General features: G+C 54.3%; 12 protein-coding genes and 1 long non-coding RNA gene across 19 annotated transcripts; 4 read left to right on the top strand and 9 right to left on the bottom strand.

The window, feature by feature from the left end:
• Positions 1–11,322: 11,322 nt before the first annotated feature.
• Positions 11,323–19,168, top strand: DCAF15 (DDB1 and CUL4 associated factor 15). The gene is made up of 13 exons (XM_080803245.1): positions 11,323–11,477; positions 13,242–13,339; positions 13,433–13,568; positions 14,277–14,383; positions 14,467–14,606; positions 14,690–14,860; positions 16,726–17,160; positions 17,246–17,337; positions 17,431–17,559; positions 17,658–17,743; positions 17,954–18,058; positions 18,145–18,260; positions 18,635–19,168. Exons 1-13 carry the CDS (start codon positions 11,346–11,348, stop codon positions 18,688–18,690), a joined length of 1,803 nt encoding a protein of 600 aa, XP_080659371.1. The 5' UTR covers positions 11,323–11,345; the 3' UTR covers positions 18,691–19,168.
• Positions 19,169–19,246: 78 nt separating this feature from the next.
• RFX1 (regulatory factor X1) lies at positions 19,247–49,827 on the bottom strand. The gene is made up of 21 exons (XM_080816195.1): positions 49,745–49,827; positions 42,371–42,721; positions 35,419–35,528; positions 35,127–35,210; positions 34,289–34,396; positions 33,188–33,304; positions 31,917–32,012; positions 30,313–30,407; positions 27,131–27,512; positions 25,464–25,645; positions 24,336–24,455; positions 24,135–24,250; positions 23,786–23,904; positions 23,585–23,694; positions 23,105–23,256; positions 22,926–23,023; positions 21,764–21,913; positions 21,445–21,653; positions 20,937–21,090; positions 20,812–20,857; positions 19,247–20,670 (listed from the first exon to the last, which is right to left on the bottom strand). The coding sequence occupies exons 2-21, from the start codon at positions 42,672–42,674 to the stop codon at positions 20,501–20,503; spliced, it is 2,922 nt and encodes a 973-aa protein (XP_080672321.1). The 5' UTR covers positions 42,675–42,721; positions 49,745–49,827; the 3' UTR covers positions 19,247–20,500.
• Positions 49,828–64,212: 14,385 nt separating this feature from the next.
• On the top strand, positions 64,213–66,137 carry RLN3 (relaxin 3; the record flags this gene model as incomplete). Its single annotated transcript, XM_080810628.1, has 2 exons — positions 64,213–64,423; positions 65,923–66,137. 2 exons carry the CDS (start codon positions 64,213–64,215, stop codon positions 66,135–66,137), a joined length of 426 nt encoding a protein of 141 aa, XP_080666754.1.
• Positions 66,138–66,941: 804 nt separating this feature from the next.
• IL27RA (interleukin 27 receptor subunit alpha) lies at positions 66,942–83,055 on the top strand. The gene is made up of 14 exons (XM_080804967.1): positions 66,942–67,141; positions 67,606–67,723; positions 70,958–71,115; positions 71,205–71,362; positions 72,790–72,949; positions 73,051–73,124; positions 75,665–75,848; positions 75,943–76,131; positions 78,207–78,308; positions 78,384–78,542; positions 81,157–81,282; positions 81,662–81,755; positions 81,938–82,031; positions 82,158–83,055. The coding sequence occupies exons 1-14, from the start codon at positions 67,048–67,050 to the stop codon at positions 82,410–82,412; spliced, it is 1,965 nt and encodes a 654-aa protein (XP_080661093.1). The 5' UTR covers positions 66,942–67,047; the 3' UTR covers positions 82,413–83,055.
• Positions 82,411–91,499, bottom strand: PALM3 (paralemmin 3). 3 transcript variants are annotated; one of them, XM_080804942.1, is made up of 7 exons: positions 91,290–91,499; positions 88,799–88,847; positions 87,668–87,748; positions 86,966–87,108; positions 86,757–86,841; positions 85,087–85,132; positions 82,411–84,967 (listed from the first exon to the last, which is right to left on the bottom strand). In XM_080804942.1, the coding sequence occupies exons 1-7, from the start codon at positions 91,328–91,330 to the stop codon at positions 83,244–83,246; spliced, it is 2,169 nt and encodes a 722-aa protein (XP_080661068.1). In that variant the 5' UTR covers positions 91,331–91,499; the 3' UTR covers positions 82,411–83,243. The 3 variants fall into 3 exon arrangements, with proteins under 3 accessions (XP_080661068.1, XP_080661070.1, XP_080661069.1); XM_080804944.1 differs by lacking the exon at positions 91,290–91,499 and adding an exon at positions 87,258–87,327 and having other exon boundaries at positions 88,799–88,850; XM_080804943.1 differs by lacking the exon at positions 91,290–91,499 and having other exon boundaries at positions 86,966–87,327; positions 88,799–88,850.
• Positions 91,500–97,720: 6,221 nt separating this feature from the next.
• On the top strand, positions 97,721–101,415 carry MISP3 (MISP family member 3). The gene is made up of 4 exons (XM_080822026.1): positions 97,721–97,893; positions 98,557–99,223; positions 99,664–99,737; positions 100,008–101,415. Exons 1-4 carry the CDS (start codon positions 97,732–97,734, stop codon positions 100,023–100,025), a joined length of 921 nt encoding a protein of 306 aa, XP_080678152.1. The 5' UTR covers positions 97,721–97,731; the 3' UTR covers positions 100,026–101,415.
• Positions 101,416–104,873: 3,458 nt separating this feature from the next.
• On the bottom strand, positions 104,874–107,655 carry LOC308347650 (UPF0575 protein C19orf67 homolog; the record flags this gene model as incomplete). The annotated part of the gene is made up of 6 exons (XM_080811252.1): positions 104,874–105,048; positions 105,505–105,639; positions 105,991–106,176; positions 106,264–106,364; positions 106,487–106,631; positions 107,321–107,655. The coding sequence occupies 6 exons, from the start codon at positions 107,653–107,655 to the stop codon at positions 104,874–104,876; spliced, it is 1,077 nt and encodes a 358-aa protein (XP_080667378.1).
• Positions 107,656–108,873: 1,218 nt separating this feature from the next.
• SAMD1 (sterile alpha motif domain containing 1) lies at positions 108,874–111,914 on the bottom strand. Its single transcript, XM_080818142.1, has 5 exons — positions 110,812–111,914; positions 110,094–110,388; positions 109,906–110,002; positions 109,696–109,807; positions 108,874–109,595 (listed from the first exon to the last, which is right to left on the bottom strand). The coding sequence occupies exons 1-5, from the start codon at positions 111,763–111,765 to the stop codon at positions 109,437–109,439; spliced, it is 1,617 nt and encodes a 538-aa protein (XP_080674268.1). The 5' UTR covers positions 111,766–111,914; the 3' UTR covers positions 108,874–109,436.
• Positions 111,915–113,049: 1,135 nt separating this feature from the next.
• PRKACA (protein kinase cAMP-activated catalytic subunit alpha) lies at positions 113,050–130,885 on the bottom strand. Its single transcript, XM_080820231.1, has 10 exons — positions 130,646–130,885; positions 123,148–123,209; positions 122,588–122,716; positions 119,668–119,766; positions 118,583–118,665; positions 117,690–117,816; positions 117,492–117,587; positions 117,275–117,397; positions 114,982–115,146; positions 113,050–114,578 (listed from the first exon to the last, which is right to left on the bottom strand). Exons 1-10 carry the CDS (start codon positions 130,689–130,691, stop codon positions 114,453–114,455), a joined length of 1,056 nt encoding a protein of 351 aa, XP_080676357.1. The 5' UTR covers positions 130,692–130,885; the 3' UTR covers positions 113,050–114,452.
• On the bottom strand, positions 125,501–125,653 carry SMIM46 (small integral membrane protein 46; the record flags this gene model as incomplete). Its single annotated transcript, XM_080820242.1, has 1 exon — positions 125,501–125,653. One exon carries the CDS (start codon positions 125,651–125,653, stop codon positions 125,501–125,503), a length of 153 nt encoding a protein of 50 aa, XP_080676368.1.
• A 2,158-nt stretch (positions 130,886–133,043) lies between the features above and the next one.
• Positions 133,044–141,410, bottom strand: ASF1B (anti-silencing function 1B histone chaperone). The gene is made up of 4 exons (XM_080816461.1): positions 141,183–141,410; positions 136,418–136,533; positions 134,647–134,823; positions 133,044–134,264 (listed from the first exon to the last, which is right to left on the bottom strand). Exons 1-4 carry the CDS (start codon positions 141,289–141,291, stop codon positions 134,058–134,060), a joined length of 609 nt encoding a protein of 202 aa, XP_080672587.1. The 5' UTR covers positions 141,292–141,410; the 3' UTR covers positions 133,044–134,057.
• Positions 141,411–153,883: 12,473 nt separating this feature from the next.
• ADGRL1 (adhesion G protein-coupled receptor L1) lies at positions 153,884–198,626 on the bottom strand. 5 transcript variants are annotated; one of them, XM_080799377.1, is made up of 24 exons: positions 197,756–198,624; positions 182,444–182,608; positions 178,945–179,158; positions 175,553–175,662; positions 171,878–171,895; positions 167,478–168,278; positions 166,340–166,654; positions 165,518–165,621; positions 165,027–165,212; positions 164,701–164,739; positions 164,340–164,523; positions 163,899–164,021; positions 163,157–163,371; positions 162,695–162,865; positions 162,036–162,245; positions 161,720–161,940; positions 161,451–161,517; positions 160,926–161,017; positions 160,199–160,367; positions 158,927–159,055; positions 158,641–158,737; positions 158,420–158,548; positions 158,226–158,243; positions 153,884–157,748 (listed from the first exon to the last, which is right to left on the bottom strand). In XM_080799377.1, exons 2-24 carry the CDS (start codon positions 182,511–182,513, stop codon positions 157,006–157,008), a joined length of 4,425 nt encoding a protein of 1,474 aa, XP_080655503.1. In that variant the 5' UTR covers positions 182,514–182,608; positions 197,756–198,624; the 3' UTR covers positions 153,884–157,005. The 5 variants fall into 5 exon arrangements, with proteins under 5 accessions (XP_080655503.1, XP_080655501.1, XP_080655504.1 ...); XM_080799375.1 differs by having other exon boundaries at positions 158,641–159,055; positions 197,756–198,626; XM_080799378.1 differs by lacking the exon at positions 171,878–171,895 and having other exon boundaries at positions 197,756–198,623.
• Positions 198,627–225,424: 26,798 nt separating this feature from the next.
• Positions 225,425–236,210, bottom strand: LOC308354531. The gene is made up of 6 exons (XR_013967871.1): positions 236,074–236,210; positions 234,751–234,839; positions 234,373–234,448; positions 227,702–227,786; positions 226,750–227,032; positions 225,425–225,653 (listed from the first exon to the last, which is right to left on the bottom strand). It is a non-coding gene; the product is annotated as an uncharacterized lncRNA (long non-coding RNA).
• Positions 236,211–238,107: the final 1,897 nt, after the last annotated feature.

Genomic DNA, 238,107 nt, shown 5'->3' with positions numbered 1-238,107 from the left:
ATAAACACTTTTGTCTCTACCTTGCACTTGCCCAGCCCAGCCCAGCCCTGCCCTGCCCTGCCCTACCCTACCCTGCTCTGCCCTTCCTAGCCCTGCCTGGCTAAGTCCAGCCTTCCCCTACCCAGCAAAGAGTACTGCAGGAACTGCAGTGGTGGAGTGTAGTGCCCTATACCAGGCATAGAGCCTAGTATAATTACCACTTATGACACCTTCAGGGAGTGCATGTAGGATTGTGTCTGTATGTATGGGAAGGTTTGCACGAGGAGCGACTGTTGGTGTCTCTTGGCTCTGACCTCAGAGTAGAGAGGACTACAGGGTCATGGGAACAAGGGACAGTTGCAGTAACCCTGGGCAGCTAGTGCAGCAATCTGGTCTCATTTTGGTCGCTGGGGGGTACTAGGAGTAGGTGGGGGTTGATGTGAAAGAGAGCAACATAATGATGGGAAATGCAGTCTCCCAATTAGAGAAGGAGAGGAAGGGTCTTAAGTCAGTACCAATTAATGATCCCAAGGTACACCTTGGGCCCACCCCTCCTCATCCTCTAATGGCATTCAACCTCAAGACACAGGCGAAGGCCAAACTCAATCAGCCTTCATCTGGCTAATTAGCCTTCCAGGATCTGGGCCAAATCCGTAAAATTACTGATGGTTAACATATGGCTGCCTAAGATGAAGAACCACATTTCCCAGCCTCTCTTGCAGCTAGGTACAGCCCTACGACTGTGTAAGCAGACATGGTATGCACAACTTTGAGGGAATGGGAGTGCCTTTCTCCTCTTTATTATTGGAAGGTCAGTGTGATGGCTGGGACTCCATCAGTCATCTTGGGCCATGACATTAGCCTGAGAATAGTGGCCTTGAGTGGTGGAGCAACAAGATAGAAGCAACCAGGGGGCACCTGGGTGGCTCAGTGGGTTAAAGCCTCTGCCTTCAGCTTGGGTCATGATCCCAGGGTCCTGGAATCGAGCCCGACATCGGGCTCTCTGCTCAGCGAGGAGTCTGCTTCCTCCTCTCTCTCTGCCTGCCTCTCTGCCTACTTGTGATTTCTGTCAGGTAAATAAATAAAATCTTTAAAAAAAAAAAGATAGAAGCAACCTGCATCACATGTCTGGTGGAAGGTCATCCCTACCATGACTAGGATTTTGATCACCTCCTATCTACCCTGCTGGTGAAGGAGAGATCTCCTGCTCTAAATGACATAAAGTAGTCAAGTGTCTGACACCAAAGCTTGTATAGAAAAAATCAGCATTGGCTTATTAGTCGTATACACTCACGGCCCAGAGGAGGGAAAGGACATTGCACAGTATGCAGAGCCACATGTTGGGCATGTTAGGATAACATAACAGGCTGGCAGAGAGATGAGCCCATTAGGCTGAGGACCAGATGGGGTGCATCTGGTCAGGCTGATAGCGCGGTTAGCTAGGCGGGGAGCCTCTCCCTCCAGGCGGGGGGCGTGTCTCACAAAAGTGGGGAAACTCATGGTTAAGCCCCTTTGGGGCCCTATGAGGCTCAAAAAATTTTTTAAAGATTTTATTTATTTATTTGAGAGGCAGAGCACAAGCAAGGGGAGGGGGAGAGGGAGAGGGAGAAGCAGACTCTCTGCTGAGCAGGGAGCCCAATTCTGGGTTCGATCCCAGGACCCTCAGATCATGACCTGAGCTGAAGGCACTTAACCCACTGAGCCACCCAGGCATCCCACTAAGATTTTTTTTTTTAAGATTTATTTATTTATTATTTGAGAGAGAGAGGTGGCAGAGGGGCATAGAAAGAGGGAGAGAGAGAATCCCAAGCAGACTCTGTGCTGAGCACGGAGCCTGACACGGGGCTCGATCTCACTACCCCAAGATCACGACCTGAGCCAAAACCAAGGGATCCTTAACTGACTGCACCACCCAGGTGCCCCAGATGTCTTTCTTGTGTAAGCCACCATTTCTATTTCTTTCTCCTTTGAAAAAAAACAACATAATCTAGTCTTAACAACTGCAGAAGCTATCCACAGAGTGAGAGCTGAAGCCACAACATAGATGGCATTAGCCAAGGAGAAAGTATAAAATGAGGAAGGCTCATGCCTGAGGGGTGGGCAGAAGAGACCCTGTAGGGGTCATGAAGAAGGAGGGTTGGAAAGAGAGGAGGAACCTGAAAGGAACCAGATGGTAAAACTGAAATTGTGCCTGCCCTGTTCTTGTGATGGTAAATTGTATAGGTCAAGTGGAAGGTTATGTTATAAAATGATATTGGGCCATTGGGTGCCCAGATTAGACATGATTTCTGGGTGCATCTGTGAAGGTGTTTCCAGAAGATATTAGCATTTAGTTGTCCTCCCCAGGGCATCTGGGGCATCATTGACCAAGATGGGCATCATTTAATCTATGAAGGGCCTGAATAGAACAAAAAGCAGAAAAGGTGTGGACAGGGCTCAGGGGGCCAAGAGCAGGACCAAGACCCTGGCTCCAGGGGCCCCAAACAGACCAGGTTCAGCCACTTGCCACTGACAAAATCCAAAAGCAAGGAAAGGAATCTATTTCAGGGAGGCCAACGTCAGGAAAGACCTCAGACCAGTGTCTCAAAGATGGTCTCCCAAGTGCAGAAAATACTTCTGGGTTTATAGAAGGAAAATGCGGGGCAAAGGTGGGTGGGTGGCAAAGGTGGCGCAGGTGGGCCGTGAAGGTCAAATCGATCATTGTCTTGGAGGCAGGCATGGATGGGGTCTGGCTGGCTCAGGGCTGTCCTTATGTTTTGAGTGGGTAGTTTCAGTTTCCATCACAGGAATGTTTGCCCTCAGGGTCTTCGACCTGAGCCAAGAGACAAGCTGGGAAAAAGAACCCAACTTGGAAAGTCTGAGGTCCAAATGGAGGCAGCCAAAGTCCTCTTTCAAACAGAGGAATTGGCCCTTTTCTTTCCGGTCTGACTTTGGAGTGGGACACTGATCTTCTCCTGTCCTTGGACTGGGATTTGGGATTTACACCGTCAGCAACCCCCGGTCCTCAGCCTTGGGTGATCAGACTGGAATTATACCGTGAGGCTCCTGGGTCTCCAGCTTGCTGATGGCAGATTATGAGGCTTCTCAGCCTCCATAATCACATAAGCTAATTCCTCATTATAAATCTCTCTCTCTCTTTTAAAATGATTTTATTTATTTATTTGACAGAGAGTGCAACCAAGGCGAGTGGCAGAGGAAGAGGGAGAAGCAGGCTCCCCGCTGAGCAGGACTCTGGGATCATGACCAGGTGGCCCTAAATCTTTCTTTTTTTTTTTTTTTTTAAGATTTTATTTATTTAAAAAAAAAAAAAAGATTTTATTTATTTATTTGACAGACAGAGATCACAAGTAGGCAGAGAGGCAGGCAGAGAGAGAGGAGGGGAAGCAGGCTGCCTGCTGAGCAGAGAGCCTGATGTGGGGCTCGACCTGGGATCATGACCTGACCCGAAGGCAGAGGCTTTAACCCACTGAGCCACCCAGGCGCCCCCTAAATCTTTCTATAGATAGATAATAGATGAGATATCGATATACGCATGGATAGATTAATCAATAGACATATATATATATATATCAAAGATACTATATATATAATGATATATACATATGTATATATAAGGAGATATATGTTAAAAATAAACATGATAAGAGGTATATACAGATACAGATATATCTTATTGGTTCTGTTTCACATATGCGTGTATAAAAGATATACATATATATATAAAGGATAAAGGATATATATATATATATATGAGATATATCATATATACATGCAGATACATACCATATTGGTTCTGTTTCACATGTGTATTAGACGGACAGGTGAGATTACTCTGTGTACCAAACAGCCCCAAAGGTCAGTGACTAATACCAGAGTTGATCATCTGCACAATATGATCCCAACAGATCAGCAGGGGCTCTGAGCCCCACAGCCATTCAGGGAGCCAGCCCAACAGAAGCTGCCCCATCTTGAACCACAGCCCCCCACCCCCGACCTGCCGCCATTGCTGGGTGCCGTGGAAAACAGAGACAGGACTCCCAAGTCAGCTTTTCAGGGTTTTCCATCCAGAAGTACCACCGAACCCTTCTGCTCCTGCTTCATGGGCCAGGATCAGTCACGTAGTCCTGCCTGACTGCGAGGGACAGAGAAAGTGAGGGCAAGGGTGGGGGGATGGGGAGGAGTTAGTGGAATATTGGATATTGGAATATTGGAGTATTACTCTCTGTGCAGCACTCAAGGACCAGAAGTTTATTCTGAAAAATCACTTTTTAAAAAGATTTTGGCGCCTGGGTGGCTCAGTGGGTTAAGCCTCTGCGTTCAGCTTAGGTCATGATCTCAGGGTCCTGGGATCCAGCCCCACATCGGGCTCTCTGCTCAGCAGGGAGCCTACTTCCCTCTGTCTTTCTGCCTGCCTCTCTGTCTACTTGTGATTTCTCTCTGTGTCAAATAAATAAGTAAAATTAAAAAAAAAATAAAAAGATTTTATTTATTTATTTGAGGGAGAAAGTATGAGCCAGCAGGGGGAGGGGCAGAGGGAAAGAGAAGCGGGCTCCCTGCTGAGCAGGGGCTCAATCCCAGGACCCCAAGATCATGACACGAGCCAAAAGCAGATGCTTAGCCAACTGAGCCACCCAGGCGCCCCTATTCTGGAAAAATTCTTACACAGCGGGTAACGGATAAGTGCAAGGACATTCCCTGTGGGGCTCTTTTATTACAGTGAAAATTCTCTCTTGCCCTGGATCCCACATGGCTTGCGATTTTAATTCTCGTCACTTCCTCAGAGAGCCCCTTACCAGAACCCCCCGATCGGAAGCAACATTTTTGTCTCTCTCTCCTCTTCCCTGCTTTATTTTTCTTTCTGGTAAATTCTCACATTCTAATTTATATATTTGCCCACTGTCCATGGTCCTCCCCCACGGTGGAGGTGGGCCCTTGGCCGTAGTCACCTCTGTTCTCCAGCACCTGGAACGGTGTCTAGTACATACCAGGAGGTCAGGGAACATCCGTTGTGTGAGCAAATTTTTTTAAAAAGCCCATAAGAGGAAAATAAACAAATAAAAAATGTGTCCTATTACAATAAGAAAGACCCAGATCTAGACTTGCAAGGGACTACTCGATCTCTACATCATGCATTAGTTTCCTGGAGCTATTGTACCAATGGCCACAGACAAGGCAGCTTAAAAACAACAGACATTTATTCGTTTCAGAAGTTCAAATTATTTATGTGGACTTGCAGAAACTGGAAGTCCAAAGTCAAGGTGTTGGCAGACTTGTTCCTTCTGGAGGCTCCTTCCTTGTATCTCTTCCAGCTTCTTGTGGTTGCTGGCGATCTTTGATGTTCTTGGGTCTGTGGCTGCGTCCCTGCACTCTCTGTCTCAGTTTCCACGTGGCCTTTTCCTGTGTGTGTGTGTGTGTATGTGTGTGTCTGTTCCTCCTCTCTCTTATAAGGACTCTGGTCATGGGATTTAGGGCCCAGCTGGTTAATCCAGGATAATCTCAAGATCTTTAACTTAATTACAAATTTTTTTCCAAATAAGGTCATATTCACATGTTTAGTGGGTCAGGACATCAGAATATCCTTTTGTGGGTCGCCATTGCAAACTGTTGTATGGATTAGTGTGAGTCGGGCTAATCTTGGAGGGAAAAAAAGTGCAGAACAAGGATGGCAATTTTGATCATTTTCATAAATTAAAAAAGGTAGGGAGCCTGGGTGGCTCAGTCATTTAAGCGGCCGCCTCCGGCTCAGGTCATGATCCCAGGGTCCTGGAATCGAGTCCCGCATCGGGCTCCCTGCCCAGCAGAAGTCCTGCTTCTCCCTCTCCCTCTGCCTCCTGCTCTGCCTACTTGTGCTCTCTCTCTATCTCTCTGTCAAATAAATAAATAATCTTTAAAAAAATTTAAAAGGGTATCTGCTGCCTTGGTGGGTGGGTGGGTAGCTGGGGCTAAGGGGAGAGGAGGTGTTGCCACCATATGTCCTTGTACGTCTGTCGAATTAAAAAAAACAAACAAACTTGACTGCGGTATTCATGACATGCAATAGTATAGTATGAAAATGCTTAAAGATTTTATTATTTATTTATTTATTTATTTGGGAGGGAAAGGGAGGGGGACTCTCAGGCAGACTCCCTGCTGAGCACAGAGCCAGACGCGGGGCTCCCATCTCACGACCCTGAGATCATGACCTGAGCCGAAATCAAGAGTCGGACACTCAACCAACTGAGCCGCCCAGATGCCCCCAGAATGAAAACATTTTAAAGTGTACATGAGTCAAAACTCATCATTCCAAACCTCAGCAATTGTGCACCGAGAAAACCGTAACCATAGTTACGGAACATTACCATCACCTCCAAAAGCGTCCTTCTGCCACTAGATCAGCCCTCCCTCTGCTTCCCCTTCACGCCCAACCCCAGGCAACCACAGGTCTACTATCGGTTACTGTGGATCAGGTTGCAGTTTCTAGAAATTAATATGAATGGCATCATGGAGTGTGTAGTTTGTGGTGTCTGGCTTCTTCTATGTGGGACAGTGAGTTTTGTTTTCTTAATTTTTATTTTTTTAAGATTTTATTTATTTATTTGACAGAAAGAGAGAGACAATGAGAGAGGGAACACAAGCAGGTTGCTCCCTCCCACAAGCAGGAAGTGGGAGAGGGAGAAGCAGGCTTCCTGCTGAGCAGGGACCCCGATGTGGGGCCCGATGTGGGGCTCAATCCCAGGATGCTGGGATCATGACCTGAGCCGAAGGCAGATGCTTAACGACTGAGCCACCTAGGTGCCCCAAGGGACAGTGACTTTTAGATTTATCTGTGTTACATGCATTGAGAATTCATTCCTCTTTTATTTTTTATTTATTTTTTTAAAGATTTTATTTATTTATTTGTCAGAGGGAGAACACAAGCAGGGGGAGTGGCAGAGGGAAAGGGAGAAGCAGGCCCCCCGCTGAGCAAGGAGCCCGATGCAGGACTCGATCCCAGGACCCTGGGACCATGATCTGAGTTGAAGGCAGATGCTTAATGACTGAGGCACCTGGGCACCTGGGCACCCCAAGTTCACTCCTCTTTTAAAATTTACTTAAAATTTTGAAAAATTGAGATAGAACTGGCATAGAACATGAGTCTTAGATGGACCATAATTTGTTCTTATTTATTACTTGGATGGGCCACCATTTGTTTATCATATGCTGATGGTCTTCTACTTACTTCTTATTTTGGGCCATTGCATAAAACTGCTATGAATGGTCCTGAGCAAGTCTGGCAGTAAACATGTCTTAGAGAAGTTCTCTTGGGTAAATACATAGGAGTGACATGGCAGAATCATACAGTAAGTGTCCATTTAACTTAAGAAACTGCCCACTTGTCTTCCAAAGTCACTGTGCCACTTTCCACTCCCACGGGCACTCTGGGAGAGTTTCAGTTCCTCCGAGTCCTTGTCAACACTTGGTATGGTCAGACTTCAGTTTTAGCCATTTTGGTGGGTGTGTCAAGGTATGACATTGTGGCTAGATTTGTGTTTCTTTGAGGACTAATAACGTCAAACATCTTTTCTTGTGCTCATTGACCATTCTATGTCTTCCCCGTACTGAATTTCAAATTGCATAAAGGTAATATTTATTTAAAAGTAAATGATCACACCCACTGGGACAGCTTGTATCAAAAAACAGAAGACAACAAATGTTGACAAAGATGTAGAGAAACTGGAACTCACTATCCACCCGGGCGCTACAACCACCTCTAAACCCCTTCCCATCTCTACCCGAATACCTGGGGTCCATGAACTCACCCGTTGGTTCCGAATATGGCCACTTATCTCCATCTCCATGCTATTACATGAATGAATCTAAGCCACCATAACTTCTCCCTGGCCTCCCTGAGGCCATTCTTGCCCACCACCCTTAGTCCCCTAAGCATTCTCCACGCAGAAACCAAATGATCTTTCACCAAAACTCTTCAAAAAAAAACTTTTTATTTTTAAATAATGATCAATTAACAGAGGATTTGTGCTAAGGACAAAATGTTTGTGTCTCCCCTAAATGCGTGTGTTGAAACCTAGCCCCCAATGTGATGAAATAGAAGGTGCGACATATGGGAGGTGATTAGATCATGAGGATGGAGACTTCATGAATGGGATTAGGACCTGTAAGAGAGCTGGTGATGTCTCTCTCCCTCTCTCTCTCTTTCTGTCTCTCTCAGCCACGTGAGGATATAGCGAGGAGGCGATTGTCTACAATCTAGGAAGTGGGTCCCTCACCAGACACGGGCTATGCCAGTGCCTTGGTCTTGGACTTTACAGCCTCCAGAACTGAGAGAACTGAGAGAAATAAATTGACCCTGTCTGTAGTATTTTTATTATGGCAGCTCAACAGGCTAAGATAATTTGCGAAATTGGCACCCTGCAAAGTTGCAAAGGTCTTGTCTATCCTTGACCCCATGGCCCGAATGCTAACATCTTACATAACTATGGTACAGTTGTCACAACTAAGAGATTAACTAACATTGGCACAATACTGTTCATCAAACTACAGGCTTATTATGAATTACACCAGTTTTCTCTCTGATGTCTTTTTCTGGTCCAAGATCCCATCCAGGACATCACATTTCATTTATTGCATCTCCCAAGACTTCTCTAATCTGTGCCAATTTCTTCGTCATGCTTTGTTTCTCACAACCTTGACCTTAAAAAAAAAAAAGATTTATTTATTTACTTGAGAGCGAGGATGCGAATGGAGGGGAGGAGAATCTCAAGTTGTCGACTCCACGGTGAGCACAGAGTCCAACACAGGGCTCAGTCTCAGGACCACGGGATCATGACCCAAGCTGAAATGAAGAGTTGGACCTTAACGAACTGGGCCACCGAGGTGCCTCCTCATGACCTTGACATTTTTGAAGTGTCCTAGCCAGGTCTTTTGTAGAATATCCCTCAGTTTGGGACAAACGTCTTGTCTTTTCTCATGAGTGGACTGAGGTTATGGATTTAAGGGACAATACCAGAGACGTGATGTGTCCTCTTCATCACACCGTATCAGGGGTCCATGCACATGACTCATTGCTATGATGATAATTTTTTTAAAGATTTTTGTTTATTTGTTTATTTGAGATAGAGAGAGAGTGCAAACATGGGGGGAGGGCAGAGGGAGAAGCAGGGTCTCCGCTGAGTGGGGGAGCCCGATGCAGGGCTTGATCCCAGGACCCCGGGATCATGACATGAACTGAAGGCAGACAGTTAACCGACTGAGCAACCCAGGGCCCCCCCACCATGATGATAATGTTCATTACCTGCTTGCGGTAGTATCTGCCAGGTTTCTCCACTATCAAGTTATTTTTTGCACTTCCCATACTTTTATTCCTTAGACACAAGTCTCTAAATCCAGCCCAAACCCAACAAGGTGAATTAAGCTCCACCATGTGCTTGGGCAGGGGTTGGGGGTGGGGAGAGGTAGAAAGAAAGAGAGAATCCCAAGCAGGCTCCACCCCCAGCCCAGAATCTGAAGCAGGGCTCAATCCCAGGACCCTGAGCCAAAATCAAGAGTCAGACACTTAACCTACTGAGTCACCCAGGTGCTCCTGTGGACATATATTTTTAAAAACCCAGCAAATAAATATTTTAGAAGACATACTTTTAGGGTAGGCAAATGTCACATTTCCTCCTTGAAGTTTCATTCACTAATTTTAGCTCTCATTGGTAGATTTTGACTGCTGCAATTATAACTGTGATGTCTGCCTGATAATGATTTTTTAATTTCCCTCATTCCTTCTATACTTATTAATTGGACATGTTCTATATGGAAGGGTCGTCTCTTTCCCCCCATTTTTTATTCAATCATTTATTTATACCAGTATGGATTCATTGGTATTTATTTCTTTGGATCATGACGATCTTTTATTATTAGTTTTGTTTTTTTTTTTAATCTCTTCACCCACCATGGGGCATGACCTCCAGGCCCTGAGATCAAGAGCTGCATGTTCTACCCACTGAGCCAGTGAGATGCGCCATGGATCACAATCTTTTAAATCTCCCAGCAGATTCCATCATGTACTAAAAACCTTCCAGAGACTTCCCTTTATGCTTAAGAGTAAAATCCAGCTATCTTGCTTACCAACACTCCCTGCCTGCTTCTCTGTCCTTGTCTCTTTTCCTTGCTTATTTTTTCTCTTGTTCATTCCTGCTTTGGCCCAAACTGGACTTTTTGTGGTCTCTCAGTCATGTCACCCTCATCCCTTTGAAGGCTTTGTCTTTGTTGGAATATTCCTCTTCCTCACCTGCACAGGGCCCCTCTATGACTGCCCTGAGCAGCCTTCTTCCTTCCCTTTGATTTCTAATCCTACACGGAATTAGGTAACCAAAAATCTATTTCCTTCTTTATCACCTGTCTTGTTCACCAGGTCTAGAATACAGTAGGCGCTCAATAAATATTTGTTGACTAAATGAATGCGTGAGGCTGGACAAATGAGAAGACCGAGATCCATTCACTTCTTCCCTGATTATAGTTACAACTGAGGTATATGCATGTCAGGTACTCAGGAGCACTACGCCGTACGCCTCAGTTTCATGACAATGAAATGACCCTTGGAGTAATATATTATTATTTATAAATTTATTATTTATAATAATAAAAGGACCTATCTGCAAAACTCTTGCGAAGATTAAATGAGCAAACGCCACAAGAAGATGATATTTCTAGCAGACATTCAACAATTATTATTACTGTCATCTGTAAAATGGGCACAACAGTGACCTACTACATAGAATTGTTGTAAGCTCAGAACCATGTCTAGCACAGGTAAAGTGCTATATAAGCGATCGATGCTATCGTTATCATCATCGCTGCCCCCGCCCATCTGAAAGATGTTTTCATCGACTCTCATCTTTTTTTCTGCAAATCCCTTTCCTTGGCCTGGCCCGGACTGTGATGGCCCCAGGACAGTCGCCAGGCCTCTTCGCATCCGGATAGGGCGCTGTGGGGACTCCGGCCCCGTCTGGACCACAGGCTTCCATCGCCCCGCCCACGGGCCTGGACCGCCTGCGGTCTCCATGGAAACCCACCAGCCACAGTGGGGCGTGACGCCGCCGAGAGGGATAGAGGCCTTCGCCTATCCGGTCAAAGTCGCCTCCGCAAGGGGTGCAAACTGGGCCTCTTGACGGGTGCGTCCTTGCGGAAAGGCGGGAATACGGCGGCGAACCACAGGGTTTGTACCATCTCAACCAATCAAGGGCCGAGGTGGCTATGATGGACAGGCCTAGCGGGAAGAGGCCCCGAATGCGGGCTTTCACCCAACCGACCGGCCGCAATGCCGAGAAAGGGCCAATGAGGAGGCGGCGGGGGTGGGACAAAAAGGCCGGTTGCTCCGGAAGTGGAGGGAGGGGGTGAAAATGGCGCCCAGCTCGAAATCGGAGCGGAACAGCGGGGCCGGGAGCGGCGGCGGCGGCCCCGGGGGCGCCGGGGGGAAGCGAGCAGCAGGGCGGCGGCGGGAGCACGTCCTCAAGCAGCTGGAGCGGGTCAAGGTAAGGCCTGGAGTCTTGGAGGAGCGCGCCGGAGGGTGGGGAGAAGGGACGAGGGAGGCGGAGGGAAGGAGGCGTTCGCGGGGTGAGGGGTTGGGGGCGGAGCCCCGGGGGAGGGGGCTCGGAGGAAGGGGGCTGGGCGGGGCCCGGGGGAGAGGGCTTGGATGGAGGGGGCTGGGACGGGGGTTTGGATGGAGTGGACTGGGGGCGGGTTCTGGGGGAGGGGGCTCTGATGGAAGGGCTGGTGGGGTGGCTGAGAAAGGGCTTGGAGAGAGGGGGGTCGCTGGAGCAATAAGGAGGAAGGGGGCGATTCAGGGTCAGACTCATTTTTCAAAACCCTGCTCCCATGGCCCCTCCGTTACGGAGCTTTCCCGCCCCCTTGGCGGAGCCCCTGCTACCGGCTTGGGCTTCCTCTACCTGGTGTTCCTCTGACCGCACGGGAGCAGGGAATTCCTGTACCTGTATCTGCCTCCCCCACTGAATGGGAGGGACCTCCTTGGAGAAAGCCTGGTCTTCCCCCTCAGACTGGGAGCTCCCTGAGCACCGCTCTGTCTTCTCCATCAGACGGTAAACTCACAACGTGCCAGCATAATCTCTCCCGCATCAGTTGGGGGTGCTCAGGGAGGGCAGACATGTGAATCTGCTGTTAGGTCAGCAGCAACCTGGGCAGAACCATATTCCCGTGGATAGGGAAAGTGCCTTCTTCATTAGGCTGGGAACTCTGTGAGGGCAGCGCTGTGTCTCCTCCTTTTGATGAGGTCCTGGGGCAGGGACTGTCTCCACCTTCAGCCTGGTTGTTCCCGGGTTGGGCTGTGGCTCCACCTTTAGCTTGGAAGCTCCTGGGACAGGGATTGTGTCTCCCGGGTCAGCCTGGGCTTCAACAGGACTGTTCCATCAGACTGGGATCCCCTGGAGGAGTGGGCTTTCTCCCTCATCGGCTAGGGAGCTCGCCAGATAGGTCTCTTTCCCATCAGTACTCTTGAGGGTAAGGCCAAGTATCTCACTCAGACTGGGCTGTAGGACTCAGGGTGCTCTGATCCCCTACTACGCAGCTTGTGCCTGCCTGTCCCCCACAAATCCTTCCTTGAAGTTTTTGGGATGAAGGAGATGGTTAGAAGGTGGCTAGGTTAATTGAGAAGGGGGAATTGGGCAGGAATTGGAAGGTTACTGGTCAGCCCCTCTTCTGCCTCAGTAGGTCCCCAGGCAAGGCCAGGGCCCTCTCAAAGGTCCTGAGCACTGTGTGTGTAGGCTAATGGGTTAGGGACCGGTGAGTTCAGTTGGTCTAGCCTCCTTAGTGGCCAAGGACACCTACAGCTCAGTGCACCATGAAGCAGCCTTCAGGAAGGCAGCCAGTGGCCCACTGTGGCCAAGGGTGAATGGGGAACCTTCCTGGGGGTGGGGGGTGATGACAGTGCTGGTCCTTAGAACCTGGGTGCTTGGGCAAGAGGGGCTCTGAGGTTGAAGAGATGTGGGACTGGGAGGGTGAGATGTGGGACTGGGAGGGTGGCACGGGTCCCTAGTGTAAGGGGACACTCCAGTGAGGCCCAGGGTACGGGTCCCTGGTGGAAGGGGAGGCTCAGGTGAGGCCCAGTTGATCCATCTTCCCCAGCTGTTCCCACCTTCCAGAGCTTAGACTGCTCTTGACCGTCATGGTTGTTGGGAAGTGGGCCTGTGTGTCTGGGCCAGACCTTGGGGGTGCTACTTTGCTTTAGGTGAGGGGACTGGGGCGTGATGGTGCCTCAAGAGCCAGGGCCACCCCTTCCCCAGATCAGTGGGCAGCTCTCCCCTCGCCTCTTCCGGAAGCTGCCGCCTAGGGTCTGCGTCTCCCTCAAGAACATTGTGGACGAGGACTTTCTCTACGCAGGGTGAGGAGGCTGGGATGGGGCGGGGGTTGGTGGGGGGTGGCTGGGCGGGGCAGTAGGTCGGTCCTGACCTGGCTGTTTTGCCTGCCCCCACAGACACATCTTCCTGGGCTTTTCCAAGTGCGGCCGTTATGTTCTTTCATATACCAGCAGCAGCGGGGACGATGACTTCTCCTTCTACATCTATCATCTGTACTGGTGGGAGTTCAACGTCCACAGCAAGCTCAAGCTGGTAGGGCCGGGCCCAGGGCTGGGCTATCCCTTCCAGCAACGTGACCAGCAGATCACAGCAGCCCCCGAGCCTCACAGTCCTTGTCCGTAAAGTGGAGAAATTCTACTCCAAGGGTCATTGTCAATATTCTGTGCCTTAGGTCAAACCAGGTGCAGCTGCCGTTTTTATAGTTGAAAGTGGGTAGGTGGTGGCACTTGCGTGTGGTTCGACTCAGCATACATAGCCTAAGAAGCACGCAGCAGGCTCAGGCCAGGTGGGACCTGGTAGCTTTGCTAGCCTGTTCGCTTAACCCTGACTTTGACTCCTTGAACCACCCCCCCAGGAGGTGAGTGCTGTTACCCCAGTTTACACATGAGCTCGGAAAGGTGAACAGGTTTCAGGGTGGATGGGGCATGGAACTGATGTGTCTGGCAGAGTCCCCTTTCTTGGGGCTGGGCTCTCTCCTCAGCTTCCTCCTGTGCCAGGCTGGCTTCCCTGTTCCCCTCCTCATAAGGGGAGCCTCCCCAGCCTGTCGTCAAGAAGGCAGAGGGGTGTGGTGTAGGTGCTGTTTGGGACTCCCTGGGTCGAGCCACCCCCCCCACCCAAAAGGTTGCTCCTGCCAGCTCAGCCCCAGCTCCAATTCCCGCCCAGCATTGTGCAGCCTCGGTGCCCTACGCACCGCCACCCTACTTGCTCTCACCCTAAACCGACCTTGAACGTGCTGCTCAGGTCCGGCAGGTGCGGCTCTTCCAGGATGAGGAGATCTATAGCGACCTGTACCTGACCGTGTGCGAGTGGCCCAGCGATGCCTCCAAGGTCATCGTCTTTGGGTTCAAGTAAGACTTGGGGACATGGAAGGCCTGGGGACCCGGGGAGGGCGGTGCATGGCCCAGGTTGCTGAAGGCATGCTGGCCCCCAGCACCCGCTCGGCCAACGGGATGCTCATGAACATGATGATGATGAGTGACGAGAACCACAGAGACATCTACATCAGCACCGTGGCGGTACCACCGCCAGGCCGCTGCGCCGCCTGCCGGGAAGCCAGCCGGGCCCATCCAGGTGAGCGGCGGGGGGCCTCGGGGTGCGGGCTGCCTCCCTGCCCCGAGGCCACGCGTGAGCCCGCAGCGCGTGTGTTGCTGCAGGCGACCCGAGTGCACAGTGCCTGCGGCATGGCTTCATACTGCACACGAAGTACCAGGTGGTCTACCCCTTCCCCACCTTCCAGCCCGCCTTCCAGCTCAAGAAGGACCAGGTGGTGCTGCTCAACACCAGCTACTCCCTGGTGGCCTGCGCCGTCTCCGTCCACTCGGCAGGTAGGCCCCCGGGTCTGAGGATGGGCCTGGTGCCCTCTGGAATCCACCAGGCCCCCAGTCCCCTGATCCCAAACGAGATCTTCAGAGGTGAAGTCCCTTGTCCAAGGTCACTCAGCTGGAAAGCAGGGATACGGACTCCCAAGCTAGCTATGCTCCACTCCAGCTATGTTCCACCTCTAGAACCTTCCTCAGGGCTGGGATGGTCTATATCTGCCGGGTCTATATCTGCTACAGCTGCCACTGGTAGCTACTTAAAGTGGCGCGTGTGACCAAGGAACTGAGTTTTTAATTTCAGTTAATTTTAGTTGAGTTCAAAAAGCCACATGTGGTCACGGCTGCCATGCTGGACGGTACAGTGCTCTCTCCAAAAATTTACAATTTCAGGGAGTGGTCAGTGGGCGGATGGCTGTCGTATGTCTTTGGGAATAGGAAAAATGCCAGTGGAGATCACAAGGTGATGTCCCTTGACAGAGTGGCCAAAGTTAAGAAGCTGGACAGTGGTACGGGCTGGTGGGGATGTCCCCCCCACCACCACCACCGCCGCCACACTCTCAGGGCTGCATGTGTGAGTGGTCCTGTGTCTGACCATGTCCAAGGCTTTGCGGGCTGCCTGCTCTCCATCCCTGGGGCTCAGGGAGGTCGGACAAGGCAGGTGTTCTCCTGGATGAGCAGTTTCAGTGGGTGCCCCAGCATGCGTGACCGTGGAGCGTGCTTTAAAGACGTGCTCGAGTGCAGACGAAACGAAGGGAGACCTATAACCAGATAATGATACCACTTACATATAAATTAAAAATATGTTCTGATTTTGCAAGAACGCAGTCAAATGAGAAGACACCCACTAACTACATGAAAATGGTTGCCCCTCGGAGGGGGAGGGGAGTGGATATGAAAAGAGAATTAAATGTATAAAACTGAGTGCACACATCAGCAAGAGCCAGGGCGCCTTGTTTCTGGGCCCATCCAGGGGCCCCCTGGCCCTGGCCGCCTGTGCCGCTGTGGGCAAGGCCCTGCCCTCATCAGGCTGTGAGCCCCCAACAAGCCGGGGCTGGCTGAGACCCATACCCCTGGACTTGTGGCTATGGCTCCCTGTAGGAAGGGTCACGTGGGAAAGGACTCGGCTGTGCGCCTTCGGGGGTGAGGGGGCCACTGTCACCCATGTCTAACACCTTACCACTTGAGAGTGAGTTTTGACTTGGCCATTTTCTGTGCTGGTGGACAGGAGTGCATTGGTTTGCGCTGTCCTGCACTGTGACCTTGGACAAGTTTCTCCTTGAGCCTCGGTCCCTAGTCTCTGAACTGGGAGGATACTGCCTCCCCCAAGATTGATTGTGGGGGGCCCTATGGAGGTGGTGCAGGCAGAGGTCCCAGTGCTGCTCATTCTGTGCTTTGGGGTTCTCCATGCTGAGCTCACGTTCCCAGAGGGGAGCCAGTCCCTAGTCAGGTGGACACCGATGGAGGCCTGGGATTTGGCTGCTGAGTGCCCAAGCCAGTCACCTCCCTTTGGGGACAATGAATGGCTGTGTAGGAAACTCAGACTTTGGTGATCTTTAGCTTTTGTCACTGTCAGCCGCCCAGGGGCAGGGATTTTTGTGTCTTTCCACTCGCGTCCTCAGTGTGTGGCATTTGGTAAATGCTCGAAATTAAAGTCTGAATGAAAGTGTTATTTATGTGCACACGTGTGTGTATAAGGCCTTTTTCCCTTCCGAGTGTTTCTGACTGATCTTTCAACATCAGTAAGTCTTCTAGGAGGGTCTCCTCAAGGTGGATTTCTAAGAAGCACCCCTAGGGCGGTTAGGGAGGTTGGCAGTGTTCTAAACTTGAACTCGTTTGTTGAGCACCCCTACCTCCCTCTGTTTTTGTTTCAGGCGAGAGCAGCTTCTGCCAAATTCTGTATGACCACACCGCCTCCCCTCCAGCCCCCCCCAGCCCCCCTGGGCCCCAGAGCCCTGAGGTGCCCCCTGCCCTCCCCAGCCCCTGCCCTGAAGCAGCTCCCACCCGACCCCCTGGGGCCCCCGAGCCCTCACCTGCCATCGCCAAAGCCAAGGAGTTTGTGGCCGACATCTTCCGCAGGGCCAGAGAGGCCAAGGGGGGGACCTTGGAGGAAGCCCGGCCACCCCCTTGCCCAGGGCCCTCGGGCAGCCGCTGCCGTCTGCCCTCCGAGCCCCTGGCCCCAGGCGGGGAGGTGGTACCCCGAGATAGCCCCCCAGCAGCGGAAGCACCAGCCCCAGAGCCGGGCTACGTCAACTACACCAAGCTGTATTATGTGCTGGGGTCCAGCGAAGGGACAGAACCAGAGGATGGTGAGCCAGGAACCCACCCAGCAGGCAGGGCGCTAGGTGTGGGAGTTCCCCCTCCCACCCCTACCCCCAATTCCTGTGCCCTCAGAGTTCGAGGACGACAAGATCTCCTTGCCCTTTGTGGTGACTGATCTCCGTGGCCGCAACCTGCGGCCCATGCGGGAGCGGGCTGCCGTGCAGGTTGGTGCCTGTGGGAGGCAGGCCTAGGGGCAGCTCCTGGGGAGCCTGCTGGGGTCGCAGTTAAAGCAGCCCTCCCTTCCCCACCCCCCACAGGGTCAGTACCTGACGGTGGAGCAGCTCACACTGGACTTTGAATATGTCATCAATGAGGTCATCCGCCATGATGCCACCTGGGCCCACCAGTTTTGTTCCTTCAGCGACTATGACATTGTCATCCTGGAGGTGGGCCTGGGGAGGGGACAAGGTGGGCCCAGGGCCTCTGTGTTCTGGGTGTCACCTCAACAGCGGTCACTGTTTTCCCCGCCCCGTCCCCCTCCAAGGTCTGCCCAGAAACCAATCAAGTCCTCATCAACATTGGTCTGCTGCTCCTGGCATTCCCATCCCCAACTGAGGAGGGCCAGCTCCGGTGAGCCGGTGGGAGTAGAGATGGCCCTCGTCTCTGCACAGCAGGAGGCCACACTCAGATCCTTCTGTGGGGGTGGGCAAGTGGGGATGGGAGACGACTTCCCCTGTCCCCAAAACCTGGACCAGGCACACCTAACTGCTCCAGAGAGAACAGACCCTCGGGGTTGCCGGGGTCCCAGCCCTTTCTCCTTTGCCCCCCACCCCACTGCAGACCAAAGACCTATCACACTAGCCTCAAGGTGGCATGGGACCTCAACACAGGCATCTTCGTGACCGTCAGTGTAGGCGACCTCACCGAGGTCAAGGGGCAGACCAGGTGAGGTGGGGCCGGGGCCAGGGCCGGGGGCCGGGGACTGGGGAGGGCGACCGGGGTGATGAGAGCCCTCACCCCCTTGCCCTCAGCGGCAGTGTCTGGAGCTCATACCGCAAGAGCTGCGTGGACATGGTCATGAAGTGGCTGGTGCCCGAGAGCAGCGGCCGCTATGTCAACAGGATGACCAACGAGGCGCTGCACAAAGGTGGGCCTTGGGACCCAATGACAGTCAGGACTGAGGTCCTCTGGCGCCATGCCAGGCCTAGAGCAGGTGTGGATTCCTTGGTGTTCGTGAATGGAGTCTGCTGGCCATGCTAGTGGACACTGTGGAACTGGAGTGAGGGGAGGGCAGGCTCGGAGAGGACCTGGCAGGTGTGGCACCTGGGGACCCCCAGCCAGTCCATTCATTCAGCAGACCTCTACTGGGTGGCTGCCGGTGGGAGACCTGCAGGAGAACTCAGCAGGGTCACTGCCTTCTGGAACCTTGTGGCCCAAATCACATCAGGGCAAGAGGCAGGCCCCTCCCCTCAGCCTGGGCCTGCAGGCTCTTCATGGCTCCCTTCTGCCCCTTCCCTGCAGGGTGCTCCCTGAAGGTTCTGGCAGACAGTGAGCGATACACGTGGATTGTGCTGTGAGGGCCTGGCCGCTCTGGACACTGACTCCAACTACCTCCGCGGCCTGGGAGCTGGTTGCCTTCCTGGCAGCCTCTCCCCGGCTGGCCGGCCGACCGACCGATGACCGACCGACCGACGGACCAGCGCTCGTGTTAGGCTGCGGGGAAGGGGGCTGGGCGGGGCAGTCCCTGGTGGCCTGAGAGTCTGGACGCTTCTTATTTATGCCTATTTAAGTTGGGAAGGGGCAGAGGGAGGGAGCCCCCTGACCCACCAGCCTCAAGCGCCCACCTTCACCCCGCACTGGGCACAGGCCCTTGCTCTCTGCACATCTGCCCCTTTCCTTGGCTACAGGTGTGGACGTTGCCCCCCAGGGAGGCCAAATGGACCCCCCTTCCCCTGCCCCAGCCTCCCCCCTACCTGAGGCGGCAGACCTTGTGGCCATCCCCTCCCTCTGCCCGTCGTTCCTCTTCATGTAATAAATGTTTTATTTCTGAACCTCCCTGAATTCCCTTTACTGCCGCTCGGGGCCCAGTTGGAGTCCCCAGCCCCAAGGCCCCGCGAGTCAGCAGCAGCCACATACCACAGCGGAATTTATTGTGTTTTAAGAAAGACTACAAAAAGGTAGAAAACAGCTCGGCACACTAGACTACCACACGCGTGGACACTTTCACGGCCAGGAGGGGGGGGGCCCCGAGGGAGTGGGGAGGGGAAGTCGGGGGGCCACCCCAAAAGCTGTAGCACGCGGAGCACACAAAATAGTGATTTTTATACAATAGGTCAGATCTTTTTTTGTCTTTTTTTTTTTGTTTTTTGTTGTTTTGCTTTTTGCCATAAACATCTATCTCACAGGTTGAAGACACTGAGAAAACCGGAACAGATAAGGCCATGATGGTTGGAAAAAAACCAACAAGTTACCAACTCCGCTCAGGCGGCTCACAAATCGCACAATAGTCATGTGGGGGGCGGGTCGCACTGCACGGAGGAGAAGCACAGTCTCCCGGGAGAGAAGGAGCACAGAGGTTCCATTACAAACCAGAGGCGGGTGGCCTGGGATGCTGGGGTCTTGGATCTGAGGGAGCCGAGCCCCTAGCTGGGGCTGGGACAGGCGTGGGCACTTCTGGGCCCCACTGCTGGCAGCAGGCCCCTCTGGGCTCCCACCCCCAGCTCAGCCTGCTGCTCTTTGGAAGCTGGAGGTGGTGCCCCCGGCCGCCCTCCCCCCCAACCAGGCCGAACAGTGCCCTCCTGAGGGCTGCGGGGCAAGGGAGGGCCCAGCTCTGGAGAAGATGCGACACCCACGGCTTTAATTGCACTTATACCAAGGAGTGGGGAGCGGTGGGGTTGCTGGGGGGAGGGGTCCCGGGGCTGCTGCTGACAGTGGGGGTCCCCAGGTGATACCCACCTGTGCCCACCTGGGGCTCAGGGTTGGGCCCGGGACAGACTGTGCAAAGCCAGCGAGCTGAATAAGTTAACAGTTCCACAGGGGAGGGGGCCTGCCTGCCTGCCCCCTGGGACACGGGAGGGTGGGGCTGGGGGAGGGAGATGCTGAGGCCTTCGGGGCCAAGGAGCCTAGCTGGCTGTCCCACGGGGCACCTGGGCACGGCGGCGGGTTCCTTAAGGCACGTCTTGTGTGTCAGTTTGCAGCTGCGGCTCCGCCTGGCCCTGTGATTGTGCCGCCCCCACTGGGGGCAGGGACCCCCTAGCCTTCCCTGTTTTGGAGGGCCCCCTCCCCGCCCGAGGCTGGAACGGTGACAGCGAAGCCACAGAAGCTGTGAGGGACCCTGGCGTGGATGGGCGGCGGGGGCGGGCGGGCGGGGCAGGGGAGGCCGCGGGCTTAGCTGGAGGGCAGCGCCTGCACGAAGAGGCCACGCGCGTCTGTCCGTGCCAACTTGGCAGGCGGCTCCAGGGCGTCAGGGCCCAGCGCGGGCGACTCGCCGCCGGCCGCCAGCGAGATGTCCTGCGGCAGCTCATCCTCGCTCTCCTCCTCTTCCTCCTCCTCTTCGTCTGGGGCACACAGAGGAGGCCCGACTCAGCGCGGGGCGGCGGCGCCCCCAGATCACCGCCGGCACCTCCTCCATCCCCACCGCCCTGTCTGCAGCTCCTGGGATTTGGCCCCACGACAGAGACACGCCCCGCCCCGCCTACCTTTGTCCGGGTCTAGGGGGTTCAGCGAGGTGGTCAGGTTGGCGAACTGCAAGGAGGCAAGACAAGGGGTGAGGGTCCCGCCGAGGGGTCCCCCGCCCGCGCCCTCTGCGCCCCGCCGCGCGCACCTCGCCCATGACCGCGATTGGAGTCTCGCCCTTGGCCTGGGCCACTCGATGCTCGATCAGGTAGTACATGTACTCGTCGTAGAGCAGCCGGATGAGGTGGAAAGAACCAAAGCTGGCAGCGCTTCGCAGGGTCAGGTCCCGGATCACCATGGAGCTGCGGGCGGCGGAGAGGAGGCCATCAGGCCCGGTGCCACCCCGCGCACCTGCAAGCCCAGCTACCCAGGTCAGGCCCCGCCCTGGCTTTCCAAGTGCGTCCATCAGTGAGAGCACAGGGTCCTCACCCCGCCCACCGCCAACAGATCTCCGCCCTGGTGAAAAGGGACCCAAGCCCCAAGGAAGCGGTTTCTTCCCTGGTCCCAAAATCCGCGAGAAATGGCTTCCCCCTATCCCATTTTGGCTAGGCCCCGGAGAGGAGGAGCCGCCCCGAGACCCCGCCCCCAGGAGGAGGGGCCTCCCACCCCGCCCTTCCCCGCCCTTCCCCGCCGGCTCTAGCCGAGCCGGAGCGCACCTGTAGAAGGACCACTTGAGGAGGAAGAGCTTGGCGGCTTTGGGGAAGCCGGCGCTGCCCTGGTAGGGCTTAAGCACCTGGCTCACGACGCCGTCCAGCCAGGCCGCCCACTGCTCCAGTGAGTTCTGCTGCTGCAGGGTCACCTTGAAGTCCTGCTCCAGCCGCTGCACCACGCGGTCCTCGCAGCGGCACACCCACGAGGCCTGCTCCTGGAGTACAGCGGCAAGTGCCCGCGGCTCAGCGGCCGCCCCCCGCCCCCCACCGCCGCGCCGCCCTCACCCGCGCCGCCTTGCGCTCCCCGGCCCTGTCCCGCGCTCACTTGCACGTTGGCGAAGTCCACGCGGTTGAGGTCGCTCAGCATCTGGTTGATCTGCGCCGTGTTCTGCAGCACCGCGCGCGCTGCCTGCGCCAAGTGATTGAGCGACGTGTAGCGTCGCAGCGTCTGCGCGAAGGCGCCGGCTGCTGCCACCTGCGGGGTGGGGTGGGGGGTGGTGGCGCGGATGTGCTCGGGGCTGGTGAGAACCCCCCCATCCCCTGCCCCAGCCGCTGCAGCTTCTCTGAGCCTTTCTTTCTCCCCAAAGGGAGGGATGTACGTCGTTGCTTTTGTTGGATCAAGGGGTCGGGATTTTCAAATTTAGGGTGGACACCCGAAGTAAGGGACCAAAAAAAAAAAAAAATCAATAGAATGTGTCTGACCAGCATCATTATTTTTAATGAAAGGACACGAGAAATTCACAAAAGACACTGCCTAGAAAGGGCTCGAACTGTTATTCCCTTGAATGTCAGGTTAGGGAGGGTGGGGCGTTGTCCATCTTGGTCACTGCCGTGCTCCCAGCATTGAGAACTATGCTGGCACACAGCAGATGCTCAATAAATGCATGCTGAATAAATGAATGAATACATTTACTCATTTTTCCATTGGCTCCAGCTTCTACTCTTCCCACCTCCCCACTCCTTACCCTTGTCCAGTGCTCCCAGGGCCAATGCTTCAAGGCCCAGTTCCGTATAACCGTCTCATTAACATTGTAAGGACAATGAAAACCCCCTTCTCTTCCTTCTATTTTTTCGCTCAAGAGCAGACACAGCCCATCTAATTCCTCATGTCAGAGTACTTCGTGACTATGCAGCATTGATGAAGAGGGCTACTACTCTGTTCCCTTATGTCCCCCCGCCACCGCATTGAAACTGCCTGAAGAGAATTACTTCAAGTTGCATTTGGTTTTTATTTTTTTAAGATACTGTTTTGTGTACAAAAACACCACAAAGGGGTTGTGTTTCAGAAGTGGGTAAAGACAATAACCCGAAGATCACTCTGAGGGAAGAGGCATGGGGACAAATCCTAGGGCCTCTGAGGGAGAGGAGAGTGAGGCCCCCAGCCCACAGTTCCACAGCCAGGTGGCAGGAGCTGGGCCCAGCACCCAGGCTGGCCGCTCAGCCCCCTGCCTGTGAGGCTGTGCCCAGACCCTTCCTCACACCCTCACCTTCACACGCAGCATCTCCTCAGGGATGTTCACCATGGCATGGGTGAGCCAGCTCTCCAGGCTCTTGGCAAAGTTCCGGATCGCTTGGGTCAAGGCACCTGTGGGTGGCAGCAGGGGCTCATCAGGACCGCGGAGCGTGGGAATGGGGGCCGGTGGTGGGGCAGCCGTCCTGCACTCACTGGGGATGGGCCGCAGCACGTCAGGGATGAGGATCTCCACCAGGCCCTGGTACAGCACGTTGTCACAGTGCTTGGTCCACTGCAGCACTGGTTCAAACTTGGAGAGGAGCACCAGGCTGGCCTTGGGCAGCCGCTTCTCAGCCTCGTCGTGCCTGTAGACACCCACCCCAGCCCTGAGGTCAGGCTGACACGGGCCCCGATGCCCCCGGGGTCAGCTGGGGATCTTGTACCCTGCATATGAGGCACAGGCGCCCACCCACTGCAGGGAGGAAACAGCTTAGCGGGGGACACTACCCCACATGCTGACTGTCAGACTGATACACAAGCCCTGGAGTGGGGGTCGGAAGGTTGTGTGCACCCCGCAAACCCCAGGGATCAAGCCGATGCCCCCCCACCTGATGTCTGAGCTCTGGCCACCCCTGGGTGCTCTCACTGGGCCCCCCCTCTCTCCCTCCTCCCCACTCCCACCGAGGGACTCACACAGCCAGCGGAGGCGCCTCGTTGGGCTGACTGAGGTTGTACCTCCAGAAGGTTTTCCACAGCGTCTCCACCAGGGTGAACTGCAGGTTCACCATGACGTCGACAATGGCCTGTTGGGGAGGCTGGATGCTCAGGGACATGGGGGTGGGGGGGGGCAGCATGGCTTTCCCTCGCCCATGCCCACTCACCCAGCTGCCCTACCTCACAGTGTTCCCGGTACAGGACCTGGAAGGCCTTGATGTCCCCAGGCCCAACGCCCTCGGGGAGCACTTTGCCCTGGAGGTCAAGCTCTGAGAAATCCGGGAGACTCCTCGAGGCATCTGGAGGCAGGAGGGGATACCATGAGGACCTTTATCCTCCCACCTGCCTGCCCCCCTCATGCCTCTCCCTGGGATCTTATCAAGTTATCATAGCTTTCCTCCCAAGCGGGGGTCCCCCATGGGCAGTGGGGAATGAGGCAGCCCCGGGAAGGCAGACGAACCACCTCCACACTCTCCAGAGGCCCCAGACCCTGGCCCAGACCCCACCCCATGGGCCACAGCGCTCTCACCCAGGAACTGCTGGTACTGCTGGACCTGGGCGCTGATGTCAGACAGCCCAGTGGCCTGCTGCGGCCCCACGGCCACACCGTTGGTCATGCCCTCCATCTTCTGGATGGGCTTGAGCCTGGAGAAGGGGCAGTTGGAGCACTGAGACAGGCCAGCATGCCCTTCCCCGCCCGCCAGCCCAGGGGCTGGCCCCGTCCTCCTACCTTTGCTTCTGCGAGAAGGGCTGGCCCCGCATGGCCATGTGCTGCTGGTCCTCCATGAGCCGCAGCAGAGGCGAGCTGGCCTTGATGCGCAGGCCGTAGTAGTGGTATTTAGAGTTGCCCCTGAGAGGGAGGCAGAGGCTGAGAGCTGGGCGGGGGGGGAGTCCTCCAGCTGTCCACCAGGGACCTTCGCATCACACCTGCCTCCCCCTGGCCGAACGGCCTGGGGGAAAGACCCATGTTCCACGGAGGCAGGGGTGCTGTGCTGGGGAAGTACAGGGACCGTGGGTACCAAAAGAGGTCCCCGTGTACCAACTGAGTTCTGAGAAGACAGGGCCAGTGTCTGGAGAACTCCTCGACCTCCAATCCTGGCACGGGGCAGGAGTCAGCACGTACTTGTTGACGACTAGTTACAACAAATTGCCAGGCACTGCTCTGAGCCCTTAGCATATACAAATCCCCATGTTCCTTAGCCCTGTTCTACGAAGGGTGCTCCTGGCACCCTCTGGGGACAGAGGAAGAAACTGTGGCACAAAGAGACACAGTACTCTGCCCACGGGTTATGCACGTGTAAGTGAATGAGGTGATGCGTAAGCTGGGAAGGGAACTGGACCCAAGAGATGGGCAGGGCTCACCCCAGGGAGGTGTAAGGGTTGCGAAGGAGAAGAAGGGAAGTGCGGGGTCAGGGGACGGCCTCTTGTTCCCTCCTACGTGAATCCAGACTTGAAGGCCCTGATTAAAGCACCAACCATGTACGGTGCCTGCACCCTCAAGTTATGTGCATTTTAGCACTGGAAGCCAGATCAGCCATAAGAGAAGCAACACAAAAGGCATGTGGGATGGTGCTCTGTAGTAAGGACGGAAAGCAATCAGGGAAGGGCATGGTGGGGAGTGTCAGGGAGGTGGGAGGTGGGGAGTGGGAAGGCTTTCGTTTCAGTTAGGCCAGGGGGCACCTGAGTAAGGAGACAGGGAAAAGCACATGAAGGAGAAGGTACAGCTGGTGCAAAGGCCCTGGGGTGGGAGTGTGTGGGTATCAGAGGAAGGGGCCAGTGGGGCTAGAGCAGAGTGAAGGAGGGCATGAGAGGGGTAAATGTGGCCTTGGAGAACTTCGGGTAGGGGTGGGTGGCCCACCTGGTGCCAAGCCGTCGGGTGCGCAGGCCCATGAAGACAGAGCGGATAAGCTTGCCGAAGGAAGCGGCATTGACGGGCTCCAGCTTCTGCTCCTGGCAGTGCAGCAGGTAGTGGCAGTAGAGGGTGCTCCGCGGCAGGCTCACCCCCTCTGCCGTCTCATAGTTGTCTAGGAGCCACTGAACCTGGGGCCGGACCAGGGACAGAAGAGCACTAAGAATCGCTTCAGTTTCTTGAGTACTCATTGCAAAGTGCTCTCTGTACCTATTTCCAATTTTGATCCTGACAGCCACACTGCAGGGGACATCATATCATAATCACAGTGGGGGGTGGGGGGGAGGGAACTAAATCCCATGGAATTCTCTAGAGCTGCACTGTCCAATGTAGTCACCACCAACCATATGCAGCTATTTAAATTTACTTATACTGAGTGGAAAAAGCCAATGTCAAAAGGTCACGTGGAGGATGATTCACAGAACGTTCTCAGAATGACAGCATTATAGAAATGGGGAACAGATTCATGGTTGCTGGGGGTTAGGGATGTTGGGAGGGAGGAGGGCGGGGGTTACTATTGAAGGTGGAGCAGGAGGGCGATCTTTGTGGCAATGGAACAGTTCTGCATCTTGACCATAGTGGTGGTTTCCCAAACGTGCACCCATGATAAAAAGATACAAGTAGACACCCACACGATACCAAGCCCAGTTTCCTGGTTGGATACTGTACTGCAGTTACAAAAAAACATAACTAGATGGGTAACAGGGCTGGGGGGGCGGGGACCAGAGGGATCTCCCTGTACTATTTTTGCAACTTCCTATGAATCTACAATTATATCAAAATAGTTTAAAGAAAAGCAAACTCCAGAGGTCTCTGCACTGAACAGCATAGAGGGGATATTTCCATCAATGGAGAATGTTCTCTAGGACAGCACTGTTCTGTGAAGCATGTCTGCAAAATTTGGGAAAGGACCCAGAAGGGATCCCATTACGGGGTCATGAAATCAGTTAGGTGGGTCACAGCCAGCACTTAAAATGAGAGACTAGAAGCCAGGCTGCATGGGTGTATAAGGGAGAGTCTGCCCGCTTTCTGAGAAAGCTTCTGTCTTAATTATGTGGTCCATGATGCGTTGCTATGTCAAAGGGCAGTAGTTAAAATCACTCCAGACCCCAAGGTCCAAGAGGACGAGGACCACCATGGGACCACCAGGCCCTGACCCATCCAGTCACAGAGCTAGTGAGGGTTCCTCCCCCAAGTGACTCCAGATAAGCCCATGTCTGGGCAGAGAGAGGTTATCTCACTGCCTTCCAGATGGACAAAGAACCTTGCTCAGGGCAGCTCCCCCATGCTGGGGCCTGCCTCTCCCTCCCCTTGCTCTATACCTGTCGTCATCAGCTATAATCCCAGGAAACAACGCTTCTTGGGGCACTGCTCTAACAGCTTCATGCATATTAGCTGAGGCCCAGAGAGGCTGAGTAACTTGTCTGAGGCTACCCAGCAAGGCTCTGATCCCAGAATACCTGCATCTGAGAACTCTGGTGCAACGCTTACGGTGGCTGATGGTGGCGACTGACCACCCACCCACCCCTACCACCCTCTCCCCCCCACACCCCCCACAGCCCACAGCCCCCCTCCTCCCACTGCCAGACTCTGCTGGGCCCCAACTTGGCACTTACGGTGGCTGGCGAGGCACGGGTGGTGTGGGAGTAGGACTGGCTGGCACTGCCCAGCATGTAGCCGCCCTGGATCACATAGGTTCCCGCTCCGCTGCCGCCGCCGCTGCCGCCGCCGCCGCTGCCACCGCCCCCGCCACCGCCACCGCCTCCCCCGCCGCCGCTGCCGCCGCTGCCACCATTGCTGGCCCCACCCCCGCTGCTGGTGGAGCTGGTGACCACTTGGGTGCCAGACACGTACATGGGCACAGAGCCAGTGCTGGCCACCGCCTGGGAGGTGGCAGGTGTGCTGACCTGGGCGGCGGTGCCTGCGGCTTCGTAGTAGCTGGTGCCCGCTGTCTGGGTGTACAGCGGCGTCTCCGGGTAGGGGTAGGTACTGGAACGGCTGAGAGAGAAGCAGAGGGAGGAGTCAGAGGGCCAGAGCTGGGTGGTGGTGGGGTCTTTTGGGGGCTCCTGTGGGGCAGACCCCTCCCAGGAAGGTAGCGAGGAGCAGTAGCCCAGTGCAGCCAGCAGTCAGTCATCTGTGCCAGACCAGGCACCTCCGAGGGCTTGGTGGGGCACAATTTCTCATTTAATCGTCAAAGCAGCCCCTGGCATGGAAGTCCACGTCTCAGATGTGATGAAGCCAAGACAGAATGGCTAGGTAACTTGGAACAGGCCACACGCTTCAGTCAATCCACAAAAAAAAAGGTCACGTACCTACTGTGTGCTGAAAACTGTTCTAGGCACTGCAGACCCAACAGAGGAAGACAGAGGAGGCCCTGCCTGGGGACTAATGTGGTGGTGCGGAAGCCAGAGAAGCAAGCACGAAGGTAAATCGAGGACACAGCTGAAGGTGGGCCATGCCCAGGTGGTAAACAAGGCAGGAGGAGGGTGGTGGGGTGGGGGTGGGGTTTCTATGTCCACATCCAGTGGCCACCCCAGGGAGCCACTCAGTGATGACTTTTGGTGTGCAGAGGCATGTCCCTTTGAGGCAGCGACATTGTGACCTGGAGCCTTGTCCTCAGGCCGTCCCAGGACCTGGGTCAGAGAATGGAGGCACAAGGCTGAGGTCGTCCGCTGCAAGAGTGGGGAAACTGGGTCCATCTTTGGAGGAACGTTAAGTGAAAGGTGACGAGATCCTATGGACGGGTGAGAGAGAAGGAGGAAGGTCCTGCTGAAGAAGCAGCTCCAGAACATTCTGTCAGGTGAACGGAAGAGGTGGGGAAAGGTAAGGATGGGGTTTCTGGAAGAGGGGGGAGACGAGGGCCATTTCGTATCTCCGTCTACATCCATGGTGGTGGAGGCCCCATGGAGGGTGGCAGGTGTCTCACAAGACACTGTGGGACACAGTTTTGATTTCGAGCCCTCTTAACATATTTGTGACTAAAAATAACATTAAATGTTAAAAATCCAAAAAGGAAGCAAGGCTGGCCAGGTGGGGCCTGCCTCAGAAGGCACTGTTGGAGTCTCCTGAAGGAAGCAGGGGGAGGAGACTTGTAGGCCTCTGGGGGCAGCGAGGAAAGGGATGAGGGGGTTGGGATTGGGGGGGAATGACAGAAGGCGTGGTCACCGAGGTGAGCCCCCAGGCTGATGGACACCAAGATAAAAGCACCCTGGTCCACGCGTACTGAAATGGCACTGAGCGGCACCACAAGCACGTGGCCTGAAGCGGCACCAGCAAGTGCCCTCTCCACCCCACCCCTGGCCCGGCCTGGCCCAGCCCACCTCCCCTCCCGCCCCGCCCAACACATGCTCCAAAAATATGGCTTTGGTAGCTCTCTGCTGAATGACAGGCTGAATGCGTGCGTCTCTGGATGTGGCCTGGACAGAGCCAGGGACAGAGGTGCAGGGACTGTGGCTTTGGCCGGGGTGGGGGGACCCTGCTGCCGAAGGGCTGGGCACTCAGTAAAAATCCACTGCGAGAGAGAGACAGAGACACACTGCTGTGAACAACTTCATGCAGCAGAAGAATCTGATGGCAACATGGGGCTACGTGTGATCACACGTACCAATCACGGGGGGAAGAACTCAAACAGAAGCAAAGCACAGATGCTACCAGGGGAGGCAAAAGGAGCCAGCGTGGCATCGCAGGGCTGGGGCTTGTGCCTCAGCTCTGCTTCTAACACCCCTGGAGGCCCTAGGGGGCAACTGCAAGGCTAAGAGACTGGCAGCACCCGAAATAAATCAATAGAGCTATGAGGTAGGTGGATGCCATGGACCATGACCATGACCATGACCATGACCATGACTCAGGTGCCAGGGTCGCAACCCCTGGGATCTGCCACACCATCATGACCCCGGGACCAAGTTGCTCTATGAGCAAATCCCTAGCATCAGCCCCACTTAGGACAAGGGTGGGGATGTAAGAAAACAACAACGACAAATGTAAAGAAAACCAATGGAAACTTCCAAAAACTAAAACAACAATCACTATAATCCTGGAATTATTACTACAGATGATAGGAGAGGGAAGGTGGTGTGTGGAGGATCCTGAGCAAGAGGGAGCCAGAGCTGGTGCGAGGGCAGGCCTGGGGCGTGGCATCTGCCCGCTGGGGCACACGGTCATGGTACAGTGTGTGTGTGCAGCAGCGGGGGTCAGGGGTCACCCGAGGGTTGGCCGGGTGGGCACTGGCCATGTCGTTCACGCTCCATCTGCACAGTGGAACACCACGCAGCCGTTTAGGCAGGGGGACTGGGGGCCACTCAGAGAAACATGGAAGAGCGTCAAGATACACCGCTGGAGGAAGAAATAAGGGACAGAACACTGTGCCTGTTTCTGTACAAAAAAGGGAGTAGTTGCTATTCTCAGAGTATCTCTGGGAGGAAACAAAGAAACAGGTCACAGCATCCCCTTTGGAGCAGGGTTGGGGTCAGCCATGAAGAGTTCCTCTTTACTGTTTCCCATTCCCTCTTAAGAAATTCTGTCTTGTAAAAATTGAATTTTCTTTTTCCTTTTCTAAAAACCAGGCCCATCTGACTCCAAAGCCCTAAATGATACCAGGTATCATTAGATCAATGACAGCCTTTCCCAAGCTGTGAGGGTCCCCTCCGCTTGCCCCCTGCCTGGTAGCTGTAGGTTATCCTTGGGAAGCACCAGCCCCTGTCACGCTTGGCGCTGGGACTCAGGCCTCAAGTCCTAGCAGGGCCCTGGGCAGACCCAGGTCCCACCTCCTGTCCCCTCCCCCAGCCCTCTGCCCACTCACATGGCACTGGCCGTGTAGCTGGCGTCACCACCCTCCACATACTGCACTTGGCTGGAGTACACGTGTGGGACAGGCACCTGCTGGAGCTGCTGCACCTGGCGTGGGAGGAAGGGCACACAGAAGGTCAGGGGTGGGCCAGCTCCTCTGCCTCTGTCCCTAAAAGGGCTGGTAGCTGTCCAAACTCCCAAGGACACCTGGCTCCCCGGCTGGAAGTCTGCATTTCTGGGCTTTCTGAACACATCCTGGACAGGGCCAGGTGTCAGAGGCACAGGGACTGCACTCTCCGCCGGGGCTGGGAATCAGGCGAAGGTCTGTCAGGAGAAGCCAGGACTCTGTGCTTAGGCTGGGGACAGCAAGAGTGGGGCCTGAGGGGACCCCAGGGTCCTACTGTGGGCATGAAAGTTGGACCCCAGGAGGACAGCCAAGCACTGGGACATGGCTGTCGCTGAAGCTAAAGTCAAAGCCAGAGCCTGAAAACTACATACAAACAGGGCCTCAGAGGTGGAGTCTGGAAACCAAGTACAGGATGTTGGGGGCGGAGTCAGAGATCAGGGGTGGGGCCCCCGTTTGTGGGATGGAGCCTGGAATTACTGACAGGGCCTCAGGGGCGGGGCCTGAATTTCCCACCCCATCCCCCACCCGTCTGTGGTAGCGGGGCCTAGGACCAGGAACCCGCCTCGGGGGGGAGGGGGTGGAGTCAGAGGCGGGTCCCCAGACTGGCCCCGCCGAGGTTGCGGGTGCCTGACGGGCAGCCCGGGGCCGGGTGCGGGCCGGGGTGGGCGGATCCCGCCCCCGCCCGCCCGATGCCCTCCCCCGCCCAGACGTCCGCCACCTACTTTGAGGGCCGTGGCGGCCGTGCCGAACACTAGCACCTGGGGGACTCTCTGGATCCTGACCCTCTGGTCGGGGCTGGCTCGGGCCGGGAGCCCGGGCAGTGGCTCGAAGACCACTTTCTGCTGCGGCAGGAGCAGGTGCGGGGGCAGCACGCCCACCAGCTCCACCCACTGCTCGGCGCCCGGCTCGTAATGGGGCGGCGGCGGCTCGGGGCTGCCTAGCTGCGGGACCTCGCCGCTGCGCGCGGACGAGAGTGGCGGCGGCTCCCGGGCCAGCGCGCTCGGCCGGGGCCCGGGCGTGGGTGGCCGGGGCGGCGGCCGGGGCGGCGGCTCCGGCGGCGGCGTGGGCCGGGGCTCCTGCTGCTCTGCCTTCCTAGCGGGAAACTGACTGCCTGAGCTCTGGAGGACAAACAGAGACACTGGGGGGTCACCGGGGGCGGCCGCGGGCGGGGTTCCAGGCCTCCGCCGCCCACCGGGTAGCTGAGCTCACCCAGCAACCCGACAGATCTCCCACCCGGTGTCTGTGGGAGGGGAGAAGCCAGATCTTTCTTGGCAAAACCTGGGCCCTTGAACTGCCAGGTGGGGGGGCGGGGGAAGGCTCCAAGACTGAGTCTGCAGCCCACAGCCTCAGGTGGAGCCTGGGGCCGGGCTGGGGCCCTGGAGGACCCCCAGCTCCCCTCCCTCCCTGCGGCCTGCCAGAACTGCACCCCTCCCCAGTCCAGCCAGGGCCCCGTCCCACTTTGCCTCCAAGTAGATGGAGGAGACACGCACCTCTTGGGCCACATGAACTGGCTGGAGCCCCTGCACCGTGAGCTGCTGCACAGGGCCAGCTTTGGGCGCCTGTGGAGTGGCTTGGACCACGGACCTCTGGGGAGGGAAAAGGCAAGTCAGACTGGTAACTGTGGTGCCCCTGGTGGCCCACCCATGCCGGAGTACCGGGACACCACGCCCACATGAACTCCTCATGTAAGGGTCAGGGCAGCCTGGTGGGAAAGGCCACCATTCTGCCACTTTTCCCTGGCCGCCCTTCACCAAGTGCCTTTTAGATTCATCACTGCACTGACTCTGGGTGCCCAGTTACAGGTGTGAACAAGGCTCATCAGAGTGAGGCCCACAGGAAGTGTCAGAACTGAAGTTGAACTTGGGTCTGAGTGAGGGAGTCCTTGCTGTCCCCCCCTTACTCTCTACATGGGTTATCCCACACCCCCACATCCCCACAGTGCCCCGGGAATCCTGATTTCACCATCAGGGCCCACAGTGAGGGGCAGAGGCTGGGGCAGATGGGGTGGGGGGTGCTGAGCAGTGGATTAGGACTCAGATCCGGGCCTGGAGGGTCAGAGGGTCTGTGGTACTGGCAGGAACATCTGTGAATCCTTCAGGGTGAGGTCTGTGCTTTCCTTTGGGGGAAGAGTCTATGCCTTTCATCTGGTTTTCCGAAGGGTTTGGAACCCTGCAACTTGACTGATAACAACCAGACGGCAGAGATGCCTTGCCACTAAACCTGCTCCAGCTGCCATGATTGGCAGCTCAGAGCAACAGACTCTGGGGGTCCCCAGAACCCACCCTGTAGTCTGAGGAAGAGCCTCCACCCCTCCCAAAGACTGGCCATGGATTTGGAGGTTGGGCCTCCCGCTGGGCTCCCTGGGGGTAAGCCAGGACTTGGCCTTGAGGCTTCCTCTAGGCAACTGAGCCCAAAGAGGCCGGGTCGTTTCTCAGAGTTTCCAGCGCCTGCCGAGGGCCCAGTGTTAGGTGCCCCCCCCAAATGAGGACCAGATTTCACCCCCCAGCAGCCCCGACCGCCCTGCCCCCAGGTTCCCAGGGCAGAACCCATTATTTAGATGAGGATGCTGAGTCTGGAGTGAGGTAGTGGCGCTTGCCAAAGGCCTGGGTTGGGGGGGGGGTGGCGCTGCTGAGGCTGTCCCCCCATCTGCTTGGCTCCCACCGACTTTCCCCACCACGGCTCCCACAGACAGTCAAGGAGGCTGCAGAGGCCACCTGGCCAGGACCCTCTGCCCCAGCCACTGCCCGCCTTGGCCTGGCACCTCTTGGGTGACGGGGACACTCTGCTGAACGCCATGGACCGGCAGCTGCTGCGGCACTGTGCCTGTGGGGGCCGCGGCTGTCTTGCTGGAGGAGCTGTTGGCCTGCACCGGTGACCGCTGCAAGGGAAGGAGACACGGGGGCGTCGTCTGGGCACCCAGGCCCTGACAAAACCCTTTTCAGGAGGGCTCTCCCAAGAGCTGTTGGGGGCGGGGTGGCAGGCAACAGAGATCTCAACCTCCTCTACTGGAAAGTGGCCAAATTCCATGAATCCGAATGCCAAGTCCCTGCCCTGATCACTCCCAGGCAAAGCTGGGGGTCCGGCCCAGAGGTACTGGTAGGGAGACCCAACCTCCCCAGCGAAGATGGCCTCAGCTCAGAGGCCACCCATTGCTGCCACAATCAGAGAGACTGCAGCCCTCAGGTGAGCAGTGGCAGGTGAGGGAATCCCCACTTAACAGATGACGTGCTAAAGCACAGATGGGAAGGGATGTCCCAAGGCCACACAGCTGAGTGGTGGCGCCAGGCACTGACCCCAGGCAGACTGGCTACAGGTCCCTGTTGGCTCTGGGCCATGCTGTGGCACTGCGTATCATCAGCTGTTTCACACAGAAAACACTGGGCTCAGAAGGCTCCAGAGCCCCGGCCAGCATCCCCCAAGAGAAACGGCTGAGCTGGGGCTCTGACCCCAAGCTCCCGATGCTGCCACCCATGCTCCCAGCCATCTGTGGCCTGCCTGCCTCTGACATCCTCACTGGTGTTTGGGGAGGGTCCCCAGAGCCCACCCCTGTAGTCTGAGGAGAAGCCTCTACCCATCCTGAGTGGGGCTGGGGGGACTCCTTTCCTTCCTGGGATACAGAGCCCTGAAGTGGAGCTGTGAGGCCCATCTCAACCTGGGGGGCAGCTGCCACCTCCCCCTGGAGCTGGACTCAGCTTACAGCCAGTGGGGCCGTGAATCAGGCAGCTGAGCCGCCCAATGAGGGCTCAATGAGGAATTTGGAGGAACAAGCGGGCTTGGGGGACAGGGACCCCTCCAGGTGTATGCTGGGGGTACACGGCCAACCTGGGGAGGTACAGGCACAGCTGATAGGGCCACTACCTACCTCAGGGGGTGAGTGCACCTGCTGGGGGCCGTGCACTGTCAGGGAAACCTGGCCACCCTTGCCGCCTGTGGCTGTGCTCTGCACCACCAGACGCTGCGTGGGGAGAGCCTAGAGCCAGGAGGGAAAAGAACCACAGTTCACTCCCAACAGCCCGTCTGGTTTTCCCGAACACAGGGCACCATCCCAGGCGATGCCCCAGTGCTGCACACCTCTTAGCTCACAGAACTGCCCCCAAGTCCCAGTGTAGCCCTGACAGTAATCTCACTTCACAGAGAGGCTCAGGATGGGAAGAGTGCTTGCCCGAAGTCCTGGACCAGTAAGTGGCAGAGTCAGGGTCTGTGTCCAGGGAGCCCAGCTCCACAGGCCATGCAGGATGGCCCTCACCCTTGAAGCCTGATGGGACTTTGTCCCGTTCTGTGCTGAGCCCTGCCACCCTGTCCACACCCTTCTGGGGGATAGACCGCCACCACGCACTCACAGTCCCTGTGCTGGCTATGGGCTCTTGGCTCCTAACTGGCATTGGGTTCTCTGCTTTGAGACACTGGGGCTGGACCTGAAAGTCGCCTTCCTCACTGCTACTCCTCAGTTCTGTCTATTAAGAGAAGGCGTGCAAGACGTCCTTCCCCGATGGCCCCTGACTGCCATGGTCTCACCTGCTGGAGGCAGCAGGTGGGGAGGCGCCCAGACAGAGCCTGTGTCCTTGATGCTGCTGAGGGCAGATCTGTGCAGGCCACAGGGGGTTGGTGGTGCACCCAAGGCAGGGCGGGGGACGATGCGGGGGGGGGGGGCTGCGGGGGGGGGTGCACTGTGAGGGCGGGGCTGGGTGTGGCAGCCTTACCTGCTGGGGCACTGGGATGTTGGTGAGCTGGAGGGGTGACACGTGGCCCGGCTTGGCCTGCACGCTCGTCTGGACCAGCAGACGCTGTAAGGACAAGGAGTAAGGACTTGAGCCACGCTAGCTTCCCCGGGGAGGCCTGGCCCAAGTGGGTGGAAGGGGGACTGAAGTAGGCATCTTGATAAGAACATGGGAGCAGACAGGAGGAGGCGAAGCCAAGCACCCATGACCACAGTCGCCACCGCCCCTCTCACGGACCCTCCCGACCCACCCCCGGGGGAGGAGCGTGTCCTACCTGCTGGGTGCCCTGCACCTGCTGAACCACCTGAGTGGGGACTCCGGTCTGGCTGGCTGTGGAGCCTGGGCTGGCCTCTGATACAGTCTCACTGGCCCGCATAGCGCCTTCTGCAAGGAGGGGTCACTGGGTCAGCTCAGCCTGTTGTCCCTACCTCCACCCGGAGCCTGAGCCTGAGCCCACCAGAATGGATGACGGAGCCCGAAGCTGAACCCCGAAAGGGCCGGGCCTCTCCAGCAATCCTGCCTGCCTCCTGGCCAGCCCTAACACTGCCCATGGGGGTGAGCTCGAAGGACCTTTGATCCTTGCCACACAGAAGCAGCTCCACCCCATCCCACCTCGTCCCAAAACCAGACTAGAAGGGGTGGCTGAGGAGCCAAGGTGCAGCAGGGGCCCAGAGGGCTGGATCCCTTTTCCCAACAGATAGGATCTGTGGGCAGTCAGGGACTGGCCTCCTACCCTGGAGTCTCAGCAGCCCTAGAAGGACCAAGGGGCTGGGGCCACCTTCCTCGAGATGACTCCTGGCTTCCCAGGAATAGAAGATGGTCCAAAGAGTGACCCTAGAAGGCCTTGCCAGCCTGTGGCCAAGCTCGCCCTCCCTCTCCATGGCCCCAGCCTCCCTGGCCTTAGTGGGACGGGGGCAGGAGGGGGCTTGGAGGGGGGCAGGCGGGTACTCACGCTGACAGGCAGCCGAGAAGAGGCAATCGTAGAACATGGTGCCCCTACCCCGCTCCTGCACCCGTCTCTCCAGGGGAACCTGCCCCACACTCCTCACTCCTCGCCCACCTCTTTGGGAACAGCAGGGTGCGCGGGCGGCTTTATACCCGCAACCTTGGGGAGCTAATCCCCCCCCCCATAGATGCAGAGCTCCCCAGCTGCCCTCTTGGAATAAACACCCTCCTCCCAGCAGGCGTGGCCCAAGCATGGCCTTCCCTGGGCTGGGGCCTTGCTATGAAGTCAGGAGGGAGGCTGGTACCCGGAGATACTATCGGGTGGGCACAGGTCAAGTTTCATGCATATCTCACTGAGCGATTAAGAAGAGAGCTGAAAAGGGGAGAGACTCAGAGGGCAAGTGTCCTTGAGAGATGCTGGATGGAAGACCCCCCCGTCATCCCCAGCCAGGGCACCATCCACCCTGCCCCCTCCATGGGGCCTGGCTTGCTCCCAGCAATTCCAGAGGCCAGGCTGGGACTGTGGGGCACATATGTGCCAGCCCTTCCTCCAGTCTGCTACCAGGAGCCGAGGTCCCAGTGCGACCTCCTGGGGGGGGTCCCCTGGCAGGACAGGAGGGGGGTGGGGAAGGAGTAATGGGAGTAACTAGAGTGTTTCCAGTGGCCCAGGTGCTGTGCTAGGGTCTTTCTGGGTAGTTGGAGACAGAAAGAACTTTTATTACCCCCATTATCGGGTAAGGCAAGAGACTGGGAGAGAGGAAGTGACCTGCCCAAGGTCACCCGGCTGGGAACTGACATGCCAGGAGGCTGGTCCGTTATCTGTGCCCACATAAACCTCACATTGTGCATGGAATCTAGAGCCTCAGGTCACGCTTGGGCTGACAGCCCGAGGGCAGTGGTGAACGGTAAGGTGAGGGTCTATGGAAACACCATTTAAGGACCAGAGCATCCCCAGCCTCCAAAGTGAGACGCTGGGCCTCAGCTATGTGGGGACACAGGGAGAGGGGGCCTGGCCAGGGCAGGAGTGCAGTCCCAGGTAGATGCGAGAACCTCAGGGACCAAGTCCGGGACAGGCCTCATGAATGTGTTATGTACTGGGTGTAGGGGGAGTGGTGGCCAGATGTGGGAGGTGGTGCTAGGGGAAGCCTCCCATTGGCCACACGTGGGACGGGCACTGGAACCACCTCAGGCCTGCCTGGCCAGCTGCCTCTGCAGCCCCTTCCAGGAGACACCATCTCCTCCATTTGGCTAGACTCTTCCCCTGCATCCAGTTAGGCATCCAGTGAGGGAGGTAGCCCTCACCGAGGGGCCCCTGGGGAGAAACCCGAGAAAGCCCTAAGTCACATGTGGGGCCCTGAAACACCTGGGTGTCTGTGGGACTCAAGGAGCCAGGCCCAGCCCAAGGAATGGCACCCAACCGAGGCGGCCTCGGACAGGTTTTGCCTAGTTCAGGGTGGACAGTGAGTGGGGGCCTGGCCCCAGCTACCCGGCCTGGAGGCTCGGAAGAAAATGCCAAGACTGATCCTTCAGTCAGTGGGACCCTTAGCATTTGGGAGGCCTGGGGACCTGCTGATATCAGGGATCTGCTTGGGAAGGGGAAGCCCCAGGAAACAGTCTAGGATGGCTCTCAAGGCTGGGACCCTCACATCTGCCACCTGAGGATAAGCAGGTGAGATTCTAGAGTCTACTGTCCGGATGAAAGACTTCCTGTGTATGCGCGTCCCTGCCTGCCCATGTCTTGCCCTCGGGGTGTGTGTGTGTGTGTGTGTGTGTGTGTGTGTGTGTGTGTTGGGGGTTGGAGTATTAAGTCCGCAAGCCTCTGCATCTGTCTGTCCGCCTTCTCCATTCTGGGCATGTGCATGAGACCAGGGAGGGCCCCCGCAGTCTCAAGTCTGTAGTCAGGAAGTGGCAGCTGATTTCCTGTCCCTCAATCTGATGAGCATCTCTTCCTCCCTGGGCCCTGCACTTCCCCACTGAGACCTGCTCACATCTCCAGTGCCGCGAGCTCTGAGGGGGAAGACTGAAGGAAGCCCGAGAGGCTTGATGACGAGCTGGGGCCCCAGGCCTCCCGGATGGCGGGTGGGGCCGTCTGGCTCCCTCCCTCCTGATCCTTTGCTCCCGAGATGACTTCAGTCAGGGCCTCTGAAAGGGCCAGTGGCCCCTGGGTCCCTTGTCTGTCCTGACCGTTTCCCCATCTGTGCTGGGAGATGCTGAGAAACAGCCCCCCATCTCTCTCACGGACATAAGTCTTGCTGGATTCCCAAGACTCCGAGCGTGAGAGAAGCAGGGAAGAAAGGCTAGCCGCAGACGCCCCTTCAGCCCAGCGCTGTCTGTCGCAGGCAGGCTTGCTTTCACCCTCCTGGGGGTGGCTGTCAGGACCCACAGTGTCCTCCTTCTGCCCCGAGCTTCGGGTGCGAGTATGGGGGCCTGTGAGGACAGGGCCTTACAGACCTAGAGGGCTGTTCCTGAGCAGGGAAATGGAGCTCCCTTCCCATCAGCTCCAAAGACACCTTAGGCCAGAGCCCACGAGGACCGGGCTGGACGAGCTGCCTGTGGTGTTGTTCCCAGCTGGCTTCTAGCCTGGGCTCCAAGGTGGGTCCAGGGCCCCACCTGTCCCCTCCCTGCGTCTCCCGGGGTCCCTGGTCAGCTCAGATTGCTCTGGCTCCCGCGGAGCCCCAGGCACCTTGCTGCAGCCTTTACTGGTGTCAGTTACCCCCCACCCCCACCCTGCCACACCTGGGACGGGCTCAAGTGGCCCGAAGGCTACCCTTAGCTGAAAAGGGACACTAACCCAGGAGAGGGTCATGGAGGATCGCTGGGAAATCACTGCAAGGGGATGGGGGAAGGGTAAATGGGGCAGCAAGTGGAGTGACAAGGTGCAGCCAACCTCCTCTTCCTCAGAAAAGGTATCAAGGAAGCATCACCCAGTCACCCTTCAGGGGACAGCCTCACTGCCGCTGGAACAGGGAGCAACAGGGCAAAGGACCCCTGTGAAAGGCCGTCAAGGTACCATGAGACCAAAGAAGGAATCCTGAGAGTCCCACCAGCAGCCCCTTCACTGCAGCCCAGCGGCACAGAGCGGCCTTGTGGTGCGATGGGGGATCCGGGGAGCGGGAACAAAGACCTTGACCTCTAAGCACCAGAGACCCCCGGGCCATGCGGCACAAAGAACTGGAGAGGCTGAGGAGGGAGAGATGAATGTGCCAGGAGTCGGGGTGCTCCGGGGCCTGGAGCCATGTGTCCTCTCCAGACCCTTACCCTGAAGACCCCGGAGCCCCAAAGCAGCCAAAGCCAGCACCTAGGAGGTCTAGGGCCAACCGGATGCCCTGTAGGCTGACCAAAGTCCTCCAGCAGTGACAGGCGAGGCCTCCCACCTGCTCTCAGCTGCCCGGGGCTAAAAGACTGTGAGGGCTGTGATGGGTCGGGCCAGCCTTCTAGTGGTTGTTCATGGCACAGAGACTCAGTGGACAGAGCCCCGCCCTCAGGGACAAGGGATGGACATCCTCACCATCGTCAGCACTTCAGGTGACATGAGTGTTAAGAAGAAAAACAAAGCAAAGTGAGGACACAGGGAGTGAGCAGTGGAGGTGGGGGGTGTGGGCGTCAGGGAGGCAGCATCTGAGCCCACACCAGAATACAAGGGCCGAGCCACCAGGGGGTTGGGGACGGAGTGCTCCAGGCAGAGGGCACTGCAAGTGCAAAGACCTGGAGGCCAGACTGAGCCTTGTGGGTTTTTGCCCCTGCGGGAAAGCCAGGAGGGCTGGAGCAGGTGTGGGAGGGGGCGGATGGGGCCAGGTGAGGCTGGGGGGCTGACAGGCCTTCGAGACGGAAGTTGGGAGGCTAGGAAATTGTCAGCAGGGGAAACAGGCAGTGTGGAGCTTTTAAAGCCCTTCCCTAGTGAAAGGGGCCACAGGGGCCAGCTCTCCTCAGAGGAGAACGCCAAAGTCAGGGTTTCTCAGGCAGTGTCCCCAGGGCCATCTGCCTCAGAATCATCTGCATCGAACTGGGCTGTGATGGGCTCCCTCCTGGTCACTGCAGGGGTGGACAGTGACTGGTGAGGGCGGAGGCTGAACTGGGTTGGGGGCCCTGGAGGTGGCAGAGGTGGTAGGTTCTGGGAGCAGATGTGGGGACGAGAGCTCAAAGATGGGCAGGGCAGGAATCCATGCCGACCCAGGCCCGGGGCTGCTGTTTGTTAGGATGAAAAAGTCTCAGAAGAGGGTGTGATTGGATGAGGGGAAAAATCCAAGGTTCTATTCGGCAGTGCTGGCTTGAGAGGCCCGTTCAATCCTGAGTGGATGGGTCACAGGTGGCTGGGGTTCACGGCCATACCCCAGGGCACAGGCCGTGATGTGGGCACGTTGTTAGCACCAAGGTGGTAGTGGAAGATGAGACGCTGGACTAGGCCCCCATGAAGGGCGATGAGGAGGAAGCAGCAAAGGGGATGGAGAAAGGAGGCAGGAAAGTAGGTAGGGACCGGGGCAGGGGATGGTTCCGGGAGGAAGGGGACAAGTATGTCAGGTGCTTCCCAGGGACCGAGGAAGGGGAGTACCAAGAGTGAGCACCAGATGGGCAAGGTGGGGGCTGTGGGCGACTGGAGTGACTGGGGTGCAGGACGGGAAAGGCAGAGGCAGCAGAGGAGAGAGCACGAGTTAAGGAAGGGAGGGTGAATCCTTCAAGGAATTCCGACTTAAAAGGAAGTGAAGACGTGGGCAGCAGCTGAAAGGAACTGGGGTTTCTGATTAAATCGGGAGGTGTCTCATCTCAGCAGGCTGGTGGGAAGGATTTGCAAGAGAGGGACCAAGCGATAAAGCCTTGGAGGGGATGGCCTGGGATTCACAGAGCTGGTGGCTGCAGATGACCCTGGGAGTGTGAGGCTGGCTCAGGGGAGATGGGGTCCTTCTTGATACGTGGTGGCACCTGTTCCCAGTGAGGTAGGCAGTGGGGTCAGGGGTAAGGAGCATGGAATGAGATAAGACGATGGAGGTGGGGGTGGGTTTCCTGTTGTTGGGGGGGAGCATGCTGGTGAGAAAACCTAGCAGAATAACTGGGCGATGCCGGGAACAGGCCGGAGATTTGTGGCCTGGGGACCCTGGCCATGTCCATGGCTGGTGCTCTCAGCGTGGCTCTCACATGACATCCTTCCAGACCAGTCCCTGTGGTAAAGAGTCACCACCCTCATCCCTCTCTGGGGACCTCGACACTGCCAGGAGCCTAAAGGAGGGTGCTCAGGGCCCCGGCTACACCTTCTCCGGTCCCATGAGGCCATGTCAGCTGCCATGTGTCACTCTATATTGTCCTATCTTCCTAAACCCAGTCTTGACCTGCCCCTGCCACAGCCTCCCAAGATACCTATATGATTTCCATCCATTCCTTTTCCACTCTGGAAAGATCGGGCCAGGGTGGAGGGTGTGGTTCACCACATTCTCCCCCCTCTGCTAAACACACTGGAAGCCACGGATGATGCCCAGTCCTGGTCTGAGCTCCACCTTCTCAGGGGAATGACTGCCTGCCCTGACCCTCTGCTCCCAGTTCCTTCTGCTCGGCCCAGTTCGGCCCAGCTCCATCCTGGAAGGAACTGGGACATGGGGAAGATGGTCTAGGCAGGAATCAGGGTGCCACAACCTGAGCTTCTGGGTCACTTTCTCCATGGCTGTAAGGGGAGCCACCGTGAGAAACGGGTCCTTGGCCATATGATCACGACATTGCCCAACCAATGGCCTCCCTCGGCCCCTGGGTCCTGCCAGAACCGAAAAGGTTGCATCTCGGGGTAGGCCTCCCAGCTGACCTCCATGAAATGCCTCTGTGAACACCTTGCACATATCCCGAGCTCACGAAGCTGTTACCGGCCCTTTACGGAGGAGGAAACAGGCAGAGTGGCCGAGGGTGTGGTAAGGAATGACCCAGGCCAGGAGAGCAGCGGCCGGGTTGTCACCTTCCATCTCGGAAAGATGCTTGCAAACTTTAAGTCTCCCACCAAGTCCTTCCCTCAAGTGGCAGTTTACTTGGGGACAGAGACAGAAACAGCCCTAAGAGTTGCCCCGGTGGGAAGGAGTTTAGGTGGACAGAAGCCTTGTTGCTCGGCCTAATGACTCCTTCCCCAGAAACACCCTCCCAAGTCTCACAGGGGAAAGCCAGCGAATTTGAAAGCTGCCGTGCTGGTGACAGGCACAGTGACAGTGGGAGGGCATCACTGTGCCCCCCACATCCAGGATGCCTGGCTCCCCAAACTCCTCTCTGAGTTATTCACAGAGCATGCTGGCTCCGAGTGCATGTCCACTTACCAGAGACGGTGACCACGATGTACTGCTGGGACGCCGGGGACGGGGCGGGTGCGCCAGCCGGCTGCGAGGGCGTGGGGGTGGCCGGCAGCTCTGTCACGTACTGCTTCTGGCTGCCTGGTGGCTGCGCCTGTGGCTGGGGGCTCTGCAGCTCAGTGACATACTGGGGCTGGGGGGTAGCGGCGGTGGCAGGCGGCTGGGGGGGCTGGGGCGCCGCTGGTGGCGGCGGGGGCTGGGGCGGGGCCTGTGGTGGTGGGGCTGGCTGCGGGGCTGCTTGAAGCTCCGTAACATACGCTGGTGTTGCCATGCCAACAGTGGGGAAAATGATAATAAATAAGGCTTTTTTTTTTCTTCCTTGGGAAGAAGAAGAGGAGGAGGGAAACAGAAAAAAAAAAAGAAGGAAAAACAAGAATTAATCGACAAGCAGAGGAAACCAGGGACAGTTCCTGGCTCCCTAGAGACACGTTTAGGTTCGTCACTAACTTAATTAAATCTGGAGGCTGGTGGCCAGATCCAACCAGCCCATCACTGCAGGGGAACTGGTTACGGACTGAGACTGATCTATGCCTCTTCCACTCACCCCAGTCCAGGACTTCTGCCTTCTTCCTCCCCCAGCCCTGGTGCCCGGAGGACCCCTGTACTAAAGGAAGGTTGGGGAGGGTGGGAGACACACGGTCCCTGTCTCCAGAGGGCTCATGCAGCCTGTGTGTGTGCTGAGTGCTTTCTCTACATTGTTTCATTTAAACTTTGCAACAACCGGGTCTGGGTTTGGGTCTGCTCCTCCAGATGAGGAGCTGAGGCTCAGAGAGGTTGAGCAACTCACCCTAGACCACACAGCAGGCGGAGGCGGAATCCTGGGCATTCTGAGCACAGCAGCAGCTGGCTAACTGTTGGAAGGTAAAGTCGTGGGGAAAGCTGCCTTCCAACCGGCCTGTCCCAGTTCCCTACATGCCTGTTGTTTAGGCTTGGATTCTTGACTGAGTATCATTTTGAGTGGGGCGCCAGAAAGGGAAAGGTGTTTGAGTCCAAAAAGCCCTTAGAGAAGCTTGTGGCCACAGGGACTTTCAGGCCCTTGAATGGACCAAAATGGGCTACGATACCAGATACGAGCTCATCCCAGGAAGAGTGCCCTTCTGAGTCCAGGGGCACTGGGCTGAGAGCAGGCCCTAGCCACAGGGCAGGCTCACCAGTCACTGCTGACCTCAGAATGGAGCTGGCCCAACCAGCCAGAGGTAGCTTTTCGGGCTGCTGAAGGCTTGTATTCCCTCTCCCGGGTCCTGGGCTAGGCAACCCATCCCTCTTGCCGAGCTCTGTCCCTTCTAGCTCATGGCCCCCCATGCCTGTGCTAAGCGCCACCCTCCCTCTCACCCCAGCCCTGCCTCATCAGAAGACGAGCATATGGCTTCCCACATTAGCCGGTGCCATCCCCAACCCCTGAGCATTTGAGGACGGTGGAACCAACACTGGAGTGGTAACGAGGAGAAGCTCCAGCCCCCACACCTTTGTGGCCCCTGCCTGGCCCAGGGAAGTATTTGAGTTGGATAGTCCTGCCTGCGTTCGGTCGCCGATGACACCTGCAGGCACTCCAAGCCCCCAGGGCCACTGAGCCAGAGGCCTTTCTGCACTAACCCTGGAGCACCTGTGTGCCATCATGTGCCAGGAGGCGGCCCTCCAGCCACGGGTGGCAAAGAGTAGGATTTGCAAGAGGAAGGGGGTGGGGAAAGCAACTGCTGCTGGTTGACCAGAAGCCCCACGAGTCTCTGCTGTGCTCGCCTCTGCCCCGCAGCCCCCTGAGGGAGGAGCCACCGCGACCATTTCACAGATGAGCAACACCGTGTGAAGGGTGCCCAGCAACTGGTAAAAGACTATTTGAACCCAGGTCTCTCTGATCTCCAGATGTGTGCCCTTAGCCCCCAGCCCTACTTGGAGCCAAGCACAGGGCTCGTTTTATTTCTTACACTCAGTAGATAGCATTGTCCCTGCTTCTCAGATGGGGAGACCTGAGCCCCATACACAGAGATTAAACACCTGCCACACACAAGAAAAAGTCACTTTCCCCCAGCTCCTGCCCTCCCAAACTCCTTCCTGCCAGCATCAGAGGGGCTAGCTACCTCCTGGGGGCTCCTCACAGCACTGGGTCCAAACTCTGGTCCAGGCCAGGAGCTGGTCAGGTCCGTCTGCCTGGTGTCAGACCCACCTCGACATGAACCCTGGCCTGCCTCTTCATTCACAAACATGTTACTGACCTTCCTCTGGGCCTCAGTTTCCCCATCTGTACTGGGGATAATGAGGACACCAACTCAGAGGGCGGTCGTAAGGATCCAATGATACGAGCCCAGTGCCCAGTAAGGGCTGAGACGTGGAAGCCACTCTTATCCTTGTCACTGAACAAATGCCCATGCCAGGTGGAGATGGAGAAGCGAGGGGAAGGAAACACACATTCCTCGGGCTCTAGGAAGGAGGTGCCCAAGGGGAAATCCAACTCTGGTGTTCATCAGCACCACCTGCGTAGCTGGTTAAATGCAGATTCCTGGGTGCTTCTGCCCAAGGAGTCTGGGATGGCCCCAGAGTCTGCTGTTTGAGCTAACTCTCCCTCAAGATGATTCCAAGCCTGCTGGCCTTGAGGAACTCTCTGGAAAACCCTGGCCTGGGCTTTCTGGGCCCGAGCAGAGTGTGCTCCCATGGTACCGCCCACAAGAAAAGGGCTTTCAAAGCTCCACACTTGCAGGTGTTTGCTCCTCCTTGAGCTACAAAGCCCGCATGCCCCACCCCTTCCACTCAGGGGCAGGGGAAGGAGGTGACATCGAAGACTGAAAGGCCAAGCTTGAAAAGGTAAAGGGGAGATTAATGAAACAGTTAAACCCACTTCTCTATTGGAGGCCTTCTCAGCACTGTCATTGTCAATCTCTAGGAAGGGCAATTTAGGATACCAAGTGTCCCACAATTATTCGACCAGGGAGCCCTTTCCTTTCCATTGGTGGATGACTAGGGCAAGCAGAGGTCTGCAGGGTGCTCTCTAGAGAGAAAGAAGTCACAAATATTTAAACAGTATGAGATCCCTTTCTTTCCAGAGCAGGGAACCCGAAACAAGGAAGTCCCTCAACAAATTTGTTCCTTGGCAATGAAACTGCCAAGAAAAGCACCAATGGCTGCATCTAACTTCAAAGCCAACAGCTGTTTTTGGAGAATGTTTGAATCAATTACTTTAGATCAGGGCCAGCAAACTTCTTTTTTTTTTTTTTTTAAAGATTTATTTATTTATTTATTTGTCAGCAAGAGAGCGAGAGAGCGAGAGAGCGAGAGCGAGCACAGGCAGACAGAGTGAGAAGCAGGCTCCCTGCCGAGCAAGGAGCCCGATGTGGGACTCGATCCCAGGACGCTAGGATCATGACCTGAGCCGAAGGCAGCTGCTTAACCAACTGAGCCACCCAGGCGTCCCAAGGGCCAGCAAACTTCTGCAAAGGGCCACAGCCAAAACTTTTGCCTTTGTGGGCAGACAGCCTCTGTTGTAACTACTCAACTCTGCCACTACAGTGGGAAAGCAGCCATAGATAATATGTAAACAGACGAGCATGGCTATGTGCTAATAAAATTTTATTTATAGATGATGAGATTTGAATTTCATATAGTATCACATGTCCTGACATTTTATTTGGGCCACAAAATTTTCTCTTTTAATTTTTTCCCCAATCATTTAAAATTATAAAAAAAAAATTATTCTTAATTCACAGGCCACACAAAACCAGGTGGCAGCCACAGTTTGCCGACCTCTGGTTTGGATTCCAGATTCTATAACCAAACGGTTTATGTCTTGCACAAGGCCCTCCCAAGGAAATGGAAAGAAAACTCCCTTTCCTCATCTGCAGAATGGCTCTGTTGAGGAACTTGCAGTGGAAGAGGGAAAATAAATATAAAGATGTAGGTTTCCTTCATCTTCTATATCCAGTTAGTTTTCAGGACTTCTCAATGATTCCTTCAAAACAGATCCTAAGGCTGGACACTTCTCTCCACCTTCATCAACACCCTGCTACTCTGGCCTGTCTCCATCTCTTTCCTGGACCCCTCCAACACCCTCATTACTGGCTCCACGCTCCACTCTGGCCTCTACAGTCCTTAAGATCCTTTGAGGGCACCTGGGTGGCTCAGTCGGTTTAGCATCTGCCTTTGGTTTAGGTCACGAACCCAGGGTCCTGGGATCAGGTCCTGCATTGGGCTCCCTGCTCAGCGGGGAGTCTGCTTCTCCCTCTACCCCTGCCCCCTGCTTGCACTCTTGCTCTCTCTCAAATACCTTAAAAAAAAAAAAAATCTTTTGAAAGCACAAATCATACCTTGTCGCCCTTCTATTCAGAAAGCTCCACAGCTCTTATCACAGAGACGAAATAAAATCCAGAGCCCTTCCCAAGCATTATGGGGACTTGAGGTCCTTCCTATCTCACCTTGAATGTTCTAGTCAAACTGGCTCTTGCTCCTTGAATGCTCCAGGCCTCCTCCTGCCTCAGGACCTTTGTACCAGACTCTTCCACCTGACTGACATGCTCTCCTCACCTCTACCCCCATTCTCTGCTGCTGGCTGCTTATCATTCAGATCTCAGCTTATGTGTCACCTTCTTGGGTCTCAGGTGTGCTCTCCTCCCCCAACCTCAAGCACGCTGAAGCACACACTCCTATTTTGTTTTGTTCCTGGCCCTGTATTTCCTTGTTTGTTTATTTTCTTATTCATAGTTCCCCTTTCCTCCATGACCAGAAATACAAGTTCCCCAATGGCAGAGACCCTCCCTGCCTTGCCCATTACTGTACCTCCAGCTCCTAGAACACTGATGGGCACATAGTAGGAGCTCAACTTTTACTGTTAAATACGTGTCCCCATGCCAGGAGCACCCTGCTAGTAAGTGTCAAAGGCCAGTTTGAGTTTACCAACTGATGAACCCTTGTGAACCAGTTCCTGCCTCCTGCCTCTGCCGGCAGCAGGCTTAAGCAGCAGGGGTGGCTGATGCCCAATGGCCCAGAATGGGGTGCCCAGCCCAAGAAGAGCACTGTCCAGTGGCTATCTGCAGACCACGTCCCTGGGGAAGTCTGCCTGGCCCATCCCCGAGCTATTGAGACGTACATGGGGAGGGAAAGGCAAGGACTTCAGCTCCATTCCCACGACACCCACACCCCTGGCTCACCCAGCTGCCTCTTGGAAGCCTTGGGGTTGAGTCTGGGCCCAGGCCCAGGAGAGTTTTTCTTTTTGGCTACTCTCCTAAAGCGGCAGAAAGGCTATTCAGGAGCAAGGGGAATGACATTTTCTCACTAGAAACTGGAGTCCTGGTATCCAGCTTCCTGGGATCTCTGTCATCTCTGTCATCAGCCCACACAGCCCAGCAAGTGAGTCAACCTTTTAAGCCACTAGGCTCTCACCCAATTCAAAATGATAAAAATAAATGCGAGTGGTGTAATTCAGAGAGCTGAGCAAGAAGGGCCAATCATGAGAACAACAGTGGCAGCTAAGAGCATTTGAGCAATTACTAGGTATCTGATGCTCAACGTGTACTCTTTTACGGGATCCATAACACAGTGATATGACCTTAAAATGATTACCAATGATCACTGCCCCTAGCTTAGACAGGAGGAAACTGAGGTCCAGAGAAGTAAAGTAATGCACCCACGGGCACACAGCTAGAAAGCAGTTGATTGTTTCCAAAAGCAAACCAAACCAGTGCTCTCTACCCTAGTCGAAAGATGATCAGTAGATGATCAGTAGTATCACCTTCTGCTCAAAGTTTGCCTTTCCAACAGGTGGTGATGACCTTTCAGGCAGACCTGGCATTTCCATATTGGTACTGAAAATTAATCTCCGCCCTTCCTAAGCTTCAAAGGGGTCCTGTCACCTCTCAGAGAGGACCTGGTCTAAAAAAAGTCTCTGGAGAAGTGAGACGCCCACCCCCCACGCAACCTTATCTCAAATTCTTGAGGGAAAGCTTTAGGAGAGCCCGAAATAATTCTTCTCCTTGAAGTTTAATGATTTTAAAAGAAAAAGGCTGAAATTTGCACACCACCACTCTGCTCTGCTGATGCCAAGCTCCAAAGCAAGACAGAGAATAAGCAAAGTGGACTTGGCCCAGCTGGCTGTTTGAAAAAAATAAATTCTTCCCCAAGCTGGCAGATCCTGTTGCCCGGCAAAGCAGTCGCTCAGATTCTCCTGTAACAAACATGGAACACTTCCCTTTCCCTCTGATCTTGATGTCCCGCGCCTGCCCACGTGGCTCTGGAGGCTGGTACCTCCTCAGTGACATGTGACCCGGTTGACACCAACTTGACTGACACAAAAACATGTGTCTGGCCAAGAGAAGCAGTTTAAGAAATCTAAGAAACTTCCTCGGCGCCATTTGCTAACCATCCTCGGAAGGGGAGACCTTGATGGGCAGAATGGTTAGAAATCAATCCGGCTCCAGAAAACAAGTCCTCTGCTCAGGGACACCAGACCTAAGAAAACAGCCCACGGAGAAGCAATCAAGTTTCTGTGCCGTCTCAGTCACCCGAGATCACTCCTCCCTGCCATGGGCTCCGATTTCTGCAAACTAAATCCTCCCGGCTAAAGCCATATTCCTAGCTCACAGCTTCTCCATGAAACTTTGTCTCCCTTTGCCTTCTCTCAGAGAGAAGAAGGCAGATTTATGAGCAGACAGCAGTGTTTGAAATTAAGATTAGCTAACAGTTCTATCAAACCACGTTCAAAAACAGCACATGGGGTAAAAGTTCAAAGAGAAATTTCTGAAAGGAGTTAGGAGTCCCTGGAATGCAGAAAAGGGACGACAGCAACGATTCTCCCCACTTCACAGGATGGAAAACTGAGGCCTGAGATGTGGCAGACACTGTGTACTGGGAATGACTGGGCAAGGGGAGGGGGGATTCTAAAGCGACGCGGCACAGGTGGCCTCCCATCCCTTTGGCACGCTGTAAGGCCCAGGCGGCAGCTGCCCCACCCGGTTCCCCCCAACCCCCCGGAACCCGTCGGCCCCGCCCACACCTACGACCTGGTCCCGCCCACTCACCTCGGCCCCGCCTCGCCCCTCCCTCGCTCCCATTGGCCCAGCCTCCCCAGGCCCGCCTCTCCGCACCTCCCAACATATAAAAGCCCCCCGCCCCGTCCCGCCGACCTCCACTCGCCGCCGGCCTGCTAGCGCCCGCCCCTTGCGGGGGCTGGGCCCCGGACCCCAGGGGCGGGTGGTGTCGCCCCAGTCGGGCCCCGGCCCCCTCCCCCACGGCCCCGACAGTCGCCGCCGCCATTTTGACCGACCGCCCCTTCCCCCCGGACTATGATTACAGCGACACCCGCCGCCCGGGCCCCGCCGCCCTCCCGGGCCCGGCCCGCCACCCTGGGGCCGCCCCGGTTACCTCGGCTTCTTCCTACTTCTGTCCGCAGAAGGGCTTTCCAGAGGTCTCGGAGGCGATGTTGGGAGGGGGACGGAACGTGCCGGGGTCCCTGGGCCGGGTGGGGGGGGTGGGGGTGGGGGTCGGCCGGGCGGTTGTTGTTGTTGACTCGCGTTGCCGGGTTGCTTGGTCGCCACGACTACCGTGGCTATGGCGCCTCCGTTTCCCTCACCGGGGCAACTGTTGCTACCCACCCTACACACGTCACGGGCGGGGGCGGAGTCCCGGGTGATTGGCGGCGCCGAGAGAAGTGATTGGACGGGGCTAGGTCCTGCTCCTAAGCTATTGGTCCCAAGTCACGCTTTTCAACACACTCTCGATTTCTCGGCGCTCTGATTCATCGGTGTGCATGTCCATCAAAGGAAACTGAGCCCTCAAAGGCAGGAGAACCCGTCACTCCCGCAAGGAAGCCGCGGCCTAAGAATAAAGGGGTGGGGTCTGTGAGTAGGGATTGGTTTGCGGCTGTAAAACCTGCCTTATGTTTCCCCTAAGGGGACGTCAGTCTATTCCAAAGATTTGCCGCGCTCTCTAGCTGGGAACCGTGCGCATGCGCGGTACGCAAGGCCAGCTGGGAATGGTAGTCCGCTCTGCGTACTTTCAACGCCTTACCAACTATAAAAGGCGAGAAAGGAAAGCTCTCTCCCTTCAAACTGCTCGCTTCCCCGGGGGTCAGTTCCCGGCATCGCGCGCTTACGTCGCGGGAGGAATATGGTGACGTGCCCTGTTCTTCTGTGACGTCAGCTGCGGGGGCCGGGCTAGGGGTTCGATGACGTCACTGGGCGCTCTTACCCTACCCTCATTGCCCTCTGGCGGTGGTATGGTCGTAGGGAACCAAGGTGGGGTTCCGTCCAGGTCCCCTGCCCTGAGCAAACTTCCCCCGCCGTCCCACCCGCGGCCACCTCTGCCTAGACCCGGCCTCCGCGCCTGCTCCCGCTTCCCCGCCCTCTCCAGCCGGGAAAGGTCACAGCTGCCGGAACAGCCGCGGCTATCTCGGCCCCGCAGGCGGTGCGGAGGGCCCTGGGAAAGGTCTCCCGCAGGCGGTGGATTTAATTAGAGGCTTCAATCGGGGGCGATAAGCAAAGGTCGGCACCCAGCCCCTCCCGGGGGAGCTCCGGCTGCCCTTAAGGGCTCCACATCGCCCCCCCCCATAGCGCTCCCCGACACCGCCCTCCTCGCCTCACTTTCCGCCGGCGGGAAGAGACAGAAGCGGGTTAACATTAGGGTGAGCGCGCCTCGGGCGCAAAAACTCTATCGAGATAAATGACATTCTAATCCACTATTTTTTCCCAATATTTTTTAAGTATCAAAATTAATGGGAAAAAAATCCATGAAGAGCAAAATACCGAAATTTTAAATAAAGGTAAGATCCGCCGGGACTGAGATTAAGGTAAGGTGGGTCATGCAAGTGCAGGATCGGATCTTGTCTTTTACTTTCTTAAAAACAAAAACGTATTTTAATCATTGAATTTTTTTTTGCTTTAATTTTGATTTTTCAAAATATTATCTTGATAAGTGAAGTTTTTGGTACCCCGCTCTTCAAATTTTGCGCCCTCGTCTCCACCAGAAGCGGTGAGGAAAATAAAGGCAAAGGCTCAGAGCCCATGGTTCTAATTCCACTATCTCCGAGCTTGTTTCCTGGTTCAATCAATTTCACACTTCCTGTGTGCAAGGCCCGGGCTGTAAAAGTAAAGAAAGCAGACAAATCCTTAGACCTTGCATTCTACCAGGGGAGACACAATCATTAGTGAAATTAATACATGAGATAGGTTTCTGAGGGCTGTAAGAGCACGGTAAGAGGATGTGGGGAGGAGTGAGAGAGGGTGCTGTAGCCTGTGTCCCCGGAGGAGGGGTCATGCAAACTGAGTGTGAGTAGTGAGAAGCAAGCCCCATAAAACCCAGTTGGAGGGAACTGCAGAGGCAAAAGCCAGGCAGGGAAGGAACAAACATCTGGCTGGGGGAGAATGAGCAAAGAGAAAAGTGTCAGAGGTGAAGTCAGAGAAGTACAGGTAGCCAGATGACTTCTCAGAGATCCTCCCAATAACTCAGCAAAGTGGAATATTCCCCCCACTAGATGGGTAAGCAAACAGCATCTCAGAGGTGGAAGGTGCTCCCTTGGGATCACACGACTGGAGGCAGCAGAGCCCAGACAGCCTGTCTCCTTTTCTGGGACTTTCCAATGTGCTTTCATGCCCCTGGATATGAACCTCGAAGGACGAGGAGACACAGCAGCAGTCCCAACCTGCCTGGAAACACTGGCTGAGCCCCAGCCCTGACAAGTCCCCCCAAGAATTCATGGGACTTCCAGGCATAAGGTGTCCAGGATAAATCCAAGCTGGCAGAGCGAGTCACTCAGCCCTGCAGCTGCTGTGCGACAGGTGGAGGTCCCAGGGCCAGTCCTGTGGGGAATGGAGACTAGAAGCCCTATTTCCACCTCCCACCCATTTCTCCACCTTCCTGGCATCCCTAAGCCCCAAGGTGGGCACAGCCAAGCCTGGAAATTATTTCTTCAATCATAAATATTCATCATAAGCCTTTGTGGCAGGGAAGACAGTGTGGGCTAGAAGTGTTCTAATTTTTTTTTTTTAAATCTGATAGTACTTGCATGGGTATATAAAGATGCCCTGAGTTCTCCATTCAAAGACGGTGTACTTGGGGCACCTGGGTAGCTCAGTGGGTTAAACATCCGACTTTTGATTTTAGCTCAGGTCATGATCTCAGGGTCGTGAAATCAGGCTCTGCATCGGGCTCCCTGCTTAGTGGGGAGTCTGCTTCTCCCTCTCCAGCTCTCCCGTGCTTGTGTTCCCCCTCTCGCTATTTTTGTCATAAATTTAAAAAATATATATTTTTAAGATTTTATTTATTTGACAGACAGAAATCACAAGTAGGCAGAGAGGCAGGCAGAGAGAGAGGAAGGGAAGCAGGCTCCCCGCCAAGCAGAGAGCCCGATGCGGGGCTCGATCCCAGGACCCCGGGATCACGACCTGAGCCAAAGGCAGAGGCTTTAACCCACTGAGCCAGCTAGGTGCCCCAATAAATAAAAAAAAAATTTTTTAAAGAAAAATCACCATTTTTCAAAAGTTGAGGAAATAATTGATTTTGGCAGTGATCATCAGTGGGCATTATAAAGCGTCAGGTGAAAGGATGACAGGGAACAAAATACGCACAGGGTGCCGGGTGGCTTGCTGGATGTAGGAGAGTGGACTTCATCACGGAAGCCAGACTGTCACCAGCGTTAGTTGCAATGAAGCTCCACACCACAGGAAAGGGACCTGTGGCCTCAGAAGTAAGTTCACAGCTTCCCCTATGACACATCTTGCCAAAATGTTAAACCTGACTCTGATTAAGTCTCTCAACCTAACATCCAGTTTGCCAAAATGGAAAGAATAGAGACAAATGTCCACATCAAGGGCCCCTGGGTGGCTCAGTCTGTAGGGCATCTGACTCTTGGTTTTGCTTCAGGTCATGATCTGGGGGTCATGGGATCAAGCCCCTTGTCCGGCTCTGAGCTCAGCAAGGAGTTTGCTTGAGATTATTCATCCCTTTCCCTCTGCCCCTCCCTGCTCCTCTAAAATAAATAAAATCTTAACAAAACAAAACAAAACCAACAACAAAAAACCAAAAAGCAAAAGAAAATATCAGGAAGCAACAGACAAATCCAGAGCAGAGGGTGGGGCGTCTCTTCAATAAGTCCCGGAAAAAAGGAGTGGGGGCTTTTCCAGGGCCAAATTGCTCTTTGTGGCGAGGGACTGTCCTCTGCATCATAGGATACTGGGCAGTATCCTGGCCACCGTGAGACGCCAGGAACACCCTCCCTCTCTTGCCAAATTGCTCTGGCTAACATTTCCAGTACTGTGTTGAATAAAAGTAATGGCAACAGGTACCCCTCTCTTGTTCCTATGTTAGAAGAAATGCTTTCAGTGTTTCACCAGTGAGTATGATGTCTGCTGTGGGCTTGTCAAAGATGGCCTTTATCAGGGCGCCTGGGTGGCTCAGTGGGTTAAAGCCTCTGCCTTCAGCTTGGGTCATGATCCTGGGGTCCTGGGATCGAGCCCCACATTGGGCTCTCTGCTCAGCAGGAAGCCTGCTTCCTTCTCTCTCTCTGCCTGCCTCTCTGCCTACTTGTGATCTCTCTCTGTCAAATAAATGAATAAAATCTTTAAAAAAAAAAAAAGATGGCCTTTATCATGTTGAGCTATTTTCCCTCTATGCCCAGACTGTTGAGAGTTTTCATCATGAAAATATATTGAATTTTGTCAAATGCTTTTCTGCATCTATGGAGATGATCATCTGACTTTTATCATTTTGTTAATGTGGTGTATCACATTGATTTGCAGATACTGAGCCATTCTAGCATCCCTGGAATAAATCCCTCTTAATCATGGTGTGTGATCCTTTAAATGTGTTGTTGAATTTGGTTCACTAATGTTTTGCTGAGGATTTTTGCACCTGTATTCATCAGGGATATTGACCTATGATTTTTCATGTAGCTATTAAAACTAAAAGTAAAATAAAAATGCAATGAACAATTTAGTTCCTCATTCCTCCTGAACCCATTTCAAGCACCCAATGACCACATGTACCCTGTGGCTACCGTGTTGGAAAGCACAGATGTAGAACACTCCTATGATTGTAGAAAGTTCTATTTACCTGGGCTGCTCTAAATCAATTCTGAAGAGATGTTTCAGAGACTCAGGAAAACTTGAATATGTGTGTGGTGTAAGATGATAATGAATAATGATTGTACATTTGTCTTTGTGTAAATGTCCTTATTTTCCAGAAAGGCATGCTATGGTATTTAGAGATAAAAAATGATGTCATAAGGTTGAAATGAGATAGTGTGTTTAAAACACCTAGCACAAAACCAGGCACCCATCAAATCCTTAATAAATGTTAGTGTTAATTAATATAAAAGTTTGGAGAAAGGGCAAATTGGGAAAAATATTTACAATTCATTTTACAACCAGATAGTAAATCTCCTTCATATATAAAGAACCCCTAGAAATCAAGAAGAAAAAGATCAACAACCCAAAAAATAATGGATAAAGAAGGTGGCCAGAAAGGAAAGAGAAAATTATAATAGTTCTGGAACATATAGAATATGTTCCACGGCACTTGTGGAAGAGAAATGTAAATATTCTCCATTCTGACATACCATTTTCCACCCTTTATACTGGCAAAAATCCAAAGGTTGATACACTCTGTCCATGAGGCTACAGAGAAACAAAAGTCTCACTAGTTGCCAGAGGGAGTATGAATTAATCTATCCCCCAAAGAGAAAATTTGAAATATCTATAAAAAGCACAAATATGCAGGGGTGACTGGATGGCTCAGTCAGTTAAGCCTTGGACTCTTGATTTCAGCTCAGGTCATGCTCTCAGGGTCATGAGGTTGAGCCCCACTTTGAGCTCCAAGGCCAGTAGGGGGTCTGGTTGAGATTCTCTCTCTGCCTCTACCCCTCCCCTTGCTCTCACCCTCTCAAATAAATAAATAAATATTTAAAAAGAAAAAGAAAAAGAAAAAAGCACAAGGGTGCCTGAGTGGCTCAGTTAAACATCTGCCTTTGGCTCAGGTTGTGGTCCTGGGGTCCCAAGATCAAGCCCCGCGTTTGGCTCCCTGCTCAATGGGGAGTCTGCTTCTCCCTCTGACCCTCCGCCCCCCCCATTTTCTCTCTTTCTCTCCCTCAAATAGATAAGATTTTTTTAATAAATAAAAATAAAAAATAAATGAGATTTTTAAAAAGCACAAATACAGGGACACCTGGGTGGCTCAGTGGGTTAAGCCTCTGCCTTCGGCTCGGGTCGTGATCTCAGGGTCCTGGGATCAAGTCCCGCACTGGACTCTCTGCTCAGCGGGGAGCCTGCTTCCTCCTCTCTCTCTCTCTGCCTGCCTCTCTGCCTACTTGTGATCTCTCTCGTCAAATAAATAAATAAAATCTTTAAAAAAAAAAAAAGCACAAATACATATATTCTTCAAGCCCGAAATCTCACACTGGGGAATTTTCCCACCGATACACTTGCATATGTGTGAAATGATGTGTCTACAAAGTTTTTCACTGCAGTGTTAGCTTAAAAACAAATGGATGGAAAAATGTCCCTCTCTGGGAGTGAAATTAACTAGGGGGCATCCACACAGCAGAATACTATGTAGCTGTAGAAAAATAACAAAGTGTACAGAGAAAGTTTTATTTATTTATTTTTTTAGTAGTCGGGAGGAGCAGAGGGAGAGGAAGAGAGAGAATCTTAAGCAGGCTCCACGCCCAGCGTGGACCCAGATACAGGGTACAACCACATGACCCTAAGCCCATGACCTGAGCCAAAATCAAGGGTTGGATGCCTAACAGACTGAGCCATCCAGGAGCCCCTGAAGAGAATTTTGATGAGAGGAGATCTCCTGCATTTATTAAGTGGCCAGGCGGGAGGGGAAGCAAGGTGTAGCAGAGTGTGTAAAGCAAGCTACCTTGGATTGAAATTGCACGTGGATGAACTTGAAAACATTGTGCTAACTGCAAGAAGCCAGACACGAAAGGACAAATACCATATGAGTCTACTTACACAAGGTAAATAGAACGGGCAAATCCAGAGACAGAAACGGAGGATGGTGGACCACAGGGGCTGAGCGGAAGTAGGGGGGAAATGGGGAGTTAGTATTTAGTGGGGACAGAGTTTCAGTTTGGGAAGACGAAGAGCTCTGAAGATAGATGGTGGTGACGGCTGCATACTGTACATGTGATGTATTTAATGCTACTGAATGAGACACTTAAAATGGGTTAAAATGATATATTTTATGTTATGCATATTTTACAATAAACAATTTTAAATGCTCCCTTTTATGTAAAAGCAGGTGTGTGGGAGGGATAAAAACCTATATTTGTATTTGTCTGTACAGGTGCACAGAAAGTCTAAAAAGATACTCAGGGGGCACCCGGGTAGCCCAGTTGGTTAAGCTGCTGACTCTTGAATTCAGCTCAGATAATGATCTCGGGGTTTGGGGACTGAGCTCCACATCTGGCTTCGAGTTCAACAAGGAGTCTGCTTGAGAATTCTCTCTCCCTCTCCTTCTGCCTCTCCCTCCACTCGAGCACTCTGTCTCTGTCTCTGTCTCTCTCTCTCTAAAATAAATAAATCAGGGACCCCTGCGTGGCTCAGTGTGGTAAGCCTCTGCCTTCAGTTCAGGTCATGATCTCAGGGTCCTGGGATCCAGCCCCACATGGGGCTCTCTGCTCAGCGGGGAGCCTGCTTCCCCCTCTCTCTCTGAATGCCTCTCTGCCTACTTGTGATCTCTCTCTCTCAAATAAATAAATAAAATCTTAAAAAATAAATAAATAAACAAATAAATCTGGAACCCCTGGGTGGCTCAGTTGGTTAAGCATCTGACCTAGGCTCATGTCATGATCTCAGGGTCCTGGGATCAAGCCCTGTGTGGGGCTCCCTGCTCAATGGGGAGTCGGTGTGTCCCTCTCCCTTTGCTTTTCCTCCTGCTTGTGCTCTCTTTCTCTGTCAGATAAATATGTAAAAATAATAATTTAGAATAATTTATTAGTATAAATAAATAAATAAATCTTTGTTTAAAAAAAAAAAAGAAGAAGAAGAAGAAAAGAAAGATACTCAGGAAATCAAGAGCAGTGGGTTACCTGGAGGGGAAAGGAGGGGTCTGAGGTTGGGAAGGAGATATTGCAGCATAAACATTCTTACACTTTTTGTTTCTTTCTTTTTTTTTTTTTTTTAAGATTTTATTTATCTGACAGAGAGAGATACAGCGAGAGTAGGAACACGAGCAGAGGAACTGGGAGAGGGCAGGCTTCCCGCCAAGCAGGGAGCCTAGTGCGGGGCTTGATCCCAGGACTCTGGGATCATGACCTGAGCCTAAAGCAGACGTTTAATGACTGAGCCACCCAGGCACCCCACACTTTTTGTTTCTTGATGCATCAGAATGTACTGACCATTCAGAAATAGGATTAGTTAAGAACTTTGGCGAGAGTGGCTTTGTTTAGGATTGGTAGAAGTTGGGTGCATTTTTATGCTTATTGAAAACAATGATGATGAAAATAATAATGATATTGGGAGCATATAACATTTCCAGATTCTCTCTCTTTTTTTTTTTTTTAAGATTTTATCCATTTATTTGGGATAGAGAGAGCATGAGAGAGAGAGCATGAGCCAGGGGACAAAGGGAGAGAGAGAAACAGACTCCCCACTGGGCAGGGAGCCCAATGCAGGGCTCGATTCCAAGACCCTGACATCATGACTTGAGCCAAAGGCAGACGTTCCACCGACTGAGCCACCCAGGCACCCCCCGATTCTTATGTATTTGTTTCCTACAGCTGCTGTTACAGTTTGCCACTGTATTGGGTGGCTGGCTTACAAAAACAGAAATTTATTCTCTCACAGTTCTAGAGCCTGGAAGTCTGAAATCAAGGTGTCAGCAAGGCCATGCTCCCTCCAGCTCTAGGGAAAGATCCTTCCATTTTCTTCCAGCCTCTGATGGCTCCAGACATGACTTGGCTTCTTCATGCACATCATTCCAGTCTCTGCCTCTGTCTTTTCATGGCCTTGTCTCTTCTGTTTGTCTTCAGCACCTGTCCTTGGATTTAGGGCCCAACCAGATAATCCAGGAGGATCTCATCTCTAAGTCCTTAATTACATATGCAAAGACCCTTTTCCCAAATAATATCCTGTTCCAAGTTCCCAAGAGTTAGCACACAGAGGTATCTTTCTGCGGGTCACATGCAATCCACTGCATTTCAGTGTGTGCTATGCGTGGACCTGAGCGCTTTGCATAATGTCACCGAAGTCCCCGAACAGCCCCATGAAGGACATGTGCTTATTAACTCCATCTTCCCAATGAACTCAGAGAGGTGCCACGCCTGGCTCAAGGTCACAGGGGAACTGGAATTTTTTTTTTTTTTTTAAGATTTGATTTATTTATCTGACAGAGAGAGATCACAAGTAGGCAGATAGAGGCAGGCAGAGAGAGAGAGGGGGAAGCAGGCTTCCTCTTGAGTAGAGAGCCCAATGCGGGACTCGATCCCAGGACCCTGAGATCATGACCTGAGCCGAAGGCAGAGGTTTAACCCACTGAGCCACCCAGGACCCCCGGGAACTGGAATTTGAATGCAGCTCTATTGGGCTCAAAACTCGGATTCTGTGTGAGGCACAAAACAGCCTTCCCATTCTGGGCCAGTCAGTCACAATCAGACAAGCCACCATTACTTCCTGGCGTGATCTTTCCCAGCCTGTGAGCTAGGCACTGGGGATATGGAGAAAAGGGCCAGGAGAGGAGGAGGTGGAGGGGAGTCTATTATTCATCAGCTCTTTCAAAGCAGTACGATCAGATATGACTCCTGCCGTCTGGAGCATTGCCTTGGCCCAAGACACCACAAGGGGCAAACGAGGCCAGGAGTTTGTCATGAAGAAAAGGACAAAGGAATAAACTTCGAATCCAAAGGGTACGTTTCAGGTAGAAATGACATTTAAACAGCACTTACTGCCTGCCACAGAGGGTTTTAAGATGTACTCATTGATTCTTTCCTATTTAATAGGTGAGAAAACCAAGGGAGAGAGAGGTTAAGTGACTTGCCTATGGTCACCCAGCAGGAAAGAGGCAGAGAGGGGTTCCAACCCAGCTCAGCCCATCACCAGAGCCCCTATTGTTGTTTATTTAAGTTGGGCTGAAATTGATAACATAAAATTAACTGTGTTAAAGCGAACAATTCAGTCACATATAGTATATTCATGATGTCGTACCCACACTACCTCTGTCCAAAACATCTTCACCCCCCCAGTTATACCCAGTGGTGATTACTCCCCGTTCTGTCCTCCTCCCAACCTCCACCGGCAACCACCAGTGGGCTTTCTGTCTCTATGGATGTGCCTGTTTTGGGTCATTTTAGATCAACGGAATCACCTTCTGGCTCTGGCTTCTTTCACTAGGTGTAATGTTTTCAGGGTTCATCCACATTATAACATTATCAGGGGGCACCTGGGTGGCTCAGTGGGTTAAGCCTCTGCCTTCAGCTCAGGTCATGATCTCGGGGTCCTGGGATGAGCCCTGCATCCGGCTTTCTGCTCAGTGGGGAGCCTGCTTCCTCCTCTCTCTCTGCCTGCCTCTCTGCCTACTTGTGATCTCTGTCTGTCAAATACAAAAATAAAATCTTTAAAAATCTTATTAAAAAATAACATTATCAGAACTTTATTCCTTTTAGGGGCACCTGAATGGCTCAGTTGGTTAAGTGATTGCCTTCGGTTCAGGTCATGATCATTGAGCCCCACATAGGAGTCCCTCCCTAGTGGGAAGCCTCCTTCTCTCTTGGCTTGTGCTCTCTCTGTCAAGTAAATTAATAAAATATTTTTTAAAAACAAGAACTTCATTCCTTGTCATGACTTACTTGTATTCCATTGTGTGGGTCTACCACATCTGGTTTACCCACTCAACTGTTGATGGGAATTTGGGTCATTTCTGCTTTCTGGCTGTTGTGAATAGTGCTGCTATAAACACATGTGTACAAATAGCATTGAAGTGGTTAATTTTATGTATAGGAATTTTACTCCAATGTTTTATTTTATTTATTTGAGAGAAAAAACATGCACAAGCAGGGGGAGAAGCAGAGGGAGAAGGACAAGCAGACTCCTTGCTGAACTCCCCAAAGTGGGGCTCTATCTCATGACCCTGAGATCATGACCTGAACTTAAACCAAGACTTAGACACTTAACCCACTGAGCCACCCAGGTGCTCTTACCCCAGTATTTTTATTATTTTTATTTTTTTAAAGATTTTATTTGTTTGTCAGAGAGAGTGAGCACAAGCAGGGGGAGTGGCAGGTAGAGGGAGAAGCAGGATCCCTGCTGACCAAGGAACGTGACGTAGGACTCAGTCCCAGGACCCTGAGATTACAACCTGAGCAGAAGGCAGCTGAGCCACCCAGACGTCTCTTATTTTTATTTTTTTTAATATTTTATTTATTTAATTGAGAGAGCAAGTGATTGAGAGAGGAGAGAGCACAGGCCAGGGGAGGGAGGAACAGAGAGAGAGAGAGAGAGGAGCAGACTCCCCACTGAACAGGAAATCTGATGCAGGACTTGATCCCAAGATCCCGCGATCAGGACCTGAGTGGAAGGCAGATGCTTAACCAACAGAGCCACGCAGGAGCTCCCTACCCCAATATTTAAAAAAAAAAGAATGCTATTAGCTGAGAGGACCGAGAAACAATGCCCTGCCCACCCCATCCCCCCCCCCGTGTGATAAGCACAGCCAGCACCCCAATCTTGACTTTTCAGTGCCATTCTCCAATAAAGGGAATCCAGACTCTTTGGGAAAGTGGCTGATTCTAGGACTGGGACAGGGAAAAACACAAGGCAAGCCCCATATTTCTCATTGTGCCAGACAATAAGGAGCACTAAAAAACTAAAAAACAAAATCAGAGAAAAACTGTGGAGTCATGTCAAAAGGACAGTGCATGAAAGGAAATGCTTAGAGCAAGAGACAATTGAAAGAGCTCCCAGTGGCCACAGCTGGAACAATTTGGGCAACAAAATAAATAACAATAGTGTTGCATTATAATCCAAAGGATACAATAACTGTTTACAAGTCCATACGGGCATAAATAAATGACTGGATAAACAAATAACTGGAGACAGAACAGCTCTTCCTTCCAGAAGTCGAAATCATAAATAATGGTAAATGTAGAAGGAATGGGGCAATGGAAAATTACTAATAAACAAAACAAACACCATGGGAATAATTTCTATACACACGATCCCCTCAGAATGCTAAGATCAGTGGGTAGACTTTAAATGGAAACGGGATCCGGGCGCCTGGGTGGGGAAGTACGTTAAGGGTCTGCTTCTTGATTTCAGCTCAGGTCATGTTAGGGTTGTGGGATCCACCTGTGTCAGGCTCCCGCTCATGGGGAATCTGCTTGAGGTCCTCTCTCCCTCCCTCAACCTCTGTGCCTCCTCCCCCCCGACCGTGCCTCTTTAAAAAATAATGAAATAGGGGGGCCTGGGTGGCTCAGTGGGTTAAAGCCTCTGCCTTTGGCTCAGGTCATGATCTTGGGGTCCTGGGATCAAGCCCCGTATCGGGCTCTCTGCTCAGCGGGGAGCCTGCTCCCCCTCTCTCGCTGCCAGCCTCTCTGCCTAATTGTGATCTCTCTCTCTCTCTCTCTGTCAAATACATAAATTTTAAAAATCTTTAAAAAATAATAAAATTAAGGGAAACAGGATCTTCTCATAGCCTTAAAATGTTTCATCCAAAACATTTCTCAATTACTACACTTTTAACATATGTCCACAAATTCGTCTAAAATTCTCCCTTCCCAAAAGGTCAAGATTAATTCCTCTGTCTTGGTGGGAGGCTGGAAATGTTTTCTGGGCCTGAGTCATGGTTACAAAGTCTGTTTCGTTTGTGAAAATTCTTCCAGGTGTCCCCTTACGATTGGTGCATTTTTCCTTAGGTGTAGTCCTACTTTGATCAAAAGTTCAAATTGGGGGCACCTGGGTGGCTCAGTTGGTTAAGCAACTGCCTTCGGCTCAGGTCATGATCCTGGAGTCCCAGGATCGAGTCCCACATCGGGCTCCCAGCTCCATGGGGAGTCTGTTTCTCCCGCTGACCCCTCTCCTCTCATGCTCTCTCTCTCATTCTCTCTCTCTCTCTCTCTCTCTCAAATAAATAAATAAAATCTTTAAAAAAAAAAAAGTTCAAATTGTTAGAATACAAAAGGAAATCGAAAAAGGAAAGAAAAAGAGACAAAGAACTATCTGTCTCAGTTAACACTCACCTGTGAGTGTTAGAATTGTACCAAAAAGCAAAGTAGTGATGACTGAAGGCAGGATGGCTGCTACCTCTGGGGGGAGGGCGGGGTTGTGAGCAGAGAGGATACGCAGCAGGGGGTGTCTATGCTCCTGGCAACATCCTACTTCCGGACCTGAGTGATGCTATCATGGGTGTCCTGTTTATGGTTCCTTAAATTTTTCGTTCTTGTGGTGTCCTGGAGCCAGCTGACTCCCACTTGTGAGAACTGATGGCTAACTTTTCAGGACTTTGGTGACCACACTGACATCCCATTGATAGCTTGAAATTGACCAGAAATCAACAACTGCAACAAATCAGGGTCTTTTTTTTTTTTTTTTTTTTTGCCTGGAGAACCCATTGGTAAACCTTTCCCAGCACATCACAGCTTCTCTATGTATATTAATTAGACATTTAAAAATTATTATTATCATTTAAAAAAATTTTTTTAAGATTTTATTTATTTATTTGACAAAGAGAGACACAGCAAGAGAGGGAACACAAGCAAGGGCATAGAGAGAGGGAGAAGCAGGCTTCCCCACTGAGCAGGGAGCCCGATGCAGGGCTCGAATCCCAGACCCTGGGATCATGACCTGAGCCAAAGGCAGATGCTTAACAACTGAGCCACCCAGGCGCCCCAAAATTGTTATTTTTTAATTGTGGTAGAAATACGCATAAAATTTGCCATCTTAACCGTTTTTAAAACCCAGTGACATCAAGCACATTCACCATCCATCTCCAGAACTCTTTTCATCTTGCAAAATTGAAACTCTATCTCCATAATAGTATTTTTTAATCCTTAAAACTTTCCCTTAGAGGGCATGGATTCTGGAGCCAGATGGCTCTTTTGGAATCTCCATCTCCACTCCCTACCCCCCTTACTAGCTGTGCCTGGGCACCTTCTAGTACCACTCTGTGCCTCGGTTTCCTTGCCTGTAATATGGGAATAATCTTAGTCCTAATCTCCTAGTCCAGTGGCTCTCAAAAGCGTGGTTTCTGGACCACCACAGCACCAGCAGGGACTGGAAATGTGTTGCAAATGCAGATTCTCAGATGCTCTGTAAATAGGGCCCAAGAGGTTAAAGTCCTGTTTTAAAATAAGGTTTTAACAAGCCCTCCAGGAGATTATGAGGCTTGCTCAAATTTGAGAACCATATCAGAGGTTATTGGGAGAATCGAGTAGATATAAAATACTTAGAGAGGTGCCTGGCCTTGTAGCACAGCCCATACTATGGAAATGCTCATTATCATTGTTGATATTATTCATAGAGGAGGTCCTGCCCTATGGGGCGGGGGGGGGGGTGCGGTGTCTGGCTGTGTCCTCTCTTCCAGTGTGGTGGGGTCTGGATTCCTGGTCTCTGCTGAACTGAGACCTTCTCGCCCTCTCTGTTGAAGATGACAGTGAGCTGGACCACGTCACTCCATCCATGGTTAAAGGTTATCGCTCCGTCCTGGAAACGGGAAAGGTCGGGGTGGGGGGGCCATGCCCGCGTCCCCTCTGCTGAAAGAGATAAAGGAGGTCACTTGCCTTCTCCATGATGGGTGGGGGGAGCCAGGATGTATAAATGGGGGGCCAGGAGGCAGCAGAGACACAGACACCCAGGGAAGTGCCTCGCTACGCCCCAGAGTCACAGGTGTTCCTGTTCAGCATGGCCAAGTGCCCGCTGCTGCTGCTGCTAACTGTGTGGGTGCTGGCTGGGGAGCTGTGGCTGACGCCTGAGGCCCGAGCATCGCCCTACGGGGTGAAGCTCTGCGGCAGGGAATTCATCCGGGCAGTCATCTTCACCTGCGGGGGCTCCCGGTGGAGACGGTCAGACATCCTGGCCTCTGAAGCTACAGGTGAGACTGGGAAGGGAGGGTGTGGGGGGAGGGGGTGGACAGTGGATGGAACATGGGATGGTCCAAAGAGCCAGGGACGGGGCAGAAGAGTCCTGTCCTACTACATGCAACTGGGGAAACTTGCCCAGGCCTCAAAGCTGGGAAGAGGTGAGGGGAGCTAGTTAGCAGAGCTGGGATGGGGGAGGCAAGCCATCCACACCCTCTAGTCATTACAGAACTCGCTGCTACTTCTGGAGCACCTGCCGAGTGTGAGCCTGCCTTAAGGAAGAAGGCTGCTGCTTGCACAACTCCTAGGATGGGGGGTGGGGGTGGGAGGTGGGACGCCATTTAGAAACCCACATTGAAGTGCTTTTCAGCTTCTGAGGAAGATAGTGGGGGGGTACACAAGGCCAGATTTTGCCACCTAGCAGGTGACTATCCTAACGAGTTGGTTACCCTCTCCGAGGCCCTTTTATCTGAAAATAGGAGGCACAGTCCCTGAATCTCCCAGGATGGTTATGTGGCGACACTGAGTCCAAAGCAGATTCAGATACGGTCTAAACTGGGCGGGGGTCTCAGTCAGGGCTCAAGGGGGGGGGGCGTGGGGCCTCATTTCATGAGGGGCAAGTGCTGGAAGACATACTACCTGGGTTCAAGTAGCAGCCCTACAACTTCATAGCTGGGTTTTCTTGTGCAAGATAGTCCACCAGATGGTGCCTCGGGGTTCTCCCCTGGAAGTTGGGGATGATAACAGCTGCAGCCACCTCTCGGGGTTGTCATTGTGAGGAATAAAGGAGTTAATCCACTAAATCCTTTAAAGCAGTGTCCGGCACACAGTAAGTGCTCAATAAATGATCAGTGCTATTTTGAGTGCTTCTCATATGCCAGACACTATTCGAAGCTTTTCTATGGGTATTAATTATCTCATCTACTCCATATAAAACTCTAGAAGACAGGAGTTACTACTACCCTCACTTTGCAGAGGAAACCGAGAGTCAGAGAAGTAAATTCATTTGCTCAAGATTTTACTCAGAGATACTGGCTGGGTGCTTAGCTCTGCTCCCAAACACACATTCTTTACTTTTTTTTTAAGAGCCCCATTTTATTATTTTTTAATTTAGATTTATTTATTGATTTGAGAGAGAGAGAGAACTAGCCTGAGGGGAGGGAGGGGCAGACAGGGAGAGAAAGACAGAATCCTCAAGCAGACTCCCCACTCCCCTGAGATCATGATCTGAGCCAGAATCAAGAGCCGGATGCTTAACCGATGGGAGCCACCCAGGTGCCCCCCAAACACATGTTCTTAACCATCAGTTTCTCAATAAATAAAGAGTAGGAGCAGAGAGATGACAAGAGAGGAAAGGCAAGCTCGGTGAGGTTGAATAATTTGCCCATCAAACCTGGAACCTGGGCCTGAATAGAATAAAACTTTAGGCTGTGAGGCTGCATCACAAGAATCCAAGTAGCGAGGCCAGCCAGACTGTGCGTTTGACAGAAGCTGAGTCCCAAGCACTAACTCTTTCCATCTTCCCGCTTCCCAGATGCAGACTCGGACGCAGACAGTGAGGGGGATGAGGCAGTAGCCTCCAGAGAGTGGTTGGCCCGGACCAAGAACCCCCTGGCTTTCTATGGGAGCGGACCCGGCTGGCAGGGAGCTCCGGGGGCTCTGCGCGGTGGCCGCGATGTCGTGGCAGGCCTCTCCAGCAGCTGCTGCAAGTGGGGGTGCAGTAAGAGTGACATCAGCAGCCTCTGCTAGACCAGAGACTGGGCGGCCAGGGGCCCCGGAGTCCAGCTGGTCACCCACCTCTGGCCTCTCATGCATTCATTCATCAGCAAGTCAGGTCAGGTGCTTGCACTTGGACACAGTCACCCCTAAATGACCCTGACCTTTGACCAGCCTATCCTGACCCTGAGCAAACTGCACATACCTGGCCAAATGGGAACCTCTGACCCCGACCCCTGACCTCTCCCCAGGCCATATCACCCCTTTGCCTGGCCTGCACTGTTTTCTGCTGCCGTGGTGCCCCGACTCTACCCCAACCGATATAACCTCATCCAGACCTTTGCCCACACTGATTCTCTTGCCCCAACTGTGGCCACTGTCTCCTGACCAGAGCAAATTATGCTCCTGCTCCATCCCAGCCTTTGCCCACTCCTTCCTCCCTGCCTTCCTACCCCTCCCCCCTCCACCTGCTGGGGTTCTCAGGCTGGAGACCCTAGAACTGGTGGTGGGAGCTCTGGGTCCCTTCACATCCTGGGGTGGGAGTCTGGGTGGGAGGACGGATCAGAACCTTCTTCAACCCCCAAAATAAAAGTTCCAAAGGACTTTGCGGCGGCGTGTGTGTGTGTGTGTGTGTGTGTGTGTGTGTGTGTGTGTGTGTCATGGGGAGGGAGGATGTCGCACTCGTCTCAGCGGTGCTCGGCGGCGCCCTGCAGCCAGCCCCGGGCCGTCCCCCCTCCCCTTCCGCGACCGCAGCCGGCGCGGCGGGGGACTTTCCGCCTCGGAGGGAAGGGGCGGGGTCCCGGAGAGCAAGGTGCGGAGGCGGCTGGGAGCTGAGGGACGCTTCCCTTCGCGGCTCGCTGTTGGGGCGGGAGAGCCAGGCGGGCGGCGCGGCCGCGCTGGGCCGGGCAGGGCCGGGCGGGACTCGCGGGCGCGGTGGGGCGCCATGCGGGGGCCCCGGGCCCCCCTCTTCGGGCCGCGGCCCAAGCTGGTGCTGCTGCCCCTGCTGTTGCTGCTGGGCCACCGGACTCGGTCCCGGGGTGAGTTGTGGAGCGAGCTCGTGTCAGGCGCCCTGCGGCCGCGATCGCCGCGAGAGCGCCGAGCCTCCGCGTGCACCGCAAGTTTGCGGAACGAACCCCGGAGGGGCAGATGCCCCTCTGCACCTCCCCGGGCAGGGACCGGGCGGAGAGACGAGTTGGCGAACGGGGTGGGGGGTGGGGGGGTCGGCCGCGAGGTGGGAGCCCGAGGCCCAGGGGTGGGGTGGAGGCTCTAGGGGTGGTAACAGGATGTGGCTGGCAGAGGGAGGGGAGGAGTTATGCCCAAAGACTGGGGAGGGGTATCCATCGCCCCCTTCCTGCTGCTCTCGCCGGGAAGGGACCCCCGGATCGCCCTCCACAATTGGCAGAAGTCGGGGGAAATTCAGGTTCTGGGATGTGCAGGTTGGGGGAATTGAGCCCCTTCCCTCGGACACCCTGCGCGCCCCCACCCCCGCCTCCCTCTCCAGACAGCCCTGGGCCACTGCAGTGCTATGGAGTTGGACCCTTGGGCGATCTGAACTGCTCGTGGGAAGCTCTTGGGGACCTGGGAGCACCCTCCACGCTGCACCTCCAGAGCCAGAAGTAGTGAGTACAACCGGCTGACGTGGGGAAACTGACGCTTTAGAGGGCGGCCGCTCAGGTCCTAGCATACTCGGGTTGAGAGGACCCCAATAGTTCTGCTCCGCAGCCCTCCCCCTCTCAAGCCCTTCTATTCCAGGTTTCAACATTTCCTTGTTGTGTGACCCTAGACCAGTCACTGACCCCCGCCCCACCCCCACCCCCGCCTCTCCTCCTCCTCTGTCAAAAGATGATGATAAAGAAAACTGCCTCCCAGCGTTAGTTCTGAGGGTTCAATGAATTAGGCATCTGCAAAGAGAAATTGCTTAATAATTAGAAGGTGTTTTTTATTGCTGTGTGACCTTAGGCAAGTAACCTAACTTCTCTGAGGGTATAAAAAGATAATTTGGTCTGGTGCCAGGGATGCAGCAATGAAAGAGGCAGTCAGAAAGCCTGTCCCTCGTGGAGCCTGTCCCTCATGGAGTCAAGGGGAGACCTGGGTTCCTTCATGATGAAGCACACCTGCAAACTCGAATTCATTTCAAATTTGGCTATTTGAGGGAGGAGTAAAAGGGGCATTGAAAGGGGGGAACCACAGTGGGGTGGGTGGGTTGTTTTTAATGTATTTATTTATTTATTTGAGAGAGAGAGAGAAAGAAATAGAGAGTGAGCAAGCACACAGAGGGAGAGAGGGAAGCAGGCTCCCCACTGAGCAGGGAGCCCCATGCAGGGCTCAATCCCAGGACCCTGGGATCATGACCTGAGCCAAAGGCAGACGCTTGACCAGCTGAGCCAACCAGGCGCCTGGTTTTTGTTTTTTGTTTTTGGGGAGTTTTAAAAAGAGATTTTATCTATATATTTGTCAGAGAGAGGGTGCACAAGCAGGGGGAGCTACAGGCAGAGGGAGAAGCAGGGGCCCAATGCAGGACCCTGGGATCATGACCCAAGCCTAAGGCAGACGCTCAACAGACTAAGCCATCCAGGTGCCCCTTGTTTGTTTGTTTTTAATGATGGTAAAATGCTCATAAAATTTACCATCTTTTTTTCTCAACTATTTTTAGTGCACAGTTCAGTGGCATCAAATACATTCACATTGTTGTGCAATCATCACAGCCATTCCGTTCCAGAGGGGCCTAGTTTGAAATGGTGTAAGATGGAGGAGTCAGAGAAGGCCTCCCCTTTTTTTAATGAGACAAATCCACATCACGTAAAGCTAACCCATTTTTAAATGAACAGTTCAGGGGGAGCCTGGGTGGCTCAGCTGGTTAAGCGTCTGCCTTCTGCTCAGGTTATGATCCTGGCATCCTGGGCTCAAGCTCCATGTCGGGCTCCCTGCTCAGCTTGGAGTCTGCTTCTACCTCTCCCTCTACCCCTCTCCCTGCTCATGCTCTCTTCCTCTCTCTCTCTCTGTCAGATAAATAAATAAAATCTTATTTATTTAAAAAACCCAAACAAACAATGAACAATTCAGTGGCATTTGGTACATTCACAGTGTTGTGCAACCACCTCCTCTGTCTAGTTCCAGAACATTCTCATCACCCCAAAAGGAAGTTCCATCCCCATTAGCAGCCACTCCTCATCCTCTTCCCCCTGCCCCCTACCAGCCCCTGACAAGCACCACCCTGCTTTCTGTCTCTATGGATTTGCCTGTTCTGAACATTTCCTATAAATGGAATTATAAGAAATGCGGCCTTTCGTGTGTGGCTTCTTTCACTTAGTATGTTTTTGAGGTCCATCCACGTTGTATCAGAACACCCTTCCTTTTTTATGGCTAAGTGATACTCCACTGTATGGATCTATCACGTGTGGGGTATCCACTCATCTGTTGGTGGATATTTGGTTTGCTTTCATCTTTTGGCGATTGTGACTCGCACTGTTATGAACATGCATGGCCAAGTTCTTGAGTTCCTGTTTTTTAATTCTTTGGGGTCTGTGCCTAGGAGTGAAATTGCTGGGTCCTATAGCAATTCTGTGTTTAACTTTTTGAGGAACTGCCAAACTGTTTTCTGCGGCAGCTGCGACATTTTCCATTCCCTCCACGGCTGCAGTTTCTCCACATCTTCCCCAGCACCTGCGTTTTTGTTGTTACTGCTATTTTATGAAGGCCTTGTTCTGAACTTTTGAAATCTAATCCGTCAGGATATCCTAAACACCGCTCGCTGTCACCCGCATCTGGTCTGTCAGCAAGACTTGCCAGCTCCACCTTCTGCATTATCCAGAATCTGACGCACTCTCCTTCCTGGGCACCCACCCTGGTCCAGCCTCCATCCACCATGACTAACCTGGGCCATGCGGTCAGTCACCTTCTCTCCTTGGGCCCCTGGCTTGCACCTTCCAGCCCACAGTCTGTTCTTCGCCACAGCCGCCAGGGGGCGCCTGTGAACACCCGCGTCAGGGCACATCTCTGCTTTGCTTCCGGCCCTCCAGGGGTCCCACCTCACTGGGGTAAAAACCCAAGTCTTTCCTGTGGCCTGCTAGGCCTTGCACAGTCCGCCTTTCGCCTCGCTACCCTCGCCTCCTCCCACCCTCCCCCTCACTCGTTCCACTCCTGCCGTGCGGGCCTCCTCCTCGCCGTTCCTCAAACACAGCCGTGAGTGTACCTCAAGGCCTTTGCACCCGCGGAGGCTGCTTTTTCCTGAAATGCTTTCCCCCAGGTACTGCATGGCTCCGCCCTCGTGTCCTTTAGGCCTTTGTTCAAAAGTCTCATCTGCGAGATCTCTGACCTGAAACAGTACTGTCATTCCTCACCACATCATCCCCCAGCCTCCTCTTTGCCCTGATGGTTGTTGTTTATCATCCATTACATACGTTAGGGATTCTGCCTCCCGCACAGGAAGATCAGCTCCAGAGAGCGGGTCCTCGTCCGCCTGGGTCGTAGCCCTGTCCCCAGCTTCTACGAGGGGGCCTGTCAGTATGTATCTGTTGACTGGATAGTTGCGTAAGGGCAAATGGCGTACTTATAAGCAGGTGCCAATGAACACAATAAGCGATGCTCGCATGCCATGTACTGGGCAGCCAGTGCGGTTTTAAACACATTCCGTTTATTGTCTCATCGCTCTCCAGCCCTTCAGCAGGTACTGCTATTACCCTTGTTTTGTAGATGAGGACAGAGGCACAGAGAAGTCAAGTCAGTTGTTCAAGGTCACACAGCTCTGAAGCGGCAGAGCTGGGATTTGAACCCAGGGAGAGGAGTTATCATTATGGCTCTGGCCCCAACCCGATATACACCACACCCCTTCATCCCCACATCTCTCCTCACAGCCATTCCAACAGAACGTGGACTGTGCCAGTGCCCGCTGGGCAGAGCTGGGTGACTATTCGGAGGGAACAGCTTACCACGTCTGATGAACTGCTTGTCTGGGGTACCAAGGCAGGCCAGCCTCTCTGGCCCCCAGTCTTCGTGAATCTGGAAACCCGAAGTAACCGGCGGGATGGGGGTGGTGTGCTCTATGTGGGGTGGGTGGTCCCGGAGATCCTGGCTTAATGCACCTGGCCTCCCCTTCCTCAGTGAAGCCAGATGCCCCCAGGCTGTACCCTGACGTGGACTTTTCAGAGGATGAGCCCCTGGAGGCCACTGTCCATTGGGCCCCACCTGTATGGCCACCCCATAATGTCATGGTCTGCCAGTTCTACTATCGAAGATGCCAGGGGACGGCCTGGACCCTGGTGAGTGTCAGGGGCCCCCCTTTTCCTCACTCTCTTCCAGGCAGGGCCCAGGACATTATCCCCAAATCAGAAACCCAGCACAGGGCCTGTTCCTTACTTGCCCTTATGATCTGTCCACATCTCACACAAAAGGCCTGTACGTGCATCTTGTTCAGCTAAAAAATCACCCCCCACCACCAAACAATCTAAAATTCTATGCAGTCCCGATCCCAAATTCCACTTGGAATTTTTGAGAAACTCAGTAAACGTCCTCAGACATTTTTGTGAATGAATAGAAGTTCTCCAATAGCTTACATTTACCTTAAAATTATGGAACCCTTCCAAGAACTCTTTGAAGTGGGTGCATTTTATACCTACCCATTTTACAGATAAGGAGCAAGGTTCAGTTTAAACACCCCAAAATAATGAATAAAGGCAACTGACATTTCTGAGCACCTGGTGTACATCAGGTCCCAAGCTAATTGCATGGGTTATCTTGATGAGTCCCTCCCCACCTCCCTTTATAGTAGATGCTTTTATTTATTTATTTGTTTGTTAATGTTTGTTTATTTTAAGTAAACTCTACCCCACACATGAGGCTCAAACTTAGGACGCCAAGATCAAGAGTCGCATACTCCACTGACTGAGCCCGCCAGGCGCCCCTATAGCAGATGCTTTTAAGATTTTTATTTCGTAGTTGGGGAAGCCAACCTCAGAGAAGTTAAGCACCTTAGCAAGCTCACATGGCAAGAAAAATGGAAGAGAACTCTAGAGCAAGGAGACCCCAGAAGGAGTTGGGGGACTGGCCCATGTACTTTGTACAACCCAGAAGTTACCAGGATCATTTCCTCTCACATCTCATTGGCCAGAGCATGGTCACATGGTCTCACCTGATTGTAAGGGAGGCTGGGAAATGGAGTCCTTACTCTTGACAGCCACGTTTCCAGCTGATATTCAGAGCTTCCATTTCCAAAGGAAGAAGGGGAGAATGGATATTAGGGATAACCAATAGTCTCAGCCACCTCCTGCAAAATTTGCCATGTAGAAGATAGTTGTCACTGTGATTAAGCATGCAATTCAGAGAAATCAGAGAAATGCTGAGATACAGGCTTTGGAATCTGACTGCCCGATTACGACTCTCAGCTCCAGCATTCATCTGCTTTGTGACCTTGGGCAAGTCACTTGCCCTCTCTGGGCCTCAATTTTCCTCAATTGTAAAATGGGGATAATGATGAAATTTACTACCTACTGCTATACATGACCCACAGGGTGGCCAGTTCGTCTCTTCTTCTTGCCTGGGATTGTCCCAATTTCAGATACAAAAACGCTGTGTCCTGAGAACTCCAGGGTTTGGGACAAAACAGGCTAGTTGGAGTCTGCTGACACACCGGGTCGAGTACTCTCAACTCAGTCCTCGGACTCATTGCTTTTTCCTCTCTATCCCCCAGCTAGAGCCGGAAGTGAAGTCCATTCCCCTGGCACCTGTTGAGATTCAGGGCCTGGAGCTGGCCACAGGCTATGAGGTGCGGGGCCGCTGCCGAATGGAGAAAGAAGAGAATCTGTGGAGCGAGTGGAGCCCCATTTTGTCCTTCCAGACGCCGCCCTCTGGTGAGGGCCTCCAGCCTTGCCCTTAGAACCTCGTCTCCCCTCCTGGCAGTCTGTACCACTAGGCCGCTCTCATGTGTATCCCCTTCCCTCATCCTTGCCAGCTCCGAAAGATGTATGGATATCTGGGAACCTCTGTGGGACACCAGGCAGACAGGAACCCCTGCTTCTGTGGAAGGTGAGCTATGGAGAGCGGTTCCGTTCTTCCTGCACATGTCAAGAAGCCCCAGATAACACCCGTGCAAACGAGACGGCGGTTCCAGTGCCGCCTTCCTGAGGTTGTTCCAAGGCTCCAAGGAGGGGATGCTCAGAGAGGCCCTGGCATAGTGCTGGGCACAGAGCGAGCCTCCACCCATGTCCCCATGTCAGCTACTTCTGGGAGATCTGAGCTGGGACATGAAGGCGTGTACAGATGTTCCAAGCAGGGGGGAACAGCAGGTGCAGAGGTTTGAAAGCAAGAGTAGGCTCAGCTCCATAAAATACAGCACAGTGTGCCCGGGCTTGAATGCTGATGTCAGAATGACATTAGGAGATGATAGAGAATGATGCAGCCGTCCTCATTGATCCAAATCCGTTGAGCATCTGCTATGTTCCAGGCATTGCTAGGCCCTGGCTCACAGTAAATATGGCAGGGAACAAAACAACAGAGCGCATACCCTCTTGGGCCTCACAATCTAATATTAATTTTAACCACATGTAACACAGACCTCTTACTATGTGCCAGGTTCTAGCCTACATGCTCGTTTATATTAACTGACTTTACAGATAAGAAAAACGAGACACACTGGGGCACCTGGGTGGCTCAGTCAGTTAAGCCTCTGCCTTCGGCTCAGGTCATGATCTCGGGGTCCTGGGATCGAGCCCCGCATTGGGTTCCCTGCTCAGCGGGGAACCTGCTTCCCCGTCTCTCTCTGCCTGTTGCTCTGCCTACTTGTGCTCTCTCTCTCTCTGTCAAATAAATAAAATCTTAAAAAAAAAAAAAAAAGAGAGAGACACAGAGAGGTTGCTTCAGACCACACAACGGGTAAGTGGCAGAGCTGAGACTCACACCAATTCACAGCCTCAGTGTCTATGTCATAACACATACTTTGTTAACACCCCTTCACTATGCTGAAATGAAATACTTAGATAACCCATTTTCCTTGTGTCTTAATAAATATATAATAAAGTGTTCTAATTGTAATATTCTGTAGAAGAGAAAGGGAAAATAAAATAACTGCATATGGCAATTATGCAACTCAGCAATGTGAGAGGAACACTAAATCTGTATATACCTAATAATATGGCTTTAAAATACATATAGCGAAAATTGACAGAACTACAAGGAGAAATACATGAATCCACAACCATTGTGGGAGATTTTAATATACCCCATCAGTGATTTCATGATAGATGGAAAACAAGTGAAGATCTAGAATATTTGAGCATGTGATTAACAAACAACCTAATGGACTTACATAGGAAGTGTCAGAACATGCCTTTCTTCCATATATAATCAGGACATTTACCAAAGTCGACCACATGCCAAGCCATACATCCAGTTTCCAGGGATTTCAAAGGGGTGAGGTGATGCAGGCCACATTAAAGAATTTTCTAATTAGAACACAGATTGTGGGCGTGCCCAGGTGGCTCAGTCGTTAAGCGTCTGCCTTCGGCTCAGGTCATGGTCCCGGGGTCCTGGGATCGAGCCCCACATCGGGCTCTCTGCTTGGCGGGAAGCCTGCTTCTCCTTCTTGCGCGCACCCCCCCCCCCCGCTTGTGTTCCCTCTCTCACTGTGTCTCTGTCGAATAAATAAAATCTTTTAAAAAAACCAAAAAACCACAGATCGTGCTGGGAATTGATCATAAAAACTGCCTAGAAAGTCCCCAGGTATTCTGAATACTTACTTATTTTTTTTAAAAGATCATATTTATTGAGACAAGAGTTTTTTTTTTTAGGATTTTATTTTATTTTATTTTTTTATTTGACAGACAGAGATCACAAGAAGGCAGAGAGGCAGGCAGAGAGAGACGAAGGGAAGCAGGCTCCCTGCTGAGCAGAGACCCTGGGGCTCTATCCCAGGACCCTGGGATCATGACCTGAGCCGAAGGCAGAGGCTTTAAGCCACTGAGCCACCCAGCTGCCCCTATTTTGAATATTTAAAAATTCGGTGAGCATTAAAACCAGGGTCCCCCCCCCCGCAAAGATTTTGTCTTAGTACATCAAAAGGAGTTTGGTTCTAGGATCAGTTAACATTATTAGACAGGATAATCATCTACAAAAGTTTTTCCTCTATACAACAGTAGGAATTTTGAAATCCCAAAGAATTGCACAGGACACAGACTAGGATGAGGCGAGAAGGCAGACTCATATAGGGGCAGGGTCAGATCCTGTCCGTACTTCAGATCTTGAAATTTAGTTTGTCGTGGGTTCTTTTCCCTTGATTTTGATTGATTAAAATATAATTTTTCTTGAGTACTGGGTTTTTGGTAACCTCCCCTTTAACTTTTGCATCCAAGGGGAGCGCCTTACTCAGTTCCTCCTGGTGTGGGTCCTGGAACTGTATTTTAATGTCACCTTTGCCACTGAGCCCCCCCGAGACTTAGTTTCTTCATCTGTAAAGTGGAGCCAACAGAAATATTCCACTGACTGGTTTGTGAGGTGGCCCTCACTGAGATACACAGGATGTGGATCTGGTAGATGGGAGATCCTAACCCCTTCTTCCTCTCATCCCCCAGGACCCGGGGCACTGCGTGCAGATGAGCTATAAAGTTTGGTTCCAGGCTGAAGGCCAGGAGCTGATCCAGAAGACGGCTCCCTGCTGCAGCTCCTTCGTCCCCGCCCTGGCCGAGTGGGTTGGGGTGTCTGCCATCAATGCCACGAGCTGGGAGCCTCTTACCAACCTTTCTTTGGCCTGCCTGGGTAAGAGGCTGTGAATTTCCTCGGAGCGGTGCCCTGGAGAGGGAGGCGGGGACTTCCCGAGAGAACAGCCAAGGCTTCTCCAACCCCCATCTAGGTCCAGATCTCGCCCCCCGAGGCGTGGTGGTCAGCAGCATTGCCGGCAGCACAGGGCTGCTGGTGACTTGGCAGCGGGGGTCTGGGGAGTTGCAGGAGCACGTGGTGGACTGGGCTCAAGACGGGGATCCCCTGGAGGACCTCAGCTGGATCCGGCTTCCCCCTGAGAACCTCAGTGCTCTGTTGCCAGGTGAGGCCGTGGGACACCTAGGTTCCCATCCCAGCTCCTGTCCAGCAGACTGACGCGTGGACCTACAGGAGGGAGTGTTGTGGTTAAAATATCATTAATTCCTGCAAGCAGTGTTCACTGACCACTCACTGTGTGCCTGGCCATGTTCTAGACACTGGTGTGCAGTGACAGCAGCTGCTGCCTATTGGCACTTACCGGCAGCATTAAGTTATTCAAACTTCCTTATAAAGTAAGTTTCTGTTATTATCCTGCTCAAGGTAGAAACGAAGAAAAAAGCCCAGGGAGGTGAAGCAACTGACCCGAGGCCACACAGCAAATAGATGGTAGAACCAGGATTTGAGCCACATACCCAGGCCCCTCAAGCCAGGCCCTGAACCATCACACCACTCACTCTCGCAGCAACATCCCTGTGCTCATGCAGCTGACGTTCTTGTGGAGTGAGCAGCCCAGTGAAACAAACAATAACAAAACAAGTACATCCATAATGTAACTGGGGAAAAAAAGAATAAAACAGTGCAAAGGGAAGGAGGGAGAATTGCTATTTTAGAAAGAAAGGTTTTTAGAAAAGGCCTTTCTGGAAAAGCAGCATTTGAACTAAGACCTGAAGGAGGCGAGAGGGGGAGCTATGAGGAAGTCTGAGGGAAAAGCAAGAGGGAACAGGCAGTGCAAAGGCCCAGAGACAGGAATGTGCCTGATGTGTTAGAACAGCGAGGAGGCCTGCATGGCTGGAGTGGAATGAGTGAGGGGGAGAGCAGGAGGACATGAGGGCAGGGAGGTGACAAGCAAATTGTGCAAGGCCTGGTGGGCCACAGGAGGGACTTGGGCTTTTGCTCTCTGTGAGGTAGGAACCATGGATAGTTCTGAGCAGAGGAGGGATATGCCCTGACTCTGTTGCTTACAGGTGCTCTTGGCCTGCTCTCGGTGGGGGGGAATGGACCAGGGAAGGGGTGAGGGCCACACCAGGTAGGAACTGAGGAAGGGAAAGCAGCAGGCAGGTTCTGATTGGAGGTCCTGGGGCAGAATTTTGGGAATCCATTTGGATACATTGTGTTGGAGACGTTCATACAAATGGAGGTGTCCATGGGGGCTGTTGGCTACTCGGGTCTGGGGGCTTACAGTGATTTCTGGGCTGGGGCGTGGCATTGGGAGCCCATCCTTGGTGTAAAGGACTTGGGAGAGCGTGAAAAGGTATTGAGTGAAACATTTAGGAAGGGCAGAGTCCTTCCTAAGGAAGGAGGAGCCCTGATTCTGGAAATTTCCCATTTGGGGAAGGCCAGGCAACAGCAGTAGGTTTTGTGAAGGGATCTCAGGACCCTCACCTACCATGATGGGCGGTGTGCAGGCCCCACCCATAGCCTGGTATTTGCGCATCTCCCAGCCTCTGGCACCCGTCTCTCCTGGCCTGAAGGCTTTCTCTGGTCACTGAAGTATTTTGGCCATCTGAGAAGCAGTCTGGAAGTGCTGGTGAATTAAGTCGCCCCAGATGCAGCCCTTCACCAATTACTACTAAGTGTTGGTGGATAAATATCCCAGCTTCCTCCCTCCTTGGTTCGCCTCACTTTCCGGCATCTGCTCTCTGCTGCCTCCCAGAGGTCGCCAGCGGGATTGAGCTTCCAATGCCTCCATTGGGAACTTGTTCTCATTTACTGGCTGCCTTTCTTTCCCTATTTCACTTCCCAGCTGTCCTGTTGGCGTTCTGTGGGGTTACCACCCAGAACAGTTACTGTTTTTTTTTTTTTTTTTGTGTGTGTGTGTGTGTGTGTGTGTGTTTTAAAGATTTTATTTATTTACTTGAAAGAGAGCATGAGAGGGGAGAGGGTCAGAGGGAGAAACAGACTCCCCGCCGAGCAGGGAGCCCGATGCGGGACTCGATCCTGGGACTCCAGGATCATGACCTGAGCCGAAGGCAGTCGCCCAACCAACTGAGCCACCCAGGCGCCCCTAGAACAATTACTGTTACCCAAATATTTATCTCAACGAATTTTTCAGGAGACCCAAATGAAGACGTCTACCGAGTAGAAAATGAGTAGGGGAGGGAGAGCCAACTCTGACTGTCTTTCTCCTCCACCGACCAGGGAATTTTGAAGGAGGGGTCCCCTACCGAATCACAGTGACAGCAGTCGCTCCTTGGGGCGTGGCCCCTGCCCCCTCAGTCTGGAGGTTCAGAGAGGAAATGGGTAAGTGGTGGAGCTGGAGAATGGGGGAACCCCCTGGAACCCTAGCTAGCCTTGACCCACTGGCTTTCTCCCCAGCGCCCCTAGCTGGGCCGGTGCTTTGGCGACTCCAGGATGCCCCTCCAGGGACCCCCGCCATAGCGTGGGGAGAGGTCCCAAGACATCAACTCCGGGGCCATCTCACCCACTACACTGTGTATGTGCAGAGCGGGACCAAGCCTACTGTCTGCATGAATGGTGAGCTTCACCGCCTCCTTCCCCCTGCTCCTAGCCCCGCCCCCAAGACCCACCCATCAGTCTACCCCACCCTCATCCCGCGATTGGCGCCTTTGGTTCCCTCTCAGTGCCTGGGAAAATTTGTGATGTCGTCTGTTCCCTAGTGGACAATAACTCTTGTGGCTATCAATATAATGGGCTGTCATTTGACCATTAAAAATGAAGTCTCTGATCTATATTTATTGATATTGAAAGATGCCTGTCATGTTCATTAAGTGAAAAAGATAAAAAGATGACAAAACTCCATGAGATGGTTCCATTTGTGTAAAATAAACCTGGCATTGTGCAAAGCAGAGGCACAAATGTGAAAACAAATTGCCCACAATGTCAACAGAATCACAGGTGTGATTTTTATTTCTTTTTCATACCTTTGGGTATAGGCTACATTTTTACTCTGAACACAAATTCCTTTTTAGAAATACTGTTATTCCCTTTTTTTTTCCTAATTACAAAAGTTATCTGTGCTTATTGCCATAGCTGACACATTAAAGGAATATGTCATTAAGAATATCAGCATTCTCGGGGCACCTGGGTGGCTCAGTCGGTTGCACAACCAACTCTTGATCTTGGCTCAGGTCATGATCTCAGAGTCATGGGATCAAACCCCACGTTGGGCTCCCCACTTGGGAGGAAGCCTACTTGGGATCCCCCCCCACACCATGCTCTGTCTCTCTCTCTCTCTCTCTCTCAAATAAATAAATATATAAATCTTAAAAAAAATACCCGCATTCTCATAATTTTGGTGACATTGCTAATGCAGCTTCCAGATTTTTCCATGTATCTATTAACACTGAGATAGGAGTTGTGTTCTTTGATTTTTTTTTTTTTTTAATTTGACGGACAGAGATCACAAGTAGGCAGAGAGGCAGGCAGAGAGAGAGGTGGAAGCAGGCTCCCTGCTGAGCAGAGAGCCCGATGCGGGGCTCGATGTGGGGCTTGATGTGGGGCTTGATCCCAAGAACCTGAGATCGTGACCTGAGCCGAAGGCAGAGGCTTTAACACACTGAACCACCCAGGCGCCCCATCTTTGAAGATTTTTAACTTTGTATTATAGAAAATTCTAGCACACACAAAAGTAGGGAGACTAGTATAATAAACCCTGATGTGCCCACAGGTGTCAACAAACTATTTCCGGCCAATCTGCTTTCATTTTATCCCCTGCACTTTTTTTTCTAGAGTGCTCAGTGTCATTTTACCCCTCATTACATCAGTGCTTCGGCATTTGTCTCTGATAAAGCCTATTTTTAAACATAATTACTTTGCCATGATTGCACATTACAAAAGTATGTATGGACCATTAGAACAAAATTTTTGTTTTCCTATTTTTTTAGGATTTTATTTATTTATTTTTTTGAGAGAGGGAGTGTGTGTGTGTGTGCATGAGTTGGGGGGAGGAATAGAGGGAGAGAAGCAGACACCCTGCTGCCTGCCTCGGGGCCCTGATCCTAGGATCCTGAGACCATGACTTGAGCCAAAGTCTGATACTTAACTGACTGAGCCACCCAGCTGCCCCATTTTAAATTTTTTTAGATTAAAATGTTTATACATATCTATATTAAATATATATACATGTATTATTATTATTATTATCATTATCATTTTAATTTTTAAAAAGATTTTATTTATTTATTTGACAAAGAGAGATCACAAGTAGGCAGAGAGGCAGGCAGAGAGAGGGAAGCAGACTCCCTGCTGAGCAGAGAGCACAATGCGGGGCTCAATCCCAGGACCCTGGGATCATGACCTGAGCCGAAGGCAGAGGCTTTAACCCACTGAGCCACCCAGGCGCCCCTATCATTATCATTTTAGAGAGGGAGAAAGGAGGGAGAGGAAGAAAGAATCTTAACCAGGTTCCATGCCCAGTGTGGAGCCCAATGCAGGGCCAGTCTCAGGACCCTGAGATCATGACCTGAGCCAAAATCAAAAGTCGGTTACTTAATCACACCCAGGTGCCCCTGGATTATTATTTTAAAAAGATGACAGTGTTAAAGACTATAGTTTGGCCTCGGAGTCTCTTATGACTGTGATGTTTTTCCCCTGCTGATTTAGCTTAAACATCTTTCTTTTCTTTTTTTTTTGTTTTTGTTTTTTTGACATCTTTCTATGGCAATAGAGCCCAATCAGTGTTCATGTCTCCCATAATCCTACAACAAACTGAAAAGCTACTTCCTCTTTTGGCTTAAAAGCAAAAAAGCACCGTTTAGTAAAAATAAGTAAACAAATATAGTTCTGCGAGGTGCACTTCTCCCCACCTAGGGAGAATCTCCATTCACTGGGTTAATGTGCATATGGGGAATATGATGCTCATTCTTTCTTTTATTTGTTTGAATATATATCATTTTTGAGGGCTTTCTGTGTGCCAGCCACTGATCTAGGTGCTGGGAATACAGCCCTTGTGGAGTTAACTTTCTAATGGTCAGGGAAGGCCTCACTGAGGAGGTGAAATTTGAGCAAAGACCTGAAGGCGGGAGCAATGTGGATATCTGGGGAGAGTGTTGCAGACAGAGGAAGCACATGCAAAGGCCCTGAGGTAGGACTTGACTGCCTCCCCAACTTCTCTGGGTGTGTCCTTCAGTGAGCGGCAGCACCCGGAACATCACCCTGCCCGACCTTCCCTGGGGTCCTTGTGAGCTGTGGGTGACTGCATCCACCAACGCAGGACAGGGGCCACCAGGTCCCAGCCTCCGGCTTCACCTACCAGGTAGGGGGGAGGGGTGGGACTGCCATAGGACTGCTCAGTTTCAAGGAGATAGGGGTTTCAGTGAGTGAGCAAACCTTTTGACTTGGGGGTGGTTACTGATGATGCCTCAGAGGTATTCGGATCCTACTAAATAACTTTGGATTATCAAGCAGTGTGTCTCTGACCCTTTCACCCCATCCCTGACCTTGACCTCTTACCCGTGACTGTTTTATTCACAAGCCCCACTCCCACCCCAAGATCTCCCCCACCCTTAGCCCCTAACCACTCATAAGCCCCACTCCTTTACCTGCCTCCCTCACCCAAACCCGGCCCCATGTGTGCTCCTTTCCTGATCCCTCTCCCATCCCTGGTATCCAAATGTTCTGCCCCTCTGCCTCAGATAACAGCCTGAAGTGGAAAGTTCTGCCGGGTGTCTTTCTCCTGTGGGGCCTGCTCCTGACTGGCTGTGGTGTGAGCCTGGCCACGTCTAGAAGGTGAGGCTGTCAGATATGTGGGTCTTTGCCCAGGTGGGGAGGGCAGTTGGACACTAGCTAAGCTCTGGTGGGGGGCAAGCAGTAAGGGAACGCCTCAGGGTTCTGCGGACGTTCCTGGGTGCTGCAAACTGGGCCTGGGTATCAGGTCACTTAGGTTCTCTGCCCTCTTACCTGCTTGCCAGGTGCCTCCACCTTCGGCACAAGGTACTGCCCCGCTGGGTCTGGGAGAAGATTCCTGATCCGGCCAACAGCAGTTGTGGCCAGCCCCACGTGGAGGTGAGCGAAAAAGCCTGGCTTGTCTGGGCCGTCTGGGAGGTTGGCGAATGAGGGGGTCAGCGGGGAGGGGGTGGGAGCAGGCTGGGGAGAATGGGGATGCAGAATCCCTGTCTCTTTTCTTCCCAGGAGGTGCCTCAGGCTCAGTCCCCCAGGGACTTGCCCGTCCTGAAAGTGGAGGAGATGGAGCCCCTCCCAGTTGTGGAGCCCCCCCAGACCTCCATCCAGCCGGGCTCTGGCTATGAGAAACACTTCCTGCCCACCCCCGAGGAGCTGGGCCTTCTGGGCCCACGCCCAGTTTCCGAATTCTGGCCTGAACCCAGCCCAGGCCAGGAGAGGGGTGCCCATTTGACAGATGAAGACACTGAGGCTCAGAGAGGCTGAGTCACTTGCCTGAGGACACCCAGCCAGGAAGAACAGGTTGAAGGACCCCTACAGAGGGAGGGCCTAGCCCTCTGGGGAGTGTAGGGATGGAGGAGGGAGCAAAGGAACATGTATGAAATCGAGTGGCAGCCGCCTCCCCAGATCTGTCCTGCTGCTGTTAACAGAAACTGCAGCTGGGCGTCCCTGCTGCCCCACCTGCTGCCATGTGCAGCCCCGGATGGAGTTCCCGCCAATGGACTGCGGGCGGGAGTGCCTCGGGCTGATGCCCAGATGAGGCCCAGAGGGGTCTGGGCTCTTCCACACTTACCCTTGCCCATGAGCTGGAACACCGGCGCGCCCGCCATCCAGCCTTAACTGTACCGGAGAAGGCGGAGCAAGAAGAGGAAAGGAACCTCTGTTCCCAAGTGACTGTGTGACTCCAGGCCACCCAGAGAAACACCCTTGTACGTTTTTGTAGCTCTCAAGGCTGGGGCGCTGTGTCCGGCAGCCACGTCTGCTCACACCGACTCCCTGACGCCAGTGGGAGTGAAGCCCTTGCTCTCCCACCAGGAGGTGTTGAGGGGGATCCGTGCCAAGAGCACACATGCTCAGACTGTCCGGATGCTTGAACGTTTTATTTTCAAGTATAAAGGCTTTGTCGTAGAAGGGGGCCAGGGTCACAGGCAGTGGGAAGCGTCCAGAAGCCCGGGAGGAGGTGACGTGCGGGCCAGCTGGCTCCCAGGTGGCCCAGCCAGCCCGGTGGCGCCCTGTCTGCGCCGGGGACCCGCTGCTGGATGCCGAGAGGCCGAGGTAGCTGTGAGAGGAGCCGGACGTGGGGTGGAGGGCGTGGGCTTACATGACCACACAACACTGGCACGTCTTTTGCTTAGGACCACTTGCCTCTTCGCCCTCGGGAGGGACAGATGGCTCGGGCTGCCGGGCAGGTGCATAGGTGGGCACAGGCCGGGCACTGGGGTTGGCCCGAGGCCCTTGCGCCCGAAGCAGTGGCTGGCGCTCGGCAGGCTGCTCTGGGGCTGGGGTCTCTGCCAGGAGGGGGGTGGCGTCCCCCGAGGGGCCCTGGCCCTCAGCAGGGGTTTGGGGCCTTACAGATCCCTCCTCCAGGGAGCCTTCCTGCTTCTCCTGGGGCTGCGGATCTTCCTCTTCTGGCCTTGACTCTTCCTTGGCCCCCGCGGGAGCCCCTGCCTCACTCACCTCCTCTGCCTGACATTCCTGTCCGCCCTCAGACTCTCTCTGCTCTTCCAGACTCAGATCTTCCTTGACCGCTTCGGTCTTCTCGGCCTCCAATGGCGCCTCACCTCCTCCTTTCTCAGCCTCCAGTGACTCCTCGCCTTCTTTCTCGGCCTCCAATGGCGCCTCACCTCCTGTCCTCTCTACCTTCGGTGACTCCTCGCCTTCCTTTCTCTCCAACGCCCGTGGTTCTCCAGGCACCTCTAGCTCTTCCTCATCTCCTTTCTGCTCTACTCCCAATGGTTCCTCATCTTCCTTCTCTGCCTCTAGCTCTTCTGCGCTTTGCAGCTCTACTTGCAATGGCTCCTCGCCTCTTTCCCTCTCTGCCCTCAGAGGTCCCTCAACTGCCTCTCTTGCTACTGACAACAGTTCCTCAGCTGCTTCCCTTTCTGTCCCCAGCTTGTCCTCACCCCCTCTCCTCTCTGGCTCCAAGGAGTCCTTGCTTCCTTCCCTCTCCGCCATCAGAGACATGTCTGCTCCTTCCTCCTCTGTCCCTGCCTTCTCCTCACTCCACTTCTCTCCTCCGCCCACGGGTTCCTCTGCTTGGCCGCTCCCTGCCTCCCCAGCTTGCTCCCCTGCCCCCCTCTCTGCCCCCAGTGGACTCTCAGGTCCTCCCCCCTTTCCCCACATCCTTGGCCCTTCCAATCCCTCCACCCCCAGCTCCTCCCAGTCCTCGCTGAGGGTCACCCTCTCCACCCAAATGAAAGACCCCTCCTCTCCTCCAGAGCCCCCTGGCCCGTCGCCGTCGGGGCTGCCCCTGGGAACACCTCCTTCTCCAGGAGCTGCTCCCTCTAGTCTCACCTGAAGCCTCGGTGAGCTGGCCTGCACAGCCTTCCGGCCCCTGCCCAGCTCCCCTGTGGCCTCTGAGTCCCCGCTGTCTGGCTCTCCCACCCCCTCCCAGACCACCTCCACGATGCCCCTGTCCTCCTTCACCCAGGATGGGAGCTCTGGGCAGCTAGCTTCCTGCCTGTCCCCAATGGCCTCCAGCACCATCTCCTCTACCTTAGCCTCCAGCTCTGGGCCCGTGGCCTCCGTGGCACAGTCCTCTGTGGCCCTCAGCCCCTCCCATACCACCTTCACCACACCCCCTTTGGCCTCGTCCACCCCCCCCTTGGATGCTGCCAGTGCCTGAATAGGCTCCTGCTCTGGAGGGGGGCTGGGTCCAGGGCAGGGGCCATTGGTTTCTGAGGAGGCCCCTGCTGCCCCAGGAAACAGCCTCAGGTCTGACGGAGCCCTGACAGCCTCATCTCTGGCCTCTGAGGGGGACTCTGGAGATGTGTCCACTGGTCCAGCTGGTAGGGAGGCTCTCTTGTTCAGATCAGCATGGTCTTGGGGAGTGAGAGGAGGAAAAGGAGAGGAGACAGAGGGGCGACAGAGTGAGATTCTGGCCCCCCAGATTCAGGCCCCTCTTCTTGGGACCCCCTAGACCTGGAGCACAAGCACCCACCTGTGGGACCTGCCTCCACGACAGGCTGGGAGAGAGGTCGGTGACCCTGCAGGGATGGCAGAGACAAGGTCAGTCCAGCCCGTGTCTGCACCTCCAGCCTCCCTGCATGCGGGTACCCGCCCCCGCTCAGACACCCTCAATGCACCCCCCACCCCCCATCACGTTCGGGATCAAACCCTCAGCCTTCCTCACCTGTCTTACCGCCCTCTGGTCCAGGGCCTCACACACAGTAGGTGCTTATCAATACTGTGTCTGTGAGCCAATAGCTCTGTATTAGGGACCTACTCGGTCACCTACTGAGATTGCTGTGGACAAGGGACGCTTACTTAAGCCTTTTGCTTTGGGGACTTACATTCCAGGGGGGTAAGGTATAAACAAAAACACAAATAAATATGTAATGCCAGGGAGTGAGAAAGACTATGGCAGAAAAAAAAATAAGCAGGAGGAGGGGCTCTCGAGGAAGTGACACTGAACCGAGAGAGACCCAAAGGGTAGGAGGAGCCAGCCTTGAGTCAAGAGGTACATAAGGGCATTCCAAGCAGAGGAGAAAGCAAGTGCAAAAGCCCTGGGGCTGCAACGAGCTACACATGTTCAAGGACTGGAAAAGAGGCTCAGCATAGCTGAAGTGGGGCAGGGGTGGGAGGGACAGTGCGAAAGTATGAAAATGGGCTCAGGGAGGGGAGGAGGAGCAGCTAAGCCCCAGGAATCTCCTCATAGTTCTCCGATCTTATTCTCTTTCCAGCCTCCAGGCCTTTATGTGGGCTGTTTCCTCTGCCTGGAATTCCCTTTCCACTCTTGCCTGGTTCCCACTCAAATTCAATATATATGGCACTGCCTCCAGGAAGCCTTCCCTGAACCCCCAACCTCACTCAGGTGATTCCTCTATGCTCCTCCCCTGCCCAGGGCTCCCCCCATCACAGACTCTGGGATGGTGATCTCCCACGGGCCAGGAATCCTTCCTCGCGCCTCTCTGGCAAGTAACTCCCAGCCAATGCTTAAAACCCAACGAGTGCTGCTTCCCACATCCGTAAACAGGTCTGCTTCTCCCTCTGTGCCCTGAAACGGGCTCCTGGGAGCTAAGCTAAGGCACCAGGGAGAGCCAGGGGCTGTGGCCCCTGCTCTTCCCTATGGCCAGGCACAAATGTTGGCAGATCTTTGGACTTCGGGGACAACCCAGAGAGCCAGATTTTAATGTAAGGTTGTCAAAAGCCTGTGTGTTGCGTAGCATGCAGACTGTATCTTAATAAAAGTGCTGCTAAAACAAAAGCCCGTGTGGATGCCTCCGATGACAAGAGCATCTCATGGTGACCTGCTCCCCACTCTGAGGCCACATTCCACGAGTACTGCCCCCCCCCCCACCGCCCTTTTCCCACCACATCCCTTGTTCTGGCTGTAAGAGCAATCCTATGGCAGAATTCTTCCTCGGGCCTGTTCCTGGTGCGAAGCCATGATCTTCTTGACCTGCTCCCTCACCTCCGACCGCCCTGTGCTGATGCTGTTCTCATTTTGGACATAGGGAAACTGAGGCTGGAGCAAGGAATGCAACTTGTCCAAGACCACAGAGCGGAGCAATAGCAGAGGACTCAGTGGTTAAACTGCCCTTGGAGAAATCGTGCTTTTGTCCCCGCTGGCTGCCTCCCCACCACCCACTGGCTCCCCTAGCCCCTCACCTGTCTGCGCCAGGTGGGCCTCCCTGAGGGCTTGTGCTGGGCACCTGTGGACGCACTCTGCAACAGCTGCAGCTGGGACTGGAGTCTGGGGAAGAGAGGAGCTGCTGGGAGCCAGGACCCCAGGCTCAATGCCCCTCCCCCCCCTTTGCCGCTTCCTTCGGGTGGACCTGGGGACCTAGCCTAGCCAGGCTGGCAGGGGCTTGACTCACGTGAACAAGCTGTCTTCCAAGTTCCGGATTCGGGCCTGAGCCTGGCCCTCGGGTGACTGGGGGTCTTTCGAGGTGGAGTCCTCCAGCCGCTCCGTCCCCTCAGCCGCCCCATCCATTAGCCAGCGCTCCCGGAGAGACTTCCTCTGGGCATGGGAAGGTAGCTGTGCATAACGACTACCCCACCCCATGTCGGGTACCCTCCTAATCCCCGGGGCTGGGAAGATTTCTTATTGCCCAAAACCACCCGGAATGGGGCAGACATTTCTCCTTCAAGGTGGGATATGATACATGCCTTCACTGTGCACCCCCAATATTGCCAGGTGGGACAGACACCCCCACTACCAGCGCATAGCTCTTCCAGCCTAGAACAAAACACCCATTATCTCCCCACCCCTTCCAGCATGGGACAGGCGCCCCCAGAGGTGAAATCGCTTTTGGCCCCTCCCTATACCCAAGCTGGGCAAACACCTTCACTGTTCCCATACTCTGCCCCCAAAGGTGGTACAAATGTCCCCATCACCACCACCGCCACCTACCCTCCCAGGCTGAGGAAAAATGCCCCCCCCCAAAGCTGGAACCCATGCCCCCAATTGCTCCCCCAAATTGGACACAGGTTCCTATGATTCCCCCCAAACTGACTCTCATTGGCACCCCCCCCACTTCATTGCCTAAGCTGGGCAGGCGCCCCTGCCCGCCCCCAACCTTGAGCCGCTCCACGCGGAGTTTCTCCTCTTCCAGCTCTCGGCGCGCGGCGCGGATCTCCTCCTGCAGCCGCCGCTTCTCCTGCGCACAGAGGACCGGGAGCTGCACGCGGGCCGGGCGGGGCCGCCGCCTCCCTTTCCGCCTTCCCTCCTCCGCGGGGCTCGCGGGGGTTCCCGGGGCTCCCGGGGCTGCGAGCCGGGCGGGGCCGCGGAGCGCACGTCGGGGCCCCAGGCGGGGAGGGGGCTGCGGAGGCGCTGACTCAGCAGCGGGTGGGGGCGGGGCGGCGGGGGCGGGGCCGGCCGCGCCCGGGATGCTGCGGAGGCCTCGCCCGCGCGGAATGGGGGGTCTGTGGAAGGGGGTGGGGACGGGGCCTTGGAATGGAGATCTCCAAGGGGGACCGGGCTGTGAGGGTCCGAGATATGGAGTTACAGAGAGAGAGGGGTTCAGAGAAATGGGGGTCCAGATATGGATATCAGAGGGAGGGGACTAGTGCGATGGGGGGTCCGGAGAGGTGCCGTCGTGAGTGTCCAGAGAGACTGGGGCGTAGAGATGGGGCCCGAAAAGATGGAAGTGCAGACATCGAGGGCTGAGAGATGGGAGTTAGTGAGATGGGGTTTCAGAGGATGGGGTACAGATATGGGTGTCAGAAGGATGGGGGTTCAGAGAGACCGGGGTGTAGAGATGGGGTCCAGAAAGATGAGGTGCAGAAGGGGGAGATCAGAGACATAGGGATTAATAAGATGGGGGTTCACAGGGATGGGCTCTAGAGAGATGAGGATCCAGAGATGAGGGTCTAAGAGATGGGGTTCGGACATGGGGTGTTTGGGAGACAGGGGTTCAAAATGGAGCATCGGATGTGGATTCTGGGAGTGTCGGGTACACAGCATCACCATTCTGGGGGTGGTGGTGGCCAGATAGAGGAACTGGAGAGCAGAGGGGCCTGAGGATTTAGGTGGGGTGCCCTGGGCAGGGCTGGAGCTGAGGGTGCCTTCCCGCCCTCCGCCCCACATACACACACTTCACAGCGTTAAGCCTGCTTCCCGGATTGAGAGAGAGTTGAGGAAGAGACCTGGGACAAAAGTAGGAGGGCCCAGGACGCCGGGTGGAGTGCAGTGGGAGGGCTTCACTTACAGCGATGACCTCTAGGCGCTGCCGGTAGAGGGAGCTCTCGGCCATGGGCCTGTGGGGAAAAGGCAGAGACTGCGGAGGGGGTCTCCCAGGGCCAGGCCCGCATCCGGCCACCTCCCGAATGCCCCTCTCGGAGCCAAGATCCCTGAGCTGCTTGGAAACCAACCGAAGCCCGGCATTTTCCTCTATTTCCCCTTTGCAACTGAAAGGAGTTGGGGGAGAGCTCAGAGTTTCTTTGGAGGGTGGAGGGAGAGCAGAGACCATGACAAGTTAAGCTAATGCTCTTCCTAGGCCTGACATGTCCTCTCTGAGCCTCAGTTTCCTCATCTGTAAAATAGGCTGGGATAGCTTGATTCTCACCTTGCAGAGAGGTGCCCTTGCAAGGAAATATCCATGCAGGAAAAAACAGGACATAGTGTTCCAAAAACAGTAGGGTCATTTATTATTAATAATGTTAGTAATTCCCGTGATTAATAATGTTTATGGTTAATTATAAGAACCAGTCCCAGGCTGTCCTACAGACACTCTCAAATCCTGCCAGGCCCCTAACATGCTGTGTGTCTCTTTCCAATTCCACACCCTCTCCAGACCTCTCGGCTCCTACCCAAGATACCTTCAGCCCTGGGGGATGAGGGAATCTGGGGAGAAAAGTGTCCATCCCAAGGTAGACACATGCCATTGCCATGGTAACTCTGGAGCTACCTGCCAACTCCCCTCCCTGGGAGCAAAGGTTACCAGGTCATGTAGCCTAGCATTGGACTCTGAGCTGGGAGGAGGCAGAGGGGTCTTGGTGTTTAAGGTTTAACCTGAGCTCACCCCCATCACTGACCTCCATGCAGGACCCCAGGATCCCTGCGCCTACAGAGCCACCCCTTCTGTGGGACAGTCATTGTCACATGAACCTATACACAGATGTGTGTTGAGTGCCCACTATGTGCATGGGCTTCTGCAGGACAATATCTGGAAGGATCTATCTATTTGCCTGTTGTCCCTGATATTTAGCTCAGGGAGGATGGCACAGGACAAGCCCTCAAACATTTACTAATTTGAGCACTAACTCTATTGGGTGAGCATCAGCCACATTGCCCAAACTCTGCTGGGGACTCCCAAGTCTTCCCTGGCCACACCATGAAGACATAATAATGCAGGGCTTACTACCTATAGTGCCCTAAGGGCTCTAGAGGGTTTCTGATAGACTCCCACAGTCACCTCCGCCTCTCCCTCCCTGCCCTGATCTTGAGACACTAGTCCACCCTTTGCTGAGTTGCTATTCTGAGAATAAAAGCAGCCAACCATGATTAGCCAGCGTGTACCGCATGCCAGGTGCTGTTAAATGCTTTGCCTCTAGCAATTCATTTAATCTACCCAGTGATCCTGGGAGGCAATAGTACTATTGTCCCTATCTTATGGATGGGGAAACTGAGGCTCCAAGAAGTGGTGAAAAGACTCATCTAAGATCACTGAGTCAGGAGATCAGAACTCAGGGGTCTCAGGCCCAAAACACTGGGAACACTGCAGGTAAGAGGGGTCTAGGCATCCTCTTCTTGGCAGCCACGAGACCAGAGATCAGCCTGGGGGTTCCCGATTTCAGTTGACCTAGGGGGCTAATGTCATGCTTAATAAGGTATCCCAAAGGGAGCCCAGGGCCCCTGCTATTAAGTTTGCCCTTGGGGGAGGGCTAAACTTCCCCCCTCTGCTGTCCCATTCCCAAGATGTAATCTCCCTGCCTCTTCCTTGCTGGGGGGGAGGTGTGTGGAGATCGGGTTCCCATTGCTAAGCAACCAGGTTTGTAGTTGGTGAATAATGCAACGGGGGACCCAAAAGAGTGAGCAACCAAATTGGGGTCCCTGGGGGGAAACGCTTACCCGGAACTCTTTACAAACCTCTGGAGCCCCTCCCCCCTCTTACTTTAAAATGCCCTCAAACCTTGAATATTAAAATCCTCTGCGCACCCTGTTTGATAGTGTTCATCTCCAACTCTACAAGAACAGTGTTCGTGGCCGTGGCCTTTTGTCACCAGGAACAGCTGGTGGCCATTTCACTAAGGAACTAAGGTTCCAATTTTGCCATCATCTTTCCCAGTTTAGGAGCTGTTAACTTTTTCTGTTATATCTCAAGCATTTCTTCCCACCTGGGACACTGAGAGATGTTTCTCGAGGCAGAACATGGGAGTGAGGGACCCTGGTATTTCCCGCCACTGTCCCCCTCAGTCATAGCCCCACCCCCAGGCTGGACTTTGAGCTTGAAGACTGCCTGCAGAAAATCTCTGAAAAAAGGAGGTGGGGGGTCCACATCTCCCACCTGACTCTCTGTAGAGGGGGACATGAAGAGCCTGCGGGTTTGGCTGCCTCTCTCCATTCCCCCTAGGGCCCTTAGAGAGGACAGGCTGGAGCTCTCACCTCCCCACCCCCCGCCGGAAAGGCCAGTGTCCTCCGAAGAACCCCTCTCAGACCCTGCCCACCAGCCACCCCCACCCCGGACCCCAGACACTTACATGGGTGTGGCTGGAGACCACATCTGGCTCTGCAGGGCCATCTCTGCCCAGAAGCCCACCTTCAGGTCTCCAGGATCAGGACCCACCACCCGCTTGCCTGAAGGTCCCTGGATGCTGTGACTTGGCTGGTGGGAAGGGGGGGCTGCAGGAGGGCACTGGGAGAGCTGGTCCAGCTGGTTTGGGCCAGGAGGCAGGAGACGCAAGCACGAGGCGCGAGGGGGGCTGGGGGCTGGCGGGCAGTTCTGGGGAGGTACTATCAGCTGTCCTGATAAATTATTTACCAGCCACTGGCCTCCTTGCTGCACTTGGCTGGCTCGTAGCAAACACCCTCTCACATGCATGGTGCAGGGTGTGGGTGAGAATGGGGAGTCACTCCCCACCCCCTCCAGAGGATGGCAACTGTCCCTGGCACCCCAGATGCCTTAAGTCCAGCTGCCCACCAAGGGTCACCAAATGGCACATCACACATGTGGGATACTCTTGTAAACGACTCATCACCCCTTCTTGGACCCTGGCTCTGGGGTGGGGAGGGAGAGACTGATCCGGCTAAGGGTTTCTGGAGACCAGAGGCTGAGCACTATGGAAACCAGCAGGCCTGGCCCCTGGGTAACTGTGGTTGACTTGCCCCAGGTTTCTAGGACGTGGTTTGCCCTTTGTGAAATGGGAGAATTAGACCCTGACATCCCTTAGAGGTTATTAACAGTTAGGGGTAGAGCAGTGGTGAGAAAGGTCCAGAACACTTCCTACACAAATCTTCAGGGTTCCTGTTCTATCCTACCTATCCTCTTCTTAAAGGGCCAGCACCCCGTTTCTCAGGAAACAGCATGCCTCATTTACCTTTTTCCATTTGGGGAAATCATCTCCTACTTTCCAGACTTATTTCCCAGTCCTTCCCCCATCACAGTCCTGGTCCTGCGGTACAATTTTTTTTTTAAGATTTTATTAATGTATTTGACAGAGACAGACACAGCAGACGCAGTGAGAGAGGGAATATAAGCAGGGGGGCGTGGGAGAGGGAGAAGCAGGCTTCCCGCTGAGCAGGGAGCCCAATGTGGGACTCAATCCCAGGACACAGGATTAGGATCACGACCTGAGCTGAAGGCAGATGCTCAACCAACTGAGCCACCCAAGCACCCCAACTCAGCATAATGTTTTTAAGATCCCAGGAGCCCAAGGCAGATGCTTAACTGACTGAGCCACCCATGGGCCCCCCCTCTGCTGTGCAATTTGGCATGAGCCTCAGTGAGAAAGGACCTTGTCCCAGCTTGGACCTTCCCCATGTGACAAAGGGAATGTGTCTACCTAACTCTTCACTCCCTCTTTTACATCTTACCTGGGGTACTCAGACCCCAGAATTCCCTGTCCAAATGGTCTTGAACTCATCAATAAGGCCTCTGTGCCTCTCGAATGCTGTCCATGCAGCCAGGGTGCACCTCACCCCTACCTCCAGCCTGACAAGTCATCAAGGGCAGCCATTGGCAGAGGGGTGACGGTCAAGCTTAGACAGGCTGCATGGGGTCCCCAGGTGCAGGCACAAGGCTCTTTGCTATGCAGAAGAGAGTTGAAGGCAGGAAGTCAAGGGGGCCAGACTGAGAGCTGGGGTTTCCCAGCTCCCCATGATCTAGAACAAGACTCCTAGGGATTCAAAATGTTTTCATTTGAACCTGGCCTTCTAAGTCATTCTGAAAGTACATTTGCCATGATAGGAGGAGAGAACACACTTTTTAAATTGGCTTTTAATTATGGTAAAATACATATGAAATTTACCATTAGTGGCATTTAGTACCCTCATGGTGTTGTGCAGCCATCCCTTCTGGGGCCAGAACATCTCCATCATCCTGGAAGGAGACTCCATGCCCATTCACCGTCTCTTCTGATTCCCCTTCCCCCAGGCCCTGGCAACCACCAATCTGTCTCTGTAGATTTACCTGTTCTGGACATTTCATATACATGGAATTATATACTGTGTGGTATTTTGTATGTCTGATTTCTTTCACTCAGCACAATGCTTTTTTTTTTTTTTTAATTTTATTTGAGAGAGAGAGAGAGGGAGAGCAAGAGAGAGCAGAAGCAGGGGGAGGGGCTGAGGGAGAGGGAGAAGCAGACTTCCCACTGAGCAGGAAGCCCAATGTGGGACTCAATCCCAGGACACTGGATTAGGATCACGACCTGAGCTGAAGGCAGATGCTCAACTGACTGAGCCACCAAGGGGCCCCAACTCAGCATAATGTTTTTAAGATCCACCCACAATGTAGTGTGTGTCAGTGTTTCATTCTTTTTATGGCTGAACAATATTCCTTTTTTTTCTTTAAGGTTTTATTTTTTTAAGTCATCTCTACACCCAACACGGGGCTTGAACTAACAACCCTGAGATCAAGAGTCCCAAGCTTGGGATGCTTGGGTGGCTCAGTCCATTGGGCATGTGCCTTTGGTCTGGTCGAGATCCCAGGGTCTTGGGATTGAGTCCTGCATCCAGCTCCTTGTTTGGCAAGGAGCCTGCTTCTCCCTCTGTCTGCCTCTCCCCCTGCTTGTGCTCTCCCTCTCTCTGACAAATAAATAAATTAAAAAAAAAAAAAAAGAATCACATGCTCTACTAACTGAGTCAGTCAGGCACCCCCAAATAATATTCCATTTTGGGGAGCTACCCCCCATATTGTTTATCTATTCATTTGTTGATGGACATGTGGGTTGTTTCTGCCTTTTGGAGGAGAGAATGTATCTTAAAAAAAAAAAAAAGATTTTATTTATTTATTTGACAGAGAGAGAGAGACAGTGAGAGAGGGAATACAAGTAGGGGGAGTGGGAGAGGGAGAGAAGCAGGCTTCCTGCTGAGCAAGGAGCCCAATGTGGGGCTCGATCCCAGGACCCTGGGATCATGACCTGAGCCAAAGGTAGATGCTTAACGACTGAGCCACCCAGGCGCCCCGAGAATGTATCTTTTAAAAAGATCTATTTATTTATTTGAGAGAGAGAGAGCAAGCGAGAGAGAGCGAGCATGCACACAAGCGGAAGGGGCAGAGGGAGAGGGAGAGAGAATCCCAAGCAGACTCCTCACTGAGCACAGAGGCCAACGTGGGGCTTGATCTCACAAGTCTGAAATCATGACCTGAGCCAAAATCAAGAGTTGGAGGCTCAACTGATCACACCACTCAGGTGCCCTGAGAATATACTTCATTTAATCATTTGTAATTTAATTTTATAACTGTTAAATATTGAGATGTATGGTATGTGGATTTCCCTTTGTATTCTTGTCCCATATTCCACAATGAAGCAAGATTATTCTATTTACCATTGTGTCTGTCTCCCAAACTCAACTGCACCTTCCAAGTCTGATTTGTTTCTTTATTCCCAGCATTGGGGTAGACACCTCATGCATATCATTAAATAATTCTTAAGCAACTGTTTTGTATCAGGCACTGTTCTAGGCATGGGGTAGTTGGGTCTAGGGGTGACCAAACAGAAAATACTGTAAGACAACTCACTTTTGGTGGTGGGGAGGAGAGAGATAATATACAAATAAAGGTAATTAATGACCATTGCTGTATAGGGTGAGTATAGAATAGCAGAGTCAGGGGTGCCTGGGTGGCTCAGTGGGTTAAAGCCTCTGCCTTCGGCTCAGGTCATGATCCCAGGGTCCTGAGATCAAGCCCTGCATCGGGCTCTCTGCTCAGCACGGAGTCTGCTTCCTCCTCTCTCTCTCTCTGCCTGCCTCTCCCCCTACTTGAGATCTCTGTCTGTCAAATAAATAATTAAAAATAGCAGGGTTCGGGTTATGGAGAAGGGCTGTGTGTGATGCAGGCTGGGTGATCAGGGACTATTTGTCTAAAGAGGTGATATTTGAGTCGAGACCCGCATAGCAGAAGCCAGCCATGTGATGAGCCATTCCAAGCAGAGAAAAAGGTAAGTAAGTGCAAAGGCCCTGAGGTAGGAGTGCACTTTGGGGGTGTTTGAGGGAAGCACAAAGGCTGGAATGGAGGAGTGAGGGAGAGAGTGTCAGAAGATGAGATCTGAGAAGTGGGTAGGGCCTTCTGGGTCAGAGAAGGGAATTTGGATTTTTCTTCTGAGTGTGATGGGGAGTCATTGGAGGGATGCCGAAGTGGCTGGGATAAGTAAGGGTGGAGAGAAGTGGAGAGAACATATTCAGAATATGTTTTGGGGGCAGAGCCTGCAGATCCAACAGCAATCCAACATATGGATGGATTGGAGCAGGGCTGAGAGAGGTTGAGGTAGATTCCCAGGTTTGGGGCATGAAAAACAAACTGTGTAAGTTGCCACACATAGTGAGGAGACCTGGGGGGATCCGAGAGTTCAGTCTTTTAAAAGTGTTCAGTTTGACACCTACTACACTGAGAGTGTTGGAGAGGAGTCCAAAACCCAGAGGAGAAGTCAGAGATGGAGATATAAATTTGAGAGACACCAGCACAGAGATGGCATTTAAAGTATGAGGTAGCTGGGGCACCTGGGTGGCTCGGTGGGTTAAAGCCTCTGCCTTCCGCTCAGGTCATGATCCCAGGGTCCTGGGATCAGGCCCCTCATCGGGTTCTCTGCTCAGTGGGGAGCCTGCTTTCCCCTCTCTCTCTCTGCCTCCCTCTCTGCCTACTTGTGATCTCTGTCTGTCAAATAAATAAATAAATAAAATATTTTAAAAAAATAAAGTATGAGGTAGGGATTGGTCAGGGGTTGAGTGCTGGGAGGAAAGACATAGTGTGCTCACACTGAGTAACTGATGAGAGCTTGATAAAGAGTTGGCTTATAAAGGTGTCGGGAGGCATCCCCTGACTGGCTCAGAGGAGCCCATGACCCTTGATCTCGGGGTTGAGTTCGAGCCGCACACTGGGTGTGGATATTACTTAAATAAATAAATAAACTTAGAAAAGAAAAAAAAAAAAAGGGAAAAGAAGAAGACAATCTGGGTTAGTAACAGCCAGAGGCTGTTTCCATGCCTTGGCTTTGGAGACAGAGCTGTGTGGAGTGGCTACCAGAAGGGAAAGGACACAGGCACTTCCCTCTCTCTCATCAGCCAACTCCATGGAAACCAGAGGGAAAGAAAACCTGTAATGCAGGTGAAACAGAAGCCTGAGAAGAAATGCCTGGGAGGGGATACCTGGGTGGCTCAGTCAGGTAAGAGTCTGCCTTTGGCTCAGGTAATGATCCCAGGATCCAGTTAAGAGTCTGCCTTTGGCTCAGGTAATGATCCCAGGATCCCAGGATCCCTAGTCCTGCATTGGCCTCCTAGATCAGCAGGGAGCCTGCTTCTCCCTCTGCCTGACGCTGCTCCCCTGCTAGTGCTCTCGCTCTCTCAAATACATAAGTCAAATCCTTAAAAAGAGAGAGAGAAATGCCTGCGAGATAGGAGGGAAACCAGGAGAAGATGGTGTCCTTGGAGACCAAGGAGCTAATGGAAAGGAAGTCAGGGAGGAACCAGTGACTGGATCTAGCAAATGAAGTCCATCAGTGTCCTTGGACTGAAAAGGCCCAGTGGGATGGTGGGACCAGGAGCCTTGTTAGCACCACCAAAGAGGAACAGGAAGTGATGAAGAGGAGAGAACACTATAGACAGCTCTTTCCAGAAGTATAGCTTTAATCCTCATTACCTCCCAAGGGAGTAGGTAGGTACTGCTTTCCCCATTTTACAGAGGAGAGAACTGGGCCTTGGAGAAGGTTGGTACCTTGCTCAGGTTTTGCGTGGGACAGAACTCACTGTAGGCCCAATTCCAATTGGGCCACTGGGGTTAAAGGGAGGAACTGGAGACTAGGATCCAGGAGAGGATGGGAAGGAGGGGAGTCACCACAGTAGGTAGAGAGCTGGGGGAGGGAGTGATCAGATATGGATTGTTGGAGGTTCCCAAGGCTGTTTAGCACCCTCCCCTCTTTCTCTAGGTAACTATTCTTTCTTCCTGGTCAACCCAGAATGGTGAAGTAGGGCCAGAGGACAGATTTGGAGAGGGCCTGGGGGAAGAGAGTGGAAAGTGTCTCTGGGGTCGTCGGCCTTGCCCTTGAACGCCACGGATCTGGCCCCCGCGGCTGGGAGCTGCTCCATACCGCAAGCTTGGATACCTCTCCAGGGCCTTTCCAGCTGCCTGGGCCCAAGGTGACCGCCTTTCAACCGCAGCTGCTCCGCTAAGCCCTGGGCGCGTTGTGTCCGTCCCTCCCACTTCCCTCAATCTGGAAGTGCACTTGGCCGCGGACGCCTCGCGGACTTTTCCAGGAGGGGTGAGGGGAAAGCAGCCTCTGGGCGTGACGGGGCCCATGGCACACCTCTCTGAAGAGGCCTCGCGGAGCCCAGAAACAGGGAGGGAGCCTGGGGCGCGCCATGAGAGGGCTCCTGGCGCCCCCTCCAGTCTGAGCCGTAGGCTGCAGGGGTACAATGTGGACGGACAGCCCGGAGGCCAGGGGCGTTGCTGCCCGCCGGCCTGGGCGGGGCTAGCAAGGTCCCGGAAAGATGGCTTTGGAGGACACCAGCACCAGAGGGCCAGTGGCTCAGACCCAGCCAGGGACACGGCTGGGGTCAGACCTCCTGGGAATGCCGGGGACGTGTGAGCGACGAGGTGCCACGGTGGCGCCCCGAGAGTTGAACGGTACCCAGACTTGCCGCCGAGTCCAGGTAAGCCCTTTTACAAGAAGTCTGGTACCCTGAACTGACCTGAGGCGCGTCAGAGCAGGAAAGGCGGTACCCTGCCGAGCCCCGCCCCTTTCCGCCCCGGGGGCGGGGCCGTAATCTTCCCTTCAGGTGCAGAGGGCGGTGCCCGACCCTGCCCCGGGGGGCAGTTCTTAGAGGCCAGGGGCAGGTCAGAGAAACTGCCGCTGTAGGCGACGCCTTGGAACCCGCGGGCGGTGACTGCCACAGGTGCCGCGCAGGGCACTGTGTCCGAGCTCTGGGCATCAAAACTCCGGCGCTGGAAACTAAGTCTTCCGAGCTGCTCCCAGCCCTGGACACCGAGGCCCCCGGGCCAGAGACCGGAGCCCTGGGGTCATCTGAAGAGCGGGGCCCCGAGGCCCCCGGGTCAGACAGCGAAGTCCGGGGCCTGCCCCAGAGCAGGACGCCGAAGTCCACAGGCCAGGAGGCAAGGTCTCCGTGCCCCCTTTAGAGCAGGGCGCGGAGATCCCTGAACAAGAGAGCGTAGTCCCTGGACCATCAGCGGGGCTGGACGCAGAACGCCCCGGGCCGTCTGCAGCTGAGGGTTTTGGGAGTCTCCGGTCCCGCAACCACGACCCCGAGCCGTCTGAAGCGCGAAGCGCGGGGTCCCCGAAGCACTGTCCTTTTCAGGATCCCAAGACCTCCTCCCCGGGGTCAGACTCCGAAGGCCCCCCGCAGCATTTTCTACCGCTCCCGAAGACCCCCCACCAGGGCCCCGAGGAGCCGCTCATGGAGACGCCCATTGAGCGAGAAATACGCCGCAGCTGCGAACGCGAGGAGAGCCTGCGCCGAAGCCGAGGCCTGAGCCCTCGCCGCGCAGGCCGAGAACTCGTCGAGCTGCGCGTGCGGCCGGTGCTCAGCCTGCCCGGCCCCGGCCCCGCGCTCCCGCGCGCCTTGGAGCGCGCGCGGGCGGGCGCGCAGATGCAGCGAGACATCGAGCGGGAGGCCCACCGTCAGGCGGCGCTAGCGAGCCCCACAGCCCCAGAGCCGCGCGCCCGGCCGCCGCCGCAGCCGTTGGGTGAGCTCCGGCGATTCTTTGAGGCCGCTGGGGGACGCGGCTCCTTGTCGGCGGCTGAAGGCGGCGCGGACCTGCAGGGGCTGCCGGATCCCGGAGGCCGGCCGCGCTTGGCCGTGCAGGGTCGGTGCCCGGTGCTGGCCCGCGCCCCGCCGCGGGTCGCGCCGTCGCTGCTGGAGCAGGAGGTGCGCGAGGTGCTTGAGCGCGAGCGGGAGCTGCAGCGCCAGCGGCTCAGCGTCTACGGCACCGCCGAGTTCAAGGAGCCCGCGCCGAGCCTCACGGGTAAGCACGCGCGCCCCGACGCTGGGGTCTGTCAGGGCTCCAGCCGCCCTCACCGACTGCCCAACTCCAGTGGCCCCACTTCTGGCCCTCAAGGTATCCCCCTCAGGCTTCCAGAAGCCCTGCGCTCCACCCTGTACTCGGGATGGTCGACTCCCGAATCCACCTCACTAGGCTCTTGGTGAGGAAGGGAGGGGGGTTCTAGGTGTCTTTATCGGGTCCCAGGGAACCCTATCTGGGTTCTGGCACTCCTGGAGCCACTTCCGCACTCTGGGTTCGCCTCCCTCCTCCCTCAGGTTGCTCCCTCCTTCAGAATGGAGGTTTCCATGGGAAGGAGGGTAAACGCCTGTGTGTTTAAGGGGCGCGGCCGGCCTCCTTGGTCCTGGCCGCCTCCAGCTGGTGACAGGAGGGGCAACCCCGGCTGAGCGCCCCTTCCCCCGCAGCGAGCAGCGGCGACGGAAAGCTGGCGGTGATCTGGCCTCCGCGCAGAAAGGCATCTGAGAGCGGCTTGGAGCAGGTGGGAACCCCCTTTCTCCTCTTGCCTCAAGGGCTGGTCGCTCTTCCCTCCCCTCACCCCGGGCGCCAGGGTGCTGGGCCAGGGAAAAGTGCACCCCCGCGCCCTTCGGAAACTCACTGTAGGCTAGGGCACAAAGTTCTGGGCACGGCCCGGGAGTGACCAGGATGCGGTAGTCCCAGGGCCCAAACCGCCCCACCCTGTGACTGGGTGTCGTTCCTGCGGGTGCGCGGGTCCTTAAAGTCAGCCTTCCGTCTGGCGTCCTCTCCCCAGGAGGAGCAGAAGACTTGATGTTCCAGCAGGCTGGGACCCCCTGCCAGACGTAACGTGTACATCAGAGGAAACTGGTAGGGCTGCCCAGGTGCTCTCAGAATCCACTGAAGGCCTGGAAGAAGGCCAGCGGGTCTGCACAGGACAAGATGAAATCGACCAGCCCTTCCTTGAACCTGACTTTGTGAAACTGACCAGTCTCTTCTATAAAACTGTTAGTCCCCACTGGGGAACACTACCACTCTCAAACCGCCAGTGAAACTCCAGCCCTTCTCCGCCTAACTGCAAACCGAGCTGGTCTCTGCCTCTGGCCTTTGCAATTAGGGGACCAGGGTCTCCGCCTCGGCTATCCTCACTCCCCAATAAAGCCCTTTCTTTCTGGGCCGTTGAGGCTGTTTTCCTCTGGGTCCTCTTCGTCTGGGCTGGGGCGGGAGCGCGCCCGGCAGAGGAAGTCCCGAGAAAGCTGCAGGAGGCACGGGCCAGAATACAGAACGTGCCCCTTAGTGCCAAGTTCTGGGGCTGCTGGTCTCCCCCGGCCCTGGTCGGGTCCTGTTGCCCCCTGGCGGCGGATGCGCAAACTGCGGCGTTCGGACGAATGAACTCAAGCCCTCGCTTTTTCCAGACAGCGTCAACATTTATTGGTGCCAACGGAATGCCCGGAGCTGGGCGCTGGCTAGACAGAGGTGATAAGAGGTTGTTCCTGCCCTGAGGACGTAAACAATAGCTACCCCCCAAAATGGGGTGGTGGTGAAGGTACAAGCTTCTCAACAGGGTATAAAAGGCCATATATAATCTGTCCAGCTATGGCAAACTTCACATGCCTTATAGATCCCAGACAGATATTAAGGAGAGAAATGGGGTGTGCTGTAAAATGCCTTGTTTCAACGGGCAGATAAGTGTTCCTCCATATCAACAGTACTACCAATGAGTGAACTCAATGGCACCAGAGCTTCTGATTTCCAAAAGGTTGGGGGGTGGTGAGGAGGGAACCCAGCCTTTAAAAGAAATCTAGGGGAGTCAGGTTGACTCAGACAGTTAAGCATGTGACTTGCGTTCAGGTTATAATCTGCAATCTGGAGATGGTGCTCCATGTCTGCCTCCCCACCCTCGGCAGGGGAGTCTGCTTCTGCCCCTGGCCCTCCCCCTCTGCTTGTGCATTCACTCACTCTCTCTCAAATAAATAAAATCTTTAAAAAAATAAAAGAGAGGGCCACCTGGGTGGCTTAGTCATTAAGCGTCCTCTTCTGCTGGGGTCATGATCCCAGGGTCCTGTGATCTGGCTGCCTCCGGCTCCCTGCTGGGCAGAGTGCCTGCTTCTCCCTCTCCCACTCCCCCTGCTTGTATGCCCCCTCTCACTGTCTCTGTCAAATAAATAAAGTCTTTTAAAAATAATAATAAAAGAGAAATCTACTGAACTTTAAATGTGACTTTTGGGGCACTCGGGTGGCTCAGGTCATGATCCCAGGGTCCTGGGATTGAGTCCCACCATAGTGCTCCCTGCTCAGCTGGGAGCCTGCTTCTCCCTCTGCAACTCCCCCTGCTTGTGCTCTCTTTCTCTCAAATAAATAAATAAAATATTAAAAAAATAACTAGAAAACTTTTTAAATTGGGGGTGGGGGACAGGAGGTGCAATGAGCAGCAGCCATTTGCCATAGAGCTTGTAGCTCAACTGGCAAGCCCTTCTTAATTTCTCTCCTAAGCTGAGGGGTTCAAGTCCCCCTTTGATGGAGTTCAAGAGAGTCTGTGAACACCCTAACTTGGATAACTGTATCTGTGCGCTTTTATTCTTTGGTTTTAGGGTATCGGCTTTTTAGGGGCGCCCTGAGACCAAGGGAAGACCCAGGAATGTTTTAGAATCATTGTTTCAACTCTTGGATTTGTCCAACTCTGTATGCCCTGGGTCTAGCAACAGGCTTGATTCTCCATAGGGAGGACAAGTAGCTAATTAAGAATGAAAGAATGCTCACACAGCATTGGACCCCCCGAGAAGCTCAGTCCAAAAAGGAACCACTTGATTCCGGCATCAGCACACTGAGCACATACTTAATGGTGACTCTGCTGAGAGAGCAAAGATCCAGCACTGCCAAGGAGGGAAATGGAAAGAGCTAGAGCAGATTTTTTTTTTAAGATTTTATTTATTGGGGCGCCTGGGTGGCTCAGTGGGTCATGATCTCAGGGTCCTGGGATCGAGCCCCACATCAGGCTCTCTGTTCAGTGAGGAGCCTGCTTCCCCCTCTCTCTATGCCTGCCTTTCTGCCTACTTGTGATCTTTCTGTCAAATAAAATCATTAAAAAAAGATTTTATTTATTTATGACAGAAAGAGCGAGAGAGGAAACACAAGCACAGGGGAGCTGGAGAGGGAGAAGCAGGCTCCCCACCTTAGCAGGGAGCCCAATATGGGGCTAGATCCCAGGACGCAGGGGCCACCCAGGCGCCCCCAGAGCAGATTCTTAATTCCCAGCAGGGTTGCTAAGAACTAAGCCTGTAGAGTTGACAGCACTACTTAAGTGTGGACCTGGGTTCTCCACCTTCCCTGCCCTGACTCCGTTGAGGCACCCTTACGCCAAGCAAATCAGAATCTGAGGGGCAGCTTGGCTTTAGTATTTTTTAAAGCTCTACAGGTGTTTCCCACATGGAGCCAAGTGTGAGAACCATCATGTAGGTACATGTAGGCTAGCAGTTCTCAAACTGTAGCGTTTGGACCAGCAGCCTCTGGATGGCTTGGGAACTTCTCACATTCTGGGCCCCCAACCCAGACTTAAAAATTAGAACCTCCACACGATTCCATGCTAAAGGTGGAGAATCACTGTTATAGATAGTTCAAAAGCAACAGGATTCAGGACATCAAACCTGTTTCCTTCTTCTCCAAGTACTGTCACCATGCGCCAGAAATCATTAGTCTTTTTTTTTTTTTAAGATTTTATTTATTTGTTTGTTTGACAGAGATCACAAGTAGGCAGAGAGGCAGGCAGAGAGAGATGGGGAAGCAGGCTCCCTGCTAAGCAGTGAGGCCAATGTGGAGCTTGATCCCTGGGCCCTGGGATCATGACCTGAGCTGAAGGCAGAGGCTTTGATCCACTGAACTACCCAGGCGCCCCCAGAAATCTTTAGTCTTAAGTGGCCTGTGGATTTGCCTTAGAGACATAGTCTAAAGCTATGTCTGAACTGAGATGTGCTGTAAGTATGAAAGACACACCAAACTTCAAAGACTTATTAACTGAAAGGGGGAACTATCTCAATTTCTTGCATTGAGTATATGTTGAAATAGTATTTTGGATATATTGGGTTAAATAAAAATCACTAAGATTTATCTGCCTTTTTTTTTTTTTTAACCTCACCTTTTAAAATGGAGTTACTAGGCGGTTTGAAATTACATATATGACTCGCATTTGTGGCTCAATTTAAACTTCTATGGACTAAGCTAAAGAGTTTACAGTGTGTGTGTGTGTGTGTGTGTGTGTGTGTGTGTGTGTGTGTGTAACTCACAGGGACTAATTTAAAACCGTATTAGGGGGTGCCTGGGTGGCTCAGTTGGTTGAGCAACTGCCTTCAGCTCAGGTCATGATCCCCTGGAGTCCCGGGGTTGAGTCCTGGGATCAAGTCCCGCATAGGGCTCCCAGCTCCGCGGGGAGTTTGCTTCTCCCTGTGACCTTCTCCCCTCTCATGCCTTCTCTCACTCACTCTCTCTCCCTCTCTCAATGGATAAATAAAATCTTAAAAAAAAAAAAAAAAGTATTAGAGAGCTTCAGAATCCCCTCGAACTCATTGAGACTAAACAATCTTAATGAAGTCAAATTGTACCCCCCGGCCCCCCACAAAGATGAAACGTTTTGGTGTCCATTCCGGACGACTCACTTTACCTCTCACGTCCGTTTTTGTCGTCTTAAACTGGGGTTTACACTACTGTGTGCCAGGGAGTTTTAGGTGAGTGCTTTGCTCAAAAACTTAAAGGTTAGGTCTCCCCTGACTCCAAAAATGCTACAAGGAACGAAAAGGCATGCCTTAAATGAGGGGGTAACTCGCAGATGAGTGACAGCCGGGTGAGGAAGGACACCCTTCCTCTCGCAAGGGACCAGCTGCAATCGCCCGGCCACTTGCCCGCTGTAGCTTTGAATAGGTGAATTTACCACAACCCGGGTCTCCTTTCTTGTCCAAGGTCGGAGTTAAGCTTAGAGATCCCAAGTTGGAGTTCCTTACGGCTTTCCCACCCGCCCGCGCCCGGGATACCCCGCCGAGTAAGACGATCTGCCCACTCCATGACCCAAAAGCTGGAAGAAGAAGATTTAACTCCGGCCTTTCGGAAACTGACCCGGGGCCCTTTCCTGGGGCACGTCGGGAAATATAGTCTTTTCGGTAAAAAGCCACTTCCGGGTCAAAACACGGGAGTGGGCGTGGCTCCGGGGTCCCTTCCCCCATTGGGCGTTGAATTTCCCGGCTACCCAAAACTTGCGGTTTTTTGGGTTCCGGTTGTTGACAGGCACCGCTACTTCCCTTTTAGCTTCATGTGCGCCTCTGCGCATGCCTTGAGCGCTTGTCCGCCAGTCGAGGGACTTTGGTTTTGTTTCAAAGACTACATTTCCCAGAAGGCCGCGCGAGTGGGCGGGGCTCCCTCGCCCCAAGGGGTGGGGCGCGGCACTGCGAGCGGAGGCTGAGCCTGTGACCTCTTTCTTTCTTTTATTTAACGCAAAACTGGTGTGTCCAAACGAAGGGCTCCGCGGCCGAGCCGGACTCGGTGCCCACTGGCCAGCTCGGCCTGGCCCCTTGGAAGGCGAGGCCGAGGTGCCCTGGGAGAACGAGTGAGCCCCTCCCCTGCTCCCTCTCCTGGAGTTTGGAACTGTCAAGCTCCAGCTTACACCCTCTCTCCAGGCTCAAGACCCCTGCGCGGCCCACGCCGCGGGCCCGGCCGCGCTCGGGGGCCGGGCCGGGCCTGCCTGGCCCGTGAGGATCTGCACCAGCAGGTCGGTGGCCAGCATGTGCGAGGGCTCCTCAAAGCCGATGGTCAGTAGCTGCTGGTAGTCCCCAGGCGGCTGCGGGCACAAAATCCTGGGGGCCAGGACAGACAGGCCAGGACGTGAGCCCCCTGCTTCTCGGGAGTCCCTCCCCTCAAGTGAAAGGCTGTAGCTGAAAGCGGCTTTGTTTCAGCTGGGGGTGGGAAAAACCCTGGGGGGAAAGTGGTTTCCTTGTTGATGAGAAATCTAGAGGGTAATGGCTCTAGGAGGCTGAACAGCTCTAGCCCTGACCTCGCCTATCACCCAGCTAGCTGTGTGTCCTTGGGCAGGTAACTTAACCTCTCTGAGCACCTGTTTTCTTTGTAAAATGGTGCTTAAACTGTAGACCTCAATGGGTTGTTACACAAGTCTGCATAAAGCACTTTTCAGGGCACAATAAAATACTGTCCTTATTACCAAGGGAAACAATATTGGGGGAAGTTGGTCTTTGGTGGGGTTCTGCCCCTCCCTCCAAGTCCCAAACCCACTTTGCCATCACCCTAACTCCTACCATGAATAAAGGTCATCCTCGGGAGGTCCTAGCGGCACCCACCGGCCAATGGACCACAGCTTCTGGATCTGGGGGCACGAATTGGCTGGACTCTTGCCTGTGTCTTCCCATGTATCCCGATAGCACAGAAAGTAGCTGGGAGGGGAGGGGGCATTCAGTTAAGAATGAACAGTTTCCTAGCTTCTTCTGTTGAGGGCTTTGCTTTTGGGGGTGAGGTGGAACCCCTCAGAATTTGCCCTCAAATTCTCAGGTGGCTCAATACTGAGGCTTTTTCTCCCTGTCAGCTTACTTTTAAGATGAGGACTTTTACATTAACGGGAGGGTGAGGTGTTTTTTGTTTTTTGTTTTTTTAAAGGTGGGGATGGCCTTTCAAAGATCTTTGGTTTCCTGCTTGGCTTTCCATGCTCTGGTGGTGGTGGTCACCAGAGACCTACACTGGCATTCTGCAGAGAGAGGGGAAAACTTTGGTTCTATTAGGGGACTCACTAATCCACATGGGAATCTTGTCCCCTGCTGCTGGGCTCTGGGGTGGTTTCCAGGTTCCAACGCATCTTCTTGTAGAGGTATCTGGGGAAGTGGCTGGCGGTGTAGGCGGCTGGGGCACAGTATCTGAAGATGGACACCTCGTGAGCAGGGCTGATGGAGAACCTCCCGCAGAAGAAACAAGAGATGCTGGCAGGAGATGGGAAAGTCGGGAGTGAGGCTGGGCTCTGGAGTCCACCCTCTCCCCACCCCCATTCCTGTGTCCTACCCTTTTACCTTAGGGGGTCAGTATCCTCCAGGTCCACGAACCCAAAGGAGGCATACATGAGGACCAGCTGTTCCAGGCGCAGGGTCAGCTGTTGGGAGATCTCCAACAGCTGCATGGAAGAAGGGGTGTAATGAGATTAGCTGGCCTACCAGGATCACCCTCCCCCCACCCTCTCCCACTCCTGAGGGGTGAAGAAAGGGGAATAGGGTCTAGGAAACCTGCTCCACACACCCCCTTTCGGACCAGCTCCTGCAGGGCTCCATAGATGGGGGGCACACTCCGTGCAGCTGCCTCCAGGTAGAGAAAGTAGGGCTCACACATCTGTAAGAAGGTGGGCATGGCCTTTGCCAGCTGTTCCTTCTGTACTCGGTCCCTGCTAAAGGGAAAAGAGGGCCTTTGCCTGGGGTCCCTCACTCCCCATTTCCCATTCTACTCACTGCTGACTTTTACCCCTGGCCTGGACCCCGTATTGAAAATTCCACCTGCGCCAGGCCTTTATCAGAGTATCTTCCGGGACCATTTCCATCAAAACCATTGGGAACACTTGTTAAGATGCTGACACCTGAGTTCTACCACTGACTTTCACTCAAAATTTCCTGTAGGGTGGAGCCCAGAAATTTAGGGTTTAAACAGCCTCCCCCAAAATTCCAATGGATACTGAAATGTAAGAATTTCAGTCCCTTTCCCCCTGGGTTGGGCATCACACTATCCTTTGGTGGTGGTCGTGGTGGGGCTCTCACACTGGTAGCCAGCTGGGCCAAATCTGGCACAGATTGGTTTTGTTTAGCCTGCCCAGAGTTCAAAATGTAAGCCAACAGTTAAAAACTGGGAGAAAAGTCCTCATGAATTGGGGGCCCCTGGGGCCCACCTAATAGCAGGCACTCCCTAACCCCAAATTTCTACACAGTTCTTATCACTCTTCGAGATGGGATCCGCAATCAACTAGCTTCATTTACGGTTTCTGGCTCCTGGTGCTTTTGAGTTTGGGAACCTAGCGTGTGTTGCCCATCCTATTACCCTCTCCTCAGTCTCATTCTCGGGACCTGGGACCCCATCCAGCATCACCTGTAAAGCAAGAAGCTCTGGAAATCATCTGCCTTCTTGAGCAGGTAGCGGAGCTGTTCGGTGATGGGGCTGAACATGGTGTCCAAGGGTAGGCGAGGAGGGGCGGGGCCTGGGCCGGGGGCCAGGGGCTCCGGGGAAGGAGTAGCGGTAGAGGCCTCCGGCAGCTGTCCCTGGACATCCTCCCGTTCTGCCTCCCGGGGGTTCCCAGGCCCGCCAGGGGACGCCGACCAGGAGGGGTCTCCGCAGGGCTGCGCCCCAGGTTCCAAGTCGTCCGGGGGCGGTGTTTCCCCAGGGCCCGGGGGGAGCGGCTCCACGAACCACTGCTCGGTAGCCATCGTGGGGTCGCAGGCGAGGACCGCAGCTCTTTAAGCCTCTGCCGCTCACGTTGGCCGCGGGTTCGACCCCGCCCCGGGAACCTCGGACTTGCCGGGACTGGGAATGCGGGCCGCCCCTCCAACTCGCCCCTGCCTCGACCTCTCTGCCCGCGCGGCGCCGCACGGAGGGAGTTCGCCTCGTTTGAATTTCAACACGCGGGAGGGGCGCGCCTCTCCGGTCGGCGCTGCGCGCCCGCGGGGCCCCGCGCACATGCGCGCTCCCGGAACCTGGCTTGGGGGACGCGTCCAGAGAAAAAGGCATCCTGGGCCGGTGCTGGCGCGGTCCCGTCCTGGGGTGCGGCCCGGGGGGCCAACACTTTTCTCCTAGGCGGTTTCCTAGGGAAGAGGGGTCTTTATCGAGCCTCCAAACCGGGGGTGCAGGTACATGAAGGGAGGACGCCCCTGCCGCGTAGAGTCTGACTCTGGCCCCCGAATCTGTATATTTAAAAAAAAAAACCCTCTAATGCAGTTGGAAAACTGCATTTGAACTTAGTAGGGACTTGTGATGTCAGTAGCTGTTCCAACTGGTAACAATACTAAAAATCTTCACTTGGAAAAACGTGCGGGTCCCATGATCTCATCCCTTCCGTTCCTTTTAATTGGCCCAGACCGGGAAGCCTGGAGACCCTATCATGGGTCCAGAACAGACCCCTGCCCCCAACACTTAGAGACTAGATTCTTGGTGGTGTGCCAAAGCTGACATACATACAGCTAGGAAGCCAAATACATTAATTACACTTAAAAAGACTCTGGGTAAAGAACTCAGACAGGTGTCTGACCCCACCCTCTGTGACCCTGAGCAAGCATCTTTGCTGTGCTGAGCCAGTTGCCTCTTCCAGAAAGTGGTGTTTTATGAGCTCTCTGCCTATGGGGCTGCAGAGAGAACAACCGAGAAAATGCTCATAAAGCCTAGTTAGCTGCTGGTCACTGAACAAATATTTGAGCACCTACTGTGTGCCTGGGCACTGTTCTGAGCATGGGGAGGTGACCCAACTAGGCAAATATTTCTGCTCTCCCGCAGCACTTCCTGTCCTAGCTGGCTGTCAGGCAGCCCCACACACTACCTATCTTCCTCCTCAAACAATTTTGTCTGAACCCTAGACTCTCCCAGGAGGCCCATAGCTCTTCAAGCTCCTCCCCCTATTCCATTCATAAAATTGAACTGGCATTTTTTTTTTTAAAACTTTATTTAAAAAACCTTCGGTGCAATATTAAAAAGCAATACAGCCAGCTGGAGCGACAACCAACAGAAAGAAAGGAGAGGGTTAGGGAAGACCCAGAGACCCCACCCCAGCTGTTCCCAGGGGCAGACTGGGATGGGGCATGGGCGGTGGGGGAGAGAGGAAAGGCCACCCACCAAAATGAATAGGCAGAACAGAACATTTATATAGGAAACATCTGGCTGAACTGAAGAGGATCTAGGGGAGATAGGAAGCCCCCGTTTTTATTTTTTTTGTTGTTTTTTTCAAAAATGTCCTAGACTTGGGGGGAGGGCTAGCCTCCTGGGGTGACATGAGCAGGCCCTGTCCCACCCCACACTCCTCTATCATGGAGTATAGGATGTGCTGGGGGCCAGATGTGTGTATGCTGGGGAAACACAGGGAAGAGATGAGTAAGGAGGAATGCCCCCTCACTGGAATCTGTTAGGAGGGCTGAGAATGTCCCCATCCAGCTCCTGGACTCTGGGGGTCTTGGGTGAGATGGGGGCTGGAATGGGCTGGGGCTGGGGGGAGGCTGGGTGCTCAGCCTAGAAAGCCATCAGGGTCGTCATCCTCAAAGTGGCCTTGCTGCAGCACCTTGATGTGGTGCTCGTAGATTTTCAGGGCTGGGCCCAGGCGGATGGACAGGCCAGTCAGCACATCTGTGCGCTGCATGAGCAGCAAAGACTTGCCATCGATTTCCTGGGTGGGACAGAGAGAGCGAGCAGGGTGAGAGCAGGGTGAGAGCTGACCCCCACTGAGGCCCTGGAATAGAGGGGCACACCGAGGGCTGGGAACTCGCCTGCTCTTGGAAAGCTGTTGCCTGCTCCGGGAAGCCGGCCTCGGTGAAGTACTCAACCACGTCCATCACCGTCCACTCCACGGGGTCAGCCGGCTTCTCTTTGCGCCCAGAACTGTGTCAGAACAGAGGGAACCAATGAGAAGAGATACTCCCCCAGTTCTGTTACACCCATGAAGGCAACACCCCCGTGTCTCAAATACCCCAACTTACGGACAGCCAAAGGGGGTTCCATCGGCCCCTGGTAGGGCTGGTTTTCCTGGGGGCAAAGGCACAGGGGACGGGGAGTCTGGCCCAGTGGCAGCAGAGGCTGGGAAAGAAAACACATATGCCTGTGGCTTTGTCTTGGGGCTCAGTTCCTCCCCACCAGGCAATACCCCCCAACTCAGAGAGATCCTTACCTGATCCCCCTTCCTTATTCATGGCTGCCATGGAGAACACTTGGCGGGTACCACTGCCTGGTGCCGGCCCCCGGCTTTCATCCTGGCCCTGGTGGGGTCCACAGGGTGTCCACTCCTTGACCCTCTCCTTGGCACTCTGAGGGCCTCGCTCGCCATTAAGCTGGTGGTGCTGGGCACCTGCTGGACGGTCACCCTCAGGCACCTCTGAGCCCTCAGACACATCATCCTCATCATCCTCCTCTTCATCGTCTTCTTCCTCCTCTTCCTTCTCAAGCACTCGCTCTTCTCCACCTCTCTGGTGCCGGGGAGAGAGGCAGGAAAGGTTAGTAGCTGTTCTGGCCCTGGGCCCAGTCCCTGGGATCCAGGACCGGGTGGTGTGCTCAACACCCACCTTTAATATCAACACGGACTAACTTTTACGCATTCAGTCCGTGCCAGGCTCTGTGTTAATAAAGCCCTCAGTAGCCAAATCTCACTAAACTCGCTCAACAACCTCAAGGGGTCGCTACTGCTATTAACTCGCGTTTTACAAGCGGAGGAAACTGAGGCTCGGCAAGATTAAGTCACTTGCCAAGGTCACCATGCGCCGAACCCGCAGTTAAGACGCGAAAAGCCAGGGCCGCCCGCCGCCCGATTCCTCCCGGGACTCGCGCCCCGCCACCAACTTCGCCCGCACCTGCCTACCGCGCGGCACCCCCCGCTTCCCCGGCGCGCTCACCTTGCTCCGCGACGCGCGGGCGCTGGCGGCCGGCGGCGCCCGTCCGGGCCTGTCCCCGCGGGGCAGCGCAAGCGCTCCGAGGCGGGTGCGCTCCAGGCGGCCCCGCGCTGCCGCCTCTTCCTCCAGCAGCCCCTGCACGCGGCCGCGGGTCAGGCGGCCGCCGGCGCCGCCGCTGCCCCCGAGGTAGCGCACGACTTCCCGCAGGCTCACGGGCCGCGCCGGGCCGCCGGCCCGCGCCGCGCCCCCCTCCGGCGGCTGCTGTGGCTGCGGCTGCGGCGGCTGCTGCTGCTGTGGCGGCGCCGGCGGCTGTGGCGGCGGCGGCAGCGGCGGCTCCCGGGCGGCGACGGCGGGCGGGGGGGCGCGGCGCGGGCCGGCCGGGGGCGCCACTGCCGGAGGAGCGGCGGGCGCGGGCGGCGGCGCGGCCAGGGGCGCGGCCCGCTGCGCGCGGGGGCCCGGCTGCGCGGGGCCGGGCGAGGGGGGCGCTGTGGCGGCGGCAGCGGCGGCCGCGCGGGGCGCCCGGGCCGGGGCGGTGGCGGCGACGGGCGCGGGCGGTGGCGGCGGGGCGGGCGTGGGCGGCGGCGCGGCGGCGGCGGCGGCGGGGCCCCCGCGGGGGGCGCGCGGCGGGGCCGGCGGGGTGGCTCCGCGCCGGGGCGGCTGGACGCGCGCCGCGTTGCGGTACGAGATGCTCCCCTTGTAGCTGACCCGGAGCACGGCGCGCTGCTGGATCAGTTTCTCGAGCTCGGCGCGCGTGCGCTCCGGCTCCGGGCCGTGCCGCCGCCGCACCATCCGGCAGATGCGCTCCAGGTCCGGCCGCGCCTTGCGCGAGCGCAGCGAGTCGATGGTGTCCAGGATCCACTCCTGGTAGTGCGGGGAAGCGGCGGACGACGAGGCAGCGGCCGCCGTGGTGGCGGCCGCCGCCGTCTCCGGCGGGGGTAGGGCCGGGGGCCCCGCCATGCCTCCCGCCCGGCCCGGCTGCACCGTGCGCGCTGCCTCCCTCCCAGCGCGGCGCCCCCCTCCCCGGCTCCCCTCCCTCCGCCGCTGCCCGCCTCCTCCGCCTCCCCCCCCGGGGGGCGCAGCGCCTCGGCGGAGCGGCGGCGGCGCTGCTGTTTCTTTGCAAAAAAAAAAAAAAAAAAAAAAAGCGAGAGAGAGGGAGCGCGAGAGAGAAAAAACAGTGAGAGAGAAAGAAAAGAGAGAAAAAAATATGCACACACTCACTCACTCGCACGCACGCACACACAGACCCGCTTCTGCTGGGCGCGCGCGGGGCCGGGGATGCGAGGAGGGAGGAGGGGAGCGCGGCGCGGCCGGCCCCTCCCCGCCGCCGCCGCCGCCGCACGCGCGCCCTGCGCCCGGGACACTCCGGCCCCCCTTCCTTCCCTCCCTCCCTCCTCCCCGCCGCCCGCCTTCCTCCCTCCCACCCCCACGCGCCCGCTTTTAAGGTGGAGCCCGGGCCCCCCGCCCGCCCCCTTTACCCTGCGCTCTCGCTCACTCTGGCTCGCTCCGGCCCCCCCTTACAACTCCCGCGCGCTTTTTAAGGAGGCGCCGTGGAGTTGGCGCCGGGGCGGGGGCGGGGGAAAGCGGCGGGCGGGGGAGGGGGAGGGGAGCGCCGGGGGGAGGGGAGAGGGGGCGGGCGGGGCGGGCGGGCGGCGCTCGGCCGCCCTCCAGCCATTGGGCGCGGGACCCAGACGTCCCCGGCGCCCAGCCCCCCTCTCCACGCCTCCCCGGCGCGCTCCGCTCTCGGGACCGCACTTACCGGGAACTCGCCGCCCGCGGGCCGGGCCGCTGCGCTCGCCGGGCGCCGCGGGGACCCTCGGACTGTCGCCGCCCCCGCGCCCCAACGGCGCGCTTGGCCCGGCGCTCCGCGCCGAGGATGCGGGGAGGGGGGCGCGCACGGTCTCCCCCACCCTTTACCCCCCCACGAGGGCCGCCCCCGCCGCCGCTCGGCCTCCCGGCGCGCCGGCCCCAGCGTCTCCTTAGAGCGCCCTCTCGGCTGAGGGCTGGACGCCGAGGGGGCGCGCCGCAGATTGGGGACCCCGAATCCAGGGTCAAAGGGCAGTTTGGCGCCCCCTTCTCCTGCGGGGCGGGGTAGTGGCTGAATTCTGGCCAAACCCAGTTTTACAAGGACTCTAGGCCAGATCCTGATCAGCCTGGACGTTGGTGTCCGAAATTCTCTTTCCAAACCCCTGGGGTTATGTGGGCGGGTGACCGAAGTCGGGAACACCAACGACACTTTTTTTTAAACAAAACTTTATTGGTAATAGTTTTCAAATATGTTTACAACAGCACACTGTTCAAGAGGAAGTCGCGTCCTTCGCAGCACACAGGTTGAATCGCCCCGTGCCCACCCGGGGCCCCACCCCAGGCCTGAGAGCTCCTCCTGGATGGGGAGAAGTTATGAGAGGGACAAATATGGGGATGAATGGGGTGGTTCCCCACTTTTAAGAGAGAAAAAAGCACAAATTCGGGGGGGGGGGGAGAAAGGATGATGGACAGCTGACAGCTAAGCAGAGGAGGAGCGCCCAGGATGGGAGGAGGGGGGCGGAGGCTGCTGGGTGAATAAAACAGGCAGCCCCTCCCCAGCAACCCTGGCCTTGAACCCGGGGCCAAGAGCGGGAGGGCTTTGCCTTCTTTTGCGGGGGGGGGGGGGGGGGGGGGATGCCTTCCTAACTGAGCAGAGAGAAGGCTGGGCATTAAAATCTAGCTGAGAATAAAATTAGAGTTTGGGGGGAGTGCTGGTGGGAGGAAAGACCCTGGGCTTGGGGCTCCCCTTCTATCTTTTCGGGGGACAACTCCTTTTTGGCAGGGAGGGGGCAGCTGCTTTCTATGTCTTGGCCGAAGCCCAAGGGTGAAGAAAGGTCTGTTGGGGCAGAAGGGGACAGGGCCTTCCTAAAGGGGCTGAGACCCTTCCAGGCTTGCCAGGGGAACCCCCAGAATAGGGGGGAGGTGGACAGAGGAGCAGAGGAGATTAGCAGCTTGGGGCGGAGGTCTGAACCCCAGCTCCTTCCTTTACAAATTCAGTCTGCTTCCCAGCCTTGTTAAAATGGATTTGGGAAGGGGGAAGTATGGGAAGGGTAGGGGAAGAAGGTGGGGAGGCACTGGTGGAACTTAAATAAGATTATACTTTTTTTTTTTTTTTTTAAATTATAGCAAGCAGCCCACCCAACAGGTTATTAAAATCTCTCCTTTCCAGGCATGACTGCTCTGAAGAGAAGGCTGGTCTTTCCTTCATTTGCCCTTAGTGGGTGATGCCTGTGGTTTGGGGAGGTGGGGATGGAGTTAAGTTTGGGCCCCTCTTTCCACACCCTGTCCCTGAATACACCAGCAAGACTTGGTCTGGCTGGAACATAGAAACTCATTTAACTGGGTCGGGGGCTTCTGGGGAGGAGGAAGGCAAAAGCGGTGGGCCGGGGGGGGGGGGGGCAGGAGGGTGAGGGATTGAGGGAGAGCAGCTGGTGTTTCCATTCCTCCGAATATCTGGCTTCCTGCTCCCCCTACCCTGGAGGGTGGGGTGGGGGTGAAATTAGATGCAAGGAACTCTGGGGCCTTCAATCCAACCCTCCCACCCCCCCCACCAAAAAAAAAAAAAAAAAAGAGAGAGAGAGAGAGAAAGAAAGAAAACCCATGGGGGCACAGGCACACCCCTAAAACTCAGTAAACTCCTTGCCACACTTCTCATTGATGGAGACTCGGATCTCTTCCTCCTCATAGTCATCAAAATTACTCGTGTCCCCAGGGCCTTTAAACTTTGGTATGAAGGGAGCTTCCACCTGGAGAGGGGTCAAGAACCACTCAGACCTCAGTAGTCAACATAATTATCCTTACAACAATAAATGTAAATGGACTAACATTCATGAGATAATTTACTATGACCCAGGTCTCAGCTTAACATTAGGATGTCAACTCACCTTAACAACCTAAGAATCTCATTATAGCTAGCTCACCAGAGGGGTGTCTCATGCTCAAGGTCACAGAGTGGCCAAATGATCCCACTTCTAGACCCCCACTGCTCTAAGACCCCTCAGCTGGACCGACTCAGAGCCTGTGGCCTCTTTCCAGATGTCACTTCCCTTTCCATCTCTCCACCGGTTGCCCTCCCTGGCTCATGGCCTCCTCTCAAAACCCTCTGCACCTGCTGGGAAGAGGGGTGGCATGGGGAAGGAGGTGGCCCACCTTCCTCTGGTAGATGGCGATCCAGTCAGTTGTGGCAAACCACTTGTGGTTCTTGATATCGTTAACCCCATTCTTGAGGTTCCCAAAGCGTTTGGTGAGGTCAACCTGCAGCAGGTTCCGAAGCAGATCCTTCAGGTCAGAGCTGAAGTGGGATGGGAACCGCACCTGGAGAGGGGGTTAACACAGACAGGGTGGGGGACTTGTCTGGAGTCCAGAAATCCCAGAATGCCACCTTTGCCACCTAACAGTCCTACTGGGTGGAGAACCTTCAAATTGAATGTGCTTTAGGATCCCATTAAAAAAGCTTGTTGGTGGGTGCCTGGGTGGCTCAGTCTGTTAAGCATCTGCCTTCAGCTCATATCATGACCCCAAGTTCCTGGGACTGAGCTCCAGGTTGGGCTCCTTGCTCACAGTGGGGAATCTGCTTCTCCCTTTCCTTCTGCCTGCTGCTCCCCCTGCTTGTGCTCTCAATCTCTATGTCAAATAAATAAAATCTTGGGGCACCTGGGTGGCTCAGTGGGTTAAAGCCTCTGCTTTCGGCTCAGGTCATAATCCCAGGGGCCTGGGATCCAGCCCCAAATCGGGCTCTCTGCTCAGTGGGGAGCCTGCTTCCCCTTCTCTCTCTGCCTGCCTCTCTGCCTACTTGTGATCCCTGCCTGTCAAATAAGTAAATAAAATATTTTAAAAAACCACAAATAAATAAAATCTTAGGAAAAAAAAAAAAAAGCTTGTTGGGGCCATGGGAGTTTGATTCAGGAGGTCTGAGAACCTGTGCCTAATCTGTTTCTCGGCCATGCTCATGCTGCTGGACAGGGGGCCACTCTGGGAACTGCTGCTCTAAGGTAAACGCTCCGATGGTTCCCATTTCAGAGAAGAGGAGAGAGGCTCGGATGGGTTGAACAGCTTGTTTAGGGTCACACAGAGGACTGGGACAAGGGGGCTTTCACCTTGGGTCTGTTGGACTCCAGAACTTGCATTCTTAGCTACTGCTTCCTAAGGCAGCTCTGCTGGGGTCAGGGGACTTCTGAAATATTCATGATTATGAGAGAAATGACTGTTTTTGTTTCCTCCTCTCTCCCCATAGCTAAGACTCTTTCACTCTTTAAGGCTCACTTCAACTCTTCCAGAAACTTCCCCAAAGCCTTGTTCGCAAGTAGTTACTGGATTTACAGCCGCAAGAACTAAATTCTAGCACTGCTCTACATCTTACATGCTGTATGACCTTGGCCATGGCCCTTAACATCTCTGGGCCTGTGGCTGCCTCCAGTTGCACAAGGGAGAGAATACCGCGCAGGGTGCGTGGGAACTGTAAAATGCTACAAAGACAGGAGTTATGCTCATCTTCTCTTTCCTCCTCAGAATTGCCTATGGTTTTTTTTTTCTTTCCCCCGACTCTGGGCCATTTTCCCTGCAATTTCTTTTCTGCCTGGTGGCACACACCTCATCTTTCCCTTTTTAGTGACCCCACATTGCAGCTGGTTTCTTTCTCAGGCAAGCGTCTGGCTCCCCAGTTCTTGTACGGTAAGATGAAGCTCAGAGGGGCACAGGTGCTTGCCCGAGGTTTCAAAGTCAATGGGTGGCTGAGCTGGGACTTGGAGCCAGGTTGACGCCCCCAGGGTGAGCTGGGAGCTGCTTCCACTAATCCCCGGGCCAGGTGGAAGGATGGCTGAGTCCTCCCAGCAAGGTGGGGAGCTGAGGGCAGAGGTCGGGTTCCCACCCTGTCCCAAGACCTTGGGGCCTGTGATGATGCTCTCCACACCTGAGCTTCATCACTCCTTCCAAGTGCTGGGGTACAGCAAAGGGGGGTGTGTCGTGCGGCAGTGAGCACATCTGTGCTCTGTGACAGCTCTGCTGCCCCGACCTGGACTCCGAGAGTCAGCAAGTCTGCATCTGGGAGAGGAGACGTGGGCTGCATCCCCTAAGTGACCCTGAAAGGCACCAAGTGGCACCCAGGAACTGAACATGGTTGCTTTTCTGCTGTGAAACTTGTGAAAACTCATGCTCAGTGGGATGACTGGAGGCAAGCAGAGCTTCTGGTCAGGCAGGGGAAGGTGTTCGGGTGGGGCTTGGGGTTCTGGAAGCTCTGGAAATATCAGCAGCATGGGTCCAGGATTAGGCAGGGAGGTTGTGTGAGGTGCTGGCCTGTTCGTGTGGCTGGTGCACCCAGCTTCACTGCTTGGCCTAACTTAATGAACTTCTAGATTGTTCTGACACTATATGCAGGGCTCCATGGTGAGCAGAACTGGTGGGGAATGGTCTGTCTGGGGGCTTAGCCCCCGTATCCAGGCCTCACCTTCCCAGAGACAATCTTCTCATAGATCTGGATGGGCTGGTCAGCGAAGAAGGGCGGGTAGCCCGCGGCCATCTCGTAGATGAGAACCCCTAGGGCCCACCAGTCCACAGCCTTGTTGTAGCCCTAGAGTGAGAGGGGTGTACGGTGTGAGGAGGGCAAGGAGGGGGTGCAGGCAGAGCAGGCCTCAAGGCAGGGGGATGGACAGGGAGGTGCCTACTTTGCTCAAGATGATCTCCGGGGCCAGGTACTCAGGGGTCCCGCATAAGGTCCAGGTGCGGCCTTTTACACGCTTGGCGAAACCGAAGTCTGTCACCTGCGGGCACAAGAATGGGCTGTTGGCCAGGAAGTGGGGAGGGATGGGGAAGATCCAGCCCAAGGCCACCTGGGTCCGCCCCTTGCCCGTTCTGGTGGGCACCTGGATGTAGCCCTGCTGGTCAATGAGGAGGTTCTCCGGCTTCAGGTCCCGGTAGATGAGGTCAAGTGAGTGCAGGTACTCGAAGGTCAGGACGATCTGGGCCGCGTAGAAGCGGGCATGCGGTTCACTTGTGGGGACAATTGGGGAGAGGACAGGTGAGCGTGGGTGGTTATGCCCAGCATGACCCGCCCAATCCCAAATGATCTAGAGCCGCCCCAAATACATAAGCAGAGCAGACTTCTTCGAGCAGGGCCCCACATGGGAAAGAGCTGCGTGTCCAGCAACAGAGGAACACAACCAGAGTGCGGTAGCTTCACACACTGGGATCGCACCCACCGCCACCACCAGGACAAATGATGAATACAGTTAACAACGTGGCTAGATGTCAAGATGATTATGTGAGCAAGAGAAGAAAGGAACAGAAGAATGTGAACGGTGTGATTTCCATTTATATCCGGTCCAAACCCAGACCAAACACATTTATGGTGTTTGAAACCAGAAAGGACAACTGCTTTCTTCAGGCAATTTGCCAAGAAAGGGCTTCGAGGGAATTTTCTGGGGTGAAGGAAATGTTTTCTATGGTATTTTGAGTGGTGGTTTTACAAGTGTACGTGACTGTCAAAACACCAAACACCTGTGCGTTCTGTTGTATGTAAAGCGCTTATCTATATAACTAAGGAAAAAGATAGCATGAATTTTATAACTGCCAACTTAAACAGGGAGCCCTAAGTCACTGTGTTGCTTCTGTTTTGTGGGGGCTGAGAAACCACAGATTCCTCAGCTCAGGGGCAACAAGAACCCAGACAGACCTGGAGAGTCGACTTCGCGCCCCCAGATGGCTTGGTCATGTGACAACACCTGTGGGCCCACCTGGCCCCACCTGGCCAGCTCACCTGAACCTTCCGATCCGCCGCAGGTGCGAGAACATCTCCCCGCCAGGCACATACTCCATGACCATGTATAAATTCGAGTTGTCCTACGGGAAACAGTGGCTGATCAGGGCCCTGTCCAAAAGCCTGGTGCCCTTACATGGTGGGTATTCCAAAATAATGGGACAACAACAATCTTGGCTCCCATATGAAGCCCGTTTGGAGTTCCAGGCGCTGTTCTCCCTGAGCCTCCCCTCTCATTTCCTTCTGCCCCATGAAGAAGAAGGGGCAGCACGTATCCTGCTTATAGGGGGTAAAAGTGAGGGCGGGCAGGTGGGGTGTAAGGGGCCCAGCCACCGTGCCTGGGCTGGGGAGAGGACTCCATGGTGCCTCACGTCTGAGACTGTCTTGCCCAAAGCTTGAGGTCACAGTTTTGTCACCTGTAAAACGGGCCCAGGACGGGCTACAGAATTTGTGGGGCCCCAGAATAAAAATGTGAAGCCCCTTGTTAAAAAAATGATGACAATTTTTAAGAAGGTAGCAGCAGAGGTTTAAACCACACATGGGGGTCTGTCTGGGTCTCGGGCCTTGAATAGCTTTTCCCAGATCCTGTTGTCACAGCTTAGGACAACACCCAAAATAGCTCACGGAGGGCACTCACTTTGTGCTTGGAATGGTCACGTGGACCCCATTAGGTGGGGAGTGTTGTGATCCCCACTTTATAGACAAGGAAACTGAGACTCAGGGCTGGGAGGTCCCGCGCCAGCGTTACACAGCCTGGAGGTGCACAGAATTGGGGTTTGAATCCAGGCTATGTGGTGAGTTTGGGCTGCAGGTGGGCATCAGGTGCTTGCTGTCGAACGGGGAGCTGGTTTGGAGGGACGTCAGCCAGGTTCGCAGGCTAGAAGCTGGTGGGCCCAGGAGCTGGATGTGGGTCTACCAGAGTCTCAGGCTGACTCCTGCCCCCTAGCAGCCCTCCTCTGGGGCTCTCCTTCTTTCCCATTAGTGGACCTGCCTTGCCCTCGGCCCCCATCCTAGCTCTGGGAGCCCCAAGGCTGTACTACTTAGCAGGGGCCCTGGCCCCCGGCCCCTGGCCCCCGGGACCCCACCTTGAAGGAGAACTCGAGTTTGACGAGGAACGGAAAGTTGACCGCCTGCAGGATACGCTTCTCATTCAGGGTGTGCTCGATCTGTTTCAGCTTTACCACCTGCGGGGGTGGGAAGGGAGGGCAGAGAGTGTCTGAGAAGGTCCTCTTCCTCTCCCATGCCCAGAAGTAGGGGTGCCTGGGCTGGGTCCTTTGAGTGCCCACAGCCTGTAGAGCCTGGGGCTGGATGCACAGTGAGGACCCACTGAGAAGGCAGAGGCTGCCTGTCCCTGCATGGTAGGCAGTTCAGGGCAAGAACACGAGTCACCAAGCCTCATGGCCCAGAGGGGTCAGAGCCATGGTGTGGGAAGCTCGGGGCCTGTGGATAACCAAATAAGAGGCCTGGTAAGGTCAGGGGGATGGGGGAGTCAGTGAAGGCTTCCTGGAGGAAGGGGCAGCTAAGCTGAAACCGAAAAGACAAGCGAGAGTGATACCTAAGAGATGTTTAGAAACACTTTGCCTGCATCCAGAGCACCCTCCCCACAGCCACTCAAACCCCAGGCTGATTCTGCCTCAGCTGTCCCCAGCAGGCACCTCACACATAGTGACAAGAGTCCTGAGGGGCATGCGCTCTGAGCATGGGATTTTGGCAGATGCAGAGAAGGGAAGTGACTTGCCCAAGGTCAACCACTGCTAATCCGGGTCAGGCCTGCATGTTACCTGCAGGCAGGCTGGCCTCTCGGTCAGCTCTGATCTGCTGTGCCACAGGGCTCCTCCTGCTTTGCTCACAGCTGTAAGCTACAGGTCCACACCTGCACTGTCTTGTGAGTCTGTACTACCATGTATGGATGCTGAGCACCTGAGATGTGGCTAGGTGCCTGGTGAGCTGAGTTTAAAATTTTAAGTTTCTAAAATGAAAAAAAAATTTTTTTTCTTATTTGTCGGAGAGAGAGAGAGAGAGAACGCACGCGCGTGCGCACAAGCAGGCAGAGTGGCAGGCAGAGGCAGAGAGAGAAGCAGGCTCCCCACTGAGCAAGGAGCCTGATTCGGGACTTGATCCCAGGACCCTGAGATCATGACCCGAGCTGAAGGCAGTGGCCTAACTGACTGAGCCACCCAGGCATCCCTGAAATTTTTTTTTCTAAAGATTTTATTTATTTATTTGACAGAGAGAGACATAGCGAGAGAGGGAACATAAGCAGAGGGAGAGGTAGGCAGAGGGAGAAGCAGGCTTCCTGCCGAGCAGGGGCTCAATCCCAGGACCGCGGGATCATGACCTGAGCCAAAGGCAGATGCTTAATGACAGAGCCAGCCAGGCGCCCCTAAAATGAAAATTTAAAAAGGGACACTTGAGGCCAGTTACTGGGTGACTTTTAAGCCTGACTGGAATAACGCGGGCTATGTGAATTTGCTTTTCCAACCTCTTTGCTTTTTCTTGTTTTCTAGTGAAAACTGAACATCTGACCAGAGATGTAATTGTAAAATACATGCTGGATTCTGAAAACTTAATACAGATAAAAAACAATGAGATGTCTCATTAATGGTATTTTTGCACTGGTTACATACATTGAAATTTTAATATTGTAAATATACTGGCTTAACTAGAGCACATTTTTGAAATTAATTCTGTTTCTTCTCACTTTTTTTTATTTTTTTTATTTTTTTGGTTAGATTTTCTTTATTTGCCAGAGAGAGTGAGAGTACACACAAGCAGGCAGAGAGGCAGGCAGAGGCAGTGAGAGAAGCAGGCTCCCTGTCGAGCAAGGAGCCCGATGCGGGACTCGATCCCAGGACCCTGGGATCATGACCTGAGCCGAAGGCAGTGGCTCAACCAACTGAGCCACCCAGGCGTCCCATTCTTCTCACTTTTTAAAGGGGGGGGGGATTCTACAAAATTTAAAACCATATACAGGGCACCTAGGTGGCTCAGTGGGTTAAAGCCTCTGCCTTCGGCTCAGGTCATGATCCCATGGTCCTGGGATTGAGCCCCGCATCGGGCTCTCTGCTGCTCAGCAGGGAGCCTGCTTCCTCCTCTCTCTCTCTGCCTACTTGTGATCTCTGTCAAATAAACAAATAAAATCTTAAAAAAAAAAAAAAAAGACTGGAAAAAAAAAACCCAAACCATATACAGCTCGTATTACATTTCTATTAAACAGTGCTACCCAACAGTAGCGCCTGGCATAGAGTAGGGTCTCAAAAATATTTACAGAAATAAGGTCTACGGGGTACCTGGGTGGCTCAGTCAGTTGAGCGTCTGCCTTCGGCTCAGGTCATGATCCCAGGGTCTTGGGACGGAGTCCTGCATCAGGCTCCCTGCTCGGTGGGGAGTCTGTTTCTCCCCCTCCCTCTGACCCTCCTCCCCACTTGTACCCCCTCTCCCTGTCTCGAATAAATAAACAGAATCTTAAAAAAAAAAAAAAGTCTGTGTGGGGCACCTGGGTAGCTCAGTTGGTTAAGCCATGATGACTCCGGTCATGATTCCAGAGTCCTGCGACCGAGCCCTGCACTGAGCCCCACCTTGGGTTCTCTGCTCAGCGGGGAGTCTGCTTCTCCCTCTCCCTCTGCTCCTTCCACTCCCTCACCCCTGCTTGTGCTCTCTCTTGCTATCTCGCTAATACATAAATTAAAAAAAAAGAAAGAAAGAAAGAAAGAAGAGAAGGAAGTAAGGTCTGTGTAAATACGATACTTTCCCCAGGAAGACTTCTGGTTTCCTTGGTACAGGGCAGGTGTCTGAACCCATGTTCACTGCCTGGACTCCCATGAATGGCTGGTCTGGAGGGGAAGCTTCATGAAGGCAGCATGGCCGCTTCTGGCCCTTGGGTCTGGCACATTAGGAAGGCTCAGGAAACGGTGAATGACAGACAGGAAGACTGCTCAGGCAGTGGGAACAGTCTGAAGGAAGCCTGGTGGGTGGACAGTGGCCCCCGGGATGGGCCGAGCTTACCTTCTGTTTGTCAAGGATCTTCATGGCAAAGTGGTTCCCGGTCTCCTTGTGCTTCACCAGCATCACCCGCCCAAAGGAGCCTGTGCCGAGGGTCTTGATTCGTTCAAACTGATCCAAATGGGCTGTATTCTGTGGGCGGAGGGGTTGCGAGGGTCAGGGACCCTCTCCAAGCGGGGGCAAGGCCAAGGTCCAGGGCCCCCTCTGCTGGTGGAGTGACGGGGGTGAGGACAGGGGGTGGAAAAACAAGATGGCGAAGGACACATTCCTTAAGGCGGGTGGCAGGGGCCAGATCCGGCCCTGGCCCGGGGCCCAGGAACTGCTGGCAGCTGCATGGGGGGCAGGGGCCACCAGGTGGAAGGGGGTGGTGGGGTGGGGGTGCGTGGCAGTGGGTGATTGGGTGCCTCCGCCCAGGAGCCCCCATTGACATCTAGGGGGCAAATGGGGTCAGGTCTGGAGCCCTCCACAGGGCCCAAAAAATCCTCACCATGTGAGAGGGACATAGCTGGAGGGTAGGGGGCGGTCAGCTCTCCCCTCTAAGGCTCTGCATCCCAGGTGCTTACCTGAGCAGGATTTTCCCATTTTTTAAGAAAATCTTCTTTGGCTTTGGCTAAGAACTCTTTCACTGAAAGGAAAAGAGAGAGCACTGGTTAGAGACCCCATCTGGTCGGGGTGGGCCGAGGCCATTCCTGGGGAGATGCTCGTTTGTGCAAAGTGGGGTGTAGCTGTCTCAACCCAGAGACTGGCCTTATCCCAGCAGCTTCAGGTGCCCTGGCTGAGCTGGAGGGCAGCTTTGGGGGACCCTGATCTGGGCTGGGGCCTGCACCCACTTTACTCAGAGAAGTGGGATACAGACTCAACTCCGTCCCAAATGGGGTGCAAGGTGACTCAGGGGTTACTCTTAGGGGTACAGAGAGTGACGCCCAGGCCAGCCCACCCCCACTCGCTCCAGTTCTGACCGACATTCCACGGCCCGGGCCGACGCCAGCCAAGATATTTATAGCCTGGGGATTTGGCTGCTCCTCCAGCCCCTTCTCTGGGGAGGCCGGGCCCTGGGTGGAGGCCTCTGGGGCTCGGGTAGCAAGCGCCCTTGGGGGGCTCAGCTGTTGCCTTGGCCCCCAGCTGGCCCCATTCCTCCCTTTGCCAGTCCAGGGGAACTTCCTGTGAGCTGGTTCAAGGGGAGCCTTGCCCGATGCCCATACCCTATGGGCCCTTCAGCACCCCAAGGTGAACATCACCATCTAGCTAACAGTAAAGACCTCCTGGTGTACTTTGGGCCTGCTCACTTGGTTCGCCTACCAACTTTCCTTTTATTCATCCTTCCCATTTAAAGCCCTAGGAAACTGAGGCTGGAAAACAGGCCTTCTTGTCAAAGCTGAGAAGGAGCACAGTAAAGCAGTTAAGGGCTGGAACACTGGGACAAGATCAAGTTCAAATCCCAGTCTGGTCTCTGATGAGCTCTGCAACCGTAGGCAACTGACCTGGCCTCAGTTTTCCTCATCTGGAAAGTGGGGATAATACTAGTAACGACCTGGTAGGGTGGTTGTGAGGAATGAATGAATTAATCTTGGCAAAAAGGGTTGGACAGTGGCCGGTATGGGGTTAATGCCATATAAATGGCAATTACTGATTTTGCTCTTAAGTACTTGAAAAAATTGAGGTATGAAATATGGGGGGGGGGGTTGCACTGGCCTCTCAAACTTTAAATGTACAGCCTGGTGGATTCTCACATTACAGACCCGTCCTTGTAACCACCCCCTGGGGCCAGGCACGCTCTTCAGGGACCCTTCCTGTGTGCCAGTCCCGTGCTGAATGCTCTCTGTGCTTGATTCCTACCCTGATGGGTCAGACCTGCTGTTCCTCTCCTTGTACAGATGGGAAGACTGACCAGGCCCGAGGTGGCCTGCTGGACCTCACTGCCCACAAAACTCAGTGTTTCGCTGCTGCCGGATGGCAGTGCACCAGGGCGGCCCATAGACCGAGCTGTCTTCTACCTCCTGATGTTCCTGTGACACCTGCTGCCCTGAGGGGTTCTGTAGGCTTGCACTCAGGCCTTGTCTGTCACCTGCCTGGACTACCCAGACATCGCGCCAGGAATCCCACACAGCCTCAGGGTTGGCTGCCACTCCCACCGTACCCAAGACTCCCCTCAGCGTTTAGAGGGATGAGGCTTCTATGGGGTTGCAGGAGTGGCAGATGGAGGAGAGACTGTTGGTCAGGAAAACCCTCAAATGGGTGACTGGGCAGACAGGGGGCAGTCAAGGAAGAGCCACGAGTCCTAGGCTGGTGCCTGGCTGGGCCGTCCGCTGCTCGAGACCTCTCTGAGCCTGGGGGCTGCACCAAGTTCAATGCTTTCACCTGCACAATCTCTTCTGACGCAGAACACCTTCCTTGGAAACCTCCAAACATACATACTGAATTCTGAATGAAGGTGGTGGGGGAGAGGGTACCCTTCACCTTTGGGTACCTTTGCCAGCCCAAGAAGGCGAAGAAAGGGGTGTGGGAAGAATCCAGGAAAATGCCTGGTCCTGCTTCCCTGTTTGCTCTTAGCCGTTCCTGAGAATGACCATATTCTGCTTTTTCCTGACTCAGTGGGCCTGCCTCTGGCTGTCTGCTGGTTCCTCACTAAGAGGCTCCGTGGGAGCCTTGGTCCTAGTACAGCTCTCCTCTAGACTCTCAACTAAAGGGCCCAGACTGTGTCCCCTCTGGTGCCACTGGCTTGCCAGATTTGGGCACAGTGGGGAAGGGAGGGGATGGTGCCAGGAGTGTGCAGATAAAGAGGGATAATAATTGGGGAACCCCAGCCAGGAGCCCCCATACTCACCTCTGCTTCCTACCTCTTCCAGCAGAGGGTGCAATGGGGGGGTGGAGAGGGATAGGGTGATCTGAGACCCATCAAGCCCTGGCCAGGGAGGCTCAGGGTGCTGGCTGCGGCTTAGGTACCCAGAAGGTGCGGTGCAGGTAGCCCAGGAAACGGATAGTCAGGTGGGCCCAAAGGAGCAGCTGCAGCCACAGCTGGAAGGTGGTCTCCGAGTCACTGCCCTGGCCACTGCCTGACCCCACATCCATCCCAGGCTGCCCTGAGCTCTCCCTGGAACCTTCCCTTTGCGGGGAAACCAGGAATACGCAAAGCCTCTGAGCTGGCTTCCTCTGGAGGGCCTCAGGGGACCAGGGAGGAGGAGCTGGTTGCCAGGGAAGCATTTAAAGGTGCCTGCTCCCAGCTGGCCAGGGTTCGCAAAGGCCCTCCTTGGCAGCAGGCAGTGGGAAGATTCTCCTGAGGGTGTCCCTTCTGGCTGGCCTGGCTGCCCCAGGGGTGGAGTGCTAAAGCTAACTTCCTGTTCCAGGGACTTCACTGCTCCCAAGACGCCAGGTCCTGCCTTCCTCGGTGGGTGCTGAACTACCCAATGGATGGCACCGGATGTGCCCAGGGCAGTGCTCACTGGGCAGAGGGGAAGGAGTTAAGGTTCAGGCCCAGGCCGCAGCAAGGGGCTCCCTGGGGGGTCAAAGAAGCCCCAGAGCCCAGTTAATTAGCTGAAAGAGCGATGGAAGAGAAAGGCGTGATGGGGGGGGGGGGCAGGGCAGACACAAGAGCCACCCTATCTCCTCCCCTAAGTCCTCTTTGAATCTGGAGCCCCCGAATCCTGTTGCCCCAAGAGAAAAATGGGTACATCTGGATTTATCTTGCTCCTGTGTGGGGGCAGAGAGGGGACTGACATCGTGGGATGTCCTTGGCCTGTCAAACCTTGCCCTGTGCTTGGCTCTGCTTTCAGCCACGAAAGTCCAACCGGAAACGAAAGACTAAACCTAGGAGTGGGGGAGGGGGAGGCAGCCTTGACCATCTTCCTCCTTCTTTCCACATCCCAAATAAAGTGGAGGGTCAGAGGAAGCTTCTCTGAAAGTGCCCAGCACCCGTGGCCCCTCCTGACAACAGGAAGTGGCAGAGAAGGGAAACCCAGCCAGCTGCTGGCTTATGAAACCCGTACCCCTGCCATGTCTCCTACCGGGGATGGAGGGGTGGTTCCCAGCCTCCACTCTGGTCTGGATTCTATTTGGGCTAACAGAAGGAACCTCAGACACCCGTCCAAAAGCCAGGGCCACAGCAGGAGGCAGGAGCCCAGCCTCAGACACTGCAGACAACAATCCCAGCAACACTCAGCCCTCTGAAACCTGTTTGGGACATGATGAATGGGACCCCTCTTCTGGACCGGATCACCCCCCAGCCGGATGGACCCCCATTCTGCACTGAACCATCATCCATTATGACCTGGACTCCACCACTGAGCTTAATCAACCCCCAGTCTGAGCTTAACACACACTGGGCAGGACCACCCCACTGCCTTCGTCTGAGCTGGATCCCCTGTGCTCACTTTGGCAGCACATATTCTAAAATTGAGCTGGGCCCCCACTCTGGGTGGACGTCCCGCCCCCCCAGCTGAACAGGGCCGCCCATACGTCTGCTTTTCCCCAGGCCCCCAGGTTCAGGGTCGTTAGTCAGGGAGGGGTTTCCAGGGCCAGCCAAGGATCTACAGACTCTTCCTCTCTACCTATTCCTGAAACCCCACTGTAGTCCTTCCCTGGCTTGAGGGGCATAGAGTGCCTGGGAAGTTGCTATAGTAACAGGGCTCACCCTCACCATCGTTGGGGTTGGAAGCCATCACCCAGTCTTCCTCTCAGGGCACCAGGACTACGGTGGCTGGGAAGGCTCATGAGACCTGCTGTACCAGCTTGGCTGCCCCATCCCCAATACTCTGTCTGTAAGGGGAGGTAGGGAGTTGTGGGGTGGTGGGAGGAAGGGAAACCCAACTTAGGGACCAATGGTTGCAGAGGAGGGATAGACAGGATCCTCAAGGTTCTGGAGGCCTTACTGGGCTAAGGGAAAAGCTTCCTCGGCAGGACCCTCTCGGGCACCCATACAACTGCCAGTGCACAGAAGGCGCTTGCTGCTCTGAGATAGGCTTCTGTGGGATGTCAGAGGGTCGCCATTCTTCCCATCCAGGGACCTCTTGGGGGCATTTCTCACAGAGCCTGGATCTACTTGTCCTTGGGACCTGGAGGGGGATCTGGGGGTTCCCTCTTGCCGGCCCCACCCCTTCTGTGGGCCAGCTCCCAGGGGTGCCTTTGGCCAGTGCCAGCCAAGGCCTGAGCTCCACTTGGCCGCCTGTCCCTGGGCCTCTTGGGAGGCCTTCTCTTAGTTCTTCAGCTTCCTCAGAGCCCAGGGCTTTGTCTTTTGAATATGCTCCTTAGCATCTTCCCCGGACCCCCGCCAATGGTTTTGGCATCTTTGGGTTACGATGTCTCCCACCGCACCCCAGGGCTTGTTCTAGATCCCTGCTCTCCTGGAAGGAAACTGACACCGTCTCCTGCCATGGAGACAGGAGCCTGGGGGGCTGCGGGATGTCTGAGTGGTGCCTCCTACGGCTTGGGCATTTTCCTGACCCAGGTCAGGCTAGCAACTGGCAGATGAAATTCAGGTGCCCCCTACAGGCTGGCCTGGCTACTGCCCCCACCCCCACCCCCACTGCACCCTGGTGACAAGAGGGCATATTTTGTCTAATTTCATCCTTTTGGACTCAGAGCTTCAAAGCAAAAAGGGGCTTCCTTTCTCATCCTTTTTTCCTTTTCTAAGAGCCCCTGTAAGCCTCTGGAAGGACGTACAGCTTGGGGGCATTTCCTGAAGTGTGACATGGGTCCCCCTGGCAGGGCACAAAATGATTTTAGGAAGTTTCACTTTTCCAGTTTACATTGTATTTTAATGTGTACCAGAGAGAATATGACCAGCAGAACAATCTCCTGATTTCATTTATATTATTGCTTAGGACAGATCAAACTTTACATCTGAACCAAAGTGGGTCAAAACTTTATTATTTTAAATTAAGAAAATATAAGTGCATAGAATAAAAATCAAGGAGGCAGCTTGAAAATGTCTGGGTCTGGAAATTCTGGGGTCTAGGAAAGTTAGCTGATAAGCGGATCTGGATGCAAATCCTGCCTCTTTGACATCATCCGTGTCAAACTCAAGACAGCGTGTTTGGAAAATTCGGAGAAAATTGTTATGAGAATCGTTCCAGCAGATCTATCTATGGAGACCATTTAGCCTGGCACATCCTAGATGCCTAGTAAACAGTAGCTCTGTTTCATCATGATAGTCCACTTCTGGGTGTCTGGCCTGCACTCCTAGCGAATTAGCGGTTCCTTCCAGAGCCTCTCTGATCCTCCGGAATCCTTTTCCCTGTGCGGCTTTCTGCCCCACTATGCATGTGTTTGATATGCCTTGAAAGTTTTCCAGGGCAATGTCATCTCCCCAACTTTCAAGTGAGCTACCGCAGTATATAGCGATTTGCCTCCACCTTCCACCTTCCAGCCAGCCTCACCTGCTGGGGGCTCCAGCCCCTCCCCCTCTGCCTAGTCCCCTCTATGCTCATGCCCAGACCTTTTTTGGTCACTACCCACCTGCTCCTCTGTCATCAAGTGCTCAGCTACAGGCACTTGCCTCCCTGTCCCCCGCCCATCGGTGACATGTCAGGCCTTTCCATGGCTGCTTGGTGATTCTGAGTTCTGCCATTTGAATCCGTGTGGAAATAAAGTTCCCTGGGTTTTGTGCCTGCATCCTTCTGGGATGGGGCATTCAAAGGACTCAGATACTGGGGTCTGAGATCAGAAATTGGGAAGGGTGTATTTGGACATGGCCTCCCTTTCAGCTCTGACTATTTCTGGGTAACTGGAAGGGGATCCTAGCTCAGGTCCAGCTATAGGTCTGGAGTGATGACAATTTGAGAGCTGGGAGAACTGAGGAAGGCGCTGAGGCCATTTCTGAAGACATTTCCAGATACAGAGTCTCTCTGGCTGGAAAAGGCCAACACCAACATAATTTGGGGGCTGAGGGGGAAACAGGCCTCTCTCTGGCTGAGCCCTGGGAATGATCAGAATCTATTTGTCCCTTGGCAAAGCAAGTCATTAGATGTCAGTCGCTACTCTCTCCAACTGTCATGCATCAAGTCCCCTCTCTCACCATCCCAGCTCAAGTTGAATGAGCCCTGCTCAACCCAGACACTTCATACCCCACTTTTCATCCTGGGCCAGGAGAGGGTGAAGAAGCCCTGGGGACTGCGTGAATGACGGAGCCTCAGTTGTGAAACGACCATTTATTTGGGGGCACTTCAAGAAGCCTAGAGCTCACTGCATATCAGGAGATGGGAAGGAGCTCTGTTGCCGCCCCCCTCACCCCCTCCCCAAACCCAGGAAAGAAGATGCAACGAATCCCAGCAAGACGGGCTCAAACTTGGCTTTGGAAGCACTGAAGCAGTTCTCTAGGTTCATAAACAGTCTGCTACCTCAGTCAGGGACAGACGCTTGCTTGGAGGAGGGAACACAGGCAGAGAATCAGAGTGACTGAGTGACAGGATGAGAGAGGGGCAGAGGGACCCAGAAAGATCCTGTCCCCCATGCCAAGTGACACAGAAGGGAAAAACAATGCTGGAGGTGGCTCTGGGAAATGCTTAAGGGGGGCAGCGTGGGTTTGGAGGGGGGCTGTGATAAGGTGAAAAGGGGAAGGGCAGGAGAAAGATGGCGGGGGCTGGAGGGGGGAGGGGTGTGGTCACTAAGTGGCCAAGGTCCCTGCGGGGTGGAGGCAGATCCCATAGCACTCCCAAGCTGGCAGAAACCTGGGTCGGGGTCTGGCAGTGGGTTCCATCAGTGGGAGAGGTGAGTGAGGAAGTGGAGGGATTAGAATCTGGGAAGAGGGGCCAGGAAAGGAGGGGGTGGGGGTGGTGACAAGGCCCCATGTGGGGCCCCAGCGGTCATACGTGCCTTGGTTGGCAGTGACAGCTGGGTGGGGGGGGCACAGTCTTTGCAGTGGGGGGTGGCCTTTGGCAAAGGAGCCCCTACGGGGGTCTTCTGCGGGCCCTGGGACCCAACCTTGGACAGGCAGGGGTAAGGGGCGCTGGGAGGGGATGAGCAGAGAGAAATAGAGGGGGGCGCGTAGGGGGAGGGGCCAGGCGGTGATGGACAGGCCGGGGGCTGGCAGCGCGGGGCCGGGATCGGGGTCATGGCCCGGGCACTCACCGCTCTCCTGCTCGCTGCCCTTCTTGGCGGCTGCGGCGTTGCCCATCGCGGCGACGGCGGCCGGGGCCGGTCCCGGAGCTGCGGCGCGGCGGGTGCTGGCGGCGGCCGGCGGCCCAGGAGCGCGCTGGGCGGCGGCGGCGGCCCCTCGGGTTGGCTGCGCTGGCTGCGGCGCCGCGACCCCCGCCCAGCCCCTGCTTCCCGCGTCTCTCCGCGCCCGCCCGCCCGGGAACCTCAGCCCAAGTCCGCTGCTGCTGTCCGTGACGCCCCCGCAGCCCGCCGCTCATTGGCCTAGGCCGTCCTGAGTGACGGCGCCACGCCGCCGCCCATTGGTCCTCCGCAATCCTCCCGAGCTGCGATAGGCCCTCGGCTCCGTGACGCGCGCCGCGGACGCCCGGCCACTCGCGAGCTCGCGAGGCCTCAGCTGGGCGGGCCGGCGCACCTGACTGGCCAAGATTCACGACAGGGCCCGTGGCCCGCCCAGCGAGGCCGCCAATTGGTGGAGGCGCGCTGTCCGGCAAACCCCCCGCAGAACATTCAGTGTCAATCCCGGGGTGAGAGGGCGGGGCGGAGATGCAGCCTACTGCTCGGGCCGGCCGGGCGGGGCGGCAGAAGCTGGCGGGTGGCCGCGCCGCGCTCGGAGGCCCAGGAGGCGGTCCAGGCGGGCGCCCGCCTGGCCCCGTACGCGCCGCAGTCCCCCGCCTCCGCTCAGTGCGGCAGCGGCCGCCGGCCAGCCAAGGTTGGCGCCAGGGCCTCCCCACCACCCTCCCGGCGCAGCCGCCGTCCACCTGCCAGTGGGGGAGGGGCTCGGCGGGCGCCTCGGGTCAGAGGTCGCCAGGCCGCCGGCAGTCGTCATTCATAAGGCCTGACGCAGGACAGTAGAGTCCAGGCCGAGGAGCCTTCTAGGTCTCCTCCAGTCATAGCCAGAGTTTCAGGAGGATGCTGCGCCCAGGGAATAAGGGGTGGTTGGCAGGGGGCTCTGTGCCATCCTTTTGCTGGGCATCTACCCTGGGTTTGTGCGCGTCAGTAGTAGGAGCTGGCACTTGTTAAATACATTGCACCACACTCCTATCACGGAGGTACTATTATCATCACTCCCATTTTACAGATGAGGAATCTGGGGTACAGCCGGGCAGAGGATGCCTTTTGGGCAACACGAAGGGAAGCTGCCCTCCCTGAGCAATAAGATGACTCTTTTTTCTGGGTGCCCTTTTATTTTCATTTTTAAAGAATTTAAGTAATCTCTACATCTAATGTTCTGCTCCAACTTACAACCCGGCGATCAAGAGTCCCATGCTCCATGCAGAGCCATCCAGGTGCCCCTTGGTGCCCTTTGATTATTTATTTATTTATTTAAAAGATTTTATTTATTTATTTGACAGACAGAGATCACAAGTAGGCAGAGAGGCAGGCAGAGAGAGAGAGAGAGAGAGGAGGAAGCAGGCTCCCTGCTAAGCAGAGAGCCCGATGTGGGGCTCTATCCCAGGATCCTGGGATCATAACCTGAGCCGAAGGCAGAGGCTTTAACCCACTGAGCCACCCAGGCACCCCGGGGTGCCCTTTTAAAACACAGCCTGAGGTCAGTTTCTCACTGCCACACTACTGACATTTGAGGCAGGGTAATTCTTTGTTGGGGGTGAGGCACAGGCCTGTGTGTGCACTACAGTTTTATCAGCATCCCATCTCTACCCACTGGATGCCGGTAGGACTTCCCTCACCTCCACCAAAACAGATCTCAGACATTGCTAAATGTGCCCCGGAGGCAAAGCACCGCCCCCCCCCCCTCGTTGAGAACCACTGAAGTAGAAGACCCAAACAGAACTTGCCAAGGGGAGCAGGGGGCCGGATGAACCAGCTATCTTGACTCAGGAGCTAGTTGGTCTCAGGTCTATAAGCCAATTGGCTGGTCTGTCTATAGACCTATACAGTCCACACCCTTTCCAGCAGCTGTCTGCACCCATGTTCCTAGGTCTCACAGCTTCCAGGAGGGAAGAGTCAGGGCACTTCTCTGAATTATGAGGAAATGTCTCACCAGCCAAAGCAGTCTACTCTGGGCTGTGTGGTTACAAAGTAAGGTTAAGTAAAATTTAATAAAAGTGTTGCTTTGTGTGTCCTTGGGGCATGATGTTAATTTCTTCCTGTGGGTCAAGGTCAAAGTCTAAAAAATCACTGGTTATGCTCTATCCAGAACAGCTGGGTTGCTTAACTTTTGACAAAGAAAAACCCCTCCCTGAACCTCAGTCTGGAGTACAATTATGTAACCAATTAAGACTGGGTAAGAAGCTGAGCAAGGGGACAAAGGGCAGTCAGCCCAGTGGCTGGGGCAAGAGCCCCCTCACCACATTATGAGGAGAAATGAACAAATCTGCCTCAGCCCACTTAAGACAAAAGCAGAATCAGTCTAGATGAAGTGCTTTTTATTTTTAGATCAACCAAAATATTTAATATAAAAACCCTTTAATATACAAACTGCAATCACAATAGCATCCACGTAGCAGCAAGGGAACAAGGCGTCGCGGGGAGCACGGTGTTGGGTCGGGGGAGAGGTTTTCAGGGTCCCTACAGTTTCCTTTGCCTGTAAGAGCACGAGGTCTTCGCAGCGGGCAGATCAAGGCAGGCAGAGGGGCCCTGATGCCCACACTGAGGCAGACCGAGCAAAGCAGACTCCTCCAACATGCCATTTCCCCACCATGGCAGCCTCCAGGGAAAGACAGATCCAGTTAGGAGATGATGGGAAGGTGGTTGTGACTGAGAGGAGAGTCAACCATCACTCCTCAGCATCCTGCTGAGCACACCCCTTCAGGAACAGTTTTCCAGAGGCTGTTGGATTAGAAAGACCTAAAAACTGTCCTGGGAGGACAGAAATCGAGTCCAAGCATATCTTTTAACCAAGATTTCTTGTCTGTGACTCCATAAAGTGGGTGGATTTGCTCAGATGTTGGGGAAGGACAGAAATGACAGAGCCTTTGGCTCAACAGGGCTGGAGACTTGCCAGGGACTGACCAAGAAAGCCTCAAGGCAGGCCAGGGAGGTCTGTGGGAAGAGCTTTGGGTCAATGGTACTCAATGGTACTCACAGAAGCATGGTGGCGCAAAGGCCTGCAGGTGGAATTTATAAAGTGTGTGTGGAAGAGAGAAAAGATACAAGTCACGAAGAATTAAAAACTGAAGTACCTGCTTCTTACAGGCCTGGGCAGTAGAGGTAAGATGATCCTTCTGGGTCAGGGTTGGGAGAGACCCGAGGCCTGCTTCCTTCCTCAAAGCCACGTCTGACTGGCCTGGGTATAGTTGATATCCTCAAAGTCCTCCAGATGGCCTCCATGGGACTGTCCAGGAGGCCAAGTTCCCCTCTCCAGATGTGCTAGGTGACTGGCCGCAGTCCCAGCTGGGCCCAGGTAGGGCCTGGATTCCCGCAGTTAGATGCAGTCCATGGAATTCTCAGGAAGGAGGCTGGGGATGCAGCCAGGGAGACCCAAGCCCTTGATAGGAGCACAGCTGAAGGGGAGGCCACAGCCCAGGGAAGGGTCCTGGTTCTCTATAGCCTCTAGACTGTCCATGTTGTTGTCCCAGTTGATGTGGAATCGGGTCACTCGGGGGTTCGAGGCCAAGATGTTCCTCTGGAGCTGGGGCAGAAAGAGGAACATCAACCCTTGTCAGCATGCCTTGTCATTACTCCCACGGAGCTGGGGCACCCCCAGCCCCTGCCCCAAGGCCAGGAAGAATAGAGTTTACTTATTCCATCACCATCAACAACTATGGGTAGAACTTCAAGGAGCGCCTATGTACCATGACTTAGGGCTGAGGCCTATCTAATCTCAATTCTGCGAGGCGTGCTTCTGAGAAACAAAGACCTTTCTCTCTCTGGTTCTAGTCTGGAGCTGCAAGATCTGAGCATGACTTGAAAACCTTAAGAAGCGACCTTGGCTCCCAGTTCCAATGACTCAACTCCCCCAGGTGCAAAGGAGCCAGCCTGTCCGAAGCAGGAAGTGCAGACACAGGCCCCACCTGAGAGAAGTCTGGCTTCAGCGGTGGGTTCTCCCGCAGCTCGGGATTGGGGTATTCGTTGTTGACGTAGTAGCCCACACGGATGAACTCCTGTCCATGGTAGGTGCAGGTGATGAGGACCACGGTCACACCCACAGCATCAGTCTCAGGGATGAGGGATGGGTTGGGGGCGTCAGCCTAGAGGAAACACACCCCATGCCTTAGCATTGATCACACAGCCACACCTCCCCCAGTTAACAATGATTTTCAAGCAACACATATTTACTGAGCCAGAAGTATGGTCTCTGCCAACGGGAGTTTCTAATCGAGTGGGGAAGACAGAATCAATCCTGCAAATGCCTGTAAAATGCTCAGTGTGACAAGTGCCACGAGGAAGTAAATGGTGCTGAGGAGTATAGTGAGTGGGGGGAGGGTGGCATAGGATAAGGCAGGTAGGTACTAGGCCACCCAGGACCTTTTGGGCCAGTTAAGGGCTTGGGGAAGAGAAAGAATGTTTGGCAGGAGGTAAGTGCTGCATCACTCTTGTGGTCTGTAAAGACTGGCAGGGTGTGAGGTTATGATGGGAGGAGGGCCATTGTGTGAGCAGGGAGATTGGGCAGGTTACAGTAGTCACCCTGGAGCACAGAGAGCAACTTAGACCAGGAAGGAGAGGAACAGAGGCAGACAGATTTGGGGTGTGTTGTTTTGGATAGGACCAGCTACATAACTGGTACAAAATGAAACCAATACATAATGAAACATGGGATCCCTTTATTCACAAATTACTGAGTTCTAGCCAGCGACAGCAGAATTTATTAGACCAGGTGCTGGGCCCTGTATGGCTGCATGGGCTGAATGCTCAGGAAGCCAGCCCTGCTTGTGGAGTGGAACAGATGGGCTTGGCTTGCTGGTGGCCTGGCTACAGGTGGGTGAGGTGTTAGGGGATGGGATGAGGTTGTTTGGACTGGGGTGGGAGCAGCAGAGTGGGAGGCAGGTGAGGACTGTGCAGAGCCTTTGCTTTTAATATCTTTAAATATTCATTTATTTTTAAATATTTATTTATTTATCTTAGAGAGAGAGGGACAGCAAGCGAGACGGGGAAGTGGAGGAGGAGCAGAGGGAAGAGTATCCCAAGGAGACGCCACACGAATCCTAGTGCAGGGCTTGATCCCATGATCCTGATCTTGAGTTCAAGTCATGTCAAAACCACGAGTCAGATGCACAACCAACTGTGCCACCCAGGCGTCCTGGTGACCTTGCTGTTCAGAATGGCCAGCAAGCATAGTGCTTAGTGCAAGGTGATGATGTGCCTTATGGAGAAGATATGTGTTAGATAAGCTTTGTTCAGGCATGAGTTAGAGTGCTATTGGCAGGGAGTTCAATGTGAATGAGCCAACAATACTAAATAAGGTGTCTTTCAATATAAACACGTGAAATAAGATTATGTACTGACATACTATACTGACAATAGGACTTGCAAGAACCTAACCCTGTGTCCACGGGCAATGGTGTGGTGTTCACGAATTAGCTAAGGCAGCATTTGCAGCGACCTTATAGAACGTAACTGCCATGAATAATGAGAATCAACTATGAATCAGTGGCTGGTGGTGACAACTATGACACAGAAGTGGAGAAAAGGGAAACGTATGAAGTATTTCTGAGAGGTCAAAGAGTTCTTGAAAGCAGAGACAGAATTTGAACCTCAACTTTTGACCCTGGAACCTCACTGCATGCTCTCAGGTAGAAGAGGATGTCTCTAGGTGCCAAGGCCTCAGGCCTCTGTCTTTCTTACCTGGAAGATGAACATGTGTCTCCCCGCTGGGACAGGCCCAACTAGCACGGAGTCTAGGATTTGGTCAAACTCCTCACTCTCAGCTGAGCCAACATAAATGATCTTCCACTCTAGATCTGTAAGGATATGGGGAATTAAGGATTTTAAATAGCCGGGCAGCATGAAGGCAGGGGAAGGTCTTCTCACGTGAGTTGTAGACAGATCCTTAATATACTGAAAGATTTTTATTCTCAAGAATACCTGACATCTGCTGGAGACTGAGTGCCAGGCATCACAAGCCTGAACATTGGAGTGGGCATGAAACGCTGCTTCTAGTGGGGAAATTTTTCCCGTGAGCCTAGCTTTGCCAGGCGACCTTGACTCTGCATCTCTGGGGAAACTCAGCGATCTCAGAGCCTGAGGGTGAACCGTATGGCAGAGGTAGAATTAGGAGCCACGTGACAGAGGCGTGCTGAGGAGGGAAGAGCAGGGAATTGGGCCATTTCAGGGCCCTGCCCACTGGGTCCTGGGATAGGAAGCAGCATCCTCTTTCACACACAGGGACCGGTGCCACCAAACTGAATAGATCCCTCGACAACTGGGGCAGGGCAGCAGATTCCAATCCAGTAGGAGAGCCAGCAGGCAGGAGGGGGAAGATGAGGCCACTGAGGGAGCCAGCCAGCCCCCAGGTCTTCCAGTTCCGGCACCAACTCATGCCTACTCTCAAGATATTTGGGTGACAGTGACTCGGTCAACAAATGTGGCATTGTAGGTGATCCTATGAACCCCAACTTGCTTGCATCCCATCCAGTAGGGGGAATCTCATCCCTGAGTAGGTTCCAGCAAGGTGAAAGGAAAAGTGCTTAAGGAGATTCTGCCCAGCAAGCACAGGAAATTCCCGGTGACCGCTGCCTCTTGCAGGAGGTCCAAGTGTATCAGGGGCAAGGTCACGCTAGTACAGGGGAGCTTGGCAGGAGACCTGCAACTTATTTTAGGTTCTTTGAAATTACACAACCTCCAGCTCCAGCAGCCGGCGGAAATTTCACAAGCTATGAGTTTCACAGGAAGCAAACTGTTGTTGAAGTTGCCCTGTTTCTTGGTTCGGTGTCCCACAACAGCATCCAACTGGGGAAACACTGCTATGTTGGGCCACAGCTATGGAGGTTTGTCACCTGAGCCCCACGCTCTTCCTCGATACACTGATTTCCTTTCCCATTGCAGCGTCACCTAGGCCTTCTACTCAGGGTCCCTAGTGGGTCTGTGGCATAGTGACCATAAGGCTCACCGGGATTCAAACCCCCCAGTCTCTTAATATTTGCAGGGACCAGTTAAGTTTACTGATTTACCTTTGTGACAAGGAGTGACACGACTAAACAGAGCATGTTTCTGGATGAACAAAAACCAAGCTGACTCTGTCTTTACCTTTCTAACATAGCTCTCTATTTTGGTAGCTTTCCTCCCAGCCCTGTTCCCCCCACTCCTGTGGAGTCCTATATGTGTGCATTTAACTAATCTGCTGGGGCAAGATAAAAAGGAGACTGAAGGAGAGCAGGTCCTGTGAGGGTCACAGGCACTGGGTATTCAGTACCACTGGCAAAACCTAAACAAAGACTGGTGTGGGTGCTGCCCCAAGAAAACGCACTGGGCCAGCAGCCAGGCAAATGGGCCACAATGACTCCCTCAAGAGAGGCCAAAAAGAAACCTGAGAAATGACTGAGGACCATAGAGAAATACTGACTCAAGGGGTTAGAGGAGCTGATAAAGTCATCTGCAGAAGACAGTAGATGCTTGAAAATAAGGACCTATAACCTGGATCATCTTAAACTTGTTAGGCGTTTTAAGCAGAAGCATACTTAAGTGGCTCCATTTCTTATTTTTACTTTTATTTATTTAGGATTTTATTTATCTGTTTGACAGAGATAGAGAGAGATCACAAGTAGGCAGAGAGGCAGTGGTGGGGAGGGTTGGCGCCCAGGCTCCCCGCCAAGCAGAAAGCCTGATGTGAGGCTCGATCCCAGGACCCTGAGATCATGACCCAAGCTGAACTGAGCCACCCAGGCACCCCTCCATTTCTTAATATAACCATCCTTCAGAAGAAGGAGGTGGCTGCACACGTGTCATGGTGTACCTAACTTTTTAGGCAATTTCAAGGGTAACTTGACAGTACTCAATTTTGTCTTTTTATGTCCTAACTTCACAGTCGAACAGTTGACAACATGCTCCTCCACTAGGTACGAAAACAAAACCAAAACTAACAACCTGATAAAAGGCATGTAAAAATTCATTGTATTGAACTAGCTGGAGAATTATTTCCTGCCTTAAAACAAAACAAAAACTCTCTAGTAGGCTTTCTTTCTGTTTGTTATTTGCCCTTGTTCAGAATCATATAGATGAATCTTGGCTTGACCACAGTGTTAGCTGTGGGACAGAACATCTGGTTCCATGACTTATTCAAACAGTTGCCGTTGAATTTCTCAATACAAGAGGAAAAACACACCTACTGTATTAAATGTGGACTGAAGTCTTGGAAGCATCTATTTCCAGTTGCTGAGGAGAAAAAAGAACCAAAGGGGCTTGGAGCCTTAGGGAAACAGAGCCAGCCACTGATTGGGGGTTGGGTCTTTTGTTGCACCTTTAGTTGCCAGTGTCAAGGTAACAAGACTGAGATTTCTCCAGAATCTGAGAGACTCCTAAAACCGCCCCCTCCATATGTTTGGGAGGCAGGAAATGGATTCCTTCTTCTCCATGGGAAGAAGGCTAGGAAGAGGCAGAAAGCAAGGTGGCAGGTCAAAGTCATGGACAGCCCTACGGAAAGAACCAGAGTCTGGATTTCCAGGCCAGAGTTTGCTTTCTGACTTGGATTTCTCTGAGCAAAAGCTTTATTATCTGGGTGTAATTAATAATAGCACCCCTTCATTCTCTTTTGACAGTGTCCCAATGTGGGAATAAATTCTATGGGCAGTCTTATTTATGCTCCACTTCTAAAATAAGGGATGAATTCTTTCTTTCCCAGGTTATAGCCAAGGTAGAGAACTCTGGACTCAACTTAGAGACAAACTCTAGTGTCAATGGTTCTATAGACCCAGCATCAAGACTTCTACTTCTATGACCTTGGGGAAGTCATTCCATTTCTCTCTATTAAAAAATAATGACCAGCAGGTTGACTTTTGACTTTCCTGCTCTGAATCTATAAACAGATTAGTAAAGTAACAGGGCAGAGGTTTTCCTAGGAATAGACATACTAGATAATGACTATGCAACCCTTTTTAAATGCAAGGAGCACAAACAGGCTGTTTGAAACCTGATCTCCTGCCTTCTGGGAACTGTGAATCCCTTAACCTATTAGCTCCTTACATTTCCTCCTGGCTTTAAAATTAAATTCTTATTCCACAGTGCCATTCTACACTTTAATTATTTATTTACACCCTGCCTTGTTCCAGAAAGGATTTAACTGGGCTTATTCTATAGTTAGTCACAAGTAGATTCCTTAATTTAAAAGGGAGAGAAACTGGGAGAGACTGATCTATTGGCCCAGCCCAAAAGCACACACATCTCGAATTCTATCAACCCCAAACTAATCCAAGTGCTGGCTTTTCCCACAAACCACCCACCTACCACTGAGAGGCGCTAGTTAGCACACCAGGACCTCACAAATCTCCAGCTCCTCAGAGGCTGCCTCTTCTTTAACCACCAAATGGAGAATCTGTCTAATGGGGTACTTCCTCCTGAAAGTGATGCCAAGAGTCCCTGGGCAACTTTAGATTTTCGATTTTTATAGACCTTTACTTGAAAGGTCTTTCATTCTTTGTGGTTCCTGTCTTCTCATCCGTGAGATGAGAGTCATGTCTGCCTTTATAACACACAGATGAATAAGTACATCTGTGAAAGCACCTTGGAAAAGATGCACTAAAAGTTCTGACCTCCCAGCCGACTGTTTGAAGCCAGAGACTGTCATGGTTCAGCCTGGCCCACCCACCCCCCAGACTGGGTCAGACCATCAAAAGGGTTGAAAGAATTTCTGCAGTAGGCCAGCTGGAACCTGGTGGGCAGACAGTGGGAACCGGGTAATGCTTGCCTGGTTAGGCCACTCCTCAGATATGAGTGTGTTTATCGAAGAGCGCAGACAGGAAGGAGGAACCAGAGCTGGGAAGACCAAGTTATCCTGAAGGACCGGAGCTGGAAACCTGCCATGCCTCCCCAGGAGGAGCCCAAGAATGGAAAATTGGGGACAGGCTAAGGAGGTGGGAAGCCAGGTTCTAGGATATGTGCTTTGGGGGTAGAAAACAATCAGAAGTAGAAAACGACAGAAGCCTCTTCTGTCCGCTGGGGTTGTTTTAAATATCAACAGGTTGGGTAGGGGATTACTGGGAGACAAATGGGGAGATCGGGGCGAGTAAGGTCTTGCCACGGGGGAATGGGATTTCACAGAGATAAAGGGTGACGGATGGGGCTCCGCAGGGAAAAAAGGAAGGTAGCCTGGGGAAGACGGGATGACTGAAGGTCTCTGCAGGTTAAAGCATGGAGACTGGGGTATCTACATAGGAAATACGTGCCCAGGAGGGGCTCCACAGAAAAAAATAGGGGGATGGTGGTCTCCACGCAGGAAACGGGAGTAACCGCGGGGAGGGGATCGGGTTGGCCACAGGGTGTCCGGGGTAATCTCCACAAAAAGGCTGGGGCTGAACGGGAGGGAAGGAGGAAGATCAGGGCTGGAAGGGCTTGTTTCACGGGGGAGGTCGGGGTTGGCCGGGGGGAGGGGGGAATCTCCACACAGGCCCAGCCTCACCGTCCGCCAGGGCCTCACTGCACTCGAAGCTGATCTCGAACCGGAAGGGGCTGTGGAAAGGGCTCGGATTCTCCAGCACCGCCACGTTCAGCACAGAAACCTTGGCCATCGCCTTGCCGGACTGCGGCAGAGGCCACGGCTGGGGCCGAGCCCGCGCCTGAGTCGTCCGTCTTCAGCTGGGTAGCGTTACCAGAGCCGCTCCCGCCTCTTCGGTCCGCCGACTGAAGTACGTACTTGGTCCGCGCGCCTCCTTCAAATAGCCGGCCCCACCCTCCGGCCAATCACCGTCAACGCTCTCAGCCGGCGCGAGCACACCCTCAGCCAATCCCGGGGCGCGGGTCGGCGCGCGCCGGGACTCCTCGGGCCAATCCAGGGAGCTCCCTCTTCGGGATGCGCGTAGGAGGCGGAACCATTTCTTGGCTTCTTGGGACCCAACGGGAACCAATCCCCAGCGTCTCCGACTCGGATGTCTAGGGCAGGGGTGGGCGGAGGCAGAGCGCGGGACTCCTCTCGGCCAATCCCAAAGGTTCCCGCACCGGCGGGGCCAGCACTTCGCTCCGCCCTTCCGGGAGACGCGTCCGGGCGGAGGGCAGCGCCGCCAACCGCCTAGTGGTGGCGCGCGGCACCCGCTTAAGAGGGCGGGAGGGGCGGTGCTGGCGCCCGCGGTGATTGGCAGGCAGGCGTGCGGCCAGGCCGAGGCAGATTCTCTGAGAGGTGATTGGCTGGGTTGGTCGCGGGGCGGGAGGAGACGAATACTTAGCTCGGGATTCGCGGCAGAGGAGCGGAAGTCGGCCGCCGGCGTGCTTGAATTGTGTGTGGAGGGAGAGGAGGAGCGTTTGCCGCCTTGGCCTCTGTTAGCAGGTGAGCGTTGCCGGCACCTTCTTTAAGGGGGCTCCGGGCTCCTCAGGCCCAGCGGCGGGGGAGTCCGTTGTGAACGTTGTGAACGTTGGTCACACTCCTGAGGGGAGACGGAGCGGCGCTCACGCGGCTCGCTGGGGCCGGGGCCCGGGGAGTCGGGCCTGGTTCGAATCCTGCTCTCTCCTGCTTGAGGGCCGCTAGGAGGTTTCAGGTGCACAGCGCCGTAAGGGGGACTTGAAGTCTGGCCTCTGCCACTCAGCTCCCGGGGCCACGTCTCCCCGCCCCGTGAACGGGACCGTGGAAAACTCACGGACTTGACTCGTGACTGCACAATACAACTAGAGACTTCTCTGCACCCCGTAGCCAGGGTCGGACCGCCGTCGCGCCCTGCCTGGGAGACTCCAGGCGCCCGTTGGACCCATCTCTGCTTCCTGCCCGCGACCAGTTGGAAAATTAACGCGAGCACCATTTCTCGCTTCACATTTTTCTAGTAAGCCCGTTAAAAAAAAAAAAAGGTAACAAAACAGGTGAAATCTTAATGTTATCTTTAACCCAGTGTAGCCAAGATCTTATTTCCCCATGCGATGGATATAAAAAATACAAATGAGGTGCCTTGCATTCTTTTACTAAGTACCAAGGCTTCGAAATCCCATGCGTTTTACCGGTGCAGCTCCATTCTCATCGGAAGGAGTCGGCCTGGCTTTTAGGTTTCATAAAATGGAGAGTTGAAAATGTAGGTTCATATGCCCACGCCTTCTGTCCCCAACTTAACAAGTTTTCCAGGAGCTCGACTGCATGTCGGGTTTTCAGTGTAAACGTTGATCAGTTAGAATTACGTGACGGCGAAAGTGCTGTGCCGCCGGGGCACGAACTGCGTGCACGTGTTCATGAGCCCCTGTGACAAGTGGTTGCGGTATTCCTGGACGGTGTAGGTGTGAAACAAATTGGATCAGCCACTCTTAAATGTGAGTGGTTTCCTGTTGTCAGGATAAGAAAGTCGTGTTCGACACTCTACATGCTTTGTTTCCTACTATACCCCTTTCCCCCGCCCTAACCCCAGCTTCGTTTGGCCAAATTCTCTTTTGGTTCCTTACAAATCTGACCTGGCATTTCCAGCGCAGAACCTCTACCCAGAACCTCTTCTCCCTGTTCTTGGCATGGCTGGCACCTTCTTGGCATTCAGATCTATGTGTTCAAATGTGCTTTTCTCAGAGAAGCCTTTGCAAGGGTCCTCTGGTCACTGTTCAGACTCATAGAGTATAGGCCTGAACAGCACCTATTCAAGCCACTAGCATTTCTTACCCAGCCATCTCTGTAGTGTTGGTACAATTGTAAGGCCCCTTGATACTAGACATTTTTTTCCTTTTTGTATATCTACATTTCACATTAAGTTAAAAAATGTTTTGTGGTTAAAAATATTGACAGTTTTTTCTTGGAGATGATTTGGCTGCAAGAAAATCCCCATTTATGATCTGCTATGATTTCTTGGCAGTCGTTGGGCATACTTGCGAATTTTTGTAACTGAAAAAATCTAATTTTCAAATTATTTCCAAATGTAATTCAGTTGTTTATATGAATACTCAATTTAATGATGAAGTTGCTATGATGTTTTCTAGACATTTAATTAAATACTTATTCATTCCAACTTCGTAGTTTTCTTTTTGCATTGTGGAACTTTCCCCCACCCCCCACCTTTTCATACCCGCTGAGAAGCTCATCAGCCACAAGCATTATGTCTTTGGTGCTAATGAAGAAAATGGCTCTACTCCATATAGCTGGCTGGATAATCTTCTGTTATAAACCAGATCATGTCATTACTCTGCTTGAAACCTTCAAAAGCTTATCATACTTAGAATGAAACCTAAGATCTTTACTGTGGCTTAGGAGGCCCTGCATGGTAACCTCAGCTGACCTCTTGGGCCTCATCTACAAGCCTTCCTCTTGTCACCACTCTCCAGCCTTACTGGCTTCATTTAGTGTATTTCAACATACCAAGCTTATTCCTGCTGCAGGGCTTTGCATTTGCTGTTCCCTCTGCCTAGAATGTGCTGTCTTTAGGCAATTGCATGGCTGTCTCATTGTCATCATTTATGGTTCAACTCAAATGTCCCCTCAAAGAAGCTTTCCCGGGCCACTCTAGTTTAAAGCAGCCCTTCCTTAATCGTATCATCCTGTTTTATCTTAGCATTCAGATCCAGTAGTACTTAACTTGGTTTTAGACTGCTCATCTCTCATCATCGGTCAGTAGATTGACAGCTGATTGAGGGTAGAGATCTCTGCTGCCTCACATTGACCTGAGTGTATTTAAAAGAATAAATTCACATAAAGGGCTTAATATAGTACCTGGAACGTGAAAAGCACTCTATAACATGAACCGTTAGTAGTATATAGTAATAAGGAGATAAGTCTTTTGTTGTTGTTGTTAAGATTATTTATTGATTTATTTGAGAGAGAGAGCATGTGGGCACACAAGCAGGGGGAGTAGCAGGGAGAGGGAGAAACAGATTCCCTGCTCAGCAGGGAGCCAGATGCAGGGCTGGATCCCAAGACCTTGGAATCGTGACCTGAGCCAAAGGCAGATGCTTAACCGACTGAGCCACCCAGGCACCGCAGGAGATGTCTTTATTCTTCCTACTGTATTTCAGGTGCACACCCATTTGGAAAGGTAGAAGAAAGGCTACAACAAAATACAATTTTATCCACTTCCCAGCTTAAGGAGTCAAACATTAGAGATGCAGTTGAAAGGTCTTGTGTATTCCTGTCTCAAACCTAGTCCTTTCCCTTTTTCCTCCAATGTAACCACAACCCTAGATTTGGTGTTTGCTTTCTGTGCATGTTTGTACATCTTTATATACAATATATAGTATTATGTTCTACAATTTTATATAAATGAAATCTCTGCAAAAAAGTTACCATTCTAGGCATGAGACTGCTGTCTTTAGAAAGGCCTATTTGCAAGGTTGGCCCTTGACTGGTCTCTAGGAACTTGGATTTCATGAAGTTTCCTGTCATCCTGTAAATGATGAGTGCCTCGTGGTACCTAAACTGTATAATGTAATTTATATTGAATACTCCTTTCCTACTGGGGTCTGGAATTTTGGTGCTTGACCAGTCCCCAGTAAATACCCTGGGCGGAGTCTCTAATGAGCTTCCCTGGTGGGCAACAGTTCACACGTGTGGTTACAACTTTCCTATAGGAACTAAGTGCATCCCTTGTGACTTCACTAGGTGAAGATTCTTGAAATCTTGTGCCTGATTTCCTTTAGACTTCACACCCTGTGCCTTTTCCCTTGGCTGATTTTGCTTTGTACCATTTCACTATAAGAAGCTATAGCTGTGTGTAGGCTATATGCTAAATCCTGTGAGTCCTCCTAGTGAATCACTGAAACTGGGATGATCTTGGGGACCCCTGACACAGTAACATACTGGATATATACTTACAGGGTGACGTGAGCCAGCATCTATGGCCCAAAATTTAAGGAGGTTTTCACTCTCGGGGTCACCCAAGTGTCCAACTTGTCCCTGTACAACCCTGAGGGTGAGTGCCTCCTGAAATATTCACTCTCTATACCCTGCTTGCTTCACTCTAGTCTCAGCCATTACCTTCTGAAACTTTGTGTTTTTTGTCTAATGTAATGCTTTTGCAGTGTATCTACATTTACATGTACGTAACTCTGATTCATTTATTTTTACTGCTGTAGCCATGCTGTCTGGTGTGGCAGCCATTAGCCATGTATGGCTATTTAGATTTCAGTTAATGAAAATTAAATAGAAATTTCAATTCCCTAGTCACTCTTAGTCACATTTTGTGCATTTAATAGGCACCTGTGGCTGGTGGCTACCACATTAGACAGCGTGGGTAGGCAACACTTCCAAGTTTCCTTAGACAGTGTTTACTTATCCATTCACCTCTTGCTCGATATTTAGGTGGTTTCTCATTTTCTACTCTTACAAACAGGGCTTCAGTGGTCCCTGTTGTATATGTCTCCTCGTGCACACATATAGAAGTTTCCCTAGCATACATATCTAGGAGTTGAAATGCTGGGTTATGGGAATATCTACCTTTCTAGATACTGCCAGTTTGCTCTTCAACGTGATGGTTGCTGTTCTTACTCCACCAGTAGTGGTGCTATTGCTCAGTGACCTTATCAACACTTGGTACTGTCAGATTTTTTTTTATTTTTTATTTTTTTAAGAGCGAGTGAGCACAAGCAGGGAGAGCAGCAGGCAGAGGGAGAAGAAGACTCCCCATTGAGTTGGGAGCCCCATGTGGGACTCGATCCCAGGACTCTGGGATCATGACCTGAGCCGAAGCCAACAGAACCAACTGAGCCACCCAGGTGCCCCTTGGTGCTGTCAGATCTTTACATTTTTGTTTTTCTAATGGGTGTACATGAGCATTTTTCTGATGAGTAGTGAGGTTGAGCTATTTGTATCTATTTATTGGCCGTTTGTCTTCTGTGAATTGCCTCTTCATATCTTTACTCATTTTGCTGCGGCAATGTCTTCATCTTAATTAGTGCAGAAGTTCTTTTTACATCTGATACCTACCTTTTGATTTGTTTGGTGTCGTTTTTTTTTTTTTTTAAGATTTTATTTATTTATTTGACAGATAGAGATCACAAGTAGGCAGAGAGGCAGGCAGAGAGAGAGGAGGAAGGAGGCTCCCTGCAGAGCAGAGAGCCCGATGTGGGGCTCGATCCCAGGACCCCAGGATCATGACCTGAGCGGAAGGCAGAGGCTTTAACCCACTGAGCCACCCAGGAGCCCCTGTTTGGTGTCGTTTGATGGTCAGGATTTATTATTATGTTAATGTCATCAGAGTAATCGATCTACTTACAGTTTGTGTTTTTTGTGCCTTGCTTAAGAAATCTTACCCTGAGGTTGATAAGATATCCTACTGTGTTTTCTTTCTTTTTTCTTTCTTTGTTTTTTAAAGATTTCTTCTAGAAAGAAAGAGAGCGAGAGTACAAGTGGGAGGGACAGAGGAGAGGGAGAGAGAGAATCTTAAGCAGACTCCTCGCGGAGCACAGAGTCCAACACAGGGCTGGATCCCATGACTCTAAGTTCACGACCTGAGCTGAAACTAAAGGTTGGGCAGTCAACCAGCTGTGCCACCCAGGTGCCCCATTCTACTATGTTTTCTTCTGGAAGTTTAACTTTTCATATTTAGCTTTTAAAAAGTCTACTTGAAATTCATTTTTGTGTATGAAGTGAAGTAGAACTGTGACTTAGTTTTTTCCAGACAGAAACCAGTTCTCCCAGTTTCTTTTACTGAGCCGTTAAGTGGTTTTCAAAATGTGATCCCCTGTGGATCTAGGAGATAAACTCTTTTCATAGTAATTCTAAAGTGTTGCTTGCATTTCTCATCTGCACTGTGTAGTCCTGTACCCTACTGTTAAAAAGCAACGGTTGGGTAAAACTGCTTGTGCTTTAGCTGGAGTCCATGCGGTGTCCCCAAACAGTAGTCACAGTAGTCGTAGTTGTCATCGTATGCCTCACCGTTGCTACACATTCAATGTTAAAACAGTTCCATTTAAGAGTGTCCTTGAAGAAGCAGTGAAAAGTAGTAATCGGTATTAAAACTTAGCCCCCGAGCCAGTCTTTCTAGTGTTCTGTGTGGAGAAATGGGAAGTTTGCATAGAGCACTCTGTTGCATGCTGAAGAGTGGTGGTAGTTGAGGTAATGCACTTGTACAGTTGTTCGAGTTGAAGTGCAACTGGTGATTTTTTGCATGGAGCACCATTTTTACTTGAAAGGATGAGACTGCAGTTATTTGGGAGGATATTTGACAGATGTTTTCTCAGAATGAATGAAGTGAGCTGGTCACTTGGAGGACAACTGATGGTTTGTTGCCAATGATAAAATTCGAGCCTTCAAGCAAAATAGTCTTTGAGAAAACTTTTATTCGCCACAAGCCTGACAGCTTCTCAATATTTAAAGATTTTCCTGATGAGATCAGTGGTGATACTAACAAGGTATTAAAAATACTGTATCATGGAATGTAGTAATTCAGTAGATCAGTATTTTCCAATAGACCAATGGGTTTCAGTGTAACAGTGTGAAGAGTTCATTGATACAGTTTCATATTCTTCATTATAACTAACTTGAACATACTACTACTTTTTGAGTTTTGGTATAAGTAACAAAGTAGAACATCTCCAGTTAGCTGAAAAGGATACAGCATTCCTCCCTCTTCCAGTTGTGTATCTGTCTGTGTGAGGCTGGATTTTCTCCATGTACTTCCGTCAAGACAGCATATTGCAACAGATTAATTGCAGAAGCTTGTGTGAGAATCCAGGTCTCTTCTATTAAGTCAGACAATTGGGACTTTAAAAAATGTAAAACAAAGCCATTCTTTTCACTGCTTTGTTTTGTTTTAATTTTTTTAAAAATTAAATTTCTTTTAAGAGAGAGAGCATGTGCATATGTGAGAGGTGGGGGAGGGGACAGAGGGAGAGGAGATAATTCCAAGTAAAATGTGATGGAGTATGAACCCATCACAGAACTCAATCCCATGACCCTGAGATCACAACCTGAGCCAAAATCAAGAGTCAGAGCAACTGAGCCACCCAGGCACCCCTCACTACTTTGTTTTAAAAAACATATAGTTATTCTCCCAAAATAAGTGATTTATGTTAACATCTAATGGATTTATTAGCTGAATTAAATATTTAAAAAATTGTCAGTTTTATTTTCTAATTTAGTAAATATACATAGATATAATCCTTATCCCTTCATGTATTTATTTATTTTAAAAAATATTTTATTTATTTATTTGACAGAGCAAGAGAGCACAAGCAGGGGGAGCAGTAGGAGGAGAGGGAGAAGCAGGCTCCCAACCAAGAAGGGAGCCTGATGTGGGGCTCAATCCCAGGACCCCGAGATCACGACCTGAGCCAAAAGCAGAGGCTTTAACCCACTGAGCCACCCAGGCGCCCCTCATTAATTTTTTAAAAAAGATTTTATTTATTTATTTGAGAGAGCAGAGCAGGGATAGGGACAGAGGGAGAGGAAACAGACTACCCCCTGAGTGGGGAGCCCAATGTGGGGCTTGATCCCAGGACCGTGGAATCATGACCTGATCCAAAGTCAGACGCTTAAGGGATTGAGCCACCCTGGTGCCCCTCATTAGTTTTTTTTTTAAAGAGTTAATGTTTTTCCTTTTTCATTTAAAAAAAATTTTTTTAAGAGCAGTTATAAGTTCACAGCAAAATTTTCCATATGCCCCCTGCCCCACCTTCTGTCATGCATAGCCTTCCCCACCATTAAGATCCCTCACCAGAGTGGTACATTTGTTACAGGTGATGAACCTACATTGACAAATCATTATTACCCAAAGTCTGTAGTTTACATTAGGGTTCACTTAGTGTTGTACATTCTATGGGTTTGGACAAATGTGTGACACATGGCCATCATTACAGTCTCAGAGTGTTTTTCCTGTCCCCCAAATCTTCTGTGGTCCACCTAGTCACCCCAAACTCCACTCATTAATTTTTAAGAGTGTAAAAGAGATCCCAACACCAAAACCCTTGAGAGCCTCTGTATGAATCCATCCTTTCCCTAGTGATTTGTAGCCTCTGTTTAGAGCAAGTTTCCATCCAGTCACAGGTCTCTTCCGTAGGCCTGTTTATCTCTTCCTGTGCCAATACCACATTGTCTTAAATATTATCACATTAGGACCAACCTTTGTAAGGCTAGTTCTAACACCTTGTTCTTTATTTTTTCAGAGGTATTGTTGTTCTTGATTTTTGTTATTCCACAGACAGTAGGATACACAAATACTTCTTTCTATTATAAAAGTAATATATTGGCAGGGGGACACCTGGGTGACTCAGTCAGTTAAGCATCAGACTCTTGATTTCAGCTCAGGTCATGATCTCAGGGTTGTGAAATCAAGCCCTGCGTTAGGCTCCACGCTCAATACGAAGTCCGTTTAAGATTCTTTCTCTCCCTCTGTCCCCCCGTTCTCTCTCTCTTAAAAAATAAGTAAAAATAAAGTAGTATGTTCAAAGAAATAATTTTTTAAATAGAGAATTGCAAGGAAGTAAAAATTACCCCGTTAATATTCTGATGTATAGCTTTATATTCTGATATTCTGTGTGTGTATATATACACATATGTAATGTTAACCTCAAAACTATCAGTTTACCAGCAAAAATGGGTTTATTTGGGATTAAGAGAATTGCAATATACACACACATGTGTTCACATGCATGCATATGCACACAGTTATGTGTAACTACACATATACTTTTTGCATATGTATATATTTAAAAAGATGGGGTCATTCTTTACCTTGTCTGTTATGTCTGACTTTTTACACAGTCCTGTGAATGTATTTCCATGTCATTTAATGTTCTGCTTCATTGTTTTTAATGGCTACATGCATTTGGTTTGTGTGCATGATTTCTGTAATGATTTTCTATGCTGAAATTTTATTTATTGTGTTTCACTCTCAGAAGCCTGACCACAGTGAACCTTCATGCTGCTAAGTCTTCTTGTGCACGTGTGATTCCTTAGGAATGATTCCCAGGAGAAGACTTGTTGGGTTACAGTGAGGGCTTCAGTTGTGAGAGAGTGTGATCACTTAGATGGAGGTGGAAGACTGTGGGAGACAGTGGGACGGGACAGATAGAAAAAAGTAGCAGTTGGCTGTGGTAGGAGAGTCCTGATGAAGTGAACATGATATAAAGGGGAGAATGCTGGTTTCCATGACTGATGTTTGAACAGGTAAGAAAAGAGCAGAATAGGCCAGTGGATGTTGTAGGGTTGGAGGACTAGCCTCAGCCTGGATCCCTCAGTCCTTTCCAGGAGTTTATAGGGGAGAGGAGGTTTTCTCAAGGACAGAGGCCCCCAGTGCCTTTAGTCTTTTGGGAGTCTGAAGAGAATCTTCTTTTGGTCTGCATTAAGGCCTTCCCACTCTGGACAGCCTTAGTACTAGCTACATGGGGACTGTTGGAGTGTGGCATGGTTAGTGGGCATCTCCTCTGGTGTCGGGAGCCAGATAGCCTCCTTTATTGTGTGCCATGTGGGATGGGTGAACAGTGATGGGGAGTGGGCAATTGCAGCTGAGTACGGACATCCCTAGAAGCAGCCCCTGGGATCAGGAGACCAAGGTGGAGGCCTGGTCCAGGTTAGAGAACCTTCCTGGGCTTCTGCTTCCGCAGCTGTAAAATGGAGTTAACACCTGCCTCATTTTGTCATTGAAAGGTTTAAATTGGGGCATGGAAAGCCCCTACAGGGTGCAGACCCTTTCAATTGCCTAGTAATCTTGAGTCAGCCAGTTAGTCACTCTAACTTCAGTTTCCTCATTTGACAAATAGGGATAATAATACATACCTCGTGATAATTAAATGAGATGAAATGCAGGAAAGAACTTTGAAGTGCTAAATCTCAGCGTAAATGTTACTGTTGGTGGGCATGTGCAAACGGTCGCCCCAGGTATGTACAGGTGCCCCTAGCGACCACCTGAGCATCACAGGCATCCAGCACAGCAGATCTGGATTGTGCTAGCAGGAAAGGATGTGTGCAGTGCTGGGGAGAGTAGAGGACATAGAGGTGAAAGAGCTGGTCGTGTTGTAGACTCTCATGCTGGGATTTGATTTCAAAATCAGAGCATGAAGCTAAAATCACATATAGTTACGTTTAATTATCCTTTGAAGTCCCCACACTTGCTCACAGAGTGTCTCTCAGTAAGTCCAGAGAATCAGCTCCTCTTCCAGCATAGGAACAGGTTGCCTTTTCTTGGGTTGGGTACCAGTCAAAATATTGAACTTAGGTTTCAGGACCATGCTAAATTAAACCTCAGCATTGCACAGTGAGGGGCACATGGGAACTGAGAGCAGTGGAGGAAGTGGCAGATTCATAGTTCCCATCATTTGTAACCCTTGTCTCAGGTTCACTTGGGTCTTATGCTCATTTCAGCTTTCCATCCTTTTAACAAATATTTATTGATCACTTACTGTATGTCTGATGCTATGTTAGACACTGGGGAACAGCAGGGGAAAAAAAAAAGACCATTCTACTTTACATTCTAGTTGGGGAGCTAGAAGTAAGCCAAAAATCTCTTGGTTTGCTAGATAGGAGTGCTATGGGGGACAAAAAAGCAAGGTGTGTGGGGTAGGAGGTTCTGGAGTGGCCAATTACAGTTTAAATTATAGTTTAAATGAAACTGAGTTTCATAAGTCCTGCAGGAGAATAAATGAATGCTATGGAATGGCCAGTGCAAAGGCTCTGAGGTCAGTGCTGCCTGTGTGTTTGTGTATAGTGAGGAACCCAGTAGGGCTTGTGGAGGGAAAGAGGAGAGCCATGAGGATAAGATCTGATGTTGTAGAGTGTTACAGGTCATCGCAAGATTTTGGGCTGACCTTGGCCTTTTGTCTAGGCAAGAGAGGAGTGTATTGGAGAATTTTGAGCAGAGGAGGGATGAGATGTTTACCAAGATCATTCTGGTTTCTGTGTTGAGAAAAGCCTGAAGGACGGACAATGGAACTAGTTAGGGGACTGCTGCAGTGGTCTTGGTGAGATAATAGTGGCTTGAACGAAGGTGGTAAAAACTAGTTTGCTGTGGATATTTGAAGTTAGAACTACCATTGCATTTACTGTCAGATTGGATTGGGGTTGAACAAGGACATAAAGTAAAGGGAACCTCTAAGGGCTTTATTCTTGAGTCTCTGGATAGACTTGCTATTAATTGAGTTGGGGGAGCTTATGGGAGGAGGTGGGGGGGACAGATTTGGACAGGTTAAGTTTGAAGTCCTACCAGACACCTGGGGGGAAATGTGGAGTGGGTAGTTAGATGTGTATGAATTTGGAACTCGAGGTAAAAGTTTGGGCTGGAGCTCTGTTTGGGAGCCATCAGTTTATAGTTATTTAAAACCATGCTGCAAGGCCGAGATCTCCCAGGGAATGGTTGTAGGTAGCTGGGCTCGCCAATGTTAAGAAGTGGGGAGATGAGAAGGAACCAGCTGCGGAGACTGGGAAGGAGTGGCTGGAGAGGTGGGAAGATAATTAGGGGAATATGGCGTCCAGGATGTAGATGTTGAAGGCAGAGGCGTGCAGAGAGATGCTCGCACTGTTCGAGCAGTCATTCCTCTGAGCACTGGCAGCTATATTTGAGAATGTGAAATACACAGGTTGCAATTCCAACTTGTGTTTGAAAATGCAACATTGCAGGGGCGCCTGGGTGGCTTAGTTGGTTAAGTGGGTAAGCTTCTGCCTCCAGCTCAGGTCATGATCCCCGGGGGCCTGGGATTGAGCCGTCAGCCCTGCATCAGGCTCCCTGCTCAGTGGGGAGTTTGCTTCTCCCTCTCTGCCCCTACCCCCTCTTGTGCATGCTCTCTCTCTTTCAAATAAATAAAATCTTTAAAAAAAAAAAAAAAGGAAAAGGAAAGAAAAATGCACCATTCCAGCCACGTGTGGGAGTCTAGTAATGGCTGTTGGAAGGAGACAGGCACAGCATACGTTCCTGTGCTCTGCTCTAAATACAGCTTGAAGGGCTTCTCTGAGACTTGACATGGCCGTGGCCTGGCCCAGGGAGACTTGGGCATGTATCTAGGTACTGTAAGCCAGTTTCCTCGTCTGTAAAATGAAGATCTGATAACCTCCACCCTAGAACATTTATAAGGATTCAAAGAGAAACTGCCCCTGAAGTGTTCAGCCAGGCCCAGGGACTTAGAAATTTCTCTGTAAATGTTAATGATGCTGTGACTCACCAGGCCTCTGCTGTGGGTTCGAAATGCTGCAGTGCAGGTTCCTCACTGTGTCAGCCTCATGGGGATACTTCAAGCAGATCCACTCACTCCTTTCATAACCCCCAATGAGTCACACCACTCTTGTCATTCCAAGAAATCTTAATTTCTTTATTGTTTTTTTGACTCAACAATTTTTTTAAAACTTTTTGTTTTTTTCTGAAACGTTCTTGTTATGAGCCTTTTGTTTTGTTCTCGTTAAATGCACTCGACCCAAAATTGGTTTGGCATATCGAAAAGGAGACCAAGGAGGGATTGTGGGGGGGGGAGCAGGGAAGGGATGGGAGAGGGGAGGAGGCCCGAATGGACACAGAGAAATCAAGGGTGAAAGAGGAACACAGAAACAGTGAGAAAGACACAGGGCAAGAGGTGGAGACAGAGAAAGGAAGGCAAGGGAAACAAAAAAAAAATACCCCCCCCAAAAAGAGAAAAATACTAGATTTAAAAGGAAATGAATTCAGGAGCCCAAGGAAGGGAGTAGGAGAGGAAACCAAGACCCTTCCTTCTCTATACCGTCCCAGCTGGGGTGGGGTGTCAAGGCACCAGGTCTGGTTGGGGTGAGGGGACACCTGGGCTCTTGGGGGTGGCTTTGCACTAGGCTGCAGTGGTGTCCAACCCCACCAGGGGGCCCTGCCATGCAGCTCTGAGGCCTGGGAATCCACCTTGGTGATTTTGGCTGGAATGGGAACTTAGGGACCCAACCCACCCTCTCTCCCCCTTGATTGTCAGTGTCTGGAGAGAGAGGAGGGCTGGTCAGGGGCAAGGAAGCAGATTCTTCATATACTTCCAGTCCCCTGGTGAACCCTCCCACCAAGCCTATTCTCCTAGCCCTCTTGCTGGTGTCAGAGGCAGCCTCTGGCTCTAGCTGGACTCATGCTGGGCCATCTCCATCATCCCTCCTCTCTTGCCAACTCTTCACAGACCTCTGGCTGCCCCTTCCTACAGTGGAGTTCCTGGCCTAGTGATGCCAAGGAAGGCCACAGAGCGGTCTGGCCAAGACTGTCCCTGTCCTTATTTCTCTTCCCCACCTAGACTTACCCATGGTATTCAGCTGAGAGGTTAAGCCTCCCTACCCGAAAAAGCTAGAGATGGAACCCAACCCTGCCTTCTCCGCACACCTGTCTCCCTACATGGGACAAACCACCATCTTTGGTCTGACCCCTTCTCCCCTAACCGATGGGGACAAGCCAGCCCCAGCTCCCCAGGAGAAGGGAGGGGCTTTCTAGCAGCAAAAAGGGTTCCTCCAGCCACCTACCTGTCCCTTTCCCCCAGTTCCTCCCTAGAGCCCCCCCCCCCTTAACCCAAAGAAGTTTATGGCAGCAGCAGGCTGAGACCCAAGATGTTTGAAAACTCATGGCACTTGTGAGAAAAGAGGGAGGGGCAAAAGAGACAAGAAGGGGTCAGAGTAGAGGTGGAGGGCCACCCCTGGGAGAATGGCAATGACCGGGCTGGGCTACTGTGGCAATGGGACTACCCTACTCTCAAGGAGTTGGGGGGCAGGGTGGGAAGGCCAGGGTGAGTGGCTAGAGAGGAGGGTGCTGGAAGAGGTACTCAGGAGACATCCCCAGCCCAAAGCTTCTGGAATCTAAAGTTTGGGGTAGAGTGCCTGGTACAAGGGTGTTCTGACTGCAGACCCTGGTACCTGGCTTTGCCTTCCCTGTAGGAGGGTGTAGGGTAGGGAAGATGATCTCTCACCTTTGTGGCCCCCCTCCCTCCAAGAGAGAAGACAACTTCACCACTCCCAGCCTCCCTGTCACACCCACGACCTGCTGCCTTCACTTTTCTTCCCCCATCACCTGCTCTAGGTGGGAAATCAGTCCCTTCCTCCACACCCAGAGTCCCAGAAGCAATATACAAGAAGCAAGAACTCAAAGGGACAGCGCAGCCATCTTGGCAAAAGCATCTTTGGGTGTAAGGGTGCCTCCCCTGGGCCAGTGGGGAGGGGAGGGGGAGACAGGCCCCGGTCCTGGGGCAGGCAGTGAGGTACACGCCCCAGGAGGGCTGACTGATGCCAGGGAACAGGCGGAGCAGGGAAAGAGGCGACAGAAACGGTGCCGGGAAGGAAACAGGTTCTTTGTTTCGCTGTTGCTTCTAGATTTTGTTTTCTGTCTCTGGATTGTAAAAAGCTGCTCTGGCGGCCCGCCCACCCCGGCTGGGGATGCACACATACACGGAGAAGTCCTGGCTGCCAGGGCCCGGTGGCGCCACTCTGCTCCGGAGAAAGCCCCGGGCTGGCTGGGCCACAGGCTCCCGGTGGCTTCAAGTGATGAGATTTTCTTTCTTTTTTTTTTTTTTTGTCTTTTTTTTTTCTTTTCCATTTCGTTGAAATATTTACAGCAATGGGGGAGGAGGAGGAGGAGGAGAGGAAGGGGTAAGATGGCCCCCTAGGGAAAGATCCACGCCCAGGACCCACTCCCCAGGGAGATCCAGACCCAAAATCTGCTCCCCAGATAGCCGAGCCCACAGGACTGGGAACTGCCCAAATATGGCCACCCCTGTGGGCTGGGGGCCCTGCGGGGAGTTGTGCTTCATCAGGAGTCACCCCAAGGTAGGGGGTCACTGGGTGCACTTGAGGAGGCTGATGGGCAGGCTTGCTGGGGAGGCAAGGACGAAGAGCAGAGGGAAGGAGCTTCAGAGAAAGTTCCACCTTTAAACCAGCAGCCACAACCGCCCATTCCTCTTGCCCTGGAGCTTTCTCAGGAGAGGCCCGAGTCTCCAGGAGTAGGGAACTGTAGTGCAGGAGGAACCTGTCTGTTCCCACTGCTCCTTCCTGGTGCAGCCAGCAGCACTTCTGGCTGCAGAGAGAGGAGCAGCTGACAGGCTCCATTCAGTAGGGCCTTTGATCCAGGGAAACCAAAGCCCTCATTTTCCTCCAGAGGGTAGGAAGGTAGGGGTGAGGGGGAAGTAAAGAGTAGGCTGCACCCATCCAATTTCTCCTTCCTTACTCCCTTGGGGACCTCTTGGCTCCTCCTTACCGCACTTCCCCCAAATTGAGCTGGTGCGCATGGCTGGTAGGAAACCCTGTCTGTGAACCCTGCACCACAGGCCCCCACGGCAGAGCTCCTGAGGGGCCTAGAGGGCCCACGGCTGAAGGGTACCTGGAGAGAGTGGCCCACCAGCCACTGCCTCCATGAGTCTCCCTCTCCCACTGGAGCCCCACCCAGGGTTCCCCTCCCTGGCCTGGGCCACCAGCCCCTGGTCCATGAGGTCCCTCAGAGACTGGTGACCAGCTGCATCTGCCCATCCCCATCGGGCCCTGGCCCCTCAAGGCCCGGGGCCGCCAGGTAGCCCTCGTGGCTGGGCCGCCGCACCTGGTAGTAGCCCTGCAGGGGGTTCCGGGCCACCAGGGCCGGTGGGCGCGAGGTGTAGTAGATTTCCGGGGGGCCGGGGGGTGCAGGCGGGGGTGGGGGCAGGGCCTCACTGGGCCCCTCGGGGCTGCTGTCCGGATAGGAGGGCGAGTCCCGCAGGTTGGCCCCGCTGGCGTAGAGGGAGTCCCGGCCCGGAGGGGAGGATAGGGGCCGGCTGGTGGCCCCATCCTCCGCAGTGCAGCTCTCCGACTCATCCAGATCGCTCTGGTACAGCACCGACTGGGCCCGGGGCAGCAGCAGTGGCTCCTCCAAGGCCTTGTAGAGAAGTTCGATCTCTGCCCGGTCAGCACCCCCGGGCCCGCCTGCTTCTTCCTCGCCACCACCCCCTGGCACAGGTGGCACGGGGGGCTCAGGTGGTGGGGGGCCCTTGGCCCCGCTGCTGCTACCCCGCAGGTTGTTGTGTACCAGCTCTGAGATGATCATCTTCTCGAAAGCAGCAGCATCGGCCAGGTTCCGGCCTCGGGGCGGCTCAGAGGCCCCGTCCCCTGGAGGGAAATCCCCACTTCGCAAGGAGTAACTGTTGTTAAAGTTGCCGTTGAGGGGCAGTGTGTCCATGCCGCAGGCTTCCCGGCCTCCCAGAGGGTGCTCTGCGGGCAAAAAGGACCCAGCTCAGGAGGAGTGTGGGCAGTGACGGGTGTAGGCACATGGGAAAGGGAGTGCCTGCTTCCCCGGGGGCTGGGATCTCCTGTTCCCATTCTTCCTCACTGGTAGTGGGGATACCAGCCCAGAAGCAAGTTGGTGGAATGGGGGTGGGGACCAGTTCCCTCTAGGTCTCCTCCCAGCTGGAGGCTCAGAATCTCAATAGTGTGAAGAAGCCTCGTGATCAGCTGCATTTCCTGTACTCTGACCATCATCGCCTTCATTGCTTATCTGAGGGCCAAATATAATCCCCTCTGGCTGTATGTGTGTGAGGTGTGTGTGGGGTCTGGGTGGGGACGGGGTGGGGGTGGGGGTTAGGGGTTAGGGGGCACCCGAATGCTTCTCCCTGAGTGAGGCCATCCCTGGAGACCACTACCGCATTCCCCTCCCAGCCTCAGAAACATTACCAGGCAAGTCACACTTACTGGGTTCCCGGTAGCTCCCTGTAGGTGCCGGCCAGGAGGGAAAAGAGAGAAAGTGAGAGTGTGCTTGGAAAGTCAAGCCCAGGCTCCAATTCAGGAAGCACTAGGATGCCCCAAGCAGAGTGTCTCGGGATGCAGACCCCACCACACTCCCTGACCAGGGCTGTCACCCTCTTCCTGTACCAGAGGGCTCTTACCTGGGGAGTTGAAGACAGGAGGTGAAGAGGGATTGAAGCCCACTGACTCAGCGATGAGGGTGTTGTAGGGGCTTGTGCCCCCACGGGGCTGCAGCACGGGGTTGGTCAGCAGGTGGTTCCCCATGGTACCTGTCCAGAACATCAGAGGTCACAAGGTGGCCCAGAGACACTGGTGCAGGAATCTTGAGGGATAGAGCCAAGGGCAAGGGATGCCGTCTCACCTCGGTTCAAGGTGGGGGTGCTGTTGATGTCGCCTGCCATGAAGGAGGACTCTGTCTGTTTCCTCACCGTGTCATTCCACATCCTCCGGATTCGGCTCTGGGGACACAGTCTGGCTGTGAGTCCCCCCACCCCCAGACTGCCCACCCTCCAAGATCTTTCTGAGGCCAGTTGCCCGCTGAGCACCACTAGGGACCTGGGCTGGGAGCTAACCTGCCTTTTGGAGTCTTGGGTCCAATACTCAGCCCCAGGGAGCCCTGTCCAGAGCCCTGGCCCCTGCCCAGATACCTGGGTCCCTGTGTAGTAGCGGGTATTACTCCGCATGGCTGAGGTCTTGAGTGAGCCGTGAGCACCCCCGGGTGGGGAGCGGATGCAGCAGTAGGAGTGACGCAGGCACTTGCTGTACTCCTTGTGCACCTGGGGGAGGAGGGCATGCAGCTGGCAGTGGGTGCCTCAGAAACCTCGTTGTCTCCTGTCCCCCAGCAGCTCGCCAGGAAGGTAGGCACTCTCCCTGCTCAGGCCCATCCTCCTTTCTCTACATCCACTGAGTTTCTCATTCATTCACTCAACAGATCTTTAATGAGCATCTGCTATGTTCCCGGCATAGTTTAGGCCCCAGGGACGGTACAGAACCAATCATTCACACAGCCCTACCTCCAAGAGCTAGTATTTTGGTACATAGAGACATATGTAGATGCAAACAATAGCACATTGTGTAGGATGTCTGATGCTGCTGGGTGCTGTGCAGACCAAAACGGCCAGGAAGGGAGTCAGGCAGTGCTGGTGGGTTGGAGGATGTGGATAGGGGGTTTTGAGTTCAAATAGACCAGGGGAATTCTCCCTGAGGAAACATCCCAGCAAAGATCTGAAGGAAATCGGGCAGCAGGCCTTGCAGGTATGTAGGGAGGAATAAGAACAATCCCTGAAGAGGATCCCGTCTAGCTCTTGTGTGTGTTTTTTTTGTTCGTTTATTAAGGTTTTATTTATATGAGAGAGAAAGAGAGTGTGCACAAGCAGGGAGAGCAGCAGGCAGAGAGAGAGGGAGCAGCAGGCCTCCTGCTGAGCAGGGTGCCCGATGTGGGACTCAATCCCAGGACCCTGGGATCATGACCTGAGCTGAAGGCAGAGGCTTAAATGAGTGAGCCACCCAGGTGTGCCCTGTCTAGGTGTCTGAGAGAAAGCAGAGGAGAGCATGGCTGGAGGGGAGGAAAGGAAGGTAAGCCTGGGAGTTCCTATAAGCATGTTGAAAAGGAAACTTTATCACTACAAAATTTACAGTTTATCTTGTACCTATTGAAGTAGAAACCTTCTGTCTGGGTGGTTTGTACCCCCACATTGTGAGTGGGTGAGTTGGTCCTGTTACCACAATCCTGCCATGTGCTCGCCCAACTCCCCAAATCCGTCCTCATCTTTCGCTCCCCCAGGTTGCCATATCTTGCTCTGTTCTAAAACCCTCTTTACCCCAGCCTAAATCCTCACTGACCCCAAGCCTGTGCTCCCTCACGGCAGACCAGGTCCCGCTGCAGAAGGCAGGCACTTGGACCCCTTCCCTGACCTCACCTTCTTCTGTAAGGCGCAGTGAAAGACAAAGATGAAGACCCCCTGGAAGGCGTTGAAAGTGGTAAAGAGATAGGCCATGACCACCGACTCCTTATTGATGAAGAGCAGGCCGAACGCCCAGGTGAGGCCCAGCAGGAAGAGCAGCGCGATGGCCCCCAGGGCCCAGGATCTGGGGGGGCGGGGAGGGGGACAGGGATGTCAAAGTCCTTGCCGGTGGAGAAACCTCCCCCTGCTGTCATGTGTCCTTCTTCAGGTGGGTCTGGATGCTATATGCAAAGACCCATCTGGGGTGAGTGGGCCTTCTGGTGGGGGGGGGAGGGGGGAAACTGTCTACATAGTGGTATTTTCACCCAGCCAGGGCCTGAGCTTGGGGTTTGGGGTTTTGCAAAGATGAGTCATTTGCCTTCAGCTTTAGGCCATATTTCCAGACCCTTAAACTATCTTTTGCTGCCCATTTCTCTTTAAGTGGCTCTGAATTGGACTTACTTTTCAACTTGCCCTCACCCTAAAAATTATGTCCCCCAAAGCACAGATTGGATATGTTAATACTGTGTTTTCTAATACTTGTTAAGTAGATACACAACAAGCAAAATAAAACACCACGTTTGTCCTTAAAGTCACAACTTGTGATACTGGAGGTGAGCACACCACATTTTAGGAAGCCCTGGGAGAGACCAGGCCTGGTAGGGAGCTATCAGGGGCAGGGGTGTGGGGAAGGGGTGCTCACTTAATGTTGTCCAGGCGACTGGAATCGGGCTTGAGCACAGATGAGCTCCGGACCATCTTGTGCAGGGTCACCATGAGGAACACCAGGTTCACCTGGGGGTGGGGCAGGAGCAGGGCTAGGCTGGGGGGTCCCTTGGGGTCCCTCCACCTCCCAGTGTGAACTCCTGCCCCAGTCTCAGCCTCAACGCCCCCTTCTTCTGGGCCTCCTCTGCTGATGTACCTGACCTCAGGTGCCTGCGGACTGGTAACAACTGTCTGTTAATGTGGCTCCTGGTGGTGGGAGGACAGGGCTCACAGCCTGACACAAGGCAGGGGCTCAAATCACAGTTCCTGGATGGACGGGCTTTGGTATCGGAGCTTTACAGACCCGCTCTGTTCTTGACCTCTTAGTTGGCTGCTCAGTTTCGACGGTTTTCAAACCAGCCCTCTCAGGGCTTGGGGAGCGTGGGGGGCGGGGCTCAAGGGTCAAGGCTAGCTTGTGTGAAGGAGGGAGACATAGTACTGTGGGTACCACCTTCCCACTTACCACGATAACGAAAGAGACAGGTCCGATGAAGCTCCAGATGAAGTAATTGTCCACTCGGAGCCAGCAGCTATAAAGGAAGCGGGACTGGGGTAGACAGAGGTGGGAAAGCCCTTCCCTCCCATCTTAGCCCCCAGGGGCTCTGTAGACCGTGGCCTTAGATCTCAGGAGCAGGAAGGCCACTGCCCTGAAGGTCCTGGCCCAGGGGATTCTGCTGAGCAGGGAGCCAGGCAGGAGAGACCCCGGGGGGATGATGGCGGGGGGACACTCACGCCTTCTCGGTGCCATAGCTGCGGTAGTCGATGGCCGCCGCGATGCCTACTACGAGGGCCGGGAAGCAGTAGCCACCCAGGTAGTAGTACTTGGTGCGGGAGTACTCGCTCTCAAACACTTCCACCAGCAGCAGGTAGAGGTGCACGCCCTCCAGGCACAGCCAGGAGAAGGCGGCCAGGAAGAAGTAGTGCAGCAAGCCGGCGAAGATGGGGCATGCGATCTGGGGGCGGCAGGGAGGGGCACCACAGGTGATGGGCTACCCAGGCCAGCACTGCCTCTCCTCCCACCTGCCTCTGCCCCTAAACCCTGGCCCACCTCATACTGAGTCTTGTCTATCCCGACCAGGAAGAGCAGCTCGGCCAGAAAGAGGTTGATACACAGGTTCTTGTGGATGGTGTTGCGGTCGGTCTGCAGCCCCCGCAAGAAGCAGAAGGTAGAGATACAGATGGCCAGGCAGACGAGGGAGATCACGATGCCCACCCAGGTGATGACCGACAGCAGCAGCTCATTGATGCGGCCTTGGTACTGGGGATAGGAGCAGGGGGCTTGCTCAGCACCTCTGGCCTTGCACTGGCCAGGCTCACCCTGGGCTCAGCCAGGTGCTGGTGGTGCGCAAGGTTATAGGCCATGAGTACCACCAGCGCTGCCAATCTGGCCTTCTGCCCCCTGGCCAACTTGCTGGCCCCCACCCTTCTGTAGGTGGCACGCTCACTTCCTCATGCTCTGGGAGACTTGTGGAGAGATGACAAAGGTGACACCAACTTGCTTCTCCAGAGTGCCTTGGGAGAAGGTGGGACCATGACCAGAAAGAACCAGACATGTGGCCTCCTGCCCCGGGCAAGACTGGTGCCACCCCCCAATGCCCACGAAGCTGGTCTTCCCTGGCACTGCCCATGCAGCGCTCTCTAGGATGCCATGCAAAGCCAGGCCAGCAAGTGGGCCTGCCCAGAGGAGTGGAGCGCCGGCCAGCTTACGATCTCGCGGTGAGCCATTAGCACGGCAAAGTTGGTGAGGTGGCTGCAGGCACACGTGGTATGGGTCTTGTTGGACTCCACCAGGCGGCAGCCCTGGGTTGACCAGTAGCCCAGCATGGAACGCTCCGAGTAGTTCCAGAAGGAGCAGTTAGCATTGAAGTGGTTCTTGGCCTGTTGTGTGGTGGTGGCCGGGCAGTCAGATCCAGGGAGTCCCGTTCCAGCCCCCACACCCAGCTATGGGGATGGTGACAAGCATGAGAAAAGTGCCTGGGGCTCCAGGTGACAGTGTGGGATCTCTGGGGGCAAATGGCCCAAGCTGTTGAGGTGGGGGTTGGATTGGTGCCCCAGGGAGGGGTTGTAACTTGCTCTTGGGGTGGGTGAACGCACAGTGGGGAGAATATACAGCCTGGGGACACGGAAGATGGCGGGACCCCCAGGGGGGGTGGGGACGCCTCAGCTCACCTCCAGGTGGGCCACGGTGAAGATGACAGGGTCCATGAGAAAGACACGACTGGACTCCTTGTTGATGGACGCTGCAATGACCTGCGAGTTCACCACGAGGGAGGCGCCACCGGGGCCACCCGTACCTGCTTCCCCCGCCAGCTTCACTGTGGCATTCTCGGTGGACAAGAAGAGGCCCAGGTTGTTGTAGAGGATGAAGACCACCTTGACCACACCTGGAGAGGAGAAGCACAGCGGGGTGTGCTATCGGTCCTGAGCCAGCATACCTTCAGCCATACCGGCCACGGGGACCTCTGAAGCCAGGCTGTGGCCTAGGTGACAGGGGCTTCGGGAGCCCTTCCATGTGCCATTGCTCAGTTGTAGGCAGCTCCAAATGGCAAGGCAGTATGCCAGGACACATAGGGACTGCATCCCCAGCCCCCACCTCACTTGCTGTGTGACCTCGAGCAAATCTCCAACTTCTCTGAACCTTAGTCTCAAATGGGACAGACCTCCCTGAGCTATGAGAACCGACTGCCATTACACAGGAGTGAGCCCTGCAAACTACAAAGTGTCCTATGCTCTGGGGCTTTGGGGGGACCCCACAAATCCCCTGAAATGTTATGCTTGCTTGAATGGAGAACAACTCTGTGTGTCGTTATGAGCCCCACCCTTTCCTTGGATTTTTCAACCCAATACAATTTAAGAACTGATGTTCTTCATAAGTGAAGCATGGATACCAGCCCAGGGCTTGGGCACTGACCGTTGCGGCTGTTCTGCTTGATGGTGTTGGCGGACAGCTGGATGGAGTTCTCGCTTGGGTATTCCTGAGGGAACACCAGCTCCTGCACTTGGCCCTCCGTGTTTAGGACTGTCACCTCCAGGACTGTGGGGACAGGGCATGGCAGGGCAGGTGGGTTAGGGTCTGTCTCCAGTCCAACGGCCCAGCTGTAGCAAGAGGCCCGAGGCTAGGGCGTCCCTAGCTGGCAGGCCCCATGGTTGAAGATTTGCACCCAATCATGATCTCAGGGTTGGGAGACTGAGCCCTGCATCAGGCTCCATGCTCAACAGAGTCTGCTCGAGATTCTCTCCCTATCCCCCAACTCATGCGCATGCTTGCTCACTCGCTCGCTCTCACAAATAAAATCTTGAAAAAAGAAAGGTGTGCACCTGATCTTGCCCTGGGCATGACTGCAGCACTCACCCACATTCTGTTTGGCAGCCAGGAAGCGGGCGGGCTCCCTGACATTGTCGGCCAGCAGGAAGGCGCCCTCCTCCAGCACATCCAAGAGCATGGTGGCGGTGTGCACCTGCTCTGTGGCATTCATGTCCTTCCAGGACTCCAGAGCCTCTGGCCGCAGCAGGTTGTCCACTGTTTCCACCACAGCCTATGCAGACAAGGGGACGGCACTGTGATTCCCCCCACATCCTCCAGTTCCCTGGGCTGGACTCTGACTCTGCATACCCTCCTCTCGGCCTCCATCCCGTGTTGCGTGGGGCATGCCCACATGATGATGAGGGCTGCCTCACCCCCTCTTGGCCAGCAGGAACCCTCCGGGCCTCACCTTGATGTAGTCTTTGCAAGTTCTCTCCCGCTTGTGCATCTGGGAAAAGAGAGGGAGGCGCTGTCAGCTTTCCTAATGCCAACACTGTCACATCTGGGCCCTGGAAAGCTGGCTCTTCTGCAGGGCTGGGCATGAGCGATACCTGTTCCTAAGGGACCCTCAACCCTAAGGACCTTCCAAGGTTAGCTCAGGAGGAAGATCCAGCATGCCTAGGATCAGTCCTCTCCTCTCTGACCGCTTAGCTTGGAAGTAACAGGCTGGACTCCTCTTGAGCCCTCAGGTCAGTACCCGCCCCCACCACCCCTGGCCCCACTGCCATGCCCCACCTTGTTGTAGTTCTTGCCCGCTGACTCCCGCTCAATGGGCCGCAAGGCCTGTAACTGGGCATCCAGAATATCCAGCAGCTGCTCCATCAGCTTCACGGAGGACGACACGTCACCGGCATAGATGGAGCCTCGGGTGTGACGGGCCAGCTCGCTGGCAATGTTGGCTGCGTTCTCCCCACTCTTGATCTGTGTGAGGTGGGAGTAGGGACCCCCAGCTATCTCAGAGACCATCTTGCTTCCCACATGTTCCCTTTTCACCTGCCCAGCCTGCTTGGCCCCTCTCCTCCCTCCCTCTCTGACCCCTTCTCCCTCCCCATCCATCTCTGTTCCCTCTGTAGGCCAGGGAGGGGACCCACATAGTCCTGGCTCCCAGACCTGCCCATTTGTCTCCCTAATTGCTCTACTGCCCCCAGTGTGCCTTGTGCCCGGCCACCCAGGGCCCAGTGTGCAAGCAAATGTGCCCATCTGGGAGAGACAGCTGCTGCTGGTACCTTCTGGGCCACCTGGTTGACCCAGGGGGAGGTGCAGTTGCTGAGGTCAGGGCCCCGGGGGTTCCAGAGCCCCAGGGCTGGTAGACACTGGAAGGAGGCAATTCCTGCAGGGACAGACAGGAACAGAGAAGGGAGCCACAGGGAAGGAGAGAAAGAGGGGCCACAGCGGGGAAAGGAGATGACAGGGGGACAGATAAGTGAAGAGAGGTGAAGGAAACACGGAAGACCAGACATGAAGAGGGCCGGACAGTCAAGAGAGGCGTCACTGTGAGGTGACATAAGCTACTCATCACTTCTAAGCTCCCCCTCTTGGCTCCTCTTCCTTCCATCTTTGTCTCCCAGAAACGGAACTTTCTAGCAAAGTCCATCTTCAAAGCCCCTTCTCCCTTAAACCTCTTCAGACCCTCCCCTTGGATCGCTCCACTTGGGAGCACATGCTCCTGGCCCCACCCCGCCTGTCACTTCAGCAGCTCTCTGGGCTGCCACTGGCTGCTCCGGGGCCCGGTCCGTCTCAGTGTGAAGCCGGGGGCCCAAGTCACCTCCTGTGGGCTCCCTTCATGGTCTGCCTGGCACTGCAAGAGGGGACAGGGCAAGGGGACTCACTGAGCTGCTCCCAGGCCCCGAGAGCTCTGCTGGGCTCTGGGAACACAGCTGCAGGTGTCAGGTGCAAGCCCTGTCCTCGTAAAGCCCACACTCTGGCAGGGGAGACAGACAGGTGCGTGGGCTGAGTGGTGGGATGTTCCCTGGCCCTTCCCTGGCCAGACTGGGTTTGGCCCCTCCCCGAGTCAGCCACAGTGAGGGGACTACAGCCTCTGTACTCACCTCGGGTCCCCTTGGGGCAGGGCCTCTCGACCAGCATGCCCTGCTGGGTGGCCGGCCACTGGACCCGCCGCACCTCTCGAGGTTCACAGAAGAGCTCTGGGGACACATGCAGATTGGGGGCGGGGGGCCGCCGGGTGCTGGGAGCCAGGGCTGTGGCTGGAGGCAGGTCAGGTCCCAGCTGGTTGATGGCGCCCACCGGGTGTGTGGTGAGGGGCACTCGGCGGAGCGGGGTGGTGGCCGCAGGAGAGGCCGTGCTGGTGAGGGGTGTGGGTCGGGCTGTGGTGGTTGTGCTGAGAGGCGGGGAAGTGGCTGGGCCTGGAAGGGAAGAGGGTATACAAAACAGAGTCACCCCGTGCCCGGGGCCCTGCCATGGCATGCCCAGGCATGCTAGTATCTTCCCCGAAGAGGGAGGATATCCTGGTCACCACTGGGTCTGGGAGATCTCCCCTGGCCTCTCTCTGTCCCCAAGACCATCTAAAGCATCAGAAAGCAGTAAAAATTCACTTGAGTGTAGCCTGAGGTCTGAGAGCAACCAAAGAGAACCTGCCAGGAATGGGATGTGTTAACACAGCCTCCTCCCATTCTCATTCTGCTCTCATTCTGGTCGCTATAACCTGGCAGGGTCCCTTCCCTGTGAGGGCTTTAGTTCCCCATTATGCAAATAAGGGTGGCCTGGCTCAGGCTCTCCAGTGCCCTGGGGCTGCTCAGAGAGGGCTGTGGGGCTGAGGGCGGCTGAGAGAGACTGCAGCAGGACCCTCACCCTCAGTACTGGCAGCTGGGCTTTGTTCTGTGTCACTGATGGGGGCCTCCACCCAGGGTTGTGGCTGATGAAGGTTCTAGGATTAGGAGTGCACAGGCCCCTGAGGGAGGTGGTGCAACTTAGTGGTTAGGAACTCGGAGTCCAGAGTTACTCCTCAAAGGAGTAAACTAACCCGCTGCCCAGTGCCTCAGTTTACCTCACGAACCCTGACAACTGAACGAGTTAACTGTGAACCGCTTAGACCAGCCTCTGTCCGGTGCTGTGTGATTCTGCCCTCCAGGGATCCCTGGGGACACCTCCAGGTCCCAGCTCCCAGCACACAGCGTGCTCCCCCCACCCTGGGGCCGAGGCGGCAGAGTAAGGGGGAGCCGTGCCTACCGGCACTGGGGTCTGGCGGCCCGAACTCCAGGCTGTAGCGCACCACGAAATAGTTGTTCCAGACGTACAGCTGGTTGTCGCGAGGGTTGTAGTCCACGGAGGAGACGAACTGGTAGGGGTTGGGGAAGGCCAGACTGACCGGCTCCTCGCGGTTGGCATTGGTGTTGAAGGCGTAGTCCACGCGGTTGCCGGCCGCCTCGCTGTCGTCATCCACGTACACAGAGCGCAGCACGTACAGGACTCCGCACACCATGAAGGCGTTGGACGCCGAGCGCTTGTCGTAGCCCGTCTCCCATGTGCCCTCGAAGCGCAGCGTGTAGGGGTTGAGCTGGCTCACCACCAGGCGCCCGTTGTTGCCCTCAGTGGCGTAGATGACCCACAGCCCGTTCTCGTCCACAGCCAGGTCGATGTCCGTCTTGCCCCCCCAGCGGTAGGGCGACGTGTCGTGGTAGTTGGCCGTGTTGATCACGGTCTCCCCGCTCTTGATGCGCGTGCGCAGATCGTACTTGACGATGTTGCGCGTGCGCTCCTTGTTGTAGAAGACCGCGCCGTCGTAGACCACGAAGCCCGTGCCGTCCACGCGGTTGGGCAGGCGGTAGGTGGTGGTGTGGCGCGAGGCCACGTAGTCCTCCCACGAGGCGTACTCCGTTAGCGTGTCCGTGCGGTAGGGGATCCAGGGCATGACGTAGATACGGTCGCCCGCCTGCAGCGGGTCCTTGCACCATGCGCCAGACTGGTGTTCCGACTCGTGCGTGGACGTGGGCTCCAACACCTTCTGTAGGGTCCCTGGGCACACGAAGACTGGGCCAGGCGGGTGGGCGGGCAGGCGGGGAGGACACGGGGAGAGGAGGAGCGGAGGGGGGAGAGAAAGAGGCAAGTTGGTCACGTAGCCTGGGGTAGCCAGGCTGTCCCCTCCTGCTGCTGCAGTCACGGTTGCTTGGTAGGGCTGGTGATGGGAAGGGGGTTTCCGGGCTGGGACCCCTGCCCTGCCCAGCTGCCCCTCTCCCTGGAGATGTCAACCCTGGAGGCCATTAAGAGCAGGGTTAGTGGGGGGGAGGGGGGAGAGGTGGTGCCCCTCTTTCCTTCCCTGGCTGCTGGAGACCCCACAGGCTGGGGATAAAGGGTTTGGCAAGAGCCCTCCCAGACTTCCTCATGTGCCTTAAGTGGGGGCGGAAAGATCCCCTCCCTGCAGCCACTCCTGGCTTTGAGGTTCCAGGGACTCAGTGCCCTGCTCCTTTGCCATCGTCACAGCCCCCTATGGAAGAGCTAGGGTCGAGGGTCCCATCCTTCACCAACCACACCAGGATACAAGATTTTGTTTGTTTTCTCCCTCCCCCCGCCACCTCCGGCAAAAATTGCAAGGTAGAGTGATGTTTCCGTACCCACTGTGGGTGTCAGGAGTGCCCCCCTATTCCAGGGTAGAGGAGGCACCCAAAGTTCCTGACGCAGCCTGTGCCCCGCCCCCCACACCCAGTACCCACGTAATCAGTAGGTGAGGAAGGGTTTTTGGAAAAGTCCAGCCCCTCCCACAGGGTGCCCAGCCCTGCCCCCAGCCGGCAAGGTCTCTCATGGGGCCTGTTCAGCAGCAGACTCTGACACTGGTGCACAGGGGAGGGGGGTTGGGGACATGGGAAAGGAGGGGGCTCCCCAGGAGAGTTGGGGAGGGGGGAGGAGAGCTGCGTGGAGGGAAGAGAGACAAGGTGGGGGGCCTCGGCGAGGTCCTGGCTCCAAGGGAGGCACGCTGGAGACCACCTGGGAAGAAAGGGTTAGTGCTGGCGAGGAGAGAGGGGTGAGCAGAGAATTCACTCCAAGGCCCAGGCCCGACTGAGGGTCCCTCGGGGGGGCAGTCCCAGGTCCAGCTCAGAGGGGGCAAGGGAGGGAACCAGGAGCTAGGATAAAGACCCAGCCCGCCCCAGCCAGGCCCCCCCCACCCTCCCCTGCCCCGGACCCCGATTTACCTGCAACCATCCCCGGCTCGGGAGGAGGGACCAAGGCAGCGCTGATGTCAGAAAGGTGGGGGGCCCCGCCCCACCCCCCCATTCCCTGAAAAGGAGGAAAACCTCAACTGCATCTCGTTGGCCGCCGCCGGCCTGCCCACCCTTGCCCCGTCACATCCCAGTTCCACCTGCTCTTAGCCTCCCCTTACTGACCCAGTAGGGGTCTGGACTTGGGAGTGGTGATGTCCAGATACCCCTCCATCCAGGATGGCTGGGCCTCCCTCTCACCACCCTGCTGGCTAAACCCACAGACAGGCCAGGGTGAGGGTTTGCAGTGAATTCTCTGCTCCTGCTTGGCCTGTCACCAAAGCAGCTGGCCCTAAGCGGAACAGGGAGGGCTGGGACCCAGTGCGGGGTTGGGGGGGGGGCAGCCCCAGTGGCAAGAGGGTCATGGACAGGCACCACTCCTCATTCCCCCACTTCAGCCTCACTCTGTGATAGGCTTAGGTGGGGGGATATCTAGCCCTCCCTTCACAGCATCAGGGACAGCTAGGCTCCAGGGGCCCCAGGTGCAAAGCAGCCAGGAGCACACCCTGTTTTAGGAGGGGGAGGAGAGCCTGGGACCCAGAAGTGAGCAGGAACCAGAGGGATCCTGGCTTGCATCCTGGGGCTCCGCCATCTCCTTGTCCCCAATACCCTGAGGGGTTGGCCTGCACCCTGTGTCCAGCACACCTGGCCTCCACCTTCTTCCTCTGTGCCCAGGTCTCCCCTCTCCCCAAGCCAGGACCCCTGCCAGCTCTGTGGCCCCTGAGCAGACATGTCTGTGTGTGTGAGGGGGCAGTGGGAGGTCTCAAAGCCTGACCTGGTCAGAAGGGTTTGGAGAAGGAAAACATGGTTAGAGGTTACCCTGGGGAAGGGGGAGAAGATGAGGAAGGGTCTGCCTGGGGCCTTTGACAGTAAGGACCCCTCCCCAGCACCAAGCTCCCAACACCTCCTCTTCCCTCCCCCCTCCCCACCCCACCCTTGAAGAGAAAAGATCCAGGGCTGCGGTATCAACCACCACCGGTATCCAAACCACCACCGGGCCTGTAAGAAGAGTGTCTGGTGCTGGGTGCGAGAGAGAGTCAGGGAGAGAGAGAGAGGGAGAGTGGCGGGGCAGTGAGGGTTGGGGGCCTGGGCTGGCTGCCCAGGCCTCTCTGAGATGGGGGAGGGCAGGGGGAGGGGAGCAGCTTGGAGGGACCCCGCCCCACTTTCCTCAAAGGGGATGCTCCACAGACCACCGTAATTTCAAGGCAAGAGCGATCCTGCAAGGATGGCTCACCACGGGCCCTGTCCCCACAGCCAGCCTCACAGCTGTCAATTTCCCAAAAATTTCCGGGGAAGACAGACCATCCCCAACATCCCACCCTCCAAGTTCCTCTGCTGCAAGCCCTCCCCTCTCCAGATGCAGGGAAGGGCTCCACCCACCATGGAGTTTTCCTGTTCCTCGGCTGAGGGCTAACCCCACAAGAAATTACAGTGCTCAAGAAATTACGGTGTTCGTGGAAGTCCCCAGACCCGGCCTATACCTCCCCCAACCACCCCCCCCCCCCCCGCCGCCCCGTCCTCTAACCAAAACAGCCCAGAAGAAACCCTGACTGCAGCTTCGCAAGTGTTTCAGAACCAGAGAAAATGTTCCCCCACCCAGCACTCCCCCCACCATGAGGCCCACCCCCGCCCCTTTGCCACCAATTTGGCAGACTGCCCTCTCAGGGCTGGGAGCAGCTTTACATCCCTCCCCAGGGCTGGGCCCCCCGGCCGGTCAAGGATGGGGGTTGGGGGTGAGGGGAAACGGGTGCTCCGTGCTCCAAAACAGCTCTGGGCCTTGGAAACGCCAAACCAGAAGGAACTTATGCCACCAGAAGCCCGAGAGATAGAAGGAATCTGCTCCCCAAAAGGAAAACAAAGGTGTCCCCTCCATCCCACCTCCCCTGAGCCAGACACATGGTACAAAAGTTGGGGCAGGAAGAAGAGAAAGAAGACCGCTCACCCCCACGTACTCTGCCCCCAGTCAGGAGCCAGAGAAGGGGGTCCCTCCCTCCCCTCCCGCCCTGGATGCTTACACACTTCTCCTGAAGGAGGCAAAATAAGTATGAGAGAAGGCCAGGTCCCCCCGCAAGGGCTGGGACTAGGAAGGAGGGACAGGGAGACAGAGAGAGAAAAAGAGGCAGAGAGAGAGAGAGAGAGACAGAAGGTCCTGCCCGTGCTCAGAGAGGAGCTTCCTCGGGCGTCTGGCAGGTGGAGTCGCCCGTGGGGGCACCAGGGCTGGCCCCACCGGGAGGACACCCGGGGTGGGGGACACCAACTGGCCCCAGTTGGGGTGGGGAGAAGAAGGGGCCGGGCAGGGAGGGCGGGGCACATGAGTACGGTACAGGCGAGAACAAAGTGTGAGTTAGGGGTTAGCATTGGTAACAGTGCGTTTACCTTTCTGCTCCACTTCTACTTTAAGCATCGGAAGAGAGAGAGAAAACAAATTGAAAAAAAAATGTGCAAGAAAAAAAAGAGAAAAAAAAAGATTAAATTGCTTTCGTTTCTTATCTGGCAACATGCCCCCTTTTCCTTCCTTTCCTCATCCTGGTTCCCCAACCCCGAAGGCAGCAGCAGCTCAGCCCCCGCCCCCAAGTCCCTTTCTCTGGGGAGGGTGTCGGGGAGACAGTCACAGGGAGGGGGAGACACGCGAGGACAGAGACCAAGAGAGACACAGGGGAGGGGGTACAAACAGGCAGGTGGACAGGCCCTCAGACAGGTGGGGGCACCCTCAGTGTGGTGGGGGTTGGGGAGGGGGGAGCTTCAGCTGGAAGGTGGGCTCTGGTTAGGGGAGCACTGGGGAGGGGGTGGTGGGGGTGAAAGGGCCACCCAGTTCCCTCCCCCTCTGCACAACCCACCTGCTGCCCTCCTGCCGGAAGCAGGGGCCCAGGGGGAGGGGGGGGCCAGTGCCTCCAGGGGCCTGGATGCCCCCAGCTGGGAGAACATGCTGAACCCCCCTACTTTCTGTGCTGGCCTTGCGAGAGTCCAGCTGAGTTCCCCCCAAGCCCTCACAACCCAAGAAAAGCCAACACAGAGAGAGAGGGAGGCGGAGCAGGCAGGGCCCCTGGGCCTCAGAGAGCCGGGTGGGGGAGACAGAGGCAGAGAAGGAAGAGGCTGGGGTGGGGGGGGACGTCACAGACAGCACGTGGGGGCACAGACACGCTCCCACGCTCCCCCGGGGCCAGCCTGTGGCTCAGTTTGTCTGCCCAGCACCCACCCCCCGACCCGGGGGCCCAGGAGCCAGGAGCTCCCTGCCTGCTGCCCGGTGGGCGGGCGCACCTGAGGGAGGAAGGGGCACGGTTAGAATGTGCTCAGCTGCAAGGCAAATCCAGCGTTAGTCGGGCCTGTCTGGGGTGTGTCTGTGTGTGTGGCGGGGGAGTCCCACACACCCACTGCCCCCTCCCCGTGGCGGGCCCCTGCACCCATCCCTGACTCGCCTGCACCAGCACTGGGGTCACCCCAGCCTCTGAAGCCCAGGGCCAGACGGCTGCCCAGGCTGCTCCCCCTTCAGGCTCTGTGTCCCTGGCCCCTCAGGAACCTCTGACCAGGGCGTCGCTCTCCTGCCACTGCTCTAGAGGCACAAGCAGGGGTTCTACAGGGGAGAGTTTGGCTTCCTTCCCAGCGCCTCATCCAGGGCCTGGCACACAGGAAGTGCTCAGCGACCACGAACAGTGGGGGACAAGTGAGTGCCCCGCCTCCCTGTTCTCTGGCCTGGCTTCTGTCACCCTTGGAACGCCTTCTTCTGGAACCAGGAGCTACACCCCCTCAGCCCTGGGTTCTGCCTGTTGAGGGCACACGTGGCCCCACGGTGTCCCAGACACATTCACTGTGTGTCCTGCCTCCCCCGGGGCTCAGGCTCGCTCTAAGTCAGACCGGGGCTGCCCATCGCCTGGGCCATCCTGGTCTCCATGGGTCACGGCCCCCGGCCCACACTCAGGGGGGGAGGGAGGGTCAGCTTCAGAAGGTCCTATGCCTCTTTCCTCCCTGTGCCCTCTAACTTGTTTCTTGCTTCTTTACCCACATGATGCCAACTTGCTTTGGACTCCACTTGGACTAAGGGATGTTTTTCCCGCCCTTTATCTCACCTGCCTCGGGAGGGTTTGTGATCATCATCTGTCATTCGTTTTGTTTTTCATTTCCAACAGCAATAACTGGTAAAAAATCACTACGAATAGTCACAACAAAAGCAATGACTACCAAGCGCCTCCTGCTTCCTAAGTGATCAAGTGCTAGGTACTTCCCAGGCAGTCTTTCCAGAAACCTGTCTACACACGGGGAAACAGGCTCAGCACAGTGAAGCGACACAACGGAGGCCACGCAGTTGGCAAAAGTGGGCACCGTTTCTTTCATATATACTTAGGGCACAGGGTGCAGGAGGAGCTTTACCCATGTTCTCTCTGCTCCTGGCAGCATCCCCCAGAAGGGACCCTCTCCCAGCATCACAGATGAAGACACGAGCTAAGCTGGCTTGGGCAGGCACCTGTACCATTACTGAGCACATCCTGAACCAGGCTCAGGTCTGGGCGCTGGGGGGTGAGGACAAAGCCTCTGCCCTGGGGAGAGTTTGCATCCAGCACTTGGCCACAGGGAGTGGGCTCCGTGGCCAGCCCTGGGCCGGGCACCTCATACGTGTGCTCTCCTGGCCTCTCGCCTCCTTCTGCAGCAGCTCAGAGAAGTTTAAGTCATTTGCTCAAGTTTCAGAGTCAGAAAATCTAAGAGGCAGGCCAAGCCTCAAACCCAGCCTGAGTTCCCCGCTGTGCAATGCTCCCAGCCTCCCGCCTCCCGCCCGTGCTGCCCCGGCCATGGGGGTGGGTGGAGAGTGTCCCCAGTGCTGTGGGGAGGCTTCAAGGATCAGATGGGCTTCCCCCTCAGATGGCGGCTGGAGGCCTGAGTTGCTGAAAGGAAAGGGTGAGGAGTAAAAGAAGGTTATGGAAGCACATAAGTGATCCTGTTTCCCCTGGCACGTAGGTCATCACCTGCGAGGAGAAATCAAAGGTTGAGGGGGGAGGCTGGGGTGGGAGGGCAGAGGAGGGAGAGTCACAGGGCCTCCTGCTCCCCTGCCCCCCTCACTCAGACTCTCTGGTGGCCCTGCCTCCTCCCCCATCTGCCCGGAGGCCCTACCTCCAGGTTGGCTACATGAAGCTGGCAGGGAGAGGAGGGAAATGGATGATGGGGAGAAGGGAAGGGACAGTGAGGGCAGGAAAGAAGGGCCATGTTAAGAGCAGAATGCTGAGGAGGAGAGACCCTGTCTTTGTTGGTTCCCTTTGACTAGATGCAAGAAAGCCAGGCCCCTGGCTCCCCAGATCACCCTCCTCAGGTTTCCTGGGGACCACCCCAGTCCAACATGGCAGCACTTCCCTTGCAGACAGGAAGTGCTATCATGGTAATGGGCACACTAACCAGGAGATAGGTATCTGTGGAAGATGCCCCTAGCCCTCCACACCAGATCTGCCGCCAGGCCTCCAAGGGCGGTCTGCCTCTCGGTGGGTTTGGAGTCCTGCTTCCAGGACTGGGAAGCAGCAGGACTGGGAGTACATGAGAGGTGAGGGGGACGAGAGAAAGAACAGGGAGCTGAGGAAAGAAGGGAAGTGAGTGAGAGGGAAGAGTGGGTGTGTAAGGGGTGGTCAGAAAGGGAAGGGAGGTAGGGAGGTTGGAGGGCAGCTGGTCCAGGTCCAGGTCCAGGGAACCAGGAGACAGGGAGATGCACCAAGCAAGTTCTGGGGTGTGGCCTTGAAGGGTGTAAATGAGCCCTTCCACCTATGAAGGGGCAAGGTTAGCGGGCCAGGGTAACAAGAGTGGGAGAAGGTGTCCTGTGGACAGGGACAGAGCCTGGGAGGGTGGGGGTGGAGCAGGGACTGACTAGGGGCAGGGGTCTGGGAGGAGACAGTGTGTGAGGGAGGGAGCAGGCTCTGCTGCCCCCCGCTGTGCCTGTCCTAACTTGGCTGTGTGTGTGTGTGTGTGTGTGTGTGCGCGCGCACACGCGCGCATCCACGTAAGGTCAAGGCGTCTCCTCCTCACTTGCTTCTGGGAGGGGGAAGGGCCCGTGTCCGCATGAGGAACAAGATGACTCACTGTAGGGGACACAGTCGTACTGCACCTCCAGGTACTTGTAGGTCCCAGGACAGGGGTCAGGAAAGGCGTCAGAACCGGCAACCACCACGCACTGGGTGCGGTTGTTACACCTGCAGAGAAGAGATGAGGAGCTAGGAAAAGACTGGCCTAGAATGGGGCGGGGTTGGGGGGGTGCATTCAGGGTCAGGAGAGGAATGGGCCCAAGTGGAGACGGAATTGTGGGGACCAAGGCCCGGGGCCTGTGGGGACATCATCTTCTGTGTCCTCCCTCCTCTCCCTTTCCCAAGAGCCAGGCTTCTGCTCTTGGCCCCACAGGGCAGCAAGCTCAGGGCACCCCTGCCCCGTAAACTGCTTCCCCAGCTCCCTGTCCTCACATCCCAGCTGCGTGTCACTGACGCCATTCTGTCCCTGGCATTTTTCCCAAATGGGCTGGAAAGCTCCTCCCCGTTCACGGAAGAGTGAGACGTGAAGCCACGTGTACGAGGCGGCATCTCTGCCAACACGCTGTTGACAAGAGGCTCACAGTGCCTGCCCGTGTCCCCCTTGGGCCACGCCTTACATGGGTCTCGCACTCTGGGTGGCGCTGACTTGAGGACCTGCGGTTAGGACAGTGGCCGTCTCTTCACCTCACATACAAGCCATTCTCCGTGCCCCCTGGGGACTCGGAGTCCCCACCAACTTCTGGGAGCCTAACTAATATACAAAGGGAAGCCGACGTATGAACAGAAAGATGTTTCTCCTGTGCCGTCTGTCTCTCCAGTCGAGGTCTCTGGGCCCTACCGCAGGCCAGGTCTCGGCGGGGCAGGACATGACTTCATGAGGGTTTGCTCCTCAACGCCCTTAAAACCTGAGCCTTGACCTCTGAAGGTTAAGCCGTGAGTTGCCTGTGACCCAGCAGCTTTGTCCCCCAAGGAAGGGGGAAGCAGTGGCTCAAACCACTGCTTATATGTCAGTGCTCTCAGCGACATCATTTACACAACTGCCAGAGGTAGGAACAGCCCAGGTGTCGGCTGGCAGAGGATGGCTAAGCATAGCGTGGTCCATCCACACAGCGGAATATGATCTAACCATTAAAAAGAAGGCTCGGGTGTGCCACGACGTGGACAAACCCGAAGATACTGTGGAGCCAAAGGAGTCAGGCCCCGAAGGCCGCATTCCGTGATCCTCGGACGTAGAAGCGACAGAAAGCGGATCGGTGGCTCCCAAGGGCTGGGGGAGGGGAGGGTGGCGGTCACGGCTCCCGGGGATGGCGTTTCCTGTTGGGGAGATGCTCCGAAACCAGAGGAAGGTGGCTGGTGCGCCACACTGCGAATGTACTAGCCACCACTGAACTGCTCGCTTTGAAGTGGTGGACATGTTAGGTGAATTTCACCTCAATATCCAGAAGAGAAAACGGCTGGACGCCGCGCGTCCCAGCCTCCCCTGCAGCTGGCAGTACTCGGGACTGAGTTCCGGTGGGGGACGGGGATGAGCCCGAGGTGGCCCATAGAACGGCTGGGTGGAGAGCCTCTGAGACAGAGGGAAGCATGGGCTGAGGATCTTCTCCCCTACGATCTGGTTTAGGCCACTCTGCCTGTTCCGGGGTGTCTCCATCAGAGCAACAGGGCTGTACCTGAACCTGGAGCCTCACCTCCAGGCTTTAAGATGGCAGGGCGGCCGCCTCGCACTCCCTGGGCCTCTGGAACTACACGGTTCAGCGTTCCCCCTTTTGGAACCGAGAACCCATGAAAGCCAGAACTGGGCCAGCTGACAGCAGCTGGGGGGATGCTGGGGGGACCATGGAGACCCCGCAGCCCCAAGGCTGGTGCTGAAGGGATGAGGTGGCCAAGGAGAAAGCTGGAGGCAGGAGGTGGGAGGAGAGGGATTCCCAAGGAGGTCAGGGCACAGCCTAAGCAAAGGCCGGAAAGCTGGATTAGGGCAGCTCATGCAGGGGAGTCACACAGGGAAGGGGGAGGAGGGGGAGGCCTGCTGGACAGGTGTTGTGTTTGAGGGAACAAAGGTGGGGGGCAGGGAATGAGGTGGCTCCAGCCTGGCCCACTGGTCTGAGCCACGTGACCACACCTGTCCCCTGCCCAAAACTCTCTGGAGGCTCTCCGTGACCCTGCCCGGTGACTTATTCTAGAATCCTCTGTCAACATTTAAGGAGCTGCAGAGCTGGCTCCAGCCCTCCTTTCCTTCTTCTGTTCTATGCTCTGGGCCCTGAAGGGAACCTTGCCCTCTGTCAGGCGTTTAGCAAAAAATGCAGTGAGTGCCTGCTATGTATCTGGCTGGGGACACAGCAGTGACAGACACAGCACACTGTCCCCATGGGGCTGACAGCCCAGTGAGGGAAGACAAACATGATAAAGACACAAAATACTCCCCAGAACTAAGGTTGGTGTCAGGGCTAGAAGATAAAGCAGGGAAGGGGCCAGGAAGGGGGGCGGCGGGGGCTGTGATTTCAGAGACAGGCCTTGCTGAGAGGATAGTCAGGTAAGAAAATCCATGGGGAAGGGAAGGGACGAGCCATGCGGGTGTCAGGAACAGCATTCCAGGCAGGGGGAACAACCGATGCAAAGACCCAGAGGAGGCCTATAGGGGAGATGCACCTAAGTAGCTGGCAGGGTGGCTGGAGCCAAGCGAGTGAGGGGGAGCGTGGAGACAGGGAGCACCAGGAGCAGAGCACAGGGCCCAGGGCAGGGCCTTGTGGGCCTCAGGGGAAAGGCTTCTGCTCTGAGTGAGGGGGGTGCCCCCGCTCAGGTGTTCACAGGCACCTCCTGGCTGCTGTGGTGAGAACAGCCCGTGGCAGGCAAGACGGGGCAGAAGGTAGTATGGCGACCCCAGGGAAAGCCCACAGCAGAAGGGGCAGTTAAGTCAGGGGTGGGGGGTCGTGTATGGTGAAGGAAGAGCTGACCAGCTCCGCGGTGCCGGCAGTGGGTGTGAGGAAGCCTTCTGCAGCTTCGCACGTGAGGTACCTCTGCCTGGCATTCCCTCCACACTCACACACAGCCTCACACACTCACGCGCTTTGTCTCTGATGCTCACATGCAATTGTCTGTGTTCAGACTGTCACTTCCTCAGGGCAGCCTGTGTGACCTCTGGGCTCTCCCTCAGCTCCCATGACACCTCCGCCCTGTCACGCTATTGCTTCTACACTGCGAGACCTCGGCTTCCTCCCCCACAAATCCTGGAACGAGCTTCTGGAGGTACCTAGTGGGTGCAGGTTGCCGGGGAAAAGGGGCTGGGTCTCCCTGGCTGTTTGCACGGGACCTGGCACCTAGCAGGTGCTCAGGAAACGGGCTGGACACATAGAAGGAAGATGGAGGGGGAACAGGGTGCCCGGGCCAGGGGGCATGTGGAGGACAGGCATTTATCCAGGGTCCCCAGGAGCCCGGTCGGCTGGGGCCCCTCACCTCTGTGACATGATCTTGAAGGCATCGGGCAGGTAGCACTGCACATTCTCCATCTGGAAAGGGTCGGCGTCGCAGATCTTGTCATCTGTGCGCCCGTAGTTGGCGTTCTCCACCATGATGACGTCGCTGCCTGGGCACCGCAGCTCGATGGGGTAGCCTTCGCACGCCAGCTCCCGGCGCATCAGTCCAAATGGGAGCCCGGCCCGGCTCAGGCCTATGGGGAGGGAAGACCCCACTAAGGAGATGCGCTCCCCACCCCCAGCTTGGCTCTATCCAGGACGCAGGCTGTACGGACCTCAGGTCTTTCATCTATAAGACGGGCTTCTAGGTGTGCCCACCTGTGCGGTAAGGTCTTTGCCCTTGGCTCAGAGGTGCCTCTGAGCACTGGGGGTGTCCTGCCTGCCGAGCATCTGTCTGCCTGGGGGCCTTGGGCCAGGCCAGATGGTCTACACACCTGCGATGGGTTGAATTATGTCCTCCCCACCTCAAATTCATATGCTGAAGTTCCAATCCCTCATACCTCAGAGTGGGACCAAATTTGAAACGGGTGATCAAGTTAAAATGAAGCCGTTAAGGTAGGCCCTAATCCAATATGACCAGTGTCCTTATAAGAAGGGGAAATTTGGACACAGAGACACACACAAAGGGAAGATGGTGTGGAGACACAGGGAGAAGATGGGCAGCTGCAAGCCAGGAACAGCAACTTCCCTCTCGGCCCTCAGAAGGAGCCAGCCCTGCTGACGACTTGATCTTGAACTCCCAGCCCCTAGAACTGTAGGGCATTCAATTCTGTTGTCGAAGTCACCCAGCCTGTGGTCCTTTGTTACGGCGGCCCTAGCAAAGGAGCACGCGGACAATGTGAGTAGCAGCTTTTGGGTATCGGTTGACCTCCGGAAGGGCTAGGGACTGAGGTCGGTCCTGTGGATGGTCACCCAGGTCTACACAACTGAGTCCCAGTGAAGACTCTGGACCCCGGGGCTCAGGAGCACGTCCCAGGTTGGCAGTACACTGCGCATGTTGTCATGCAGCATCGTGGGGGAGGTGGCGCTGCCCACAGCTCCACGGGCAGGGACCCGCGGGAGGCCAGGGCAGGGGACCCTCCTGGACCCTGGCCCATGCACCTTGTTCCTCGGCTGATTTTATCTATAACTGTTCACCATGAGTATAACAGTGTTGAGGAATTCTGGGAGTGCTTCTAGGGAATCGTCCAATCCAAGGGTGGTCTAAAGGACTCACGAACTTGCAACTGGTGTCAGAAGTGAGGGTGGTCTTGGGTGCCTCCCTAATTTCACGCCACCCCATGCAAGCGGGAGAGACAGCTTGGGAGGACAGGCTCTCATATTCTGAAAGAACCCACGGCGCCTGGCCTTGCCACTCTTTGGCCAGGCACATCCACGGGGCCAGAGCATTTCAGTGTGGCTGGGGGGTGTGGGGGGTGGTGTGTGCCAGCGGCACCGGCGGCACACGGCGGCTGGTTGGGAATGCAGCTCCTGGCTCCCTGCCCCAGGCCTGCTGAGTCAGCATCTCCAGGGAGAAGCCAGGCCCCTCGGACGGACCTATGTGCCCGCCCCCGCGATTCTGACGCACACTCAATTTGGACAGCCTCCTCGGCCTCCGTTCCCAGTCTGTGAGATCAGCACTGACAGCCCTGGTCTGTGAGATCAGCACTGACAGCCCTGGGCTAGGCCTCGAGGAGTCTGTGTGCTACAGAATGTTCCCGAAGAAAGCACTGAGCATGGTGCCCTGCGTGGCGAGGGTTAGCGTGACGACGGAAGAACAAGCCCAGTGCGGCTGCACGGCCCCACGTCCGTCCCCATCCTATGCCCTGTGAGGACCAACAGCCCCAACCCGGGCCCCAGACGGCCGGGGTTTAAACTGATCGCCTCTGTGGCCCCCATTCCTCCCTTTGGAGCCGCTGCTCCCTCCTCAGCACTGGGGCGGCTGCAGCAGGTGCGAGTGCCCCTGACCAGTTACACTTGGACAAAGGCCTGAAGGAGGCAATGAGGTGGCGGGTAAGAAGTACCACAGTCGTTAAGATCATCGAGGGGCGCCTGGGTGGCTCGGGCAGCTAAGCGTCTGCCTTGGGCTCTGGTCATGATCTCAGGGTCCTGGAGTCGAGTCCTGCATTGGGCTCCACGTTCAATGGGGAGTCTGCTTGAGATTCTCTCCCCTCCCGCTCGTGTTCTCTTTCTCAAATAAATAAATAAGATCTTAAAAAAAATACTTATTGAGGCAGCCAGTCTCTACACGACAGAGTGGGCTCCACATGGGCCACACCCACCAGATCAGCCACCTTTCCAGGCACTGGTTCCCAGCCAGGCCTTGCAGGGTGCAGCGGGGAGTGGGGACATGCAGGGGGACTTACAGGCTCTGAGGCGTGGACTGTTGCTCGTGGGTACAGAGAAGGAGTGGTGCCCTGGGCAGCAGTGCCAAGCAGACCCCTTTCGGAGATCTGCTCCCCCCACCATCAGGTGGGGGGCCCCAGGGGCACGCCAGCCAGGCCCCCGGGGTTTTCTGGGGTGAGTTGAGTCTCACTAGGGGGAAAGTATTACATGTGTTCCTCTAGCACCATCTGCTCCCACAGCTAATTTTAGTTCTTCCCAGGCCTGGGAGGGAGGCTGGGGGTGGAGGGCTGGCTCGGATGGGTCTGGGGGTGGAAGTGGCCCCTCCTAGCCCAGCTAGGGCGGTGGGGCAGGACCTGGATGGGCAGAGAACGTGGGCACTGGGAGAGCAGAGGTTGCCAGCTGGCCAGAGCAGTGCCAAGGCCCTGGTACCTGGCTGAACAAAGCCCCCTCTGCCTTCGTGGCTTTTGGGAACATCGGGCTACATGAAGGGACACTGGGGAGCAGAGTCCACCAACAGTGTGCTCTTGAGACAGAGCTGGGGGGTGCCGGCTGGGGGCATGCCCAGGGGTAGGGGCAAGGCCAGCAGGCCCCTTCTTCCTGCCTCTCCTTTTGCCCTGCCCTGGCCCCCGCCTGGGCCTGCCACGGGGACCATAATTGAGTAATTGGTGGCGGTGGGCGGGCAAGCTGGGGGCACTAATTGTTGCATGTGCAGGATCCTGGGGCCGGCATAGGGCCGAGCCGGGTAATTAGTTGTTTTTAAATAAACGTCGGTGGGCATGCTTTAATTAAGCCTTCTTCCCAGTGAGAGCCTCAGAGATGTAATCACAGAGAAAGACACGCACATAAGACAGAGGAGTCTTGGCTCACCGGGAAGGCGAGTCCTGGTCCCAGGAGGCCACAGCCCTGCGTCCCAGGCTCCAGGACCCCTGGGAGGATGGGGCCTGCTGCCCCAGGTGTTGGGGGTAAGGGTCCAGGGACCCCTCAGTGGTGCCGGGGAGTGCGATGACCAAGTCTTTTGGCTTGGTTCCGCTGCGGCCTGGGGCGAGCTGGGGACCGTGGTTCTTCCCCAAGTGGATGGGAGGTGTTTCAGCATTCTCTCTGGCCTCCCAGCTGCTGTTTGCGCAAGGCTCCCACCCAGCCCCAGCGGCACCTACCTTGGGTGGCTGAGGTGACAAGGACGCCGGTGATGCAGAGGCTCCAGAGCACTGCAGCCAGACGGGCCATGGCGGCAGCCGGGGGCGTGTTCGGGGTGCTCAGTGTCCTGTGCTGGGGGCCTTGCCCCACATCAGCAGGTGGGCACCACGGCCTGGCCCACCAGCCTGGGGGAGAACAGGGAGAGTAAGGTCGGGGCAGGCTCCCAGCAGGCCCAGGAGGAGGGGTGTTTGGGCCGGTGCCCTCTCCTCCTGCTGGTGGCTGAGGGCTGCCACCCCATGGTCCCTGACAGGGGCCACTCAAGGTACCTCCCCCAAGCCAGCTGTGGGGGCTGAAGCTGCACCCCTCCAGGCCCTCTGTCTTACACTAACTCCCACCCCCCGGCCGGCAGACAGACCCACCCACTGGGCGCGTTGGACCAAAGAGGACCTCCTGGAAGCTCCTCCCATGGTCTCACAGCAACCCCCCCCCCCGAAATCCCCGCCCCCATAGCAGGGCCAGCTCACCAGGATGTCATGGCTGTGAAGGGCCCACCCGCATCCAGGCAGGCCTCAGACCCTCTAGCATGGGAGATAAAGGCCTTCTGGAAGCCTCTTCTCCATCCCCAAATCCCAACCCTGCCCACTTGTCCCCTGACCTGGCTTCCTCACCCAGCACTGCGGGGGTGCTGGGGCGGGGGTGCCCAGGCATCCTGGCCTTGAATGGCAGCCTCCCGGTCTTGGGCAGGAGTCCAGGCCCCGCCCCCAGCCCTTGCTTCCTGTCTCTCCAGCTCTGGTAGCTAATTAGAATCCAGCTGGCTGGCGCCACAGATCAGGGACCAGGGACAACTGAGTCCCCTCTTTCCCCTCTGGGGGACCCTCGAGGTAAGCTGGAGACAGGCAGGCGCGGGTAAGGGGGGGTATGCGGTCCCCTAGGGGGCCGGAGTGGGGGCTGGCGTTGTGTGCCCTCCCCTGCAGTCCTCCCACACATCTGCCTGTCCCTGGGCACTGCAACTCCGCGGGCACAGGGCTCCGTTCTGACCCATTTCCTCCATTCTTGGCTGCTCCTCCCTTCTCCCTTCTGGTCTCCCCTGGATGTGCCCAGAGTTGCAAACCCAGATCTCTGCCCTCAGCCCTTTGCTTTATCTGCACCGCGGTTCTCATGGTGGCCCTGGCCCAGTGGCACCAGCCTGGCCATGAACTTCTACAAACATTCTATGGGGAGGGCCAGCACCCGTGTTTTAACCAGCCCTCCAGCGTGTGAACACCCACTCGCTCTGTCTTCTCCAGCTGCCACCCCAGTCTGTCCCATAGTTTTAATGCCATTGACCAATAAATACCTTCCATATCTCTTATTTTCTGTTTGGAATCTCTCAACAGAGCCCCAATCACTGTTTTTCCCTACCAGATGGAAGCCCCTCCACCAGCACCATCAGCTCCCTGGTCCCGCTTCTGCTCAGGCCGCTCCTGCCTCCTGCCATTCCTTGACCACACCGACCCCTGCCCCAAGGCCTTTGCACTTGCCAGTTCCTCCATACGGATCTTCTGCCCAACAGTCATCCATAAGGCTGATGCCCCTGGCCTCCTTTACACCTTTGTTCAAATGTAACTACTCAGGGGCACCTGGGTGGCTCACTCAGTTCAGGTCATGATCCCAGCGTCTGGGATCAAGCCCCCGATGAGCTCCCAGCTCAGCACGGAGTTGGCTTCTCCCTCTCCCTCCCCTCTGCGCATACCTTCGCTCCCTCTCTCTCTCCATCACACTCTCTCTCAAATAAATAAAATATTTTTTAAAAAGTAACTATTTGTTTCTTGCATGGAACGGACCCCGCACAGACAGGAATCATTGGACTGCTTTGCTCACAGCTAGCCTCAGCTTCTAGAATAGGCCTGGCACACAGCAATGTGTTCATTGAATCTCAGACCCCAAACCTAGGAATCCATCCCGATTCCTCACCCTTCCCCACCTCTCCCTTTCGTAAGCTCCACCAGCAAGTGCTGATGGCTCTGCCTCCAGAGCACCTCGCCAACCTGCCCACTTGTGGCCCCTGTGCCCTCATCTAGGACCGAACCACCACCCTGCCACACCATGCTTGTCTCGGCCTCCCTCCCTCCAAGCCTGCCCTCCACTCTGAGCTTGGGGTCACTGAATGACGCAGATCCGATTGTTAACCTTCGCCTCAGCTCTCCCCTGGGGTCTGCATTCCTTACCAGGGTCGCAAGGCCACCGGTGACCTGACACCACCCTGCTCTGTAACCGGCCCCCTACAGTTCCTAGGAGGCTCTAGCTTCCTCCCCCTCTCCTCACCACCCCCCCACCCAGGCTTTCCTGGGCTGCTCTCTCTGCCTGGAATGCTCTCCCAGGATCCCCGTACACCTGCTATGGCTTCCCACCGGTCAGCACTCAACTCCAAGGCCACGCCAACAGAGCAACCTACCCCGACCTCCCCAAATGTCCCTGCCGTTCCCACCTACCATCCTGATTTACAGCTTTCAGCCACACCTTAAGTTACCTTTAGGATATCAGCAGGTCTGAGGTCAACCTTCCCTACTAGACCATAAACTCCTGGAGGGCAGGGACTTGGACAGGTTCTCAAGAAATAAAGGTGGGAGGAGCATGCTCCCGCATAGGACATCCCCTCCCAGGCCTCAGACTCCTCTTGCTGTATGGCAAGGGATCTGACAGTGTGGCCAGCATGCCTACGCCCTCCCCACCCCCAGCCTTCAGGAAGCACCCCCTCCTCCTGCCTCGCCCCACAACCCCGACCAGGCATGGCTTGTGGCACTCTGGACCCCGGCTCCTTTTATATTATTTCAGTCTTACGTTGTGGGGGGCTGGGGCTTCCTCATTGCCCCTTCCCCACCTCAGCTCCCACCCACAGTCAGGCTCTGGAGGGGTGCTGACCCTCCACGAACAGACACCCCCCCTCCCCGGCTCTCCCCAGGGCTCTCCAACTAGTTAGCGGCTGGTTAATGCTGGCAAGGCTGCCGGATGCCAGGCTCTGGGGGCAGCCAAGCCACAGGGGTCTGGATCCAATTCTGCCATTCACAAGTGGTGTGAACTTGAGCTGGTCCTTCCCCCGCTGCCCAACCTCAGTTCCCTCTGTGCCTCAAACAAGCAGGGTTCTGGTTAAGGACAGCAGTCTGCACAAGTGACAGGCCAGCCTGGAACCCATCCGAGGGCGCTGTCCGCAGCGTGGTACGAGTCAGGGCCCAGGCAGCATGAGTCTGAGGGCAGCGGCTCTTCTCCCTCCTCCGGGCTGCACCCGGACCCAGGACACTGCGACCTCAGGTGGAGTCTCCAGGCCTCTTCGCCACCCCCACTCCTTCCCAGGGGTCTAACTGGCCTCCTGGCTGTAGACATCGTCTATCCTGTGATGACTGCCACACTGGAGGGCCAGCCCCGCTTCTCTCCTCACTGTCTACCGTCTACACCTCCCTCAGGTCTCCAAATCACCTTCGGCCTGACCAGACTAAAACAAAGACCCCACCCATGTTGGTCCACAGGCCCAGCATCCCCCCAGGTCCTTGGGCTGCAACCCCAGGAGTTAAAGTTCCTGGCTCCTCTCTCCCTCTCCCCGACGTCCAGTTCAGGAGTAAGTCCTGGGTCTGCACCTCCGGGACACGCCAATGTCTGTCCCCAGCAGCTGCCCTCCCGACAGCCCTGACCTCCTCCCAGCAGCACCCCACCCTTCTTGTTCCTGCACTCCAGGCTCCCCACCGGCAGCCAGAGAGGCCTTTAAAAAATCATGGTATAATAGGTACATAACAAAAAATGTGTCATTTTAACCGTTTTTATGTGTATTATCCATACCGCCTTCTCTGGGCTGGGCCGCCCCAACCACGGTCTGTTTCCGAAACTTTGTTATCGCCCCAGACAGAGACTCTGTCCTCGGGAGCAGCCCCTCCTGTTCCCGTGCCCCCACCCCTGACAACAACCGGTCTCCTCTAGGGACCTCATCTGCATAGAGTCAGCCAGTGCTTATCCCTCCACGGCTGGCTTCCTTCACTCAAGGCCTGTCTGCACCGTCACCTGGGGCGGCACACCATCCCTCTTCAGGGCCAAGTAATATTCCCCCACAAGGACGGCTGGCATTTTGTTCAGCCATTCATTGTTTGGGGACCCTTAGCTGTTTCCTGAGGGGGGGGGGCGTGCTTTTAAAGACCTCTCGACACTCTGTCCCGTCTAAGGCCCTGCCATGGCTCCAGCTCCCCCATCTGTGAGGCCGCGCAGAATTCCAGCCTATGTCCCTGTCTCTGTGGCCCTTAGATCTCAGCTCAGATGTGCCCTCCTCAGAGATGCAGGGGGCCCTGCCCCCAGACTGTTTCAGCCTCCGCTGTGGTCAGTGCCCGCCTGTCCAGCCCCCCACCGATCCCAGAACCTCCTCTTGGTAAAATGGGGGTACCACACAGGGCAGCTGCATGACAAGATGAACTCACTCATGTGAGACACGCAGGGCCATGGCTGGCAAATAGTGATGGCAAAGTGTCCCCCGCAGCAGCTGTCACTACCATCACCACTGATCACGTCACTGCCTTGTGACTTGACTTGTCCCCTTGGGGATTTCCTTTGCACCCCCAGGCCCCCCAGAAAAATGGACGCTCCCAAGCCCATCTCCAGGCACCCAGATATATAGGCGTCTTCAGACAAATCTTTACTGAATGAACGCAAGATGACAGTGGTGGGAGAAGCTGGAGACAGGTGTTTGTGACCTGCAGGCCAAGTCTGACCCACACAGCCCAGGCACCATCACTTCAGGGGTACAGAGAGTGTTCCTCTCGGGCTACCCACTGCTCCCTGAAGGCCCATCCCCAGAGCAGGTCCCCCCAGAAAGCCCCAGGCGCCCCCAGAACCTGGCCCCAGCTTGGGGCTGGAGTACGAGGAGCCAGGCAGGACCTCTGTTGCCTCCCCTCTCCTCCAGGCCTGCCCCCTGGGGCCCACCTAAGTGCGGAGGCAAGGTCCAATGTGGGCAGGTGGGAGTCATACCCTGGGAGGCCTGAGCCTGACCATCCCTGAGGCCTTGGGAGAGGGTGTTATGGATTGAACTGCCCCTCCCTCCAAAGATATGTCGGAGTCCTATTCTCCAGCACCTCAGAATGGGACCTTATTTGCTCTTTTAAAAGGTAATCAAGTTAAAATGAGGCCATTAGGGTGACCCCTAGTCCAGTATGACTGGTGTCTTTATAAAAAGGAGATATTTAGACACAGACAACACACAGGGAGGGCGCTACGGAGGATGGAAGCAGAGGTGGGGCAATGCAGCCACAAGCCAAGGGTTGCAGCAAACCCCCAGAAGCTATGCGAGAGGCATGGGGCAGACCCCTCCAGAGCCTCCAGAAGGAACCAGCCCCACCCACACTCTGACCTTGGAATTCTGGCCTCCGGAACTAGGACAGTGAGTTTCTGTTGTTAAAGCCATCCAGTCTGGGGTACTTTCTCAGAGCAGCCCTAGCAAACTCACATGCGGGTTCAGGACAAACAGTGAGCTGGGAGGCAGGGATGGGGACAGGGCTGAGCCGCAAACCTTGGGAGCCTCGCACAAACTACGGCAGTGGGAGGCCTGCTGGAGCTCCAGTCCCGGAAGCTCCCGTGGCACCAGGGGCAGCGGCTGACCCCTCGGCGCCCCGTCACAAGCACTGCATACACACAGTTCATTTAACCTAGAGGAACTCGGTACACGGGGTGGGGGGTAGAGGGATAGGGGAAGAGGCACACACCTACATCTAACAGAGGAGGAATATGAGGACCCAGGGGCACCAAAGTGATGAGTGGACTTAGAACCCAGGCAGCCTGGCCCCACAGGTTGGGCTGGGGAGCCCCTGGTGGCCGGCACAGTCCCCTCCTCCAGCCAACCCCACCGCTGCATGTGTGTGACAGCAGCGTCGGAGCTGGGCACACCCAGCGCCACTGTCCCCACAGGGCCAGATGAACCCACACCTGCGTCTGTTCCCACCTCAAGCCTCAGTGGACTTGGGTGACCCTAACTGAATGCCTGGAAAATCGGGCTTACTGCCTTCCCATGGAGGGGGACTAGAGCCCAGGCATGTCCAACCCCCAGGTCATGTGGACAGTACACCAGCCCCACCCACACCTGCCTCTGTTTGCTCCTGAGCCCCACGTCAGTGTCAAGTTAAGGGGGCATGTAGCAGGGGTCCTGAGGGTGGGTAACATGGCCCAGGCTCTGTCCTCAGATGCCCTGAAATGGGGCAGGGGTAGGTGACAGGAGGAGAACCAGCTGCTGGAGGAGAGAGGGCGCCTCCAGTCTGCCCTAGAGTATAGTTGCCATGGCAACCCTCTGCTCGAGTGGGTGGGAGTCTGAATGCCTGGGGGGCGGGCACCAGCAGAGGGGGCTCTGGGCCCCTCATGGCGGAGCCCCACCACACAAGTCTCCTGCTTCTGGCCCCAAAACTAGCAACCTGAGGGACCAGCGCCACAAGCCTGCCTCTTCCTCCAGGAAGCCCTCAGGAAATGGCAGAGTAAGGAAGCAGCTGGCCAGGGCACCTGGGTGGCTCAGTAGGTTAAGTCTCTGCTTTCAGCTCAGGTCATGATCCCAGGGTCCTGGGATGGAGCCCCATGTCGGGGGTCTCTGCTCAGCAGGAAGCCTGCTTCTCCCTTTCCCTCTGCCTGCCACTCCCCCTGCTTGTGTGCTCTCTCTCCCTCTGTCTCTCTGTCAAATAAATAAATAAAACCTAAAAAAAAATTTAAAAATAAAAAAAAAATGCAGCAGGCTCTGGGGGAAGGTGCAAGGAAGAGGCTCCCAGGTCTGAATCTGCTTTGTGGCCTCGGGCTTAGCTCTTGGCCGTTCTCAAGTCTGTTTCGCCATCTCGCCTCAGGGACGAACATATAAACCTCACAGAGGTGGAACGAGAGCCTGGGCAGTGCCCTGCGAGCTGCCCTCCTCTGCGAAGGGCCCTGTGGGCTCAGAGGACACAGAGTCCTCCCCAGACCTTCCACTCCAGCCCCATCTCCTGCAGAGGGCAGCCCAGTCCTCCCAAGTGCTCCCTCTGGACCCCTCTCTTCTTCTCACCCTCACATCAAACCTCTGCAGCCCCTCCTACAGAATCTGCTCACCTCCCACTCCCTCCCTGGTCCAGCCCCATCACCTGCCCCCTGGTCAGACCTGCCGCCCCCTCAGGTCTCCAGCCCTTGCTGCCCACAGCCTGATCGTCCCACAGCAGCCAGAGGGCGCCAGTGAGCATCCGGGTCAGGGCACATCCCTCCTCTGTTCAGAACCTTCTGTGACTCTCACCTCACTCAGAGCAAAAGCCCATGTCCTCCCTGGGGCCCATTCTGCCAGGTACACTGTGCCCCATTCCTGCCCTCAGCTCCTCCCACTCTCCTCCTTGCTCACTCACTCAGCCCCAGGTTCCTAGAGGAAACCATCAGGCATCATCTCAGGGCCTTTGCACAGGTGGTTCCCCCCTCCCCAGATCCCCACACCGCTTCTCCCTTGCCTCCCCAAGGCATCGCCTGCTCAGGGTGGCCCTGCTGCTCCTAGCACTCCTCTATCCTATCCTGGCTTTTTTCTCCATGGCACCCATCACTGGCATGCCAGCCATGATTTTACTATCTGCTATCTTCCTCCCACTAGATGTCAGTGCCACAGGGTGGGGCTTGTCTGATTTGTCCATTTTAAAAGGTCACTCTGGCTGCCCAGTGGCACTAGACACAGTGGGGTGGGGGCCATCTGAAGCAGCCGCTTTCCTCCTGAGGTCCTGAGACCTCCTCCCTGGTCTCCCCTGGTCTCCCCCATCCATCTGCCACTCCCACCCCATGTGCTCTCCACCCAGCCCAAGTGATCTTCGTAAAATGAAAACTCAATCATGTCCCTTCCAGCCTACCACCCTCCATGGCTCCCTATTGTCTCAGATGCCCTAGCATGGCATCTCAGGCTCTGGTCTCTGGCCACCTGGTCAATCCCATCTCTGCTCTAGCTTCCTAAGGTGCCCCCAACCCCACACACATCTCCCTCTCCCATACACACAGTGCCAGGGTGCCTGTCTCTGCCCCCTCTCTTCCTTCAAAAATTTCTGCCCCCAGGACTGCCTGTGTTGGCTGGTCTCTCCTACGCCCACACTCATGGCACACTGAACCTCCACGTTTTCCCCCCTAACTGGATTTGGGCTGTGCTGTTGAACGTCTATCTGTCCCACCAGCTGGGGACTTCTCAGGGAAAGTTCCATCACAGGTCAGTATGGCTCTCTGTTGCGTGTCCAGTCCTGGGCAAGAACAAGCACTTATTAATTTGTTTAATGAACAGAGACAAAATAGACCCAGAGAACAGGTCATCTATTCAGTGCATAGTTACATAGTTCCCACTGGGTCACAAGCGCTTTAGAGGAAAATAGGCCTGATGGGGAGGGGGGCCGTGGGGGCCTATCTGTGGGTACAAATGTAAATAGGGTAGTCAGGGAACACCTCTCCCAGAGGGAAACATTTTAACAGAAGTGTCAAGGTGGTGAGCCATCTAGGTACCTGGGGGGAAAAAACCTCCCAGGCAGCAGGAACAGCACGTGCAAAGGCCCTGAGGTAAGATCTGTTGGAGCATGGCTGTAGCCCAGTGAGCAAGGAGGAGAGTGGGAAGAGGTGAGGGCGAGGGGAGATTAAAGGACAGAGCTAGCAGGGCCTTGTGAGTCGAGGGTAGGACACAGGCTTTTTCTCCAAGTGAGGTGGGAGCCAAGGAGGGTTCTGAGCAGCGGAGGGGTGTAGCCTAACTCAGTTCAAAGACTCTTTCTGCTGCCAAGGGAGATTAGACTGGAGGAGGTGGAGGCTGCTGAGAGCAGAGGGTGAACCCCACCCTCACCCCTTTTTTCTTCCTGTCCATTCAGCCATCAAAGCCAGAATCCTGCCATGTAGCCCATGCTTCCTTTCTTCACCCTCCTACCAATCATCCAGCAAACCATGTCAACTCCTGTCCTGAGATCCCCCACACCAGCCCATCTCTAATGTCTCAAGGCCCCTTCCAGAGCCTTCACTTTGACAGCCCCCAGCGGCCTCCTCTTCCCACTGGCTTCTTGGCCCCCCTTCTTCCCTCTGGGGTTCTCTCCCACCCAGGAGCCAGAGAGAACTCATGCTGAATATTCCCATCCTGTCTGGTGGGCCTTGACTCCTCCATAGGCTTTCCCAGCCCCATGGACACAACTCATGGTACAAACTCAATCCTTCTGCCCCCATGACCAGCCTCCAGCCTCCTTTCTACATGGCTGGCCATAAAACCTCTTACCTTTTCCCCCTTGAGCCACCACTTTCTTTCTGACCTCAGGCAGGCCTCTCCTCACATACTCTCTTCCCCATCCACTTTATCCCTCCTTCCCCCTCCAGGCTGCAGCTGGGAGGCCCCCTCCCCCGGGAAGCCCCCCTGACTTACAGCCTGGCCAGGTGCCTCCACTAAGCTCCTCATCACAGGAGGTTGGCACTATGGAGGCCTATGGTACATTTGCATTGCATACTGTTCACTGCCCATCCTCGAGCCTTGCGTTTCGAGCATGACAGAGCACAGCTGAAAGAAGTGGTAGGAGCCATGGCCCAAGGCAGAGGGTGGGAGGTGGCAGGAGTCTCCGGGCCTCCAGATGCTGGCAGTGAAGGGGCAGGGTGGTGGACACAGAGACCAGAGGGAGGTGGAGATGATGCCCAGCAGGGCAAGAGGGAAGAGTCCCAGGGTCCTACGTTCAAATCCCAGCTCTGCCCACTTCAGGCTGTGTTCTTCCTCTGACTGTGTCTCCCCACGGAAATGGGATGTTAGCCTCCCATGGTGGCTACAGGGCTTGGAAGTAATAGATGGCGACCCCACATATCCTTTCTAGAGCACCAAGGTACAAGACACTGACCTAGGAGCTGGAGAGACATCCGCGGATGAGCCAGACACAAACAGCACTAAAAAAGCCAATTCTATGATGTACTAGTTTTGTGGAGGAACAAGGGCTCTGGTGTGTGTGTGTGTACAATTTAAAATAGGGTGATCTAGAATGACCAGACACTTCAGCAAAGCCCCACAAAGGTAAGGAAGGAGCCATACAGGTGGTCAGGGAAGAGAAAAGAGTTCCTGTCAGCAGGCACAGCCCATGCAAGGGTCCTGGGGCTGGTCGGTGCATATTTGAGATAAGTGAGGAAGCCAGGGTGACTGGGGGAGTGAGTGTGGGGGAGTGGGGAGTGGTGAGGGCAGGGAGGTGACAAGGACAGACTGTACCAGACTTGCCATGTCCATAAGTGCACAAGCGTGGCCAACTGGGCTGCTCTTCTGCTGAGGAGGGCGCACCCAGAGGTGCCCCAACTTCCACCACCAAGGGCACCTGGGGGGCGCTCTGGGGCAGAAGCGTCCACCTGGGGCTCAGTGACTGTTTTTGCCCAGCCAGGAGCCTAAGAGAGCTCTTGCCACTTCGGGAAGGTTGTGAAGAGGCAGAGGGGGAATATGCATGAGGGCAGCTAGGCCAGCTGCCCAACTCCGGGAGTGACTGTCCGGCTCTTCACAGAGAAAGTCTGCCGACCCCTGTCCTGAGCGACGGTCTCCCTCAGCAAGGGACCATTTTGTTCTCTACCCCAGTCTGTTTGCCAATGTCTCGGACTCGTTTAGGTGTCTCAGCCGGGGGGCACAAGGGATGCTACTAGTATTTAGAGGGCACAGACCACGGATGCTGCCCAAAGTCCTAGGATGCCCGGGACAGTCATCACAAAGAACAGCGGGCCCCGATACCAGACGGCCATGTCTGTAAGAGCCCGGCCCAGAGAGCCGGCCCTCGGCCCCGGCCTGCCCATACCTCCTCTCCGGAGGCCGGACACAGGCACCCGCTCGGCTTCCTGGCTTGCCCCCTCCCGACTTCCAGGGCATTTTGAGTGTCTGAGGGAGGGGCCCTGGTTATTCTTAACTTTGGGGGGGCAGGGCTATTTTTAGTCTCAGTGTCTATTTACTGAAATTTTTGTCTTCCCCCAGTTTTGGAGTTCGGGGTGGGAAAGCAGAGAGCTTCTGCTCCCCTGCTTCGCCAGGGCCCACGTAGACCGAAAGAAGCATGAGGGTCTCGCCCCACAAGCGAGGCTGAGATAGTGCCCCAGGAGGAGGGGCTGCTCAGGCCTTGACCTGGGTCTCCCATCCCTCGCATGAGCAGAGGGCGCCTCCGTCTCCCACCCCAGGCTCTAAACCCCACAGCGCACACACAGCTATGCACACACAGCAGCTCACACACAGCTCCGGGGCAGGTGGCCCACACAGGTACCCGCAACCACGGGGCACCCATGAGGCCACCTCAGAGAGAGTACTCACAGATGGGCACAGCAGACAGGTGCAGAGCTGGTGTGGTCAGATCCCCAGTGGCAGCTCTCAATCCCCCCAGAGGGGCAGGGTGGACAGGGAGTCCTTGCCATGCACAGCCAGAGGACTCACCTGGGAGTCTCCAGTCCTTCGACAGACCCCCTCCCACACACTCAGGGAAGACTGCTTGAACACCTACTGTGGGCCAGGTATGAGTCTAGGCATCTTGGATCCAAAAGCAAACCAAGTAACAAACTCCCTGAGCACTTGGACTCTGGCTGGGGAGACAAATGATTAATAAGCAGCCACAATGAATCAAGAAATTACAGTGTGAGAAAAGCCATCTTTCCTGCTAGGAAAAGTCAGGAGGTAAGTGGGAGGCTGCACAGGGTAAAGGTTACTGGGGGGCAGGGTGACATCCGAATTGGGTGAAGGAGCAAAAGCCTTACAGATGTCTGGGTGAGAGTCCCAGATGGAAGAACAGGCAGTGCAAATGCCCTGGGGTAGAATCGTGCTTAGAATGTTGGTGAAGCCACAAGGAAAGCGGGAGTGAAGGGGATGAAGTGATGGGGAGGATCATACAGGACCAAACCCCAAGATGCCCCATGGCCTGATCTGCACCGGTGCCTGGACAGACGGGCTGCTATCTTCCAACTCTGGGGCAGCCCTCCCACTCGCAGTTGGGACCCTGGCCACTCCAGAAAGGAGACATAAGCTTTCTCCTTGGCTCCTGTGACACAAGCCTCTTGACTGAAATTGCTATGTGTGGCCAGACTATGAGTTCCAAGAGGACAGAACCAAGGCACTATCCCTACAGCACCGTCAAGCACAGCGCCTGCAGAGAAGGCATGTGCTCACAGACTATGTGAAGAGATGCACGGGCCTCGGCCCGAGAAGCCGCATGTACGCACCCCTGGGCGCATGGCTGCAGGTGCACATAAGATGCAGACCCTGCTCCCATGCAGAGCTACAGACACACGTGGGGCCGCCGACTCCACCAAACTCATGGCACCAGCTCCGAAGAGACCCCTACCAACATGGGACTAGCCCGATGACACGGGGTCACACACAGGCTTCACCAGGTCCCCATCCCAATCACACACAGAGCACACACAGACATCCGACAGAGGACTGGCTTCCGGGGCTGGGAGACACCCCCGCCATGGCTCTGTTCAGCAGCAGCCTCCCATCCTGGGACCCTGCTTTCCTCTTTCTCAGGGGTGGCCAAGACCCAGCCCAGGCACCTCCTCCAGGGTCACTGCAGCCAGGTCCGGTTCCAGACCCAAGGAAACCCTCCCGCCCCCCAAAGAGGGGTCTGGAAGAGGGGAAGTGTCTGGCGTCTGGAAATCGGATCCTCGAGAGGAGCCCACACAGAAACCAGAGACTTGTCCTTGGCCACACAGATGGCTGGAGAGGTAGGAGGGAGCAGAGACCTGGAGCTCCAGCTCCCCACACCAGCCCAGGGCAGGATGGGGCGGGGTGGGGGGGAGGTGGACTGCAGGGATCTCGCTCCTCCTCTTCCCCGTCAGGGGTACCCACTCTAGCAGAGCAGCACAACCTCCTGGGATCAGCAACCCCCCACCAGGTGCCCATGCTGGGGCGGAAGCACCTCATGCTCACCCACCAGCCAAGGGGTTGTGGAGGGACCATAGGGACGCTGCAAACTCCAGACGCAGGTGGCTCTCACAGGTGGAGGTAGTGGGGGTCCGGAGTCCAGACGGCTTGATGCAGACTCCAGAGCAGCCAGGGAACCTGCCAGCCCCTCCCCCACATATCTGGAGGGTTCTCCTATGCCCCCCAGGAGAAGGGACTCCCCAGGGCACACTGGGAATAGAAACAGGACTTCATGAGTCTCCCTTCCACCTCCTCCCTACAGGCAGCAGGGCCCAGGTAGGCTGGCTCCCCAGCTCCCCACTCCCTAACCTGGGGAGCCTCAGAGTCCAAGATCAGGCATTAGCAGCTCCCCAGGAGTGGAGGCTGGGATGGGTGCCCTGCGGAGGGATGGGTGCCCTGTGGAGGGATGGCCTAGTGGGGCATTAGAGGGCAGAAGCAACAAGCATGGGGCAGGCTAAGGCCCTGTGGGAGGTCACTGGGGAGAGGAGGAAGGTGGCCATACCAGCGGCAGGGCTGGCACTCACATGTGAGCGCACACATATGTGGCTCAGTGCATGGGTGCCACTGCCGCCAGCCAGGGATCGAATTAGTTCCCTTTTCCGTTTTCCAGATGATTTTTCATCTCTGTAATTAATGGGCAAGTCAGTTCTGAACGGCATGGCAGGCAAATTGCTAGTTAGGAAAATCACGGATAATTTTCTCGATATGATAATGAAGGTTGTATTCCTTCTCTTATTCTCCCTGTTTTCATCCTACTTTTAAGTAATAAATTTGGCATTAGTGGGTGGGGAGAGGGGAGGAAGGAGAAGTCACCTGCCCCCACAGCTGGGGCCTGACCCAGGCCCACCCAGAGTCCTGAGCCCCTGGCCATGGGGCAGACGGAGAGGATGAGAGATGGGATCCTCCATGGGGCACCCCAATACCCCAAATGATCAATTCAGGGTGTCAGGGCCTAGAAGAGCCACTTCGAGGGCAGGGAGCCCCCAAGCTGTTAGCTGGGCTGAAGAGGTTGAGTCTAGGGTCGGGTTACAAGCTCTTGCCGGCCCCTGGGGTGCTGGAAAGAAGAGCAGAGACCAATAGCCTCTCTCTAAGAAGCAAGCAGCATTGAGGTCAACAGGCCTAGAGCAGACATCACCCTTAATGTCCCCCACACCTGTCCCCACACCGTCCAAACCCTTCTCTGTGGTGACTCCTGTAGCAGCTAAGGGAACAGAGCAAGCAGAAAAGGGAGAGAGAGAAAGAAAAACAGACAGAAAGGCGGAGAGGCGACCAGCCATCTTGGCAGCCATTTTGAACCCCTCCCCCTGCTCCCCCAGGCACACCACATGTTCGGATGTGGGCAGACAAACCCAGACTCTGGGTCCTGTAGAAGCCAGGAAGAAAGGGGGCCCTGCCTCAAGACTGGGACGGCGGGACACCACCCCCCCCCCGCCCCCTGCCAAGGCTGGGGAGGGTCGAGGGGGGCGGTGGTCATGGCCCAGGAATGAAGATTGAGGTGCTGGACGAGGACTGGGCTGGGTGCTGACCTAGACTGGACAGGCAGGGACTGGGCTGTGCGTGGGGGGCTGTGCAAACAGGGTGCTTGCTGTCTTCACATGGGTGCCAGGGGTGCACTGGGCCAATGCCTGCAGGGGCATTTTCTGGCCGAGCCTGGAGCACCCACAGCACTCTCCGCCCTCTCCTGGTCCGGACTTCTGTCCCGGGACCCCCAGAGGCGAGGATGACAGTCGAAACCCCATAGCTCTACCCAATGAACACCTGGGGGAGAGGAAGGGCTGTCCCCCTCAAAGCCCGGATCCGGGTGGATCAAACCCAACAGCTACCCGTGCTTAACCAGGTACCACGGAAAAAGAGAGAAGATGCCGCCGCACACCTCCTGACAGCGGTGGCCCCCGGGCTGCAGCCGGCCGGACACCCAAACATACCCCTCCCCATCCACCGCGTCTCTGCCTCCGGGAGAAAAACAATCCCCGGCCCAGCATCCTGCGGTGCCAGCCCCCGACACAGCTCCTCCGGGGGCCGGGGCCCGCGCGCAGCGCGCACACGCACCCTCTCCGCTCACACCCAGACACCTACACAAACAGGGCGCCAAGCACCCGCGCGCACACGCACCGGGGACACGCAGGCACCGCCGCGCCGCTTCCCCACAAAGGCTGGCGCGCGCGCGGGCACACGCAGCCACGCGCGGGCACACTCGCGGTCCCCTCCCCCCGCCGGCACCCCGCGGCCGTCCATCCGCACCCCCGCGTCCCCGGCGCTCCGTGGGGGCCGCCCCTCTTGACCCCCAAGCGGGTGGGTATGAAGTGCAGGCCGCCCCTGACTCCCCTCCAGCTCAGGTGCGGGGAGTCCGCGGCTCCAATATCCCCTCCCCCTTCGCGGCCCGGACAGGCCTCGGCTCCCGTCCTCCCCCCGTCCGCCTCGGCCCGCACACCTGGCCCAGGTGCTGCGTCCCCCTCACCCTGGGCCCGCAGACACTCACCTGTCCAGCGCCGCTCTGGGGTCGGCCCTGCGCGTGTCTCCTGCGGCTCCGCGAACCCCGGCCCCCCGCCCGGCACATCTCCCGGAACCGGGGCGGGGGGGAAAAGGGTGAGGGGTGGCGGGGCGAGGGCGGCCTCCGTGTCCCCTCCTTCCCCCAGCCCAGCACCGCCGCCACTAGCCAAAAATTAAAAAAAAAAAAATTAATAAAAAAGCGGATTACACAGCTCCAGAGGCGGCCCCCTCGCGGCAGCGGAGGCTCGGGGTTGGGGGCGAACCGGTCCGCGCCCCTCCCGGGGAGGGAGGCGGCGGAGGCGGCGGGGCGGGGGCGGCGTCAGAGCTCCGGGGGCTGGGGCGAGGCGGAGCCCCCCGAGGCGGCGCCGACAGCGGCCCGCATCTCCCCCGCAGCTCCGCGGCCCCGACGGAGGCGGCACGTGTGCGCCCAGGCGACTTCCCAGCCCCCTCCGACGGCGGCGGCGGCGGCCGAGGGGTTAACGGGCCAGCCGGGGCGCCCCTGCAGCCCCCCGCCGCCCGGCGGCGCCGCTCCGGGGCCCGCGCGGCCCCATCCGCCGGGGCCTCCTCGGCAGACGGCGGGGCGGAGGCGCCGCAGCGCCAACAGCTCCCGCGCCGACGGCTCGGGCTCCCCGCAGTGGCCGCGGGGGGCTCGGGTTGGGGGCGGGCGGCGCGGAGCTGGGGGGGGCGCGGCTGGAGGCGGGCGCGGCGGCGTCGCGCCCCCGGGGCGGCCGGAGGGGGGGGCGCCGGGCCGGGCCCGTGGGCACCGCAGGACGCGCGGACCGAGCCGGCGCCGGGCACCAGCAATGACAAGCCGCCTGCTCGCCCCTCTCCCCGACGCACCCGCTCCGGGAGGGGGGCGGCGGGCACGCGCAAAACCCGGCCCGGAGCCGCCGCCGAAGATCGGCCGCCGCAACCAACCGGAGCGCACCGGGGGCCGACCCAAAAACCCGGACTGGATTTTTCTTCCCTCAGCCTCCTCCAACCCCTCTGGAAAAGCCAAGAGTGGGAAGGCGACGTGCTGGGTCGCTGCGTCGGAACTGGGAGTGGGGGAAGGGAGACGGGCGCAAGGAAGACCCGGAGAGGATTTCGCCAGCAGTTAAGTAAAGGAAAGGCGCCGATCCGGGCTAAGGGAGAAATGGAGGAGCTCTGGAAGGGGTATGCAAAACCCGGATTGGATTAGACAAAGATGGGAGGAAGGGGGGGGGCGGCGGGTAGCTGCGACAGGGCCAAATGCACCCGGGGCACGCAAATTTGGGGCCGGATTCATCCTCGGGAGACGGAGTAATGCGTCATGCCTAATGCAGTGGGAGTAAGCAAGACCTGGCCTAGAATTCCCAGACCTGGGCTCGCAGGGGGCTTCAGGAGGGGGCTGCTTAGTGGCCGAGGCGGCACCGGCTGCCCCAATCTTTCTGGCAGAGACGTGCAAAGGGGAGGGGCAAAAGGAGGGCCGAACTCCAGCACGAAGGGATCCGGAGCGCTGGCTGCTACGAAGCAGGCCGGTAAGAACAGCTTCAGGATCCAGGGGCGAAGCGAAGGGAATGCGTTGAGGAGGCTGCTACCCTGGGAGACCAGACCTACAATAAAAGACGGGGGAGGGACGCAAAGCCTGGACTGGAATCTGCGGGACAGGACAAGACCCCGGGAGAAGGTCCTGGGCAACCGGACAAGGGCTTGGAGCTGACGGGGCAGCAAGAGCGGGGAGGGCAGTGTTAGGTGGAGGTTGAATCTATAAACGCCTCAAAAGTCTCGCTTTGGGAGGGGAGACGGACGGGGGGGGGGGTGGTGTGGGGAGGGCGGAGAGGGAAAAAAAATTGAATTTTAGGTTCTTGGCAAGATCCAAAACCTGGTACGGAATTTCACAGCCCAGCAACTACACTGCAGCTGGTAGACTTGAAGAAGTAGGGCAAGGAACCAGAGGGTTCCTAGGCATCTGGCTGAGTGAGGTGAGGGACAGGTTTCAGGCTGAAGCTGCAGAGGGAGCCCCGCACCCCCTCTCCAGGGTGGGGAAGTGTGTCCAACCTGGCTTGGATCCCCAGAACCAGACTGTCACTGCCAAGACCCACAGTGGGGGCTATAAAACCGGGCCCCAGGCCAAAAATAAGCACTTCAGCTGAATAGATAACTCAGTGCCAGGTGGGGGCTGGGGGGAAACTGGAGGGGTGAGGACTGCTGGAGGGTCCTTCGAGGTAAGATCCGGTTAGGATCTCAGGAGATGGGACCTGGAAGCCTGGCTGCAGGCTCAGTTTTATGAAAGATGGGTGCAACTCTAAGACTGTTGGATGAGGAGGAGCAAATCCCTGGCTTGGATCCTCAGGGAAGGGAGTCCATCCAAGCGGGGCCTAAATAGTAAAGCAGCCAGCGCAAGCAAAGTCTAAAGTCCTGGCTGAATCTTGATGGGTGCAGAGTGGGCATATGCACAGTGAGGTGTGGTGGAGAAGTAGGGCAGACAAATCTGGAACTAGATTATAGAGGAAGGGAAAGGGCTGAGGAAGAGGAGGAGGGTAAACCCCTGTTTCTGTCTCCAGGAAAGAGAATGCATTGCCACCCAAGCTTGGGTCTGCAGAAAGGGTAATGAATAGGGTGGAAGTAGCAGTGGGAGGGGTTGGGGTGATAAATACACAAAACTTGGGGCAGACTTGAATGGGAACGCTGAGTATCTAAGAAAGCCTAAACTGAACATCCGCAAGCAAATTGACCTGGCCTTTACGAATCCCTTCCAAGAAGCATATCCTGGTGGCTGAACATAGGGAAAAATGGAGACACCAGACTTCCAGGCCTGCTGGGTGACCAGGGGCAACCTCCATGGCAACCAACTGCCCTCCACCCCCTTTTATGGAGAGCCTTCATTTCAGGACTAGGGAGGGATTTTCATAGCCCAGAACCTGGGGGCAAATCAGGCCCCAAAACTTCATAGCGGGGAGTGGGTGGGTGGACCACCTTTGGTTCCCTTTCATGCCCAGGACTCTACAGCTTGTAGAGCTCAAGTCTTGAATTTGGGTGGTGCGGCCCAACAACTGGATCTAAGAGAACAAATGTGAAGGAAGCAGAGGTTGGTGGATGCGGAAAGGAGTCCATCTACCTGTGGTTCCTTAACTGCGTTGGGTGTGGGGGTGAGGGAGAGTGTCTTAACTGTCCACACCTCAGTTTCCCACTTTGAGATATATCCATAGCACCTGACAGGACCCATGGAAGGTTTTGGTTCTGGGGAGGGGGGGCTGCCTGTGTTCTATAAACCCAACAGGATCGGAAGGGGAAAGAACGTGTAGCTCAGAGAAAGCTGGACATCTCCAGAGCCCTCTGGCTCCGAGCCTCCTCCCCGTCCCTCCTCCCCCGCCCTGAGTAGCTCACCCGCCTCCTCCAGCAGAGCAACCCTAGGAATTGATGAGCCTGCCTAGGAGGTGAGGTGGTTCTAAGTTGTGTTCTCCAGGGACTGCGAGAAGGGGTGGCTTTTACTTGTATAAAACGAAGGGGTGGCATGCTTTAAGGGACTCCCGGCTCAGTTTGAAAAAATCCCGGCCAGGACCCCCTCCCAGCCCCTCCTCTTTTTCCTACTGCTCTTGCTCTCAGCCGGGATCGCTTAGCCAGCCGCCATTCCATCCCGGTCTTCTGGCCTCGCGGGCGAGGGGCTCAGGAGGCAAAGGATGCGGAGAGGATGGGGGCGTGAAAGAGCCCTGACAGCCCCCCAGCCCCCAGCCCTCGGCTGCGCAGCCGCAGTGGAGGCGGCGAGAACTGCCTGGCTCCGGGAACCAACGCGTCGGCCCGAGCGCGCAGTCCTGCCCGGTTGCCGTGTGCCCTGCACCGTGCAGGTCGGTACCGGTGCACGGGACGTCCACTCTCTACTCCCGGGGTGACTCTTGCTTCCGGCACCCTGCGGTGCGCCGCCGGTTCTCCCATGCCCAGCATGACCCGCGCCTTGGGTACCCCATGTCCTGTGCACCCTATACCAGAAAACCCCCACACCCAGGGTGTCCCGCGCTGAGGGCAACTCACGTTCTGATCCTCCCATGGGGGGGGACCCTGCGTGTTGCCCACCTTAGCACCTCGGGGCACCCGGGCTTCAGACTTGGCTAGGACGGTGGATGAAACGTGTTCCTGGACTCAGGAGGAACTGAGCAATGCCCCAACCTCCGCCGCTGGCCAGATGCACTCAGCTGAGCTTTTCCTAGAGCCCACTTGGCACAGCACGAGATGCATAATCCCGCAGGTCATTTTACTATTCGGTTCATACATTCGCTCCTTCTATTTATTCCTCAGATACAGAGCACCCCTTACATGCTCTTAGCGCAGGCATGGGGCTAGGCATCAAGGAAGCCCTAATGCCCCAAGAGCAAGCCTGGAAGCATTCTCAGGGGCATTCTGGTTTTAGTGGGTAAGGCGGAAACAGGAGGCACGTTGGAATTACCCCTGGAAAGTGAGCCGGGTGCTAGGAAAGCGGATGGTAGATGTGTCCAAGCCTTGAGGGGTGAGCAGGTGAGGCTCTGTGTACCCCTGGCCCTCCCAGAGGTTCCCTGTACCACACCTGGGGCAATGTTTGAACCTCATCCCATCCTATGCCCTCACTCAAGTGAAAAGCAAGGTGAAAAGGTCTCAGAATTGGGCCAGGAGGATAGAGTGTGGGTGGAGATTAACATCAGCTGCTGTCTTTGGGAGCGGGAGGGTTCAGCTAATTAACAAATGTCTATGGAGCACCTACTGTGTGCCAGGCACTGTACCAGTTGCTGCGGACACAGTGGTGAACGAGGCAGAAGATTCTCTGTTCTGGGGCTGACATTCTAAGAATGGCAGATGAGAAGTCCGACAAGCAAAAGATACAGGATGTCAGATGATAAGTGCTATGAAGAAGACTAAAGACAAAAAACAGAGGGCATGCTGGTGACTGCAATTTTAGATAGGGAAAGTCAGGGAAGCCTTCTCAAAGAAGCTGGCATTTGGAATAAACACTAAAAGAAGTGAGGGAGGAGTCATGGGGAAGGGGAAGGTTGTTCCAGGCAGGGGGCACAGCCTGTGCAAAGGTCCTGAGGCAGAAACACACTGAGTGGGCAAAAGATCCATGACTCGGCCTGTGCGGCTGGAGGGAGGGAGTGAGGGGGAAAGGAGATGGGGTGGGGAGGTTATGGAGCAGATGCAGGGGTCGGGGGAGCTCTCTGAGGAGGAGACAGTTGAGCTGAAGCTTGAAAGCTGAGGAGCCTATCATGTGTGATCCAAGAAGAGTGAACAGCAAGTACAAAGGCCCTGCAGTTGCAACAGGCTGGACTATTTGAAGAGTACAAAGGCCAGCATGGTGGGACCATGAGGCACAGCCTCAAGGACCATGAGCAGGGTCAGGATTGGATTCTCATGACGTGGGGAGCCCAGGGAGGGCTAAGAGCAGGAGGATGGCATGTTCCTATTTAAATGTTCAGGAGATTATAGGGGTGGCTCCCCAGTGACTACAACATAGAATTACCATATGACCCAGCAATTCCACCCCTGAGGGTGTCCCTGAAAGAACTGAAAGCAGGTAATCGAATAGATACTAGTACACCAATGCTCACAGCAGCAGCATTCGCAGAAGCCAGAAGATGGAAACAACCCAAATGACCATCAAAGAGTGAACAGATAAAAGGTTGGCTATCCACACACGGGAATACTATTCAGTCATAAAAAGGAATGAAATCTTGACACACACTACAACATGGATGCCTCTTGAAAACACTATGCTGAGTTAAAGAAGCCAGACACAAAAGGCCAGCTATTGTATGATTACTTTTATATAAAATATCCAGAAGAGCTAAATCCATAAAGACAGGAGGCAGATTAATGGTTGTCAGGGGCTGGGGGACAGGGGGAGGTGGACTGACTGCTAACAGGTATTAGTTTCCTTTTGGGATGATGGAAAAATCTGGAATTAGATACAGGTGGAGGTCGCACAACACTGCGGATGTACTAGATGACAGTGAATTGTCCACTTGAAAATACTTAGTGGTTAATTTTGTTATATGGATTTTACCTCAGTTAAAACAAAATTACAGGGGGACTCTGAGAAAGAGGCAGGAGACTAGGAAAGTAGCTGCCAGTTGAGAGGCGACAGAGCCCTGGAGCAGGACTGGGTGAGGGCAAAGTGGTCAGATTTGAGGCATACCCTAGAGGCGGAGCCAATAGAATGCCTTAACCTTTGCACTACCCGCCCCCCGCCTCGCCCCAATCAGGACTGATGAAATGTCATCTTTCGACAGACACATCACTGAGAACTGTAAACACCCCATCCCCTTCACTCCCAAAAAGGAAGAGTCCAGGAAGCAGACAGCAGCCGGGAGGCAGGAATGGTGGTTGGTTCCCAGTTACGTACAGACCGGGCGGGGCGCCCAGCTGCGCTTCCCTCCCCGGCCGCTAGGGGCCGCTGCCCCGCTGCTCTGCGGCCTCCAGGTGAGGAGGCCCCGCCCCTTCCCCCCTAGGTGCGCGGGAGGCGCGGCCGCGGGAACCCGGGAGGAGAGGGGAGAGCGCAAAGCTAGCGGAGGAGCTGGAGGGTGAGGGGACAAAGTGGGAATGAAGGGAGCGTGTCTGTGGTGGGGGCTGCTGAACAAGCCAAGGGGAGGTTGGAGGTGTGAGAAGATGAGGGAGGAGGAGTCAGCAGGATGCTTGGGGGGAGGGGAGGTGTGAGCAGGGGAGAGCGGAGGGCTCTGGTGTGAGAGCGGAGTTGGGAGCGGACCACCGAGGGCACAGAGCAAAGCTAGGGGAAGGAAGACAGGTGAGAAGGTGAGGAGTCAGGGAGAGTCCTAGAGGTGAAGGAGTTACCTTGGGGACTTGACTGGGAGACATTTGGACAGTGTTTAGAGACGGCTGGGATGGTTGGGGGTGGGCCGACCTGTGGGAAGTTAAGGACCTCAGGGAAGGTGCCCTGCGCTTCGCCATCCTTGACTGTTATATAGTGGGGGCGGGGAGGGGGGGAAAATAGCTGGAGGAGACCCTCTTGGGCCAGCCATGGGGAAAGAGCTTCTGAGGATGACGCGTGCCTGCCCGGCTCATCCTAGGAGCCCAGCTTGCTTCTGCAGAGGGTACGGCGAGGTAAATGGTTTATTCTACCTGGCAAGAGTGCTCTCCCTCTCTCCCCTTTATGCCCCATGCCCCATGGCCAGTATTCCCTGTGCATTTAGCCGGTCCGTGGGCAAGTGGCAATGAATAAGACAGATGCATTCGCAGTTGGCTGGGAGCTGGCAAGGACTTGTCAATGCAAATGTGAGCCATGGAAGACAAGTGGGAACTATGGGAGAGTACCCCTGGGAGGCCCCCCACCCCCGACAGAAAGTAGAGAAGGCTGCTTTGGGGAAGTGGCCTGTAATCGGACAGCAGAAACCCACACGCTGCAAAATAGAGGTCTAAAGGGACTGCAGGCTCTGTGAGATGGAGTGGAATTGGAAAGGGTATTGAGAAGGGAGGTGAGGGTCCCATGAAGGTCAAGGCCATGGCCACAGGAAGGTAGGAATCGATTCCTGACCTTGCACGGGTCCAGGACAGGTGCCACAAAGCCAAATGCCGACCAGGGAACAAAAACATAGAAATGAGGCAGGTGTGAGGCAGCAAGGAGGGAGGGTGGCAGCTATGGGGAGCTGGAGACACACCCCCCTTTTAAGCCAGCAGCCACTTGCTACTACTTAACTCCAGTCAGTGCTACCACGTGCAAAGTCAGGCTCAGGGCTGCCAGAATAGATTCTTCAACAGAAGCCAGAAGTCAGGATTTTTGTGCAAAATTCCCTGAGCTTTCGCTAGCACTGACCGATTGATTAAGGTTAAATTGTCCCAACCCAGCAATTCCATTCCTGGGTTTATTCCCAGTGGGAATGGGCACTTATTCCCACCCAAAGACACACATTCATCATTTTCAGACCCTGGACACCCTAGGGCACCAGCCAAGTGGCCATCGACTGGCAAATGGAAAATAATTACATATTTACACAATGGAATATGATGCGGTAATGAAAAAGAATGGACTAGGAATGTGTGGAGAGCCTTGGTGCCTGATGAATCTCAAGACATAATGTTGAGCAAGAGTCCAAGACACAATGAGGCTATACTGTGTGATCCCATTCTATGACATTCAAAGACAGACGGAGGTAATCTATACAGTCCGGGGACCCAACGTTTCCTAACTGTAGACCACTGACATTTGGGGCTGGATGGTTCTCTATTGTGGGATACCTATTCTCTGTGTTGGAGGATATTGAGAAGCATCCCAGGTCTCTCTCCACTAGATGCCAGTTGTGACATGTGTCCCTTGTGTGGTGGAATACAATCACCTTCAGGTGAGGGCCGCTGGGCAAGTGATACTTTGGGGTCGGACCGTTCACTGGGAAATGGCCTCAGGGAGCCTCCAAAAGGCTGGAATGTTCTATATCTTGAGCCAGGTGGTGGTGACAAGGATGGAACATTATTTTTTAAATTCTGCTTTCTTAAGCTATATTCTTAAGAAGTATGTGCTTCACAATAAAAGAGTTAACCCTACAACATGAATGACCCTTGAAAGCACTACGCCAAGTAAAAGAAGCCAGACACAAAAGGCCACAGATTGTAGGCTGCATTTATGAGAAATGTCCAGAATAGGCAAATTCAGAAAGACAGAAATTAGATCAGTGGTTGACCAGGGCTGGAGGAGGGGGAGCGGGGAGTGACTGCTCATATAGTGTTTCCTTTAGGGTGATGAGAATGTTCTGGATCTAGGTACCAGCGATAGTTCTGCAATACCTGAATATACAAAAACGCATTGAATTGTACCCATTAAAATGGTTAATCTTATGTTGGGTGAATTATACCTTAAAAAGAAATGATAAGAAAAGAAAAATGTTAACTCACAGAGGCTGTAAGAGACGGGGCCCTGGGTCAGCTGGCCATTTTGCGTCAGAGGGAAGGGAGGCATCACTGTCTGGAGAAAGGCAGAGTGGTTTCTGTGGGCATTCGTGGGGAGCGAGGGCTACAGCAGCTTGGAGGCAAAGAAGTCGGCTTCAGCTCAGGGGAGCGCTCCCTCTGAACCCAACCTGTCAGGCCTGGAAAGAAACAGGCTGCAGGTCAGAGGCCGGCTGGCGGACTGTTGAAGGGATTGGAGAGTTCTGGCATACAAAGGAGGAATGACAACCACTCAGCCCAGCCTCACGCCCGCTGAAGGGACCTTCCGGGGCAATCACGCCCGCTGAAGGGACCTTCCGGGGGGCTTGCCGAGTGTTCTCTGCAAGCTCCGGGGAAGGTGGGGGCCTCACCCCAGCTCTTTGGCAGCCCACAGAGAAGCAGCCTTCCTGAGGGCTCGGCCTGCATTGGAAACAGAGGGCCGTCAGATGGCATTTGGGCCTACGTCTCCCCTCCTGGCAAGGAAACCACCCCACCTTCATCCCCCACGGTGGGCCGGGGAGCAAGAAGTGGGTGTCCAGGCTCTGGTTATCCCCTGGCTTCCAAAGATTGAGTAAAGTGGAGAGAGAGGAAAGCGAGGCAGGACTCCAGAAAGCTGCGGGGCCTGTCCTGCATAAACGGTGGCCCCCACAAGATGTCCACCTGCGAGTGTGACTTTATGGGGGAAAAGGGGGTCTTTGTAGAGGTAATTAAGTTAAGGATAATTTGATGGGATCATTCTGGATCACGGTGGGCCCTGAATCCAGTAACAAGTGTCCTGAGAAGAGAAGGAGAGAGGACGCAGAGAAGGCCACGCGGAGGGAGAGGCAGCACGTGGAACGATGCGGTCCCAAGCCAAGAACCACCAGAAGCTGGGAAGGGCAAGGAAGGAACTTCCCTTAGAGCTGGTGGAGGGAGCACAACCCTGTGGACACCTGGATATCAACGTCTGAGGGTGCCTGGGTGGCCCAAATGCCATCTGACGGCCCTCTGTTTCCAATGCAGGCCGAGCTCCAGGTGGGCACGTGGAAGATTCCACAACAGGGAGGTTGAGTGATTCCAGCCTGGGCAGACTGGGTCCAGAGTCCCCTTAGCCACTCACCACATGAGAACCCCGGAACCAGCCAACTTGTGCCCTCTCCTCAGGGGGCCACCCTTGCTGAGTGCCACCCCCTGCTGAGAATGTGACCTCAGCCCCTCAGCGGCTGTATCTTCTGATGGAAAGCCAGGAATACAGATTTTTATGCAACAGTTGCCTGATATTTAAGAGCTGGCAACTCCTTACTTTTTTTTTTTTTTAAACCCTGCATGGGCCCAACACATGACATCGGTGGGCTGGTTTGGGCTCTGGGTGCCAAACCCCAGGAAGTAGACACGGAGAGGGCAAGGCATCCAGGCACCGGAATCGGGACGTTCAGAGAGGTGGCCGTGCAAGGCATTCTGGGAGAGATGGGGAATACACATGGGCCGCTGGTTTTGACTAGAAGGTGCCTGGGGTCGGGGGGGGGGGCTGGATGTTGAGGGGATGAAAGTGAACAGTATTTGGGGTCTAAACTTGGAAGGACCATTGGAGCCAAACTAACAGGTTTCAACTTGGAAGGAGAGAAGCCATCGACGGTTTTTAAACAGCTAAATGACTCAGTCGTGTTCGTCTCTTCTCCCCACCACCCCAAAGTTGGCTGTGGATCAGGTTTTCGTGGGGGGTAGGGTGTGGATAAATGAGCAAAACAAATGAAAAAGCCCCCCGTTCTTTCAGTGTGCTCCCAGGTTGGTGGGGACACATCCTCTGCATGTCCCACACCAGGGATGAAGGGACAGGGCACCCTCAGACGTTGATATCCAGGTGTCCACAGGGTTGTGGTCCTGCCTTGGAGGAAACAGGCCAGTGGATGAGGGAGGAAATAAAGGGAGAGGAAAATCCCAGGTGGTGATAGGAGAATGTAAACATTAAAGGAAGGGGCATATGTTAGGTGCCTGCCAGCAGACCCAGGGGACAGAGGGGGCCGGGGCAGGGGGACAGGGAGGCCCCTCCTCTGCTGGGGCCCAGCAGTCTGGCCCGGCCGCCCTCTCCCCTGTCACCCCCATCACACCACCAGGAACAAACCCACGGCTGACATGGATTCCTAACGCGGAGCCTAAGCAGGGGGAGAGAGAGGAGAAAAAACACCCATCTGTTCTCTCTCTGATGGAACACGATTCTTCACCCAGTGCTTAAACCCCGCGCTTCTCCTCCCATTTCCTCTCAGCAGCCGCGGTGACGCGGTATAAATCGCCACAAATGGGTTTTCCCGCCGGTAGCCGTGTTGTTTTAATAATGGTTCATTTTCTGCTCCGGGAAAAAATATTCCATCGAGAAATTGGGGACAGGGGAGGAGGGGTGGCTCATTCTGTGTATGTGTGTGTGTGTGTGTGCGCGCGCGCATGCGTGTGCACGTAAGAAGATTCTGGAACATCCTGCTGAGACACCAAGTGACCTATCTTGTTGGGTGATGTTGGTCTGAGGTCCAAAGCATCCTCCTCACCGGGACAGAGGAATTTGTTGGGAAACCTGGGTATATTTATTGAGCACCTACTATGTACCATGCCTGAACTAGGTATAAAGGACACAGTGATCTCCTGGGTCCTACCCTTCCCAGGCTCACCTTCTAGAAGGGGGGAGAGCAACATTAAAACAACAACAACAACAACAAAAAGCCCTGTTCAAAACTACGTAATACAATTGTGGAAACTGTTCACAAAAGAGTATCAGGTAAAATGAGAACGGATAATAGGATCTTGGTATAAGCGAGGCTCCCATGTCCCCTGTGCCAAACTGCAGAAGGGACCCTCAAACTCAAACTTGAAGGAGAGATGGATGGATTTGCAGGAAAGAATGCCATTCAGGTGGAGGGAACTTCCTAGTCAAACATCTGAAACCTCACTTGGAAACAGGGTCTTTGTGGATGCCATTAGCTAACATGCCATGCCATGATGTCATGTTAGATCGGGGTGGGGGGGTGAATCCAATGACAAGTGCCCTTCTAAGAGGAGAGGACACATGGAGAAGACAGAGGTAGAGGCTGGAGTGATCTGACCATGTGCCAAAGAATGCTAAGGAATGTCTGTATCTCCCAGAAGCCAGGAGAGAAGCAGGCAGGGATCCTGCCCTGGAGCCTTTGGAGGGAGCACAGCTCCTCTAATATCTCAATTTTGGACTTTTGGCCTCCAGAACCGTGAGACAATATACCGCTGTTCTTTTAAGCCACCCACCTTGTGGTAACTTACTACAGCAGGCCCAGGAAAGGAACACAGTTGGGATCTCCAGAGGAGACACCCTGATCTGAGTACAAGTGGTTTACTTGGGAGGCAATGGCAGGAAGCCCTGGTGGAAGAGAGGGGAGACGAGGTAGGGAAGTGAGGGTGCCCAGTAAAGACTGTGTTCATGAGCAGGTCACACTGGGATATCTTGGGGTTACTCCCTGTGGAGACCTATGGGACATTCATTCCAGAATTATCTCTTGTGAGTGGTGAGGGAGCTGGGTTGTTCATCCACCAACATCCAGCCTTCGTTGGGTGAGGTATGCTACCAGGGCCAAAGAATCTTCTAGAACTGGGCTGCCCCAGGCAAGCCTGAGGTACCGCTGCAGTGAAAGAGCCTCCAGGCAGAGTTACTGGTGTGGCGGTATGAAGCCATTGGACTGATGTGCATGATGAGGTAGCAGCCTCGAAATAGCCTCCAGTGATCCCCACTCTGTGTGATCCCTTCTCCTCAGGTGTGGATGGGGCTCCAGGACTTTCTTCTAACCAACAGAATGCAGCAAAGGTGATTGGGATGTCACTTCTGAGATTAATTTCCAAAAAGACGGTGGCTTCTGTCTTGGGTGCTCTCTCTCACTCTCTTTTTCATTTGTTTCGAGGGAAGCCAGTGCCATGTTGTGAGCTGCCCTGAGGAGAGGCCTATGTGGTGAGGAACCGAAGGAGGCCTCTGATCAACAGCCATTGAGGGACTGAATCCTGCCAGCGACTAGTGAGCCTGGCCGCAGATTTTCCCCAGTTGAGCCTTCAGAAGAGACCACGGCCCTAGCCGCCATCTTGGTTGTAGCTCTGTGAGAGACCCTGAGCCAGAGACACCCCGCTAAGGTCATACCTGGATTCCTGACCTGCAGAAATTGTGAAGGAATACACATGTATCATTTTAAGCCACTAGGTTTGTGGGGTAACTTGTTATAGGGTGACAAATAACTGGACATGCTCAGAGCCACAGGAATGTGGGGAGGGCAGGGACTGGTAAACCATCTACTCAATTGCTTTAGATTCTCATCTCTCTCTCTCTCACTCCTCACATCCAGTCCGCTAACAATTCCCATCAACCGTAACTCCCGACCAATCCCGAATCCATATACCCTTCCCCACCTGCCCGGCTCCCAGTTCATGCCAAATTAGCCTCATCTCTCACTTTCGTTACAGTAAGGGACACCCTTCCCCTCCAATCTCCATCTGGCTACTTCTCCACAGTCAGGGAGGACTTTCAAATCAATCATGAATCAGATGGTGGCATGCAGTAGGTGCTCAATAATGATGGAGGGAATTCAGGTATCAAGTCAGGCTGGACCGGGTTTCTCTCCTAACCCTGAGGTCAGCCCCTTGTTCTTCCAGCACCTGCATAAGGAAGGGAGTCACATAAAAGGAAGGTTGTTAGGCCACCAGCACTGACCTCCAGGCCCTGGGAGGCAGCTCTCTCCCTTCTTCTTCCACGTATACACTGCACCAGCGCTGCCTGCCCAGGCATGGGGGCTACACTCATTAAGCCCATACACTTACTATATGCCCCTGACTTTGAAGTACCTGACAGGCGTCATCTCATTTAATCCTTGAAATGAGCCAGAGGAATCCTAAGAAAGAGGGAAAGAACTGGAGGCATCATACTTCCTGATTCCAAACCATATTACAAAGTTGTAGTAATCAAAACAGTATGGCACTGGCATTAAAAAAAAAAAAAAGACACAAAGGCCAATGAAAGAGAATTAGGAGACTAGAAACAAACCCATGCATATCTGGTCAATTGGTATTTGACAAGGGAGCCAAGAATATTCAATACAGAAAAGAAAGTCTCGGGGTGCCTGGGTGGCTCAGTGGGTTAAGCTTCTGCCTTCGGTGCAGGTCATGATCTCTGGGTCCTGGGATCGAGCCCTGCATCGGGCTCTCTGCTTGGCGGGGAGCTTGCTTCCCCCTCTCCCTCTGCCTGCCTCTCTGCCTACTTGTGATCTCTCTCTCTCTCTGTTAAATAAATAAATAAAATCTTAAAAAAAAAAAGAAAGAAAAGAAAAGACAGCCCATCAATAAGTGGTGCTGGGAAAATTGGATATTCACATGCAAAAGAATGAAACTAGAGCCCTCTCTTTTACATCACTCATAAAAATGAACTCGAAATGGATTAAAAGACTTAATCCTCGGGGAGCCTGGGTGGCTCAGTTGGTTAAGTGTCTGCCTTTGTGTCCCAGCGTCCTGGGATCAAGTCCCACATCAGGCTCCCTGCTCAGTGGGGAGTCTGCACCTTCCTCTGCCCCTTTCCCTGCTCATGTTCTCTTTCTTTCTCAAATAAATAAATAAAATATTAAAATAAAAAACAAAGACTTAATCCTCAAAATGGTCCTACGAGGTAGGATTGTCATTATCCTGTTTTATAGTTGGGGGGAAAATGAGGCACAGAGCAACAAAGCCACTCCCTTAAGGGCAGGGCTGGGATCTGGACCCAGGCAGTTTCAACACTAGCACTGGGGTCTTCACTGACACTCAGCTCATATGTCCCAGGTTAATTCTTTTGCTTTCAACCAGATGGGCATTGCTGAGTGCCTGGAAACCTAAGCCAATTTACACACCTAGGCTTTTTCCAGAAGGTAGTTCTGTCTTGCACCATGAAAGGACCATTCCCTGCCCTCGGGGAGGTCCCAGCCTAGCTGGGGAGCCAAGGGCATGGGTAACCTGAAATCCACAGTAATGACAGCAGCCACCACAGAGCGTGCTGAGCATCTGAGTGGCATTAATTCGGGGGGGCAGGGAGTGGATTCTGGACAGCTGGAAGGGCTTCCAGATACGTGCAGTGCTGCTGTGTCCATTGATGGAGGATACTCTTGTCCGTGTCTGGGCCCCGGGACTGCAGAGGGTCCTAAAGCTCCCAAAGGCCAGGAGTGGGCAAATGCTTGGCTCCAGATCCAGGGCACCTTGAGCATTGCGTCTTGCTGCCTGCCCTCCCTCCTGTATAAATGTCCTGTGGCAGCCCACACAAAGGGCCACAAGCTAGGGTCTTAAAATGACAGGCCTCATCTCACCGTTCTGGAGGTCAGAGGTCTGAAACCCATCAGAGGGGCTACCCTCCACCTGAAGGCTCTAGAGGAGGAAACTTCCTTTCCTCTTCTAGCTTCTGGGGGCTGCCAGCTATCCTTGGTACTCCTTGTCGTATAGACACATCACTCCAGTCTCTGCCTCTGTCTTTATTTTTATTTTGTTAAAGATTTCATTTATTTATTTGACAGAGAGAGAGCACAAGCAGGGGGAGGAGCAGAGGGAGAGGGAGAAGCAGGCTCCCCGCTGAGCAGGGAGCCCAAGGTGGGGCTGGATCCCAGGAGAGGACCCTGAGATCATGACCTGGGCCAAAGGCAGACGCTTAACCCACTGAGCCACCCAGGTGCCCCTCTGCCTCCGTCTTTCTGTGACATTCTCCCCGCATGTACCTGTGTCAGCGTCTTGTTTTTTAGAATAAATTTATAATCCAGTCACACTGGATTAAGGTCCCCCCACACTCCAGTCTGACCCCATCTTAACTAAATATATCTGCAACAACACTATTTCCAAATAAGGTCACATTCTGAGGTACTGGGGGTCTAGACCTCAATATGTCTTTCTCTTTTAGGGGGGACACAATGCACCCCATAACATTCTCTCTTCCTAATCAACACCTAGTTAAATGCATCCTAGTTAAATGTCCACGCCTCTGCTTTTTTATGCAGCAGTGCCTGAGCCTCATTCCATATTCTAACTTAAAAAAAAAAAAATCAACCAACAGGTATACTGCCTATAGCATTTCTAGAGATCCAGAGAAATTCAGTGTCATCATTTGGGGATGCACTGGGATACAAGTATCAAACACCAAGCTGCAGTGGTTTAAACAAAAAAGTGGCTTTTCTCTCCATGAACAATCTGGAGTTGGCACTGGGCGTTGTGGGAGGCCAGCAGCTAGACGGCACCAGGGCCAGGACCCCCCAGTTCCTGGGGTCCCCTCGCTATCCCTCTGGGTCCCTTAGGAGACCCTGACCACAGAGACTTGCTGTTTTGTCCCCATTTTACAGCCAAAGCCACTGAAGTTCAGATAATCACATGCTTACCTTTCCCTGCACTGCCTGCTGACAGACCTCTGCCTGGGCCTCACTGGCCGGACATGTGCCACTGCTACTTCTAGAATTCTAGAAGGGAGGCAGGTTGGGAGACATGCCAGAGTGGGGCACATGGCCACTCAATGAGCAAGCACTGTTTGCAAAGGAAGAAAGCAAGAGTGAGTGTTGGAGGCAATATAACATGTCTCCCACAGTCCTCCCTGCCCCTAGGTCTAGACCAGGTACATCGAGGGCCCTCAAAAGGTGAGGCATTGTGCTACGGGCTATCTGAATTATGTCTAAAAATTAGAAATCGGGGCACCTGGCTGGCTCAGTTGTTAAGCATTTGCCTTTGGCTCAGGTCATGATCCTGGGATCCAGGGATCAAGGCTCACATCGGGCTCCCTGCTTGGCGGGGAGCCTGCTTCTCCCTCTCCCACTCCCCCTGCTTGTCCTCCCTCTCATGCTGTGTCTTTCTCTGTCGAATAAATAAAAACCTTAAAAAAAATAAAAATAATAAATATTAGGGGCACCTGGGTTGCTCAGAGGGTTAAGCCTCTGCCTTCAGCTCAGGTCATGATCTCAGGGTCCTGGGATCGAGCCCCGCATCGGGCTCTCTGCTCAGTAGGGAGCCTGCTTCTCCCTCTCTCTGCCTACTTGTGATTTCTGTCAAATAAATAAATAAAATCTTTAAAAATAATAATAAGAAGAATTAGAAACCGCGGTATTTAGTTCATGGACTCCTAAACACCTGTGAGGCACATGCTATTAAGGTCCCATTTTTCAGATGAGAATCCTGAGGCTCAGACAGGACCGGTAGAACCTCACTGAGTTACTCTTTTATCAAATATTTATTGAACATCTACTGTGTGCCAGGCCATTTGGACACTGGAGATACAACAGTGAATGAACTGAACGCTTCCCCTCCAGTCTTCGCCCTCAGGAGGGGAGGAGGGAGGGGGAGCACCCAGAAATAACGCAAGTAATATCAGTTCTGGGAATAACACCTAGTGTAGGCCAGGCACTGTTCTGAGGGCTCATCCGTGTTGGAACTGAGACTCAGAGAAGTGAAGTAACGTGCCCAACGTCACACAGCCAGTAACTGTGAAGCCACGATTTGAACCCGGGTTCCAGAGCCTGAGCTCAGGTAAGAAATAAAATGTCAGGCGGTGATAATACAAGTGAGGAGGGCTAAGCGGCCAGGGAAGTTCCTTCTGAGGAGTGGACATATGAGCAGAGACCGGAATAAAGAGAGGAGGAGCTGTAGAGAGATCTAGAAAGAAGTGCTAGTGGGAAGTCACAGGTGGGACACGGGTGTGTTTGGGGGCTCAGCGAGGGGCCAGTGTGGCTGGAGCAACAGGGCTAGGAGCTGTCATACCCACTTGACACTTACTACTTCCTTTCAGCATCATAAAAGACTCATGACATAGGCTTTTGTAATTATCCTCATTTGACGGATGGGGAAATTGAAGTTCTAAACAGTTAAGTCAGCCGCCCAGCAGGGAGGCCACATAGCCAGAAAGAAGTGAGGCCCAGGTAGACTTGACTCCATTGCCCAACCGCAAGAGAAAGAGCAAATGCCAGCAGGCTTGAGGGCTACCTGGAGGAGGTGGCTGTCAAGGGGACTTGAAGGGATTGGAGGAGTAGGGAGGGGGAAAGCGGGGCACTGCTGCATGAAGACTCCAACTGAGGATAGCATATGAATATGTTCCAGGGGGCAGTTCTTCGAGGACAGATTTCCAGGCACAGCCGTGCCTCGGCCTCCCCCAGGCCAGCTCTGCGAAGAAAAGGGAAGGCAGCAACAGGGGTTTCATTAGCGCCTCAGAGGCCCCAGCAGCCCTGGGGGGATGAAAAGGACCGGAGAAGGGAGCCATCCTAATTTTGGCACACCTGGCAGGGGGCACAGGGCCACTGAAAAGGAAGCAGCTGGGGCCGGCTGGGCAGGCCCCGTCATTGTTCCAGCTGGATCTGCTGTCAGCGCTTCAAATGCAAAACCAGAGTAAAGGGGGTGGGGGCGCCGGTGGCCTGTGCTCCTCCTTTAATAGACCAAAGGACCCTGGCGGCTTAGCTCTTTTTCCTAATTTAAAGATATTTTCAGGCGTTTGGGAGCTCCCCTATGGTGCAGCAGGAAGGTTGGAATGGGGGGCCTTGAAACTCTCATCATGGTTGCCGATGGGAGGATGGGGGAGCAGGCAAGGAAGTGGAGGTCCTCAGAGTGGTTTGGGGCCAAGGATGCAACCGACCCTTGGGGAGTAAGGAGGTCACTGGGTTCTAGGCGCTCTTCTGCCTCCGCTTCCCCTCTCGGGCACCTCAAAAGGCCTCTCCAGAAAATAAAGCTGATGCAGATGTACCCAAATATCCATCCCTGCTAAGGAAAGGAGGGAGAGCTCTTTGGGGTCCACACTGTAGGCCTTGAGTTGGGACGTGGTAGGGATCTTGCCCCATGCCAACGCCTGGGCAGGGCAGACGGGCCACAAGGGAGGTTGTCAGAAGCCTGGGAAAGCAGAGGGATGAGGCTGCCCATCTGCCCAGAAGACTGATGGGGGAGGTGTGTTCCCTCTCAGTTTGGCACTTCTGGTACCAAGGCAGGAAAGAGGGTGGGGAGCCAGGCCAAGGGGGTGCAGCCACCTCTAAGTCGGGGGATGGCGCTCCTTGGCTCATCTCCACGGGGAGGCTGCACAGGAACCAGGAGAGAGCTGGGCAGGGACCCTGGCTGGAGGGGAGGGTGTAGCCTAGGGACAGCTTGGGGTGGGGGGAGGTCCCTTCCCTTTAACCCAGGCTCCCCTCACTGCCTTTTTCTCTCCACCCCGGCCCCCCCCCCGCCGTTTCCTTCCCCTCCTCCTTCCCTCGCTCACCCCACCCCAGACTGCTATCCTTCCTGCCCTGCCCCGTCCTCCCCCCTCCCCCTCCCCCCTTCTCTGCCTCCCCCCTACCTCCGTCCCCCTCCCAGCTCCCTGGCCAGCTCTCCAGACTCCCGCGGTGCCACCTCCATGGGCTGCCTATCTCTTCCCTCCTCCAGGCTCCCAGCCATTCCCCCTCACCGCCCCTCCAACACCCCCCCATCCTGCCCTCCTCCCTCTGACTGGCTCCCGCCTCCCCACCGTTCTCCCAGCGCCCCCCTTCTCTCTGTCTCCCTCTCTGTCTCTCCCTCTCTTCCCCTTCTTCCCTTCATCCCGGCCTCTCTTCCCACCTTCCCCAGCAGGAGAGAGAGGGGCCGCACTCTCCCCCCTCCAGCCCCCTCCCCGGCCGGCGGCTCGGCTCTGCGCCCTCCGCTGGGGCCGCCGCCATCTTGCAGGATGCTGGGGAGGGAGCGGCGAGCAGGCAGTGGAAACAATGCATCTTTTATGAAATCTCCCCCCTCCACGCCTGGAAATCTTACATTAACGCGACATTGATTTTCCTCGGAATAGAGGGGCCTCTTGTGCGCCCCCAGAGGGGCAGGAGGGCGGGGCGGGACGCGGGGAGGAAGGGGCCAGCAGCCGGCGCCCCCCATCCCGTTCTACACCCCGGATCCCGAGGCCGCGCAGGGGCAGCCCCTGAAGATGGGCTCCTCCACGGAGGGACGCAGTGGGCCGGTTCCCAGAAGGGCGTCCGGGAGCGAGGCTTTGGAGCAACTCCTGGACCGAGGGCGCCCAGCGGAGTCCCTCGTCAGTCTGGGCTGCCCCTGGGCCCGCTCTCTGCGGCCAGGTCCGATGGGCCGCGTTGTTTCCCCCCAAACAGCCGCCTGGGCTCCCTAACCCCTCCCCGCCCAGTTTCCTTCCTTTTCAGCTCTCCCATCTTACCACCTAACTCCCATCCTTTCCAGTTCCCGCCTCCCTCCTCCTCCCTCGTTCTCTCCCGCCCCCCCCCCTTCTCCCTTCCCTGCTGACTGCTCGCTCCCCCCACACCCCCCTCCCTGCGTGCTAATGGCCCGGTGGCAGGCGGCTCCGCGGCTGTTTCCGGGGGAGTCGGGTTTGCAGCCAGGGGAGATGCTGGAGCGATTTGGGGCGGGGGGGGGGGGGTGGGTGGGTGGGAATTATACACACATAAATCTGGGATAATGACGGTGGTGCTAATGGGGCTGGCAGCCGCAGCTCCCAAGCACCATCCCCCCCCCCCCAACACACACAGATACTCACCAACCAACCAGGGCTCACTGGCTCTCCTAAGACCCATGGATCCTTGTCATCTCTGAATGGGTCCCGCTAGATGTACAGGGCCCAGGCTAGTTTGGGACACCTCATGCCACATTGGGTCTCAGTTCAGTTTGCAGCTTGCCACTTGCCTGCCCTGCAGCCCAGAGCAAATAGGGACTACCATAGAGACAGGTAGATTTTTGGGGTGTGCAGTACCCCCCTCACCAAGTTGTCCCCCACCTTCTGGAAACCTATCTCTAAGTTTTCTAAGGCCATGCCACCCACAACATGGTATCTTTCATATAACTGAAAACTCAGACTTGGATTTTCTTGCCCTTTCCCCATTTCTTGGATGTGTGACCTTGGGCAAGTCACTTGACCTCTCTGAGACTCAGTTCCCTCTAAGTTGAGGATGATAATAACCATCTTCAACTGGAACCTGAAGCATGGTTCTCCCACAGGTTCACTGTTATGTGAAAGACATTAGACAGAAGAGGGAATGCAGTATGGTTGCATTTATATGAATTTCAAGGACAGGCAAAACTCATCTATGATGACAAAGTCAGACTGGGGGATATAGACTTCCAGGAATAGGCATGAGGGCATTTTCTGGAGGGACGGACATGCTCTGTCTTGGTTTGGGTGGTGGATACACAGGTATATACATGCATAAAGCTCGCTGAGCTGAAACTTAAGATCTGTGCAGTTCACTTTATCCATGTAATACTTCATTCAAAGAAAAGAAAATGTCCCCCAGACATCACCCACTTCTTCCCACTTCTATGGTCCCCACCCTAGTCCTGCCCCCATCTTGGTTTATCTGGATTATCATTGCTTCTGCTCTGGGCTCCTCCTCTCAGTCTTTGCAGGGGCCCAGAGGGGTCTTCGGAAAGGCAAGAAGTTCATGATGTCATTCTGTTCAGAACACTGCAATCCATCCCCATGGCTCTTAGATTCAATTCAAATCCCTCACTCAGCCTCTTCGGGATCCCTCTCCCCACGGATCCCTCTCCCCATAGCTTCCTGCACCCCAGCTTCATGGAGCCTTTGCACTGACTGTTCCCCTTCCTAGAACACCCTCCCCCCCTAGATCTCACATGGCTAGCTCTACCACCTTCATCACATCCCAGCTCCACCCCCAGTCACTCTCTATCCACCACCTCTCTGGCACTTTCCCCACTCTGATATGGCCTTGATTATTTGTCGGCAGGTTTACAATCTGCCTCACCACTCCCCACTGGAACACAGTCTCTATTTAGACCTTGATTTTTATTCTGTGTGTCCCATAATACCTGGCATTTATTAGATTTTCAAATATAGGTTGAATAAGTGAATTAAATAAGAATGTTGTAACTATTTAAGGATATAATGGATGGAAAGTTCTTGGCTTGTCACGGGTATTCAATAAGTCAGGGCACCTGTCTTCTTCATGAAGAAGGAACAGGAAAAATAATAATCTGTGGTTATTTACTCTTGTGGCTCTCCATCCAGAACTTAGGGAGATAATTTGGCATAGGAAATATTCTCCCAGAAGGAAGATATTTGTAATAGTCTCTGACAAAGGATGCATATCCATAATATATAAAGAACTCCTACAAATCAGTAAGGAAAAGACAACCAAATGTATAAAATGATAGGAGACTCGAACGGTTAGCAAAACAGAGTATCAAAATCGAAAATAAGCACATGAGAAGATGCTCAATGCCATCAATCATCAGAAAAATGCATATAAAACAATGAAATACCACAACACAACCGACTGGAATGGCTAAAATGAAACAGACTGATGGTACCAAGTGTTGGCAAGGATGTGGACAACTGGAGCTTTTTTTTTTAAAGTAGGCTCCATGCCCACGTGGGCCTTGAACTCATGAACCTGAGGTTAAGAGTCATGCCTACTGCCCAGAACAGCCAGCCAGGTGTTCTGGAACTTTTTTTTTTTTTTAACTCATTTTTATTTTTGTTTAGTAATCTCTACACCCAATGTGGGGCTTGAACTCAGGACCCTGAGATCAAGAGTTGCATGCTCTTCCGACTGAGCCAGTTAGGCACCCCGGCACTTTCATACACTGCTGATGAGAATGTAAAGTGTTATAGTCACTCTATTTAGGAAAACTCTTTGATGGTGTCTCCTAAAAATGCACACACACCTGCCCAGTGACCCAGCAGGTGCATTCCTGGGTACTTACCCAATAGAAATGTACACTGTGTTCACATACAAGAATGTTCATGGCAGCTTATCTCAAGAACCAATCTGTTAACAAGCCAAATATCCATCAACAGTAGAATAAATAAGCCAATTGTGGCATAGTCTTACCATGGAATATTACACAACAAAGAAAAAAGGACAGGGTACTAATACTTGTGATGGTAAGGATGAGTCCCACAGGTTCAATGTTATGTCAAAGACACCAGACAGAAGAAGGCACGCAGTATGGTTGCATTTATATGCAATTCAAGGACAAACAAAACTCATCTATGATGACAAAGTCAGATTGGGGGATATGGACTTCAGGAATGGGCATGAGGGTGTTTTCTGGAGGGATGGACATATTCTCTCTTGGTTTGGGTGGTGGATACACAGGTATATACGTGTATGCAAATTCATTGAGCTGAAACTTAAGATCTGTGCAGTTCACCTTATCCAAGTAATACCTCAGTCAAGGGTGAAGAAGGGGAGAAGGAAACACAAAAGAAAATGTCCCCTAGAGCTGTGTATGGACCATAGGCAGTGTGAAACCTGATGTGTTCCTCCTCTGAGGCTTCACAATAGTGTTCCAGGGTGGACAAAAGTTGGAAAATTTAAGCAGCTGCCCCAGATCAGGATGGAAGTTCAAGGGTAGTGACGCCCCTCCCTGTGTCTCTGGGGTGATGCGGGCTCCTAGCCTCCTCTGGCACTGGGTATGGGTAGTCCAGTCTGAGGACAAGGGGGTGCCCTTGAGGTCTTCTTCCTACCCCTTCATCTCCTCCAGCCCAAGCTATGGGCCCAGCCACCTCCTGTACCAGAAACTGCTAGTGAGTCTGGTTGCTATGACAACAGGGCTGCAAGGCCCCCAGGAACCCGCTGCTCGGCCTCATTGCATGGGGAGCTTTTCCCCCCTTTAAAATGAAATGGGAGTCGGGGGAGGGGGAACCCCCTGCCTCTGATTTTGAAGGAGATCCTTGCTCCTACCAGCTTTGTCCCCAACCCCTGGTTATGAGAGGAGGTTCTAGGTGGAACCCAGACAGTGGTTAAGGATGGAAAGGGAAGGGGTATCTGCTCCCTGGGTTATACTAGTCCTCCTAGTCCTTTAAAAGGCCAAGAAAACAGTCTTTCTCTAGCTTTTTTTCCTGTTTGCTTATTTGTTGTTCACCCCCTCTCCCCAGAGGAAGTGTGGGGTGATGGGTAGAGGGAGCACTGCATTTGGAGTCAAAAGACAGGTGGAGGGTCTGGCAGCCTTACTGTGTGGCCTTGACCCACTCCTTAACCTTTCTGGTTCCTCTTTTACCAAATCAAGACAATCATAGCTCCTGGTTCATAGCTTATTGTCAGGACTCATGTGGACTCACACCTGAAAAGCACTGAAAACAACTTCAAGACTATGGTTGTTACTCAGTACATCTGTTGCTGTGTTTAGATGCCAGGTCCTGTGTCAGTCACTCTCCTATGTAATAATGTACGTAACCCTCACAAGCAGCTTTGCGGGATGGCCGTTGTCATACCCATTTCATAGATTAGGTAATGGAGGCTCGAGTACTCTTATAGAGAGGGCATTCTTCAGGTTCCCAGAAGTCCTGGACCCTTGAGCCACCCCAAGCTCTCCGCTCAGCTGTCAAATGGGCTAGTGGTTCCCTGCTGAGGGTGCAGAGAGGGTGTCCTCTACGTCCTATCTTCCCGGCCCCCGTGTGTGTTAAGAGAGTCATAGCTGCTTCAAGGCCAGTGTTATGGTCGGCGATAAGTCATGAGTGCTTCCTGGTCCTGCCCCTCCATCTGTTATGTTCTACAAGGGATGTAGGAAATCCCTCCTCGGGGGAAAAAAATGGACGTATTACAGACGAGCCCTCCTGTCCCCCAACCCCATTTCCTCATTAGAGGACCCACTGTTGTCTGTTTGGGGCATATCCTTACAGATCTTTTCCGGAATATTTACATACACCTATACTATACCCACCTGTATAAATGCAGTCTTTGTGCGATGTCTTAATCTGAGTTCCCTCGAAGACAACGACTCTGAGATAAGCAAAGATTTGGGGGCAAGTTGTGAGTCTGGGAGGTGACCCCAGGAACAGCTGTAGGGGATTGGTGAAGTCAAAAAGGAAAGGCAGGTTGTGATTTCCAAAGATGGCCACGCCTCATATTTATCACCTCCTACAGGCTCTTTTGACAACGTGCTCCTCCCACAAGAGGCAGGGTCTGTGCACCTCTCCTTGAATCGGGGTGGAGTTTGTGACTGCTCCGACCAATGGAGTATAAAGAAAGTGATTCTGACAGGTTTCAGAGGCTGGGTCACAGAAGGCAGGATCGCTTCCACCTGGCTCTCCCCTATTTGCTTTGTTTTCTCCTCCCCCTCAGTATCGTCCTCCTTCCCTCCTCCTCCTCTTCCTCCTCTCTTTTTCTCAGTGCTTGCCCTTGGCATCCAGCCATGCTGTACGGAAGCCCAGATCCCGCGAGGGGCCACATGTGGGTGTTACAGACAACAGTCCTAGTTAGGTCCTCCGGCAACAGCCCGCATCAGCCACGCGTCATGCAAGGAGTGGTCCCCTTCAGATGACTCCAGCCCTCGTCTTTGAGGCTTGAAGCTGAGGTGTCTCAGATACTGGGGAGCAGAGACACGCAGTTCCCCTGTGTCCTGTCTGAATTCCTGATTCGCAGAAACATGAGAGATAATAAATGATCATCGTCTTAAGCCACTGAATTCGGGTAATTTGTTAAGCAGGATTAGATAATTAATACAACAGGGAAGGTAGGAAACTAACAGGGTGGGGCATTAGTGAGCAGGTGACCCCTGTGGACACCTGGGGCTCATTCCCGCTGGGAACAGCTGGGTGTTGATTGTGCCTCTGCGTTGCACTCCCCCCCCAGTTGGGGCATATCCACCAGCTCCCATGCCTCCCTGACTGAGGGCTGCTCCTGGGGCCAGTAACAGCACTACCCACCCCTAAGAGAAGTCCCCCAGGTGGGGATGTGGCTGCTTGGGGTGTCCCGCTGTCAGCCTGTGTGGGAACTGTCCACTAAAGCCTCAGGCGACTCCAGATGGCCCCAGGGCAGTCGGCAGGCCGTTGACCACAATGCTACTCCGTGCTTTCTAGCAGTCTTGACGTAGATTGAATCACACTGCACACATTGTTCTGAAACTTGCTTGTATCACTGTATTTGTGATACGTGTATCTTGTGAGGGCTGCACCACACGGCCACAAACTGGGGGGCTTAAAGCAATAGGAACGTGTCCTCTCCGAATTCTGGAGGCCAGAAGTCTGAAATCAAGGTGTCAACAGGGCTGCACTCCCGAGGAAGGCTCTAGGGGAGGATCCTTCTTGGCTTCTTCCAGCTTCTGGGGGTTCCTGGCATTTCCAGACCTTCTTCTCTGCGTTTCTCCAATCTCCCTTTCCTTTCTTGTGTAAGGTCCCCAGTCTCTGAGCTTGGGGCCCACTCTAAAATCCAGAATGATCTCATCTTGAGAGCCATACCTCACCGCACCTGCAAAGACTCTATTTCCAAATAAGGCCCCGTTCGCACGTACTGGGGGTTTGGACTTGGGCGTGCGGTTTTTGGTGTGGGGGGGGGAGGGCACAATTCAGTGCACACTATCATCACAATAGATTTGGGTGCTTTTATGCACCACCTTTTTTTTTTTTTCTGGTTTCGTTTCCCATAGTAGGGGCCATAATTCACTTAATAATTGATCATTTCCCCATGGCTAGATCTTAGATTGTTACCAGCTTTTTGTTCTTGCCAAAGTTCTTATCTGTACCATCTTACGCAGGAGAATAAATATTTCTCCAAAAGGGGTTTCCACCAGTGGAAGAGCTCCCCGGTTCTGAATTCTACATTAAGGAGGGTAGGATAAGGTGGTTCCCATGTGGCTTTCAAGATTGACGTTTTATTGGGGTGCCTGGGTGGCTCAGTGAGTTAAACGTCTGTCTTTTGATTTTGGCTCAGGTCATGATCTCAGGGTTGGGGGATCAACCCCCAGCATGGAGATTCTTTCTCTCCCTCTCCCTATGCCCCACCTCTCCCCCACTTAAAAAAAAAAAAATATATTGAACTTCCACCCTTTTCCACCCTTCCCTGGGGTGCTGGGGCGGATGGGAGCTCCCTGGTCCTCTGGCTTCCTCAGTTTTAGCCAAAAAGAGGCTCTGGTTGAAGATGGAGAGCAGGTGGGGAGTGGAGTCAGCTCTGAGCCTGTCCTGCAAGCTGGCCACTCACCTGAGTGGGACCACAGCTCCTCGGGGTGGTAATGGCTCCCCAGCCTCACAGGGGCCCAGACGCCCTTACACTATAGCTTCTCTCATTCCTACAACAGACCGCAAGTCACCTACTTAACAGAGTGCTTCCCGTGGGGACCCTAACCACAATGGGTTTTTCCTTTTGAGCTTTTTCTCTTACCTAAAGGGTTATATTTAGAAAGAATTAAAAAATATTTAGCTTTATTATTATTGTTACGAGCACAGGCAGGAAACACACTCAGAACGCACCGAAAGGCACAAGCCTTGAGGATATCACCGTTGATCTTTACGTGTTTATTCTTCTAGTCTTTCTTGGGGCAGGACTTTGAGGTCACACAGAGCTGGGTCTGAGTCCCAGCCTGGCTGCTACATGCTGTGTGATCTTGGTGAAGTTTCTTAACCTCACTGAACTTCTGCTTCTTCATCTATAAATGCAATAGTCGTAGTACCCACTTCCTCGGCTCGCTGGGAGGTACAAATGCCCAGGATTGATAATACCAGCTCTTATCACATACGTCAGGGTTACAGGTAGCTCTTCAAATCCCCTTTCAGGCTTTCTATAGATAACAGGATCTCAGCCTTCCTTTTTTGGCTTTTTTTTTTTTTTTTTGAGGTCTTACGTCTATTTTTATAGTTTTTCTGCTAGCCCCTAAAAAATTCAAGTTAATGTTTATCTAGTACTCGCTAGGTACCAGGCACCATGTTAGACATTTGTTAACAATTTTCTGTAACCCTCACAATAACCCATTTTACAGAAGGAAGGATGCAGGCAGGGCTAGTAAGTGCTGGAGGCAAGACTTCTTCCTGTTCTTTGCCTTCAGCACTGCCGATTTGTCCAGCCTGAGTAATCTGGCCGGTTGTTATTGTGTCTAAACTAGGAGCAAAGGGGCTGTAGGTAAAGGCCACGACCATCAGTTCAATTCAATTCCACAAAAATATATTGACCACCCACCACATGCCAGGTTTTAGGCTCCTCGAGACAAGATTAATGGGATCCCCCCTCTTTCTGGAGCTTATACACCTTCTGGGTCACATGCTTTCATTGATGCACGGACTTTGTGTCATGTGCTTCGGGTCATAGAGTTTTCTCTTGCATGTGGCTGCTCCATTGAGGTCCAGGTGGTTAAAGGTGTTGGGAAAATGCCTGGGGGACAATATGTTGAGGTTATTGGTCTTGCCTTGTTTAGGAGTTAAAGCCAGTTGTGTGGGCGAGGGGAGTGAGGGGAAGGGCAGAAGGTTAGGGGCCCAAGCTCTGAACCCCAAATGCCTGGATTTGAATCCCAGGTTCATGGTTACTTGTGGTGTGACCTTAGACAAGCTCCCTCACCCACCTCTGCCTCCATTTCTCCATCTGCAGAGTAGACCTCATCATGATAGCATCGTGCCTTCTAGAATTGTGGTGAAAAATCAGGGAGCTCTATAAAGCTTTAGACAGCTTCTGGCAGGTGGCAAGCACTCCAAGGGTGACAGAGACTAGACAGTGATCCCTCCAGGCTCCCGGGGGGAGGTGACTGGGGGAGGACCCTGATTCTGAACCTGTGCAGGGCTGGTGTGGAGGACTAAGAGGGAGACAGGACCCCAGCCCGGGCTTTGTAGGGGCTGCCAAATAGGGTAGAGGTGGAGGTGATGGGTCTGGCTGACCCCAGCGAGCCTGTTAATTACCTCTCAGGGTCATCGGTCTTAAGGAGCCCCTCAGCGGGATCTCACCCAGCCCTCTGTATATTGATCTCATCTAATCTCTCAGCCTGCGGGCGGGTCTCTAAATCCTCCTTAATTCGCCTTTTCTGCCCCTGCTGGGCAGGGAGGCCCCAGGCAGGGCTTAGCTTGCAGCGAATGAAGGAAGCCGGAGCGCTTTGGGGGCCATCTCTGCCCATCATAGCAGAGGGTGGACAGCACAATATGTACGCGGGGAGGTCCCTCGGGTGGGGGTGGGGCACGCTGGCACTTTTTTCCCTCTGCCCGCCAGGGCGCCAGGACCCCGCCCCCTGCTCCCCGCAGTCTGGGAATCCACCTCTGGCTGAGGAAGCTGGGAATAGGCCCCCCCTGGGCAGCCGCGGCCCCCCACTGTCCCCATGTGGGTTGGGGGGGGCGCTGGAGGCTGTTTGGGGAGCTGGCAAAGGGCACTGCTTTTCTTCTCCCCTCTCCTTGCAGAAGCCAAGCTGCTGGAAGAAGCCTCCTGGCACGGGCCTGGCTGGGCTCTTCTGGGGTGATTAGGGTCTGTGGAGAGCACCTGGCTTTACCTGGAGTTGCCTGTGCTTTTCCGGCCCTTGGGCGATGTCCATTGTTCAGGGGTCTCCCTGGGTGCCTGGGAGGCCTTGGTTTCCACCTTTGAAATGAGCTCTGGGGGCGGCTGGGTGGCTCAGTGGGTTAAAGCCTCTGCTTTCGGCTCAGGTCATGATCCCAGGGTCCTGGGATCGAGCCCCACATCGGGCTCTCTGCTCCGCGGAGAGCCTGCTTCCTCCTCTCTCTCTCTGCCTGCCTCTCTTGCCTACTTGTAATCTCTGTCAAATAAATAAATAAAATCTTAAAAAAAAAAAAAAAGAAAGAAAGAAATGAGCTCTGGTTGGATGGTGGGGAAACCAGGGGTTCCCGAGCTGCCTGGCTTTGCGGGGCAGGGTCCAGAAGGGAAGGTTTCGGGAGGCTGGTGGGACTTGTGGGGAGCTAGTAGAGGAGAGGGGATGCAGATGTGGACTCCAAGAGGAAGCGTGGTGACATATTTTAACTCTCAGAAGACAGACCAGCCTGGGTTTGAATCCTGCCTCTATGACTTTTTGCTAGGAGACCCTGAGCAAGGGTCTGTTTCCTCACAGGTGTTACTTGTCACCGTCTCTGGGTCAAGAACTCCTCTGAGGGAGTGCTCCTCTCCGCCAAGAGGAAAGATCATCAACCAACAGGTAAGTGAAGAATGGTGAGGGGCAGCGGCAGGTGGTAAGACCTCCTACCTTCTGGAGGTCTGGGCTGCTCGCTGAAGCTGCCATGAGTGCTTGTCCTCGCCCGGGGTGGCATGCATGCCACGGGCATAAGGTAGGTCTCTGGAGGTGGGGGCTGCCTGTTGGAGGGTCTGGGCAGGGTCCAGCTCGCATCTCCCTCCCTGGAATGCATGGGGGAACTCTGTGGTCTTGTCTGAGTTCAGGGTCAGGCATGGGTGTGCCCTGATCTGTGCCTCGGTGGTTGGACGTCCCTGGCACACACCTGGAGGACATCTTCAGGCTTCCAGCCACTGGTCCATCTCGATCCTGCTCCATCAGCATCAGAGACCTGGGTGAGGTCACTTTTCCTGGTAAAACACAAAATCAGGAACATGGAAAGAGTGCTTGCTGTATGCCAGGCGCTGTTCTAAGCATTTCACATTCATTACCTCACTTAATTTTTAAACAAAGATATTTATTTATTTGACAGAGATCTCAAGTAGGTGGAGAGGCAGGCAGAGAGAGAGAGAGAGAGAGGAGGAAGCAGGCTCCCCACTGAGCAGAGAGCCCGATGTGGGGCTCGATCCCAGGACCCTGAGATCATGACCTGAGCCGAAGGCAGAGGTTTAACCCACTGAGCCATCCAGGTACCCCACCTCACTTAATTTTTATGACAACCTGTAAGTAGGAGTCCTATCAGTGCTGCTGGCCAAGAACTGTGCTTCCTGCCCACCTTGTGGAGGAGGTCACCTGACTGGTTCTAACCAAGTAGTTGTGAGTGGAACTGACACCTGTCATTCCCAACTAGAGCATTTAGTTGCCTGTGTATGACCTTCCAAAGCTCTTATTTCCTTTTGGCATGACCGCAAGCAATGTTCTAGAATGTTCTGGAGTGTGACTGCTCTACCAGTGACCATGATAAAAAGAGCCTCCCCGCGATGACCCAAAACAGACATGAAGCATGAGTGAGAAATAAACCTTGTGATTTTCAGTCACTGAGATGCTGAGTTTCTTTGTTTCTGCAGCCTCACCTAGTCTCACCATTAGAAATTACACCCCCATTTTACAGATGAGAAAACTGAGACACTGACAGGTTAAGTTGCTTGCCCTCAGTCACCCAGCTAGTAGGTGGCAGAGTCAGAGTTAGAATCTGGGCAGTTTGATTCCAGAAATTATGCTTTTATATCTATACGGTCTCTCTGGATAGGATGCAGTCATCCTGGGGGCTCCTGGAACGTATGGAAAATTGTAGTGACACTTGTAATGGATTCTGGGTGAGCTTGGCTTCTGTTAGCCCATTGCCTCCTATTGTTTGGGGCTTTGGGTTTTTTTCTCTCTTGAGCACAGGCTCACCAAAAACGTTCCTCTGTTAGCTCTCCTGAGACAAATCCGACAGGCAAGGTGGGAGAAGCGGGGCACTTTCTCCTCTCCCACACCTTACTTAGAAAGTTTAGCTCCGGGGTGCCTGGGTGGCTCAGTGGGTTAAAGCCTCTGCCTTCGGCTCAGGTCATGATCCCAGGGTCTTGGGATCAAGCCCCGCATGGGACTCTCTGCTCAACGGGGAGCCTGCTTCCTCCTCTCTCTCTGCCTGCTTCTCTGCCTACTTGTGATCTCTGTCAAATAAATAAATAAAATCTTTAAAAAAAAAAAAAAAAAGAAAGTTTAGCTCCGGGGCACCTGGGTAGCTCAGTCAGTTGAGCAACTGTCTTCAGCTCAGGTCATGATCTCAGGGTTCTGGGATCGAGCCCCACATTGGGCTCCTTGCTGATCAGGAGGCTGCTTCTCCCTCTGCCTCTTTCCCTGTTTGTGCTCTCTCTCTGTGTCAAATAAATAAATAAAATCTTAAAAAAAAAAAAAAAGTTTAGCTCCTGCAGCTCCACTTTGCCCCCCCCCCCCAATCCAATTCCCCTCCACTCCATTCTCCTGCTCCTCCTACACCCTGTCCACACGAGCACCAGCACTCTCTCCAAGGCTGCCCGGAAGAGAAGGAGGTCAAACATCTCAAAGGAGAAAAGCCAAGAGGCCAGAGAGCAGAGCCCTGAGCTGAGCTTTCAGAAATGTCTTCTAACCCCTTCACCTCAGGCTGCTTCCTTTTCTCCCCCGGGATCTCTGAGGTGCGGCAGCAGCCCCGGGAGAGCCAACACTACAGCAGCCCCTGCCCTTTGAGGCTCTCAGGGAAAACCATCCAGCAGGGCTCAGGACACCTCCATGCAAACCTCAGCTCGTCCTGCCCTGACCAGTTAACTCGACACTTACTCTACATTAAATACCAATTGGGCCAATTTTCTGCTGTAATTAAAACCTCTGCAGACGTGTTCCCTGCTCATCAGTGATGAGTTTATTAACCTCCAGCTCCGAAGGAAATGTGGGGCAGGGAGGAGAGAAGGACAGAAAAGCATTTGGCTCCAGGCAGGGGCCAGGCGGCGGGCAGCTGTGTTTGCAAAAGTGTCAGCATCAGTGTATTGGCTGCTTCTGTGGCCGAGAGACTCAGAAATATCTGTTACGGCCATGCTGACTTGCTGCAAACCTGGGCCTGCTGTATCATAACTGTGTGTCTTCCAGGAGCCCCATTCCCTGACTGCAGACAAGCAGCATGTCCGGAACCTGGAAACACAGCCTCTTCTAGCTCAGCAACCCAGGCTTGCTTGTTATGTAGCATAACTGAGCCTATGCTAACTATTACATATTACATGCCCACTTATGGATGAGGCCCCGTGGCTTACTAATCCAGGAGAGCCTGAGATGGTTCTTGGTGAGAGAGTCCCAGACCCTGGAAACAGACTCTCCAGGTTGACAGGGGAAGCAGCCCAGGCTAGTTCCCTGGTCCGCCAGAAGCGTGAGGTTCATGGCTGCCAGCCGTAGGGGCTGGGAGCTCATGCTTAGCGCACTCGTGCGGCTCCAGCAATCAATTATCTCTGTTTATCAGAGACTACCCCCTGACTGGAGCATGATCCAGCCCCAAGGAGCCAGTGCTTTGGTTTTTTAAATCAAATATAAATATATATATATATATATATATATATATATATACACACACACACACACACACATATATTTTATATATATTATATATAATACACACACACACACACACACACACACACACACACACATGTTTTTTGAGAGGGGGCAGAGAGATAGAGGGAGAAGGAGAGAAAATGTGCAGAGCCACACGAGGGGCTCGATCTCACGACCCTGAGATCACGACCCTGAGATCATGACCAGCTGGTTGCTTAACCAACTGAGCCACCCTGGTGGCCCTAGATTATATATGTTGAAGCAGTTTTAGGTTTACAGAAAAATTGTACAGGCAGTGCAGACAGGTTCCATATACCTCTCCAATTTCTCCTGTCATTAACGTCTTACATTCGTGTGGCAAATTTGTTACAGCAGATGAACCAGTATCAATTCAGTCCACTTCCTGCGTTAGGGTTCACACTCACTGTTGCATGTTCTATGGGTTTTGACAACCGCAAGAGTTCATGGATCCACCATTTCAGTATCATAGAATAGTTTTACCACCTTAAAAATCCCCTGTGGTCCACCTAGTCCTCCCTCTGCGTGCGCCCCTGTGGCCCCCGCCCTGCAACACTTGTTCTTTTGACTATCTCTATAGTTTGCTTTTTCCAGAATGTCATATAGTTGGAATCCTACAGCGCGTAGCTTTTTTAGACTGGCTTCTTTCACTCAGCAATATGCATTTAAGCTTCCTCTATGTCTTCTTGTAGCTTGATAGCTCATTTCTTTAGCTCACTGAATACGACTCCATTTTTTACTTTTTTTTTTTTTAAGAATTTATTTTTAAGTAATCTCGACATCCAACATGGGGCTCAAACTCACATCCCTGAGATCAAGAGTCTCACGCTCCATGGACTGAGCCATGGAGCCTTTATCACCCAGGCTTCACACTGTCATCTAATTTTTGCTGCTTTATAGGGAGGAACACAATCCAAGAGATGCCTGGGAGGGAATGGCCTCATGGAACAAAGGAGCTGTCTTGCCTGCGTGGATTGGGAGTCCACCCCATGGCCCACGATCACTTGGACTCCTCCTCACCAGCACATCACTGGGTCCCAAACCCTTCCGGCCACCGTCTCCGTGGTCCGCCTTTTTGGGAGTGCTCAACTATCTGTTAGCAACTCTGCACCTCTTTTGATTCTTCACTGTACCTCAGGGGCTAGAGTCTGAGAACTACATGTCTAAGGCATGTCTAAGACTCCCTGGTCAACAGGGCTATGGGGTGGAGTCTACAATTGAGAGGAGTTCATGCAAGATTTGTTAGGTTGAAGAGAAACAGGAGCCATCATTTGTCCTGTCAATGGCAAGCAAATGGCAGCTGTGAGATTGGCCTGGCACTTTCTGGGCATTGTCCTACAAATAGCCTATTCTGATGTTGAGAGTAGACACTTGGGGTCACCAAGCATCAACAGTGATTCTCTAGAGTTCTTGTACACGCTGCCTTCCTGGATGTTGGCATGACTCCCCCCAGCCCTCTCAGTGGGTTTGCTGGCTCTGAATCCCTGCATTAAATCTGTCCCTATTGAAATATCTAGGTTGCCTTCTGTCTTCCTAGCCTGTCTTCCCAGCCTCAACCTAACTGATGCAATGGGATTCTGGGAGAATATCAGACTGCTGAAGGAAAGATCTCCAGTCTGGCCATGTTCTCATCTCTCAGGTCCTGGCATGCCTATGTCTGGGCTGCCTGACCTCTGCCTGTCACAGCCACCAGACCAATGCACAGAAAAATCTCAGCATTCCCCCAGTCCTACTTTTATAGGGTCATTAATTGTTGGGTTTGAGGGGGCTCTCCATCTTTCTCCAGACCACCCTTTCACGCCAATGTGGTTAAGTCATGACTGGTGCTCTCCCAATATTTTTCTCCCCTTCTGGGGAATCACATTTCCTGGCATCCTTGCAGTTAAATGGGGCCATATGATGAGTTCTGGCCAATGAATTTTGAGCAGAACTAACATGTGCCACTTCTGGGCTGGATCATGTCATTGTCGACAGGGATACCTCCAGAGTAATCTTTCTCTCTGATATGGCAATTGGCAACATTCAAGATGGTGGCTACTTTATCAGTCTTGGTCCTAGAGGGCAGTCATACCCACCCTACCCCTTCTATTTTTTTTCTTGTGATTGCATTTTATTTCATTCATTCATTCATTCATTCATTCATACATACATACATACATACTTTCATTCATTCATTTTAGTAAACCTAGTAAGCTCCAAGCTCAATGTGGGCTTGAACTCATGACCCTGAGATCAAGAGTCACATGCTCCATCAACTAAGCTAGCCAAGCACCCCATCCCACGTCTCTCCCCACAACTCCCCTGCCGCCCTAACCCCTTCTAACCCATCACAGTCATGTAGTATGAGCAAGAAATGAAGTTTTGTTGCTTGAAGCCCCCAAAATGTTGGTTTTATTTATTACTGCAGCATAACCCAGCCTGTCTTGACTGATACACCATAAATGATGACCATAATATTTATATTCCAGAGGACTACAGCCTCATCTAAATACCTTGTCAGCATTTCATTTCAATGTCTTATAGGCGTCTCAGACCTGCAATGCCCTAATCTATACGAAATCTCTTCCTCCAGACCTCCACATCCAATCTACCACCAAGTCTCATGAACTCTACTTCCCTGAATGGGTTTTGTGGACTCTGCCTCTATAGCCATCCCTTGAATTTGCCTACATCTCTCCATCTCCATCAACCACTCTAGTCCAAACCAACACCAACCCCACTTGGATGACTGTAATAGTTCTATGGCTCTTAAAATAAAGACCAGAAATTATAATATGGTCCACAAGGTCTTGAGTGATTTGACCTTTGCTTATTGCATCAACTTCCTACTGCACTCCTCTACCCCTTCCTGTCCTCTCTTCCAGCCACCCTGGTCTTCCCACTATTTTGCACATGCTCCAAGCCGTCTTCCTGCCTCAGGTCCCTTGCACATATGGTTATCATCATCTACAAAGTTTCTCCCTCTCCACCAATTTCCTCTTTTTAACACCTACTCATCCTCTAGCACATCTCCCCCTGGCGTCATCTATGTCAAGTTTTGGCTGGTTTAAGCTCTTTGAGAATTGGTTCTTTTCTCTGGAGCCCATATCTCAGTAGGTAGTTGCACTTCACTAGAATGTTGATTTGATCCACATCTGTCCTCTAACTAGGTTTTAGTTGTCATGAGCCCAAAGACCAGGTTGGGGCTGGCTTCCCATTTTATCCCCAGCATCTAGCACAACACCTGGCACAAGATAGGAGCTCACTGAACATTTCCTCATTCATTCAACAAATCTGCAGTGTCTCCCCACTCTATGCCAAGCACTTTTCTAAGCCCTTGGTGCATATTCAATCGTCTAATCCTTTCAGTTGCCCAGTGTTGTAGGTACAGATGGGTGGCCTAGGGCTACTGTAACAGACCCACAGCCACAAACTGAGTGGCTTAAAATAATATCAGTGTTCTTTCACAGTTCTGGAGGCAAGAAGTCTGAAGTCACTACTGCTGGGCCAAAAGCAAGGTGTGCCTCCAAAGCCACCTTCCTCTGTCTCTTCCAGCTTCTGGGGGCTCCAGGCATTCCTTGGCTTGTAGCCACATCACTCCAGTGTCTGTCTCCATTGGAACATGGCCTTTATCCCTATGTCTGTCTCCCTTTCTCCTCCTTATAAGGACACTCGTCCCTGCCGGACAATTAAAATCAGACTCTATGGGTGGGTGAAGGATCTCCAAGAGGTACAGCCCCGGCAGGAGCCTCTGGCTGGGGTCTGGCATCCAACACCCTGGGGACCCACAGCCTTTCTCAGGGCTGCTGCTAATTACTGCCCCTTTCCCCCTGTTCGCCACCCCCTACCCCACCTTCCCACTCCCTCCCTCTTCAGCCTCTGTCTTTCCTTCTGTTCTCCTTCCCAGGTTCCTCCAGCCTGCTCCTCCCCTGCTCTCACCACTTGCTTGCCCCAGACGCGGGGATGTGAGAAAGTTCCGGCAGAAATTGCAATCTCCTCTCCTCTCATGTGGCTCCTAGATAAGACAGTAAAAATCCGATTTTCAGCAATTTGCTTCATTTGTGAGCTCTCCCTCGTCTCCCTTTCTCCCCCTGACACCAGCTTAGCAAAATTGCCTGGGCGGAGTGGATATTTTTAACCACTTAGTAGTCAGGGGAGGATCATAAAAAGTTTTGCAAGAAATCGGTCCTGGCCCCTGGTAGCCGGCTGCTGGCAGTGTGCTTTGGGGGTTAGCAGAGGAGCATTTCAGGAAGCGAGGTGGACAGGTTTAAGGGAACTAACTGGGAAGGAAGGGGCATGGGGAGGGAACAGAGTTACCAGAATCAGGCAGGGAGCAAGCTGCGGAACAGGGTCTGCCAGACAGGAGCTGTGGTTGCAGAGACCAGTCTGGGGACTGGGTTTCACGCCTGGCAACAAAAGACATAGCAAAGGAGCTTCCCCCGCAGTTTGGGAAGGGGCATTTTCTTCCCCAAACCCGAGGCGGAGGTGGTGGGGAAACAGCGAACATTTATTGGGCATCTTCTAGGTGCCAGACACATGCTCGTGGCTTTATGTGGATTCCCTCCTTGAATCCCCATAGCGGTGGATGAAGGAAGCATTTTTCTTCTGTGGGTATTAGTTAAGGCAAACGTGAGGCTGCTGCAGCGACACGGCCCCCAAATGCAGGTCTCCCTCACCGCCCGTATGTTCACTAAGCAGTCTCCGCCACTACCTGAGTCTGACATCCAGAACTTTGCCATCTGATCTCGGGAACTGAAAGGATGCTGATAGGAGGGAAGTATTATGGCTGAAAGGACACAGGTCATTTCTGACTCGCATGACAGCCATAGCTGTCATGTTCTGTAACATGGCTCATGTTCTGTAATAGACCCAGTCTATTGTATCTGTCATAACAGTCCAAACAGACTAAGCCACCTAGAGCTACAGGCTGTCTTCAAGGGTCTCACAGATGCCAGGTGGCTTAATCCATTTGGGCTGTTACAACAGATTACAAGAGACTGGGTTGCTTATAAACAAAAGATATCTATTTCTTGGTTCTGGGATCTGTAAGTCCAAGATCAGGGAGCTGGCAGATTTGGTACTTGGTGAGCACCGGCTTCCTGGTTCATGGACGGCTGTCTTCTCAGTGTGTCCTCACATGGTGGAAGGGGTAAGCGAGCTTTCTGGGGTCTCTCTTGCAGAGCAGTGAGGACTCCCATTTGTGAGGACTCCATCCCCATGACTTAATCACCCCAAGAGGCCCCACCTCCACTAACCATCCTGTTGGGGATTTGGTTTCACCATCTGAATTTGGAGGAAGACACACATTTGGTCAACGGGCTACCTAACCATTTTGTCCCTGTGTGATGAGGGCCACCAGCTTCCCAGCCTGTCCTGTGTGAATCCTCACCAGCTGCCCACCCACTAAGATAATGCCAAGTATTTTAAATTCTATTACCAAATTGGTAGTTACAATATCATTCTGGCTGCTGAAACAGAAATCCAACATTACAGTGGCTCAAACAAGAGATACATTTTTAAAGTTTAAGTCATCTCTGCACCCAACGTGGGTTTGAACTCACGACCCGAAGGTCAAGAGTTGCATGCTCTCCAGACTGAACCAGCCAGGTGCCCCAAGAGATAACTTTATTTAGTACTTACTTAATAGTCTGGGTGTAAATGGTCCACGCCTGGGGTGGTTGGCTATATTTTGGGGAGGATATAGGCTCTTTCTGTCTTTTGTTTTGCCTCCTCCACGGTGGACCAAGATGCCTCCCCAGCATGGCCACTTTCCAGCCAGTGAGAGGAGAAAGGTCAGGGGAGGCTCCACTCCTCCCCTTCAAGGGCATCGCCCAGAAGGTGAAGGGGCACAGATCACTACTGTTCACCTGTCATTGGCCAGAAAAAAAGTCACATGGCATAGCTTCAAGGAAGGTTGGGAAATGAAGTATTTTTCCTGGGTGGCCATGTGCCCAGCTTAAAAATGGAGGTGCCTTATCAAAATACAAAAGACAAGGAAAATTGAGGGAAGAACAGGGAGTGACCACCTAATGGGTATGGGGTTTCCACTGAGAGTGATGGAAAAGTTCTGGAATGAGGCAGTGGTGCTGGTTGCACAACATTCTGAATATACTTAATGCTACCGAGTTGTGCACTTTGAAATGGTTATAATGGTAAATTTTAGGATTGTATTTGATCACAGTAAAAAATAATTTATTTACAAAAAAAAAGACAAGAAAAGGGATATTGGGGGAGAGTCTATGCCCCAAGCAGAAACCTGAGTGAAGAGAGAGAGCAAGCCATGCAGATGTCCCAGAGGGCAGATTTTTCCTGGAGGGAGGAAAGGCATATTCAAAGGCCCTGTGGCTGGAACTTGATTGGTGTGTCTGAGAAACATTCAGGAGGCTGGAGGGAGGTGAGAAAGGGCAACAGTGTAAGAGATGAAGGCAGAGCCTTCATGAAGGAGAGAGCCTTATAGGCTGTGGGGAGGAGCATAGATTTTTTTCTGAGAAGCTAATGGAGGGTTCTGACCATGAAAGTGACCAGGTCCAATTTAGATTTTAAAGCAGTCACTCAAGCTGCTAAACCTAAGGGTGCTCTCAGCACCCTAAGAAGGCTGAAATTCAGGTGTGGCCAAGCCCAGGCTTCCTGCATAGCTCAAGGCTCCCATCTCCTCACTTTCCTCCCTGGGGTCATTCCCCCAAATAAATGACTTGCATTTGAATCCTTGCTTCTAGGTGAACCCACTGTCCCAGGTGGAACAATGCCCCCCTCCTCCAGATATTAGTTCTTGAGCTCTGGAACCTGTGAATGTGACTTTCTATGGCAAAGGAGATTTTGCAGAGGGGATTAAGTTAAGGCTCTTGAAATGGGAGATTATCCTGGATTATCTGGGAGGGCCCTAAATGCAATCACAAGTGTCCTTAAAAGGGGGAAGCAGAGGGAGGTTAGAAGAGGCTACAGTGCTGGCTTTGAAGATGGAGGAAGGGGCCATGAGCCAAGGAACACAGCGATGCAGCTCTAGCAGCTGGAAAAGTCGAGAAAACAGAGTCTCCCCTAAAACCTCCCAAAGGAGCAGGGTCCTACTCACGCTCTAATTTCAGTCCAGTGAAACTGATTTCAGACTTCTGACCTCCAGAACTGTAAGGGAATAAATGCTGTGTTAAGCCATCAAATTTGCCATAATTTGTTACAGCAGCCACAGAATACTAATACACCTGCTGAGATGCTGGGTCAGGCTTTGGTAACTCCAGCATCTCAGTGACTTAAAGGTTTATCTCTTGCTCATGCTACATGACCATTTGGGACCACATGGGGCCTCTGTTTGGGTCATGCCAGGATATAGGCTGATGGGGCAGCAACTATCTGGAATGTTCTTAGTCACAGCAGCAGAGAGAGAGCAGAGGGTCCTGCATGAGGAATTAAATGCCCAATACTGGCAGTGACGTCATCACTTCTGCTTGCAGCTGATTGGCCAGAACTCATCACATGGCTCCAGCCAACCCCAGGGGAACCAGGAAGTGCCACCCATCATGTGCCTGGAAGGTGGAGAGCTGGGAATATTCAGGGAGAAACATCAGAGGCCCCCAGCGTTGGATATTACTGGAGTAACAGGATGCTAAGATGAACATTTTCATTTAGACCCAAAATAAGTAGATATGATGACTAGTGAGAAGCATCAGACCAAGATTTTTT

The sequence above is a fragment of the Martes martes genome (genome assembly GCF_963455335.1).
Source record: "Martes martes genome assembly, chromosome: 1".
Lineage (NCBI taxonomy): Eukaryota > Metazoa > Chordata > Mammalia > Carnivora > Mustelidae > Martes > Martes martes.
This window is presented reverse-complemented; position numbering and strand designations above follow the sequence as displayed.

Excerpts from the sequence above, each read along its gene's own strand:
- DCAF15 (XM_080803245.1), top strand. The coding sequence starts at position 11,346 with ATGGCGCCCAGCTCGAAATCGGAGCGGAACAGCGGGGCCGGGAGCGGC. Across the intron at positions 14,384-14,466 it reads GTCATCGTCTTTGGGTTCAA|CACCCGCTCGGCCAACGGGA; the intron begins GTAAGACTTGGG and ends GCTGGCCCCCAG. Across the intron at positions 17,560-17,657 it reads ATGACATTGTCATCCTGGAG|GTCTGCCCAGAAACCAATCA; the intron begins GTGGGCCTGGGG and ends TCCCCCTCCAAG.
- RFX1 (XM_080816195.1), bottom strand. The coding sequence starts at position 42,674 with ATGGCAACACCAGCGTATGTTACGGAGCTTCAAGCAGCCCCGCAGCCA. Across the intron at positions 35,211-35,418 it reads AGGTGCAGGGCACCCAGCAG|CGTCTGCTGGTCCAGACGAG; the intron begins GTAGGACACGCT and ends TTGTCCTTACAG. Across the intron at positions 34,397-35,126 it reads ACATCCCAGTGCCCCAGCAG|GCTCTCCCCACGCAGCGTCT; the intron begins GTAAGGCTGCCA and ends TCCTGGCTCTAG.
- IL27RA (XM_080804967.1), top strand. The coding sequence starts at position 67,048 with ATGCGGGGGCCCCGGGCCCCCCTCTTCGGGCCGCGGCCCAAGCTGGTG. Across the intron at positions 67,142-67,605 it reads CCACCGGACTCGGTCCCGGG|ACAGCCCTGGGCCACTGCAG; the intron begins GTGAGTTGTGGA and ends CTCCCTCTCCAG. Across the intron at positions 71,363-72,789 it reads AGGGGACGGCCTGGACCCTG|CTAGAGCCGGAAGTGAAGTC; the intron begins GTGAGTGTCAGG and ends TCTATCCCCCAG.
- PALM3 (XM_080804942.1), bottom strand. The coding sequence starts at position 91,330 with ATGGCCCTGCAGAGCCAGATGTGGTCTCCAGCCACACCCAT. Across the intron at positions 87,749-88,798 it reads AGCGCCTAGAGGTCATCGCT|GAGAAGCGGCGGCTGCAGGA; the intron begins GTAAGTGAAGCC and ends CTCTGTGCGCAG. Across the intron at positions 86,842-86,965 it reads TTGGAAGACAGCTTGTTCAC|ACTCCAGTCCCAGCTGCAGC; the intron begins GTGAGTCAAGCC and ends TCTCTTCCCCAG.
- MISP3 (XM_080822026.1), top strand. The coding sequence starts at position 97,732 with ATGGCTTTGGAGGACACCAGCACCAGAGGGCCAGTGGCTCAGACCCAG. Across the intron at positions 97,894-98,556 it reads AGACTTGCCGCCGAGTCCAG|GATCCCAAGACCTCCTCCCC; the intron begins GTAAGCCCTTTT and ends TGTCCTTTTCAG. Across the intron at positions 99,224-99,663 it reads GCCCGCGCCGAGCCTCACGG|CGAGCAGCGGCGACGGAAAG; the intron begins GTAAGCACGCGC and ends CTTCCCCCGCAG.
- SAMD1 (XM_080818142.1), bottom strand. The coding sequence starts at position 111,765 with ATGGCGGGGCCCCCGGCCCTACCCCCGCCGGAGACGGCGGCGGCCGCC. Across the intron at positions 110,389-110,811 it reads CCCGCGCGTCGCGGAGCAAG|AGAGGTGGAGAAGAGCGAGT; the intron begins GTGAGCGCGCCG and ends CCCCGGCACCAG. Across the intron at positions 110,003-110,093 it reads GAATAAGGAAGGGGGATCAG|CCTCTGCTGCCACTGGGCCA; the intron begins GTAAGGATCTCT and ends TTTCTTTCCCAG.
- PRKACA (XM_080820231.1), bottom strand. The coding sequence starts at position 130,691 with ATGGGCAACGCCGCAGCCGCCAAGAAGGGCAGCGAGCAGGAGAGCG. Across the intron at positions 123,210-130,645 it reads GGGCAGCGAGCAGGAGAGCG|TGAAAGAGTTCTTAGCCAAA; the intron begins GTGAGTGCCCGG and ends TTTTCCTTTCAG. Across the intron at positions 115,147-117,274 it reads AGAAGATTGTCTCTGGGAAG|GTGCGGTTCCCATCCCACTT; the intron begins GTGAGGCCTGGA and ends CCCCCTCTCCAG.
- ASF1B (XM_080816461.1), bottom strand. The coding sequence starts at position 141,291 with ATGGCCAAGGTTTCTGTGCTGAACGTGGCGGTGCTGGAGAATCCGAGC. Across the intron at positions 136,534-141,182 it reads CAGTGAGGCCCTGGCGGACG|ATCTAGAGTGGAAGATCATT; the intron begins GTGAGGCTGGGC and ends ATATCCTTACAG. Across the intron at positions 134,265-134,646 it reads TGAAGCCAGACTTCTCTCAG|CTCCAGAGGAACATCTTGGC; the intron begins GTGGGGCCTGTG and ends TTTCTGCCCCAG.
- ADGRL1 (XM_080799375.1), bottom strand. The coding sequence starts at position 182,513 with ATGGCCCGTCTGGCTGCAGTGCTCTGGAGCCTCTGCATCACCGGCGTC. Across the intron at positions 166,655-167,477 it reads GCCGCCAGACCCCAGTGCCG|GCCCAGCCACTTCCCCGCCT; the intron begins GTAGGCACGGCT and ends CTTCCCTTCCAG. Across the intron at positions 161,941-162,035 it reads TAGACAAGACTCAGTATGAG|ATCGCATGCCCCATCTTCGC; the intron begins GTGGGCCAGGGT and ends TGCCGCCCCCAG.